Source organism: Molossus molossus, unplaced genomic scaffold (genome assembly GCF_014108415.1).
Source record: "Molossus molossus isolate mMolMol1 unplaced genomic scaffold, mMolMol1.p scaffold_m16_p_3, whole genome shotgun sequence".
NCBI lineage: Eukaryota > Metazoa > Chordata > Mammalia > Chiroptera > Molossidae > Molossus > Molossus molossus.
In genome coordinates, this window is record NW_023425366.1 from 86090640 (window position 1) to 86371080 (window position 280441).

General features: G+C 39.3%; 2 protein-coding genes and 1 pseudogene across 2 annotated transcripts; 2 read left to right on the forward strand and 1 right to left on the reverse strand.

Moving 5' to 3' along the window:
- Window positions 1-128780: 128780 nt before the first annotated feature.
- Window positions 128781-220504, reverse strand: DTWD2 (DTW domain containing 2). Its single transcript, XM_036279276.1, has 6 exons — window positions 220260-220504; window positions 195966-196056; window positions 186100-186194; window positions 183667-183859; window positions 136525-136653; window positions 128781-129283 (listed from the first exon to the last, which is right to left on the reverse strand). Exons 1-6 carry the CDS (start codon window positions 220472-220474, stop codon window positions 129113-129115), a joined length of 894 nt encoding a protein of 297 aa, XP_036135169.1. The 5' UTR covers window positions 220475-220504; the 3' UTR covers window positions 128781-129112.
- On the forward strand, window positions 187808-188988 carry LOC118641754 (annotated as a pseudogene).
- Window positions 220505-222102: 1598 nt separating the features above from the next.
- LOC118642873 (10 kDa heat shock protein, mitochondrial-like) lies at window positions 222103-222408 on the forward strand. Its single transcript, XM_036280893.1, has one exon. The coding sequence runs from the start codon at window positions 222103-222105 to the stop codon at window positions 222406-222408; it is 306 nt and encodes a 101-aa protein (XP_036136786.1).
- Window positions 222409-280441: the final 58033 nt, after the last annotated feature.

Below are 280441 nucleotides of genomic sequence, written 5' to 3' on the forward strand. Positions count from 1 at the left end.
GTCCCATCGGATGCAGTAGGAGACTGCAGCACAGCAGAAGGGGAAAGTCATGAAGAAAATGGGTTAGCCACCAGGCAAGCGAGATTTTCCTCTCCCATCAACATAACTCAGCAATTCTCTACCCCTTCTTGACAACCCTACTGATGTGTTAAGGGTCCACAGACATTAGAAAGAGTGCGTCTTACAGTAGTGGTGAAGCGAAGGATTTCATAAGGGTTTTTTAAGTATTTGTTGATGCATTAAACAAATATTCATCACACATTATCCTGTGGTGACAAAGATAAGCCAAACATGGCCCTGAACCCAAGGAACTCGCAGTCTCCCTAAGTTGGAAACAGAATATACACTATAAATTCTCTGAGTTTTAAAGGTGGGATTTCTAAATGAGAGTGCTCTTAGGATTTCACGTCTGGAAATATTTTTAAACATAGAGCCTAGTTTCCATCCTGGCCCCTCTAACCCAGCGTTTTTAACCATCACTGCATACATACTGGAATCACCTGAAGAATTTTTAGTACAAGACTGCCTGGGCTGCAGAAGCTCTGGTTGGTTGTTCTGGGATGCATCCTGGGCATGAGAATGTTCAAGCTCCCCGTGTGATTCTAATGTTCAGCTAAGGTGGCAAGCTGGATAACTGTCCCAATAATATTCATGTTCTAATTCCCAAAACCTGTGAGTATGTTACCTTACCTGCTAAAGTGACTTTGCAAATATGATTATATTAAGGATCTTGAGATGAGAGGACCTAGACATTCAGGTGGGCCCACTGTGATCACAAGGGTCCCTATAAGAGTTAGGAAAGAGCCCTGGCCGGTTTGGCTCAGCGGTTAGAGCGTCGGCCTGCGGTCTGGAGAGACCCAGGTTCGGTTCCCGCTAAGGGCGTGTACCTCGGTTGCAGTTTGTTCCCGGCCCTGGTTGGTCGTGCGGGTGGCAGCCACTTGATGTGTCCCTTCACATCGATGTTTCTGTCTCTCTCTCCCTTCCTCTCTCTCCCTCCCACTCTATCTGTACAAAAAAATGGAAAAATATCCTCGGGTGAGGATAAAAAAAAAAAAGAGTTAGGAAAGAGGGTCAGAGCCAGTAGTAGGAGACATGATGATGGAAGGAAGAGGTTAGAGCGATGCCAGGAAGGGCATGAGCCAAGGGATGTAGGCGGCCTAGAAAAGCTGGAAAAGTTAAGGAAACAGATTCTTTCCTGAATCCTCCAGAAGGAATACAGCCCTGCCAACACCTTGATTTTAGACTTCTGACCTTAACAACCATTCAAAAAAAACAATAATTTTTGTTGTTTTAAGGCATTAAGTTTGTGGTAATTTGTCACAGCAACAGTAGGAAATGAACATACCACTGCTCTAACACAGTAGGTCTGGAATAGAACCAGGTATTAGATATTTGTGTATGTGTGTATTTAAAGTTCACAAATAGATCAAAATATGTGTCCTCAATTGAAAACTATGAAGGAAAGAAAAACATCCCTCCCACCTCCTTCCTGGCCCCCACTAGAGTGCTAGTTCAATACCGGCTCTCCAAGCCCAGGAGTGAGGGGAGAGCACAGGAGGACCCAGAGCACTGATTTATACAGTCTGCCACTTTCTGTGGTGTAAATACTCCCTCCGTGGGAGTGCTGAATAAGGATCTCTCAGAAACCGGTAAGACTGGCTCCGGCACACCACTGGCAGGGCGCTGGGGGAGACAGAGCTGGTCTCAAGGCCTGTGTGATCTGAGACTGTCTGAGGCCCAACCTGCCTCAGAGAAAGGGATTTCATCATGGCTTAGCTCACTGGAGTTTACTGGAATTTGAGTCTAACACTCATATAATGGTGTGTTACTTTCACTCATTCAACAAGTATTTTATTCAGCTCCCATTCCTCTAGGTATTGTTTTAGGGACCAGGAATATAGCATTTAGCAGCATACCCATTTCTCCTTCAAACACAAGATACATATTTATCAAGAACTATTTTACACAAAGCTATTCAAATCCACTTCCTATAGTTTCGTTCTAGTGGATAAAGACAGTTTCTAAACAAACAAGCAAGGTAAGATGGAAGAACATCAGAGGGTTTAGCTACGGAGAAAATGAAGCAGGGAAAAGAGAGAGAGAAGGTAGAGGTAAGATTTCAAACATGGGGTCATGGAAGGCGCCCTGAGGAGTAACATTTAAAAGATGATGTAAAAGCAGTGAGGCCGTGAGCCCTGAAGACAGCAGAGGAAAGAGCACCTCAAGCAGGGGGAGAAGCATATACTAAGATCACAGATAGAAGTGTACTTGGAAAATCCCATTTGGGAGCAAAATAATCAAGGGGAAGAGCAGTAAGAAATGGAATCAGAGAGCTAACACAGGCCAGACCACAGGGCCTAGGAACCCGGTTTTAATAAGGAATGTGGATTTTATTCTAAGTGCCACGAAAAGTTATTGGAAATTTTTAACTTATCTGAGTCTTTATATTTAAAGTGGGTTTCTTATAGTTCATATAGTTGGGTCTCTTTATTTTAATTCACCCTTTGTCTTTGTCTTTTAATTGGTATATTTTGATCATTCATATTTAAAATGATTATTGATGCAGTTAACGTCTGCCATGTTTGTAACTGTTTTCTGTTCATTATATTTATCCTTTATTTCTTCCCACCCCTTTCTCTGCTTCTTTTTCTTCCCGCTCTGGTATTAATTGAGCATTCACATGATTCCATTTTATCTCTCCTCTTAGAGTATCAATCATTCCTCTTTTTGAAAAATTTTCGTGATTTCCACTGTGTGCAACATACATTTTTAACTAATCAAAATTCACCTTCAGATAACACCACACTACTTCACATGTAACATAGATACCCCATAACTGAACAGTCCCAATTCCTCTCTGCCATTCCTGCGACATTGCTGTTATTTCACTTATCCATATGTTATAATCACCTAGTGCACTGTTATTGTCACTTTTAAAAAGTTATCTAAGTAAAAATTTTATTTTGCCTTCATTTATTCCTTCTCTAATATGCTTCCTTTCTTTATGTAGGTCCAAGTTTCTGACCTATATCATTTTCTTCTCCCTTGAGAACATCTTTCAACATTTTTTGTACAGCATATTAGGTACAGAATTCATTTTGCTGCAATGAAATTCCTTGGTTTTTGTTTGTCTCAGAAAGTCTTCCTTTCAGTTTTGAAGGAGAATATATCTGGATATAGAATTCTAGGTTGTTAGGAGTTTTCTCTCACCACTAAAAATATTTCACTTTGTTCCATTCTTGTTTTTGCGGCTTCTTAAACTTGTTCTTCTATAGGTAAGATATTTTTGGAGGTTAATTTTTTTAACTCTGTTTAAAAAGTTTCTCTTTGTTTTGGGTTTTCTATAATATAAATATAATATACCAAGATGTGGGATTTTGAGGGTCAGGTATTTATCCTGTTTAGTGTTCTCTGAGCTTTTTGGATTGGTCATTTGAAATCTGTCACTAATATGGGAACCTCTCAACCATTATTACTTCAAATATTTCTTTTGCTCCTTCTTTTTTTCCCCTTTCATTATTCCAATTACACATGTTTCATCTTCTGAAATTGTCCCGCAATCCTTGGATGCTCTATCCTGATGCTTTTATTTTTCTCCTTGCATTTCAGTTTAGAAAATTTCTATTTTCTATCTTCAACCTCGCTGCTTCTTTTCGTGGCCATGTTGAGTCCACTGAAGAACCCATCAGAGGCACTTCTGATTTCTGTTTTGATGTCTAGCATTTCCTTTTGATACTATTTTTTAGAGTTTTTATCACCCAACTCTTTTGGCATGCTATCTACTTTTTCCATTAGAGCCTCGAGCATATCAATCAGTTATTTAAAATTCCCTGCTTGATCATTCTAATACCTTGTGTCATCTGAACCTGTTTCTGATAATTGCCTTGTTTCTTCAGAGTATTTTCTTGCCTTTCAGCATGCCTTGTAATTTTTGTTCAAAATTTCACATGTATCCGGTAACAGGAACTGAGGTATATAGGTCTTCAGTGGGAGTATTTATGTTAACCTGGCTAGAAGTTTGGGGTATGTTTAATTTGCTGTAGCTACAGGTGCTAGAAACTTCAAATTTGTCCAGTGTTCTTGTGTTGTCTCCCCTCTTGACTTTGGCTTCCCAAGTATTCTCCTTCCCAGAAACAGCCTGTGTCTTGAAGCTCTTTTATCTATAATCAACTGTTATCATATTGGATCCCTACTGATGTGGTAGCAAAGTGTGGGAGTGGTCTATTACCTTCCAGATAAACCTCACTAGTCTCCTGGTTGGTATGTGTTTGGGGGCTGTGATTCTCACCATGTTTTTCCACAGACATAGCTTCTTTTTCTCCCTGTCCCTGTCAACTGTGTCTACCATCACCATCTTCACTCCACCCTTAGGTGTGACAGGAAGGCTGGAAGGAGCTGGAGAGAGAGGAATGCCTTACCCTAGCTGGAATATGGTACACCTTTTCCCTTGATAGTGCCCCTTGGTTATGGAGAAGGTTCTGGGCATAGTTCACAATAATTACTCTTTCCTTGTCTGTCAGAGCCATAAGAAGATCTTTCTCAAATCTTTACCATGGGTTCCTGGAGGTAAAATCCATAAAGTGTGACTCCCCCCCTCCACCCCCCGGAATTTCTCGCTCTCAAATTAGTCCACACTCAGTCTTTAGCAATTCATCAAAATGACCACTCAACTGTACCTTCTAGCCTATGGCTCCATCAGCTTCTGCTCCAGGTCAACAGATCGTGGCTATTGCGCTCTGGATACACCTGTGTCTTCAAGGTGGTGGTTTGTCCTGAGACCTCAGTTATCTGATGAGTCTAGAAAAAGCAATCAATTTTCAGTGTATCCAGCCTTTTCTTGTAAGGATAAAAGTCATGACTTTCACACTTTTTACATATCAGAGTGAAGCTGGAAGTCCACTGGAAGATTTTAAAAATAAGAGTGATATTATATTCTTTATGTTTTAAAAGACCACTCTGAGCATTATATCACCCTTGAAGACCTCAGAGGGAAGTAGGTTGGGCCAAGATAGGTCTCAGATATTTTAGATTTCCTCAACAAACACCATCGTAATTGCAACCCAACACATAAAATAAATAGGAAAAGAGCATGCAGTGGACACTAATTCTGTCTGGGGACACGTGGAATGCTCTATGAAGAGGTAAGCTTGAGGCATTAGGATTCATCTTGCACATGCTCCCTCGTGATTTATTCAAAACATTTGTCTATGTTGGCCAGTGCCTCAGGTCAAAACACCTTCATGTTGGTGTCCCATAGCAATGTAGTCTGTTCGTGTCAATAAACCCCTGCCATTCACTTTCCCCTGCTCATGGCATGATTTGTACCATCGCTATTCATTTGGTGATGTTAATTTCTTCCGTTATCCTACTGAAATTCCCATAGCTTGCCCAACCTTCATAGTCCGACTCACGTGTCACAAATCCAATGCAGCTTTCTCTAACTAGAACCACTTTGTTTCCCCTCCTTCTTAAATCTCTATTATCAACACAATTAATACCAAAGAATGTAGAACTGGTTTGTTCTTAATTGGACTATGTTTTAAATTTCTTCAGTTTCCCTAGAGTTCCTAGCACAGTGTAAAACACATATTGGATGAACAATAATTGCTTGTTAATTGAGAAAGGGATTGATAGTAGTTGGCTTTGGTGGGCTACTGGTTATGTAGGCTGGTGAAATTTATAACTGCATCAGAAAAAATTGGGCTCATGGAATGAAAATTTACCTGTAGAGTTCAGTTCAACTACTAATTTTAAAAATATATATTCTTTTACTGTGTTGTTATATGTGTGTGTATGTATCATCTGTGTTTATATAAATATATTTTTATTTCCTCTTAAGGAAAATAAAGATAAGTATAATGTCCCTGACCTATATATTTTTTCTTTTTTTAATAAATTAATTTATTAATTTATTTTTTTATTATTTTCTTTTATCCTCACCTGAGGACATTTTTTTTCCATTTTTTGTTCAGATATAGAGGGAGGGAGAGAGAGGAAGAGAGAGAGAGAGAGAAACATCAACATGAAAGGGACACATCCAGTGGCTGCCACCCACACAACCAACAAGAGCCAGGGACAAACTGCAACCAAGGTACACACCCTTAGCAGGAACCAAACTCTAGTCTCTCTGGACCCCGGGCCGACGCTCTAACCACTGAGCCATACCAGCCAGGGCTAATTTATTTATTTTTGTTACAGATGTTTCTCCATTTTCCCCCACTGTTTCATTTAGGATAACACTTTCCTGTTCCCTCCATGTCATCTCAAAGGGTAAGAGATCTTTCTTTCTTAGAGCTGCATAGTACTCCATTGTGTATATGTACTACAGCTTTTTTATCCATTTGTCTATTTGGCTATTTCCAGATCTTAGCTATTGTAAATAGTGCTGATACAAACATAGGGGTACATATATTCTTTCTGATTGGTGTTTCAGGCTTCTTAGGGTATATTCCTAGAAGTGGGATCACTGGGTCAAATGGAAGTTCAATTTTTAATTTTTTGAGGTAACACCATATTGTTTTCCATAGTGGCTGCACCAGTCTGCATTCCCACCAGCAGTGTACTAGAGTCCCCTTTTCTCCACACCCTCGCCAACACTTGTTGTTTGATGAATTGTTGATGGCGGCCATTCTGACAGGTGTGAGGTGATACCTCATTGTTGTTTTAATTTGCATCTCTCTGATGATTAGTGATGTTGAGTATTTCTTCATATGTCTCTTAGCCATTTGTATGTCCTGTTTAGAGAGGTGTCTATTTAGTTCCTCAACCCAATTTCTTATTGGTTTCTTTGTCTTCCTTTTGTAAGTTGTATGAGCATTCTATTTATTTTGGAAATTAAGCTCTTATCTGATATATCATTGGAAATTATGCTCTCCCATACAGTGGGTAGTCTTTCCATTTTGATGATTGTATCTTTTGCTGTGCAGAAGATTTTGAGTTTGATGTAGTCCCATGTGTTCATTTTCTCCTTTGTTTCTTTTGCCTTAGGTGATGTATCGATGAAAATTCTGCTGCATATGATGTCTGAAATTTTGTTGCCTACATTTTCTTCTAGGATTTTTATGGATTCATGACTCACATTTAAGTCTTTTATTCATTTTGAGTTTATTCTTGTGTACGGTGTAAGTTGATGGTCTAGTTTCATTTTTCTGCATGTAGCTGTCCAATTTTCCCAGCACCATTTATTAAAGAGGCTTTCTTTACTCCACTGCATGCTCTTGCCACCTTTGTCAAATATTAATTGAGCATATTGTCTTGGGTCATTTCCCGGTTCTCTATTCTATTCCATTGACCTATCTGCCTGTTCTTGTGCCAGTACCAGGCTGTTTTGATTACAGTGGCTTTGTAGTATAACCTGAAATCTGGTAATGTGATCCCTCCTACTTTGTTCTTCTTTTTCAAGATTGCTGTGGCTATTCGAGGTCTTTTTTATTTTTTATTTTTATTAATTAATTTTGTTACAGATGTTTCTCTTTTATCCCCCACTGATTCTCCCCTCCCCCTCCCTCCCTGCCCTTTCCCCAGTTTGTTGTCCATGTCCACTGTTCATGCATACATGCATATAAGTTCTGTGTTTTATCTCTCCCCCACCACCCCCTCTTCTGGGGATTGTCAGTCTGTACCCCACTTCCACGTCTCTGGGACTACCCCTTTCTCGAGGTCTTTTCTGATTCCATATGAACTTTTGAAGTATTTGTACCAGTTGTGTGAAGTGTGTCATTGGTATTTTGATGGGGATTGCATTGAATCTATAGATTGCTTTAGGTAGTATGGACATTTTAATGATGTTAATTCTTCCAATCCATGAACAAGGTTTGTGCTTCCACTTTTTTATATCTTCCTCTATTTGTTTTTCAATGACCTGTAGTTTTCTGTGAATATGTCCTTTATTTCTTTAAATTAAGTTTATTCCAAGGTATCTTAATTTTTTTTGCTGTGATGGTAAATGGGATTCTTTTTTAGTTTCTGTGAATTCATCATTGGTGTATAAGAATGCCGTCATTTTCCTAATGTTAACTTTGTATCCTGCTACTTTGCCAAATTTATTTATTAAGTCTAGTAAACTTTTGATGGAGTCTTTGGGGTTTTCTACATATAGTATCATGTCATCTGCAAATAATAACAGTTTCACTTCCTTCTTTCCAATTTGGATCCCTTTTATTTTTTCTTCCTGTCTGATTGCTGTGGCTAAGACTTCCAGTACTATATTAAATAAGAGTGGTGAAAGTGGACATCCTTGTCTTGTTCCTCTTCTTAAGGGAAATGTTTTTAGTTTTTGCCCATTGAGTATGATGTTAGCTGTAGGTCTTTCATATATGGCCTTTATTATGTTGAGATACGATCCCTCTATTCCCAGATTGCTGAGCGTTTTTATCAGAAATGGGTGCAGAATTTTTTGTCGAATGCTATTTCAGTGTCTATTGATATGATCATATGATTTTTATCTTTCATTTTGTTTATGTGGTGTATCACATTTATTGTACCAGCCTTGCATCCCTGGATGAATCCCCCTTGGTCATGGTGAATAATTTTTTTGATGTATTGCTGGATTCGATTTGCTAGTATTTTGTTCAGGATTTTGGCATCTATGTTTATCAGGGATATTGGCCTGTAGGTTTCTTTCTTGTAGTGTCTTTTTCTGGTTTTGGAATTAGAATTATGCTTGCCTCATAAAACAATTTGGAAGTTTACCTTCTTGTATTTTCAGAAATAGTTCAAGGAGAATGGGTATTAGTTCTTCTTTGAATGTTCGGTAAAATTCCCCTGTGAAGCCGTCTGGGCCTGGGCTTTTGTTTGCTGGGAGAGTCTTGATTACAACTTCAATTTCTTCTGTTGTTATTGGCTGTTCAAGTTTTCTATCTCTTCCCGGTTCAGTTTTGGGAGACTATGTGTTTCTAGAAATTTGTCCATTTAGCTAAGATTGTAGAATTTGTTGCCGTATAATTGTTCATAATATTTGTTGACAATCTTTTGTATTTCTGTGGTGTCAGTTATTATTTCTCCTCTTTCATTTCTGATTTTGTGTATTTGGTTTCTCTCTCTTTGTTTCTTGGTGAGTCTAGCTAAGGGTCCATCAATCTTATTTATATTTTCAAGGAACCTGCTCTTTGTTTAATTGATCCTTTGAAATTTTTTTTGGTCTCCATGTCATTTATTTTTGCTCTGTTCTTTACTCTTTCCTTCCTTCTACTTGCGCTGGGGTTTTCTTTTTGTTTGCTTTCTAGTTCTTTAAGTTGTGAGATTAGATAGTTTATTAGAAATTTTTCTTGTTTCTTGAGGTAGGCCTTTGGTGCTATGAACTTCTCTCTCAGAACTGCTTTCGCTGCATCCCATTTGTATTGTTGTGTGTTCATTTTCATTGGTTTCCAGGAAGTTTTTAATTTCTTCCTTGATCTCCATGGTAAACCATTCATTGTTCAATAACATGCTATTTAGCCTCCATGTTTTCAAATGTCTTTGCATGTTCTTGTTGCAATTGATTTCTAGTTGCATGCCACTGTGATCTGAGAAGATGCTTGATATGATTTCAATCTTCTTGAACTTGTAGAGACTTAGTTTGTGCCCTAACATGTGGTCAGTCTTTGAGAATGTCCCATGTGCACTGAGACGAATGCGAATTCTGCAGTTTTTGGGGTGTAAGTCTCTGTAGATATCTATGAAATCCATTTGATCTAGTGCTTCGTTAAGAGTCTATGTTTCCTTGTTAATTTTTTGTCTACATGATCTATCCAGTAATGTGAGCGGAGTGTTGAAGTCCCCTGCTGTGATTGTGTTGCTGTTGATTTCTCCTTTGAAGTCCTTCAGAATATTTTTAATATATGTTGGTGCTTCTATATTGGGTGCATATATGTTTACCAAGGTTATACCTTTCTGTTGGATAGATCCTTTCAATATTAGGTAGTGGCCTTTTTTGTCTCTAGTTATGGCCTTCATTTTGAAATCTACTCTATCAGATATGAGTATTGCTACCCCAGCTTTTTTTTTTTTTTTTTATTGATTAATTTTTGCTACAGATGATTCTCCTTTTTTCCCCCACTGATTCCCCCTCCCCCTCCCCTCCCTTCCCCTTCCCCAGATTGTTGTCCATGTCCACTGTTCATGCATACATGCGTATAAGTTCTGTGGTTCATCCCTCCCCCACCTCCCCACTCCTTAGGGGATTGTCAGTCTGTACCCCGCTTCCGCGTCTCTGGGACTACCCCATTCCTCAAACTGTTATGTTCATTATATTCCACAAATAAGTGAGATCATATGAAATTTGTCTTTCTCTGTTTGGCTTGTTTCACTTAGGATGATACTTTCCAGGTCCCTCCATGTCGTCTCAAAGGATAAGAGATCTTTCTTTCTTACAGCTGCATCAGACTCCATTGTGTATATGTACCACAGCTTTTTGATCCATTCGTCTACTGATGGGCACTTGGGCTGTTTCCAGATATTATCGATTGTAAATAGTGCTGCTACAAAGATGGGGGTACATATATTCTTTCTTATTGGTGTTTTATGCTTCTTAGGGTATGTTCCTAGAAGTTGGATCACTGGGTCAAATGGAAGATCAATTTTTAATTTTTTGAGGTGACACCATATTGTTTTCCATAGTGGCTGCACTTTTTTTTTTTTGCTTTCCATTTGCTTAAAAGATCTTTTTCCATCCCTTCACTTTCAACCTATGTGAGTCTTTTGTTGTGAGGTGGGTCTCTTGTAAACAACATATATGAGTGAGTCATGCTTTCTTATCCAGTCAGCTACTCTGTGTCTTTTTATCGGAGCATTCCAACCATTCACATTTAAGGTGATAATTGATATGTACTTATTTATTACTGTTTTTGTTAAGTGTAGTTCTATTTTTCTTCCTATTTCTTCTACTAATTACAGCAGTCTTTTTAGCATTTTTTGCACTGCTGGTTTGGTGTTAATATATTACCTTAACATTTTTTTTGTCTCGAAAGCTCATTATTTGACCTTCTATTTTGAATGATAGCCTTTCTGGGTAGAGTAGTCTTGGATTCCGATGCTTGTTTTTCATGACCTTGATTACTTCATGCCAATCCCTTCTGGCCTGTAGTGTTTCTGTTGAGAAGTCAGCTGAGAGCCTTATGGGGTTTCCTTCGTAGGTAACCTGTTGTTTATCTCTTGCTACCTTTAGAATTCTCTCTTTGTCTTTAATTTTTGGCATTTTAATTACTATGTGTCTTGGTGTGGGCCTGTTTGGGTTATTCTTACTTGGGAATCTCTGTGCTTCTTGAACTTGAATCCCTTCTTCCTTCACCAAGTTAGGAAATATTTCTGTCACTATTTCTTCAAATATATTCTCCAACTCTTGCCCATTTTCTTCCTCTTTGGGGACTTCTTTGATGCAAATGTTATTATGTTTCCAGTTGTCCCACAATTCTCTTCAGCTATCTTTCTTTTTTTTTAAATTGTTTTTTTCCTTTTGGTTCTCTGATTGGTTGATTTTTTTCTACCCTCTCTTCTAATTCACTGATCTGGTCCTCAGCTTCCTCTACTCTGCTGACTAGTCCTTCCAATGTATTCTTTATTTGTGCTGTGTCATTCTTCATTTCCACTTGGTTGGTTTTCAATGTTTCTATACCTTTACTCATGGTGCTGATGTCCTTACTCATGCTGTTGAGCTTCCTCAAGATCATGGCTCTGAACTCTACCTCTGATAATTTGCTTAGCTGCATTTCATTGATCTCATCTTTGATAGACTTCTCTTGTTCTTTCATTTGGAATTTGTTTCTTTGTTTCACCATTTTGGCTATCTCAGTGGGTTTTGGAGCCTGCCAAATTTTCCCTGTGGGTGTTCGTGTTCTGCTGTCTGTGGCTCCCTCTACTGTGTTTGGATGTGCCTGGGTGGGCCCATGTTAAACACCACTGTCAAGTCTTACTTTCCTGGGTAGATTTGCAAGCCCAGGAAAGGTTCAGTTATCCTCTAGCTTTCTCCTGGAGGCTAGTAGTCTCAGTTACTCAGTGCCTTGGAATGTAGCCCTGGTGTTCTGCATAAGAGGATTTCCAGAGGGTGGGATAGAGGCTGGTTGTTAATGAGCCTCAATTTTCATTTCTTTGCCTCGCCTGGGAAAGGCTGAATCTCTGGGCGGGGGGGAGGGCTGCTTTTTCTCACAGCTCTGGGAAGGAGCACACTGGCCATGGTCCTTTGTGGCCACCACTCAGCAAAAACTTTGAGTGCCCTCCAAATCCCCGGTGTCCCCACAGTTTTTCAGCCCAGTCTGTACTCCCTCTGCCTTAGCCCCCAGGTGAGTGGCTGTGGCTATTTTAGTGCTCTGTCCCTGCTCTCTGCGCTGTGTATTGGGCTTGGTCTTTATTCTCGGAGGGCGCTTGCTCACAGCTAAGACTGCTGCTGTCCATGGGCTCCCAGCCCTCCACCCTCTCATGCCTCCACAGATCCTATCAGTGTCCCTGGTTATATGGTCCTATCCTGCTGCTTTTCTGTTGCTTTTTTCAGAGGATTTGTCTTTATTTTAGTTGTAATTCCTGTTTGGTCCTAGGAGATCGTCTGTGTAGCTTCCATTCACTCCGCCTCCATTTTCACATCCTCTATGTCTATCTTGTGCACAGCTGGGTCACACAGGCCTCTCTGTTGCCCCCACACCCTGCAGGTCCAGCAGGTAACTGGATCACACTGTCCCTTTCGGAGTCCCAGCTCTATGCCTATCTTATGGGCTGCTGGGTCGCACAGGCCTCTCTGGTGCTTCAGCACCCTGCAGGTCCCGTGGATAACTGGATGTCACAGTCCCTTCTGGGTCACACAGGCCTCTCTGGTGTCCCCGCACCCTGTCAATCCTGTGGGCAGACAACTGGATCGCACCAGTCCCTCTGGGGCTCTAGCTTCCCACTGCTTTTGTGGGCTGCTGGGTCGCACAGGCTTCTCTCGTGCCCAAGCACCCCACAGGACCCATGGCCAGCTGGATTACACCAGTCCCTCTCCAGCTCGGGCTTCCCACTGCTTTTTGAGCTGCTGGACTGCACAGGCCTCTGTGGAGCCCCAGGTCCCGCTGCTGGTGCCTGGGGAGTGCAGCTGGCCTGTGGGGCTCAACTGCTGCTCCGCTTTGCTGTAGTTTTTGTGGATGGTCTCAGCTGCTGGTCTGTGCTTCTGTTGCCTGGGGATGAATGTCTGCTCCCCAGCCTCTGTTGCTGAGGGTATATCTGGACTCTGATAGGGCTGCTACTGCGGGGGATGGTGCTGGGCTCCAGGCTGTCCACGGCTTCCGCGACCAGCACCTTGGCAGCTCCACTACTGTGCACTGGTCTGTGTTGACACAGAGGGTCCACTGGTCTGATGGTGCTAGGTGTGCTGGTGAGCTCAGGTTGCTGGGCCCTAGCTGCTCCCACTACCTCCTCCCAGGGAAGACCTGGGATCTTCTAAAATCCCTGACCTATATGTTTTACCTATTCTACATTTTATGTAATTAGACCTAACATGTTCTAAGAATGGCAGTCCCGAGGCAGCAGCATATAAATCACAGAGTAACAGAATCTGAGAGCCAGAAAGATGTGAGAGTTTGTCTGATCCAATCTTGCTTCAAAAAGGGAAACCAGGGTTCAAAAGAGACCAAGGGTCTTGTCCAAGATCAAAGTGCCAATGTCTGGAGTTCAAGTTCTCCAGATCCTACTCCAGAAGCAATTCTCCATCAGCAGCTGTGAGATACATCAGAGGCCTAAGGCGAATACAACATGATCTTGGAGTACAGGTGTCCGCATGTTCCTCTGAATTCTTGCTTAAATAAGATACAGTGAAATCGCCATGGCTGTCTGTTTCCAAAAATGAAAAACACAACCTTTGGACAACTATTCTAACCTGTACAGAAAATATTTATAGGCCAGTTGGCTTTCCTATAGTCTTTCTTTTAATTCCTTTGCAGAAACATCTATAACAAAAAAAAAAAAAAAGCATATGCTAAACTAAATTTTCTGTTATCGTCATGAGGTCTCTCCAACTGGGACCAATTTAGCTATGAATTCACATTCAAAGAGTGCCTCACCTGAGAGGGGTTTTTTTGTTGTTGGTTTGTTTTTGTTTTTTAACGGAACACGAATTAACATAAATATCTGCATGTGTCCACTGATTAGCATGCAGAAAAGTCAGCACTAATTAATAAAACAATATGCCAAAAAGCACACAGCATAGATAAGCCATATTAGGAAAGCATAGGGCAGGAAGCTTAGAGCACCGGCTCTGAAGGACTTGTTTCAGTCTTCCCCTGTACTTTTTATTTTATTTTTTAAATTATCCTTCAAACACACACTTGTACCAAATAAAGAGGAAAGGTGGGAGGAAAAAAATTTCAATAACCCTGAATCCTTTGCATAAGCCACAGCATAAAGAGTACTTCTAAACTAGTGCAGGTTTCCGCCTGATGGTGCTATTGGATTTTTTTCTTTGCCAGCCACCTGGGTGCTATTTAAATCCAATTCATAGAGACTTGATGCCATTTTCTTCTGAAGTTCCCTTTTTCCCTCATCAACCACTACAGTGTGAATGGAAACAGAACAGCTGATCCAATGAAGAAGACAATAAGGAAGCACAGAAAACAGGTAACTGCACTGAAGTTCGGACTTCAGCTGCGGCTAACTTCTTCGTCTTTCCTCTGGTCATTTCACTTTCATGTGCCAAACAAAGACTTCATAAAGAACTTTAAAACATGTTCCCTTAAGGGCTTTCTTTCAGAATGAAGCCTTGCTTTAAACATCTCTTTTGTGCATGCTCCGCGGGACGGCTGGACAATTGCCAATGTTGCCTGTACACGCTCAGTTGTATCTTCTTAACAGTTTCTGTCCCAAACACATTACAGAGGAGCTGACAATTAAACCCTTCGGAACAGTGTAGTTTTAAGGAGAGTAGCCGTGAGCAGAGCTTTGATTCCTTATCTCTGAACAGACAAACAGGCCCTCGGAAAGTCACCACTGGCCCTGGAAGAAGAATCGCATGTAACAAAAACATCGGATTCAAAGGCTCCATGCACTTTAGAAATGGGTCTTCTCCTCCCTGTTTGTTTTTCTTTCCTTTTCCGTTCCAAGTGTGTGCACTGCCTGCTTTAACCATTACTGTGATTACTTAACTATCACATTTCCTACAAAATTTGTTTCTTGGTTATAATAGTAGAAAGCATTGAGAGACAATTCCTCTGTACCATCTCACCCAGTTCTGGGATTTAGCTGTGCTTGGTCGAATCAGCAGTTTGAACTTATAGGTTTCACATATACTCTTTGTATTTTTCTTCCTTCAAGATTTCCAAAAGATTTTTTTTTCAGTCTCTGACTGTTTTCCAAAGCAACTGCATCTTACATTTCTACCAGCAGTGTCTGACGGTCTGATTTCTCCACCTCCTCACCATACTAGTTATTTTCTGTTTTTGACTATAAATATCCTAGTGTGGTTTTGATTTGCATTCTCTTAATGGCTAATAATGTTGAACATCATTTTATTGGCTAATTTGGCCATTTGTATATATTTTTTGGAGAAATGTCCATTCTGATCTTTTGCCCACTTTTTAATTGAGTTGTTCTTTTATTATTGAGTTGTAATAAATTCTTTATAGATAGTCTAGTTATAAGCCCTTATCAGATGTAAGATGTGCAAAACTTTCCCCCATTCTGTGGGTTGTCTTTTCACTCTCTTGGTTCTGTTTCTTGAAGCACAAAAGTGTTTTATTTTAATGATGTCACAGATGCATTCTTACCCCCAGGCTCTTACTGAACTTGAAAAAACATAAAGCCAGAAGTTCACATTCATACCATTCCTATGTATCCACTTCACTAAGGATCACTTTAATGACTGCAAGATAATGGCAAAGAAGCACCCCATAGTGATCTTTAAGCAGAAAACTTTATTTCAAGACATTTCACATCTCAGAAGCACACCCTTTCTCCCCCTAAAACTTGTGTCTGAGGTCTGCTGATTACTGGATCCTACAGAAAAGGAGGACAAGTTGAAGATTAAAAACCCAGGCCACAGATAAACATTTGCCCATTAGAGCTGATCTAAATAAGCCTTGGTCACTGTAACTACTATCATTCAGAATTATAGGTTTTATTCAGTCTGAAAGAGACTTTAAGATAAAAGATGCCACTTGAAAAAAATGCAGCCAACATTTTGTCTGAAAGTTTGTTTTCACATTTATTTGATAAGGTTCACTCATGCAATTTTCTTTAACTTAACTCAGCTAAATGACCTGTGTAGATACCATCTAAATAATACGGATCCTCAAAAGCCAAGTTATTATTTGGGTTGTTTCAGTCAGTAGTGCTATTGAGAGCTTTTTCAACAAAGGAGAAAGAAGACTGAAATGGATTTAATGAGTCTAGGGTATGTGGTAAGCCAGGAACGGGTCATTATGCTCTAAAGTTGTCTCTGTAAACAGATCAATTCTCTCAGCACTTGTTTTGTTAGGGGGAACAGTAGTGAAGCCAGGTAGGGCTATAATCGTTTGTTCTGCTGAATGACCACAATATATCTTTTTTGTTTTCTCCCTGTCACAGTGGCCTTGAGCACGTAAGAGCCAGACCAAGAAGGGACCACTCAGAGTACCACGGAAAGAATTAAGCCTGCCAGAATGAAAGGAAATACTGTATGCTCATTTTGCAGGGAGAAACAGATAATTCAGTGGTTAGTAGGTTACCCCCCCAAAAAATCCCTACCATTTCTTCTACCAATGACAAAGATTTCTAAGAAACTATCTAGCATCACTAGGAAAATGCCTTTAATTAGTTTGGGAGTTTGTTTTCCAGATCCTTTTCAAACAACATGCCCTCTCCTTCCCACCAAGAAAAGAGAATGCCAGCAGATAAATTAAAACTACATGCTCAGTTCTATAATTCTACCCTCATCTTCCAAAACATAGTCCATGGGGGACTTTGCATAGGAGAAAGGGAACTTTCACTACAATGATGAATGTGACATGGAAGAGGAGCTTCTACTTTTGCAACAAACACTTCAGGGTCTTTGGAAAACTGTCTCAACTTCTTGACTATGTTCACAAGAAAAGATCAGGTTGTTGGCAGTTAAAAATTGCTACATTATAGTAATAACCTGGAGTTTATACCACTCTGCCAAACTTTGAGTATATTTGCACTCAAGATCCCACCAGGAAGGAATGATTCTACCTATTATAAAGATTCGGAAGCTAAAACACAGAGTATTTTAACAATACAAGTAGTTAGTGGCTCTTTGATTGCTTTATCCCTTGATATTTCTAGACTTCCTGACTTCTCCTGACTCCAACCCCTCAATCTGGGTAAACCATGCAGGGAAACAGCCTCTCCGCTCCATAGACTACTTTGCTGATCCCCAAGTGTTGAATCAATAGCTCATTGTGACTATTTGGTAGAGACTAGGTACCACCTGCTCAGGTCATCTTACTCGGAGTCCAAACAAGCTCGCCAAGTTCTAAGATTGCTATTTATTTTTTTATAGCTGTCCAGTCAGAGGGCCCAGAGATCTGCAGTCAGCATCCTCCACACCCAACACACACACACACACACACACACACACACACACACACTATTGTATTGTCCTGCCCACAATGGACCCCTGCCAGAATCACATTTCTCTTCCTTCTGTTCTAGATTATATCTGGACATACTCAGGTTATGGTAACCATCTGGCATCATTCCTGGCTAGCAGTAGGGAGTTTGGGATGTGGGGTAGTCCTTCATTTGCTGTGGCGTCTTCCAGGAAGCAAACCCCAGCACATGCAGGCCTGTGCTCAGTCCTCCAGGTCAGCGAAGGTTCCAGGGCCACTGGCTCACTTGTCCAGGACCCAGTCCCATGAACACAACCATGGAGCTACGCAAGGAAAGGGGAAGAGCTTTGGAGTCAGGCAGATCTGGGTCTGAGTCCCAGCTCGAGCATGACTCCAGCTTGAACAAAAGACATAATCTCTGAGGGCCTACGTGTCCACATCTTAAAAATAGCAATACTACTTCCACCGGCTGTGGTGACGATCAACAGAGAGGCTAGACATAAAGCACTGAGGAGGCCTGGCATGTGGGAAACATGTGATAAGATGAGTAATGATCAGTGGATGGTCTACAAGGCCCTTGTGAATACATGAAATTGTGCTTTCAATAGGTCTGCCCATGGCTGTGAGCTATGACCCCCAGGAATTACTCTGTGGCTAGGAGCTCATCTATCTCAGGAAACCACCAAAGGTTAGAATCTAATCATTTAAAGCATATGACAGGAACTTCCTTCCATATTAGACTCTAAAAGTTGTGTGAGCAAACCTAAGCACATGGCACAGAGTCCCTTTTATCCCAAGAAGCATTTATTGGGCACATACTGGATACAAGGTACCCTGCTCAGTGCTTCCAGGAAAACCAGGATGGATATGTGCATTTGCTCTTCTCAAGGAATCAGAATCTCCTGAGGGAGTTAAACATACATATGCAATGGTGATGGACAAAATGCAATTCAAGATAATACATTCACAGATCCCCTGCAGAAAGCACAGGCCTTCAGTGGGCCTTGCACAAGCTCATCAAGGACTGACACCCAACAGTGACACCTCAGGCCCAGAAGTATAAAGCACAGCAAAGAAGAGGCACAAGCCCTGACTCCTCTGGGTAGAGATATTGGCATCCTTCATCCCCCAATCCCAGCCCTCTTTACAAAACTCTCTGCTCTCCGAATGTGAATAGGATGTGGTACAGCTGCCAATACTTATGTCCTCAAACATGTGCCCTTCTTCTGTCTATGTGGGCTCAGGAGGGCCCTGAGACATACAGCCAAGTTTGTTTTGCTTTGTAGCCCTGCATCTGTCTGGGCGTCTTGTAGGCCCTTCATCCGGGACCTTCATTCAGCCCTTTGCAAGCTTGACCGAGATGTCTGTTCCCAACAGAGAAGTTTGCACATTCTTTGAAAAGTCCAACTATCATATAAATCTATAGAGTAAAAGCTGAGAGTGGCAAGGTCATTCAAGGGCATGGCCAGGAACTGTGGGGCATATGGGCCCATTTGGACAACTCAGCCAGGCAATGAGCAAATCCTGACTGATGGTATCCCGTGGAGCCTCAGCGCCTTCCTCTCAGCCTGCAAGGGAGTTGGCTTTTCTTTCTCCACTCCTGGTGAGGCTGCAAATGCTCCAATCTGGACAGGAGACACGCCTCAGTTAGCACCCAGGTTAGTAGAGGCAGTGAGCACCCTCCCCAGCCTGCCGAGGCCCTCACAGAGGCCAGGGTGAGAGAGCAGCATCTGGTGCCCTCTCATCATGCACTCCCAGCCTGACAGCCTCAGGGTCTGCGTCCACTAGCCTGGAAAACTCCTCCTATTACTCAGCTGGTGGCCCTGTCACGAAATGAAAGCATCTTCACCGGTTTCCCCAGCAAGCCCCCTCCCCCATCCTCACAACACCTTCTACACACACAGCAGCCAAAGATTCTTCTAAAGCCAAGTGCTGATAAGCTTCACTCCCCTGCTTCAAAAGCTCCTGTTTTTCTGCCAGCCTTCAGAATGACACCCCAGCTTCCTGGTTTGAAGTGCAGTGCACTTCGTGACCTGCCCTCACCCCATTTGCCAGCTGTCTTCTGCCATTGGCCCCCTTCTTCTCTATGCTGTGGCTTTCATTCTGAGTTCCCTCCAGTCCCATAAGAACATCATTTATTCTGTGTGTGCATGTGTGTGTGTGTGCATGTGTGTGTGTGTGTGTCTTCTCTCTCAATCCTTGTGCAAACCTGTACTTTTGAATATGATCCACTCTGCAGCTTGTTCAGCAAAACTCTTTCATGGCTAAATTTAAACATCATTTCCTCCTGGAAGCTGTCTTTTTCTGCTCCCATCTCCAAAGACTAAGTGAGGTATCCCTCCTTTCCAAAGCAACTTCTACTTCTCATAGTTTAACATACATGACATTGGATACTTGTTATTGATCTATCTCTATCAATTACCACTCACCTCCAATCCCTGCATACATACTGTATGTTGGGATCTTTGGAAGCGAGATTCTGCTTTTCACCATTACATGCATCTCCCTTAACCCAACATAATGCTTGAAACATAAGTATGTAATCATAAGTATCTACTGAATGAGTGAATGATAGAAAAGTAAATCGGCATCAAAATTGAGTAAAGGACTTTCCTATAACTAAGGTAAACTTTGGATCGAGAAGATATCTAATAAAGCATCCGATTCAACCCTCTTTTCTGTAAAGATAAGGGACTGGAGCCCACAGAAGTTAAGTGATTGCCTGATTGACAGCTAGAACCCCAACCTGAATAAAATCTGGATCCCTAAATTCCCCAACAAGAGCTCATTAACAACAACAACAAAACCACTCAAGAATGTACGCTAAAGGGTATAATTTGTTTTTTGAGGATAAGATCCTTAAGACTCTAGCCTCAAATAAGACTAAAATTCAGTAGCATAGTGATAGTGTTCTCTCCAAAGGAAACCACATCTTTAGCCTATTCTGCTAGGAATCTCATATTAAATAGAGACACACTCTAAGGGTTTCACAATGTTCCTTCAAGTTCTTCCTATTCTGTGTTGAAAGGGTGGACATGGACAAGTAGACTATTACATCATCATACTACCCTCAATACCCCTTTAAGGTTTAGCTTAATAAAGGGCAACAGGAGAGATCTTGGGCTCTTCCCTCTGAGTTTTATTACTAATTTACTACATGTTGATATATGATAATACTATTATCTGTGTAACAATAATTGACATAAGGTCATAACACCACATTTGCTCCTTGGGGAAATTTGACAGTTAGATTATAATCCAGACTGCTGCATTTGGTGAAATTGAGAGGGCTGGATTTTACAAATATTCCAACTAAACTCAAGTCCAGGCTTCTTCCCAATATTTACTAACATGCAAACTGAGGCAAGTTAGTGCCCCTAGTACTGGAAAGAGGGGGAGCAAGCAGAGGTCCCTGATTTTCTAGCACAAGCTGGTTGAGGGGTCCTCCCAAGAATGAGTGATATTGTTTTGCCCATTGGGTTCAGTAGGGTGTCCTGAGAGAGACTTAAAAATGTATCATCAATTTTTAGAAAGTGTAAGCTCCCTTGTTCAAAATAATATCTTTGAGGTTTTTCCTGAGTTCTAAAATGAGCTGATTTCCACCCCTGATAGAGGCGCTCCTGGTTCCTTGGTGAGGGGCAGCAGCACAGTCTGTTCCTCTGGGCCCAGTTCCAGGCAAGAAAAAGTTCTTTGCCTTCCGTCAACTAATCACCCATGGTGGCTCAGAAGACAGCTTCCCCCAGGAGAGAACGATGCTGGAAACTCTTAGATGTGTCCTGCTCTTCAGCGTAGGAAGAAACAGAGCAATTCTGCCTCCAGAAACATCTTGAAAACACCAGATGTTTGAACGGGTAATATTATATTCAAGGAACACTCTATTTAGAGAAAGAATCTGCAGCCAACTCATCAGTGACATAAATGTGTTTTATGCAGAAAACAATAGAAGTATTGCTCTCTGGAAAAGAATTATAAATGAATAAGTTTGACATAAAGCTAAGAAATATAACCAATTGTTTCACATTCTTTTATTTATTTTCTTTTTTTAATTTATTGGTGACATTGGTTAATAAAATATATAGCTTTCAGGGGTACAATTACATAACACATCATCTGTATATTGTATTGTGTGTTCACCACCCCAAGTCAACTCTCTTTTCATTACCATTTATTCCCCCTTTACCCTCTTCTGTCTCTCTCTACTCCACCCCCTTTCCTCTTGTACCACCATACTAATGTCTGTCTAAAGGTAATCCCATTACCTTTTTCACCCATCCCCCCTACCCCTCCTCTCTGACAGCTGTCAGTTTATTTTCTGTATCTACGAGTCTGTTCCTACTTTTTCTGTTAGTTTATTTTGTTCATTAGATTCCATATATGAGTGAAATCATATGGCATTTGTCTTTCTATGACTGGTTTATTTCACTTGGCATAATACTTTCCAGGTCCATCCATGCTGTTGCAAAAGGTAAGATCTTTTTATGGCTTAGTAATATTCCATTGTACAAATGTACCATGGGGCCATGTCAAAATATCATTCTTCTTCATTCTGAATCTTAATGTGGCTGAAGTCTTGACAAGTTTTTTAAAAACATATGGTCATTCATTCATTCTTAAGTATCATTTGTATGCCTGCTACTGGACACACAGAAATGGAAGATATAGTCAAGATTCTCAAGCAACCACATTTTAATTTTAAAGAAGTAACCCAATAAGTATAACACTCTGAAATAAATGATCTGATGTCTATAGACACAGAGTTTCAGAGAAATTTAACCATAAATATCCATAAGTCATTCGGTAAAGGTCTTCCCCAAATTGAAAATGCTTGATTTGATTCACTGCACGTCAGAGTAAAACTTAGCCAGCCAAAGAAAAGGAAGGCTATTTGAAGCAAAAAAAAAAAAAAAAAATTACCTTGCACAATAGAATGGAGGATACAGAGACTAGAAACGTGCAGGCTTACCAATGGCTTAATGTATTTGGAATGTGGATTGAAATAGAGATTGACAGGGAGGTGAAGCCAATACACATGCCGAGGCCTGATCATGAAAGAATCAATATGCCATGCTAATGAAGTTAGCCTTTATCCTTTAGAGTAGAGAGCCACTGAAACTTTTGAGAAGGAAAATAGCAATATGATATTTGCATTTTGGAAAGATCACTCAATGGCATGGTAGACACTGGACTGAGGGGACAAGAGTAAACCAAGGAGTAAAAAGGAGATGGTTGGGATTAGCTAGGATAGAATGAAGAAAGCAGCAGTGGGAACAGAGAGAAAGGGACTGACTTGAAACACACTGAGAAAGTAGAATCAACAAGACACAGAAGCCCTTCGGACATGGGTTACATAGAAGGGATGGGTCTAGGTTAATTCCAAGATTTCCAGCTCATGTGACCATGGGAGAGGCACATTCATTATCTAGACCACAAACATCAGAATCACTAGACGTGTTAGCAAACAATGTCAATTCCTCATCCCATCCTAGACTTAATGAATCAGAATTCATGAATGATGAAAGTTGATGCCTAGTGCACAAAAGTAAGAAATGCAGGAAGAGAAGCAGGTGAAAGAGTAAGGAAGGTAAGGAGCTTAGTAAAAGCCTGGTTTGAAAAGCCAATGGGACATCCCTAGGGATGGGTTCTGTGGGCAGCAGGTAATACAGGACTCAGCTCAGGGGAAAGAAATGGTCTGAGCTTGTTTTCGTTAGGAGTTGACAGCTGTTAAGTGGTAGCTAAAGATTTAGGTGGTTTTTAAACAAAATCATCCTAGAAGGTATAGAGGAGAAGCAATAAGAAAAGGCCTGAGATTAAACCTGGGAACACTGAGAGGCAGGATTCTGTCAGAGGAGGAGGAGCCCACAAAGAAACATGGCAGGTAATAGTGTCAACAGTACTGGGTTCAGATCTGGTTTTTACTTAACCAGCAGCACTGAAACATAGCTTTGCTGGTGACTCTAATCCATTATATTTAGAGAGGGGAAGGAGAGTATGTCAGATGGCTACCACTTAAATCTGAAGTGAAAGGCTTTGTAATGCCTTAACCAGGAGTTGCTCAGGTTTTTTTCTACCTAATGACTCCGCAAAACAAAGGAATACACAGCAGACTAGGGTGTCGCTGCATGCTCACAAGCCATATGGACACCTCTTAGACCCCAGCTCAGCCCAAGAATGTGGGCAAGAGTGAAGGGGAAAGCAGGGTGATATAACTGTTGCTCACATGTTTATAATGGCAGAGGGTCACTGGGCTCTGAGCTTCAACAGACACAGTCCAGCCTCCAAGTGCATTAAGAGCAGATGGCGACTAGAAATCCTGCCAAGAGAGGCCTCAGGAACTAGCTCTTCAAATCTATTCAAGGTAACTTCTGCACTTCAGGTTGGGCAATGTGGCCCCACACAGGCCCTCGGTGTCAGGAGGATTTAATCACTTTCCTATACCTCAAATGCTTTCCATCCAAATGCTTGAAATGTTTAACCCAATCCATACAGGCTTCAAACAGCAAGCCTAGCATAGTGGAGTTGTTATCAGCCAAAATAATTTTTCTCACAATCAATAAAACTCATTATATTTGAAAATTCAGATAATTCCCATAATACATTACTTAACCATACGTGATCCATCCCATAGCCATCACTTCAAAACATTATTTACAGCTATCAGAACGACTAATGGCCTTCCTAAACCATCATTCATGAAAGCACTTTTAAGGATTCTGTTTGGACAAACAAGTCCTCAGTAGGATTTTCCAGCATTACCCCTGGAGAATAGAACAGATGATTGGCACACCAAATACAGACTGCAGAATGACAGTAATTACAGTGTGTCCAATACCTTGGCTAATATTCACCAAGGCTCAGAAAGGTAGAAGGCTGTGCTGCATTGACTGTCCTGATTCCAACCTACCTAATGGTTTATCAAGCAGTCTATTCAAGTCTCAGTGTTATCTCTCTGTGCCTCAGTTTAAATAGAAATAATAATTTTCCCTAACTGGTATGGTGTTGAAAGAGTTAAAGGAGGTAATCTATGCAAACACACAGTAAGTGCTCTGTAAGGTATGTTCCCATTTTCATGGCCAAAATCAATAGAGCACCACTTTGATCTATAAATCATGTGGGTTTAAAATTACTTTAAAGAAAAAATCATCATGAATAAGGCTTTTGCTTTTCTTTTTTATCAAAGATTGTTAAACAAAGATGCTTCTAAAGTCCAAGTGCAGGCTTTTTAAAAAAGTTAGTACATTTTCTCTCTTCCGCAAAAACTGTATTTGATTCTTAGCCTCAGCTGATGCCAAGGGATTCCATTGGGTGGGAAGGAGCAAGGACTAAGCCCTGGTTTACTTAATTCCTAGCCCTAAAACAGTAAGTAAGGTTCTGAACTCTGAGTCATTTTCTCATTCACAGAAAGGAGACCATATCACTAACTCGGAAGAATTTTTGTAAGGAATGAAAATGAGATAATATAATAGTTTTCAATTAATGGGTTTCTCTTCCTTTCTCAATAGAAACCAAAACTTGTCACAAAGTTTATTATTTATGGAACATTTGTCCATGGTCAAGAGCTAAGGCCTAGCAATGCTTAACATCAGTCCTCACCTATTAATAAAACCACCATTTTTCTCCTTTCTTATTATTCACTGCTTCGAAATCATGCGAGGTCAAGCAATGCCCTATCACATATCCTCCCAGTGGGGAAAAGCACATACTGAGTTCATCCAAGACTGAGTATAGAACTGGAACTTAGCACTTGCACCAGGGAGCACCAACTCAAATATCAACAAGGATCACTCATGTAATAGAAATCGGGGAAGTGGACTGGGTGTGATAATAGGGAGAGGAGAGGATGGTGGCACACCAGAGTGTGTGCCCTCTCCAGTGATCAGTGGCACCATGACTAACCCCACTTGCCCTGATGCCAGAATGCAAACCCAGTGTCCCCACAGCTTGGGTTTTGAAGAGAAGTCAGAAATCATGTTTGCATGCGAAATATTCTGAATTCTAAATATTAGCAACGAGTTCCATTAAAAACAAACACTCCAGGCCAAAATAAGAATCCCGTGTGCCAGATTCAGTCCATAAGCCATCAGGTTGTGACTTCTCATTTATAAATCATCATTATAATCACCATATGGCGAACCCTGGCAGAATCTCAAAACTAGCCACTCCTGCGAGCTCTTCCCTTCTTGCTACCGATTACTAGCTTTGTTCTCCTTCACTCCACATTCAACCCAGACTAACAAGATAATGTTAAAGGAAACTTGGAAAGGACATTTCAGAGAAGTAAACTCGCTTGGACCAATTATCCCTGGGCAAATTGTTTTTGTTTTCTGGTTTTGTGTGTGTATGTGTGCGTGTGTGGTTTCCCAAGATCCACTCAAATGCTCTTTGACAAGTCCTGGGACCCCTGATATTGAAAGGTCTGTCTTCTGGTGCAGAGACAAATGACAAAAGAGGCAGGTCTGTCTCACTTCAGGAGCTCCCCTCCCCCACCATGCCAGCTGACCTTGACGAGAAGGATGGTGGAAAGCGGCTGGCTCTCAAGCCCATGGACATTTGGAAGCACAGGTGCAGCCCAGAGCCCTGGCAGGATGGGGCCAGGGGCTCCTGTGACAAGCCCAAGCCTGAAGGGGAGACTCCCCCGACAGCCTGCACGGGAGGCTGAATCTGTCACTGTCTGGCTGGAGTGGCTGAAGCGGCTGTCTTCGACAAGTGCTGACACCGGATGCCTGAATAGAGGCTCAGTCAAGCGGGTATTTGTTACAGAAACCTCCCCCAACTCATATTTCACAGTGATCAGAGGCAGTGAGGCAGAGACCCAAAGTGGCTCATCACTGGAGTATTAGCCATGGTGGTTATCACACAGGGACAGCTGGGCTGGAGCCAGAGGAGCCCATTTTGGAGACAGCAAATGTTCAGTGCCCTGAGGGTGGTAGGGATGGGGCCAGCCAGGCCTCACTCCACCCCCTCCCCACACCCTCCCCATCAATAAATGCATGGCTCTCCAACACCCCCATGAGGCTCTGGAAGGAAAGAGCATGAGGAGGCTGCTCTGGGCTGGAGGAAGGTGCATACTTGAAGTAGTGAGACCCTGGGATGCTGAGCCCTGCCTGTGGGGCCCTGGCCCTTTGTTTCCACAGCCTCTCCTGAGTCAATGCAATAAGAGCCCTTTGGGACATATCCTTCTAAAGAAAAGGGTTTTACTTCTCTTTCACCAATGCCGTTCTACATTGCATTCTATGACACGAACTCTTTGTGCTCGGTCTAATGGAATAAAAAGGCAAATGAAAGGGGCAGAGAAAAATGCCTTCAAATTTAGTTTCTCTCTCAGCAGTTTAACAAAGAAATGAGTTTTCCACCTTCTTTCTAATCATACTGGCAGGGCAATCAAGGATGGTGACTATTTCCAAGTGTCTTACCCATTAACAAAAATATCCCCACAACCCTGCTCCAAAGACCACCCTGCATGGTTAGTGACTTACTTCCTTTGGGACACTTAAGACCCAAGTCCAAAGTAATAAGCAAAATGTGAAACTCTTCTTGGAGTAACCATGGCTTTTGAATTCAAAAGCCAAATGGCTTTGCCATGACCAGCAGACCTACGTTCACACAGTTTCAAATTGGGCAGTAGAAAGAATGCAATCATCACTAGAATGTCACAGGTATCCAGGTCTCAGAGTCATCATTAAGGTAACCATAATAATACTGAGAATAACCACGTACTTTATTAGACACTTCGTGTATAATAACCTTTTTACCAAAAATTTATATGAACATTACTGAATCCTGACAACTAACAAGACAGGAATATTATTATCCTAATATTACAGGAGAGGAAACCAAGGTCCAGAAGGCTTAGTTAAATTGTTCAAGTCACACAGCTAGGAAGAAGCAGAGTTAGGCTTCCAAGTGAACAGTGCATCACACATAATACTAAAACTGTTTACTGGTTAGAGTTGCTAAAGAGTGATGAAAGAACTCAATTTAGAGTCAGAACAAATTTAATCTTAATATGTAACAACACCTACCAGTTAATGAGGAAAACGATGATGACTCCAACTGAAAAACAAGCAAAAAAGCAGAAAATTCACATAAAATTTTGACAAGCAATTGAAAAAAATGTATATAAAAATCTCACTAGTATTCAGGTAATTGAACATTATAATGATATGATATGCTATATTTTGCCTACCAAATTGACAGATATCTGCTAAAATTATAATATCCAGTATGGGTAAGAGTGTACTATCAGCCACTACTGGAAAAAGGGTTGATTTAAGTAACACATCTGAGGAGCAACCTGATCATATATGTCAAAATCCTGACAGTAGTTTCTATCTTCTATGTTTTAAAACATAACTATAAATTCTTGGACATTCCTTCCACTGAGAGGTGGGGGTCTATATCCTCTCCTCTTTGAATTGGGCAACTCCATATGACTGACAAGTCTAGTCCATAAAGCCCACTTGTGTCTACATTGCGTCACTGAAATACAACTATGCTAAGATCACCAGGCTGGAGAGGCCATGTGTAGGAACAGCATCCAATGGTCTCAGGTGAGCTCAGCCTTGGAGTCTCCCAGCTGAGATCCCAGACACCATGGAGCAGAGAACAGCCGTCCCTGCTGTGTCCTTTCAGAATTCCTAACCTACAACATCCATGAGCAAAATAAAATTGTGTTTGCTTAATGCAGCTAAATTTTCGGTTGCTTTGTTACACAGCAGCAGATAATTGGAACAACCTCCTATATAGTAATTATTCTTGAGAAATTTATTATAAGAGAATAATTAGAGATATGCACATAATTATACACAAAGATGTTTATGGCATCATTGTTTAAAATAGGGGGAAATGGGAAACACATTTGAGACGTAAGGGCTTTGTCCATCCACATAATGAAACATGGTAACTTAAAATAAGGTTTTGAAAACTATTTAAAATAATAAAAAGCCTTCATAAAAAAATACTGAAGGGGAGATTTAAAATAACATAGAAAGCAGAAGTTCGTTTTTGTAGGAAAAAAAGATATATATATATGCATTAAAATTGGATAAAAATACTCCAAAATTTAAATAGTGGCTATTTCTAAGTTGTTGTAGGATGGGTGATTTTTATTTTCTTCTGGATGATTTTCTGTGTTTCTAAAATTCATAAAAATAGTAGACAATATGCTAGTAATAAATGGCAGGACTTTATTAAACCTATGCAACTTCTAAGATATTTTATTGAAGATCTGAATTCATCAACTTCCATTTTATTGTCTTTGGAAAGAGTCTAAACTTTAATTTTCTTATCTATAAACCAAGTTAACAACATCTACCTCGAAGAGTTTTTATGAGGATAAACTATACAATAAATAAGTTTTGGACCCATGCACCTAGTAGGCATTCAGTAAGTGCCTTATTTAATTCAATGATAAATACTTTGCCCTACTTTTCAAACACAATCAGAATGAGCATCTGAAATCAATGTCTGTAGTTCTCATGTGAATAAAGAACACTAAGGTCTGGCCTTGTGTTTCACCACTAGTGGGATTTGGTGAAACTGCAAACCACTCCGCCTTGCTGCGACATGCTGACCTTATCTGTTACCGCAAGTGATAGACGAGCACCAAGCTTTCAAGGAGAAGCCAAACAAATCCTTGGCAGCAGTCAATTTTCCCCTCTGGATGTAGAAGCCCTTTATGCTATTAGTTGCATCTGGCTCCACCATGAATGTGAAGAAAGTCTTCTACCTAAAGCTGAGCTATAAAGAATCACCCCTCTCATCTTCCTGGTTTATCTTCTCCTCCTCATCCTTCTGCCACATTGTGGTGACTTTGTTAAATTAAGTAGAGCCCTGAGTCATTGGATGGCTTAGTTCCACAAAAGAAATCAAAGGAAATTAAAACAGAGAAGTCTATTAGAGTCCTGGAGTAAGAAACCACATGAGGAGGTCCAGGCAGGATACAGGCAGAGAGAGCAGGCAGGACCTAGGGCACATGCCTTAACTAGGGACCATGAGTAAGGTGCTTTGGGTTTCTCAGGCTAAGGCCAGATTGGTCACGTCAAACCACAAACACCAGAGTTTTGTTAAGCTCCAGCGTGGTCTTATCTAAGGGGCACCCAAGGAGAGGCCCTGGGAGACTGTTCCTCACAAGGATTGCTGGACAAGTTATATAAGAAACTTAAGACATTTGCTTGTGATTCCATGTTCTCTAAGGCTGTTGTCTAGGGCATGGGGTCCCCAGGTGAGCCAGTGTGTCAGTTCAAGGCCCCTGCAGGCTGTGTTGCTGCACAAAATAGATGTGAAAGCAGCAATATGATGGAGTAGTTTAGCTAAATTTTTGACCTGCATGCACATTCTTGATCATAGCTAACAACAGCAGGAGCTAATCTCTGTGGAGACTCCCTCTGTGCTCAGCCCCTTACTTGTATTAGCTCATTTAATCCAGGTTTTTTTGGTTTTTTTTACCTCTCCTCCTTCCTTCCACCCTTACTACTTAGCTCAGCTCTTCTGCCCCAATCCATGTCCTAGCCCATCACTAGAGACAAGTGGGAAGCCAGACAAGCAGGGAGAGAGCTCTGTAGAGGGAAAGAAAAGGGACGGGAGAAGCACTGTTGGCCACTAGAGAGAAGGAGAGTCCCTGCAGCCAGCCACGGCTAGGGAGATCTTTCTCATGTGAGCTACTCACTGAGCAAACATGAATGAAGTAAACCTATTCAAACCAACATGAGTTCTAGCATGTTAGATATTCAATATTAGAACAAAAATAGACTGGAGAAAGTCAGGTCTCAGTTCCAAGACCATCTTCATCACTTACCACCTAGGGGAACCTGGGAATATTACTTATCCTCTGCCTGGTACACAGCAATAATTAAGTATTTACTCCATGCCAGGCAGGGTTCTAAGCACTTTACATGTATTATCTAATTTAATTCTCAAAAATAGATTCTTAGGAAATAGTGGCCCAGAGAAGCTAAGCATGGTGGACATGGATGCCACCCAGATCTCCCTTCACTGAGGGACCTGCTGTCCCAGCTGCTGGCAAACAGCCTTCCACTGTGGGCCCCTCAAGGAGGCCTCAGCAGCAGAGCCACCTTTACTAACGTCACTGCCCTCTGCAAGGCGACCCACCTCCAGTGACGGGTCAATAGGAGGGTATCTCTGCACAGCTCAGGATAATTCTGTAAGGCCATTCTAGCTCAGAGCCCTGCTGCATGGCTGGTTGACCTCTCCCTCTGCCCAGTTCTGCTTCTGTCCCTTTCCTCCCTCAGTATGAAACCAAGAAAACTCCAGAATAAATGACTTGCATGCTACGTTCATCTCAGAGTAGGCTTGCTGGATAATCTAACCTGTAACACTATGTAACTAGCCCAAGGGCCCAAGGACTCATGATAGGGATACAAACCCATGCAGAACGGCACCAGAACCTCAGCTACTAACTCCTCCTCCACTGCTTCCCACCATTAGCCACCACTACTTTCTTACCCCCAAGACTCCTACCCATAATCTATACATCACGTCTCGTTTAAGTCTAACTTTTCATTAGGTAGATGGCTCAAGTAAAGATTTTGCCACTAAACAGCCACACAGAATGTTAACTCAACAAGTGAGAGGCATGTAGCCCTCTGTCTTTGGGGCATAGATCTTATACTAATAGAATCTCTCCTAGCGCCACCCATCTCCCCTTTTGCGAAGTATTTTCAGTGGCATGCCAAGTCAGTGATACAGTGAAAAGTTAAGATTTCCTGAGCCTCAGAACTGAAGATTAAAAGGAGAGAAACTAAAGTTCACAGAGCAAGCTCCCTCTTTGGTTTTTCTGGCAGAAAACTGGGATTGTTTTTAAATTTCATGAACCTAAAAAGTTCATTTTTTAAAAGATCATTTTCTATAATGCACAGGCTAAAACATTTTCCAAGTTAGTATTTTCTTCTACTCTGTTAGTATACTCAATTTCCACAATATAGAAGGCCAAAACTGTCTGAGGCTGATATAAACAACTGTGTGTTCCCAAATATAATCCCTTGTTTTGACTTGGTTTTCTTTCTGCTTCTGCTGTTGGATTCATAGCCACCTCTTCTACTGTACCAGTATTTTGTGTGCAAACATGTCACACTGTCTAAATTTAACCTAATTAGCAAGCCAGAGCACCTGATCCACAGAGTATTTTCCCATTCCCCCAGCTCCCAGCAACATTACTCTCAGCTGTCAGTGTAAAGTCATTTCCCAAAACAATGAGAGGATAATAGGAAACTGGTCTTGTCTGTAGAGCAAACAATCATTCCCCATCCATTTTCTGGCATCTGACTTTCCTTAAAGGTTTTATCTCCCTTTAAAGGGTATACCAACTTTATGGCTGCCAAGAAGTCCTGGGATAATCCAACCTAGTACCTTTCATTCCACTTCCTGTTGTGATGGTAATCAGGATGGGGCACTCCTGCAAACCTCATCTTAGATCTGCTGCTGCTCTGTGAAGTTACAGAGTGCGATCATCGTGAATTGCATGTTCTTCTTGCCTCTGACTGTTCTGGTCATGTCATAGATGTAGCTTTGATGCAGACACTGAATTGGAGAAAAAAAGGAAAGAGTAGCAGAAAGGACACAAAGGTATCAGCAGCTCAAAGCTTTGAAAATCATGATTTCATTGAAATGAAAACATGTTTTATCTACCTTCTTTAGATGTTGCTGATTGCATTAACGAAAAGTCAGTCAGTAGGTGTCATTCTTCCCCCCACAAAGCTGATGAAGTTTTCTATAGGGAGACTGTAAAGGAAACTGTCTCTCTTCTAGTATTCCAAGGTAGAGCATTGAAGTACAATCTCACCAAAATCAAAGTGACAGCTACAAGTCACCCCTAATCACCAGCACTCTGAGCCCTTTCAAGACTTGACTACAACTGTCAATTATCAAGTTATCTTTGTAGATTAGACCAGTAACAATGAATGCAAAGTCTAAATCAACATCACTACATTTTCACATCTGATAGCAGTATCCAATGGCAGACCTAAGACCCAGTGGTAAACTAAGGTATGAGGAAATGTCATCAAAGCAGCTGTGAAGTAAATTATAAAAATGTGTTAGCAATTGTGTTTAATGCAAAGTCACATGGCCACAGTTATTGTATCTTCCAAACCAAAAACGAACACATTCCCAATATATGGTCTGACCATAAAAATTACTTCAATAACTCTCTGTTGAGTGACTACTGTGTGCTAGGCACTGTTCTCAGCATTGCAGACGAGGTTGTGAACAAACTTCATGTGTGAACACAAAAATGAGGGCCCAGCCCTCATGGAATTTACATCCTAATAACAATTCAATATAAAATTCCATAATCATAAGTGCTATGAGGAAAATGATGACCAAAGTCACATCTCTTCCATGCTGGTCACATCTAAATCACACCTAAATTATAATGAAAGGATGAAAAGGGTTTTGAATTGGACCAAGAAATAACACCCAGAAATTAGAAAATCCCAGCATTCCCTTGGGAGGAGAAACTTCAGGGGCTCATTCTCTTTACTGTCACCTCACTTCTGAGAGTGAATTACAAAGATGGTTGTTCACCCTGTCCAGTGGCCTTCTAGACTGGAGAAAACCTATGCCACTTTTAAATGTCTTACATGGTATTTTAAGGAGATTGGGTTCTATTGGACAAGAGAAAAAAACAAAAAGGCCTTAGTGAAAACATTTGGGCCTGTCCATTGACTGGAGACTGGAGAGAATAATGAGAAAATGATTAGACAAGGAGAAATGGAGCTAAGCTTCTTCCTCCCCAAGCTTTCAAGACCAAAATTATTCTGTCAGGGGAAATGAGGAAGAATCACATGACTTATAAGCCCTTGGAGGGAGATCTTATGGGATAAAACATCATTGTTAAATATGATCTTCAGGCAGCTAGAAGAAAGCAATAAACAGGTATGCTACCTTGACAGTTAGTACTATTTGTCTGTGTTCTTTTAATGTTTCCCCCTTTCTTGTTGGCCGCTGACTTGCACTCAAAGAAAGGGGGAGGGGTTAGCAAGCTGGGATACTGTCTCACTTAGATGGTTTATTATTGGGAAGAATGAGGATGAAAAGAGAACTAATTCTCTCTCTCTCTCTCTCTCTCTCTCTCTCTCTCTCTCTCTCTATATATATATATATATATATATATATACACACACACACACACACACACATTTCTTAAGCATCTTCACCCCTTTTTTATGGTTTTATCCATCATCAATGTCTAGCTCCAAATCTCTGCATCCAAGTACATTTTATAGATGCCACACTCGTGTTTAAGATTCAGCAGGGCCAGCACTGGGTTCATGGTCTTTCACATGCCCTGCATACTGCTTCTCTTCATGTACCCTGCATCTTAATGAAGGGTGCCAACATCATGTCTAATGTCACCTCCCACTCAAGAAAAACTAGAACACAAACATGCAGCCACCTGGAACAACACTTTAGAACCATAAAAGATACTGCCAAAATGAATTAGAGAAGATACAAATAAATGGGAAAAGATCCATGTTTGTGGATTGAAAGACTTAATATTGTTAAAATGTCCATACTACCCAAAGTGCAATCAGTGCAATCCCTATCAATAGTCATAATAATAAAAAGGTTTAAAAAAAGAATAAAACACATTATTAGAAAAGAACTTAACAAAACACAAAAGACTAGAAAACTTGATTGGATGAAAGGAAAAATGTAGGAGTGAAGAATGGCCATTGGACTTGCCATGTGAGTCTCTCTAGTTCTTTCCTCCTGATAGCTGAGTTTGGGGTGGGTAGAGGTGAGAAAAAAGTAAAGGAGTTGATTTCCACATCTACTTCCTTGCCCCATCCCTATTTAAATCCATCCTCTTTAGACATGCTAGTTTTCTCTTTCATTTAAAAAGACTTGGATTTTTGTTATCTTAACAGCTCTCATCAACTCTGCCCAACTGAAAATGTAATAATTAATGCCCTGTTCCAAGTTATTTATAAACACATTGAAAAAATGCAATCCTCTGAATTGATGTGTTCAACATGCACTTTCTTACTCTCCACTTTTCAAAAACCAGTCCCCCAATCATTGAGCTATAAAATATTCAAGGCTGCACCTTCTGTACATACTGAAGAAAAAGTCACATGACTAAGTGCACACTTCAGAACAATATGGAACATGCACACGAGCGGGGCACCAACTTTCCAACCCCAAGGAGGGAAGACATAGAAGACTGCACCAGGCTCTTGTAGACAAATTAGTGGGACCTGTGTAAGTGATTTTGTATAAATAACAAAGAGCTCCCCAAGTATTTCCCTCAGCACATTGAGCAATATGCTCCAAAGCAGCCCTGACTAGGAGGAAGAAGCAAGAGGCTATCAGCCAGGTGACTGATGCTTTCATGAGTCTCTTTTTTCATGTAGTTTATTTCTGGTAAGTGACCTCTGCCACTTTGGCTTTATGTGTGAGCACTCATCCTTTACAAGCAAATACAATTGTGAGGCATTTTCCTCTGTGTATAGTTAGATAATGAATTCTTCCTGTTGCAAAGTGACCTCAAGAGCCCAGGACCTCATTTCATTTCAATTTGTGCCAATGAAACGCTTGACAAATTGCTCTTTTTAAAGTCATGTACAACTTTGAGTTTTAGTCCTAAGCATCGTTGCTCTTCTGACAAGGACAAACTGGGCTGTAGGATTTGTTCCCTATCCATTTCAGTGCCACTGATTACAGGACCAGCTGAGTGGGATCAGTATTGAGTATTTCTCTGATGCATTCACTTTGAGTACAATTACCAGAATCACATGGTCTTGGATAAGCTAAAATCACTCAATGGAGGGCAAAACTTACTTTTAAATATATAGCACTACAAAAATAGACAGACATGGAGAGTACTATTTAAAAGTGTTCTTGTAATGTTACCCGTTCCTTATTCTCTAATATAAATTTCACATTTCTAGTCAGAGTTTTTGTAATATGAAAGACCTAAACAGAACAATGTTTCTGCTGGTGCTCCTGGCAAACACTGAAGGTCTCCTGCAAGAATTCTGTCATCTCTGTTTTGAACACAGGTGATAAACCAAATGTGCACACTGTTGATCTCAAACCCAAGTCTTTAACCTGAGCATAGTGAAATCACATTAGGAGACATGCCTGTCCAAACACTACAGTAACTGTGCCAGAGCTGCTTGGAATAGCTACCATGTGCTCATCTCTTCTCAGCCTGAAATTATTTGAGCTTCATCTGTTCCCATCTCAAATTATCCTATAATTGCCTTTCATATTATAGGGTTATACCAAAAGTAGCACTCTACCGACTGGCACCCAGACATCAGGGACATGGAATGGGCCATCCCTTTTTATTCACTTCATGTGCTCTGATCAGTGTTCATAGAATTATCCAAGGAAAGAAAAGTTTGCCCTAAATCTAGAAATTTATTAAAGGGGTCATCCTTCAATATGAAGTACTTCTAAAAGTCACAAAACTTAACTTTTTTAAACTTCCGTGTTGTTTGTTGTTTTAAAAATATACCTGTATTACTTTGCTTCATGCTTTCAAAGGAGGAATATTAAAATTTCATATAATCATTATGCACTATTTTGAACATTTTTGTCTAAATCCTTTGAAAATTAAAAGCTACTTTCAAACTTCCCAAAATTGACTTGGAAAAAATCTAATGCGGTTAACCTTAGCTGGTTGTGAGTTCCTGTTGTGTAGGTCTCTAAATAAAAAAATGTTAATATCTACTCTGTTCTCTTAATAAAGGAGTGTTTAAAGATCTATTTACAACTCCTTTACAAACAGGAAAATAATGCTTTAAACTCTTGTAGAAAATTATCTATCTAATTGCTTTTTTTTTTTTTATCCTCACCCGAGGACATTTTTCCATTTTTTGTTCAGGTAGAGTGGGAGGGAGAGAGAGGAACAGAGAGAGAGAGAGAGAAACATCGATGTGAAAGGAACACATCGAGTGGCTGCCACCCACACAACTGACCAGGGCCAGGGACAAACTGCAACCGAGGCACGCGCCCTTAGCATGAACCGAACCCGGGTCTCTCAGGACCGCAGGCCGACGCTCTAACCGCTGAGCCAAACCGGCCAGGGCATATTATGGGTATTGCTTTTAACTGATGGTTGAGGTTTTCAGAGGACCAGAAAATGACAAGAGCAATTGACACCTTTGAGTCCCATGACCTGGGCAGACATTTGTCCTCTCTGAACTTGTTTCTTCATCTTTAAACATGGACTAACTTGTATACATTTTCAACAACGTAGTGGAACAGAGAGGGCACTGTGAATAGCCCTCCCATTGACAATAACCAAATATAATGAATATTATATATATTTTTTTAACTTTAAAATTTATCACTGACCTGGCAAGCACATGAGGGTTCTTCAGAGCAGGAAAACGACATGAAAGCTAGAATCCAGAAAGGTAAGCAGAGCTCTGAGGAAGGTTTCATCCTGAGGTCATGAACTTAACCAAGTGACCCTGAGCCTGTTTTAAAAGGGGGAGAGAAAAAAAGCCTGGAGCTGCCTATAGCTGTCTAATAGAAAATGGCAGCATATAGTTAGAGTGAAATAGAAATAAACATTCCTTTCAGACAGAGACAGAAAAGTAACAACATGTCACAACCTGGCATTGGTCTCCTCTGTTGTTTCAAAGCCACCAGTGGCCAGTGGCCACGCACTGAGTTCTAACAGTATCTTTGTAACCCAAAAAACATCAATCTAATTACTTAATTTCTTACATCAGTAGTGTCACCAAACATTCCTAAAAAAACAAACATAAATCTTATTTGACATAACACACATTTTCTCAGACTACAAAAATTCCATCAAGTAACATTCTGAGGAATCAAATAAGCTCATAGCCCATAGAACAATATCATAAAACACAAAGAAACAAGAACTAGAATAAACCACACCTATAAAGATTTTATACACTGAAAATATAAAGTTTAGATTGCAAAATAAGTATATTTAATATGTTTAAAGATATAAAATAGGATATTTAAATATGAGGGGGGAAAGTAAAGAAAAATTGAAAAATAACTGAGAAATGAAAAATAAAACAATTGAAATTTATAACACATATATGAAATCAACATTAATTAGAAACAGCTGAAGAGAGAATTTGCAAACTAGCAGACTTGAAGATATTCAAAATACAACACAAATGAACAAGATGAGCGTTCCAAATGATCAAATTTTAAAAAGCATGAAAAACAGAGTGAAAAGGCCCGACATACGCTAATGTGAAATTGAGCAGGAAAGAAAGAATACAGGAGATAAAATATACAAAGAGAGAATGGCCGAAAGTCTCCCCAACCTAAATTAAGACAATAAATCAGGTGAAAGAAGTATAGTCAATGCCCATAAAGGTAAGTTTTCAAAATCCACATTCATATGTATTATAGGGAAATTTGAGGATAGTAAGGGGGAAAAAATATTAAAACAAATCAGAGAGAAAATACAGATTACCCACAGAGAACCTAGAATCAAACTGAGAGAGTCCCAAATACCAACAATGGAGGCTGGAAGACAATAAAGTAATATCTATGAAATTCTAAGAAACTAGAACTTCAAACTAAGACTGTGTACTTGGTGAGTCTCCTTTGAAATAAATGAGGGTGAAATACAGATATTTTCAGGCAAACAAAAACTGAGTTTGCCAATACAGTCCCTCTCTAAAGGCAATTATAAAGAATGCAGTTCAGGCAGAAGGAAAATAACAATACGAGTAGGGAGATCTGAAAGGCAAAATGGAGTAGTGCAAGAAGAACGTGGCATATATGTGGACAAATCGAAACAAACTACATAAAACAACAGTATTCTCTAAACTGAAACTAAAGAAACTAAAACGTAGTTCAACAAGAGAGTATAAGTGAGATGAGAGATAATCAAAAATAAAGTATCCTCAGGTTCATGTATTGTTCTGTAGGAGAGTTAAAATATTTATTTTAGCCCAGCCGGTGTGGCTCAGTGGTTGAGCGTCGACCCATGCACCAAGAGGTCATCAGTTCAATTCCCTGTCAGGACACATGCCCAGGTTGTGGGCCCAATCACCAGTGGAGGACATGCAGGAGGCGACCAATGGATGTTCTCTCTCATTGATGTTTCTATCTCTCTTTCCCTCTCCCTTCATCTCTCTCTAAATCAATAAAGAAAAAAAAAATTTTTTTAAACAGAACACACTTTAAAATAACAAGTATATTAAAAAATTAATAAAATGTTTACATTACTATATGTCAAAATGTTTGATGAAGCCAAATGATAGTTAAAAGGAATTGTATAGCCTTAAGAACTTTTATAAGAAAATAAGGAAAGCTAAAAATTAATGAACTAAGCAACCAATTTAAGAATTTGGGCCCTGGCCAGTTTGGCTCAGCGGTTAGAGCGTCGGCCTGCGGTCTAGAGAGACCCGGGTTCGGTTCCCGCTAAGGGCATGTACCTCGGTTGCAGTTTGTCCCCGGCCCTGGTTGGTCGTGCGGGTGGCAGCCACTCAATGTGTCTCTTTCGCATCAACGTTTCTCTCTCTCTCTCTCTCTCTCTCTCTCGTCCTCTCTCTCCCTCGCACTCTATCTGAACCAAAAAAATGGAAAAATGTCCTTGGGTGAGGATTAAAAAAAAAAAAGAAGAATTTGGTAAAAAGAATTTCAATCACATCTCCCAAAACTAAATAGAAGGAAAAACATTTAAGATCATAAACTAACAAAATAGAAAACATAAAACCAACATAGCCAAAGTTGGTTCTTAGGAAAGATATAATGAATAAACATCTATATGGTTCATCATGAAAAAGAGAGATAAGGTAGAAATAATAGTCGTTCAAATAAAAAAGGAGATATAACTCCTGGAGAAATTATAAGAGAATACTATGAAAAAAAGTGCCACAAACATGCAAGCATAGATAAAATTTTCAAATTCTTACCAAAAAAATATATAACATACCAAACTGACTCAAAATATATAGAAAATCTAGTTTCCCATAACCATTAAATAAATCAAATCAGTACATTACAATATTCCAATAACATGTAATCCAACATCTCATATCACAGAAGAAGGGCAGCATGAGTTTCACCATTTGTCTGAGGTCAACAGTTACCGTATAGTAAAGCCAAGACCAGACCCCAGATCTCCAAATGCCTAAGCTAGTGTTGGGTTAGTGCATCGCACATGCTCCATCAGTTCAGTCTGCAAGAAATGTCTGCCTTTAACAACGATCACTGGGGAGATTTTCTGTAGCATAACATCCTGATAGTAAGTCCCTATCAGGTACAGAAAAGGAATTAGGATGCCCACCTGGAATCCCCAGACAACAACTGTCTATGTTGACCACACAGATAAGTTTTCCATCAACATTGCCTTTGTGGGTCAATTTGGAATTTTCCTCAAATATTTTCTCTAATTGCATTCAGTTTAAGGGGAAACATGGGAAAATCCTCTTGTTTAGGGACCCATTATTTTTAAAGAGATTTCATAAAGGATACTAAATAATCTTTTTAAAAATTTCTAAGAAAACATCAGATCGATAAGTTTACCAGTAAGTTATTTTTAAAATGAAATACTTACATAAATGGCCAGAATAAAGAAAAAGAAATAAAAATACCACATTTTATTTAGTTAATCTAGCAAAATCTTGATAACATAAGCAGAAAAGTATAGTACATATAAGGAGTGTCATGACAGTTTCATTCATAGTTATAGATAAGAATCTAAAAGAATATCTCACAAATAACATTCATCCATGTATGAAAAAGATAATGGATAATGATAAATTTGAGTTTATCACAGTAATATAAGTTTGGTTTAAAATCAGAAAAAAATACAATTCATTACATGAGCAGAATAAAGGGAATAATATCATGTTGTCACAAGCTGGGTTCCCCAAAAGCAGACATTGAGACTGAGTTTGGAGTGTCGAATGTTTATTAGAAGTCAACACCTGTGACAGGAAGGGAGGAAACACAGGATTGGACAGGGGAAGAAAATGAATTGCAATGTAGACCCAACAATACCTAGGCAGACCAGCAAGGAGCCCCATCAGACAGAACTGGACCTCTATTCCTTACCTTGCCCGGTCACTGAGTACAGACAGCTCTGGAAGGAGTGTGAGCCTGGGCGAGGAGGCTGCAAAAAAGCTGACTGGCGGAGGCCCTCTGCAGCCCACGTGCCCTTAGCTAGAGAGCAGGTCCTTCCTTGAAGGTGGCTCAGACAGCAAGTCCCCATGGCTAATATACCTCAATAGATGAAGAAAAGAACTTTCATATAGAAAAGAACATCTCATTGTCAAGAAAATTTAATCATAGCAAATTGAAGGGATCTTTCTTTTATAGATTCTTTCATAATCCTTTTATGAAAGAATCTATAAAACCTCACAGCAAACATCACACATAATAGCAAACTGAAGACAATCCCATCAAAATCAGGAAAAATACAAGGATGCCCATTATGACCATAACAATTTACCTTACCATAATATGCTAGAGGACCAAGTCAGCACATAGGGTAAGGAAAATAAATAGATAAGAACTGGAAAAGATGAAGCAATCTGTCATTATTTTACAGATAATTTCATTTTCTATGTACAAAACCTGAGAAAGATGAATTATTAGTTTAGCAAAGTAGCTAGACTTGGTACCAAAAACCCCACCACATTTAAGTAATTCATCTGTTTTAAGTTTTTACAATATCAACAAAAATACAAGGTACCTAGAAATGATGTAATAAAAAATACATGACCACTTTCTGTATAAAACTTTCTGAAATAAAATTAAAGAATATCTAAATCAATAGAAATATATAATATGTTCACAGATAGGAAGATAAAATTATAAAGAAATAAATTATTCCCAAATTCATCTAAGATAAATTAATTCCAATAAAAGTCCAAGGCTTTTGCAAACCTTTATAAGCTGGTTCTAAAATTTATATAAAAAACAAAGGATCAAAAGTAATACACATTCCTGAAGAAGAGGAATAAGAAGGTGGGACACCCCACCAGATACAATATGTATTACAGAGAGAAAAATATGATCTTGGGAGTGCAAGGATTTTTTTAAAGACACTCACACAACAGCAAGAAGTCATAAAGGAAAAGATTAATCTATTTGACTGCATAAAAATTGATAACTTCTGTTGGCAGAAAGATACTATAAAGAAAATAAAAAGACAAGCAACAAACGGAAAGAAAATTTGTTACCTATAGGACAACCCAATGATTTATTTGTATTCAGTATATATGGAGAACTACAAATGAACTAGAAAAATACAAAAAAGAAGTAGAAAAATGAGCAAAAGACAGAAGCAGTCACTTCACAAAAGAGGAAAAACAAGCATCTGAAAAGATGCTCAACCTGAACTTCATAAAATGCAAATTAGAACCACAAAAAAGTATATATTACTTTAGACCCATCATATTGGCAAACATTAAAAAAATCTTAAAATGTCCAAAGTTAGCAAGAATTTAAAGCAATAGAAGTTTATATTCTGCTAGTGATTTCTCTGGGAAACAATTTGGTATTGTTGCATATACGTGCATTGCATATAAGCATATCCCACAATCCTAGGTATCCATATATAGTTTATTTCTAGCAAGAGACCTGTATTCATCATAACATTTTTTGTAATAAGGAAAAAAAGGAAACAGCCTCAGTGTTCATACCAGTAGGTTGGAAGATAAGTTGTAGAATTTTCAATCTATGAAATACTACACTGCAATGGGAAATAATTAATTACAGGTAGCCCCATCAACATGGATAAATCTATTTTAAAAAACTGTAAAACTCAACAAAACTAAAAGAGGATTAATACAGTAAATTTTCTACACATAAAATTCAAAACCTGCAACACTGAACAACAAATTTTTACATATTTAAGCAAAGCAAGAGAATAACAAACACAAAATTAGGCATATGTTCCTCTGAAAGCAGGTAAGTTTTTGAAGGATACATAAGGGCCTTCACAAGTACTATAAACATTCGAAACCACTGGCAGCACCCACAGACATGTGGTATGGTTTACTTTTGATATCTTCCACATACATTGTACTATTCTTCTGTACCTATTAAGTATTTACTAGAACTATTTATGTGGGATTAATAACACTCTTTCATCCACATGGAGGGAAACTGTGATATTATTGTCTGATGATGCCGAAACTTTATAATATATTGTCTTAATCATGTGTAAAAATTATAAATATATAAACACACACATCTAATGTCAGATGTACAATCATAATAATGTGTCTTATCAACTGTAATGCTTGAGACCATAAGCCAGAAGAATTGGGCCAGGAAACGGAACCACGGATTGACAGGGGAGAGAGACTTCGGCGCTGGAGGACTGTGGAAATGGGAGCACGAGAGAGCACCAGAGAGAATGGGTTGAGGCCAGAACAGTTAAAGGCTCTGAGCTCAGGAGTGGGAGATGAGCTAACTCGGGTTAAGCTGGGCCTCTGGGGAAATGCTGAAGCTCCGTTCAGCTGGCAGCCAGGACTGAGGCCTGGGAACTTTCAGGAGTGACCCTACAGAGAGAGAGGGATCTGGGTAGACCACGAGGGAAACAGGAACGAGCTAAAAAGTAAAAGCAGACCACCTAGAGAGGCAGGGAAGAGAAAAGCCCCCAGTGGGAAGGGCCAGCTGCTGTCCAGAGCTCTTGTTCATTAGTTGTGTCTGTTGCATTTTAAATCAAGGACGGTTGGGTAGCCACATGAGAAGGGGGAATAGAAAAGTGTTAAGGGAATTTCTCAGGCTAGAGTCTGAAGAAAAGCAAAATCCAGAGGTAGCACACCAGGGACCTTGACCCACAGTTGTGTTCTGATTGGCCGGCACTGAAGTGATTTCTTTATTTTATTTTGAATTCGTCACCAACATGTAAAACCCAGCTGCCTGATTTGAGTTGAAATCAGAAGGCGTGGCAATGAGGCCAAGCGTCTGCGGGCACAGAGTCGGCCATGGTGTGGTGGTGCTCCCAAGTTCACCAAGCCCCTGCCCAGGCAGCGCACTCAAACATGTCACTGTCCCCTGTCAGTACTTGACTTTGGTAACCTTGTTTATACCTCTGAGAGGACAACAGAAATAACCATTAGTTAAAAAAAAAAAAAAATGACTCTCCCAAGGTGGGTATTTGAGGTGGGGCTAGCATTTCACCCTAAAAAATGGGAGAAGTAGAAACAAGCTCTGTTCAATTCTTCCGAGGTTGGCTTACAGTTTTAATCTGAAATGCAGACATTTATCATTGCCGGCCCAGGGAGATAATAGAACAAGAATCGGTGATTACACAACAGTTTCATTTGGACAAGTGCAATGACCCTTTTAAATGGTTCATTTTCCTTGTTATTTTTATTGACCTTCCTAACATCTGACCTGAGCAGCTGCTCTTTGGGGTGCTGTCATGGGTGACCACAAGCTAGGGACCAGACACAGGCAAACATCTGAGGCAACAAGTCCGTGCCGCCATGGTCTTCTTAGAAACAAGAGGCCCAGCCAGTCCTGCCCAATGGCTGCAGCAGAAGATGGGGGGCTTCTGGAGTGAAAACTTGGGACAGATCAGGGCTCTAGGAGGCACTGCAGAGCTGCGGGAAGGAGCATGCAGTGGTGTTCGGGTCTTTCCTGATACACATGCACACCCAGCATCCACTGTCCCTGGAACCAGAAATGTTAGCCCCTAAAAAATTATATAAACCACCCTAGCCAGTTTTGCTCAGTGCTTAAAGCGTCAGCCCGTGGACCCGAGAGTCCCAGGTTTGGTTCCACTAAGGGCAAGTACCTGGTTGCAGTTTGTCCCCGGCCCTGGTTGGGGTTGTGTGGGTGGCAACCACTCAATGTCTCTCTCACATCGATGTCTTTCTCTTTCTCTTCCTCCCTCTCTCCCTCCCGCTCTATCTGAACATAAATGCAAAAATGTCCTAGGGTGAGAATAAAAAATATTATATAAACCCACCTGACAAAACATCACGGCTGAGAAGACAGGGGTGGGGAGAAGTGAGTATGAATTATCAGGCCTTATTGATGATACCTGCTTTTTGATGTGGTATATCAATACAAACCCACACTTTGGGGGTGGCCCAGAAACCGGAAAAGGGGTCTTGACCAACTATTTCTATTTCAGTACATGTCTCCCTCTTGATGGAAGCCTCTCAATTTTTTCCACTGGGGCTCAAACCCACCTTAGGTTGGCCCTCCAGAGTAAAACTGTAAAACTGAGGACAAGCAGACTAACTCGTCCTATAAACTAAATTCTGTGTGGTTCTGCATGAGGTATTTATAGATGTTCCAAAATTTTAAATTGTCTCTTATTATACTAATGCAAGAACGTTATATGGAGCATCTCAGTCTAGAGAAGCATCAGGTTCAAGGGCATTCCTTCCTCTGCCTGCTCCCCTGTGAAAGTTGGAAGCAGAATGCAGGCTTACTGGAGCGTATAGTCAAAGTGGTCAGCTCAGCAGCAGCATGGTTTTGTGGTGAAAATTGGGAAGAGAGAACAATATGAAGAATCAGAAGACTTAATCTAAAATCAGAAGACTTACCCTATAATCTAGAGTAATAGCCAAGTGGTCTCCAGCAAGTCACTTCCCCTGTCTGAACCTCAGTCTAATCATTCACAAAATGAGAATAAGAAAAACCAGGCCATGTAACTACCAGGGTTGATGAAGGATCTAAAAAATAAACCATGAGAGCACATTTTAGCAGGATGTAAAATGCTTCGCCCTGTAGTAATGCCAAGTTTACTTCAGCTGCTTGACAGGAAAGCAAACAAGTGCAGAAAAATCCAATGCTACCATTTGTCCCAGGGATGGTTGTAGACATAAAATAGGTGTAATTAATGGTGAATTGTATGTTTCAACTTCACCAGCCATGGGGTTCCAGACTAAGCATTATTTCTGGGTGTGTCTGTGAAGGAGTTTCAGATGAGATTAGCATTTGAATGAGTGGACTCAGTGAAATAGACTGCCCTCCCCTAAGTGGGTCAGCATCCAATCCACCAAGGGCCTGTATACAACAGAAGATAGGACAAATTCGCCCCCATTTTTTCCTGCCTCACTGCTTTAAACTGGTACATCTCATCTTATGTTCTCCAGCCCTTGGACTGGGATTCACACCATCAGCTCCTTCAGAATGAGACTGAATTACGGCTTTTATAGATTTCCAGCTCACAGACGAAAGATCATGGGACTTAGACTCCATAACTGAATAAGCCAATTCCTCATAATAAATCTCTCTTACTCTTTCTCACTCTACACACACACACACACACACACACACACACACACATACACCTCCTATTACACCTCCTATTACTTCTGTTTCTCTCAAGAACCGTGATTTACAACAGGCAATACTCACAATACTCAAACCCTGGGTTATCTGCTCAAAACAGATCAGAGACCAGAACTAGACATCCTTCCTTCTGAGGCAACTGACCTTAGCTGGAATTTTGTATCCACAGCCTCAGCAACTCACAGCAAAAATCACCTCCCCCAAACTCCTCATTTCCTAACACATTCAATCCAAGACTATACATCTACCAAATATCATGCAAAGTGTTTCCAAAATAAGTTATTAGTTCTAATCTTCTAAATTATATTTCTCATGTTTTGAAAATCCTACAGTTTCGAGTTTGGGTGTGGAGCTGATAGCAATCCTGTGTCCAGTCTGAGCTTTGCATGAAGCATCTCGGAAGTCCTCAGAACCACTGTGACTTGTTGCACTAGGTCATATAATGCAAAATGCAGCTAGACTAGACTCTAAGAAGGATCATTACTGAAAACAAAAAGAATAAAAAAAGATGCTTCCTGTTCAGATATTGGCTTTAAAAGTATGATATTTTGGCCAAGCTATTTTAAGTGGTTTATTTAAAATACATGTGTGACTGCCCTGGCCGGTTTGGCTCAGTGGTTAGAGCGTGGGCCTGCGGTCCAGAGAGACCTGGGTTCAGTTTCCGCTAAGAGCACGTACCTCAGTTGCAGTTTGTCCCCAGCCCTGGTTGGGTCATGCAGGAGGCAGCCACTCAATGTGTTCCTTTCACATTGATGTTTCTCTCTCTCTCTCTCTCTTCCTCTCTCTCCTTCCCACTATATCTGAACAAAAAATGGAAAAATGTCCTCGGGTGAGGATTAAAATACATGTGTGACTTTTATTAAAAGCAGCAAGAGAAAGGCAGTTAGTTACCCACAAGGGAAAGCCCATAAGACTCTCAGCTGATTTCTCAAAAGAAACTTTGCAGGTCAGAAGGGAGTGGCAAGAAATATTTAGAGTAATGAAAAGCAAGAACCTACAACCAAGATTACTCTATCTTGCAAAGCTGTCATTTAGTATCAATGGCCATATAAAGAGTTTCCCAGACAAGAAAAAGTTAAAGGAGTTCATCACCATCAAACCACTATTATATGAAATGTTGAAGGGTCTTCTTGAGGAAAAAGATAAAAAATATGAACAAACAAAATGGCAATAAATACATATCTATTGACAATTGAATCTACAAACAAAATGAACAGGCAGAGCAGAAACATTCTCATAGATACAGAGAACATTTTGTTGGTTTCCAGATGGGACAGGGGTTGGGGAAATGGGTGAAAAAGGTGAAGGGATTAAGAAGTACATATTGGTTGTTAGACTGACAAACCTCAAAGGGAAGGGGGATGGGGGGTGGTAAGAAACCAAAGAACTTATATGCATATATGCATAACCAATAGACACAGACAACAGTGTGGGGAAAGGCAGGAAGGGGGTGTGAGTTGGGAGAAGGGGGTCAAGAGGGGGAAAAGGAAGAACATCTATAATACATTCAACAATAAAGATAAGTTAAAAAGAAATAAATAAAATAAAATACATGTGTGAAAATTCCAAATGATCCCTATTTCGAGTCTCTGTTTCATCCAATAACTTAATTTTAAATATTTTATTTTATATTTGATATATGCAAAAGAATATGTGTGAAACATATATGTGCTATGAGGTATAATAAGAAAAAGAATACACATAAACTAATCTTGCAATGCCTGATCACAGTGCAGGGTAAACTGTCAAGCAAGTAAAAATCATTTTCTCACCCTTGCTGGTTTTGTTCAGTTGTTAGAGCATCAGCCCGTGGACCAGAGAGACCGGGGTTTGGTTCCCACTAAGGGCACGTACCTTGGTTGTTGCAGTTTGTCCCCAGCTCCAGTTGGGGTTGTGTGGGTGGCAACCAGTCGATGTATCTCTCTCACATTAATGTTTCTCTCTCTCTCTTCCTCCCTCTCTCCCTCCCACTCTATCTGAAGATGAATGCAAAAATGTCCTCAGGTGAGGATTAAAAAAAATGATTTTCTCACACCCACTTTTCCTCTTTGTATCCCTTCCTGGATGATATGAATTTTAAAATAAAAATAGCCTAGTGAAGAAAAGCTTAAATCAAAGGATGGGCTCTCTATTGGCAGCATTGGAACACTGGTAATAGACCAGTTGGTGAAATATCTTTTGACAAGAAGCCCTCTTATACATAAGTACCTGTTATGTATGTCCAATAGGAAAACAAATAAACAAAAACACTGTAGGCAACGCAATTCTAAAATCCAGGTATCTTCACATTTAAACATGACAAATGTATAGCCAATCCACAAATAGACAGCTCAGTCAAGTATCATATTTTAAAATCTTGATTTGTGAACTATTCTCCAAAAAAATAAATTAACACAGGGCTACAAGCCTCAGTGTGTTACATAGAGACATAATATTGAGGTGTAACTCTAACTCTGGTTCTACTCATTGTCAGTCTTTGCTGCTCACTCTTGGATAGCAACATACTTAGGACTTTTCTTAAAGTGAAACTTCTAGGTCACATTCATTGCTCTGAGTGGCTCAACTACTGCTCACTGTATCACCAGTTCACATAAGGGAGACAACACTAAATTCCATGATGGCCTCTCAGTACATAGATGTTAATGCAGTAGAAGATCTAATAAACCAGATGCAAAATTCTACCCTATGACCTTGAAAAAATGTATCACCCTTTTGCACTTTTCAACTTCCTCCTCAGAAACATGAGGGAACAAGACTAGATAAATGTTAAAGTCTACTCCAATCCAAACATTCTGAAACTGTGTTTGAGTCTAATGTTCAATATTTTTGTCAAAAGAAATTCATGGCCCTGCTGGTGTGGCTCAGTGGTTGAGCATGAACCCATGCACCAAGAGGTCACCGGTTCTATACCCAGTCAGAGCACATGCCCAGGTTGTGGGCCAAATCCCCAGTGGGGGGCATGCAGAAGGTGACCAATCAATGTTCTCTCTCATTGATGTTTCTATCTTTCTCTCCCTCTCCTTTTTTCTCTCTCTAAAAATCAATAAAGGAAAAAAATTTTTTTAAAGAAATGCATGAATTCTGAGTGCCATCCCTGAAATCTTAGAGAAAAAAAGCTTCCCACCTTCCAATCTATTCTCATTTAATTCTTCTCTTTCCTGGATTCCAAGGTATTTGTAGATTCTCTTTGTGGTTAGAAATGAATGCTCCTCCAATCTGAACCAATACCTAAAGCAAAAAGGGAGACCAGAACAAAGAACTTAGCATCCTTCTTATTAATTTTTCTCCAGAAGAGAGCCAAAGTTTACCTTTGCTGCACTTGACACACACATACAAGCAGAGCCTCTTCTGAAGCTTCTCAGTGTGGTGAGACCACTTTTTACTAAGCCCTATATTAAAAAATAACTCATTACTCTCAAGACCCTTCAATTTTAAGTAACTTTATTCTACTGAGAGACACTTTCTCATGAATCTCTTCTTAGAATGAACAAGTACCTAAAATATATTTTGAGTAAAACAAAACAGACTTTAAACACAATTTACAAAATGGTTTAAATAGAGAGAAATGTCCCCTTCCCTCCCGTTCACATCCTTCTCCACCTCAGCTGGGGGTTCATACTTACCATGGGATGAGAGGTATGCCCAGGGAGCCTCTGCTGCAGGTGTGAAAGAAGAGAGATCACGCTAACTACAAACATCTCGTGCTCAGAGCTCTGATGTTTTTATATATGGATTGTTTCTCCTTCAGCCATGTAAATTTCATGTCAATCCACATAAATGTTGAGCCCCTCTTATTAATAATAATTAGGGAAAAAGATGAATCCAGAATCAAGGTGGGATCCTTCTCAAACAGATCCTGCATGTGTACATTCAGAAAAAACATTATGTTTGAAATGCATAAAAAAAATTAAAAGGCAATTTAAAACATTAATCCAGTCTCTTGAAAAATGCCAAAGGGATCACTGTACATCACACTCAGCAGTGTCCAAACCCTCTTCGCCTGTCTGAGCGAAGTGGGGGTGCCTGCACCCCCTCTCAATCTCACTCTTCAGCCCTTCCCCAGCAGTTCCTCAGGAGTCAGTCCCAGCGGGGTCTTCTCTCCCCATTATTCAGGACTTTTCTGAGCTAAACCTTTTTTCAATATTAACTCTACCCTTCCCAATGTAAATCTCACTCAAATTAAGCCTTTCTTGTTTTTTTTAACTCCCAATTCTCTCCATTATGCTTTCAACTAAATTCCAGACTCATTGCTGCCACTCATAGCAAAAGATCCTTTCTCTTCAGGAGATGGGAGAGGGAAAATTGTGACCATTCATAAATCTATGTTTCAACCCCCTCTTAAGGGAACTACCAGCAGCCCTTTCGGTCTATGAACACTCAGCATTATTTCACTTTTCTTTCTGCATACTCTCCTGTATAAATGGGGCTGGACCACAAAACAACAACAACAAAAACACGGGGTTCTGGATGCAAGTTAGGTTATTCCAATGAGATGCAGTTGCAGGAGTTTGGGAAGTGAGAAGGGGCCATCTTCCTGCTGCGACTGCTGCAGACTAAAAGCATCAAAGAGACTTGAGGTTTTGTGGCCTCAAGATTCCAGAGTGGAACAGGAACTGTGGCAGCAGCAGAACCCATAGTTGGAGCAGTTTCCTGATCTTTGCATTCAGCAACTGTCCTCTAAATCAATAAACAAGAGGCGCCCCCTCACCTCTGCGCGTCCAGTCCCTCCAAGGGTCTAAATCCCTATAGTGTTAAATTCTTCCTGATTGAAATAACCACATCCAGAGAGGTTTCTGTTTGCCCTAAAATGACTGACATTACATGATGTAAAGAAAGAACATAAAGCCTGGCTGGTGTGGCTCAGTGGCTTGAACTTTGTCCCATGAACTGAGAAGTCCCAGTTCGATTTCCGGTCAGCGCATATGCCTGGGTTGTGGGCTCGATCCCCAGCACGGGGTGTGTAGGAGGCAGCTGATCAATGTTTCTCTCTCACATTGATGTTTTTCTCTCTCTCCCCCTTCCTTTCTCTCTAAAAAAAAAAAAAAATCAATGAAAACATTTTTTTTTTAACATAAAGCAAAAGGCCAGGAAAGAAGAGTAGAATTTTTCTGCAGGCACTTTTGGGATAAAAAGAGAGAATTGTGACAAAGTATAATCGGCATAAGCAATGAGGAAATTGCAGATCAAAACCACAGTGAGGTAGCTCTTCACACTCCCAAGGATGTTTAGGATAAAAAAAAAAAAAATAGATAATAAGTATTGATGAAGATGTGGAGAAAACTGAACTCATACACTATGGGTGGGAACATAAAATAGTACATCCAGTTTGGAAACAGTTTTGAAGTTCCTCAAAATGCTGAAATACAGTTACCTTATGACCCAGCAATTCCACTCCTAGGTATATATTCAAAATAAGTGAAAATGTATGTCTATACAAAAATGTGTATATAAATATTCAAAGAAGTATTATTAATAGTAGTAGTAGTAATAGCTGGCATTTATAATACTCATGTGTTTGGCATTCATCTAAGTCCACTGTGTATATTATTTAATTTTTACAATCATGCTATGAAGTCATTACTATCACTATCTTCATTTTATAAGTGGGGAAAAGGGGGTACCAAAAAAACAACTAACTTAACCAAGGTAAAATCAGAATTTGAACACAGGCTATTGGACCCCTACAGTCTTATCCACAATGCTAATTTATGAGTTATGTAATTGTTGATTAGAAGAGTAGAATAACTGTAGGTTTTCAGTAAAAAAAAAAATTCCCCAAATATTAATAATGTTTACTTCTGAGAAATAGGATTATGGGTGATATTTATTGTCTTATTCTTATTATCTATATTTTCTAAATTTTTTAAAAGAAACAAACTTTCATAAAGAGGAAGCAAAAATATTAGTTCTTATAACCCATTCTTTCCTATCAATAGGCAAGTAGATAATTGTTCTAAAAACCATTCCTATGTCCACCTATATATCAACAGAAAGACCACACAAAGAAAACCAAAATATTTTACGTATTTGCTACCTAATCTTAAAAGCAAGGAAATCTGCCATCGTGGATTTCAGGATTCTCTTTCCCACAGGCAGGTAAGGGTGAATTTGGGGAGGTAGGAGGAAGAATCGTGAGCACGGGGTGTGGGTTTAACCTGTCATGAGCCAGTAAAAATTTGTCTTTTGCAGAAGTCGTTTTATTTATTCCTTCATCCTAAAACTTAACTTCAGGAGTTCAGAAATGATATTAAAATCAAACTGGATTAAAGGACCAGATGTTGCAGGCAGGATAACTAATCAAACAGAGCCTAAGCGATGTGCTCCGTGCCTTGCTCCATGGGAAATAATTACTCTAACATTAGCTTTACAGTCTTTAAACAACCATTTCATTATATTTTTTTCTACACTGACTGAATTTTCTTGGCATTTCTAATGCATCAGTACATCTGCTGAGCTTTTAGATAATGCACAGCATTGCTACCCATTAAAAAGTCCCTAGTCTCTTTCATCACCTTAATAAATCTAATTTGGCTTTATTTACATAAAGTTTGATAAAGAGTGATTAGTGCTCTTATGAATAGCACACCATGTATGAAAATACCCCATCTATCACCTGGTTAAGAATTGTAAGTGGACCCCCAAGCGTAGCCACCTAAAAGCATGTGATGTAAAAGAAAATGTGTAGCATAAATGCCATTGTAGAATTACTGTCTATGCTTCCTGAAACTGCTAAAGGGTAGATATGATAACCATGGGACCATCTAAGGCACTTTGCTCCTTGTTCCTAAATATACAGCCTGGGGAATTATAATAGAGAACAACGACATCGAGAACAATGCATTCACATTTTGAGCCTTCCACTTCAGTATCCACATTCGCCCTCAACACATAGTTAGAGGCTCAGGACATTTAGCCCTTGCCCAAGTAAATGGCCTGTAAAGTAATCACAGAAAGATATTAGCTAAGATGAAAAGCTCTGCTAGGGTATCAGATAGGCCAGACAATCACTTACAGACACTCAAACTGTGCTAAGTTCTCAGGGACATTTTTTAAGCATTGCAAATAAATGGGTTAGGTGGGTGAACTATTACATGGTGACATTGATTCTGCCTTGTGAACATAGGGTTCTGATAACAGAAACGCAAACCCTCTATGCAAGTGCCCTTGGAAATCACAAGAGGGGAGCAGGAGGTCCTAAAGAGAATATCAGCTGCAGTCAATGCACCATATTCTGCATTTGCACTAGAGATGCTGTATTGGGAGTAAACTGGAGACAGCAACCCCTCATTTAACTCTTGTGACAGAAGAAAGCATTGTAAAAGTGAATTCCACCAAGTGTTTGGACTCTCCTTCAAGAGTCAGTGACTCACTGTTCAATTCTATGTTGCTATTCACACCCCCAAACATAAGCCAGCCACAGTGGGAAAATACTGTGTATTGCATAATTTACTAAAACCAAGTTCAAAGTCATGTATTTCAAAGCCTGAACCTTCCCCTCCTACACTTCTCCCTTCCCTTTTTTCTCCCTCTCCTCTACTTCCCCTAGTCTTGAGTACCCTATAGAGGGCCTCTGTCTATAGCTCATTTCAGAGTCCCTCTCTGCCTGCTCCACTATACCCCATTCTGGTTGAACAGTGTATGAATCCTAACACAATGACAGTAATTACAAAATTTTTACTCAATTTTATGGAATTTAACATCTACTAGGCTGATGGCCAATGATGAGGAGGGGAACCAATGACAGGTTGCTTATCCTTAAATAATAAAACCTGTTATATAGAGATAAACTTGGCTCTAAATCTAGCCAGCTAAATAACTAATTATGGAATCTTTAAGGTATGAGAAACCTATTTCTCTGGTTACAGATGTGTAATTTCCTTAGCTCACTTCTCCCTTCTAGAATTGTCATCTTTTGTAAGTAAATAAATAAATAATTTTTCCCCCTGCTTCAATCTTCTAGGGTAGCGAGTGCTTTAATTTGTTCTCACTCAAATTATCCAGTGGGTAAAACGCTTATTTCAACATAATTGATCTCATCTATCTGTGAAGAGGAAAGAAATAGAATCGATCAATACACCCAGAGGTGGGACTGACTGATGGCTAGATGAATGTTAATTCCCTTTGTGAAAGGCTGACCCTCCCACAACTCCTAGACTCTCAAACCATTCCATTTTCAGACATATCTCCAGGTATACAAGGATGTAAACTGCATCCCTTCATTTTGCTTGTACCTTGCTCTTTTGAGTCTGAGTTCTACTGTAAAGGATACACAAATGAAAAACAAAATGGTGGCTATTCTCCACAAGATTACAATTAAGAATATAAATTCAATTTTTGTTTAACTTTTATAATATATAAATATTTTGACTGAGTCATAGTTGAAACTCCATTTGGCTGACATCTGGCATTAGACAATACAAGTTCAAAATGTGTCCAGTATGTTCTAGTTCATTACTTCTCAAAGTGTGGTACCATGACCAGCAGTATTACATCACTTGAAATCTGACCAGCTTCTCTGGCTCCATTTCAGGTCCTCAGAATAAAAAGCTTTGGGGATGAGTTCAGGATTCTGATTTAACAGCCTCCAGATAATTCCAGTACAGGTCAAAACCTGAGAACCCTTGTTTTAGACCAACAAGTCTCCCAACTGTCATGGACTATTCGGGACTTTCTAACATATTCCTGTTTATTCAGGGACACTAAAACAGATACCAAACCATATGCATTAATTAGCACAGGATCTATAAGCTCACTGAAGAGAGTAAGAATACAGTTCTAAACTGGGTTTCAGGCCAGAAAAAGGGTACAATAATGGGCTCCTCACAGAACATACAGGAGAGAAGGCCAGCATTGTGGGCCAGTCTGAGCAGCAGGCCTGAAGAGTAGTGGAACCCACGGCTCCTGCTACAGTTGATAAATGTTTAAGGTCAGGTATTGCCTATTTTTTAAATTCTTGTGGCACACTAGTTGAAAATCGCTGGTCTAGAACTTTAATAACTTCCTTGAAAATACTACTAGTTCCTCTGTCCCCTCTCCTGGTATCATATGTATTTAGAAAATCTAATCTTAGAAAATTCAGTTCTCTACCTACCATGTGACTATTTCCACACAACTAAATATTTCAAGAGAAAATCACCCATGACATGTCTCTCTTAAAACATGTGTCTACAATTTCCAAATGGGCCCTCAGTATTAACCAGCAATCCCGCCACACTTACCAAGGAAATCTGCCTTCCTACTAACTGAGTTAACCATTTCACACCTTGTCCTCTCTTCTCCAACACACTTCTCATTCTTCAGAGACACACTAAAATACATTCAATCAGATAACCACCTATCTTCCCCCTCCAAATCCATTCATACGTTTACATCTATGCTCTCAGGTTTTCCTTCTATTATTGGCTCTGTTTAAAGTCAACCCCTCTAGACTCTAGTACACTGCTGGTGGGAATGCAGGCTGGTGCAGCCACTATGGAAAACAATATTCTGTTTCCTCAAAAAATTAAAAATTGAACTGCCTTTTGACCCAGTGACCCCACTTCTAGGAATATATCCTAAGAAGACTGAAACATCAATTAGAAAGGATATATGTACCTCTATGTTCATAGCAGCACTATTTACAATTGCTAAGATCTGGAAACAGCCCAAGTGTCCATCAACAGATGAGTGGATAAAAGAGCTGGGGTACACAATGGAATACTATGAAGCTGTAAGAAAGACAGATCTCTTATCCTTTGAGACGACATGGAGGGACCTAGAGAGTATTCTGCTAAGCAAAATAAGCCAATCAAAGAAAGACAAATATCACATGATCTCACTTATTTGTGGAATATAATGAACAAAATAAGCTGATAAACAAAATAGACTCAGAGACATAGAAAGGAGTATGATTCAGATTGACAAATCTCAGAGGAGGAGGGTGCCAGGGGAATGATGAGATAAACCAAAGAATTTATATGCATATTATGCGTAACCAAAGGACATAGACAACAATGCTGGGGGTGGGAGGATTGGGAGGAGGGTGTCTAGTGGGGGAAAATGAGAAAGATCTATAAGAAAAATAATTTAATTAATACAATTTTAAACATGTTTTAAAAGTCAACCTCTCCATGTGTGTATGGATTTCATTCTCCCTCCTACCAAATATTTTAATCCCTCACCTGCCTTTAAAAATGGCATTTTATTGCTCTTTCCTGTATTATATTCATCAGCACATAAATTTGTTGTATTATTTCCCATCTCAACAAATAATCCCTTGACCTATATCCCTCTCCAACTTCTACCCATTTCTCTCCTCCCTTCAAAAAAATGTTTTCTACATCTCTCATCTACCTGTTCTGATCAAGTTTTATTTACCACTTCATAGAAAGGGCTTCTATCAAGTGACACGTCATTCATTTCCCAACATCCACCAAATATTTGAAAAATATATTTGTCGATTAGGTAAATAAAACAACTTTGAGCTCTGACTAGATGAAGTTTGAGGTATTAACATTATAATATGTCATAATCTCCTGACCAAATTGTTTACATTTTTATTTGAATTTTTTTTCTTTATTGATTTCAGAAAGAGAGGAAGGGAGAGGGAAAGAGAGATGGAAACATTGTTGAGAGAGAACATCGATTGGCTGCCTTCTGCATGCCCCTCACTGGGGATCAGGCCCACAACCTGGGTGCATGCCCTGACTGCGAATTGAACCAGTGACCTCTTGGTGCATGATGCTCAACCACTGAGCCACAAAGGCCTGGCTATTTGAATTTTTTTAATGCAGCTGTCATTTTAGTAGACCAAATCAGACAAAAAACTACAATTTCCTACCTCAATTATGTCTGGTTTCAGTTCTTTTGGAAATGTACAAGACGATCCTATTCATTGTAGTGGGAATGTCAATGAATATAATTGATTTCACATGGAATACAGAGACATTTCTGCAAAGCTAGAAGCAGAAACCACTAAGCCTAAAAAAAGCATTTGTGTTTTAGTATTGAAGAAATTAGTTGCTGAACTTCAGTGCTTCACATCTCAGAGTAAAAGCATTTGGTCTCACCCTGGCTGGTTTGGCTCAGCAGTTAGAACGTCGGCCCTGGGACCAAAGAGTCACAAGTTTGATTCTGGTCAAGGGTAGGTACCGTGGTTGCAGTTCGTCCCTGGCCCTGGTCAGGTCGTGCAGGAGGCAACCAGTCAATGTGTCTCTCTCACATCGATGTTTCTCTCTCTCTCTCTCTTCCTCTCTATCCTTCCCTCCCACTCTATCTGAAAATAAATAGAAAAAGGTCTTCAGGTGAGAATTTAAAAAAGAAAAGCCTTTGGTCTCTTCAGGCTCAATAATTAAGCTTAAGCTGGAATCCAGAAACATTACCAACAAAGAATTCTTGGGTTTTACCAACTATAGTTAAAAGTCGTCATTATGGTGTTGTATTTTGTTTGTTTGTTTGTTTGTATAGTTCTTTAAATTGTGGCTCAAGTACTGAACTTTAATTGAAGTGATAAGAAACCCAACATAATCTTATTAAGGATTAAATTTTTTCAAATCACATGGATACTAATGAAAAGGAAGCCTCAGCCGGAGTGGCTCATTGGTTGGAATGTCGTCCCATGCACCAAAAGGTTGCTGGTTCAATTCCCTGTCAGGGCATGTACCTGGGTTGCAAGTTCATCCCAGGTTGGGGGGTTGGGGGGAGTACAGACATCTCTCTCTCCCCCACCCCCTTCCTTCTCCCTTCCTCTCTCTAAGAATGTCTTAGGATGAGGATTGGGGGAAGGGGCAGAGGGAAATAAGGAAGGAAGGGAGAGAGGAAGACAAGAAAGAAGTGTTTAATTAAACAAGGATGCCTTTAGACTAATGTGGCTCTAGACCAGGGTGGTCTGGCAAGCAAACCAAAATCTGAGCCTGTAAATGCCTTAAAGTTACGATCTGAAAAGGCCAACGAGGCTTTAAACTACAACCGATCAAGTAATTTCCTCTTTCCTCAACTTTCTCTATGTGACATGCCCTAGCTCCCTTCAGTAGAGCGCTCTTGACCACTTCTGGTTTGGTGCTCCCTGATTCCAGTCCATTTTTGTTCAAATAAACTCTAGAAGTTTTTAATATGTCCCAGTTTATCTTCTGAAGGAAGGAAGAAGGTATAGGGGTGGGGAAGGAAGGAAGACGTCATAATGAATTGACTATACATGAAGTGTTTTTCATCCATGTTTATTTCCCTGATGATTTTACTCCCTTTCCTATTAGTTTCTCATATTCCTAAAACATTGCAACAATCTCTTCCAAAACAGAACGCTGAATCTCAGGATTTAGAGTCTGATTAGGATGTTAAGTCTTACCTACCTTCTCTACTAGATAGTGAGCTCCAGAAAGGCACTTAGCAATGCCTGATGAGTCATAGACACTCAAAAAACTGAACAAATTAATGAGCGATAAGCAGATGAAAATGGCTGTATTCTAAAGTAAATAAACTCCAATAATGCATCGTGCACACTCTAGGTTTCCCAAATTTCATACGTCCACATTCTACCATAATATTTTTCTTCATATTGCTCACTGGTTTTATTAAATAAAGTTTCTTTGAAATAAAGTTTTATACAACTACAGTAAATGCAAAATCAGTATTGATTGACATAAATGGGCAGCAAATCTGAAAACAAATACAATAAATGTTCAATTTCTTCACTTGGCACATGGTTACATGAGGTTTTTCTTCATAACTAGTGTTTTGTAACAGCTTTACTGAGACATAATTCACATACCATAAAATTCACTCATTTAAAATATACAAGCCAATGTGCTATAGTATATTCACAGAGTTCTCCACCCTCTACACATAAAAGTCTCCTCAGTCTATGACTGGGATTAGTTTGTTGTGCAAGTCCAGCAATCTTGTCCATGGCTCTTTCCTTAAAGAAGATGAAATTCAGCCCTGGCCAGTTTGGTTCAGCGGTTAGAGCGTTGGCCCGCGGACTAGAGAGTCCTGGGTTCGGTTCCGCTAAGGGCACGTACCTCAGTTGCAGTTTGTCCCTGGCCCAGGGTGGGGTCGTGTGGGTGGCGACCACTTGATGTATCTCTCTCACTGTAAGGTTTCTCACCGAGGAAGAAAGAGAAACAGGGATTCGGGCCAGGGAAGGGGCGCTGCTGTGCCCGCCCAGGAGAGTGTTACAGGGAAGTTGAGGAATGAAGAGGGGAGGTGCTTGACTGGTAGAGGGGTAAGGTGGGGTGATTCTGCAAAATGAAGAGGAGAGGTATTTGATTAGTGGTTTCGATTTCTCCTCAGCTGTCTCTTTCCCCAAAGTCATGTGACTCCTCGGAGCCCACTGAGCTCACATTCCAACCTTTTGTGTTAGATAAGGGCACTGTTTTCTGTCTGGCTGCTTCCTGCTGGGTACGGGTGTCATGGGGAGGGAAGGTCGATGGTCTGCGGCTCAGAAGGGAGTCACATGTAGGGGTGAAGTAGCATCTGGTTGACAGCTACTCGAGAGACCTCACGGATGCAGCTTTGTAAAAACCTGAAAAAAAAAAAAAAAAGGAGCAAACATCAGTAACAGGCAGATAATGAGGAGAGGGCCTAGGATGGATGCAATCCATGTAAATGCTAGTGATTGCACCATCCTGAGAAAGGGTTATCTGTTGTCTGCTTCCCGCGGAGCTCGTCTTGCAGGCGATTCAGGACATTGATATTTTCTTCTACTAGACTGGTCTCATTGATATAGTAGCAGCATTGTTCTTGGAGGAAGAGACAGGTCCCTCCCTTGTCTGCTGTTAGTAGGTCTAGTGCTCATGGATTTTGGAGTGTAACCTAAGCAAGGGAGGTGATCTGGCACTGGAGAGAGGCTAGGGATGCTGCTGACGCCTCTACAGCTCTGTGGAGTTTTTCTTCCAGCTGGGAAGCGGTTGTTATGCTGTGTCCTATGGCGCCACCTCCCATACCTGCGGCTAAAGAGAGCCCCACCAGGACCAGGAGAAAGACTGCTCTATTCTCCCGGTGGGCCGGTTAGGACAGCAAGGAAAGGAATTCCGCTTGGCCATACATCGTAAGTTGGGGTACTGGTGTAACCGGTAAGCAGGGAAAAGGGGGTGAGGTGTTTATAGATTTAGTTAGGGTTTCATTGCACCAAAAGAATCCTCCAGGTGGTACATTAAGTAAAGCAGTGACCACAATAGTGGAGTGGCAAGGGAGATGAGATGAGGGGGTAGAAGAGCCTATGTAACAGATAAAGTTTTGGGTAAGGAATTCCCAGAATAGGGGCACCTCTGTCAGTGGAGGAAAGGGTGGGCTGGGCAGAGTCGAGTCACTGAAGCCCTGGATTAGGGGAACTGCCGTGAGGGGTGAACGGCCAAGAACAGCACCCATGAAGCAGTCAGTAACATTGCCCAGTCCCCAGTGAGTCAAGATTTCTGCCCTTTGACGTATCAGGGCCAGCCAGGAGAACGGGTGACTGTCTGTAGGATAGTATTGGACATTTGTCTCAGTTGTTCTGTGGGTTCTGGGATGATGCAGGTATAGGTCTGGAAGATTTTTAAGGTACCTGAGGGGTAGCTGTCCGCATGCCATCTGTAGACTTTTCCTTCTACACCTTTTACCCAATACCCAGGGGTCTTTAATGATGAGTTTAAATTTGGACGGCCCAGCCCTAGCTGGTTTGGCTCAGCAGTTAGAGTGTCAGCCTGCAGTCCAGAGACACCCAGGTTTGGTTCCCGCTAAGGGCACGTACCTCAGTTGCAATTTGTCCCTGGCCCTGGTTGCATTGTGCGGGTGGCAGCTACTCAATGTGTCCCTTTCACGTTGATGTTTCTCTCTCTCTTTCTCTCTTCCCGGGACAGATGCCCTGGTACCATGTTTCCCGCCCAAACTGGCCCCGGCCCAAGACCACTGGCAATCCGAATCCTTGGGCCCCACCCTTCTCCTGATTCTTATTCCGGGAATTCCTAGTAAGACTAACCAGATCTAGGCATACGTCTGGCGTTTCTATGTACAAGAAAGCTGGACTGAAGGTGGGACCACCCACACCCCCTTCCGAACCACAGCTGACTGCCAGCCTGAGGGCTGCCAGGCAGTGGTCACCATCACAACCCAGATGTCAAAAATGAAAAGCGCACCTAATTCCAGTAGCTCTGCCATTTGTTTCCTTCACGAACAGACTGGGGATCACTGCCGCCAACGGCCCAAGACATTTGGAGGCTGCCCCTACCAGTCCTGTGCCATAAACTACTTCGGGCCATCCAAATTTTTTTTTTTATCCTCACCCAAGGACATATTGGAGGAGGGTACTGGGCTCAAGCAAACAGGAAGCGAGGTCCCATGCCAGGGCCTGCCCAAATAGGTGTGGGCTGTCGCAAAATCCCTGGGGCAGGACAGTCCAGGTGAGCTGCTGGGCTATGTTTCAGTCTGGGTCGGTCCAGGTAAAGGCAAATAAAAAGTAGGAATCGGGATGGAGAGGAACAGTAAAAAAAGCGTCTTTGAGGTCTAGGATGGTAAAGTGAGTGGTATCCGGTGTGATGTGTGAAAGCAGAGTGTAAGGGGTAGGGACTACTGGATGAAGAGGAACAAACGCCTTGTTTATTAAACGTAGGTCCTGGACGAGGTGATAAGCCCCTGAGGGTTTTCAAACAGGAAGGATAGGGGTTGTTGCAAGGTGAGTCAGTGGGGATCAGTAGACCCTGACTTAGAAGACGGGTCATTATAGACTTGAGGCCTCGGCGGTAGGTAGCCGAAATAGTAATCTGAGGCCTCAACGGGTGCTGAGAGGGCTCCTTTAGTCAGATATGAATGGGAGTATGGTGTGTGGCTACTGTCGGAGTAGAGGTGTCCCGGACCCGAGGGTCAACAATATCTGGGGGAACGGGTGGAGTGTGAGAGAGAGCGAGGTCAGTGGTGGTGGGAGAGTCTTCGGCAAGGAGGGGTAAGAGGAGACGAGAGGAGGACGACCGGTGAGATGTCAGTTGGATGGCAGCTCCAAGGCTGTAGAGTATGTCGGCCCAAAAGAGGTGTCGGGCAAGAGGGCACAACTAGAAAGGACTGTGAAGATGGGTAGCCTTCCAGAATGCATGAAAGAGGCCAAGTTCGAGGGGAAAGGAGGGTGTCCCATCAATTCCCATAACTGAGACCTGAGAAGGAACTAGAGGCCCAGAGTAAGATGGCAGAACGGAGAAGGTAGCCCCTGTGTCCACTAAGAATGAGATGGACTTACTCGCGTAGCGTTACCCTGGGCTCAGCAAGGGTGACTGGGGTCCTTGAACCCGGGCTACGTCAGTCATCCACGAGGCCGAGGAGTTCAAGTGATGGGCCCGTTTGGCTGGCTTGTCCCCTGCATGAAGGCACTGAGGATGAGCCTGTCGCCCAGAAGGGGCAATCGCTATCCAGTGACCAGGCTGTTTGCAGTCTGGGCATGGTTTTGTAGGTGTCTGTGGGCTTGGGCACTGACAAGCCCAGTGGCCTTCATTGCCACATTTGAAACAGGCTCCTGGTGGGGTTCCCTTTGGTGCTCCGAAGACGTTATGTTCCTTAGGTCGGGCACCCCCTGTACCCTGCCTGTGCTGGGCTGCCGGCCTCAAGGCTGCCACTAGAGCCCGGGTTTGGAGTTTTACCTTCTGCTGCACTCGGGCCTGATGTGTAGCCTTAGCCTTGTCTTCCTGGGCGTTAAAGACTTTAAATGCCATGTTTATCAGGTCTTGGATAGGGGTCTGAGGGCCCTCCTCTGCCTTTTTTAGTTTCTTTCTAATATCTGGAGCTGATTGGGAGATAAAATGTGTAGCTAGGACCGTAGGCCCTGCCTCTGAGGCAGGGTCCAGTTGGATGTGGAGAATCATAGCATCAGTCAGATGATTCAGAAAAAGTGCTGGATTTTCATCAGGTCCCTGAGTGATCTCCCTTAGTCTGTAGTGAGGTATCTGAATTCTTTGGTAAAGGCGGTGGAGTTAGTTGAGTAAGACCCTAAGTGTTTTTCAATGGTGGATAGGTCAGAAAGAGAGAAAGGAACATGGACCCTAACTACCCCTTCTGTTCCCGCCACTTCACGGAGAAGGCAGAGAAGGTTGACTTCTTCCTGTGAGGCACGATGTGATCGGGTATGGGCACTGACAGGGGAGGGGAGTGCGGGGTCAGAGGCTGGAGGCAAAGAGGGATTAGGGGAAGACAAACCTGGGTATGGTGGAGGAGAATTGGGAGTGGGATCAGGCCGGATAGAAGGCAGAGAAAGTTCTTCTGGGGGTCAGCACATGAGGAAAGGTCAGGAGTGGAGGGGTTGGAGGTGGTGTCCTTGGCTAGGAGGACCTGAGCCGTGGAGCAGGAGGAGGCACACAGATTAGGACGGGAGCGCAAACAACAAAAGGCCTGAATGTAAGGGATTTCCGACCATTTCCCATTTCTTTGGCAAAAGTTTTGTAAGTCAGTGAGTATGTTAAAATCAAAAGTCCCCTCAGGAGGCCATCTAGATAGATTATCTAGTGGATATTGTGGCCAGGCCATGGTGGAGAAGAAGGTAAGTTTCTTCTTCTTTAGAGAGGGATCTATTTTTGAGAGATTTAGTATGAGACACCCTAGAGGTGTCTCCGAGTCCGGTCAAGATTCCTGATCGCCTATGGTCAGCCTCAGTTCCAGAGTGATTAGAGATGAGAATTGGCATCCCACAACTCAATATCTGGTCACCGGATGTACGGATAGAGTGGGGAACATCCGAGACGTCTCCACAGAGCCCCACACACCCAGAACGAATAGGAGGTCCCTGCCACAGCTGCGATTACAGATAGGGAGCCCTGGAGATGGAAAGAACTGAGGGGAGGCCAAGGGCCGGGGGACTTACCACACCGTGTGCCGAACTGGGTGGAAGGTCAGTGGTCCCTGGTCTTCCTTGGGAAGGAGGGAGAGGAGCGGCCCAGGAGGGTTCAAGCTCCTCCATGGTTCCAACACCAAATGTAAGGTTTCTCGCCAAAGCAGAAAGATAAATGGAACCACAAAAGTGGGCAAGAAAGTTTTATTGGAGCATTCTCAGGAGAGGTTTACTGGTCCTGGGGTTCGGGCCAGGGAAGTCACACTGTTATGGCCTCCTGGGAAAGTTTTATAGGGGAGGTTGAGGAATGAAGAGGAGAGGTACTTGATTGGTCTAGTGGTAAGGTGGGATAACAAAGAAGGTAGATATTTGATTGGTGGTTTCGATTTCTCCTCGGGCCATCTCTTTCCCCAAAGTCATGTGACTCCTCAGAGCCCACAGACCTTACATAAATGTTTCTCTTTCTCTCTTCCCCCCTCTCTCCCTCCCACTCTACCTGAAGATAATTGTAAAAATGTCCTCGGGTGAGGATAAAAAATTAAAAGAAAATAAAATTCAGATTACAGTGAATGTCTATAAATCAAATCTCCAATAGTGTGGCTGGGTATCTTAACCAGCTAAGACAGGTTTTCACTGGGTACCTGCAATACTGGGTAGAAGAAAGATCCTTGCATTTTCTGCCCTCACAGCTTTCAAGTTCACACGGTATGCATTCCCCTTTCCCCATGCAGAATCACAGGTGACAGCTCCACACCACAAACGCTCTCTGTACAGCAGTCCCAATGGCACCCCGATGAGAGTATTTCTTGCCTTTCGGTGGGCAAAATCCAGGCTTCTTTAGTTAGAGTACGTGCATCAAACACTAAGCTGCTAGAGTCCACCTGTCAAGGATCACAAGTTCTCTGATTAAAAAGTAAAGCCCATTCATGGAACTGGGAATTGACTGCCAACAGGCTCTTTGCTATAGGTATAAAAACTGACACAGAATTGGGCAGAAAAATTATTCCTCACCCTAACAGATGACTCTTCCCTCAAACAACAGATGAATTTAGAACGCCTTCTTAGTCAGACTCCTAAAGGCAAAGGTACAGGGGATTTTATGGAAAATACTGATCTCCTAAACATTAGTTTTTAAATTGGATTTTCCACTCTTGAGCTTTTGATAAACCCCTTGTCTCTCTCACTAAAGGTCATGTCAAAAATTAACATATACGATTATTCACTCTGATCATCTACCTGAGCTATGGTTTATATCTGAAGTTTCAACCTAACATTAAAATGATCACTTATTGTGAAATGATGGGCAAATTAGCATATTCTAATTTCAAAAATGAATTCTAATTTGAAATTTCAAACAGAATATATAAAAAAGAAATTAGCGTAGCTGGTGTGGCTCAGTGGTTTGAGCATCGACCCATGGACTGAGAGGTCCAAGTTCAATTCCTGGTCAGGGCACATGCCAAGGGTGTGGTCTCAATCCCCAGTAGGGGGCATGTTTCTCTCACATAGATGTTTCTATCTCTGTCTCCTTTCCTTTCTCTAAAAAATCAATAAAAACATATTTTTTAAATAAAAAATGTGGGGGGAGGACAGAGTTTGAGTAGCCCACCAAGAGGGTAGGTTGGGGATGGGAGCTGGGTTCTCTTCCTACTTCAAGTTCTTTCTCTGTCTTCAAAAGTAGCTTAAGTGCCTGACGTTAAGCTTTTAACTGCCAAGGTACCCATTTCAAAGACATCCATCTGGATAATCATACTGTCAGTGTATGACACAGCTACTAGCCAACCAACTAGGTAAGGAACAGGCTGCCCACCCATGAAGTTCCCCTTTTAGAAAGCCCTGGGTAACCTACATAACTGACCACTGGAGTGACCGCATTTTGTCCTTTCCCTTCCCTGATTCCTGCTCCTTTGTTTTAAATTTGCCAATAAATAGTGAACCCTCAATACCCAAGGCACCCCAATGTCAACTCTAAATAAATGCAGAGCCCTAGCTCCAAGCCCCCCCACACACATACCCTCTGCCAGGCAATTTGCTCCTCACTGTGTGGCATGCCATGTACCCTACAGGACCTGTGAGTACCTTGTTTTTTATTTTATTTTATTTATTTATTTATTTATTTATTTATTTATTTATTTATTTATTTATGTTCAGAATGATGTGGTTGGCAAAACAGATAGTATTTATCTTATTTCTTTTCTTTTAAATTAATTTATTTATTTTTGTTATAGATGTTTCTCCTTTTTCTCCCACTGATCCTCCCCCCTCCACCCTGCCCCCAGCTTTGTTGTCCATGTTCATTGTTCATGCACACATGCTTATAAGTTCTGTGGTTTATCTCTCCCCCACCACTCCCTCTTCTGGGGATTGTCAGTCTGTACCCTACCTCCACGTCTCTGGGACTACCCCATTCCTCAGACTGTTATGTTCATTATATTCCACAAATAAGTGAGATCATATGATATATATCTTTCTCTGTTTGGCTTGTTTCACTTAGGATGATACTTTCCAGGTCCTTCCATGTAGTCTCAAAGGATAAGAGATCTTTCTTTCTTACAGCTGCATCGTACTCCATTGTGTATATGTACCACAGCTTTTTTATCCATTCGTCTACTGATGGACACTTGGGCTGTTTCTAGATCTTAGCTATTGTAAATAGTGCTGTTACGAACATGGGGTACATATATTCTTTCTGATTGGTAAAAACCTTGTTTTTTAAAAGTTCCCTGATGGTTGCTGCTGAGGTGGGTTCTGCAATCATAATAAGAACCACAAGGCCCAGTCCAACCACACCATCAGCTCTGGTCTAGGAAATGTCTGTGGGATTTGCCAATAGTAATATGAGCCCAGGCAAGTGCCCCAGGCATTTTAGACCACAGCATGACTATCAATAGGCTGAGATAGACCAAATCAAGTTACGCTCCCACTTCTCTGAATTCAAATTATTCCCATGAAATGAGAAAATGAGTGATTTTTAATAAGCAATTTCACTTGGTAAAGGTAACGGAATTGACATAAAAGTTGGTTTCTTTCTACTCAATGTATTAATACAATACATATCCGAGGTATGGAGTTTTTTTTTAAGTACACATGCATATCCAAGGTGTGTTTGTTTTTTAAGTATGTCACATGCTTTATATTATTGCCCAGCCCAGTTGGGGTAAGGGGTCATGAGAGACCTATTTGTGATAAGAATTCCTGTATTGAATTCATTTCATGAATCACATGCTTTTCACAGTTTCAAACATATCTGAAATTGACTGTATAATATAAACACTGTTGTCCAGATGGGGCTGTGACATGGTTATCGTTGCTCATGAATATGTAACTTTGGTTGTTATTACTGGAGACCTGTCAAGGTATGTTTATATTTGTTTATAAATTACTATATAGAAAGTTACAAGTGTGGACTCACATTTGACATTTGAGCAACACAAGTGAATCAGAGGTGTAATGGATAATTGAAATACTGTGTATTTCCTGAGATGTAAAAGCAAAGTAAATATAAATTTAATTTGATAAATACATGTGGGCGTACCTAAGAACTGCAACCCGTCTTAATAAAAATGTGTTTTAGGAGCCAATACTATTTACAGTGATACCTCGGTTCTCGAACATAATTCGTTCCAGGAGGACGGTCGAGAACCGAATTGTTCGAGAACCGAAGCAATGAAACCAATAGGAAAGCGTGACTCCACAAAGCGTGACTCTCTCTCTGCACTCACACTGATGACGCAAGCAAGGCGCGCTGGGCCGAATGAACGCCATTCGGCTCATCTCGGAAGTTCGAGTTCCAAATATTTGTTCGGATTCCGAGACAAAAATTTCTCGAATCTCCATTTGGTCGAAAACCGAGGCGTTCGAGAACCGAGGTATCACTGTATATACTTTAAAGTATAATGGGAAACCACTGAAACAACTTTAGAAAAAAAATAGTTGAGATTTTCACCTTCAGCTCATGTGCATTTTAAGAAGCATTGTGACAATTTCAAAAACCCTAACTCCAGATGACAATAACTCACATTTCATTTTCAAGAGAGTGAAATATTGGGTGTATTCTTAACAGTTGCCTACTTGGAAAGCTTTTCCAAGTAAGAGAGCTTTTAATTTTCCATGCAACACATTCATACTTTTTCCTCTCACAAAAATATAAGAATTATCAATTATATCCTGATTTTCTATTCCTTGACTCCATGCTGGTCTCTAAATTTTTGCCTTTTATGAGATTTACCCAATACAACTTGCCCATTTGACATGTTCAGTCTTTGCTAACTAGATAAAGGTGGGTCCTTGAGCCACTGTGGTTCAACATCCACAACAATCTTTTGGGCAGAAAGCTAATCAGGATTCCTTGGTAATCTTGGTTTCTGGGAGGAGCAGCCCTCTGTCTTCATTATGTCAATGTGGGGAGGATTCCTTCAGTAATTTTAATGTATTTATACAAGAAGATCCTTTCAACAGAAAAGTGTTGGCCCAGGATCAAAGCAAAGCCACAACTAAAGACCCACAGTCTTGAAGTTTCGCAACAAGTCATGCTTAAGAAATCAAAAGACTACCATAAGAGAGAGGTATTCATGAGAGAACACAGTACATTAGGAAGTGTCATGGGGTGAACAGCCAGAGGAAGCAAAAACTAAATGTATGGAGAGGGTCAGAAAGAAGCAGAAAGAATCTCTGTGTAACTCCATGTGGGTGAGTTATGCAGTTCTGGAGAAAGAACATTAACATCCCTCACTGGCCTGGCTAGATTTTTGCACATTTAGCTGGCAGTGTTTAAGCATAAATGTCCACCTCTCTATTTAGAGAAAATGCCCTGGATCTTACCTTACCTTAGTTCCTCTCCACTAGTCCAAAAGTACTAGGAAGGTATAGCTTTTGTCTTGAAGCATTAAGATAGAAGAAAGTACCCACCATAATGGAAAGTAATTTGAAGTATCAGGTTGTCCAACTGGCAAAGTCAAGAAAAAAAATGCACTCTTCAAGACTGGCACTGGAATTGGGTCTTGAGGTTCAATGTACAATCTCAGCAGTTCCACCAAGAGGAAGTGCACTATATGACCATGACCTTCTCAAGCACAGTTAGTTCACACTAGATACTATAGCCAAAGTCTAAGATTTTTAATTAGCTAAAAAATCTTGCAAATTGAATCAACAGTGCTGATTACCAGTGAATTACATATATTAGCCATTTGAGCAGATACACCTTGCTCCTTAATAGATCCTTCCATCTCTTATGTAGATAAGTTTGTCCTCAGGGACACCAGTCACACAGAGGGCACAGAATTTCCTAACTGCGATCTGTTCATTCCACAGTTACTGCCATCTCTGGGTGGCACCCACCCAGGGCAGTAAGATGGGAAAACTAAGTTCTCAGAGATAGAGCTGCGTACTTTTCAATTCCTCATGAGGCTGATTGTAATTGTAGGCGGGGCTGTCATAGGAAGAGGCGGGATGGCAATCTGAAGCAGCTGGAGAGAAAGAACCAAAAGCCTCATTTGTGGCCACAAAAAGCCAAATTTCTGTGAACGTGGATTCAAGGAGGCCTTTACTTTAAGGAATCTGCAAGGTAGCAGAGAAAGCCCCACAAAAGGCCAACACCAGAACAAAATGCAACCTACACCAGCCAAGATACTGCAATTGGAGCCAAATGGACAATATATGACTTCACGAATACCAGCATCCCTGAGGAGACAAGCTGAAAACCAGAGCTAGGCAGGGTCTGAGTCTGGACAAAGGAGAGGTTTGCCAGTGGGCCAGAGGAGTGTCCAGGGGAGAGTCAGGTCTTGGTATGGAAGAAGCCCAAGGGCTGAGCAGTGCCAACCAAAAATTCCAAGACAGGAGGACACACATGCAGCCTGCTGGGAACAGAGAATGGGACCATGTGTTTTGGGGATCTAGAGGAAAGGTATTGGGTGGATGGGACCATGTCTTGACATCAAAGACTAAAATTGAGGATCTGGTCCCACTCCACCTACTCCATCACCTTCCATCTCTCCTGCTGGTTTTCTCTCTAGTCTGCTTTTCTAACCTCATATTGACATCAAGGCTATCTCCCCATTCTCCTACTACTCATGTCTTTCTCCTCTTCTCGCCCTTCCTTTCCTTTTCTTCTTCCTCTCCTTGATCTCCTTCTCTCTCTTCCCCCCTTCACTTTTCATTGCACTGATCTCATAAATGTTGAATTGTGACAAGTTACTCTAATAGGGAAAGTCGGAGAGGTGCAGCAGTAGCAAATCAAGAGCACTGAAGTAAGTATAATTTGTGCTATCCCTGTATGATTTCAAAAAGCCAAGAGGTTTACACAGACTCTATAAGGCTATTTACATGGCTCACGCTCCAAGGCACACACATCACCTTCATTTAGTCCACCAGCAGTGGCGATGAGAACCACACCCACAGCAGCAACAGCCCATCCACAGCTCAGAACTAAGGGGCGTTCACACTCCCCTCGGTTCCTCCCACGGCTCACAAACAGTTCAACTATTAACGTCACGTAGAACAATTTCCCTGCATCATTTCTTCTATTGGTTTTCATGCTTAGCAATCTGTCCCTTTGGTTTAATAGTGCAATGGTCTGAACGTTTGTCCCCACAACATTCATAAGTTGAAATCCTAACCCCTGATGTGGTGGTATTAGCAGATGGAGCCCTTGGGAGGTAATTAGGTCATGAGGGCAGAGCCCTCATAAATGGGATTGGTGCCCTTACAAAAGAGACTCGAGAGCTCCCTTCCTCCTTCTGCCATGTAAGGGGACAGTGAGAAGACAGCTGTCTGCGAACCAAGAAGTGAGCTCTCACCAGACAACAGCTCTGCCAGTGCCTCGATCTTGGACTCTGCAGCCTCCAGAATTATGAGAAGTAAGTGTTTGTGGTTTAAGCCACCCAAGCTATGGTATTTTTGTTACAGCAGCCAGGATGGAATGAGATGAATAGCCACCTGTATTTCCTTCTGTGTGTTTTATGTGTTCATCTTTCCACTAAACTATTTAACCCTTCTGGGATTAATTTTAATATATGAGGTGTGAGGGAGCAAACTAACTTTAAGTGATTTCCCCAACCCTGTTTGTGAACTAATCTATTACTTCCCCATTGGTTTAAAATATTCCATCATCATCTTTTAAGTTTTATTGGGGTCATAGTAATATCCTGTAAAAGAATGATTTAAAAGAATCTCTTTTCTCTGTGGTTACCTAAGAACAATGAGAATTTCAGGGAGTCTATGGTCTGCCTCTGTGACCACTGTCACATAATTAATATTATTTATCATTTATACTTAGAAAAATGCATAAATGATAGTATTCCCACACGATGTTTTAGCTGTTCTCAGATCCATCAGAAGCTGTGGGTTGTCACAAGTGGAATCCAGAACAAATTTAAACATATAATTAGTTTCTGTAATATAATATAATGTCCCCATGAAGAACTCAAAGCCAGGTAGAAAGATGATGTAAAGCAGCTTCAGAGAGAATCCTTCTCACTCTGCAGTAGTTGTATTCTTCGCAGGAGTCATATAAGGGATACCCTCTGTTTAGATTTTATTTGCATTGTTCTATGTCTCTGCAAAATGTGGGACTTAAAGGAGACAAGTCCAATTCTTTGTTGGGAGGAGCTGTGCTCAGCCAAACATGATGCTACTTTCATTTAGTTGGACAGTAGTCACCTGTCCAGATCCTCCTACCAGGACCCTTGCCTGTGGCAGGACCAGGAAAATGCAGCAAGATGTGTAAGGACCCAGAATATAAAATGATCCTCCCCATCCCAGTATGTAACAGTCTGAGCAATTAAGCTATTAAAGACAACAAAATGAGTATCAAGAAGAAAAGGACACGTCAAGTTAGACAAAAATTAAATGAGTTTGCCCCTATGATTTTGTTGTTGTTGTTGTTATTGTTGTTGTTGTTGTTGTTAATAGTAATATCACTGCATTCTGACAGAAATAATCATTAGAAAAAAATGGCTTTGCTTCCTAATAAATTCCCTTGGGTAAATGAAACACAGGTTAACAAGCACAAAGTAATGATACCAACTGTGCTAAGAGAATCTTACATTATATTTTAAAATAAAATTTACATTTTATTTTAAAAATCAAACTAGCTATAACTAAGAGACAGTCTCCAGAGAACATTCTAGTCAAGGTCTGCAAATCATTTTGTCGATCACGACTTTCACTCTTCAAAATTCTTCAAGTTTCTCAACCTCCTTCAGTACAAATTCATTACACAGTCCCTCCCTTCCATACTTCAACTTTAGTGTAATTTATAAATATATGTGGTGTGTGTGCGTGTGTGTGTGTGTGTGTGTGTGTGTGTGTGTGTGTGAAAGAGAGAGACAGAGATGGACACAGAATTATTTATTTATTTATTTATTTATTTATTTATTTATTTATTTATTTTGATAATCAATTCAGGTTTATACTAGGAACTATTGCCTCAAAATTTTAAAATAAGCCCCAATATTGTAATGAGTACACAATCCCAAATTTTACACAATAGAATATCACCTGTTAGATTAGAGAGAGAGAGAGAGAGAGAGAGAGAGACTGCCTTTAAATTCCAAACTCACCAAACAATTTGTGATTATTTGTAGCCCCCCAAAAAAGGAAATCTTTACTTTCTAGACGTCTCACTGCTGGGTTCCTTTAGGTAAAAATTTCCCTTGGAGCATTTAAAACATATTTACATTTCCAAAAATTTGATTGACAAATAACTTTTCACATAAACAGCTGTTGCACACGGTAAAACAAACTTTCACATATGTTTACCCCTCTGAACCATATCATTTAGATTCAAATGTGCTAAAATTCTGAGCCATCATTTTCTCAGAAGGATGGTTGATTTTGAAGGGAGAATTGGTGGGAGGGTGAACGACACATTCCTGCGAGGGTGGAAAGGGGGAGCAGGTAGAGAAGGCGGCATGAAGAAGACTCTCACGTGGCTGGTACAAAGCAAAGCTCTCCTCCCTCGCCCACTGAGCTTTCTGTTGACAGTCTATGGCGGGACTATGCACAGCAAATTGGCCAGGGGGCAGAGCCGGCACGGCAACAACCCACAACTCTTGCCCACCTAAGCCCTTGGTGACTTGTGACCATAGATGATCACCGCTGGTGGAAGCAGGCCTAATGGAACCAACACACTTTGTCAGGCAAATGTATTACCCTTTGGGGAGGTCATGGAGTTAGCTTAATAATAGAAAGCAATGCCAATGGAGTTGTATGAACTGAATGTTTATGCCCCCCACCCCAAATCATATGTTGAAGTCTAATGCCCAATGTGATGATATTAGGAGTCAGGCCTTTGGGGGTGATTAGGTCATGAGAGTGGAGCCCTCACAATGAAGCAAAGAGACCAGAGTTCTGCCTTTCTGCCAGGTGAGCACACAGCGGGAAGCCAGCCATCTATGAACCAGGAAGTAAGCTCTCACATGGAATCTGCTGGCACACTGATGTTGGACTTTCCAGCCTCCAGAACTGCATAAAATAAATTTCTGTTGTTCATAAGCAACCCAATCTAGGGTAATTTTTTCACCTCTGGGCATCGCATCTGAGTGATGCAGGATGACCAACAGGTGTCCTGCCTGCTTTCCTCAGACTTGGGAGACTGAAGGTTCATAGACTTAAAAATCAGGGACATTAAAGAAGCAACCTACAGAATCAGAGTATAGGGTATGGTTTCTTAAGTAAATATTCAATTTCACAACCAAGAATTCATGAAGTGAGGACAAATCATGGAAAAGCAAACAATTTTACGGTGATTGAGATAAGTTCCTGGATAAAGAAAAAAATTCCATTTTTAAGGACAAACAAGCTAAAACTGGTTCAAGCATTGAGGCAACGTATAAAAGAAGATAAGATAGCACACCCAAAGAGCACTTTGGTTCTTTAACAACTAAAGTAAGCATTTTAAGTAGTAGAGGAAGATGTGCTGAAATAACTACTCCTCCCCCCAGCACACACACACAGCAGTGTGAGCAGTGACAATGTGAGATCCTGGGAGCTGGCACTGTGGGACTTTTATACTCACATCCCAAGAAAGCATCTAAAAACTGCATTTCATATTGAATTCGCAAAAGAAATGCCTATTGAATGGAACAATGTTGGTAAATTCTGTACCGTTCTATTCAAATCTAAAAGAATTAAAACAGAGCAAACTAATGTCCTATCCCTAACAGTATACATCACAGAACTTGTAAAGCAACATCTGACAGGACAGGGAACTTAATGCTAATAGAGCTGACCTTTGAACAACACAGGTTTGAACTGTGAAGGTCCACCTAAACACAGATTTTTTTCAATACATATTTGTAGTGTTAGTCCACACTTGGGAGTTTATGGATGCAGAGTGCTGACTTGTATGCATTGATCTATGCCATTTTACATAGGGGACTTGAGCATCCATCATTTTGGTATCCACACGGGGTCCTAGAGTCAATCCCCCAGGGTTGCCAAGGGACAACTTAAGTTTTGGAAAAGTCAAAAGTTCTATGTGGATTTTTGACTGCTCGAGGAGTCAGCACTCCAACCCCCGTGTTGTTGAAGGGTCAGCTGTACCTAATATATAAGACCTGAATTAGGGACATATATCTGCATATCATATAGCATCCCTGTAAAAAATTAAGCCAGGAAACAAACTTACATATTAGGTTTTTTAAAGAATACTCTAGACTAATGAACATTTACCAGTCTGGCATTTTTAGTTCCACAGTGACACACTTTTACCACACTTGTGGTAGCCATGTCAACGAAGAGCAACCTAACAGGAGAAAAACTAGGAGCACAGGTCAGTCAGCAAAATTCTTCCAGCCAACAGGCTTTACCCAAGAAACGTTAGGTATCCTGGGGTTCTAACCCAACTTTCTGTAAAAATGAATTCAAATTTTACATGATGTTAAAATGCTACCCCCTTGGTGAAAATTTCTTAGCTCAAAGTCTGTATTTATACATTTTAAAAATAATTTTTTATTAATTTATTTTTGTTACAGATGTTTCTCCTTTTTTCCCTATTGACACCCTCCTCCCCATCCCTCCCACCCCATACCCAGTTTTGTTGTCCATGTCCATCGGTTATGCGTACATGCATATAAGTTCTGTGGTTTATCCTTCCCTCTCTGTATTTATACATTTTTTTTTAATCTGAGGAAGGATACAATTTTGTATCCTGATCACGTGGTCTTATCATTCACTGAGAACAGAGGTCCCTATTTATGCCGGTCACTGTTCTCCAATAGCAATTTATCCTGTGCTCCTTAATAACAGACCCTAGTGTTGTTCAGGCAGCCATGTGTCCAGTCCTATGGATGAGCAATGATCCGTCTAAAATCAATCGGGGCAACCCCACTGCTCTTGACCAGTGATTGGCCTACAAGTGAGCATGTGCCCTACTTTCAACCAAACAGATATAAAGGAAATATTTTCTTCTGTGATACAGAAAAAATGCAAGGACAAAGATCTCTCACCCCTATCCTCCATTCCTGTTTTGTGTGGGGATATGCTGCCCAGAGCTGTGGCAGCCACCTTGCAATATAAGGGGACGAGTCTGTGAAAGAACAGCAGCACACTGGGTTGGCAATGTGGGCAGATGACAAGGGCCTGGGTCCTTGGTGACTTCACCAAGTCACGGGGTCTGTCTTCAAATGGTCTATCTCCATACTTTTTTTTTCTTTATTGATTTTTAGAGAGAGAGGAAGGAAGAGGGAGAGAGAGATAGAAACATTGATGAAAGAGAACATCGACTGGCCACTTCTTGCATGCCCCTCCCTGGGGATTTGGCCCACAACCTGGGCATATGCCCTGACCAGGAATCAAACTGGTGACCTCTTGGTGCATGGGTTGACCCTCAATCACTGAGCCACACCAGCTGGCCTGTCTCCATACTCTTTAGTAAGTGAATAACAAAAGCCGTCATGGTTTACAGCCATAAAAGTAGGGCTGTCTAATAAATGCCCCTCAAAGCATCCTAACTGACTCACTTCAAGAATTCTTAGATGTTTAGGCAAGGATATTTTTTAATTTAACCTGTCCTGCTTTTCCTCCTTTTTCTCTATTCTAACCATCCCCTTTTCTTTTCATCAATTTTCCTATTGGCCTAGATCACATGACCCATCATTTATGCTTACTAATATTCTCAACTGTTTTTGCACAGTTGTCCTTCTGCTGCATGTGCCCAGCAAAACCCCATTCTAGATCCACTTTGCCTATCCATATCTGGGCTCATGAATATTAGCAGAGAAAGTCACAGAATCAGCAGATTAGGTCACCATAGATTCACAGTCTCCATCGTCAGTCAGGTTCTTGGGAACAATGTACAATTCTTCTCTGTATTTCTAATTAGTCCCTGTCCCAACAACTATTTTAAGCCTTCACCAATTCATTTCTCCCTGCTGTGTGCACCTCACTTTCTGCTTTACAGGACTCCCTCAATTTCTCAAAAACGGTCACATGTTACTTACATTCATTCTCATCATTTTCCATATTTGCTGTAGGCATTAACTTGTTCACCAAATACCCCAACTATCCACCTCTCTAGCACTTTTGAAGATCACACTCCCTGACCCCCTAGTACTTGAAGAGTGGCTAACGAGTTCTTACCAATAATTCATGTGGAGAAATAATGTGTGTTCCTCTGGGGCCAGAGCATCTCATTGCCAACGGGAGACCTGCCAGAACTCTCTTCCCCTCAGCACACAAACCAGCAATATCTGAACTCCATCAAAATTACTATGATGAGCAAAGAAACGTAGAAATGTAGTAGACTGAGAAGCCTTTTTAAAAAATGACTAATATTTTAGAGTCGTTTGTTATTGCAACATATTCTAGCCAATTCAAACTAATGCACCTTTCCTCCAATACCACAAAAGATGCCGTCTCTCCTGTCATTTTAGATGTATCCTCCCATTTGCTCTCTCTCCTCAGGAAACCTGTCCCATCTATAATCCTCTCCCTCTTTCTCTATTTTCAACTTTTCCTTCATTCCATTCAGAGGGAAAAAAAAATTCTAAAATTACTCCTATATTTTCAATCTTTTAAAAAATGTCCTTTATCAAGTGTATTGCTCCCTTTAGCTTCCATCTTGATTCTTTTCTTCATATGTCAGTTCCCACTGCAATGCCTGAAATAATCTACATATTGTGTTCACTTGTATACCTCCCATTCACTTCTTGTTCTCTTATAATCTGATTGCTACTTCACACCACTCTACTGAGAGCATCCTCTCCAACATGACATGTGCAATTCAGTGGCTCAATTGAATAGACCCTGTATGCACTGGACATGGTGATCAATTTACCTATTGAACAAACTTCTCCTTTTGACATCAAGTAGCCAGTCCACACCCTTTCTAAATGAACCTGCTGTGACATCACCCATAGACTCAAGGAGACCTGGATATTCTCTCTATCACGAGGTTCCCCCAGGCAACTCCCCAACCCAGTCACAACTGATTAGCCAGAAGGCACCTGATCTAAAGACAGCCAACCCATAGCATGGGCCAAAAATGTGTACAGGCTCAAAAAGAAGAGTTTGACACAAATCTGAACTCAGATCAAATAAAAGTTGGCAGTTGGTGAGGAGGCAATGGACCTAGGGGGCCACTGTGGCCACATACAAGAAACCACAGAGAAAAGTGTTGGCTGAGAACAGATTACTAAGCAGCTGCTCAGAGACGGCCCCTGGGAAACGGGTGGAGGGTACAGCTTTGGCTCCTGGTGCCTTTCCAGACCTCGGCTGCCAATCCTTTTGTTGTCCAGTTGTGTTGAATTTTATTCTCAGATTTATGCAACTTCATAAAGTATCCTTAAAATAAATCCCAACTGGAGTAGCTTGCGTGGATTTCTTCCTAGCAAAATATCCTATTAAATCCTTATTATATATTGCCTCCTTATAATTTTTTACGCTATTGACCACTTCCTCTTTTTTTAAAGTTTCTCCCTCCTAGCTTCTCTGACTTGATGGAGGCTCTGTCTCCTACCTCTCGTTTCTCCTCCGTCTCCCCAGAGTGCTCCTCTTCCACTGCCAATCCTTTCAATGCCAAGGGCACCTGGGGCTTCTGTTGGCCTCAGCCCGTTCTCCCCAGGAGCCCTCAGCCACTCCCATGTGCTCAACTCCACTACAGCTGGAAACCTTCAGGATGTTTTATTCTGTTAACGGACATGCCTTTTCAGAATATCACAGTTGCATTTACTAACGAGTCATTCAGTTATCAGTCACATGACTACATTTTCCATTTCAAAGGGTAGTTTGTAACATTCCAGGGAATGTCAGTGAACAAATTCTCAACATTGTAATACATTTATGTGTAATGACAATTTTTCAACAAACATCTGATAAAGACACTTCGGTAGAAGAATCTAGAGCTTAATATAATATAACTTGGCTGGATCTTTTGTTTAAATTTATTCAAAGAGTTTTGGTTATATGCCAGAATATTGGAATTTCAATTTTTATGAAGAAAAGATTATAAATCAAGGTAATGACTATAATCACTACATACACAGGGGTGGGCAGAGTAGGTTTACAGCTGTCCGTATGGAAAAAGACACGCAGGCTGTGATTATTACAATAGCTTTATTAACTCTATGTTCTCGATACTCACAACTACAAACCTACTTTTGTCCTGCCCTGTATATAAGATCAATATGATGAGAAGCGTGTCAGGAATGGATTAGTATCATAGAATTTTAAGGAAATTTAATATTATAACATCCCATTGTCCCATTTTATAGATGAAAACTGGAGAATCAAGGAGTACCCTCAGCAGTCCCCCAGTTGTTCCAAGTGTTTGGATGAAACAGACCCAAAGACACCCCCAACCCCACTACTTCCAGCCTCTAACCACCCTCCAACCTCTTTTCCAGTCACCACCTTTGAAACCAGCTCAATCATTCTCAGCCTCCAAGACCAGCCAACACCATTTTCTGACCTTAACTCCTTGTTGCATAACCATGAGCTCCCAAATTCCTCACAATTAATCCACTGAGGTGGAGGCTGCCATTGACCCCCTGGCCAACCTGCATCTGTGGGCCTTCTGGGCTTCTATTTCCACCGAGACTGTGTGGCTCTGGAGGGCGTGGGCCACTTCCTCCGAGAGCTGACCAAGGAGAAGCTCGAGGGCCCCGCATGTCTCTTAAAGATGCAAAACCAGCAAGTTGGCCACATTCTTCCAGGACGTGCTGAAGCCTTCCAAGGTGAGTGGAGTAAAACTGAGGACACCATGGAAGCCGCCATGGCCTTGGAGAAGAACCTGAGCCAGGTCCCTGTGGTCCGCATGCCCTGGGTTCTCCCCGTGCAGATGCTCATCTCTGTGACTTCCTGGAGAAAAACTTCCTGGGTGAGGAAGTAAAACTCATCAAGAAGATGGGTGACACCTGACTCACCTCGGCAGGCTGGCAGCCCCCAGGCTGGGCTGGGTCAGTATCTCTTCCAAAGGCTCACCCTCAAGCATGACTAGAAACTTTTGGAGCCCGGAGACATTTGAGGGACCCCTTCTGCATTCCCCTGGTGTCTGGCCCAAGTCTCTCCCTGAAACCACTAGGCATCCTTTTAACCACTCTGGAGCCCTCTCCCATGCATTGGACCAAATGGAAACAATACAGCTTTTTGCAGCAAAAAAAGAAGAAGGAGAAGGAGAACTGGAGAATCAAAGACCCTATGATTTTCCCAAGTGACACAGTTAACTCATGGCAGAGTTGGACAGTTATTAAGATCACCTGACTCCTTGCCAGCACACTATGACTAATTAACTGCTCTCACACTTATCAAGAGCAAAATGGCAAGAACTTGGAGGACTGGAGAAGACCGTGTCAGGAGGACATTTATCCTCTCCACGGAATGGCCCTCTATTACAGCGCTTTCTTCCCATCGGGCTGCTGCACATGGGAGACAGGAAGCAGATGTTCTGGGAGCAGGGGTGTGAGAAAGGCTAAGTAACACCTCTCTGATGAGTTTGGAAGGACTCAAACTGCTCTCTCTAGAGTAATTAAGACAGCTGCAGAGATGTAGCAAAGCTTTGATCCAAGAACTTGAGGACCCAGAGTCACAAAATCACCCCAGGAAGAGAAATACGGTGAGCCTTAAATCAAGTTTAGGAATCCAAGTCTGGGTATGAAATATATTAAAATTAGAAAAAAGTAGTGACAGATAAAATAGTGAAAAATATGCCAAATCACTTCATCAGAAAATTGCTCTAAAGTACTGTAAACATATTGAGGCTACTTGTTTCAATGTTTCCTATGTTCAAATGGTTTCTTAAAGGTATATTGGTGAATATGTGTGTGTCTATATGTAAGAGTACATATATACCTCTATGTATTTATGTGTGTAAATTTAACATATATAAATGTATTTACTGATTGAAAGAGAGAGCGAAGAAAAACTACTGCTAGAGCTTGAACAGAAAACCTCATCTGAACTGGGGGAAGAGTAAAATCCTGTGGCTCAAACACCAGGCACCTGCCATTCAGTGACAGCATTTCAGAACTGTGAGTTTAGCTTTTATAAAGGGTAAAATGAATCTTTTAAAGGCACATGAAATGTTTTAAAGTTATGAAACACTATATACTTTTATATATACAGTTATATATACCTATATATATAACACATATTTCCTGTCTTTGTGCCATATTATATCTGTATAGTCAACAGTTATATATGCTACATATAATTATAACTATATATATTCACATAGTGTATAGTGTATAGTTATACAAACAAACACATACAAAGTGACAAGAAAACGAAACCTGTGGGTTCTAATTGAACTTTTCCTACATCATGCCAAGAGAAAATATTCTTATCTCTCAGAAGGGGGAAGGACAAAATAACGAAAAGGTAAGAGAGCCATTTGCTTCAGCTTTGATCCAAAGGCTACACTGAACCCAAAATTCCATTTTGAACGCCTACTCTGCACAGTCCGTCGATGTCAGATCATTTATATCCTGAGACACCCACATCCAGGGTAAAGTCAACACCTCTCTTTAAAATAGTAGTGCCACAGCCAAAGCACGTGCTTTAGCAGCTAATTTTTCACCCTGCAGGCAGGTATTAAAGTGCCCTTTTATGGCAATGTGCAGAGTCAGCCTATAAACCTTAGACTCACCTACATGTTGTTTGTTAGTCCTCAAACTGAGCTCTCAGTACCAAGACAGAACTTCATGGAGAGTCACCTCCTCCCAGTTCAAGGAGAAGATCCTCATTTCTAGCCTTTCTTGCTCCACAAACCCCTTGAACACTATCCCTGGCCTGGCCCCATTCAGCTCTGGACATATTGAATAATGGCTTCCCAGATCTCCCCTTTTCTAGCCCTTTTCTATTTTTCCATTTTCAGAAATGAGCAGGGACTCCTAAACCTTGCTTTACATCTTAACACTGTTTAATGATTTCACCTAACACCTATTGGTCTACTCTTTAGGCCCCTCCCCTCAGAACCACCTGCTGAGACCAACACTGCAAATCCACCAGATCCATCTCAACAGGAGCTGCCAGGCCATCCTCACTCTGAGCAGACATCAACCTACATGAAAGTCAATGCACAAGACAATCAGGCTTAGCCTACCTGATGAAAGTGTTCTCAGTCTGCACACATTTCAGGAAGTGTTCTATAACGAAAAATTTCAAAGGAAACGAATCTCTCTCCTTGGAGACTGTCTCTAACCCCAAGTTCACCACGGTCCTTAGCCTAAGGAAAGTAAAAAATTCATTCATCTGTTGTTATTTTTAATGTATTCACCTCTTGTCAGTGCGCTGCTCTGTTTACAAGCTGCAAAATGTTTGGGATCAGATGTCTGCTCCTCAAATCTGTTACTTTTGGCACAGTTTTCAGAAGTACCGATGGGTACTGTTTTTGGACAATTTTAGGAATTCTCTATGTAAGCTTACAAGGGGCCATTCTCTTAAAATGCACAGGATTGCACTCTCTCATTTGGCATATTTTCATGAGCACACACAGGCAAACTCATCTCTACATTTAATACAGCCAAGAAACAAAAGTGTGTTGTGTCCCTTCACTCTGAGACTCCTCCTAAATCACTCTGTAGCATACTCTACTTAGTAATGGAGTGTGTTCATTGTCCGTCCACTAGCTAGAAGGTAAGTGCCAAGGAGGGCGAGGATTTGTGTTTGCTCTCTGATTAATCCCAGTGGCCTGTAACAGTGCCTGGCACAAAGTATAAGTTCAATTTGTTGAATTTATCAAGAAATTACTGTCCTGCTATAAAAGTTTAACCTAAATGCTGTGGCAGTTGGCATGTTGAAACAAGACATACATTTTCAATGGAAGAATACCTTGTGGGCTTTGAGTGAAAACTAAAAGGAGCCCTAGCCAGTTTGGGTCAGTGGTTGGAGCATGGGTCCACAGACCAAAGGGTCTCCGGTTCAATTCCGGTTAAGGGCATGTACCTGCGTTGCAGGTTCAGTCCCCAGCATCAGTTAAGGTCGTATGGGAGGCAACCAATCGATGTCTCTCTCTCTCTCTCTCTCTCTCTCTCTCTCTCTCTCTCTCTCTCTTTCTGTGTGTGTGTGTGTGTGTGTGTGTGTGTGTGTGTTTCTCTTTCTCCCTCCCTCCCTTTCACTCTATCTAAAATGAATGGAAAAAATACATACATCCTCAGGTGAGGATTAAAAAAAAAAACTAAAAGGAAATCATGAACATTCTATCCATTCATAACAGTATGAATTATCCCATGAGGGGTAAGAAACTTATTTCTTTGTGTTCCAAAATGAATCAAATCTGGCTCAGTACTCCCCCAAAAAACAAATGTTTTGAGAAATCCAATAAAAATCATCTTCTTGGATTACCTCCCCCTTCCACTCTTTCAAACAAGAAATATAGAGCCGTCAGGTTCAAAAAAACGGCACAGAGGCTGCTTTCTATTTTGGTCAATGATGTTCTCAATGGTAAAGAAAACGTCTCCACCCACAGATCTCTCTCCATACCATGCTCAGCCATGGGGACCTTCACTGAAGCCCCCAAGACTTCAGCATCTCGTGCCCAGGCTACATAGGCAGCTACACAGCCAACCCCGTGTGAGATTCCTGCATCACAAAGGTATTGCTTTCAGTGAGATCAGACCTCCACTACTAAATGAAACTATAAACTGCAATTTTTTTTCAGCCCTCTAGTACCCATTCAATATCCCAGAACTCCTTTCATTTCCCTCTTAAATTCTTTCATCACCCATCTGTCTCTCATAATGTTGTTTCAAGGCTTGTCCTTATAGATGGATGGACCCCAGGCCTTAGAAACACAAAGAGATCTGGTTTATCTTTCTCGGGAAACAATAACATTCAGGCTTTGGGACATTCCTCTGGTGGTGGAGTGGGGGGATTCAGCTAGGATTGGGTTCAGCTGCTTGTGATATAAACCCCAAAACAACAATAGCCTTAAAAAAAATTTTTTTTTATTTTATCTCCCTTAAAATAAGTTCTGAGCCCTGGCCGGTTTGACTCAGCAGTTAGAGCATCAGCCCACGGACCAAAGAGTCTCGGGTTTGAATCTAGTCAAGGGCATGTACCACAGTTGCGTTCATTCCCGGCCCTGGGCAGGGTCATGCGGGAGACAATCAGTTGATGTGTCCCTCTCACATCGATCTTTCTCTCTCTCTCCCTCCCTACCACTCTATTGGAGATAAATGGAAAAATATCCCCAGGTGAGGATTTCAAAAAATAATAATAAAATAATAAGTTCTGAGATCGTTCTCAAAGCGGATGTGGTGGTGTCTATCCTCGTGCCTCACCAGCTGTAGCGCACCATCCCATGACCTAAGATGACTGCTCATACATTAACCATATGGGAGGGAGTAAATGGTGCATGTCAGATGTCTTTTAAGATTCCCCAGGGCTGCCATAATCTTTCATTACATCTCATTGGCCAGTACCTAGCCACACAGTCAGACTAGTTATGCAGGAAGCTGGAAAATGTAGTCTCCGTCTGGCACCGACAGGTTGGATCCAGGGAGGACAGCGAGCAGTCCGTGCTGCAGAGGCAGAGCATCCATTCTGTTCTTTCACGACAAATCGGCAGCAGTGGGAAAACAAAGCTCCAAGTTTTCTCAATGGTCATCAGCTATATTGAAATATTTATAAATAATTATTTTATTTTGCAGGGTTTTTTGGGGGGCAGGTATTTTTTATCCTTACCCAAGGACACTTTTGCATTTCTCTTCAGATAGAGCAGGAGGGAGAGAGGGAGGAAGAGAGAGACATTGATGTGAGAGAGACACACTGAGTGGTTGCCACCCACATGACCCCAACCGGGGCTGAGGACAAACTGCATTCGAGGTACATGCCCTTAGTGGGAACTGAACCCAGGACTCTCTGGTCCACAGGCTGATGCTCTAACCTCTGAGCCAAACCAGCCAGGGCTATTTTTCAGGTTTAAGACCCACTCAAGTCTCAGTTGCCACTTCCCCTTTACTTTGGATCAAGGTTGAAGGGAAAGAGACAAAGTCATTTGTTATTGGGACCTTCTTCTCAGAAGTTCTTTTGTCATCTGACTTGGTCTCAGAAAGATGAATAGATATTCACAAGATAAGTAATACTGAAAGAAAGGGATATAAGACAAGCAAAATCTAAAAAGCAAGCCTAATTTCAATTCTATGAAGGTTAGGAATGAGGCACTAAAGTAACAAAGTAGGTAATATTATCCAGTCCCACCTCCATTCCCACCAAATTACAAACTTGAAGAATTTGCATTATTGTTTTATAGCCCCAGAATCTTCTATAGAGCCAATACTCAACAGATCTTTGCTGCATTGAGTTTAAAATGGATACTAATGATCACATACATAAAAACTTAATGAAAAGAAGAAGATTCAGAATTTGAAATGTTTTAAAATTAATGGTATGGCAGAAAAGAGCATTGTACCTGAGGTCAGCAGGCCTAGTTCTATAACTGTCTTCACTAATTATTGCCTATTTGACCTCTGTTTCCCATGTAAAAAATGCAGAGTGTAACTCTGCCCCTTTGCTTCTCCTCTGGGTTATAGTAACAAATGAATATTAATTGAAAAATGCTGTACATAAAATCATTTTTTATTGTTCTTTCTAGATCTACCCAGTAAGTACTACTGATCAAGAAATATTTGCAACTTGAAGAATAATCAAAAAGACATAAGGGATGAAAAGCCGTATTCTAAGGCATTGGATGACCTCTCAGTGCACTCCCCATAGCAATAAAGATGACAAACCACAAGCAGCAACCATGAATCACCCAGGGAGTGACCTTTGTGGAAGCATGTACCAGTGGTTCTCAACCTTGCTAATGCCGTGACCCTTTAATACAGTTCCTCGTGTTGTGGTGACCCCCAATCATAAAATTATTTTTGTTACTACTTCATAACTGCAATTTTGCTACTGTTAAGTCTTAGGCGACCCCTGTGAAAGGGTCATTCAACCCCCAAAGGGGTCACGACCCACAGGTTGAGAACCGCTGATCTAGACTCTCTGCTTTGGCTCAGGGCTTCTCACCTGGTTCATATCCTTTTTCTGCAACTCCAATGATCATGATAAAGACAAGGAGCAGAGAGGAGCTCAGACATTCTTGAAAGGCTTGGGAGTCATCAGGAAATAAGCACTCTGTCTTAAGAGAATGATCCAACCACTGTTCAAACTGGCCACACACATCGCCATATCCAGCATCTTTTGGAATGTCACAGTGTGGTTGGAATTAAAATTCAAATCCTATCACCTAGCCAGATAGAGAGCTCTCTTCACTCCTGGTCATTACTTTTATGTGGATATTAAATGGTATCTCTGGGCTTTGAGAATATTTAACAGGGAAACTGGTCAAGACTGAGGATCTAGGAAAGATTTCTTAGAAGACAGGCATTTGATCTGAATCTGAAGAATTAATATTATCAAGCCCTGGCTGCATGACTCAGTTTGCTGGAGCATCATCCCATACACCAAAGGTTACAGGTTCAATTCCCAGTCAGGGCACATACCTAGGTTATGGGTTCCATATCTTGTTGCAATGTGTGTAGGAGGCAACTGATTGATGTTTCTCTCTCTCACATCAATGTTTTTTTCTCTCTCTCTTTCCCTTCCTTTCTAAAAATCAATAAAAACATATCTTCCAGTGAGGATTAAAAAAAAAATCATCAAGTGAAAAGAGAAAGGAAGAAGTTTACAGACAGGGGAAACAGTGTGTGCCAAGGCCCTGTGGTAGGAGAGAGTAGAGCTCACTTAAGGAACTGAAAACAGGATAGTATGAGTGGAACATGAAGAGCAAAAAGGAGAGCAGTGCAAGACAAGGTTGGAGAATCAGAGTATCAATTGGAGTTTTTTGGTTGTGAGTCACAGAAGTGAACTCCGCCCCATTCATCAAAATAAGGAGGAGTTTTTTGGAAATACCCTAAAGAACTCACAAAGTTTCAGGATGCTCATAGGATTTAGAGCCACTCATCACTGTTACTCTGATAAGTGCTTTGGTGGATCAAACAGCTCAAAGTGCTATTGAGAAGTAGGGTGAAGGAGGCATCACATGCAGACTATCTTTAGGGCAATTTGGCTATAAATGGAGATGTGAGTGAGGATGTGTTGGTGCAGGATAAATGAAAAAAAGAAGGGCTTTTTCTAAGATTAAGGAGTCTGGAGAACATTTCAATGCCAATGAAAAAGAGAGGTGAGTATATAAGAGAGAGGGGATCATGTTCCGCACAGGTTTTCAGGAAGGAGAAGAATTTGCATCATAAGTGGAAGAACTGCTCTTGGCCAGAAGGAGGCGCTGCTCCCGCACCGCATGCCAAGGGAACAGGAAGGAGGAGCAGAGGTAGAGATGCCTTTGTGACCGCAGACAACAGACTCGGTTCCCTGCTGAAGCTTCCCTTTTGTGTTTGAAGTAGGTCATTTTCTGAGAAAGAGAAGGTTAGAGATGAGTAAAGAGGATTTGGAAATTGACGAAAGTAGAAAAGGCTTTAAAAGGCATTGTGGATTGTAGAAGAATGAGGAACAAGAACTAAAGCAGCGATGTCAGGCAGGGTTGAGAGCTCAGTTGAGAGGCATGTTTTATATTCCTAAATATAGGATATGAGTGTGATGGTATACCCCCAAAAAGTCCTTTAGGTCAAAAACTATCTTTGTATTCATCTATTCTATGTATAAACAAATAGTGGGTGCTCGATGTATTCTCATGGTTTGTGCATGTTCAGACTTCAGTACCAAGGATAGCTGTGCCTCTCTCAACTTCCTCCACTGTTTCTTGTCTTAGGAAGGCAGTAAGTTTCATAACATCTAAATCAATTGTAGAAATGTTGTGCTCAGTATGTAGCCCACTTATGAGGCAGTGTCCAGGCACTTTGGCATGTTTGGCATATATTTGGGTAAAGCATTAGCCTGATTTTATCTTCTTAATTTATTTGTGTTTTCTCTTTTCTTATTCAATTTATGTTACTGGGTAAATATATGTTAGCCACTTTAAGTTTCTTTTGTGGAATGAGGTAATATACAAATAATAAGTGAACAATAAAACCAAAGTATCACTTGGAAGTTGCTTTAATTTAAAAATATAATGACCATTATAGATACAGATATTTAAGTGTGTGTATAGAAATAGATATAGATACATAGCAATGTTTGCTGACAATTCCTATGGTAAAAAAGGAACGTGAAACCTCACTGAGTTTCTATTCTGATAAATATATAGTAAGAATTTAGCATTTTGTAGAAAAGGAAGACATATTTACCTACTTATTTGTTTAAAGTTTTTCATAAAACAAAGATATTTTTATTCATTTCCTTTAAACTATAAGCAAGAAAAATTATAATCCAAGGTAATTTTATAAAATGGTGAATTTGGGGAAATAGAAAGGATTTTTGTTTCTTACAGTAAGCTTGTCACTATTATAAGAACTAGGGGAAATATTTAAAATAATAGTCCTAAAGCAAGTACTTTAAGCTTAAGCTTCTTATAGGACAAAAGTTACTTATTTTCAATAATATCAGTGCTTTCTTGACTTTGATTTTTAAATATCTAAAAGAGAATAAAGATGGCATAATGGTTAAGACTATAGATGCAAATCTCTGTTTGACCTTTCTCTGCCTGTGTGACGTCATGAAAGACCCTAATCATGCTTTACCTCCAGCTTCTTATGCGGATTCAGTGAGTTACTATATGGAAATGCTTAGAACAGTACATGATACATAGTGAGCATTTTACAAGCATTAGTTGTTGCCACAGTTGTTGTTGTCACTATTGTCATTTGTCATCATCTCCATCATCTAAAAGATGTAGAAACTATCTTTGCTGGTGTTTCTCCCAAGTGCCACCAGAAGCTTAACATACCGCAGGTAACCAATTTAGTTTAAGTGATAATGACTGAGGTTGGTCCTTTGGCTTTAGGAACATCCTATTTGCATTATCAAAGAGGCAAAGCACGTCTTCCTTTGTATTCAAAACGCTGAACCAAAGAACTAATGATCTCAAGTTCACGTGAAGGGGAGTCAGACTGGCCTATGAGCCAGGGTGCTCTTAGCAGCATCCAAGCAGGAGTGAGAGAACCCCGCTCCCTAACCTGTTTCATACTCTCAGTATCAGTGACACAAAAAGGCATCGTTTGCTCAGCCTTCTCTGCATATAGCTCGGGTCTCTGAGTCCTAAGGTGATTTGTCCAGCTCCTCAGGAATCATCCATCAGTCTTTGCTTCTTTTGAACTTGTTGGCAATTGGAAAGCAAACAATAAATAAAAGTCGGCATCAGACAAACTGAAGTCCTCTACCCTCAGTTCTGCCACTCACTAACCAAAGGCTTTTTCAAGTTCCTCACACTTTCTGAGCCCTTTCTTCGGCTGTAAAGTGGAGGTGATGAACTGGAGAACTTATTCACACCTCACAGTGACAAAGCTTCTGGGTGACCTTGTTCTGGTGGTTTTAAGCAGAAACCTTCCACGTCACACCCTCTTCTGCTACAGGACCCAAGTCATACTGGAAATCCTCATATATCACCCAGAGTCCATATATCTCAATGACATATTCCCTGTATTATCAACAGTCAAATGTCTCTGATATCAATTCTCTTGCTATTCCTTCCAGGAGTCTGAATTTCCAATCTTCAGCTTATAGCAGAGGGCTCTAGGAGAATATGAGAAAAAAGCAGGTATTTTTCCCAATCTTTGTTGTTGAGCATGAGTATTTTTTGAATTTGAATGGTCCACCAGCCTTGAAGCACAGGCTAACATATTTTACTTTGACAAAGTTAACTTAGGAAGGCTAAATTTCTCTCTCCATTTGTCAGGGTTTCTTGTCCCAAGTTTAGGGGGAAAAAACTATGATAATAGTTTGGGATTAATTAAAGTTTGGAGAATGCCAAACCAATCTAATATAATATTAAAACCAATATAATATTATTTATATTATCCTTTATTTTATAATGTAAAAGATCACATCTTTGTGTTATCTAACTGGCTTTATGCAAAAGACTTTGAGACCCTTGGAGATGGTAGAGCCACCAGACAAGAGGGACCTAAGTCCCCAGATTATCACTTGGAAGAAAATCATCTGCCAATGAACCAGAAAACCCCAGTGTGTTACACAACTGAAATTCTGTGGCTTATTTGTTGCAGCAGCTGTTACTCTAACCAGTACAAAAGTTAAATTCCTAATGTAAATACTCACACACAATTACAAACTTGTCTCTAACAGTTTCCATTTAGAAGGAGATACAAGGGAATGGTACTAAAGGGAGAAAGTTAAGACATTCCTGAGCAAGCCATCTATATGAGTACTCTGCTGTCTCCAACAATGTGTTCTTACAGACAAATGGTTCTCCATTATTTTGCCCATACATCTGAGAGCTACAATTAAATTCCCAGATATAATAGTGGGTCTCAAAAAAAAAAAAAAAAAAAAAAAGTGGCCAGGTAATAATGGCTCTTCTTATAAGAAAGAAGAGAAATACACCCTGCTGCCCATAACAGTCCAGTTGAGAATTACTGTCCTGGCCCAGCTATATTTTCCCTCAGTCATTCCTAACATCCAAAAATGCAGAAAACACATACCACAATAGTACATCAGTGAAATTTTGCTTCAAAACCTTATAAGCAGCTTTATTTTGGACTGTATCTATTTAGCAATCACAACATCCCTCCCTTTATTTGTCTGCTTTGCATCTTTTCACTTTTTATTTCCAACTATTTACTTTAAGCCAGGACTGTGAGAACCCTCTGATCACCTTCTTCCCATCAGAAAGCTTCTTCAACATCTAGACTCTGCTCCAGACTCTGAACTTCAAGGAATTATATAAAAATAATTCTAGAATTCCTTAAGGTGATTTTTTAAGAACCAGAAACTGATTGGGCCAGCCCTTTCTTTCCTAAACTTACATTTTAGATGCATTTGACCACACAGTTTTCAATCAGATAAAAAGTAGACTCCTCGTGTTCAGCAAAAAAAGAAAGAAAAAGAAAGAAAAAAGAAAAGCTTCAGGTAAAATAGAATCCTTGTTCATTTGAAAAAGGATTAGGCCCACAGAAGAATTCAGAATGAGATGCAAGTAAAAGCTGGGTTGTCCATTATTCCTGGGCTTTTTTGTTTTGTTTTGTTTTTTGTTTTTGTTTTTGTTTTTTTTCGTGAAAGGATTTAAGATACAGCTTTATGTGTTCAGGGGCATATTACTCAATTCACTGAAACTTCCTGAACGTTCTATAATTGGAAGCAGGACATTACAAAGGATATAGCTTACATATGAAAACACCTCTCGACATAATGTCCTGGGGAAGGGGTGGCGTCAGTGACAAAGGCCAGCAGTACTGCCTGTATCATCGGCCTCCTCGCACCTCCAGGGCTAATGCTATAGCAGCTTTCTCTTCTGCCTCCTTCTGCTGAATGTCAGTGCAGCTCAATAAGCATACTGAGTGTCTACTGCACGAAAGGCCACGGAAATTCAAAACGAAGTCAGTCACATTCTCAGCCTTCAAGGGGCTTCTGGTCCAGGTTAACCGATGCAATGAAAGGATTCGATGCAGGACGATGGGAACGTTCTGCGGAGGGCGCCGGGAGGCCGCACAGCAGTGCGAATGTGCTTACTGCCCCCGAACTGTCCGCTGAAAGATGGTGAAGGTAGTCAATGTCACGTTACGTATCTTTTACCATAAAGAAAGAAAAAAAATGGGGACTCGCTCCTCCCCTTCTTCTGTCCTTGGTAGAACAACTCAAAATAAACCTGCCGGCACCAACAGCATTCCTCGAGCAAGTGAAGAGCGTGGAAAGTCAGTGTGCGAGGATTTCCTCTTAAGAAGCTGTCAGGTCCAGGCAGGTGGTATAGACTCAGATGTGTCGCCGCACCACCACGGGTCCTGTATTGATCCTGGAGGGCAAAGGCAAAGTCACACCAGCAGGGAAATGTTCTTTCCGGGAGAGGTATGTGACTATGTTGTTTCAGGGGGAAATCAATGACTTTAAAAACTGTGTTCCCTTTGTAGGTGACCCAGGAAAGCACCATCTGGGCTCCTGCTCACATACAGGAGCAGGGTCGAGCCTCACAGGCCCCGTGCGCACCGGGCCCCTGTGCTGGGTTAGTGGTCTGTTGTCACCAACTTGAAATTCTTAATAATTTTTTCAATAAAAATCATTGTTGAACAGGAGATTCCACCTTATCACTGCATCCTGGGCTAAGGAAATTAGGTGAGTCACCTGTCCTCCGGCACCTGGTGAAGGGAAGGCAAGAAGGGCAATGCTCAAGACAGAGTCTCAGACAATTCCCAAATTGTGAGACACCGAAAGGAGCCCAGGGACCGAATTCTGTCACGGAAAGGAGGAGAGCTGTCCTATCAGATTAACAGACCCAAAGACGGGGTTTCATGAGACTCTGTGTGTGGGGGTGGGAGGGTGTGTGTGTGTGTGTGTGTTCAGGCATGCACGCAGTAGGATATGAAGCTGGTCATGAATGGGGACAGAATGCACAGGTCATAAGCTTGAAATGCCTGCCCTTGGGGATTAAAGGACAGCTTCTGAATGAACTAGAACTTTGACCTCTCTAAAGTCTTTCTTCCAATACTCAAAAAAGAGCTTATAGACTGACCTTACAGTGAGTCACAGGGGTCTGGAGGAGGCGGGCGGGACCAGGACTGGGACAGGCAGCTTGGCTTTGTCCCTTCCCCTCTGAGCTCCGTGGAGAAAGGCGTTGGTGCCGGTCTCTCTAGCACCTCACGCCGCAGGCTTGCAGGAGGCTTTCTGAGGAACCGTCTTCCGCAATGCCGGAAACACCCCAAGGCCTCGAACTTGGTCCATACGAAGACCCCAGGACCCAAGGACCCCCAGTGTTATGTTGCAAAATAGATTATGTCACTAGGAGATGAATGTTATCTCTTTCTGTACTGTCTGAAATTTTTATCATGGATATATAAAACTGATTTAGTGAGGACTGTGAACTCATTAGGATATAAACCTGATTCTTTTTTTTTTTTTTTTTTTGCCAGTAACTATTCCTAGATGCCTTATATAAGTAATGCCTTCCTTCATATCCTCTTGACCCAATTCCATAAGTTTTTCAGGCCTTCTGACTTGTACAAACAATATCCTTTCATTTTCCAAGACTCAGCACTGTTTTAAAAACTTCGGTCTCCCATTTGGTTCAAATCTCTTCCCTCTATGCTTCCCCACCCAAGCACGCCACAGCTTTGGCTGGACTGACCTGAAAGGAAGGGTGGGTTGCATGGTCTGACTTGTGCTCCTCTCTTCTACCCTTGTTCTACCCACTGCTGCTTCCTTCCCTGTCAGGGTGGAACTAAAATACCAGACAAAAAATATAAAAATAAATGCTGCCCCGACTGGGCCAGTCACAGCCCTGCCTGAGGTTGGTGGTAACCGCTGTTCTCGCCCATCGCACAGGCACTCCGCGGGGTGAGAGTGGACAGAGGTGGCTCCAACACGGTCCACCGGAAAGAAGCTCACTCCCACCCTGGCGGGTGTGTCTCCGTTGATTAGAGCATCATCCCATACACCAAAAGGTCAAGGGTTCGATCCCCGGGTGGAGAACATATGGGAGGCAACTGATCTATGTTTCTGTCAATTGATATTTCTCTCTCTCTCTCTTCCTTCCTCTCTGTCTAAAATCAATAAAAACATATCCTCAGGAGAGGATTTAAAAAAAAATGTTTAAAGCTCACTCCTCCCATCTGATTGCCCCCAATTCTCTGGCAAAGCAGACAACCAAAAATAGAAATGAAAAAGACAGTCACCCTTTTCATAGGCTTACCTTTTTTTTAACAGGAATTCTTTTGGAACTTCCACTTGGCCTTGACCAAAGAAGCATCTCCTCCACAGACACGTGAGTGGAGGCAGCCTGCCTCCTTGTGTGGACTGTGTGGGGGGCAGGGGGCTGGTGTACAGCTTGTTTATGAATTTATTTCTATATTACACCTGAAGGGAGATGGCTGAACCACCCGTTGGCTTTGCTCTCAAACAAGAATGTGGGACTTAGCGTCCTTCTGGGACAATTCGGAAGCCTATGTTGCTGCCTCTTGTAGTACCTTTATTAAAATAAAACAAGAGTATAATAGTATATGACCTGTGCAGTGATATTAGAGGCCTACCCAGAGGACATTTTCATGCCACCACGGAGGGCATTTCACCGAACCCACAAGGGGAGGGGTCCAGGACAGTTTGCTGGAGGAGAGAACGTCTTACCTATGTCATAACTGGAAAGCAGAAGTTATTCTGCTGGAAATGCAGAGAAGGAGCAAGGTTCCTCAGCCTTGGCAGGACTGACATTTCGGCCAGGTAATTCCTTGTGGAGGAGGCAGTTCATGCACCCCTGTCCTCTACCAACTAGATGACAGTAGAACCTCTCCCCACATTATGACAACCAAAAATATCTCCAGACATTGAAAACTCTCTCTCTCTCTCTCTCTCTCTCTCTCTCTCTGAGAGGCACTATAGCTTCTGGTTAAAAACCGCTGGGGCTGACTCTTCTGGGTAGAGGAGAAGTCACGAGCAAAGGTTCAAGGTGTGAAGAACACGGCATGTCTGAAAACTGCACACGGCTCCATCCCACTGAGGCGTGAAGGGCAGAGCAGGGAGTGGTGGGTGGTGGGGACAGGGAAGTGTGGGAGCGGGGAGTGAGGACCGGTACAGCAGGCAGGGGTGAAGGAATGTCACCCCTTTGGTAATGGCAAGTCTCAGAAAGAGAATGACATACGGAATTTGCGTTCCAGACAGATGACAAGAGGACAGAAGAGGATGACTTTAAGCGGTTGGATCACACAGCAGCTCTGTCAGAAGTCAAGACATGAGATGATGAAAAGCGCCTGAAGGAGCAGCAGGAGGGACAGGGACAGGTCGGAATATAAGCAGGAAGCCTGGGCGAGGGGTCCTGTAGCAGATATTAAGAGCATACAGAAGGAGGGGTGTTCATGTTCCATGACTGGGAAGAAGAAAAAGAGTTTGTATGTGTTGAGTTGTAGACACCTTCTTTCTCCTCTTGTTGGTTAACTTAAGGTCTTAGCCTATGGACATGGATTTCGTCTTGACAGTTCTATGGGTTTTCCAAAGATGAAAATGTTCTGAGATGTCAAGAAACTAGGATGCTTATATTTTGATCCTTACCATCTTAGGTAACTTGTTCAACACACAAAGTATCACAAACAATGGAGTTGTGCTTTGTCCATAGCTTAGAATCTCTCATTTCAAATGCCACGGTGACATTACCCGAACACTCGCCCAATTGGCAGGGAAAAGTTGCCGTGGTTTTGATATTATCTCTGGCAAACTACTAAAAAGAAAACATGAGAGGCCAAGGAACTATACGGAGAAGGGAGCTCCTAACAAAGCCTCTGATACAAATGACTTTGCCCCAGGCTGAAACTTTACCTCAGGAGAAAACGTGCCTACAACTTTGATGGGATGCATTGGGAATTAACTCCTAGGGAAACACTTCTGAAACAAGAAAACTAGGTTACGACAGTGTGTGTGCAAAAACAAAGCAATGTTTGTCGTAGAATTGATGAGCAAACATCATCAGCGCTTTAATGTAATATATAGAGTGAATTTTTAAAAATGATTAGGCTCCTGAATCAATTTTCCATGGTAAGCAACCTAGGAAGTTAAGCTTCCCTTATTAGCCGCTTTTTCTGTTCTTCTCAATGGCCCAGATCATTGAAACAGAAAAGCAGCAGCTGAACTACACAAAAAGCTCCTGAGTAACTGTAGCTAAGGGAGCGCAGGAAACCAGCATAATTCAGCTCTAGTGACATAAATCTCACTGCAAATTCAAAGTGTGGCACGTGTACCCCCAAATGACACAGAAAAGCATCTGCCTGCTCTCTTAAGTATATTTTTTGCACATTAACGTTGCAAGAATGTTAAAAGGATTCCATTTCCGGCTTGATATATTCTTTCCCAATGTCTTGTAGGTCCAAATGAAGATTTGGAGACTCTCCAAAAAACACATAATAATGTGAGAGGAGGAAGGAAGTGGGTGGGAAGGGGGTAGGGGGGTTAAGAGCAATTTGCAGCTCTCTCTGTCCCACGGTGTTTAACAGGCTATAATCAATATCACTATTGATTTGGTTTCAACTAATGGTGTCAATACTAGGACAGATGATTTCCAGATAAATATCATGAAGGGGTAGGATAAGAGTGTAATTTATGAGGCATCCCTTGGTTAACAGCATCAGCATTTCATTCCTGGCTGCCCAATGCAAACTTGCTTCACTTCTCTAGGTAACATAGTCCTCATCAGTCAAGTGGGAATAACACAGCTAGCATTCTGTGAGCAGAGGCTATATTTGATGCCCAATTTGACTGTGTTAGAAATCCCTCTACAGCAGTGCCATTCAAAGCATAGCCCGCAGACCCATAGCATCAACATCAGGCAGAAGTTTGTGAGATATTCTGCACGGCAAACTCCACCCTAGATATCCTGAATGAGTCAAAACCTGCATTTTAATACCCCATTCAAGTGGAGTGGATGGCTTGATGCACAGCCCCAAAACTGTGTTGCTGAGCGGCAACCTGCCTGGCCCCAGTCCACTACTAGATAAGTACAGACTTTGAATCTAAGCATTTAAAGCTTTCATAGTCATTTGACATTGTTCCCACATCCAAGCACATGAACAGTGAATGCACACCCTTCAAAAGCAATGGACTAATGTGGGGTTTCAGCACTTGTGTGGGGAATGTCATGTGGCACCAGCTTCTACCACTCTTGGACAACAGAACCCCACATCACCATGATAGGTTTTTAAAATGAAAAAAAAAAAAAAGACTAGTCCTTCATCACAGAGTTTGAAAAGCACTGCTCTAGAGCGAGGGTCAGGAAACCTTCTCTATAAGGGGCCAAATAGTTAATATCTTAAGCTCTATGGGTCAAACAGTTTCTGTAGCTACTACCTGACTATCATTATAAAGCAAAAGCTGCAACGGATGGTGTGTAAGCAAACGAGCATGGCTATGTTCCAGCAAAGCTTCATCTACCAAATCAGGGCAAGGGGCAGACTTGGCCCGCAGGCTGTCCTGCGCCAATTCCTATTTTCAAGGATGACTACTGGCCAGATACGAGGCACCCAGATGATTATGCTGAATTCACTTGACCCAACACAACCCCACTTGAGAACTGAGGCAGAGATGGAACCAATGGCCACCACCCCCTACTTTTGCCAGTGAGTCTCCCTACTTGCAGTGGACACAGGAACAGAAGCTGCTCCTCCTTCTTTGTTTCTACAGTGTGTGAAATCCATGAGGCCAAGGCGAAACACATCCGGACAACCCTCAGCCACCACCCTAGCCGAACAAGAGATTCAAAAAGAAGTGCCCATATCAGGGAAGGAAAAGCTAAGACTCCTTCTCCCGTTCAGGGGTCTGCAAACAATGGCCCATTGGTGAAGAGCACCCCCCAAATCCAGCCTGCCACCTGTCTTTGTAAATAAAGTTTTATTGGAACAAAGCCATGCCCACTCCATTACATATTGCCTGTGGTCGCTTTCACACTACAATGGCAGAGTGGAGCAGCAGTAACTAAGACGTATGACCCACAAAGCCTAAAATATTTCCTGTTTGGATCTTTGCAGAAAAATCTGAAGCCTCTGCCAGAGTTCCTCCCGCAACTGGCTGCACCTTGCTCCAGAGGACAAGAGGACAGGTTTCTGTGTGGCCATCAGTAGGAATGATGCCTACCACTTGTCTGGAAAATCTTCTTCTGCAGAACGGAGCACTCACGGTCATGGTGGCTTTTTGCTGAGCGTCTTCCAAGTTCCCTGGTGGCTTCCAATTTCCTTTTAAGTAAGCTCTTATACTATTAACAATATGTGGACAGAGTTACTTATTCATGAGCCTCTCTGTTAGTCATGTAAAGGCAGCATTAACTTCATGCCTTTTTACATTAAACTCGTAAAGAGAATATTAAAGGTCTTGACAAGCAAAAAGCTTGACAGGATAGACTATAACAACCCTGGAACATTCCCTAAATGGGAAAACAGTTGCTAAACAAACGGGTTCTCTTATTTCCCAGAGAACTGGGAGCTGTTTTTGTCAAAACTTCAAAGAATAGAAAGCATCATAAATACATGAGCAAACTTCAACAAACAAAACCTCCGGCCTTTGAATTCATTGTAAGTAACTCCCCTAACACGGCAGGAAAGTGGGCTGCAGTGGTATGGGTAAAAGCAGAAGTGTACAAAAACGCCTCTGTGAGACACGGTGTTAACAAAACACAGTTGTTTCACTTTTAGCCAGTTAGAAAGAAGCAAGCCCTGCATAAGTTACCTAAGGGTCTGCCACGGCACCTTATAAATACTGCTAGTGCCACCTTCTGGTCATCTCTTTCTATTGCATGCCGCTAGTCACATGCGGGCCTCCTTTCTCCCAAGCCAGTGAATAATGCCTATTGTAGGATCATGGACGCCTAAGAAAAGAGACTTTCAGAGATCTCTACAGATCTTCACATATTACAAGATCCCAGACCAAGTTGCCTTGGAATTAACTTTTGCTGCTGCAAATGCTTCTTTGAGACCACAGTTTAGCCACATTGCAAAGACCAGGATCACTTCTAACACTATTTTTTGGCTCCAAAAGGTTGAGAGGCCCCTGTCAGCCAGAGAGATGAGACTGTACTGCTAAGCTTCCACTCGCTCACAGCTCTCCCCATGCCCCAAAGATAGCCAGGCAAAGGGCTGTCACTGGAGAAGACAAGAGGTACAATGGTATTTGCAGCCGCCTCCCCGTGATCAAGACGAAAGGAACTCTTAGGTTTGGGACCAGGTCTCTTTGGCCAGGCTGCCATGTACCCCATGAGTGTATTTTAGGGGTCAAAGTTTGGTAGGAAAAGTAGTTGCTCTTCTGTTTTGTAACTCTTGCTGCAGAAATCAGATTAAGTAAATAGAGAAAGCACACCGAACCTGCTGGGAAAAGCCCATCTCCACAAGAACAGAACCTGCCCTTCACAGACAGGAGCTCTCTGCCGTGCCTGCCTCCACTTCCAGTCACACTCTGGATACAGAGCAGAGCAGGACCCGGCCAAGAGGTTTCTAGGAGGAAGATCAGGAAAGGAAGGCTTAAAGCATGACAGGGGTGAGGCCCAGTAGGAAATACACAAGGGCCTGGGGGGAAAGTCGGAGTTGCGTTGTCTCTCTCTTGACAGAGATATGGGCCTGGCCTGCCTGTGCTAAATCCTTTTGCTTCTGATTTGAAAAACATTTGGCTTCCTGAAAAGTAAAAACTATTAGGGGCTTCTTCTTAATCCATCTTGCACATCCTCAGAGTTGATGTCAATAAGCCACAGAGGGAGTTTCTACCAGTCCTCCCCAGGCTGAGGAATGATGGCAAAGATACAGGGCCGGTGTGCCCCAGCGTCCCCGAGGGGAGGGGAGGAAGGATGTTCACAGGATCTTCTGGGCTCTGTCAGGAAGAGGGAGAAACGCATCCCTGGAAGGAAGAAAGGCATTTGTCTCGAAGAAAAATGGTTGTATCGGGGGCACATGTCATCCTTAATGAAGCTAACCAATGGTAAAGGAAGCAAGCTGCTATCTCTTCGGAATGTTAGAACAGCGTGTTTAGAAGATACTGGTATAATTTACAATTACAGCTGCCATTTATCGATGGTCACTGTTCTTTAACCAGGCATTTACCCCTGTTTTACAGATGATGAAGCCAAGGTTCAGAGAAGTTCAGTCATGTTACCAAGGCCAATGGGGAGCAGGGAGCAATAACCCGGTTCTGTCTCCAAGCCCATGTTCCGCTGACTCTGGCCTCTGCTTCCCGGATTGTAGCGGGCCGTTTGCTCTCACGAAATGAAGCCTGCTCAGGAACGCTCATGTTGAGATCCTCACATTTCTTACCATGAAGACCTGAAACACAGATCTCCACACTGGGATCAGCAATCGCAAAAGCATTCCTAGGGAAAACTCACTTCCGACCCGCAAACTGCCAGCGGAGACGGGCCCGGGGTTTGGGCTGGCTCTAGCAACAGCTCTCCTGCAGCCAGAGCCACGGTAACTATTTCAACTCCTGCCAAGTCAACAGCCTAAAATGTACTGCCCATCTCAGCCCCACACAGTGCACCTCACTTTTCATCTTTTTTGTCCCCTGCACTTTTTCCCTGTTCCCTCTGGGGGTGAGAAATGGGGCTATGATTTACAGGTAGATGTATTCTCTGAGCCCTGACTGGGAGTTTCACCAGCCACCGGCTCCTACAGCAGATGCCAACGGGACACCAAACAATCAGGGAAGATAAGGAACATCTCCACAGTAACCAGAGAAGACCCAGACAAGGATAGGCACCCTACACTAATTTCCCAGAGGCCGCCTCGCTGATACCCACAAGGCACCTTAGGGAGCAAGAAGTGGAGAGGCAAGTCAAAGGACAGCAATATCCCCTTTTTGGTAAGAAGTTCAAATCTTGAATTTGAATGAATATTTAGTCCGAAAGACACTGAGCTAACCTAACAGAGATTATTTAAAAACAGAAGAGACCGATTTATCAAGATACCAAGAACTGTTGTAGATTTCATTTTCTTGCTCCCAAATGGAATATGGGATTGAGGACAAGATGAGATCACTTAAGGAAAATAAAGAATACTATTTTTTTTTTTTTTTTTTTGCACATTTAAGGTGCAATGTGTAAATGTTGTCCCACGTGTGCTTATGTGTGTAAGTTTTATGTCAAATAGTCAGATTTTCTTTTTGGCATGGTGACGACGTGCAAGGATTTCAGCAAGTCGCTTTTATAAAGTCTCCCACAGTATCTCTGCAGACACGATGGAGCAATGTGGGCTGGATGATAGAACACTAATATGAACTCTCATGCTGCCTGTATTTTGTTCCTTTTTCGGATACCAAATTTTCAAGGAGACGTGGACAAAGTGGATTTTTCTTTAAGAAAATGACCAGAGTGACAAAGAATCTGGTAATCATATCTGAGGAGAGATGGAATATTTATTTTAGGAAAATGAAGACTCTGGGTGAAAAGGGGAAGAGAATGCATCTGTGATTGAGTGGAGTGAGTGCTCTCTCGGAGGCAACCGAAGTTCAAACCATGAATCTTCCTTTATTACAAAATGCATCCCTATGCATTTACTACGCTTTGCACCATAACTCCATTGTGTGCAACAGTATCTACAGGGCAGGGCAGGCAATGCAGGACACGGGAGACAGAGAGCCGGAGCCAGAGGGAAGGGGATAGCAAAACTAGGAAGCCAGGGAGAAAAATCAGCAGCCCAAGGGAGGTATTTACATTTACAAAGGAAGTTCATATTCCAGACAGGGCATGTCTGAAGCAATTCCAGATGGAAGCCAACAGGGTTCTATCATAAGGAGCAGAAAGAATGTGCCTTCAGAATGGCCAAGTGCATTCTGCATGGAAGACCCTCCCAAGAACTGGTGGGAAGGTTTGCAGACAGGGTAGAACCTTGGATGTGAACCTGGCAGGAAGACAGCTGGAAAGCAATCCCCTGCTAGCCTGGCTATCAGGGAGAATTTCTCAAAAATCCTACCAAAGGAGCAAGACATGGAGAAAACCCAGGAAGAAAGGAATGTGTCAGCCCCAGAGAGAGGCTGAAAGCCACCCCTTCCTAGACCTATTGGACCATAGCCTGAAATTCTACATTAGGAGTATCATTCCTTTGACTTAAATGTAAGTGGTCCTTAAGTGCTTCTTACCAAAATGCCAGCATCCTTAGGAGAAATAATATATTAAGCATTACAGTGCAATAAGACTTTAATGAGCTCAGTTCCATAGTGGTACTCATTTCCAATAGTGGTGGCTATCTGGGGCCCAGACTCTAAGATTAGGAATCTACTTTGTTTAGTTTAGGGGACTGGTTGGGAGACCTAAACAAGGGCTTGATGTACCGCCAGGGGCTGGAGGGCCTTGCAGGGAGGCACCCGGACTGCCTGGCAGGTGGCCCGAGAGCCCTGTACATCTGCATCAGCTGGCAGAGAATGAGGCTCAGAAAACAGAAGGACAACAAAGGGCCCCTGAGCAAACCTCATCCACATCATACTCCAGCTGAGGGCCTGGCCAGCCATCGCTGCTGTAGTTCACAACTCTGTGCCAACAGCAAAAGAAACCTGCATTCATTCAGTAAGTTTCTTCACTCGTTTGAAAAATTTATTCTTCACAGAACAGCTGAACGAAAACCACTTGTTCAATCAAAAAGGATGAAGTCACTAAGATTGGGTTGTTTGATCTGAGGTCCTTCAAACTAAAAATGAGATATTTGCCTTGCATTTTGGCAAGAGCCCATCACTCCTCACCTTTTTTCATATCCAGAACCCAGAAAATGGGAGAGAGAGGAGACACCCAGGAAGCCAAACTAAACCCTTCCCAGTCAGTGCTTTAAACACATGCATTTAGCCCTGGCCGGTTTGGCTCAGCGGTTGGAGCATCCACCTGCGGTCCGGAGAGACCCGGGTTCGGTTCCCGCTAAGGGCATGTACCTCGGTTGCAGTTTGTCCCCGGCCCTGGTTGGTCGTGTGGGTGGCAGCCACTCGATGTGTCCCTTTCACATCGATGTTTCCCTCTCTCTCTCTTCCTCTCTCTCCCTCCCACTCTATCTGTACAAAAAAAAAAAAAAAAATGGAAAAATGTCCTCGGGTGAAGATAAAAAAAACAAACAAATACGTGCATTTAAGTGCTATGCCAGCGATTCCGGTCCTCCTCATCTTAGAAACAAGAAATCAGAGGAGAGCCTCCTAAAGAAGGCACACTGATAGGTGTAAGAAGTGACAGTGATCGGAAATAGAGAAATAACATACAGCTAAGAAAGCTTCACAACCTGGGGCCATCTGCACAGAGAGATGTTACCTCAAAATCCTTGAAGACATTGGAATGTTAAAATTCACAATCAAGGCAGAGTTACTAAAAAAAGCGAGAACGAGATTAAATGACTTTAGGAATACTTACTTCCAATTAAGCCTCTCAACCTTTATTGCCTACATCCTATACTGGTGTCCTTCTAGTAACTGAAATTATTTAATATCTTAAGTGTATCCCTAGGCATAACAGAGTTAATAAAGATTGAAAAGGCACTAAATTCTCAAGTCTTGGACTGATGAGGGCAAAAGTAATCATTGGTAAAGTGCTGTGCTAGGGAAAAAAATGTGGAAAAGATTAGTATGTCACATAAATCCAGATATGAATGGGACTCCAGTATCTCTCAACAAACATGAAGACAGAGAATTTGTTACAGAAACAACATGATACCAAAAGACTCCATATTAGATTCCAAGTGGATCTGAGATTCACCAAGCTGACCTTTCCCTACTCCCAAAGCCAGCAGGTGGGGGGAGAGCATGGAGGCTCCTGACTAAATCAGGTGGGCGGGCCATTAGGTAAGAGTCTTCTCAGTCCAGTTCACCTGCTGAGACCTGATCCTGACGTGGGCACATGCCTATAGGTACGACTCCTATAGAGAGTAATCTACCATCCATTTAAAAACAGCTCAACCATCCCACCCAGGTCTCATCAAAAAGACACACTAGCTCATGGAGCACCATTTGTGAGAGGTTCATGGGAATCCAAGATCTGAATAGGGAGGAGACAGGATATAAAGCACATTCCTATCTATTTCACTCCGTCTCAGTAGCCCTTTTAAGAAAAGCTTATATGCAAGGAACATTAAATATGATTAGCCTCCCATAAGTCAGCATGGGAATTTGAAAATCTATCAAGTACAGAGAAGAGTAAATTTTATGGACCCACGCAGGGCTGATACAATGTATTATTTTTTTAAATAAACTATTGAAGAAGACAAAAAGTATATGTTTTTTAGTAAGATCCATTTTGGTACATGGGGTAGACATGTATCATTGCCTTTGCAGCTTCCCTTAAGCCTTCTTACGCCCTTGATCGTCATTTGAGACCTTATCCCTAGTTCTCCCTCAGCCCCCTGAACTGTTCAGGGCTCCACGGGCCCGGGGGAAGCCAATGGCCCAGACCTAAGCCAACAAGCGCGGAGTGTTTCCCTACGTCGCAGTCAAGTTTGGAGGCGAGCATAGGCTCTAAATCAGTTCAGTCAGAGTGAATCCCAGAAGCTCTGAAGGATCCGCTGGAAAACAGGTCAAGGGTAGGGAGACTCTGAGGCTGGGACGGCTGCAGCAATGCTGCCCGTCACGGCAGGAAGACAACCTAGAGGAGCAGAAGCGAGAGAGGGAGAGGAAAGGAGTCTTGGCAACACCATCGGCGGTCCTTCGCTCAACAGCCCTCCTTATACCTTTCACTTTCGATAGACATTAAATTCTTTTCCTTTTATAAGACCATGTGGGCTGGTTTTCTGTTAATAACCACTGAAATCTCTGACTGTAAGGATTTCAGACAAATGAGATGCTGCTCTATGGAAAGGAGTATTTAGGCAGCCAATATAATTAATTGCACATCAGTCAATACTTTTCACTTTTATCTCTAGATCTCGTTTTCCTTTAGGCTAAACCTCTGGGATTATACATTCTTTCTGAATATAGTACTCCTAATTTTTATAACTATACTCTAAAGCATGTTGGAGTATTTCTTCTTGCCTTCTTTCTTTTTTTTAATCATCACTCAAGGACATTTTTTTGTTTTTTGTTCAGATAGAGTGGGAGGAAGAGAGAGAGAAAAAAAAAAAAACATCGTCGTGAAAGGGACACATTGAGTGGTTGCCACCCGCACGACCCAACCAGGACCAGGGACAAACTACAACCGAGGTACGTGCCCTTAGAGGAACCAAACCTGGGTCTCTCTGGACCTAACCGCTGAGCCAAACCAGCCAGGGCTCTTCTTGCCTTCTTATAATCTTGGAATCAGGATTATTTTTTCTCACTCAATTTTCCTTACATTGTTCTCACAGACATTTTTCTTAAAATTCCCTTAACTTTTTTCACTGAATTCTACCATGAAACATTTCCTCTAGAATAAAACTTTCCCTGAAAATTGCAATGACTAAAAAAAGTGGGTTTGAAATGGTAGATTCATAAATTATTCTTAGGGATTTATCACAAAAAATAGTTATCACCTTTGACCTATATCACATTAAGTGGTGTATAGAATATAGAGAGTTTTAAAAGCGAGAAGGACCTCAACTCAAAACAAGCAAAACAAAACAAAAAATCTGTCTGTGAGTGAAACAGTCAAATGAATTTCAGACATGCCCCGCATCCCTCAGTGTGAGTCCAGCACAAAGGGTTACTCTAAATCGACCACGTCAGCTCCAAATGCAAGTCACACCACACCAACCTCAGCGGGTTCTGGGACCTGCGGGCAAGTTTAGCCTCATTCTCCCTGGGTCAGCCCATGCTGGCTCTGTCTCTCTGGGCCACAGTGCTCACATGTCCTGGGATGGAGAATGCCTTTAAAGTGTTTCTTTTTGTGTGGTTTCTATTGAAACTATGAAAGCCTCCTCATTGCGGTGCTGGCCTCGCCACTCTGCCCAGCTTCCCCAGAGGGATGGACAGTAGCTGGAGTGAGGAAATGTCATTCAGCAGTTTTGTGCAAGTAAAATTTGAGAAATTTGCACGATACATGTGGAGCCCATTGTTCCTATCTAAGCTTATTAGCTGTTTTCCTCGGGAGAGCACAAAAGAGTTAGTGAGAGTGAAAAAGAAATCCCATCAGATGCAGGGGAAACCGGAGGGGCCTCCCAGAGGACCCTTCCCTGCAGGCCTCATTTCATTCCAAATGAGTTCAGCGGAGGCCTATTGAAAGGAGGTCACAGGTATTTACCTTTCTTCCCAGTCTCTTTCAATTTGTTTTATAAAGAAGAAGAGAAAATGCCAGTGCTCTCCTCATTCTTGAGACCTCAATGCATTCATTCTGCAGATTTTTTTATGGAAAGGTAGGCTTTTAAAACAACCAAAGAAAATGTCATTGGAATAGAGTTAAGATTTATCCACAGAGAGACTGATTTCTTACCTTAGGTAAGCTAGGTGATATCCACCCTGTCTTGTCATTTTTTAAATTTTATTGGGATGACATTGGTCAATAAAAGTATATAGGTTTTAGGTGTATAATTCTAAAATACATCATCTGTATATTGTATTGTGTGTTCTCCACCCAAAGTGAAGTCTGCCTCTGTCACCATTTATCCCCAGTCTTGTCATTCAAGTCAGAACAGAATGGTGGTGGCATTTACGGCCTAACATGTCCTTAAATAGCATCCACCTCTAATAATACTCTAACATTGTTCACATAGAGAATTGTACAAGGGGTAAGAAGAAGAAGGAATAACAGTTCACAAATGCCATTATTTGATTATTAGTCTAATGTATGTAAAAGTAAGGTATGAATAATCCTAAAGATTGTATGATCCAAAATCTTTCTTATATGTATGGTTAAATATGTCTGGTAATTAACCTCAATTCACGTATATGTTTTCATTCAGTAAATATTAATTAAATGCATACTTTATGCCAGGCACTCAGCTAGGTGCTAAGTACACACAAAAATGAGAAAGGAATACAGTTCTGCCTTCAACGGTATCTCCCCCTAGTAAGGGAAACAAGAAAATACACATGGTTCTATACAGCTTAAGTAAATTATATAGAATATTTAGGAAAATAAACATATATTAAGGTGTAAGTGTGAACAGAATATAACTGGTCACAGGGCTAACTGCCAAGGAGCTCCTCAGAAGGGCCGCCTGGGTAAATTTCCACTTACCTGGCCTGGGCTGCTCCCCAGAGAACTGAGAAATCTGATTGTCAGCATGCTGAGCATAAATCTGTCCCTGGGACATTAACATACACTAACTGAGCTTTCCAACACAAATGCATAACCTGGAATTCTAATTCTAATTAACCAATTCATACTAAAACTTGCATTATCTGCAAAAAATATATATATTCAGAAAAACAAACTCCTCCCTTGTTTCAGCTGTAGAAATAAGCCAGTCAGAGAAAGACAAGTACCATATGATCTTACTCATATGTGGAATTTAATGAACAAACTGAACTATGGTGCAAAATAAAGACAGACTCCTAGATAGACAGCAGGCAAACAGCTTGTGGTGGGGGGAGGGGGATTGAGCAAAAAAAGAGAGAGAACTCATGGACATGGACAACAGTGTGGTCACTGTGGGGGTGGGGGGGATGAGTGGAGGTGGAAGAGGGCATAGAGGGTGATGAAGAAAATAAAAGTAAAATACTTTCAGACCTTGAGAAAAACAAGGAAAGAAACTTACATTTCCTTGAGAATTCTGGATAGAAGGCTTAAGCTGACAGCTCATTCTGCTTCTAAAGACAGATCTACATACACATTCTCAATCTCAGTTATACTCAGAAGAATGTTTAGATGAGTATAGAGAACTTACTGGAATGCAACATGCTTGATGACTTTAGGCTGCAAAAGCATGAAGAATCAATCTCCACACAGGTAGACCTGCTGAGGATACCCGAATAGTGAACATAATAGTCACCCTAGCCCAGGCCTGCCTTCCCTGCTGAACAACCTACATTCGTATTAACTCATTTCTTTTTAAGTTTCAATGTATCTAATTTTAGTGTATGTACATATTTTTCTGACTGCAGACAAATTAAGAATGAAATTTAAATGACCTGGAATCACCTCCTAGCTTTTGGAATGCACTTTTCCTCCAGTCTACTATATTTGCACATAGATAGACATGTAACGGTATACCCATGTGTATATGTGAGCTACGGTGAGCTGGCAGACCCGGAGTGTTTCATGTCAGTGTGGTGTCACACCCAAAGATATTTTGGTTCAGCTTCTAAAATAATTGAAAAGTGATTTAATAGCTTCAGGAGCTATTGGGGGGGATGGGGGGGAGACAAAGCCAGAATATATTTAGCAAAAATTCTTTAAAACACTTTAATCTCATTTGATTTTTTTTCTCTCAATGCCTCACACCTATAATTCTCTCCCCTCCTTACAAAATATATACCCCCTTAAAAACTCACTCATTCTTTTCAAACAAACTTTTCTTATTCAATCCATTTTCTTCTCAGTCCTTTCCCAGTGTAAATCTGGCTGTCACCCCATCAGTATCAGCACTGTTCAGAACCTGTTTTCCCCACTAATCTACAAGCAGAGTGAGGGAAGTGGACATGTCTTTATTCTCCCCAACTAAGCCCCGGTGCCAAGCAGAGTTTGTTTAATACATTTGTTGGTATCTGAACATACGAACACATACACACACACACACACACACACACACACACTCATGCACACCTGTATATACAGGGTTTTATAAAACTGAATTAGTCCTCTATATATCTTTGAGTCACAGTTTATATTGTAAACAATTTCCCAAGTTAACAATTTCTTCCTATAGACCACTTCTTATTGGCTACATAATATTTCATTATATAACTGTTCCATAATTTCATCATTTCCCAATTTGAATTTTTCCCTTTACTCTGAATAAATAATGCATCAATCAACAACTTTGCACAAAATCATCTCTGATTATTCCCTTAGAATGATTTTCTGGAAGTGAAATCATTGGACTTGACTCAATATGAAATTTTTAAAGTCTCAACACAGAACGCCAAATTACTTTACAGAAAAACTGCAATTTCAGTTTCCATCCCACAGCATGTAAGAGCACCCTTCGCCCTGAACCCTACTTTCACAGAGTATTGAGGATTTGGGGCATTTATTTTTTCAAAATTGAAATTTAAAAAAATAATACCTTCAGTAAGGACTGATTTGACAATATGTATTAGACCTTATAGGCTATACAGCTAAACTTTCCAAGGCGACGCTCTGTCCTCTATTTCCAAGTTACTGACTTAACTTCTTTTGGAACAAGCGAAGTATAAATGAATATATTCTCCAGGTTCTGGATGAGCTCTCATCGCTGACCCCAAGAGAGACCATTTAAGATCGCCCCATTCACAACAGAGATGCACAAGAAAAGCTCTGGGGAGGACATGAAGGCTTTTATAAAAAAGAAAGATGATCAAACGGAGTTCTGAACAAAAGTTACTTAACAGTTAGACAATGGAGGGAAGTGTACATGCTCGATTGTGACACTAGTAGCCCCAGTGAAGCATGGGTCCTGGTATCCAGACCCTTGTATAGTCCTCTCCCACATGACTCTGAGCGTGACCAGAGAATATTAGCCATTACAACACCATGGAGGCTCATGGCATCTGTCCATCAGGACTTGCCCACCGTCATGTGAAGAAGCCCAGATGAAAGAGGACTAAGAGAGAAAAAGGGTCAGTCATCCCCACTATTCCAGTTGAGGCACCAGACACATGAGTGAGGTCAAATTTGACCCTTTATCACAGTCAGACTGCCAGCCAAGAACAGCCATGTGAATGCACTCAAGTGAGAACAATGGGAAAATTGTGCAGACAAATTTATGTGGCTTTCACCCATAAATCTAGAGAGTTTATGCAGCAATTGATAACTGATCCAACACATTCTAGGCATAAGAAATAACATTCATTCAACATTTATTGAGCACTTAGAGTGCACAGTCCTGAAGGAATGACTCATGAGTTAATAAAAATAACTACATAGTATGACAAGGGCTGTAATATTTGACAGGTAGTAACACAAAGGCAGGAGTTCTCTACTTTGCTTAGTCAGAGGTTTTACAGGAAAGAAAACACATGAACTTTGTCTTGAAAAATGGCCAGGCAGACTAAGAAGAAAGATTGTAATAGGTAGAGGAAACAATGAGGGTTGCAGAGACGAGAAATAAAACAGGATGTTCGGGGACCTGCCCATTATTTTATCCAGTAAGAGTACAAGTAAGTGTTGGGCAGAAGCTAAAGATGTTCTTCAGGCTCAGGTGAGGACTAAATTCTTAGTATCTCCATTTCACAGATATTATGAAAGAGAATCAAAATAAAAGTGAGTCAGAGCTTTTAAGCATACAAAGTCCTCCCTTTCTACAATGTCCAACTTTCTTTTCTGGATCTAAATGAATCATGGTTTATAAATGTCACATTTCAGTTTAGCCTTAGGTGATAAGGTATCGAGATGGAGAGAGGTATTCAGCAGTGTTAGATTATATCACACTTTGGATAGCTCATTCAGCAATAAGTTCATTCCAGTGAATTCTTCATTCTGTGTCTAATATATAACATATAATTTAGCTAAGTTTTTAAAAATGTTTTCTTAAAATTATTATAGAAATTTAATATGATGTAAGCAAAAAAACAAACAAATTTTAGATGATTTGGGAAATGGATATAGAGATCCAAATGATATACAACAGATACTATGAAACAAACAGCATTATACTTTAAGTAAATGTATTAATTGCTTATACTAATTAAAAGATTAGGCCAAAGTTGTTTTAAACAAGTCACAAGACTTTTTTATTTTTATTGAATTTTATTGTGGTTACATTGGTTAGTAAAATGATATAAGTATCAGGTACAATTCTATAATACATCATCTGTATATAGTATTATACAGATGCGTTCACCACCCCCTGTCAAGTCTCCTTCCATCACCATTTATATGCTCTTTACCTTCTTCTACCTTCCCCCAACTACTTCTCTCTGATAATCACCATACCATTGTCTGTGTCTGAGGGTTTGTTTTGTTTTGTTTTGTTTTTGCTTAATCCCTTAACCATTTCACCCAGCCCCCAACCACCCTCCCCTCTAACAGCTGTCAGTCTGTTCTCTGTACCTATGAGTCTGTTTGTTAGTTTATTTCACTCATTAGATTCCACATATAAGTGATATCATATGGTACTTGTCTTTCTCTGATTGGCTTATTTAACTGAGCATAATACTCTCCAGGTCCACCCATGCTGTCGCAAAGGGTAAGATTTCCTTCTTTTATATGGCTGACTAATATTCCATTGTGTAAAGCTACCACTACTTTTTGTATCCACTTATCTACTGGTGAGCACTTGGGTTGCTCCCAAATCTTGGCTATTTTAAATAACATTGCAATGAACATAGGGGTGCTTATATTCTTTTGAAGTAGTGTTTCAGGTTTCTTCGAATATATTCCCAGAACTGGGATCACTGGTTCAAAAGGCAGTTCCATTTTTAATTTTTTGAGGAAACTTCATACTGTTTCTACAGTGGCTGCACCAATCTGCATCCCCACCAACAATATATGAGGATTCCCTTTTTTCCACATCCTCACTAACGCTTGGTGTTTGTTGGTTTATTGAAGATAGTTATTCTGACAGGTGTGAGGTGATGCCTCATTTTGGTTTTAATTTGCATTTCTCTGACATCAAGTGACATTGAGCATCTTTCCATCTGCCTATTGGTCATCTGTATGTCCTCTTTGGAGAAATGTCTATTTGGGTCCTTTCCCTATTTTTAATTGGATTGTTTTTGTTTTTGTGTTGAGTTGTGTAAGTTCTTTATAAATTTTGGATATTAACACCTTGTCAAATGTATCCTTGGCAAATATGTTCTCCCATTCAGTGGGTTGTCTTTCCATTTTGTTGATTGTTTTCTTTGCTGTGCAAAAAATTTTTAGTTTGATGTAATCCAATTTGGTGGGTTTTTTTGTTTTTTTTTCTTATTTCCCTTGCCCAAGGAGATATATCAGAAAAAATATTGTTATGAGAAATTTCCGAGGTTTTACTGCCTGTTTTATTCTAGGATTTTTGTTATTAAGTCTTAACATTTAATTCTTTAATCCATTTTGAATTTATTCTTATGTCTGGTGTAAGAAAGTGGTCTAGATTCATTTTTTTGCATGTATCTGTCCAATTTTCCCAAAACCAACACTATCTTTACCCCACTGTATGTTCTTGCCTCCTTTCTTAAATATTAATTGACCATAAAGATGTGGTTTAATTTCTGGGCTCTCTATTCTGTTTCATAGATCATATGTCTGTTTTTATGCCACTACCATGATGTTTTGATTACCATGGCCTTATAGTATAGTTTTAATATCAGGTAGCATAACTCCTCCAACTTTGTTCTTCTTTCTCAAGATTGCCATGGCTGTTTGGAGTCTTTTATGGTTCCATATAAATTTTTGGAAGATTTGTTCTAGTTCTGTAAAATACGCATTGGAATCTTGATAGGAATTGGGTTGAATCTATAGATTTCTTTGGGAGGTATGGACATTTTAATGATGTTCTTCCTATCCATGAACACAGTATGTGCTTCCAGTTATTTGTAGTTTCCTCAATTTCTTCCCTCAGTGCCATAATTTTTTGAGTACAGGTCTTTTTACATCCTTAGTTAAATTTATTTCTAAGTTGTTGGGTTTTTTTTATGCAATTGTTAATGGGATTCTTATGTTCCCTTTCTGATATTTCATTATTGGTATATAAAAAAACAACTGATTTCTGGATATTTATTTTGTATTTTGCTACTTTACCGAATTAATTTCTCAGTTCTAGTAGTTTTTGGTGGAATCTTTAGGGTTCTCTATATACAATATCATGCCATCTGCAAATAATGACAGTTTTACTTCTTCCTTTCCAATTTGGATGCCTTTTACTTGCTGTGGCTAGGACTTCCAGTACTATGCTGAATAAAAGTGATGAAAACAAACATCACTATCTTGTTCCCAATCTTAAGGGGAATGCTTTTAGTTTTCGCCCACTAGGTATGATGCTGGCTGTGGGTTTGTCATATGTGGCCCTCATTATGTAAAGGTATGTTCCCTCTATTCCCACTTTACTGAAAGTTTTTATCATAACTGGGTGCTGGATTTTAGCAAATGCTTTTTTCTGCATCTATTGATATGATCATATGGTTATCCTTCATGTTGTTTATGCAATGTATCACATTTATTGATTCATGGGCATTGTACCAACCTCGCATCCCCAGAAAAAATCCCACTTGGTCATGGTGTATGATCTTTTTAATGTATTGTTGGATTTGGTTTGCTAATATTTTGTTGAGGGTTTTAGCATCTATGTTTATCAGGAATATTGGCCTATAGTTTTCTTCCTTTGTAGTGTCTTTATCTGGTTTTGTAATTAGGATAATGCTGGCCTCATAAAATGAGCTTGGGGGTCTTCCCTTCTCTTGAATTTTTTGGAATAGTTTGAGGAGAGTTATTAGTTCTTCTTTAAACACTTGGTAAAATTCACCTGTGAAGCTATTTTGGTCCAGGACTTTTGTTTGTTGGGAGTTTTTTTTATTTATGCTTCAATTTTACTAGCTGTAATCTGTCTATTCAGATTCTCTGATTCTTCCTGATTTAGTTTGGAAGATTGTATCTAGGAATTTATCCATTTTGTCCAGATTGTCCAATTTGTTGGCATATAGTTGTTTGTAATGTTTCCTTACAATCCTTTGTATTTCCATAGTTTCAATCATTACCTCGCCTCTTTCATTTCTGATTTTATTTATTTGGGTCCTCTCTCTGTTTTTCTTGATGAGTCTGATTAAAGGTTGTCATTCTGTTTATCTTTTCAAAGAACTACCTCTTGGTTTCATTGATCTTTTGTATTGTATTTTAGAATCTATTATTTTTATTTCTGCTTTGATCTTATTATTTACTTTCTTCTACTCACTTTGGGCTTTCTTTGTGGTTCTTTTTCAAGTTCCTTCAAGTGTAAAGTTAGATTGTTTGAGGTTTTTCTTGTTTCTTGAGATAGGCCTGTAATGCTATTAATTTCTCTCTTAGGACTACTTTCATTGTGTCCCACTGGTTTTGGGTTGCTGTATTCTCATTTTCATTTGTTTCAAGGTAAGTTTTGATTTCTTCCTTGATGTCATCATTAACTCATTCATTATTTAGTAACATGTTATTTCGTCTCCATGTCTTTGTGGGTGTGTGTGTATGTGTGTGTGTGTTTTCTTGTGATTTATTTCTAGTTTCATACCACTACGACCAGAGAAATTCTTGTTATGATTTCAACCTTCTTAAATTTATTGACATTTGTTTTATGGTCTATCCTAGAAAAAAATGTTCTATGTACACTTGAAAAGAACATATATTCTGCAGCTTTGGGGTAAAATGCTCTGAAGATATCAATTAAATCCATCTGATCTAGTGTGTCACTCAAGACTATAGACAAAATCCCCACTAATTTTTACAGCCAGATGTTATGTGGGCAACTCTTCCCAGCTCTGGTGCTCTGAGCTGGGGAGCCCGGCATGGGGTTGAGACCCCTCGCTCCTCAGGGGAACCTTTGCAGCTGAGATATCCCCATAGTCTCAGCCATCACCCGTGGGAGTGGGGCTGGCCCTTTTCCCATCTCCGTGCTTCCTTCCAGTCTCAATGTGTCTTCTTCTGTAAATCCTTGGTTATAAAACTTCTCTTCAGCTAGTCTTCAGTTAGTTTTTCAGGTTGATTGCTCTATATTTTGGTTACAATTCTAGTTTGGCCCTGGGAGGAAGTGAGTGTGACATCCACCTACTCTGCCATCATCTTGGATATCTGTCACTAAGATTTTTGGTACAAAGAAACTGAGAGCAAAATAAAACGGCGCCAGCTGATTTTTAGCTGGCAAATGTGATTTATTTATTAAGTCTCTAAACCCCATTTCCACATAAAGGCAGGATTTTACACAAAGAAGAATATAATGTAAAAAATTAAAGAATAAACAAAATAAAAATTTAATTCATACATTTCTATACTGGTGTCGGCTGTCCAACAATTAGTTGTATGTAAAAGAGAGAGTTATAACTTATACTTTGCTCTGGTAAAACGTACTAGACATCACGTTTCTCATACGGTCCTCCACACAGACATACCCTAAGAACAATGGACCCAGAAGGGATGGCGCTCCCTTTAACCTCATCAGTTGTTGATATTTATAGAGGAGTCTCCCTCTTGCACCAGATAAGAAATGACAGATCATGCAACAAAATTAGTGAGGGTCCACAGAACAGGAGGCAGCAGTTAATTGATTGTAGAAGGAAAGCTTCAGTGAAAAGAGCCAGACCCCTGTGTTCTCAGGATAATCAAATGCCTGACTCATGTAGACTCATAAAATTGACTTGTGTTTGTAACTGGTCTAATTGACTGATGTTTGGATATTACATAAACCTTATGTGTCCTCAAGATAAGACTACACTGTGCTATACTACTAAAGCCAGACCTCTAATTACTTCATTCCACAAGAAAAGAGCCCAGTGAAATGGATGGATATCTTTCCCACTAAGACAAACCCTTATTTTGAAAGTGTCGAGAAGCTCTGTGTAAGCCCTACTGAGGAACATGTTCTGTAAGTCATGCCAATGAGACAAATCTTCACCTATAAATAGTAAAGAAGTTATAACCATAAAATATATTATATATGTAACTATTACTCTGAATTATGTCTTGCTTATTCAAAACTGACTCTAGTATGATATTTTATAATTTCATATCAGATTTTAAATCTACGGAATATTAGACATTGGAGGAACTTTAGAACTTTTGTAGCCTAATCAATCACCCAAAAGAGAAACCTCATGTACAATTATCTCTAGAGATTAGACATAAATGTCCATAATAAAAAGAAAGAAGAAAAAAACATTTATTAAAGTAAAAATAAAATCTCAAAGTAGCACATTTCAATTTTGAGTAGTTCTAATGATAAAGAAAATGCTCCTATAAATTGAAGCTAAATAGGATTCTTAAAACTTCCACTCAGTGTCACCATCTACAAATGCATGTGATTAATCTAGTACATTTGCTTTTCTGTGCATATAAACCTATATAACTGAACTTCGTTACATTTTGATTTTCCAAAATTTTTAGTATTTCTGATTTAAGGAAACCTCACTTTAACACACACACACACTTTTCAAAAGTTTAACTGCATATGCTTAAAATGAGTAGTTTTTAAATGTGTTTTATCCAGTATCTCCATCAGTAAATATTTTTAGTATAACTTCAAATATGTATTCATAAAAAATATACATTTTTCTTTACTATTAGATTAGTATAAGACATATTAATATAAAATTTTAATAAGATCATTTAGAAAAATAAAGAGAACATTTAATAAGATCATTTAGAAAAATTAAAAACCAGTGGATTATACACATAAATTTATTACTACTCTCTTTCCAACCCCCAAAAACCCTGATAGTTAAAGATATAGAGATGACAACACTGAAATCTTGCAAGAAATAGGGGTGGGGGTAGGGGACTAAGAGAAGTAAAGTGACTAGAAAGGTCAACTCACAACACTAATTTCAGGGCTTAGGATCGAGAGACACTGTGTAGAAATCTTAGTTGAATGTGAGAATTGGTTGAAAAAACCCGTCTATACTCCATTTGGCTAAATATCTCCCCTCACACCTCACTCCAACCTATACATTCTAGCAGAAGACAGTAAGTGTGCTCTACAGAAAGCTTTGCATGGCTGAGTAAGGCACTTTATTGATAGTGATTAAGTTAAATTCTACATAGCAAAAGGTGAGACCTCCAGCCCCCTTCCTTTACTCAGCAACCAGACTACTACTATAAGTCAAGTTTATTCCTTCCATGCATGAGACACGAAATTCCTCTGAGAAAATGAAACTGCTAAAAGAATAGCTACACTATTTGGCGATTCCAGAGTGACAAAAACCTGTTCATTGCCTTACTACCCTATTATGAAGCTCACCAACAGATAAGCATCATCCCTACACATGGAAATTTCATTACCTTTTTTAGTGTCTCATTCTTTAATATGAACAGCCAAGAATAATCAGAAATTTGAGGCATGCCTCTGACATAAAAAACAGAGACTAAAATTGAGAGAAGCAAAGGCACTCAGAGCACAATTTTAAACAAAAGGCAAACAACTCCAAAGAGCAATCTATAATCAGAGCTTTGAAAGAAGATATTATATCCAAGAAATAAGAATAATGAGTTATAATAAAAAAAAAATAGTCATAGAAAAAGACAGACCTGGCCAGTTTGCTCAGTGGTTAGAGCATCGGCCCATGGACCAAAGGGGCCAGGTTCGATTCCCCAGTAAAGTACCTGGTTTGCAGGTTCAATCCCCAAACATGCGGAAGGCAACCAATCTGTGTGTGTCTCTCTCTCATATCAATAATTCTCTCTCTCTCTCTCTCTCTCTCTCTCTCTCTCTCTCTCTCCCTCCCTCTCTCCCTCTCTCTCTCTCCCTCCTTTCCACTCTATCTAAAAATCAGTGGAAAAATATCCTCAGGTGAGGATTAACAAAAAGGAAAGAGAGAAAGAGAAAGAAAGAAAGACATACATCTTGAAAATGAAAATATCAGCAAAAAAACAGTTCAGTGTAAGGACTGGAAGATAAGGATGATAAACTACAACAGAAAGTAGAACTAAAAAATAAAGAGATGGAAATCAGGAAAGAAATAAGAAAATTAAAATTAATGTGTAAGTTTCCATATATAATTAATGAGTCCCATAAAAAGAGAATAGAGAAAAGAGAGAGAACTAAAACAAAAATAATAGGAGAAAAAAAGTTATCAAAGCTGAAAATGAGTGTCTAGATTGAAAGAAACCACCAAGGGCTCTGCACAATAAATGAAGAAAGATTTACAATAAAGCATATCATCCTAAAATTTAGGATCACTGGAGAAAAAATGAACATTTATAAAAGTTTCTAGAGAGAAACAAAGGATCAGGAATCAGCATGGCATTAGACTTCTTGATAGCATCTCTGGAAGTTAAAAGTAGATGAAACAATGCCTTACGAAGAAAAACAATTTTTAACGATAATACTATCCTCATCAAAACTATCAATCAAGGCATTTTCAGTCATGCAAGTTCTTCCCAAGCTTCTCTCCCACATATCTTTTATCAGGAAGCCATTAGAGAATGGGATCCACCAAAATGAGGGAGAAAAGCAAGAAAAAGAAAGACATTAAATACAAAAAGTAGGAAACCAACAAAAGAATTAATTCCAAGATGGTGAAGAAAAGTCCAACGATGATAGCTATATCTAGAAAGCAACCAATTCATTGCCATAATAATATAAGCACTATATAGTAAACAAAATGTTTATATAATCATACTGAGACCATGGCATAAGGCAAAACTATGAGTAAGCAGAACGTAGGTGAACAAAACCCTCATCTTTCATAATTGAAGTAAACAGATAATGTCTACAACAGAAAAATCAAATTGAAATGTGGGAGTAAATGACAAAGGAAATAGCCTTTGGGGAGAAAAATGAGGGTAGTAATGGCTATATCTGGGAAACGCTATTTTTCTATTATAAACTTTTTAATGTTTAAGCTTTTTAAATGCATTTCTTTCTTACAGAGGAACACTAATAGTTCTACTATTTTGTTCCTGGCAGTGAGAAGATTATGAACTCTTGCGTATGCACGTTTTGGAGACCACCATTTTTTGGAATAAAATAAGATCTTACTTCAATAGCAAGGCTTCCTAGAAGCTCTGCAAGAGAGAAGGGGGGAGGGGTCAAAGAAAATGAAGAATTCAAAGAGAATGCTCTAGCCTTCTTAAATAACCAGTAATGACATTTCATGTAGAATCTGCCTAGACGAAGTCAGTTCTAGGAATCCGGAAGCCCGGTTTCCTTTCCCTGTACAAAGCAAAGATCCTGGGTCCTCAATACCCAGAAATACACCACCTGGAGCACTAGTTAAAAATGAATACTCCAGGCCCTGGCCAGTTTGGCTCAGCGGTTAGAGCGTCGGCCTGCGGTCCGGAGAGACCCGGGTTCGATTCCCGCTAAGGGCACGTACCTCGCTTGCAGTTTGTCCCCGGCCCTGGTTGGTCGTGCGGGTGGCAGCCACTCGATGTGTCCCTTCACATCGATGTTTCTCTCTCTCTCTCCCTTCCTCTCTCTCCCTCCCACTCTATCTGTACAAAAAATGGAAAAATATCCTTGCGTGAGGATAAAAAATATAAATAAATAAATAAATAAATACTCCAGTCTGCACAACTCCATGGATTTCTATTTAGTAGAAAGTGTAGAACTGAGACACGGGAATCTGTATTTTTACAATTGCTCTAGGTGATTTAATGTCATCGATGCCAAGATCTTTAGAAAGATCATCGGGGTGTTCTTCCTAAGCTCCAAGCTTTAAGGACAGGGTTTGGCAAACCTTTTCTGTAAAGGGCCAGACAGTTAATATTTTAGGCTTCACCTACCAAACAGTGTCTATTGCAAATACTCAGCTCTGCTATTGTAGTGTGAAAGTAGCCATAGACAATATGTAAATGAATGAATGTGGTCATGTGCCAATAAAAATGTAATTCTGGAAACGGAAACTTTGATGTTGTACAATTTTTATATGTTACTAAATATTATTCTTCTTTTGATTATTTACAACCATTAAAAAATGTAAAAACCATTCTATTTTTTTTTCCTTTATTGATTTTTAGAAAGAGAGAAAGGGAGAAGGAGAGAGAAATAGAAACATCGATGAGAGAGAACATCGATTGGCTGCCTCCTGCATTGAACTGGAGACCTCTTGGTGCATGGGTCGATGCTCAACCGCTGAGCCACACCAGCCAGGCTTAAAAACCATTCTTAGCCCTGGCCGGTTTGGCGCAGCGGTTGGAGCGTCAGCCTGCGGTACTGAGAGACCCGGGTTCGGTTCCCGCTAAGGGCGCGTACCTCGGTGGCAGTGTGTCCCCGGCCCTGGTTGGTCGTGCGGGTGGCAGCCACTCGACGTGTCCCTTCACGTCGATGTTTCTCTCTCTCTCTCTTCCTCTCTCTCCCTCCCGCTCTATCTGAACAAAGAATGGAAAAATGTCCTCGGATGAGGATTAAAAAAAAAAAAAAAACATTCTTAATTCCAGGGATTTACAAAAATAAATGGGAGGCCTGACTTGGCCTTCGAGCTTCAGGGCACTCCACAACCACTGAATGAGCAGTAACCCCAAGAGAAGTGCATGAGAGAAGGAAGCTCCAGAAACCAGGATTAGAAAAGATCTGTGATTTGACATAAATCAGCCATAAAACTCCTACTACAAACAAAGCAAACTGAGGGAAATTGGTGCTTCCTCCCTTCCACAGGTTTTCTATTAGGAAGAATGATTTATGACTTACTCCCATTCCCTAGAGTCTTACCCATTCTTTCAGAACTTTCCTTGCTGATTGTATTTCTCTTATTTAACCCAAATAAAAATTCTAGGTGGGAAGTTGAAGTCCACAGAGTGATTTTTTCAAGGTCTCCTTTCCTTCTAAGATCAGGATTCCTTTCGAGAATCAGGCTTTCAAAGGGATATAAAATTATGTTAACCATGTGAATTTTCAGGTGATTTAAGTAAGTCAGAGTTTGGAGCATCCAAAATGTAGTGCAACTTAGTGCTAGAAGCTGAAAATAAAAAGGAAGCAGGTACTTCTGTGCAGTGTTTGTAGACTTCAGTCAAAACTGAAATACCCGCACGGCCTTGGAAATGGACTGTTTACAGCTCGTTAGCCGCTCTGCCCCATCTGCCTCTTCGGGGCCACTTCACATTCAGAAAACAGTTTTCAAAAAGTCTATTAAACTGTGATTTGCCCCATCTTTTTGAGTGATGCTTAATGATTTGATCAATTATTCTACGTTGACATTCCTTGAAAGATGAAAAACAAGCAAATGTCAGTAGCCGCCAGGAGAGCAGATGTGTAAAAGAGAAGGCAAAAGAGGCTTTTCACCCGACACTCAGTTGCATCTCTGAGGTGCCCAAGTTATTTCCAATCCAGTCTGAATTCTTCCCTAAAACACTACACACACACACACACACACACACACACACACACACACACTGTCTTCCTTCTTCTTCCCCATCTCTCCCTGCCCTCTTCCCTCCCTCCCTCCCTCCCTCTCCCCACAGTATTCTCTCTCATTCGCTGCTGCACACCCACCCACTCTCCAGAAAAGCTAGCCACTTCAACACTTTCACATTCATCTTCTAAAATGAGACTACCTCCTCAGATGCTCACTCTATAACATATGCTTTTAACACCTTATCTCAACTTAGGAGTAAAAATAAATATAAAACAACACATCAAGATCTCATGTAAAAAGTTCTCAGATGTACAGGAAAGCAACAGAAACATGACCGCTTTTGCTTTAGTCTCTGGCACACATCTTCACTGTCCCCTACTGGCCACCCCCAAGTGTACACATTCTAGGAAGGTATTAAGAACAATGGAAGGTGGGCAGCCTCTGACTTGCATCCGTCAGAGCCAGTGTTTCATAGGGCTCCATTAGCCTCCGGCTTCTTTTTGTTGTTCCTTATGATGCAGCTAATGAACTTTTAAAGTACGGGGTCATTCATTCTTAATTTAGTTACTATACTCTTAACTTAGTTACTATACATTCTTTGGTGTCTGTTGAAGGCAGCAGACACTATCCCTTCAAAGCAATTTGTTCATTATCCCTCCACAATGAAAAGTTCCTCAAGTGCTGGAGTTGGAAACAAAATTGTGTAATATGTTTCAAGCACAAATAGAAGCAGCAGGGTATGTCCTCACCCTGCCTCAGCCCTAAGAAACGAAGATTGTGAGCCCAGCAACTCAGTTCACATTAAAATACTGAATATGATTTCCACCAAAGATGTATACTAATACTTCTAGCAAACTTCCATGTCCACAGTAAAAGCTGAAGAAAAATCTTAGAAGCAATCTTCTTATGACTGGTAATCTGTCCCATTTTTGCACTGTTCAATTGGACAGACATGGTGGAAGCAATATATCAGCAGCTATACTATAGTCAACAACCTAACAATACTATTGAAAGAATGAAAACACTTTTCTTAGTATCCTCTTTGACTACAAAGAGATACATCCTTAGCAGGATTCTAAGCAAAAGTTGTAGGCTCAGACAAAGATAGGAACCAGGCAGGTAACACAAGTGACTGTGGGAGGGGAAAAATGGAGACTAAAAATGCCTTTCTACAGGGAGTGACAGAGGGTTGACCTCCACTTGACTGATGCTGTGAAAGAATATGGGCTCAATGAGGCCCAGTCTTCTGGTTTTTTGAAAGAAGCAAGAAATCTGAATTTTTAAGCAAGATTCCCAATGTGAAATGTTGACAACTTTTATTTTTTTAATTATGGTGTGCAGGTTGGGGAAAACGTGTTAGTTCCTGGTTCACCAGTCTGTCATATCTGCATAAGTAAAATAAATTGTTCATCATAGCTCCGCCATCTCTACCATCAGGAAGCAACTCTCTTAAATGCGTCTGTGACAAAGCTGAGGCAGAAAGTACCACAGCATGATGTCGTGATGTCCCATCAACCACCTTCATTAAGGCTAATGACTGAATACTTTGGTAAAAGGAATATAGGGTCATGATTAGGAGTAGATTAAGGCAATGTGCCCTTTCCTTCTTTCAACAGACAACTTAGTGTATGAGAGATAATAGTGAACGGTGAACTAGGCTGAGAATGCAGGGAGGCTCTATGGAAAGGTGGCTGGCCTTCTGTAGGTGGATGATTTAGCAAACGCCCATATAGAATGCTGAAGGGGTAGAACAAGGCTGGAAGCCCACATTCCACAAGGTTATACAGCTGTAATCCTAAGGCTTGGTTCCAGCTCCTGCTTATGCCAGAGGAAGTGCTGATGCTTCCCACAATAATTCATCTTCAAAGTCCTACATTCCAAGTTCTGGGCTCCTTGCCCAGAGCCTGCCATTCAACCCTGTTACACTTCTGTTCCCTGCCCCAGAAAGTGAAGGGCAATCAGAGCTCACATCTCTTATAGCTCCTCCCCCATCCAGGTTTTCTCCAATATGTGGTATTACAGGGCTGAGTGTCTGGGTGTCTGGACACGGTTGCATGGCCTTCAAATGGACTTAGATGAAATTTTAGGGAGAAAGCAGGGTCTAGGCTTTAGATGAGAAGGATAAAAGGAGAGTCTGTGAGGTTTAAATATGGTCAAGCCCAACTCTCAATGTTGAAGGTAAAATGGGGGTTTAGGCAGGGCAGAAATCTAGCCACAAATGCATTTAGTAGCACCTCTCCTGGGTCATAACTCTCAGTCATCGGTGACAGAACAGCGTTCAGTGAAAGAAACTGAGCTGGATTCACTGCTAACAGTGGGAAGCTAGTTATTCTGTTATAGGAAAGAAGACTGATTATAGCAGAGAATGCTGCAACATTACAACTTGCAGTCACAGCTTCAAGATCAGCCAAGATCGGTTAATAAAGTCTTGATATTGTACATCTCTACTTCAGGTCAGCAAAACATTGACTGGTTATAATACTGGTCAAAAATAATATGTCCTTGCTAAAAGATATTTTGACCTGTTAAAAGCTTATCCAGATGAAGTTAAGGTAAAGCTCATTAGCCTGTTCAGGAGTTATAAAGAAGAAAATATAGCAAAAATATAGCAACAATATATGAAGTGGTAAGTTGTCTAATTACATGCAAGATCCAAGAAAACATTCAACATGAAAATGCTGGAAAGATAAGACAGTTCATTAAGTCAGATTGGATTACTAAGGAGTCAAATGTAGATGAAAGGAAAGATAACTGTGAAATAAAATTAATATGAAGGAAGTTTAGCAATTATTTTGTTGTAGACTTGGAGCAAAAAGATGAGGACTTAATTGGGGGGAGGGGCAAAAACAATGTAATGTTACAGAAAATATTGATCAGTATCTAAATGAGTCAGAAAAGAAAAGCCCAGTACTCATAAAAGCTTTACAATGTCTAAGCCCAACTCATAAGCGATGTAAATCTTGACTTTTTCTCTCAATTAATGGAATTCTTCATGAAGAATTCATGCTAAGGCCAATCAGGCTTAATGTACAGAAATGGTGAAGTGTTTGGGTTTTCTTTTCAATTCAAAAGACCAAATATTTTCACAGTAAAATGAGGTTTATTTCCACCTTATTCTCAGCTAAAAGTATTGAATACTTCAATAAATCAAATCAATAATCAAGAGATAATTTTCTCACCTATAAGAAAATGAAAATAGTTTCAATCTAGGTTCTAGATGCAATTTCAGATAGCTTTCTAAAATATTGTGCAATGTATAAACTCCTGACCTAATTGTGATAGTGTATGGGTGGGTGGGTAGGGGGGCTTAATATTCTCAAGACTGATGGTTCACAGGTACAGCATTGCAGGCAATTTGCAATGAACTATCTTTATACCCTCTTCTCTCCTGCTACCCCAGTTTATGAAGGTCTTTGTAAACCAGTGAACACTTATTTTTTCTCAGTCATGAGTGTTTGGTCTTTTTGAAAGAACACATGCATTTTTTTTTATCAGGAGCTCCAAAGATACAGTAAGGAAAACCCCGCATCTAGAAAGGCAATCCTAATATAGATCACAGGAGGTTAGGATCCAGAGCACCCATTCTGCACAGGGAGGATCAGCATGAGTCAGCCTGCCCCAGGCTCCAACAGGACTTCCTTTGTGTGGCATAACTACTACTGTAACAATCAAGTACCCTTAGGAGCTCCTCTTCTGCTAGTCCTGAGAGTTTCACTCTCTAACAGTTTTCCTCAAGTGGGGCTGACCCTCCTGTACTCTAATGCAATGACTAACCATTAGCTGGTTCATCTTCTGCACTCAGCTGGAGACAGTCACAATACTGAGTCAAGGGGGAGTAATTGGGGAGTGAACAGCAAGCTTTCAATTTAAGTGTAAAATGTAACCAATAAATTTAGCCTTTCCTTCAAAAGGCAACATTTTAAAATTCCACAATTGCAGGGACTGATGTTTCTCTTACCTCTCTTCCTGACTTGAGCAAATTAGCCAGTCTGAGAGCAAAATACTTGATATTATGATACAGATTTTGTCATTAATTTCCTACTTGAAAGGAGTAGGAAGATCTACAATTGACATGTTTGAGCTGCTCCCACAGAGTCTGTTGCAGAATTCCTATCAGAACTTTTAAATCTAGCTATCAGGATCCTGGCTTTGAATAAAATTTTCTGGATTATTTTTTCAAATGTATAAGCAAATAAATTGAAGGAGGAGCAAGAAGTTGATGCAAGGACTATGTCTTGTAAAACTGCAATTTTGCATGACTGATTAGTGGGATCCTAGTAATGAATGACAAGAATTTTATTTGTGAATCAGGAAACTCAGATTTCAGATTTTGATCATTTGAGAAAATGTTTTTCAGAAAGAAGAGATTAGAGACCTATTAGCTATTCCTTACTTCACTTACTCTGTGCATTCTTAAGATAAAAAGTTAAAAGCAGTTCTGTCAAACATATGCTGTCCATTAATAAACAATTATTTTTGAATTCTTCATATAGCGCTCTATTTTTTTTCCATATTATAGAAATATATTTTAGCCCTCTTTGTTCTATAAATTAATTTCGGAAATATTCATCTATGTGTTTCTTCATAAATATTTTTGGCTATGCCTGCTTATTCACAAATATCTAAGTAATTAACGAAAAATACCTCATCATTAGCCTTGAAAAATATATTAAATTCCACTGGTATATGTTATGTATAGTGCTATACTTACAACCAAAAGGCATGTTTTCCTTCCCTCACGTTTTGGGGAAACTCTGTATTCACATCAAGTAATGCTGGTACAACTCCAGATGACAAGCACCCAAGCTCCTTCTGGCTCTATTTTAAGAGATATCGTTTTGACAGCTCTAATTGTGGCATACAGAGATGCCAGTCAGGTAGCTGAACTTGCATTTCAAAGACTACCCTTCAGGACTACATTTATTAAATATTAAATATCAGCATTAAGAATATCATACATTTTACATAGGATATTTTGGTTCGAACACAATTTCCTCACTGAAATCACTGATCAGTCCAATTGCTTGCCACTATCTTACTTGAATTATGAACGAGGCAAGGCATTTTCCTGTAGAAATCAGCAACTGGAGCAACCTCTCTGCAGGAAGGCCCTGTCAACAAAGATTACAATCCTTTTTCTGAATTATACTCTGATGATAACAAAGTGAAGTAGGTTAAGAAAAGAAAATTAATTTTCTTTATAAGACACATCTAATGAAGCTTTTATTCACTTCTGACAGGAATTCACCACATGTTGAGAGCAACATCCTGGGCTCAAGAGGAAAAATCAGATTCCATTCTCCATTCAAAACAGAAGTGGATGAGACATGATAAATTAAGGAATTAATGATTAGCTCACAAGAATTGAGACAAATATTTAATCGAACAAGCGTATTTAAAATATAACTGTTATATGTTTCCTTACAAAAGATTTACTAAAGACTACTGATGCCTACCTCGAGGATTAAAAGTATTCAGTTTTTTTCTGGTAGACATTTACAACTACAAAAAGAGAATGAACTAGATAGTCAGGTTGTACAATTGGCTTTTCTTCCTTTAAGAACATGATTTTTGCCCAGCCAGTATGGCTCAGTGGACTGAGCAATGTCCCACGAACTGAGAGGTCCCAGTTTGATTCCAGGTCAGGGCACGTGCCCAGGTTTCGGGCTCGACTCCCAGTGGGAGGCATGCAGGAGGCAGCCGATTGATGTTTCTCTCTCACATCGATGTTTCTCTCTCTCTCCCTTTGACTCTCTCTAAAATCAGTAAGACATATGGGTGAAGATTTTTTTTTTTTAACCCGCACAACCGACCAGGGCCGGGGACAAACTGCAACCGAAGCACGCGCCCTTAGCGGGAACCAAACCCAGGTCTCTCAGGACCACAGGCCGACGCTCTAACCGCTGAGCCAAACCGGCCAGGGCAAGTAGCTAATTTTTTTTACATATTTAAAACAGTATCTGACACCTGCTATGTGTTAAACTTAATGAATTATAAATGAGATGGATTAGAAAATGAAAGTCAAGGTCCACATGGTATATATTTTTTTCTATCCATGTTCTTTTAACCTTGTCTTTATATAGTTGTTTGTATGGAACATAATACAATAAGTAATACATAATAATACAAGAATAAACCCTGTTTCATGTCCTCACAACTGAAACCTACTTTTGCCCCACCCTGTATTTAAAGCCCCTGGTGGTGTCTGGCCAACATGATTCAGTTGGTTGGCACGTCATCCTGTGCACCAAAAGGCTGCTGGTTCAATTCCTGTCCAGGGCACATACCTAGGTTGTAGGGCACACCCCAGTGGGGGTGCAAACAGGAGGAAACTGATCGATGTTTCTCTCATACATCAACGTTTCTCTCTCTCTCCCTTTGACTCTCTCTAAAATCAGTAAGACATATGGGTGAAGATTTTTTTTTTTTTAAAGTACCTAGTGCTTCTTATAAAATGCATGCAGTTGGGTCTTGCTCCACCAATCATCACTAATCATTAGGGAAATGCAAATCAAATCCACAAGGTATTACCTCACATCTGACAGAATGGCTACCATCAAGAAGACAAGAGATAACTAGTGTTGTTGAGGATGTTGAGAAAAGGGATCCCCAATAAACTGTAGGTAGAATTGTAAAATGGTACAACCATTATGAAAAACAGCATGGCAGCTCCTCAAAAAATTAAAAATTGAACTACCACATGATCCAGCAATCCCACTCCTGTGTATATATTTAAGAAATTGAAATCAGAATCTAGAAGAGATATCTGCACCCTCATGTTAATTGCAGCATTATTCACAAGAATCAACATATGGAAACAACCTACATATCCTTCAATTGACTGTAGTAAATACATACAGTGAAATATTATTCAACCATAACTAAGAAGGAAATCCTGTCATTTTCAACAACATGGATGAATCTGAAGGGCATTTATGCTAAGTGAGCCAGAAAAAGAAAGACAGCTTACATGTGGAATCTAAAAGAAAAAGGTCAATTTCAAAGAAACATAGAATAGAATGGTGGTTGCCAGGGTACAGGAGTAGAGGGATACAGGGTGATGTAGATCAAAGGACACAAATTATCAGTTAGAAGAAGAAGTTCTGAAAATCTAATGTACATACAACAGGATGACTATACATGATACTGCATTCATTGTATATTTGAAAGTTGCTGAGAGTAAATCTTTAAAGTTGTCATCACAAAAAAGAATAATTTGTAACTATGTATGGTGATGGATGTTACATACAAATATCAAATCATTATATTAGATTTAAGCATTTTATCACACACACACACACACACACACACACACACAAAAATTACCTATGTTAACTATATGAGGTGATGGATATGTTAATTATCTTGATCCTGGTAATAATTCTACAATGTTTATGTATAGCACATCGTATATTTTAAATACATGATTATATGTGTCAATTATTCCTCTATGAAGTTTAAAAAGTCCCTCATAGGATTTAAAGATTTACTACATGTTCTGACCTCAGGATGAATGGATTCCATCAAACCTTTATGTCTAAATGCAAACTTCAACTCAATCAGAAATGCAGTTCTCCCAGAATATCTATCATCATATAGACTCACCAATTGGCTTCCCTAATACATCCCATTTCCTACTCTCCCTATCCTTACAAGTTGTGATATTGTGACTTTTAACAAGAAATATACATTCAGTCTTATTCCCCATTTCTAACACAGAACTCCTAAAATCCTTGTAATTTCCTAAGTGATAAGAGCAATAAAGGTGTATTGATATTCACAGCAAACTCCTTTCAATTACGTCTGCGTTTATGTCAATGCAGTGATCTTCAGAAAGCACCTAAGGATGGAGGCTGGTTGCCAGGGGAGCCAACCTTGTGATTGCACTATCTTATATCATACACAAAAATTAACTCAAAATGACTAGACTTGAACATAAGGCCTGAAACCATAAAAATTCTAGAAGAAAACATAGGCAGTAAGCTTTCTGACATCAGTCATGGCAATAATTTTTTTTAATCTGACAGCAAAACCAAAATAAACAAGTAGGATTACATCAAACTAAGAAGCTTCTTCACAGCAAAGAAAACGATCAACAAAATGAAAAGCAACCTACTAAATGGAAAAAATGTTGCAAAACATGTATCTGGTAAGAGGCTAATATCCAAAATATATGGAGAATTCATATAACTCAATAGCAAAAAAAAAAAAAATCTGATTTAAAAATGGACAAAGTATCTGAATAGACATTTTTCCAAAAAAGACATACAGATGGCCAACAAGTACATGAGAAGATGTTCAACATCACTAACCATCAGGGAAATGCAAATCAAAACCACAATAATATATCACCTCACACCTGTCAGAATGGCTATAATCTAAAAGACAAGAAATAAGTGTTGGTGAGGAAAAGGGAACACTTGGTGCATTGCTGGTGGGAATGAAATTGGTGCAGCCACTATGGAAACAGTATAGAGGTTCCTCAAAAAACTAAAAACAGAACTACCATATGACCCAGCGATTCCAATTCTGGGTATTTATCTGAAGAAAACGAATACAATAACTCAAAAAGATATGTGCACCCCATGTTCATAGCAGCATTATTTACAACAGCCAAGATATGGAAACAACCTAAGCGTCCATCAATGGATGGATAAAGAAAATATTATATACATAAATGGAATATTAATCAGCAATCAAAAGAATAAAATCTTGCCATCTGTGATATGGATAAACCTTGAGGGCATTATGTTAAGTAAGTCAGATAGATAAAGACAAATACCATATGATATCACTTATATGTGGAATCATTTTTTAAAAAATAAGCTCATAAATACAGAGGATGGTGATTGCCAGAGATGGGGTTTCAGGGTTGGCAAAATGGGTAAACAGAGTCCAAAAGTACAAACTTCCAGTTAGAACATAAATAAATCATGGGAACATGATGTATGGCTTGATGATTATAGTTAATAACACTGTACCTAATATTTTTAAGTTGCTAAGAGAGTAAAAAAAGTTCTCATCACAAAAAAAAAAACTATGCATAGTGACGAATGTTAACAAGACATATTATGATCATTTCACAATCTACAAATATCGAAATCATTGTTGTACACCTGAAACTAATACAATGTTATATATCAATTATACATTAATTAAAAAATTAGGGGCATTAATAGAACATTTAATCACATTAGCTGAGTTCAAGTTTAGTCCCTAAATATACTTAGTTTCCTTATTCTGTTTTACTGTTTTATGAAATAAGTAATTTTAATCTAAACTACTTGATTACCATTATTTTTTGTTCCTTATTTCAATCTATAAAATTTGTGTATACTATAGCAAATTGATGTAGGCATCATCTTTTATAGATCTACACCTAATTATCTATAAAAGATAAATGGAAACATTACTGTCCCAAACAGGCACAACAATTTCCTTCCATTTTAAAATAAGCACTTCTAACCCAGCTCAAAAACTAACCCCATTTGATATTATGGATTTGAAAAAAAATGTATTAGAGGCACATTTTTAAAAGTAAATACAGTATAAAATCTTGCTTTTTACTGAGTCGGTATAATTTTTGTTTGTTTGCTTTTATGGCTATTTGATTTACGTCCTTCTTATGCAACCCTCATTCTTTAAACAGTCAGAAAACCTACAGATTTAAGTTGTATGAAAACCTAACCTGGTACTGTTGGTGGAAGACACCATAAACAGCCCCGAAAGAACACATGTGCTAAATTTTAACACTGTTCATTAACAGCTCCATTTTCCGGAGTTTGCGTTTGTTCTTTGGCATTGGCTTAGGATATAGTCCATTTTTCAGAAGGTGTTCCTTGCTGAGGCGAATTTGAGCACCATGCTGAAGCTGGAAAGAGCATAAAGCTTGAAGAGGCCGAAGCAAAGTCTGTTAAGGAAAAAAGAAAAACTAAACTAAAAAAGTGTCTGTGACAAGTTATGATATATTGTCTAAATTTTTTCTTCAGAAACAAGCATTATTATCTTTATTATTGTTTTTATTATTATTAGCATTTCACTATGAAAAACAATAAGTACTCTAATAAATATATAATGATTTCCAAATAAATAATTTGTTTAAATTCATACCTTACATACCACTAATTCCAGAAAAAGGACACATTGATTTTCCATGTAGGTGATAAAGTCTGAATTTAGTTTTATACATTAAGATATTCAAACACCACAAAAAAACTGTTGCCATTACAATAATTTAATCTGTAACAAGCAGATGATGAGAGACCTTTAGATAATAAAGATTAGTTGATTCATTTCCAATTACAAAAGGATGCAAGTTTCCTGCTACCTGATAACAGTTAGCTGATGGCAGCAATGGGTAAGTGGTTTACTAACACACACTAGTCTAAGGACTGAACACATGCAAATTAGACACCAGGTTTTGGTGCATTCAAAATAATTCTAACTGTATCTGCACCAGCCCAAAGTTAAATATCTACAGGCCAGCCACTTAGCATAAGCGTGTAAACTGGTGGATCCATTGAGTAACAGGGTGGTGGCGACTCTAAAACAATGGGAGCAGATGCCTTTCCTTAAGTTATTCACATTTAAAACATTTTTTTAAATAAAAACACTATACCAGTGCTTTATACTGTACCAAGATTTCAGTGTTTTAAACAAATGTTGAGTCAGATTCTTTCCTGGAACCCGAGACCCCTGATCTAAATCTTTTAAATAACAGCAACACTTGACTGAGCAGATTGTTTTTTAAAAAGGAACAAAAAAAACTCATAGATTTAACTATAAAAACGTCTATGTGAATGAACATGTATTCCTGCCCTGGCCAGTTGCTCAGTGGTTAGAGCATTGGCCTTTGGACCAATGAGTCATGGGCTCAATTCTGTTCATGGGCAACGTACCTACCTTGGTTGTAGTTCGTCCCTGGACCTGGTCAGGGTTGTGCAGGAGGCAACCAGTCTAACATCAATGTCTGTCTGTCTGTCTGTCTGTCTGTCTCTCTCTCTCTCCCCCCGCCCTCCCCCTCCCACTCTACCTAGAGATAAAATGGAAAAATATCCTTGGGTGAGGATTTAAAAAAATAAAACAAAACTGTATTCCCCCACGTATACAACATGTGTTAGCAAGAGCTTAGTAGCTTTAATGTACAATGAACTCTTACAAATTTTAGCAGTCACTGGTAAGTTGCTTCTTCATATCCATTATTTTATTCCTTATTTAAAAAATCAAAAATTGCATTCAAGGTGGCAATGTGTCCAGCTAGTGATATTACACTCTGTAATGACACAGCCTATCCAATGAGATGTGAGTGGAAGTCCTCAGGTGGGGCTTCCAGAGAGTCTCTTTAAATGGGACAGACTTAGCAGGCAGAGGCTTTTGCTCTTTCTTCTTGACTGGAACATGATTCTTAGAGGTGGAATTATCACTATGTGACCACAGGGCAATAAACATAAAGATTAAAACCAAATATATATATATATATAGTGATGATGAAGAACAGGAAAGTAAGATAAATGTGGGTCTCTGATTCTCTGATCCATCCTCAGCCCTGGACTGCTCCCTCAGCATTTCTTATTTACAGGAGAAAATAAATTCCTCTGTGGTTCAACCACTGCAATAAGTGCTCTGTTACATCAGACAAACATCTTGGTAAAGCTCTGCGTGATACTGTAGTAGAAAGTCCCTTAGATATGTTCTCATAATTTCTTTTAATATCTTAATCTCTTCAAACAAGAGAGGAAATGTGGAAATGACTGTCTATTACTTTACAGAGTCAACATAGTGGACGGATTGGATTCTGAATCACTGTACTTAGGAAACATAGCCAGGACGATGTACAGACTGAGACAATTGAAGGTTCTATTGCAATCTTATGACAGTATTAAATTTTCATAGACAGGAGAATACTAATATGCCTCTGGTAATAGGCCTCCAACTTTTACCTCCTGAAGATAAGCATCTATTAATTTCCTGAGTTAATTAAGAGAATGCATTTTGGAGACAGACCTGAATTAGAGCCCCACTCCATCTCTGTGGTAGCCATTAGAACTGTTCACACACATGCCAGTCATCCCTCGTACATGATCAGACTGCATTTTCTAGCCCCCTCTGAAGTTAGTTAGGCATGGCTATATAAGCTGCTTTGGTTAGTGAAATGTGAGCACAGATAATGTGTGCCACCTCTGAGCAGAAGCTTTAAAAGCAGTATATGAGTCCCCACCTCTCCTTATTCCTTCCTTGGAGAAAGCAGAATAACATGTCTAGATAGTGGCTCCATCAGCCTATATCCCTAAGAGAATGCAATGAGCAGATCCCCCTGACAATCCCGCTGGACAGACAGCATGAGAGAGGCATAAACCTCTGCTGTACTAGGCTATTCTAATATTGGAGTTTTAGTTACTGGAGCCTAATCCAGCCTATCTTTTTAAAAACTGAACTGCCCTGGCCAGTTTGGCTCAGTGGTTAGAGCTTCAGCCTGCGGTCCAGAGATACCCGAATTCGGTTCCCGCTAAAGGCGCATACCTCGGTTGCAGTTTGTCCCCGGCCCTGGTTGGTCATGTGGGTGTCAGCCACTCGATGTGTCCCTTTCACGTCAATGTTTCTCTCTCTCTCTCTTCCTCTCTCTCCCTCCCACTCTATCTGAACAAAAAATGGGAAAATGTCCTCGGGTGAGGATAAAAATAAATGAATAAATAAATAAATAATACTGAACTTACTGGCATACTACTTGATAACAAATGATATCACTTCTATATAAATGAAGAAGATTTCTGAGGCACTCTGAAGCTATGTGAGACATGGACTGATCTGAGGAACGAAGAAAATCTTCTACTTATAAAACTAACAAGTTAGTTTCTAAAAGGTTATTTGGGGGGGAAATCAGTGTTTTGTAAATCCTTTCATCTGTAGGTACAAAGTGAGTTTTCAAGGGACCATCATTACTAACTGCTGGTGTTTAGTAGAGCTAAGGCACTTAGTCTACAGCACAAAACTTGGACACATCTCGTTATAGAAGTTCATGAGGCAAAACTGCCTAAGTACAGACGGTTCTGTAATAAAAAAGATTCCCAAGCTCAAGGCTTCCAAGGTATAAAAAGCCCTGGTAAATATTATTGCAGCTGAATGGAAACCACAGGGGCAAGGAAGGTCAAAAGGATTAACTATTTTGAGTGCCTGATGTCAGGCAATTAACACACATTTTCCCATTCAATTCTCACAACACTGAGGTAACTATTCTTATATATATATACATATATACACATATATATGTACATACATATATACACATATATATGTACATACATATATGTGTGTGTGTGTGTGTGTGTATATATATATATAAAACAGGTAAAAAAAGAAAAACAAGCACAAAGAAGTTCCATGAACTGCCCACAGGAAAAAAGTAATGATGATAAATGATGAAGTTTTCATTCAAACCTGCTTCAAAGTTCTTATCATGCTACTTCCAAGTGTTTGAAAAACTCAAGAATAAAAAAGGAGGTTAAATCAACAGACTAAAAAAGCTAATTTTTAAAATTATTCAACACTGAGCCTTTGCTGGTTTGCTCAATGGTTAGAGCATCTGCTCACAGTCCAGAGAGACTTGGGTTCCGTTTCCGCTAAGGGCATGTACCTCAGTTGCAGTTTATCCCCAGCCCCAGTTGGGGTCGTGTGGGTGACAACCAGTCAATGTCTCTCTCTTACATCGATGTTTCTCTCTCTCTCTTCCTCCCTCTCTCCTTCCCACTCTATCTGAAGATAAATGTAAAAATGTCCTTGAGTGAGGGCAAAAAAATTAATTAATTAATTAATTAATTATTCAACACTGACATTTTATTTTTTTTAACTTTATCATTTTTACAAAACAAAAGGCAGGTGTCAAAATCCAGCAGAATGTATAGAATTTCTGCACCAGTTTTTACATAAGTCAGTGATTATGAAACTGGTGTCCAATGTAAATACTAAACACAGCTGATTCCCCTCTTGGTCATATGCATTTGGGTACTTTGTTTTGGAGCTACTGAATCACCTGTACAGAATGAAGCCAGCTGAAAAATTACTATTCTCCGCCATCATCTTAAAATTTTATGATGATGCCACTAATTAAAGGTTATTGGTGGTGGGGTGGGGAATGTATGGCATAGCTTTCCTCCCTGGGAAAAAGAGAAAATACCTATGTCTAGAGCAGGCAGAAACTGTGTTTCTCAGAAGAACATGCCTATATGTTTATTATAGCTAGACATGAACAGGCTGGACTAGGGGTTCCCCTACTAATAAAGCTATTTTTGCCATCTGTAATAATAAGCAACTTGGGATGTTTCATTACGCATTTCTTCTGCTCATACTCCAACCAACCATATTATTAGTTAGTACCTCCCAAATCACACGTCTGATTGTCAAATATCCTATTCGTACTCCTGGAGACTATAGTATGACTACTCCTGCTGACAAAAGAAAACAGAATGACTCTAAGACCTCACTATTACTTTAGGATTTTATGTTCAATTTTATCCATAGATAACAATAACAAAAGCTGAAGAAATGAAGGATCATGTCATCATTCTGTATCTTAACCTTTGCCTGTTGTTAGATATTATACTCAGAACAAAAGATAGGTTTCCTGCTATGATGGCACATTAATTAATTCCAGAATAATATATCTTATAAACTGGGAAAGGGGTCAGCAGTAGCAGCATTAGTAGTAGTGGTAGTAGCAGTAGTAGCAGCAGTACAAACCCTACCCTGAACCCCAGCCCAATTACAACCACTATTATTAAACCACCACCACTACCAACATTAAAGCTTCTATTCAGGATTGTAGGAACAACTGAATTCCAACTGTGAGAATAAGGGATATACGTCCACAGAGGATTCTTTTCAGAACCCAAAAGAAGGAGAGGAAAGAAAGTTTTTGGGTGCTGTTTTTTTTTTTATTATTATTATTCCTCACCCAAAGATATGGTTTTATTGATTTGAGACATTGATGTCAGAAGGAAACATCAATCAGTTGCACCCTGAGTGGAGATTAAATCTGCAACCTTTTGGTATAGGGGAGGACACTCCAACCAACTGAGCCATGTGGCCAGGAGAAGGAAAGTTTTAAATCTATAGCCAAACAATATTATATTTTCTCCTCAAGATTTGAACTTTCTTTTTTTAATGGGTCCTTGGTCTAATGGTGGCTGATCCTAGATTTTCCATCAACACAAAGGAATACACAGAGACTGTATGAAAGCGAGTTTAAACAATAGCACTGGATTTCATCTTTCTTTTGAGACACCTAAAAATAGTGCAGCTTATTTCTGTTTTTTGTTTGTTTTTTGCTCAAGAACATACAGGAATAATGGTGAGTAAATAAGAGGAAAGATAAGTTGGGCAGTATACTAAGTACTGTGTTGATGGCCAGGTACATGGAAGAAGGCAATAAGGTGAGAATGGAGGGACAAAGTCTGAAAACACTTCATGGTCATTTGGGGTAAGAATCTAGGGTCCCTCATGAATTTTTTTTCTCAAAGGAGAGAGAACAGAGAAAAAGAATTGCCTAGATCCAAAACAAAGTCTAGTTACATGGACACACCCATACAAAAAGCCTACCCATGAAACCTACTGCTTTCATCAAAAGAAATGTCTCCAACTCTAACACTTTCCATGTCTTAGAGCAGAGGAGAGGAAAGGCAAGGAAATGCTGGCTCCTGTCATTCTTTACCTCCTTGCTCTGATGGCCTCTTGTTGTTTTCTTGGTAACAAGTCCAGTTACTCTGACCTGAGCTTTTATTCATTATTGAAATGTCCTTTGTGGCTAGGGCACCGTCTTACAATAGTAACAACAGTGTATAATGAGGGAAAGAGAAAGAAGGCAGGAGAGAGTACTTCGTGTGTGTGTGTGTGTGTGTGTGTGTGTGTGTGTGTGTGTTAGAGGGGGAGTTATAAAACTTAATTTAGTTATATTTGTTATCCTGACTTTTCTTCTTAAGTTGTATTTACCAATATCTTCCAGTGATTAAAAAATCCTAAGAAATAGCCCGGCTGGTGTGGCTCAGTGGTTGAGTGTCGACTCATGCACCAAGAGGTTGCCCGTTCGATTCCCGGTCAGGGCACATGCTCAGGTTGTGGGCCAAATCCCCAGTGGGGAGCATGCAGGAGGCGGCCAATCGATGCTCTCGCTCATCGATCTTTCTGTCTCTCTCTCTCCGTCTCCCTCTAAAATCAATAAAAAAAAATTTTTAAATCCTAATAATATAAGTTTTATTTTGCTATATTTTTCTTTTGCCAGAGTGCAATTTTTTTTACACATTCTAAAGATTGAGATGTTAATGAATGCAATAAAACATTATTCTTTACTGATGATTAATTATATATGAATCATCAGGCTTTCATGGAAATTAAACAAAATGATGATTGCATGTTATAACCTTTTCATATTCTGAAGGCGTTTTTCTCAAAAAGGTATATCTTTTTTACACTGTGAGCATGGTTAATAAGATAAACAGGAAGTTAGTGTACCTCCTCAAATAAAAGAACCAATGCAAAAAAAAAAAGTGAAATGTTCTTCTTTTAATTAAAAAGAAAAAAGTTGAGTACCAAAGAACACATAATGCTAAAAGAAAAATACAAACACTAAAAGGAAAATAAAGGCCCCAAAAAACTATATTTAATACTGTGATACTTAAAAGAAATTGAGTATATTACAAATGCTGTTTGCACAGCTTAGAATAAATACTTAAATAATCTTACATAATGGGATCTGAAATGCTAAACTAACAGTAAAACACCAGAAGAAAAAAGATTATAATAGTAAACAAATTTATTTTTCTTTTTATTGATTTTAAGGAGAAGAAGGGAGAGAGAGAGAAAACATCGAAGTAAAAGAGAAACATTGATTGGTTGCCTCCCACACGTGCCCTGACCGGAGACAGAACCCACAACCTAGGCATGTGCCCTGACTGGGAACTGAACCCAGCACCTTCTGGTATATGGAACAATGCTCCAACCATCTGAGCCACACCGGCCAGGGTCACACACTTCTATCACAGATACGTTCTACTTGTCACTTGAGCTACAAACATAACAAGCTATGCATTTCAAAATTTTCTAGATAAAATCTATCCAAGCCCCTACTTCTAAAAACCACGTAGCCTTCCAAAGGGTACATACCTCTTGTATGTAACTATTTTTCTCTAAGATGGAAAGAGCAACAGCCGCACACTCCAGGGTGGACAGGCACCTATTAGTTGGTTGTGTCCGAATTACATACTGACTAGAAATGCTCGTTTTTAATTGCACCTGAAACCAAAAAAATAGAATAGAATTTTTGGTTTAAATTTAAAACTGTAAAGTCTGTGTTTTAAATAATATTTAATTTAAATTCCTTCCAAAATTGCCAGTTTAGAAATATTAAATGTATCGATATTTTCTATACATAATATCCTTACATTATTGTTATTTTCAAATAGTAAAAGGAATAACGTATTTTCATATATACATGACAAAGAAAATATATCCAGGGTACATATACACAAATTCCTACAAATTAAAAATAGACTAATATCTCCCTCTCAGTGGACGAAAGAGTGAATAGATACTTCAAAAAGAAGATATAAGAATAGCAAATAGGTATGTGTAAAAGGGCTCAACATGATTTAATGTAAATTAAAATCACAATGGCATAACATTCCTAGTCTTCAGAACAGTTAAAATAAAAAAGAGTAACAGCGCCAGGGAAAGATACAGAGCAAATGAAACTTTCAAACACTATAGTGGGAGTGAAAATGGTTTATTCACTTGGAGAATTTATTTTATGGTTTATCCTCCCATGATTTCTTGATATAAATTGATAGGTGTATGTCTGTGTGGGTGAGAATGTGTATAAACATAGAGACGTACACATACACATATGGATGGATGAATGCATCCTCTCTTTTAGATAAAAGTACTATACATACTTTATCCAGGAAGATAATATTTTAGCTGACACTTAATGACTGAGACAGGGTAGACATGAGAAAGGCAATAAAAATTTGAATGTCAACAATTTGGCTTTTAGATTCCTATTTTAATTAAGTGAAATTCAAATAATTTTATATTCACAAAGCCATAGTCCTAGCCCGCACTCTGATCAGAATCACATTTAAACATGTGTGGATAGCCCTGGCCGGTTTGGCTCAGCGGTTAGAGCGTCGGCCTGCGGTCCAGAGAGACCCGGGTACGGTTCCCGCTAAGGGCACATATCTCGGTTGCAGGTTGTCCCCGGCCCTGGATGGGTTGTGCGGGTGGCAGCCACTCAATGTGACACGTCAATGTTTCTCTCTCTCTTCCTCTCTTTCCCTCCCACTCTATCTGAACAAAAAAGGAAAAATGTCCTCGGGTGAGGATAAAAAAAAAATTTTTTTTAAATAAATAAACATGTGTGGATAGATGAGAATTTCAGTTTTTACTTATAAAATATGTAAGCATGTGGATTGAAGGTAGTGGTGTCTATGAACACACAGCATCTTATTAAAATCAGGTGTTCTCTCTTGTCCTGGCCGGTTTGGCTCAGCGGATGGAGCGTCAGCCTGCGGACCAGAAAGTCCCAGGTTCGGTTCCCACTAGGGGTACGTACCAAAAAAAAAAAATCAGGTGTTCTTATTTTCTAGTATCTCTGATGTCCTATGAGTCTCATTCCTTTACACCATTAAAACTCTCATCGGATGGCACCTTAGCTCTCTCCTTTGTTTCTCATGTAGTCCACCCATGGTGAGAAATACAGTTCTTCTATTAGATATTTTTGTTCAAAGAATTCTCCTCTACAACTTGTTTCTCTTCTTTCCTCAGAAAGAGGAAGAGAGAAGAGGAGGAAAGAAGAAGAGGGAGAGAGAAAGGAAGAGAGGCAGAGAGTAAAGCAAAGTGAGTATCATAAAAAAGCCACTACAGAAAGTATTTGGTTTTGGAACACATCCTTTAAAGCATATTTGACTAATAATGCTTTAGATATGATCATATTAAAATTATTCTGCATATCTAACAATAGACAAAATGAAAAATAGGTTCAGGGAGAGAAAGAGATGGAGGGAAAAAATTAAAAAACATGTGCAATGATGAAAGAAAGCCTGTGATTAAATAACTAAGAATAATTCATGATGTTGATTAACTGTAATTACTAATGGATTTAATATTTCATCAGGTCAACTAGTAAAACAGAGTACAGACGAATACTGTTTCAAAACTCAATTTCAAGTCATCACTGAAGGAATTAATAATAGGCATCTGATTATAACAAAACCTTTGTGAAACATGCAATTTTCACAGTAAGTTTTGTTTATAGAAATAAATTTGACTTTAAAAGAAATTTCTTATTTCAGGGGGGTGTTTTAATTCTTACTTAACCCCCATAGTTATATGAAAACTCAGAATTTGACATTTATCATATGTTATAATTCAGAATATCCTACACAAATGATCTCTCCAGGAATTACCCAGTAACTGGTTACATTAAAAGGGTACATAACTAAGAACATATATCATTAATATATGTTATTAGAGTATACTAATATGACACTCTCCCAGCTCCTCCTTTTTATGCTCATGTTCTATTTCACCTTCATCACATACTTAATTCAATAAGTAAATAAGCGAGTTCAAAAAGAAACACTGTTGATCCATCTTCTGGGGAAGTCACGGGCATCATAACAAATAATTTGTCAGAAATTGTCTTAACTTCTCAAATAAAAGTTCAAGAAAATCCAAGGCAAAATTATTCAAAGACTAAAGAGTAACATGTGATAATAGCATGTTATATAGAAAGGAGATTTATTGAAAGACCAGGATTATTATATCAAGCTTGACAATAATGAATCGACCAATCTCAGTCAAGTCATTCAGCGTCTCAGTTCCTCCTCAAACATAAAAATCAGACAGCTGGCCTCTGCTATAGTCTCAGCCAGTCCTTACAGGAGGTCAGCCTGCGGGTCAATCTCTCCCAGTGACCTTCCAACAGCAATCAAGGCTCAGTTACAACAGGATGGTGCACCCAGCCCACGGCGGGGGAAGGGAGAGGGGGATGCCTAGAACACCGATCACAGGTGACTGGGTAGGCTGTGCCACTGGACCCTATAGGACACTTACTACAGGAGGCTACTCTACCAAGTCCAGGAGACATAGCAACTCTACCTAATACATAGAAACAAACACAGGGAGGCAGCCAAAATAAGGAGACAATAAAACAGGTCCCAAATGAAAGAACAGGCAAAATCTCCAGGAAAAGAACTAAATGAAATGGAGACAAGCAAAATATTAGATACAGCATTCAAAACAATGGTCATAAGGATGCTCAAAGAACTTAGTGAGAACTTCAACAGCACAAAAAAGGGACATAGAAACCATAAAAAAGAACCAGTCAGAAATAATGAATATACTAACTGAAATAAAGAATACATTACAAGGAATCAACAGTACAGTACATGTGGCAGAGGATCCAATCAGAAATTTGGAGATAAGAAAGCAGAGAACAGCCAATGAGAACAGGATAAGAAAATTTTAAAAGAATGTAATAAAAGGTTGCTGGTTCAATTCCCAGTCCAGGGCACATGCCTGGATTGCTGGCTTGATCCCCAGAAGGGGGCATGCAGGAGGTGGCCAATCGAAGCAACATTTCTCTCTCTCTCTCTCTCTAAAAATCAATAAAATATTCTTTTTAAAAATATATATATATTTTTCAAATGTCTCCTTCTAAATATCCCTGTGGCTATTTTTGTCACTGCAAGTGATTTGCGTCATTAAAAGCTGGGCTGACACAGAATGTTTAGTAATGGTCTTTAGAGCTAACAAACAAATATCCAAGGAAATAATATGCCATGGCTTATGTTTGCATAACACATTTTAAAAATAATTTACTATAACCTAAGTTAGTTAAATCTTTTATCAACCAAAATAAACTAAAAAAAAAAAGACCAAAATTAAAATTTTAATTCATACCCCCCAATGCATTGCATTTTTATAATTTGATGGTGATTACTTGTTACCTGTACTCAGGCTATTTTAAGCCAAGTTTCATTACTACATAAAACTACTGTGCTTCTCAATTATTTAGAGTCAAAAGCTTTCTAATCACATGATCAATATTTTTTTTATCCTCACCAGAGGACATTTTTTGCATTTTATGTTCAGATAGAGCGGGAGGGAGGGTGGGAGGAAAAGACAGAGAGAAACATCAATGTGAGAGAGACACATCAACTGGCTGCCACCCACAGGACCCCAACTGGGGCCAGAGACAAACTGCAACTGAGGTACGCGCCCTTATCAGGAACCGAACCCAGGACTCTCTGGTCTGCAGACCGATGCTCTAATTGCTGAGCCAAACCGGCCAGGGCTGATCAACTTCTTTAAAGGTTTCTAGCCCTGGCTGGTTTGGCTCAGCCGTTGGAGCGTCAGCCTGAGGACCAGAGAGTCCCGGGTTCGGTTCCCGCTAGGGTCACATACCAAAAAATAAATAAATAAATAAACAAACAAACAAACAAATAAATAAAAATATTGCCCTGACCAGTTTGGCTCAGCAGTTAGAGTGTCAGCCCGTGGACCAGAGAGTCCCGGGTTCGGTTCCCGCTAAGGGCACAGTTGGGGTCATGTGGGTGGCAACCAATCGATGTCTCTCTCTCACATCGATGTTTCTCTCTCCCTAACCCCCTCTCCCTCCTGCTCTATCTGAAGAAAAAAAAAGTTTCTAGGAAAATCTATTTATTTTCCAGGCTTTCTGAAACAAGCCTAGTCTATTACAGGCTGGAATGAACTTTCTTTTAGTAGCATTCTGAAGTCTTTACCACTAGAAGACACACATAAAAACCCATCTTTCTGTAACAGCCTGTTTTCTATGATCTTTCATAAGCAAGATTAATTATCTGAGCTTTTGAGATGCCCTTTGAAAGAGAGGCACTAAATCTTTTCTTCTAGCCCCAATCCCTCAATTCACTTCACTCCTGTCATTCCCTCAGTTTAGTTCAACAACATAATCTAATAGTGGTAAGAGTCCAGCATTGGCATCAGACAGTTGCCAGTTCTAACACAGACAGGCAAAGTTTCATGCACATACTGGACACTAAATGATATTCTAGATAATGTACATGTATTGTCTCACTTAATTCTCACAAGACCCTATGAAGTCAACACCACTACCTCCATTTTAAAGACGAGAAAACCAAAGCACCAAGAGGTGGATTAACCTACTCACAGTTCCAAAGTCAGTCATGGCAGAGCAAATATATGAATCTATAAAGTTACATCCAAGAACCTGAGCTCTTCATCACCAAGCTAACAATTAAATGGATGAACTCTTGGGAAAATCCCAACATATAAAATTTAAAAAGAAAAAAGACTTTTCTGCTGGAAAGCAAGGCTGAGGAACCCCAAAGGAATTTTAGGGTTCTTCTAAACAACTTAAAATCAGTAAACAGCATAGTGATTGCCAGGAGGAGGAGTGGGTGGGAGAGGAGGGTATATGGGGGCATAAATGGTGGTGGAAAAAGACTTGACTTGGGGTAGTGAACACAATACGGTGTACAGATGACATGTTGTAGAACTGTATACCTGAAACGTGTATAATTTTATTAATCAGTGTCACCCCAATAAATTCAATAAAAAGGAAAAACAATGATATACAAGGAGGGGTCTTCTCTACACAAGCATGGAAGGTATTCACAAGTATCAGCCTTGCAACACTATAAAGTCTGCAAAGATTTTACAGAAAGTAGAAATTCTAGGAATACTGCTAAAGCTGAGAAAATTTGATAAAAATAAAGTTAAAAGGTGGTATTAGTTATAGATAAACTGGCAATATCAGTAAGCACTCAGTACAGGCAAATCTGTGGATGAGGATGGTACTGCTGATGATGAGCTCAATGAGACTGGTATAACTGTGGTGGTGATTTACAATACTTTCATCACAATCTAATAAAAAAAAAAGTGTGAAACAACTCAGTTTTACTAGAAGAAAGCTGGATGAGTAGCCTGGCCAAGGATATGAATAAGATGGAATTTAGGACAGAACCAGAAATATTTCAACTTTTTAAAAAATATATTTTTAGTGATTTTAAGGCGGGGGTGGGGGTGGGGAGAGAAACATCAATGAGAAACATTGATGAGAAACATCAATTGGCTGTTTCCTACATGGCTCCTACTGGGGATTGAGCCAACCCGAGCATGTGCCCTGACCAGGTATTGAACCAGCAACCCCTCAGTGCATGGGATGATGCTCAACCAGCTAAGTCAGTGAGAGGATAAGAATGTCAACTTTTACAGGATTAAAGAAGAAAAGCTATGGAATAGACAGAGGAAGAAAAAAAGGCAGTCTTAGAAGTACCAGAGGAGAAAAAGTTACTTTGCCAGGTAAATAAAATATTTCTAGGGGTAGAATCCTGTAAAAAGAAAAAAGAAGTATTTATAGCCAAGGAATATATTAATTTTTACTCTCTCACCCTTTAAGTACATAATCTGAGTATCATATGTGCAATAATCACCAAAGTAATGAGAACCTGTATCTGTATCTTCAGATATTTCTTTGAAATATTCCCAAACACTATATAACAGAAAAGACAAACCAAGATTTTGTAGTAATTTTTGAAAATCACTTTTCAAATAAAAGTTTTCATTTCATGTATGACTGTTTTATCTGCCTAATGTTCTCAATGTATTTTCTCATCTTTTTCTAGCTCTGTACATGTGTAACTTATCTGTATGTTTAATTGATTTTAAAACAGTAAAAGTGAGAGACAGACATGAAATAGAGTTGATTAACAATAGGTTGCTATGTTTCTTTGAACAATACAGAGTACAGCTAAGTAAATGATAAGAAATTATGGGTTGCAGAGTATCATAACTTTTAATCCTTGGCTTTGTAACTAACAGTTTGATTCTTTATGTACAACTGAACCAAATATATAAAATTATAAATGTATATATACCGGTGTTTCAATAATTACAGTCTGTATTTTATTAAACAATATCGCAGAACACCTAAATAAAAGGATACATACTGTGTTCTTAGAATGAAAGACTATTGTACAGATATTAATTCTCAAATTTTGACTTATGAGTTAATTTAACCTCAACAAAAATCTAAACAGGTTTTTGTAGAGTTTCATAAAGCTGATTCTGAAAGTATATGTTAATGCAAAGTGCAAAAATACCAAGACTGTCTTGAAGAACATAATACATACAAGGATCACCCTATCAGTCAAACTTGTAAAGCAACATTAACACACTGTGGACTTGACAAACCAATGGAACAGAATTTAAAACACAGAAATATATTGTCATATATGTGCACAAATGTAGCAAATTTTAAAATGGTGGTTTCTGTAAATGGTGCTGGGACAATAGATGTGCAATAATCCAGGCAGCCATATGGGGGAGGGGGGGTGAAATTAGACCCACAACTCACACCAAATACAAAACACCGTGACAGGTAGATTAAAGGCAAATGTAAAAGTTAGAACTAAAAGCTCTTAGAAGATAAGATCATCTGAGCTAGAGATAAGATTAAATGTCATAAAACACAGAAAACACTAACCATGAAAAAAAGACTGGAAAACTTCAACCACATTAAAATTTAAAATTCCATTTATCAAAACACAGCACAAAAAGAGTGAAAAGACAAGCACAGAGGGAATACATTTGCTATATATCTAACTGTCAAATAATTCAAATCTAGAATACATAACTTCTAGGAATCAATAAGAAAAATGTCAAAAAAGCTAAAAAAAAAAAAAATAGTTAAAAGATGTTAATAGGTACTTAAAAAGAACAGAACATCTAGATGGCTATAGCAAAGGTGTTTAATCACGTTAGTAATCTTTGAATGAGAATTAAGACCAAATGAGAAAGTGCTACACACTCATCAGAGTAGTGAAAAACTGAAAACATCTGACCTTACCAAATGTTAGAGAGGACAACTCCCATACATTGCTGGGAGGAGTGTAAATAGTTACAATCACTTTATAACACTTCAATTAAATCTAGTAAAATTGAAACTGTGCATAATCCATGACCCATCTATTTCATTTCTAGGTATATACCTGAGAGACACTCTTGCACATGTACATCAGGATATACACACAAGAACATTCACAGCAGCATTTATCCTAATAGCTCCAAGCTGAAAACAACCTAAATGCCCATCAATAACGGAATGAATAAATTGTGATATATTCACATAATGGGATATTACACAACAATGAAAATGAACAAAGTACAGGAATGCACAACAACATGAATAATCTTAAGGATAAAATACTAAGAAAGCCCTGGCCAGTTTGGCTCAGCAGTTAGAGCATCGGACAGTGGACCGAAGAGTCCCAGGTTCAGTTCCCACTAAGGGCACATACCTTGGTTGCAGTTTGTCCCCGACCCCAGTTGGTCATGTGGGTAACAACCACTCGATGTTTCTCTCTCTCTCTCTCTCTCTCTCTCTCTCTCTTCCTCCTTCTCTCCCTCCCGCTCTATCTGAAGATACATGAAAAAATGTCCTCAGGTGAAGATAAAAAAAAAAAAATGCTAAGAAAGACAAGATACAAGAGAGCACATATAGTATAATTTGATTTATACAAAGTTCAAAAACAGAACTTGATCATTTAGGGACACACGCTTCCATAAACAAAAACAAAGAGATGATTACAATAAAGGTCAGGATATGATTAGTGAAGGGGATAGTAACACAGGTGGAAAAGTGGCCTGGGCCTGGTGGGACGCCAACAGGTTTCTAGGTCTTGACTTGAATGATGATTATAAGAGTGTTGTGTTCCTTACTCTACATATATTTCATGCATATCTCAAAATAGGTATTAGCTCAATAAATGCTCCTTCCTTACTATTAGAAGTTTTCTCTCTTATGCAAAACACTAAAATAAAATTGGAAAACAGGATAGTTGTGATTAGCTGTGTAACCTTGCAGGGGTTGCTTACTTTTAGGGGTCTCGCTTTTCTAATATATAAAATAATTTATTTGAATCTATCTAAAGGATTCCTTCAGGTTCTAATATTCAGGGATTCTCTCCATCTCCTATCATTTAGGGTAACACTATCAGGACCTGGATTGAATAACATGCATGTTCTTTCCATCTTCACTGTACATCAAAGTGAAAAAAAATTCACATACAATGTCAAGTAGATGTACATGCATAGTATTTGTCTATTTTTTTAAAGAACAATAATCTGCCAAATTGTGACCCTGAATTTACTACCTTCTTATCAGCCTAACAAAATGGTAGGGATATAAACAGCTGCTAATTGATGAATATATTTTTTAAATTCAAATATACAATAACCATCCTGTGTGAGAGCTGAAAAGGTGGTAAAGAGAACTATAACATGCATTATATTGTATAGTGTTGTGGAATTTAATTTTATTGAAAACTGTCCTTTCAAGTACAGTCAACATATTGAGATGTTAGATAATACCTATACTTATTCTATTAATTACTTTCTTAGATTGTTTAAGAGAACTAGTGAAATCCAAAAAGTGAATTGGTATTTCTTGAATGAATCCATTCAAGCACAACATAAAATCCTGTGTAATAGCCATTAATGATACAGTATGTTCCACTTAGAAAGAAGGCAAAATTCTGTCAACTTTGTAGTATGAAAAACATATGCATAAACGTTACAAACTGTGTTTGACAAATGAGTATGCTTTTTGTGACACATTTAAAGCTGAATAATTACCACCTAAAAAAGTGATGACACATTGATAACTGCGATGAAGAATAACAAGAATATAGGAAAAGAATATCAAATAGAGAATTTTAATCAAATCAAAAGGATTTCTTTTCTATTCAGTAGGAAAAATATTCTGATTTCAAATTATTTATTTATTTTTATCCTCACCCGAGGACATTTTTCCATTTTTTGTTCAGACAGAGTGGGAGGGAGAGAGAGGAAGAGAGAGAAACATCAATGTGAAAGGAACACATTGAGTGGCTGCCACCCGCACGACCAACCAGGGCTGGGGACAAACTGCAACAGAGGTACATGCCCTTAGCGATACCGAACCAAGGTCTCTCTGGATCGCAGGCCGACGCTCTAACCACTGAGCCAAACTGGCCAGGGCCTGATTTCAAATTAAAACTGAATTTTCCCAAAGCTTATCATTCATCTTTGCAAGTGATTTAAATCAAAATTCTACTAGATGGTTCATCCAAAACAGTGGCATGTTAATTCCACACTTCTTTGTGGAAAGGCATTAATTATAAGAAAAGTATCACTGTGATAATATACAATATTTAGCAAATTGTGGTTTATTGTTATATTGTTTTTCACCATCTGCTTAAAGAAAGCATCTCCTGTCGTTTAATTTATGATAATCCTATGGAGACTCTCATCACTTCCTTAATCCATATAAAAGCTATTTGTGTATATTTAAATTATTGGCAATACCTAGAACCTAATTTCATCTATAATGATTAGTTCTCGTTCTACTAGACAAGGCCAACATTCTAAGCCAGAGACACAAACACACAAAATCTTTGTAACTATTTGCATGAGTTTTTTATTTATTTTTCAGTTACAGTTGATATAGCATAACTTTTATTTTTAAATAACATTCTCTCCAATGACAGTACTCAATTTCAAGTCACCATCATTTCTAGCCTGAATCTTTGCAAAGGCCTATCTGAACATCTTGCTTCCACTTCTGTGGTTCTCAACCTGTGGGTCGCGACCCCTTTAGGAGTCGAACGACCCTTTCACAGGGGTCGCCTAAGACCATCAGAAAACACATATTCCCAATGGCGATTCCTAACGGTAGGAAAATTACAGTTATAAAGTAGCAATGAAAATAATTTTATGGTTGGGGTCACCACAACATGAGGAACTGTATTAAAGGGTCACAGCATTAGGAAGGCTGAGAACCACTGACTTAAGTCTTCTTATATCATTCTCCACGTGTCGCCTTAGTGGTTCTTTAAAAAGCTAACTAGCATGCCTCTGAAATCTAACAAATAAATAATGCATTGGCAGTGTTCAGAGCAAGAGGCATAAAACTCTAGGTTTCACTCAGAGGAAACATACAGGACTTTGCAGGGGTGGATTGCAGGTTTCTATATGTTAAAGGAAGCACCGTGTTTTATCAAGAAAGTATCCTGATATTTCCTCCTTTGTTCAATGATATATATTGAATTAAAAGTTTTATAGAGCTGCATTATCATATTTTATCATAAAGGAAGAACTGAAGTCATAATAAAGTATTTTAAAACATACACAAACTCTCTGTACTTTCCAGTCAATTTTGCTGTGTACCTAAAACTGCTCTAAAAAACAAAGTCTTTATTTTTTTGTAAATTATCACATTATCATTCGGATTAATATCCTTAGCTTGCCACTAAACAAAATTCTTAACATGGTGTATAAATCATCCATTGCATCAATACTGCTCTCTCCCCACCTCCCTCACTACATACAGCCAGCCAGACTACGTATGATAATGTCTTTACCCTTCTCTCTTCTTCTCTTCCACTTACCCTTCAGTTTTCAAATGCTAGAGAGGTCTTTGATTTCACTTCAATCAAATCCCCACTTTAAGCACCCTTACAGTCTACTCACAGAATTTACTTTAATTTGTAATTATACACTGATCTAAGTGGCTATTAATTTCCACATGATGTAAGCTCCATTAGGACATGGACTGTCTATTTTACTTACCACTGTATTCTGGTATCAATAACAGTGCCCAACACAGTGGCTAGTGTCCAATGAATATTGGTTAAATTAATGAACACTAATCACAGCCATTAGGAAATAAACTATGGCTATGAATCAAAACCCAGCAGTTGATACTTAAATTTGGGAGGTGGTGACTCTACTGGGTAAGCAGATGAGAAAATGAGAAGTGGAGGAAGGATCTGTTTAAAGAGGTTAGGGATTCATGTCTTGTAAAGTTAAGCTTATAAAGTTGATAAAATACTGCTTTAGTCAATTATCAATTTTTACATTAAAAAGTTTGAACTGGGAAATAAATACTAGTTATAATTTATCTCTCTTGAGGGAATGTTAGTAAGTTTATAAAGCAGGTAGAGCCTACCGATGGCACACAAATCCTACAAGAATTAGAAATTTAGCCAATTGATCATATTTTTAAAAAAATACAAGAGAAAAATGGCGGTGGAGTGAATGGAAGCTACACAGACCGTCTCCCAGAACCACACTGGAATTACAACTATAACACAGACAAATTGACGGGAAAAAGCAACAGAAAAGCAGCTTGCGAGGACCATATAACGAGGGACACTGACTCCATCCCGGTAGGCTTGCGAAGGCGTGAGACGGGGGCTGGGAGCCCACGGTTGGCCGCTCGGCAGCAGCCTCAGCTGGGAGCAGCACCCTCGGGTTACACTCCCAGGCGGCCCCACAGCGCAGCCGGGACAGAGGCTAAAACAGCCACAGCCACTCACCTTGGGCTCTGGCGGAGGGAGGGCGGACTGGACTGGAGCTGTGTGGGGACACTCGGGATCTGGAGGGCGCTCAGAGCTTTTGCTGAGTTGCAGCCACACAGGACGGTGGCCACATTGCTCCTTCCCAGGGCTCTGGGGAGAGGCAGCAGCCCCTCCCTCGGAGATCCAACCCCACCCTGTGAGCCATTGAAGTGCTAATTGAGGATCATTAACAACCAGCATCTGACCCACCCTTGTGAAAGCCCCTTGTGCTGAGCACCTGAGGGAGTTTTTCAATCAACTGACAACCCAAAACTCATCAAGTAACCTTGACTGCTAGCCTCCAGGCAAAAAGCTAGAGGATAACAGTACCTTTCCTGGGCTAGCAACTTTAACCAGGAAAGTAAGACTTGACAGTGGTGTGTAACGTAGGTGCTGCCTCGCTCATCTAAACAAAGTAGAGGGAGCCACAAACAGCAGAACACCAACACCCAAGGGAAAACTTGACAGGCTCCAAAGCCCACAGTAATAGCCAAAATGGTGAAACACAGAAACAGAAGCCAAATGAAAGAGCAAGAGACCTCCACCAAAGATGAGATCAATGTGGAGCAATTAGGCATGTTAACAGAGCTAGAATTCAGAGCCATGATCTTGAGGAAGCTGAACAGCATGAGTAAGGACATAGAGACACTGAAAATAAGCCAATTTGAAAATAAAAACCATCAAGAAGAGATAAAAAATGACATATCAGAAATGAAAAAACACATTGGAAGGTTTAAAAAGCAGACTAGAGGAAGGTGAGGACCGGATCAGTGAATTAGAAGACAGGGTAAAAAAATCAACCAATCAGAAAACCAAAAGGAAAAAACTATTAAAAACAGGAAGACAACTTAATAGAACCACACTAAACAAAAATGGCAATAAACAAGTACATATCAATAATCACCTTAAATGTAAATGGATTGAATGCTCCCATAAAAAGACACAGAGTAGCTGATTGGATAGGAAAGCATGACTCACCTATATGTTGTTTACAAGAGACCCACCTCACAACAAAAGACTCACATAGGTTGAAAGTGAAGGGATGGAAAAAAATTTTCCAAGCAAATAGAAAGCAAAAAAAGAGCTGGGGTAGCAATTCTCATATCTGATAAAATAGATTTCAAAATGAAGACCATAACTAGAGACAAAGAAGGCCACTATATAATATTGAAAGGATCTATCCAACAGGAAGATATAACCTTGATAAACATATATGCACCCAATATAGGAGCACCAAAATATATTAAAAATCTTCTGGAGGACTTCCAAGGGGAAATCGACAACAATACAATCATAGCAGGGGACTTCAACACCTCGTTGACAGCATTGGATAGATCCTCCAGGCAAAAAATTAGCAAGGAAACAGAGACTCTAAATGAAGCACTAGACCAAATGGATTTAATAGATATCTACAGAGAATTACACCCCAAAACTACAGAATACACGTTCTTCTCAAGTGCACATGGGACATTCTCAAAGATAGACCACATGATAGGACACAAACTAAATCTCTACAAGCTCAAGAAGATTGAAATCATATCAAGCATCTTCTCAGATCACAATGGCATGAAACTAGAAATCAATTGCAACAAGAACATGCAAAGACATTTCAACACATGGAGGCTAAATAGCATGTTAATAAACAATGAATGGGTCACCGAGGAGATCAAGGAAGAAATTAAAAAATTCCTGGAAACCAATGAAAATTAACACACAACAACACAAAATCTATGGGATGCAGCAAAAGCAGTTCTGAGAGGGAAGTTCATAGCACTAAAGGCCTACCTCAAAAAACAAGAAAAATTTCTAATTGACTGTCTAACCTCACAACGTAAAGAATTAGAAAGCAAACAAAAAGAAAACCCCAGAGCAAGTAGAAGGAAGGAAATAGTAAAGATCAGAGCAGAAATAAATGACATAGAGACCAAAAAAACAATTCAAAGGATCAATGAAACAAAGAGCTGGTTTTTCGAAAAGATAAACAAGATTGATGGTCCCTTAGCTAGACTCACCAAGAAACAAAGACAGAGAACCCAAATACACAAAATGAGATATGAAAGAGGAGAAGTAACAACCAACACCACGGAAATAAAAAAGATTGTTAACAACTACTATGAACAACTATATGGCAACAAATTCAACAATCTAAGCCAAATGGACAAATTTCTAGAAACACACAGTCTCCCAAAACTGGACCAGGAAGAGACAGAAAACTTGAACAGACCAATAACAACTAAGGAAATTGAAGAGGTAATCAAGACTCTCCCAGCAAACAAAAGCCCAGCCCCAGATGGCTTCATGGGGGAGTTTTACCGAACATTCAAAAAAGAACTAACACCCATTCTCCTCAAACTATTTCAAAAAATTCAAGAAGAAGGAAGACTTCCAAACACGTTCTATGAGGCCAGAATAATTCTAATTCCAAAACCAGAAAAAGACACTACGAAGAAAGAAAACTACAGGCCAATATCCCTGATGAACATAGACGCCAAAATCCTGAACAAAATATTAGCAAATCGGATCCAGAAATAAATGAAAAAAATTATTCACCATGACCAAGTGGGATTCATTCCAGGGATGCAAGGCTGGTACAATATTCGCAAATCAATAAATGTGATACACCACATAAATAAGATGAAGACTAAAAACCACATGATCATATCAATAGATGCTGAAAAAGCATTCGACAAAATCCAGCATCCATTTCTGATAAAAACGATCAGCAATGTGGGAATAGAGGGATCATATCTCGACATAATAAAGGCCATATATGAAAGACCTAAAGCCAACATCATACTCAATGGGCAGAAACTAAAAACATTTCCATTAAGAACAGGAACAAGACAGGGATGTCCACTTTCGCCACTCTTATTTAACATTGTACTGGAAGTCTTAGCCACAGCAATCAGACATGAAGAAAAAATAAAAGGGATCCAAATTGGAAAGGAGGAAGTGAAACTGTCATCATTTGCAGATGACATGATATTATACATAGAAAACCCTAAAGACTCCATCAAAAATCTATTAGACTTAATAAATGAATTTGGCAAAGTAGCAGGATACAAAATTAACGTCAAGAAATCGACGGCATTCTTGTACATCAATGATGAACTCACAGAAAGAGAAACTGAAAAAACAATCCCATTTTCCATCGCGCCAAAAAAATTAAGATACCTAGGAATAAACTTAACCAAAGAAGTAAAGGACCTATTTACAGAAAACTACAGGTCATTGAAAAAAGAAATAGAGGAAGATATAAAAAAGTGGAAGCACATACCCTGTTCATGGATTGGAAGAATTAACATCATCAAAATGTCCATACTACCCAAAGCAATCTATAGATTCAATGCAATCTCCATCAAAATACCAACGACATACTTCACAGAACTAGAACAAATACTTCAAAAGTTCATATGGAACCAAAAAAGACCTCGAATAGCCACAGCAATCTTGAAAAAGAAGGACAAAGTAGGTGGGATCACAATACCAGATATCAGGTTATACTACAAAGCGACTGTAACCATAACAGCCTGGTACTGGCACAAGAACAGGCATATAGACCAGTGTAACAGAACTGAAAACCCAGAAATGGACCCAAGACAATACGCTCAATTAATATTTGACAAAGGTGGCAAGAGCATACAGTGGAGTCAAGACAGCGTCTTTAATGAATGGTGTTGGGAAAATTGGACAGCTACATGCAGAAAAATGAAACTAGACCATCAATTTACACCATACACAAAAATAAACTCAAAATGGATAAAAGTGAATCCATAAAAATTCTAGAAGAAAATGTAGGCAACAAAATTTTGGACATCATACAGAGCAGAATTTTCACTGATACATCACCTAAGGCAACCGAAACAAAGGAAAAAATGAACACATGGGACTACATCAAACTAAAAAGCTTCTGCACAGCAAAAGAAACAATCATCAAAATAGAAAGGCAACGCACTGTATAGGAAAACATCATTGCCAATGATGTATCAGATAAGGGGTTAATTTCCAATACATAGAGAGTGCTCATACAACTCAACAAAAGGAAGACAAAGAACCCAATTAAAAAATGGGCAGAGGAGCTGAATAGACACCTCTCCAAACAGGACATACAAATGGCCAAGAGACACATGAAGAAATGCTCAACATCACTAATCATCAGAGAGATGCAAATTAAAACAACAATGAGGTATCACCTCACACCTGTCAGAATGGCTGCCATCAACAAATCATCAAACAACAAGTGTTGGCGAGGGTGTGGAGAAAAGGGGACTCTAATACACTGCTGGTGGGAATGCAGACTGGTGCAGCCGCTGTGGAAAACATTATGGTGTTACCTCAAAAAAGTAAAAATTGACCTTCCATTTTACCCAGTGATCCCACTTCTAGGAATATACCCTAAGAAGCCTGAAACATCAATCAGGAAGAATATATGTACCCCCATGTTCATAGCAGCACTATTTACAATAGCTAAGATCTGGAAACAGCCCAAGTGTCCATCAGTAGACGAATGGATAAAAAAGCAGTGGTACATATACACAATGGAGTACTATGCAGCGGTAAGAAAGAAAAATCTCTTATCCTTTGAGACGACATGGAGGGACCTGGAAAGTATTATCCTAAGTGAAAGAAGCCAAGCAGAAAAAGACAAATACCACATGATCTCACTTATATACGGAATATAATGAACATAACAGTCTGAGGAATACGGTAGACCCAGAAACATGGAAGTAGGGCACAGACTGACATCCCTCAGAAGAGGGTGTGGTGGGGGGGGGGGAAGAGATAAACCACAGAACTTATATGCATGTATGCATGACCAATGGACGTGGACAACTAAGCCGGGGACGGGGTGGGGGTAGGGTGGGGTGGGGGGTGCCAATGGGGTAAAAATGTAAAATATCTGTAACAAAAAAATAAATAAAAATCAGAACGATAAAAAAAAAAAATACATCTACCTCTAAGCTGAGAAATCTATAAAAAGCACTTAGACTTTATAAATCAAATATGAACTCTGTTAATTATAATATATGTAGTGTTTATCCAATCCTCTTCTAAGGCTATTAAAAAATTATTCCATTCTATGCAATTCTAACATTGTTTTCTATAATGCAAAATCTGAAAACCTTACATGTAAATATTTTCAGCAATTACTCTCGGGATACAGGAAAAAACCAACTAGAGCAAATCTCAGCATGTTGTTGAAATCGACACCAGGAACATAAGTAAGTTATCGCTTCCAAACATTATGCTTTCATTCAAAGTGGCATTTTCAGAGCACTCATTTGGAGGAAAAAATTATGAAGGGAATAAATGTCATGCAATATTTTAAATTGTATTTAAAGAAAGTAAATGTCACGAAAACTTTTCAACAACTGTTACCTTTGTCTAGTCAATTATATATGTACACATACATATTTATTCTACCATAAAAATGGAGATACCAAACAGCTTCTAAACTCTCAACCCAAGAAATATGTATAAGGATAATATCATGGAAGTACAGGGTTTCACGATCAAGTATATCACTCATATGTTTCTAAGACATTGAATATTCTATATAAAGTCAAAATTTTTAAAAAGTTTTAAATAATAATATAGACTGTTTTCATAACCACAGAGTGTATATTTTGTTCCTTTAAAATTAAAATGTTTATTATCTTTAACTTTTCATAATAACATACTTATATTTAGTTATAGGTTCTAAAATAAATCTAAAAATTATGAAGTGTCATGCAGACAGAGAATACTTGTTGCACAACTTATAAAATAAACTTTTATTTAAAATAAGTGGTTTGGGAATTGTTTAATAATATTACATAGGAGTGTATATTTAAGTACTAATCTGTAACAATATAATATATATTAGTTATCTTTTGACCAGTCAAAGGTCAGCTTTAGTTTAAAATGTAGCTACATCATCAAACAACAAGTGCTGGCGAGGGTGTGGAGAAAAGGTGACTCTAGTACACTGCTGGTGGGAATGCAGACTGGTGCAGCCACTATGGAAAACAATACGGTGTTTCCTCAAAAAATTAAAAATGAACTGCCATTTGACCCAATGATCCTACTTCTTGGAATATATCCCAAGAAGCCTGAAACACCAATCAGAAAGAATATATGCACCCCTATGTTCATAGCAGTGTTATTCACAATAGCTAAGATCTGGAAACGGCCCAAATGTCCATCAGCAGATGAGTGGATGAAAAAGCCGTGGTACATATACACAATGGAGTTCTATGCAGCTGTAAAAAAGAAAGATCTCTTATCCTTTGAGATGACATGAAAGGACCTCGAGAGTATCACGCTAAGCAAAATAAGCCAGTCAGAGAAAGACAAGTTATCACATGATCTCACTTATTTGTCGAATATAATGAACACAATAAGTTGACAACCAAAACAAACCTAGAGATGGAAGTAGGAAACAGAATGACAAACGTCAGAGGGAAGAGGAAAGGGTGTGAGGGGAGATATACCAAAGAACTTATATACATATAGGCATAAACAATGGACACAGATAATAGTGTGGGGAAGTAAGGAAGGGGGTAGAATCGGGGAGGTGGGGGTCAACGGGAGAAAAATGGTGGAACATTTGTAATACTTTCAACAATAAAGGTTAAAAAAAATTACCAAGGTGGCTGCATCATTTTACATTGCCACTAGGAGTGTATGAGTGTTTCACTTACTCTAGAGCTTTGCCAATACATTTTTAATTTTAGTCATTCTAATATGTGTGTAATAGTATCTCATTGTGGTTTTACTTTCATTTCTCTAATGACTAATAATTTTAAACATCTTTTTGTGTGCATATTTGCTATTCATTTATCTTTGGTAAAGTGTTCAAAACTTTTGACCATTTTTAAATTGAGATGGTTGTTTTCTAATTATTGAGTTTTGAAAATTCTTCATAAACACCAAACACAAGCCATTTCTCAAATCTATTCTTTGCAAATATTTTCTCTCAATCTGTGGCTTGTCTTTTCATTCTCTTAACAGTGTCTTCTGAAGAGCAGACGTTTCTAATTTTGATGAGAGTCCAAGTCAGTTTGTTCTTTTATGAATGATGCTTTTGGTAAAATCTTAAACAAACCCAAGATAACAAAATTCTCCCAGGGCTCTGGTCCTTCCTTCACAAGTATCTCCTACAAATAACAGGACAAGAAAAATCCACCTCATAGAAAGATGAGTAAACAAAAAAGGAAGCCAGCACAGGATCCATACAGAGGTATTACCAGAAAATTAAGGAGAAAAATGAAGAGGAAAAACAAATGACAAGGAACCTCATTTAAATCTCACAAGTATCTATTATTTCCATTTTCCAAATGAGGTATCTAAGAGCAGAAAGGTAGCTTGCCATGTCCAACAGCAAGAAAGTTGTGGAGACAGATAGAAAGCCAGGCAGTCTGACATAAGGGCCTGGGCTCAGACACAGCTCATACACATTTTGCTATACATCTGTCATGCACATTTCATTATACTAAATACAATAAAGTTCTAAGCAGATAGTTTTCTATATACTTCTCAGCAGTTCACATTTCATAAACTCTACAGTTCCCAGACTTTGAATTAATTCATTTAAATTTCTATGTAGCTTTGAAAACTGGTGGACCTTACTATTAAAATGCTATCCTAAGAATATAAATTAAAGCAAGTCAACCAAATGTAAAATCCTAATTTCACAAGCTTTGTGCCCTAATTACATGAATTACTCTTTAATTAAGAAGTCAAATAAATACACAGGTAAAAAAATGTTTTTAAAGTGTGTATAGTTCATTATTAAGCAGATAAAACTAGAGTAAAATATGCAGAGGGCTAAATGTGAAATTTTGCAAAGTGAAAAATTCTTATATATTTATAGCAATTTTATCAATAATGAGATTTCATTAGTAATCTCTAGATGAAATGAAATATTTTTAAAATATATATTCTTTGTTCTGAATACATATATTCTTTGTTATGAATAAATTTTTCCACTTATATTCGAGATGTTTTCCAAATTTATATAAAAGTATTCTAATTTTTAAAAATTATTTTGAGTCCAACTGGTGTGGCTCAGCAGTTGAGCATTGACTCATGCACCACGGGGTCACTGGTTTGATTCCTGGTCAGGACACATGTCCAGGTTATGGGCCCGATCCCCAGTGGGGGGTATGCAGGAGGCGGCCAATCAATGTTCTCTCTCTTTGATGTTTCTATCTCTCTCTACTTCTCCCTTCCTTTGTCTAAAAATCAGTAGAGGAAAAAAAAATTACTTTGATGATTAACATGGCAAGTTATTAGAAGCTCAAGTATGTTTAAGCCATCTGTTCCCACTCTACAATCCACATAACTTCATAACAGAGGCAGTTTTACCCACCATGCCCTGTAATTGAGGCACATAATCATACCAGTTGCCAAACTATACCAACCATGCCTGCTATGCAAATAACTCTTCTTTCTCTGAATTAATTGTGTACACTGAGCCTATTTAATGTAGTACTTCTCCAGGATTACCTTTGCCAACTGACAGCTATTGCAAGAAAGTCTATAGTGTATACACTGCAGCTCACTGTACATATGTTATCTCAATTGTGTCAATGCAAAACATTTCTGAATAATGTACTTCTCTGACGGAATGCAAGCAATTAGAGGCTAAAGACCACCAATATCATAATATGGCTCACTAGAAGTTCCAGTAATTAATATATACAAACACAAATTCATTTCGTGTTAGTAGATACTTACACATATGGAGCAAAACCCTGTATGATCTCCTGGATGAGGCATTAATAGTTAATAAATAAAATGCATTATAAACCTGCCCTGGCCAGGTTGCCCAGTGGGTTGGAGTGTCATCCCGTACACCAAAAGGTAGCGGGTTTGATTTCAGTCAGGGCACATACCTAGGTTTCAGGTTCTATCTGGGTGCATACAAAAGGCAACTGATCGACATTTCTCTCTCAAATTTGTTTCTCTCTCTCTCTCTCTCTCTTTTCCTCCTTCTCTCTCATTCTCTATCTCTTTTCCTCCTTCTCTCTCATTCTCTCTCTCTCTCTCTCCCTCTTCCTCCCTCTCTAAAAATCAATTTTAAAAAAACATATTCTCGCCCTGGCCAGTTTGGCTCAGCGGTTAGAGCGTCGGCCTGCGGTCCGGAGAGACCCGGGTTCGGTTCCCGCTAAGGGCATGTACCTCGGTTGCAGTTTGTCCCCGGCCCTGGTTGGTCGTGCGGGTGGCAGCCACTCGATGTGTCCCTTCACGTCGATGTTTCTCTCTCTCTCTCCCTCCCACTCTATCTGTACAAAAAAAAAATGGAAAAGTATCCTCGGGTGAGGATTAAAAAAAAAAAAAAAAAAAAAAAAAAACATATTCTCAAGTCAGGGTTTTTTAAAATGCATTATAAACCTTACTCACAGAGTAGTTGAAATGACAAGGATAAATAACCAAGAAATTACTAGTGACCTAAGACCACACTACCCTTATCTAAAACTTCTCTTACCTCAAGCATCTAGAAAACATCCACAAACTTTTATGCAAGCCAATAAAATAATCTAGCTCAATGCTGTCTAGTGAGAATATATTACAACTTACATATGTAACATTAAATTTTCTGATACATTTTCAAAAGTAAAACAAAAAGGTGAAATTAATTTTAATATATTTCATCTAACCCAGATCCAAAATAAAAAAAATATTTTCACATGTAATCTGTATAAAATTATATTATATTCTTAAAACTAATTCTTTGAAAGCCACTGTGTGTTTTATATATATAAATAATATATTAATTAGCTGGCTAAATTTTAATCATAAATATTTAATCGGTATTAGATTTTATCATTAAGAACTTAAAAAGTAGTTCACATATCTAAGTTGTTCCAAACATACTTCAAAGTTTTCCAATAACACATTCATGTACCACATAAATATACTCCTTCAAATTTTACATTTACATTGACTAAATTGGTTCAACTTTTTAAAATCACTACTTTAACTCAGAAGCAAAAGCATATCAATTTAAAAACTATGCCTGTCTACTGAGTAAATTCACTAAATCTTGTGTCAACTCAGTTTTACTAATGTCAAATTCAAAAGGGTATGGCGTAAATTGAAAAGTAATTTCAAATTTATCAATATCAACAAAACATTCCTTTCCTTGAGCTTCAAATTCGCCCAGATAAACTATGATAATGGTGAAAAACTTTAATCTCAATGCCATTTTTTGTTGTTGTTTTTGTTGAACATTTGGCAAACATTTTGACTTGAAGTTAACAATACATAATTTTTTAAATTATTCTACTATGCAACCAACAAGAATTGGCAAATAACAAAAAATGATTACGTTCACTGTCCTCTATTTCTTTCAATAGTTCCACCATTAGCCAGTGATAATTCATAGCATTTGCATGGTATATATATATATATCTCATATATACAGAATTATTTTTAACAATTGAATACATGACACTTTTTAGAGATACTACTTTAGAAAGCTAAGGTACAAATATTTTCAATATGTAACACATTATAAAATGAAGCAATAAATAAGATATTTCTTACTTGAAAACTCTAATAAATCTGAATTTTTTTACCTACAAGAGCTGGGACACTGTCCACATGAAATAAACTAATTTTTTTTAGCTGAAATTCTTTGACAGATTTGAAAGAATCAGAAAATATCTATGTATGCCCTGAGTTCAGTATTTTAGGTTACAAACTGACAACTTTTCTTCCTACATTTGAACTTACCCAAAGTATTTTTTACCCAAATTATTAATTAGGCTGTATATCTTTTAACACATGACAATTAAATAAAAGAACCTGAAATCTTTCTAAATTTGAATCAACTGATTTTTGATATCATGGGAAAGATCTTATATCCTATGAGGAACTGTAGGGTGACTAAATTGAAATCTTTCATTTTTTGTAAAATATCTTTTTCTAACAAAATTTCCACTACAGAAATAATATATTTTACCATCTTACCATCTAAAAATGATTTACATATGCCCGTGTAAGTTTTTGAAAACCTAAGAAATCTATTAAATACTTACTTCAAATATTAAGTTAACTTATAAAGCTGTCTGGAAAACAAGGTAAATATATAAAATTGTATTTCTATACATTAGCAACAATTAGACTTTTAAATCAACAAGATACCCCTCTTATAATAAATAGCATCAAAACATACAAAATATTTAGGTATAGACTTAACAAAATAAGTCCAAGACCTAAACATTGAAAACCATAAGTTTGTTAAAACAAATTAAGGAAGAAAAACAAATAGAAAGATATAGCATGCTCATGGATTAAAGACTCAATTTTATTAAGATGTAAATTCTCCCAAAATTTATCTATATATTTAATGCAATCCAAATCAAAATTACAGCAGGCATTTTGATATAAATTGCCAATAGTATTCTAAAACTTACTTGAAAATACAAATGATTAAAAGTTAGCCAAATCAATTTTTAAAAAGAAAAAAGCTGAAAAAATCACACCAATGACTGTTTGGGGCCAGGGTGAGGGATGGGCGAATTGAGTGTAAAAAGGACAAAGGACCTTTGGGGGATGATGGAAATGTTCTACATCTTGATTGTTGTGATGATTACATGGAATATACAACTGTCAAAAATCATCAACGGTACATTTTAAATAAATTCATTTTATTTCATAAAATTATACTTCAATAAAGTTAATTTTTAAAAACTATAATGAAATACCATTTATCACCTAGCCAATTGACAAAAACAATTAAAAGGCTTGACAACAACTTCTTTGGAAAGGCTATTAAGAAACAGGCACTCTTATACATCACTGCCCCTTGAGCCATGCTGCCTGATTTCCAACCCATCACTCCACTAAAACACTTACTAAAACATCAATGAGCATCGTGTCACTAAAACTAATGGATGCTTCTCAGTCCTCATCATAACTGATCTCACAGGAGCATTCAATTCTGGTAACACTCTCTTCTTCCTTTGTTCCCAAGATACCAGACTCCCCTAGTTATCATTCTACCTATCTACATGTTCTCTGTCTCCTTGGTGGTCTTAACCTTCTCCCCTGGCCATTAAATATTCAAGTTCTTGAAGGGCCAAACTTAAATACTCCTTTCCTTTTACTCTATATTTTGCTTCTAGATAACATCATCTATAGCCTCAATTCACTTACCACCTCCCTGGAAATGACCCACATATGTATACCTTAGACTCTAATCATTCATTTAAACTCCAGAATGAAAATTATAACTTTAAAGAGATTCTGAATTCTTAATTTCATTTTAATGGAAATAATTTGAAGACATATATAAAAACATGGTAAGTGAAAAGATTCTAAATCTAATTAATAGTTTAGGATTTTCCTAAGGAAGTAGCATATCCTGATGGAAAGAACCTAAAAGTCCTTACTATGACTTCAACTTCAATATATGCTGAGGAAGGTGAGTATAATTAAGACCACACTGTAGGACTTCCCAAAGAGGGTGACTGACAGCCAAATTACCGTGCCATTACTGGTACTGAAGAGATGATTAAATAGCCAGAAAAACTCCAACTAGTAAGTGAGACAAGGTCAGAAGAGTCAGATGATGGTACCATGATGATCTTATCTTTGGAACAAGATTCCAGCCAGTGGGTGGAGCTTATATGGTCCAATTTCTAAGAGCAATAACTAGGAAAGCATAGATTCAAGGAAGAATTTAGTCCCACTGGGGGAAACAAAATGGTAAATCAAAATCAAGGCTGAAATTAATTCACCTAGACTGAGCACTCTAAATGAGGAAAAGCAGAGGGAGAATCACTATGACCAAGAGTATTCATGGTTCACCCTGAGTATCCAAACATCAAGCTTAGAACATCCAATTTCCAAAACTGATGTAGGCAGAGTGCCCAATATCCTGCCTGCCATATTAAAATTATATAATTCTGTCCATCCAAACACCAGGACTAAGGATGGAAGTATCGGTGCCCTTAAAACTGAAGAGGTATTTTTGGACAATAAAGACAAGCAGTGAGATTTCAAGTCATAAGACCTCCATACTCATTATAGTTCTTACATTTTTCAAGTTTGGTAAACCACCCTAATCCTCAGGTTCCTTGTCCATGATATGGGACCACACATAATACTTATTCAGTCACCTCAAATATAAAAATATCAAACTATAAGCTAAAATATGTAATAGGCACTGAGAGAATTCAAAAATTTTTTATGTTATTTATAAAAGAAGGCTCCAAGGGCTCTATAGGAACTATAAATCGGTGAATAAACAAAAATCATTTCTCATCACAGGTTGAAAAATTTTCCATATTAAAAATAATTTCTAGCCTGGCTGATGTGGCTCAGTGGTTGAGGTCAACCCAGGCACCAAGAGGTCACCAGTTTGATTCCTGGTCAGGGCACAGGCCTAGGTTGTGGGCCCAATCCCCAGTGTGGGGCATGCAGGAGGCAGCCAATCAATGTTCTCTCTGATCGATGTTTCTATCTCTCCTTCCCCCTTCCTCTCTCTCTAAAATCAATAAAAAAAAATTTTTAATAAAAAATAATTTCTAAGGGAAGGGGGAGGCAGGAAGAGATAAACCAAAGAACTTATATGCGTATATGCACAACCGATGGGCACAGACAGTAGTGTGGGGAAGGCAGGAAGAGGACAGGAGCGGGGGGAGGGAGATCGATGGGAGGAAACGGGGGAACATCTGTAATACATTCAACAACAAAGATAAATTTAAAAGAAAAATAATAATAATAATTTCTAGTAATAAAAAGCAGTAACATTTTCTGCAAAGGGAATTCATTCTTCCACAGTTCTTCTGGAGAACCAACGTTATGGTGTATCTGAGTCTATCATACTGCATGTAGATCAGATTTTTTCATTTTCAAATGAAAAATCTGGAAGTGGTTAAACATAAAGACAACCAGAATAATCACTCTCTACAAAGGATATAATAAAAACAATAATTATCTTCTTAGAAAAATAAGAGCCAAGAGAAGATGTTACATGTTAATAAAATCACATAGAATACAGATAACATGACCATAGAATTATTCAGTAGAAAAAAAAGAAATTCCTTAACACTCAGAGAAGGTGGTCTGGGAAAAATAAATAAATAAATTAACAAATATATAAAATATGTGGAATATAGGGAATTCATTATTCCAATTATTCCAACGAAGAATAAAAATATAAGCTATTTCAGAAGTATAAGATAAGTGAATGACCAATCTATCTATTCAGGGTAGTCTGATTTCTTCATTGGCATTTCAGGGCTCTGAAAGCAGGAGAAGCTACATTCTAGGCTACAGTCCAAGCTGAGCACACAGCCTTCCATCTATTGCTGCCAAAGTGACAGATATGTGTATAATATGTGCGTAAAACTCTTGGACCCTCCAGTCCAGACCAGTTATTAGAGGAAAACCACCAAGTAATCTCTGTCAACACCAAATCAAACTATGTTTGACCAAAAAAATTGTGAAATATAATAAATTGGCTGTTGTTTTAAGATACCAGGTTTTGTGGAATTTTGTTATGCAGTGTGTTGAGAGGTCCCCAAGAACACTCACAAGTTCAGTGATTCACTAGGGTTCACAGAACTCAGCATATGGTCAAACTTATGGCTAAGATTTCATACAGCAAAATAATACAAAGTGAAATAAGCAAAAGGACAAGACCTGTGGCAGAATCCAGCAGAAACCAAGTATAAGCTTCCAAGAGTCCTCTCCCAGTGAAGTCGCTCAGGACACGCTAAAATCCTAATGTAGCACTGAACTGTGACAACCTATGTGAAGTGTTGTCTACCAGAGAAGCTCATTAAAGACACAGTGCCCAAGGTCTTTAATGGAGGTTAGTCACATAGGCAACCTCTGCCTGGCACACACCAAATTTCAGACTCCCAGAGAAAAGCAGATGTTCATTATATATCACGTTGCTTGCACAAATAATTTAAGCGCAATGAGCCACTCTTATCATTTAGGGAAAGTTTTATATCTGTGTAGGAAACTGTTTACCATTACTTTCCCAGATGCCAGCCAAAGGCCATTTTTGTAAGCCTTCTTGTTTCTAAGGATAGCTGGCTCAAACTCATGTTAAATGCATTCTGCACATACAGCAATAAATAGATAACTAAAACAATAGCCACATGTCATTGTAAAAAAAAAAACAATGTACTAGGCTATACAAACCACTGTCCTAGCCTAACCTAAATGGCATATTTTCTATTCCTTGGAAAAAATTAAATTTAAAGTAGTTAAAAGGATTCAGTGTGTAAAAAAAAAATCATTCTAAATAATATTTATTTTTGAAATATGCACAATTGCAAACAGAGAGTAAACTTAGTATCTAAAATAAGTTCTTAATCTTAGTCTTTTGTAGTCTCCTACAAGACTTAATCTGAAGTCTCCTAAAGGTTGGCCTTGATAAGAATTTATCCTAAAGAATGTACATTAAAGCACTTGAAAAGTAATAATTTAATGGTAAGTTGTTACTGGGCAAAAACAAGCTAATGTGCAATGTTAAATGAATCAGTAAAGAATCAGAGGATAAATTTTTAAATCTAATAAAGTCTGTCACCAAAAATTATGGTTATCATGAAAACCTACAATATGGTAAAAAAAAAAAAAAATTTTTTATAATATTGGTACTCCAGAATTTCTCAAATTTTAATCACAAATTGTCACTAAAAACATTTCGTTTAGCCCTGGCCAGTTGCTCAGCAGTTAGAGCATCGGCCGGTGGACCAGAGAGTCCGGGTTTGGTTCCCACTAAGGGCACATACCTTGGTTGCAGTTTGTCCCCGGCCCCAGTTGGAGTCATGTGGGTGGCAACCAGTCGATGTGTCTCTCTCACATCGATCTTTCTCTCTCTCTTCCCCCTTCTCTCCTTCCCACTCTATCTGAAGATAAGTGCAAAACTGTCCTCAGGTGAGGATTAAAAAAAACAAAAACAAAAAACATTTCATTTAAAAGAGGGGGAAAAACCTATTTGCATACTTGAACTAGAAATCTTTACTCAGGTACTAGCAGGAATTATATATAAACAGTCAATCATTATTATTTTTAGATTCTGAATTTGTGAATTCACCTACTCACTAAAATTAAATTTTAATTCCAAGATCAGTACTCCAGGTTTCACAGTCATTTGCAAACATGCTCACACACAGAAAAGTGAAAAATGTAAGCTGCCCAAAGCACACATTCCCAGCTGGGTAGAACACAGTGACACTCCGCCTCCTTGTTTCATCTCTCACACTGTAAGCAAGGATCTTTTCCTCAGTGTAGTTAGTGCCACATTTTGCCCAAATTAGTGCTTTTTGTTTGTGAATTCATTATTTAAAATGCCCCCAGCACAGTGTTCAAGTGCGGTCTAGTGTTCCTAAGCACAAGAAGACTGAGGTGTGCCCTTATGAAAAAATATGTATGAAATAAGCTTCATTCAGGCATAAGTTCAGTTAATCAATCGATGACACATATTAAATAATTTCTGTAAACAGAAACATACATAAAACAAGGTTATGTATTGATTGACTAGTAAAACTGTTGTAACAAGAGGCTATAGGAGAATAATCCTTTATTTCCCCTAGGGGCAATGACTCAATATTCGCTAATTCAGTGTAAACAGCAACTTTATATAGTCTAGCTATCACAAATAACAAGAATCAACTATATATATACTTCATGCAGTTTAATATATATGTATATTTTAATGTACATTTATATATGTAATATAGATTTATATTTTATATATATATATATATATGTTGGCCCAAATCATAAGTATTCAGCTCCATGAATCTTCACAAGTCAACATACCTGTGTAACCAGTACCCAAATCAAGAAACAGAATGTAATTAATATAACCAGAATCCAGAAACCTCCCCATGCCTCTTTCCTGTCATTTGCCTTCCCACCCAAACAAAAGAAACTGACCTTTATCCTGACTTCTAAAAACCACAGTTTGCGAGTTTCAAACTTTATATAAATGGAATCACATAGATGTACTCTTTTATGTCTGGCTTCTTTCATCAACATTGTATTTATGAAATTCATCTATGTTGTTACTTGTAGTTTAGTTTTATTAGCATTGTAAAGCCAATTCTATGAGAATTGGGGCTATTATAATAAGTGTTAATATGAATATTCTTCTACTTGTTAGCCTAATATTTTTTAAATGATTCTAATTAAATTATATTAAATGCAAATATAAGAAAAGTTACTTACTGTCATATGAACATCTCTAAATAATTGGAAACAAAACAGTGCTGTAAAACTTCATGCCCTGGCCAGTTTGGCTCAGCGGTTAGAGCGTCGGCCTGCGGTCCAGAGAGACCCGGGTTTGGTTCCCGCTAAGGGCACGTACCTCGCTTGCAGTTTGTCCCCAGACCTGGTTGGTCGTGCGGGTGGCAGCCACTCGATGTGTCCCTTTCACATCGATGTTTCTCTCTCTCTCTCTCTTCCTCTCTCTCCCTCCCACTCTATCTGTACAAAAAATGGAGAAATGTCCTCGGGTGAGGATAAAAAAAAACTTCATACAAGGTTAGCAGACATGGCATTAACTATGAGGATAATGAGAGCAAAACTGTAGCGTTGAATTGAAGTGATAGCTCAGTTTGCAGAAAAGAATAACTTATGCATCCAGAAAATATAGTCAAGATCTTGACATTAAAAAAGATAAAATATTTCATTTTAAGATAGATTGGGTAACAGAGATAAAAGATTAAACAAAAATCGATGATGGAAAAACTACTCAAAAGTTTATTTCCTGCTGTACTTACTACCAGAGGGTCTCAAAATCATTATCACTACCCAAGAATTTATGTATTCACATACATTTTATATTCTCTCAGGATTTAATCATATTATAAAATATAATATGCAACTATAATTAAATATATCATTATTTATAATAAAGATTGCTAAAACTTCTAGTACCAACAGTTTATATGTTTTCTCCATGACATTTTGCCTGTATTGTTTTGGTAACCACAAAACAACTAATAACCTATGATCTCCCTTTAAAATGCAAAATTCAAAACACTGACAAAGAGGTGGGAGGATTCCAAATGCATGTAAGTACATACATTACATCATCTGTATGCTTGACAACCTAACATTGTCACATGTTAAAGTACGTTTTAAGAAAACACACAATAAAAATAATGAAGCAGCATTAAAGCAATCAAATTTGGGGGAAAAACAGACACTTAATTTCACAATCCTAACCAGTTCAGTTTTTAACAATTTGATTTTTACTGAGAATCAAATTAAAACACAGAGTACAAAATGCCTTTGATATTTTCTCTAAAGCTTAAGTTACACTTTCATGTTGTTGAAGAAAATGCTGTATACAATATATTGAAGTATATACCATGTGAGTTTAAACAAAGGTAATCTATATTGTACCCAGTAAGTATTAAATAGGCTGCAGGTTATGTCTGAGACCTGTCAACATAAATTAGAGAAGTTCTTTAAGGATGCCCTAACTATCCAGAAAGTAGATTGTCAACTCATATCATCAAGAGATCAAAATAACTTTATTAGGAATTCTATTTTAACTCAACTCAACTCAAAATTAAATCAGATGATTCACTGTAATCTTAAATTCTTAATGATTCATACTTAATTCCTTTCATTTCTATGTTTTGGGCAATTTACCATTAAACATAATCTAATAATGTGTCTATATGATCACATAACAATGCCTTTTATCACTTTATCTTATGTCAATATATTGTCACTATCTAATGATCCTCTGAGAAACAAAGTAATTTATAAAAATATAATTATTTAACTTGAAGTACTAAATAATGGAGAACTTCAAATATGCTATTTGAAATATCAGTTATCAAATGTTCAAAGGCAAAAAGAAAAAATATGTCCTTTGTGTTGAACAGCACCTAAAACATAGTAGGGATCTAATAAATATTTATATAATGAATGAAATGCAAGTAGGTACATCTATGAGAATGTATACCTAAAATTATAAAGTACAAAAATATATGACAACTATCACCCATTTATACTTAAAAATAGATCAAATACTATCTCATAAACTGGTAAGAGTACCCAGATTTCTATAAACCAAAAAATTACATGTTGAGGTGAAATTGAATATTTATAGTTAAATTTATAGTTATATCCAAAAACTGATCATAATTTTTCTTTAACATAATTGTCTCAATGAATCTTATTCACACTTAGAGAATATACAGATTTAAAATGTTTCTGATCAAGGCAGAGGATAAAAAAAGAATGGCATTTCTTTTTATAATCACACTTACCTCTGCAAACACCCATTTGAGAAAAGTAGACTTAATAACTGCTAGAACTCGAAAATCCGTAATTTTTTAGCTATCTTCTATCATTTATACACAAATGACTGCCATATGGATCTTAAGATTTGGACTTCATGAAAAGTCGTTAATGATTTCAAAGGACCAGATGCTCTAAGCTTATAAATCATTAAAAAGTTGATTTCCTTTTATGCCATATAAACAGATTTTTGTATCACTGCATGATCTTTCTATATATTTGACATATCCTTTGGGTGTGTCTATACATTAAATCATATCATAATCAAAACCAGATTTTATCACTAGTTAATCTTTGTTTTTAACTTAGTCATAAAAATTATACTCAATATTATTACTTTTTTTAATCCTCACCTGAGGACATTTTTTTCCATTTTTTGTTCAGATAGAATGGGAGGGAGAGAGAGGAAGAGAGAGAGAAACATCAACATGAAAGGGACACATGAAGTGGCTGCCACTCGCACGACCAACCAGGGCCGGGGACAAACTGTAATCGAGGCACATGCCCTTAGCAGGAACCGAACCCGGGTCTCTCTGGACCGCAGGCCAACGCTCTAACCGCTAAGCCAAACCGGCCAGGACTATACTCAACATTATTAATTAGAGTAAAAACAATGCATCCTAAGACTTCACTTTTTTTCAACAAAAATTTGGTTATTAATGTCAACTGTCCTAAGTAATACAAATGTACGTCAGTTTTCCTCCAACACAGTGACAACAATATTGCCTAAAAGGTTTTCCTGGTAAACAAATGAGATAAATCTTAAATAACTTTGAGAATTATAAATTGCCACAAATATGGTAAGGATTATCAATGTGTTTTCATAAGTACAAAGAATGTCAATAATATTTCTTTATTTAAAAATATAAGGATAGACATTATACACCATATTGCATAAGGAGAAATAAACAGTCTCCTTCATCTAGTTCTGCTTATTTTGCTTTAATTTTCTTAAAAGATTAGTTATAGCCCTGGCTGGTTTGGCTCAGCTGTTAGAGCATCGGCCTGCAGACTAAAGAGTTGTGGGTTCGATTCAGGTCAAGGGCATGTACCTCGGTTGCAGTTTGGTCCCAGGCCCTGGTCGAGGTCATGCAGAAGCCAACCAGTCGATGTGTCTCTCTCACAGAGATGTTTCTTTCTCTCTCTCACCCCCTCTCTCCCTCCCTACCTCCATTCTACTCTATCTGAAGATAAATGGAAAAATATCCTCGAGTGAGGATTTAGAAACATTTTTTAATTTAAAAAAAGGGATTAGTTATAAACTATATATAATCTAGAGGAAATACTAATTGGCGTTATGGTGTTAAAAGGATTCCAATTCCAAACAGTAAAAACTCAGTAATAGTTGAGGCTGGCTTCACAACACTTTGAGAATACAAGTATGATCAGGTCCTCTGAAGCCTATTAGAATTTTCAAATAGTGTGAGGACCTCCAAATGTCTAACTAGCCATCTAAAGCAGGATCTTACCACCCTGTATGTTCTTTAAAAGTTGAACACTGGCCCTGGCCAGTTTGGCTCAGCGGTTAGAGCATCAGCCTGTGGTCCAGAGAGACCAGGGTTCAGTTCCCGCTAAGGGCACGTACCTCGGTTGCAGTTTGTCCCTGGCCCTGGTCGGTCGTGCAGGTGGCAGCCACTCGATGTGTTCCTTTCACATCGATGTTTCTCTCTCTCTCTCTCTCTGTCCTTCTCTCTCCCTCCCACTCTACCTGAACAAAAAATGGAAAAATGTCCTTGGGTGAGGATAGGATAAAATAAATAAATAAATAAATAATAAATAAAATAAAAGTTGAATACCGTAAACATTATGTACTGCCATTATGAAGATGAAGTCCCATTAAAAATAAAATTGAGCCCTGGCCGGTTTGGCTCAGCAGTTAGAGCGTTGGCCTGGGTCCAGAGAGACCTGAGTTCGGTTCCCACTAGGGGCATGTACCTCGGTTGCAGTTTGTCCCCGGTCCTGGTTCGGTTGTATGGGTGGCAACCACTTCATGTGTCCCTTTCACATCAATGTTTCTCTCTCTCTTCCTCTCTCTCCCTCCCACTCTATCTGAACAACAACAAAAAAAAAAAAAAAAAGAGGAAAAAGTGTCCTCAGATGAGGATAAAATTAAATAAATAAAAATAAAAAAAATAAAATTGAATTCCCCAGAAATGAAAAAAAAGTTATTCTGTACCAGAAAAAAAAAATAATAATAGAATTTCTACCACCTTTAACATAACCATAATCTTATTTATTAAATGAATATTTGAAGTTCAAGCAAGTGAAATAAATGGAAGAGTTAAGGAGAAACAATATTTTCCTTTAAAATATGATGTTAATATTAGATAACTGTAGAGGATCAAAATTTCTAGATCACCTTATTTAGGATTATAACCAACATCTTTTGACGCACACTATTAGTGTCTATATTAAATTCAGGGTTACATACAGCAATAATAGATCATTCGATTAAAAAGACAGTTACACAATCATCAGATACCACTTTATGCCATCACATTAGCAGAAACTGAAGTGATAATATCCAGGACTTTTGAGAGTCTGAGACCACAGATACTTTCTAAGATTGTTAGCGGAGACTTATCTGGAAGCACCTTTTAACCGAAAATTCACTTCTAGGAATCAAATTCTCACATGTTCAAAAAGCTAATGTGTTCAAAGATGTTCACTAAAGTATAGCAATAACACTCTAACTGTTCAGTAGAAGTAATGGTGAAATGAATTGTATGTATGTACTGTACTGGCAGAGAAGGTCCAAAAAATAATGTTAGGTACAAAAAGAGTTCCAGAGTAATACGTATAAATGTGGCACAATTTTTTTTTTTTTTTATCCTCACCCGAGGATATTTTTCCATTTTTTGTACAGATAGAGTGGGAGGGAGACAGAGGAAGGGAGAGAGAGAGAGAAACATCGACGTGAAGGGACACATCGAGTGGCTGCCACCCGCACGACCAACCAGGGCCGGGGACAAACTGCAACCGAAGTACGTGCCCTTAGCGGGAACCGAACCCGGGTCTCTCCGGACCGCAGGCTGACGCTCTAACCGCTGAGCCAAACTGGCCAGGGCTGGAACAATTTTTTTAACACATGTGTTTATGTGGCAGAAATAAAACATTTTTTGTTTGTTTTCTAACCAGCTGCCCATAAGGGTGCTACCTGTGTTTTTAAATTCCTTAAACAAAATATGGTATATAAAGAGAAAGTAATAAGGGAATTCCTGGTTCAGGTCAAGATGGTTGCATAGGTAACTCAGTACTCGCCTCTGCTCACAACCACATCAAAATTATAACTAAACTACAGAACAACCATCATTCAAAAACTCCTAAAATCTGGCTGAATGGAAGTCCTACAATTAGGGAATTAAAGAAAAAGCCACATCAAGACTGATGGGAAGGGCGAAGACATGGAAAGAGCTGGTCCCACACCCATGTGTGGCAGATAAAATTGGGAGGTATAGCTTAGCTGCAGAGGTCCCCCTGAGGAGCGAGGGGTCCCAGCTCCACACCAGGCCTCTCAGCCCAGGGTTCCAGTACTAAAAAAAGAAGTCCCCATAACTTCGGATCGAGGGTGAGGGAGGCTGAGGCTGTTGAAGTCCCAGGCAGTTCCTCTGAAAGGGCCCACACAGGGCCTTACTCAGACTCACTCCCACTGAGTTCCAGCACTGGGGCAGGAGCTTGAAAGGCACAGAGACATTCGGAGAGGAACTGAATTTTCTGGCATCAGGGCAAGAGCTGGGGAACAGCTTTCTCCCAGACAGAAGTGCTAGCAGAGGCCACTGTTCCTTTGATGAGCCTTTCCCACACAGAGCTGGCAGATGGGCACCATATCTGAGGCTCCATTAACTGGGTTCACACTGTTTGCCCCACCCTGGTGATTCCCAAGTCCCTGCCCCACCCAACTTTCTGGCCCACCCAAGCTGTTTCCAGTGGCTTTCCCATACCAATGACCTGTCTTGGCTTATGCTTCAGACTTTCCTAAAATCTCTCAAACAAGCAGCATTTGGCCTTAGTGAGCCCTATACCTTTCACTAGGTGGCCCCAGGGCTGGCACTAGCAGCTGCCATCCTTTGTTCAGAGCTTGGCCTCATCTGGGCACCTCCAAGTTCAACACAAATAGTAACTATCTGCACATCACTTTGTAGCTCGTGCCAAGTGGCCCCGAGCAGAGCACAGGCAGCAGCTGACCTTAGCCTGTACCTCCTAAGAGGCCCCAGAGCCAGTGCTCCATTGGACAGCTTCAGACAACATCAAAGCACCACCACCCAACCACCTCCTAAAGAGCCACACTCAAGGGGTGAATCAGCGGGCACCAGAGGCCCATTGAAGTCAGTCCTGCTCTAAGGGGTGGGCACCTGCATAGCTGATCCTCCCTGATTCTCCACAGTGGTCATAGGTCAGTGGTCAGTGGTTGCATCCATTCCTTGCAGCTGATTGGCCTGGGGGTAAATCCCTCTGATGGACAAGCCAATAGCAATCAAGGCTCAACTATAACAAGAAGGTATACACAGCCTACATGGGGAGGGGGGCAGCTCAAGTACCCAGCTTAGGTGATTGGGAAGGTTGTGCCACTGGACCCTACAGAACACCTACTATATTAGGCCAATCTACCAAGCCTGGGAGATGTAGCAGCTCTACCTAATACATACAAACAAACACAGCTAGGTAGCCAAAATGAGGTGACAAAGAAACATACCCCAAATGAAAGAACAGAACAAAACTCCACAAAAAGAACTAAACAAAATGGAAACAAGCAATCTACTAGATGCAGAGTTCAAAACACTGGTAATAAGATGCTCAATGAACTTAGTGAGAACTTCAACAGCATAAAAAAGGTCCTATCAGAGATAAAGGATACACTAACTGAAATGAAGAATATTTACTGGGAACCATGAGTAGAGTAGATGAACCTGAGAATCAAAAAAGCGATTTGGAATATAAGGAAGCAAAAAACACCCAATCAGAACAGCAAGAAGAAAAAAGAATCCAAAAAAATGAGGATAGTGTAAGCCTATGGGACAACTTCAAGCGTACCAACATTCACATCATGAGGGAGCCAGAAGGAGAAGAGAGCAAGAAATTGAAAACCAATTTGAAAAACTAATGACAAAGAACTTCCCTAACTTGGTGAAGGAAATAGACATACAAGTCCAGGAAGCACAAAGTCCCAAACAAGATGAACCCAAAGAATCCCACACCAAGACACATCATAATTAAAATGCAGAAAGTTTAAAGACAAAGAGAGAATCTTAAAAGCAGCAAAGCAGTTAGTTACCTACAAGGGAGCTCCCATAAGACTGTCAGCTGATTTCTCAATATAAACTTTACAGGCTAGAAGGAATTGGCACAAAATATTCAAAATGATGAAAAGCAAGGATCTACAACCAAGATTACTCTTCTCAGCAAAGCTATTATTTAGAATCCAAGGCCAAATAAAGAGCTTTCCAGACAAGAAAAAGCTAAAGGAGTTCATCTCCACCAAACCAGTATTATATGAAATGTTAAAGAGTCCTGTTTAAGAAAAAAACAATAAGATCAAAAATATAAACAGTCTGGCCAGGTTGCTCCATTGGTGGGAACGTCATCCTGTACACCAAAAAGGTTATGGGTTCAATTCCCAGTCAGGACACATACCTAGGTTGCAGGTTGGATCCCCAGTAGGTTGGGGCGCATACAGGAAGCAACTGATCAATGTTTCTCTCTCATACCAATGTTTCCTTCCCTCACTCTCTCCCTTCCTCTGTTTCTAATTAAAAAATAATCCCCAGCCCTGGCCAGTTTGGCTCAGCAGTTACAACAATGGCCTGCGGACCAATGAGACCCGGGTTTGATTCCTGCCAAGGACACGTACCTCGGATGCAGTTTGTCCCCAGCCCTGGTCAGGATCACGTGGAAGGCAACCAGTTGATGCGTTTCACTCACATCAATGTTTCTCTCTCTCTCTCTCCCCCTCTCTCCTAATTTGTCTAAAGATAAATGGAAAAATGTCCTCAGGTGAGGATAAAAATAATAATAATAATTAATAAATAAATATATAAATAAATAAATAAAATAATAGAAATCATTTAAAAAAATAATTCTCAGGTGAGGATTAAAAAATAAAAATAAGTATAGATAGATAGATAGAGTATTTATTGCCATTTTATTATATATCAACAGTTGAATCTAAAAAATAAATAAACAAACAAGAAGAATAGAAACAGACTCACAGATACAGAGAACATTCTGATGGTTGCCAGATGGGAGGGGGGTTGGGAGATGGGTAAAAAAGGTGAAGAAATTAAGAAGTATAAATTGGTTTTTACTGAATAGTAGTCATGGGGATATAAAGTACAGAGAACATAGTCAATAATATTCTAATAACTATGTGTGGTGTCAGATGGATGGAAGACTTATCAGGATGATCACTGAGTACAATATGTAATGCCTAATCACTTGGGTGGACACCTGAAACTAACATAATATTGTATGTGAACTGTAATTGAAAAATAAAAATAAAAATTTTTAATTAAAAAAATAACTAGTGCCTTGGCCAGTTTGGCTCAGCGGTTAGAGCATCGGCCCATGGTCCAGAGAGACCCGAGTTCGGTTCCTGCTAAAGGCACATACCTTGGTTACAGTTTGTCCCCAGCCCCAGTTAGGGTTGGGTGGGAGGCAGCCACTTGATGTGTTCTTTTCACGTCGATGTTTCTCTCTCTCTCTCTTCCTCTCTCTCCCTCCCACTCTGTCTGAGCAAAAATGGAAAAATGTCCTCAAGTGAGGAATAAATAAATAAATAAATAAATAGTTGTTTAAAAATTCAAAGTACAGAAGAAAAACAAGTTAACTGACATAATAAGCCATATAAGAATGTTTGGAAAATTAAATTAATAGAGAATAGAGTAACAAGTTTTTGACTTCTGAAAACATGTCTAGCATTTGGTACCCAGGGAATCTTAAGCACTTTTCCCAAATCTGAACATTCTTTGTCTTTATTCTCAGGGCCTCCAGCACTTTTCTCCTCACCTCTTTTCCTCTGAGCATTAAAACATCTAGTAGTCAAAAAACAAACAAAAATAGATAAATTGAACTTCATCAAAATTAAAAGTACATCAAGGAACACAATCAATAAAGTAAAAAGACAACCCACAGAATGGGAGAAAATATTTTCAAGTCATATACATAATTAGGTACTATTCTACAGATTGTTTACAACTCAACAATAAAAAGTAAAAATACCCCTGGCTGGTTTGGCTCAGCGGTTAGCCCATCAGCCCTCAGACTGATGAGTTGGGGGTTCAAGTCCAGTCAAGGGCATATACCTCGGTTGCAGCTCATCCCTGGCCCTGGTCGGGGTCATGCAGGAGGCAACCAGTCTATGTGTCCCTCTCACATCAATGTTTCTGTTTCTCTCTCTCTCCCTCCTACTCTATCTGAACAAAAATGGAAAAAATGTCCTCGTATGATAGTTAAAAAAAAGCAACAAAAAGTAAAAATAGCAAGATTTAAAAATCAGCAAAGGATCTGAAAGCTATTTCTCCAAAGAAGATACATAAGTGACTAATAAGCACATAAAAAAACACTCAGCATTGCCCTGGCTGGGTTGGCTCAGAGGTTAGAGCGTCGGCCAGTGGACCAAAGAGTCTCCAGTTGGATTCCTGTCAAGTACACGTACCTCAGTTGTGGTTCATGCCCGGCCCTGTTTGGGTCATGCAGGAGGCAGCCAATCGATGTGTCTCTCTCATGTGGATGTTTCTCTCTCTCTCTCTCTCTCCCCCTCCCTCCCTCCCTACCTCCCTCCCTCTCTATCTGAAGATAAATGGAAAAATAATCCTCGAATGAGGATAAAAAAAAAAGACACTCAGCATCATTTATTCACTAGGGAAACACAAATCAAACCACAATGAGATATCACTTCACCCACAAGGATAGCCGTAATTAAAAAACAAAAAAGGACCTAACTAGTGTTGTCAGGATATGGAGGAATTGGATTATTCATACATTGCTAGAGGAAATAAATGTAAATGTAAAACAGTGTAGCTGTTTTGGAAAACAGTTTGGTAGTGCCTCAAAAAGTTAAATATAGAGTAACTAAATGATCCAACAATTCCAGTCCTAGGTATATACCAAAAAGAACTGAAAACAGGTATTCACACAGCAGTTTGTATACAAATATTTATAAAAGCACTTCACAATAGCTAAAAAGTGGAAACAAACCAAATGCCCATCAATGGATGGATGGTAAACAAAATATAGTATATGCATATAATGGTTTATTAGTCATAAACAAGAATCAAGTCTGATACATGCTAAAACATGGATGAACAAAGGTCAAAAGAGTAAATCACTGATATAGTAAATTGGCATTTCATATTCAACATTCAACTGTTCTGACTGTGCCCCAAGGACATTGAAGTTTCATGAGATGAAACAGTTATTCTGCTGTGGTCCTAATTTAAAGCACATTTATTGGAGGGTACAGTATAGAAGTCACTTAACAAACGGTAAGAACAGGATATTCAAAAATCTATATCTCAATAAGACTGTACTGTTCCCTAGTTCTTCAGAATATTTTACATATTCTAAGTGTAAAAAAAAAATCCTTCTCAGAGAAAAAGAGCATTTAAAAGTATGCCAATTCCCAATAAAACCGTATGCCTAAAACCATAATTTTATTAACCAATATCACCCCAATAAGTTAAATTAAAAAGTTTTTGAAAGAGTACGTCAATTCCCAATGCTGGTAATAGAAATAAACAAAACTGAATTTTGGGATAAAATTAAAAGGCTAATCTAGAGAAGATGAAAAAACTTGACTCAAAATGATATCTACATGCCCACTCCCATGTTCATTATAGCATTATTTAAGATAGCCAAGATATGGAAAAAACCTAAGTGTCCACAGGTAAATGAATAAGGAAAATGTGATACACACACACACACACACACACACACACACACACACAGGAATATTATTCAGCCATAAAAGAAGATCTTGCTATTTTCAACATGGGAGAACCCTTGAAGGCATTATGCTAAGGGAAATAAATCAGACAAAGAAAGACAAATACCATATGATATCACTTACATTTGGGATCTAAAATCAAACCAGAAAAAGAGTTCATTGATACAGAGAACAGATTGGTAATTTAAAAAGATGGGAAGTAGGGAGTAGGCAAAATAGATGAAAGAGGTCAAAGGGACAAACTTCATTCTAAAATAAGTCCTAGGAAACCTAGAATGGTGACTATAGTTAATAATACTACATTATATATTTAAAAGTTGCTAAGAGAGTACATCTTACATGTTCTTATCACACCACAAATTATAACTCTGTGTGGTGATGGATGTTAACTAGATTTCTTGTGGAGATTATTTTGCAATATATACAAATATAGAATAATTAAGCTATATACCGGAAACCTATATAATGCTATATGTCAATTATATCTCAATAAAAATAGTAAAAGGAGAATGATAAATTTGAATTTTTCAATAGATTAGACATGTAACATAAACCAGTCCATCATAGCGCTATGTCTTAGCCAGTGAATGTTCCCAAAAGTGTTCTGCTTTTCAAGTGAGAAATTAAGCTTTAAGTGGAAGTTTATAAAGTGGTAGAACAAAGGAATGCAAATATTCACTGAAAACAAGTTTATGAAGAAAGCCAGGAGACTCTACAAACTCTTCCCTATTCACCTTGGATGTATTCCTAGAAAATGTTAAGAGTCTCCTATGCGAAATTCCCCTAAGGAAAGTGATTCACTGCCAAATGGTCTGATGTATTAGAAATCCAGATTAAAAGGAGGCCAAGTTAATGGATTTGCATTACAAATCTTTCATTCCTTAATTAGATAAGTATAAAGTTCACATGGTTACTTATTTGGGGGGAAAAACTACATATTTTTTCTGTAAAGAAAGCAATATTTGGCCCTGGCCAGTTTGGCTCAGCGATTAGAGCTTTGGCCTGCGGTCCTGAGAGACCCGGGTTCGGTTCCCGCTAAGGGCATGTACCTCAGTTGCAGTTTGTCCCCGGCCCTGGTTGGGTCATGTGTGTGGCAACCACTCAACGTGTTCCTTTCACGTCGATGTCTCTCTCTCTCTCTCCCTCCCACTCTATCTGAACAAAAAAATGGAAAAAATGTCCTCGGGTGAGGATTAAAAAAAAAAAAAGAAAGAAAGCAATATTTGGATTTTAATTCTTACTTGTTTTCTTTCTACCATTTTCTCTAATGCATAAGGAGCAAAATTTTTATACTAAACTAAGAGTAACAGCTAAGACAAATTTATGCAAAAAGCAGGAATATGAGTGTGTATATATATATATATATATATATGTATGTATGTATGTGTGTGTGTGCGTGTGTGTGTATAATTAGTCATTTTTTACCACTTTTGAGGGACTGGTAAAAAATGACTAATTACATTTTAAAATAAAACCTAGTTAACTTAAACTATATTATTTATAGATTTGGGAAACTTAGACAAGAACTAACCTAAATTTTACTTTTATACTTTTATTTTTTACTTGGTAAACAAGACTATAAGAGAGAATTGTTGTAACATTTATATAGAGCACTAACTTCGAATGAACCAAGAAATGTAGAAAATAAGCATGCTTTTACAAATTGACAACTGATGTGTCATAGAAAGTAGTTATCTGTGAAGTTTTTGGTTGGCCAATCTATGCTTTTAAATCATCCTTCTGCTAATAACAGCCCGTGTCCTCTGAGGAATTTCTTTCTGATTTATGTAGTCCTACTGTCAATAATGGGACCATCATCCACCCCAAACCCAATAAAAAGACCATCAGAATTCTACCTTGAAAAGGAGAAATCATCTTTCTATTAAAATAAATAAAACCAAAAGTAGGCTAACCTGCTGCTTACCACAGACACCGTCCAGTATCAGGGAGGATATCCATTCACAATAAGAGAAAATCAGACCAAACCTCAAAAACAGAGAGCTTCTTGAAAATGAGATCCAGCCAAGCCTGAAGCCATTCCTACCCATTTTGAATTTCTTAGTTACATGACCTATATATCTCCTTTTTTGCGTTAACTTGAGTTGGATTTCTGTCATTGCCCATGAAAAAAGCATGTTACTTATAATTTATTTGTATCAATTTATTAAAACAAGGCCCTTAGGAAAGTCTATTATGTAATAAAATACTTTTTCCAGAAAAGCTAAGGAATAGGGTTACTAATTAACTAAAAATCATCATAAATAAATGGGAAATTTTTCAAGAATTCAAAAATATATTAAAAATAAGCAAACCCTTTTGGTTTTTAGTAGATCAGAATTTACTATAAAATCATCATAATTATCAATATCATTTTATAATTTTATAAGTGTCTCATGAAATTTCTACAGTTACTTTTAAAAAACAATTCCATTTTCAATTCAACTTACCTATATATTTGTGTGGGGGGGTATATCTTTTTAGAAAAAAATAAATGTACAGATTTCATTGGTATTCTGCAACAACTTCTAGAAACAAGTCATATTTATATATTTGGCTGGATATTATATGACACTCTAAAAAGCCATAGATATTAATATTTCTATGATGGTCCAGATTTCCCACATATATTACGATGAAACTGTCTCAAGATATATAGCATGAGTTTTTATAAATTGTGTTGAGCTGTAAATTACTATTTTATTTATTTCAGGCAAAAAATATATTTAGAAAAAAATAGTCTTACTGGATTAGAGCTAACAAAATTTCAAAAAGTAAAATTTGGATATCTATTCCTTACTTTCAAAAGTTTCAGAAAAACATAATTATACAGAGAGGAAGGGAGGGAGGGAGGGAGAAGGCAAATGTGGCATGTTAACACTTGATGGTATTTGAGGGACCTTTGTATTATTCTTGAAACTTTTCTATAAGTTTTAAATTATTTCAACAATAACTTAGTATCTGTTTTTATATAATTACTAGGGTAGGTGATGGTTCTTATAAATACATTTATTTTCTACTTTATGAACTTCTCTTCCTATCTACAGCCCACTTTCTTAGACTATGTTTTTATTGATTTTTTAGAGAAAGACATAGAAACATCAGTGTGAGAGAGAAACTTTGATCAGCTGCCTCCTGCACGCCCCCTACTGGGGAGGGAGCCTGCAACCTGGGCATGTGCCCTGACGGGGAATCAAACCAGGACCTACCAGGACCTCTCAGTCCATGGGAGGACGTTCAATACACTGAACCACACTGGCCGAACTACGGCCCAATATTTTTTTTTAATCCTCACTTGAAAATACTGGATACTTTTCCATTTTTGTTCAGATAGAGTGGGAGGAAGGGAGAGGGAGGGAGAGAGAGAGAAACATTGATGGATGTGAGAGAGACACATCAACCGACTGCCTCCTGCACAACCTCGACCAGAGCAAGGGACAAACCTCAACTGAGGCACATGCCCCTGATCGGAATTGAACCCGAGACCCATTGGTCCACTGAGCCAAACCGGCCAGGGCTGCAGCCCATTTTTTAATTGACATCTTTACCTTCTTCATTTCTAAGAACTCTAAGCTTCTGATGCCTTTATCTGATTCATAGTTGTCCAGAAAGTCATTTGCTTTTGCCATTTAGTTTATGGTAATATTCTCTCCCACAAAGTCATATCCATCTGATGTTTCTTTTAAGCATTTTCTTTTATCTTATAGTTGTAAGATATCCATTTAAGATTAAACAAATATCCATTTATATTTTCTTCTGACATAGAAGAACAAAAAGAGGATAAGGCAACAGAAATGTATGGCATAGAACTGGAGCAATTACTTAATTTACCTATTTCCTTTTCTGCTATTGAATTTAAAGGAAAACAATTATTTTGGTGATTATATCTTTTTAAATAGCTTTTAATCTTTTTAATGTTACTATGTACTTCATTTCTGTGGTAGTCATGTAGGTAACATAAATAATAGAGATGGAGATATGGCATGTCCATGCAGAATAGAAAAAAAATTCAAATATTGGACTAAAACTTTTTCATATGTTACCACTCTTGTTAAACTTTCTTTGATTATTAGGCAATATCTAAATGCAATGTGAACATAAAATTTTACCTGAAATGTACCACAATCTGACAGTATCCATGCCTTTTATGAATTGGTTCTTGTGGCATGCAGGAAATATTTTAGAAGTTAGATAAACCTACAGAAGCTACTATATGTAAATATCTTGGGTGGAAATTTTCAATTTTAGAAGCAATATACCACTTTGGTTAAGACCACAGGCTTTGGCTCTAATGGGTTCAAACTGCAGCTCTGCTATGAAATAGTTATGTGATCTAAAGCAAACTATTTAACATCTCTGTGCCTCAGTTTCCTCTCTGTTGTCTAAGATAACAATACATAACCTCATAGGATTTGGATAAAGTTAAAACAAGTTAATACATGTAAAGCACTTGGAATTGGAACTGCCTATTCAATGCACTCAACATGTTAACAATTTTTTAGGACTGTTTTGTATCTTATAAACCATGTCTGCATTTTAGTCAAAGGGAATGAAACTATAAAGAATTTGAGCTTTAAATCTCAGAACCAGGGTTTCACTGTTATTTTTCACTAAGGGCATGGTTTATATGCACCCGAAACAGAATAGATAAACATATAACACAAAAACTATTGGAAATGCAGGAATAATGTGATTAAAAATACCCAAACAGCCCTGGCCTGTAGGGGTCAGTGGTTAGAGCATGGGCTCATGGACCAAAGAGTCACAGGTTCAATTCCGGTCAAGAGCACATACCTCAGTTGCAATTCAGTCCCCGCTCTGATCAGGGTCGTGCGGGAGATGACCAGTCGATGTGTCTCTCTCACATAGATGTCTCTCTTTCTCTCTCTCCCTCTCTCTCTCTCTCTCTCTCTCTGTCTCTCTCTCTCTCTCAAGAAAAAAAGAAATACCTAAACAAAAAGCTTTTACTATACCTTTTTTAGTATCAAACAGCCCAAATAAGCCAAAAATAGAAACATACAGAAAAAAATGCAGCTAACAAAGTTTTTAAAAATGTAAATACAAAATTTGCAAATACAAAAAATTTGTAAATACAAAATTTGTAAATACAAAAATACGCAAAATTTTACTATGTACTTATATAGAAACCGTAAAATTATTCAAAATATTACAGGCAATGTTCTTTTATTACAACCCGACAATATCAGAAATAAAAGTGATAAAATATGTGGTAACACTTGAGAATTAAGAATTCATTGATAATCCATGGGTAGAAAGAAAGCAAAAGACATTACAAATTATATCAATGCTATAAATATAAGAACACACCCATCTTTGTGTAAGAGATCCAAAGCTGTAGGATACAATGAAAGTTATACTAAGAAGAAATATTGCAACCCTATTTCCCTTTATTATAAAGAAGAAACTCACAAACCTTAACAAAGCAATGTAGTACTCTTAGTACAAATCTTAAAAATTAAAAAAAAGCTGAAAAGGGCAAAAGAAATTGATCAAGACACAAGCTCAAATTAATTAAATAAAAATAAAGTACAACAGCCATTAAAACAATCTGAAGTCTAATACTTTTAAAAGCACAATAAAATAGAGAAACCTTTTTTGAGTCTGTTCATAGAAAAAAAATGTGTGTTTATTTATGTATGATTAGAAAGGAGAAGGGAATATTTTAAAATTAAAATAAGTACTAAAGAATATATAAAGGTATATGGCAACCAATTTAACTTAGGGGAAAGAAATAATTCCCTAGAAAAGATCAAAGTTATTAAAAACTAATCCAAATAGAATTAGACAGCTTGAATAATACCCATCAAAGAGTTTGAAAGAGTTTTTAAATTACCGTTTTTAAAGAGAACAGGAATAGGTTTTGCCAGTGAGTTCTATCTAATTTTTAAGGAGCAAGGAATTCTAATATTATTTAAACTATCCAAGGCCATAGAAAAATACTAAAATCTCTCCCACTTACTTGGTGAAGTTAACCAAATAATATCTTAGTATGCCTGACAATAAAAGTATAAAAAAATGTATAAATAATATTCCAATGTCATTAAATAAAATGAGATTCATCAATACATAAAAAGGACAATTTAATATGACAAGTAGAGTTCATTCCAGGAATGGTCCAATATTAGGAAATGTATCATCCTCATTAATTACATCAACAAATTGACAGATAAACTATATGCTTATAACAAAGAATGACAAAAAAAAGTATTTCATAAAAATTCAGTCATTCCCAATAAGAACAGAGTAATTTAGTTACCAAATAAAAGTATTTAAACATAACAATCCTTAAAAAACATTAATACACATAGAAATAACCCTCAGACTTCTCTAATTATATGTCTGAGAAACTATTAATATAGCAAAATGCCTAAACTATATAGTAAAGTTAGGCAGTGGGAATTGAGAAAGAATGACAAATTTGAAATTTGCTATACATATATCTCAAACCTAACCTACCCCCCCCCAATACACACACATACACAGAAGCATATTCATATTTATGTATACATTCACCTATGCAAATACTATCAAATTCATATATAAAAATGTATGTGTATCCCCTTAGAAACAACATATACAACATACATAATTATACATTTGTATTTATTCTACAATAAAATACTAGTTTACCTGTTTGGGCAGTCGGAACAAGGAATTCTTATAGAAAATGTCCTTAGCCTGGCTCCATGTACCATCGATGATGATAATTGTGGAAGGATAAATAGGAGAATCTAATATAAAATCTTCCAAATTAGCAGCTTCAGCCCCTGGATATAATATTAATGTACCAGACTTCCGACAAACAGTTGAAAGTTCAGGATCTCTAAAAGTTGTTTTAAAAAAAAAAAAAATCTTTATCACCTTGTGGGGTAACAAAGTTTTATTATTCTTATTAAACTTCATTAAAAAAAAAACACAAATCAAAGCTCTTTGAGACTAAAAATGTAATAAGATAGCCTAAGTCTACAAGAAACAAAACAAGCTTGAGGGGGAAGGAGACACACGAAAGAGTCAGTTAAAGACAACAAACAGCATCTTCTTCAAACCAGTAAAAGGCATCTACAAAAATGTATGGCCAATTTCATATTTAATAATGTTCCTTGAGATTAAGATCAAGGTAAAGATGTTGGCTTTCATCACTCCAAATACATATTGTATTGAAGGTCCCAATTATTGCAATAAGGCAAGAAAAAAATAAATAAAAGCCATAAAGATCTGAAAGGAAGAAGTATAAAAGACCCTATTTGCATATAATAACGCTACTTATTATTACACAGAAAGTCCTAGAGAATCCACACAACAATTTCTACAACTAACAAATGAATTTAGAAAGTCAGTGGATACAAGGTTAGTATGTAAAACCTAACTGCTTTCTTATATACTAGAGGCAAAAAATTAAATATAAGTATTTTTAATTCCATTTACAAAGGATACCAAAAGTAGTATGTCTCATAATCATTCCCCTATGGTTATATTACATACTCTAAGAAAAGCTTAAATTAATAATTATCAGATTAATATTACATCAATAATCTTAATGATCTTTAGTTTAAAATCCATCAGAGAATAATTTACTGAGTAAGCACTATATTATGCACATGGGAAAAACTGAACTACTTAATATAAAGGGCTCAAAATGGGATGAGCTATTTGGAAGCGTGTCAAGCTTCTCATCCCCACGCACATTCATGGAGGGGTTAGATAGCCAAAATGTCAGGAATGGCCCCAATGGTTTCCAGTTCTACCCCCCAAAAGTGCTCATCAGTTCTGCAACAAAATAAGCTAGATCCAAGTTGGCAGATTCCTGTGTCCTGTTCCACCTATATATTCACATTCACCCAATAATTACAGAGAAACTAGCTTCATAAAGAGCCTCTGTGTGAAAGAAGTGTCACAGTGGAAATGATGTGGCTGCTCCCCATGGGATGAGCTCTGGATCTCGCTTCCTTCCATTCCCAACAAAGTGGCAAAATTCCAAATGGCAGCACCAAGCTGAGAACAAATTTCTCCTCTGTGGGCAAGGCAATGCAAAAACTAAAACAGAAAATTCTATATGAGAAAAGTGTGCCTAACCAACAGTTTCAGAGAAGAGAAAAAATGATTATATAAAGTTCTAACATGATATTATTGTCATTACATGAAACTAAATTATAAAGGAAGCGAAAATAATAATGGAAGGAAAAAGCTCGGTCAATTCCCTGGCCTTTGTGCTAGTACAAGTCTTACTTAGCATTTTCATAAGTGAACTGAAAAAGAAATCTCTATATTTTCAAGAGCAATTAAATTTGACATCTAAAAATATATTTAATTGTGAAGAAAGAATCAAAGTAATTTATAAGGGCTGTGTGAATGGGCAGAAAAGCAACAAAGACGATTCAAAGGTATAAAAAGACTTGTAGAAAGATTTAAATATATATAGTGTGTAATACATATTTATGATAATGGTTTATGTAATACAGTGTGAAATAAGATCCAAGAACATTATAGGTCTGTCAATGAAGGTATTAACTAATGGCTGTTGCATATAAAAGTACTGGGCCTCATCAAAAAGAATATTTAAACTATGACAGGAGAAGGTGTTTTATCCTTAAACAATATATGATGTACCTATAACTAGAATACTAAATACTTAGTTCTAGTCACTGTACTTAGGAAAGCCTTAATGTGTGAAAATGGATAGATATTTATTTAGTTATATAAATGTATCTCACATATATTTTTAAAAAGAAAAAAATGTAACTAAATCTAATACAAGTACCCTATCATCTTAAACAAAAATAAAATAAACAGTAAATATATATGTCTTTTAGGCTCAATATATATTAGTATAGAATTCAGATCATGCTATCATTCCTTTGTTTATTCTACTTTGGTTATGTTTTGGGGAAGTGTTTTTGTTTGTTTTGCTTTGTCTTGTATTATTTTGAGAGAAAAGGCAGAACTTAAATTTTTTACCATTTCCAATGTACCATGTTCTATGTCTAAAGAATAAATTTACAGAAATTGTTTTTAAAGATCTATATAGAAAAAAATTATTTTAAATTGCCCTAAAAGTTAATTTACCTTTCTTCACTAAAACGACGACCAATCTTGACTTTACACCTGTCCCGGGGGAGGCATGCTGCCAGTAGAGGAACTGTCCGCAACACTTTGCTTTCCTTCAATTAAAAAATTAATTAAAATGTAGGTTTGTATTTAGACACACATACCTCTAAAACTTTTATGATGAATATTTGATTTATAACATTATACAGAATTTTCACAAGTCTTTTACTACTAACCGCAGTTTAATAAAAAGAACTATAGTTCCTCTGATTTATCAGTAGTAAATATAATACAAGTGCACATTTTTATTCTACTTGGGTATGTTTAGAGGTTTACTGATCAAAATAAGATAACATTAAATCACAGTTAAAATTATGAAAAATGTAAATTTGTGTTTCACTAAATTGAATCGTTTATTCTGACAAACTTTTTATTCCAATAGTAATTACATTTTGTAGTATGTCAACTTGAAGATAACTGCCTACATCTTTGTGCCAACAAAGCAAGGAAATGTTCAAAATACAAAACGATGGGGCATATCAATGGCACACAGAAGCCAATCTTAAGAGCTCCCAATGGCCAAACTGAACAATTTCAGCAACAATATAAGTAACATAGTATTTAGATCATAATCCAAAGTACAAAATAAATAGAGTCCAGACTAATATAAATAAATAAATGGGAGAAAAGAGACAAACTTCCTTATAGAAGTAATAAATGTAAATACTCCCCCCTCCAGGAGGTGAAGCTTTATCTCCCTCCCACTTGAGCATGGGCTGAATTTATGGCCTTACTTCCAAATAATAAAGAGTACAGAAATGGAAGAAAAATAATAACTTTAGAGTGGAAAAACTTGGTGACCATTTCTGTAAATCCCATTAACTATCACAAGTGGTTTTTTTCAATGTCCTTGCATCTAACACTAAAACCCACCTTTCCTGTTGTCACAAGAATTCTATCCTCAATCCCAGTAGAGCCAAGTGATTAGCTATTCTGCTTTAGCCCCACTTTTCTTGGTTATTTTGGTCTATAGTGCTCAGTCACTCTCTGGCTCCTCTCAACCAGTCCAACTGGGAATGTCATACTCAATCAAATAAGTAACAGTGCCACTCTCTAATCAGCTTACCTACATACAGCCCAATATTGTCTTTATCAATTTATATAATCCTGCTTATATATACCCTCGCAGTGAATAACTTGACTATTTTGTGTCTTAAAAAAAAATGACAATGTCCTTAAGGAATATCAGATATTATTTACTTTACTTTAGGAATATCATTTACCTAGGAATTTAATAAACAAAACAGTAATGTTACATGTGAAGTCACTAAAATAATTAAAAATAAATAAATTTCCACAAAGGAATGGGGCAGTGCCAGAGACACGGAAGTGGGGTACAGACTGACAATCCCCTAAAGAGGGGGGTGGTGGGGGAGAGATAAACCACAGAACTTATATGCATGTATGCATGAACAGTGGACATGGACAACAATCTGGAGAAAGGGCAGGGAGGGAGGGGGAGGGGGGAATCAGTGGGGGAAAAAGGAGAAACATCTGTAACAAAAATTAATTAATAAAAAAGAAAAAAAAAGCAAAAGGGAAATAAATAAATAAATAAATTTATAAGTTATTTGTTTACAATAGAAAGAAAAAGTATTGTACTTCCCCCGCCCCCTCTGGAGCTGTGCTGGGCCTGCAGGTCTGTGGCAAGCCATGGCACAGGTCTCTCTTCCACAGGATAGGGTTTGTTAAAGTTGTCAAAAGTAAGGCCTTCAAAAGATCCAAGTGAAATTTAGAAGACAACGAAAGGGTAAAACTGATTACTATGCTCAAAAATGCTTGGTATTCCAGGATAAAAACAGTAAGTACAACACACCCAAACACAGGATGATAGTTCGTGTAACCAACAGAGAGATCATTTGTCAGGTTGCTGATGCCCGTATGGAAGGAGATAAGATGGTTTGTGCAGCTCATGGTGATGACCTCCCAAAGTATGGTGTGAAGACTGGCCTGACACGCTATGCTGCAGCACATTGTTCGGGCCTGCTGCTGGCCGCAGGCTTCTCCGTTGGTGTGCCATTGGCAGGACCCATGAAGGCCAAGTGGAGGTGACAGATGAATACAATGTGGGAAGCACTGATGATCAACCTGGTGCCTTCACCTGCTATTTGGATGCAGGACTTGCCAGAACTGCTACTAAAGTTTTTGGGTCCCTAAAGGGAGCTGTAGATGGAGAATTGTTCTCCATCACACAGTTCCAAATGATTCCCTGGTTATGATTCAGGAAGCAAGGAATTCAACGCAGAAGTACATCGGAAGCACATCATGGGTCAGAACGCTGCAGACTGTATGTGTCATTTAATGGAAGAAGATGAAGACGCTTACAAGAAACAATTCTCTCAGTACATAAAGAACAACATAACTCCAGACATGATGGAGGAGATGTGAAAGAAAGCTCATGCTGCTATAAGAGAGAATCCAGTCTATGAAAAGAAGCCTAAGAAAGAAATTAAAAATAAGAGGTGGGCCCTGGCTGTTTTGGCTCAGCAGTTAGAGCGTCACCCACAGACCAGAGTGTCGCAGGTTTGATTCCGGTCATGGGCACTTGCCTCGGTTGCGGTTCAGTCCCCAGCCCTGGCCCTGGTCAGGGTCGTGCAGGAGGCAACCAGTCGATGTGTCTCTCTCTCATCAATGTCTCTGTCTCTGTCTCTGTCTCTGTCTCTCTCTCCCTCACCCTCTCCCTCCCAGTCTATCTGAAAATAAATGAATAAATATCCTCAGGTAAGATTAAAAAAAAAAAAAAAAAAGAGGTAGAACCATCTCAAAATGTCTCTTGCCCAGAAGAAAGATCGGGTAGCTCAGAAGACAACCTTCCTCAGAGCTCAGGAACCAGCTTCTCAGACCTAATCAACGACACCACAATTTTCTATGAAGATTTTTCAGACACAGACAATAATAAATTTATTGACCAAGCAGCAAAAAACAAAAGTATTGTAGTAACAGTATTCAACAACCACACACACACACACACACACACACACACACACACATAAACACACTCACACACATCCTTTATGGACATTTTTGTATGTACTACTTTTACTTCTGGGTTCCTGGAGTGTTGACTAAAATAATATGTAAAAAATAAATTTAAAGCCCTGGCCGGTTTGGCTCAGCGGTTGGAGCGTCGGCCTGCGGTACAGAGAGACCCGGGTTCGGTTCCCGCTAAGGGCACGTACCTCGGTTGCAGTTTGTCCCCCGCCCTGGTTGGTCGTGCGGGTGGCAGCTACTCGGTGTGTCCCTTCGCGTCGATGTTTCTCTCTCTCTCTCTTCCTCTCTCTCTCTCTCTTCCTCTCTCTCCCTCCCGCTCTATCTGAACAAAAAGTGGAAAAATGTCCTCAAGTGAGGATAAAAAATAAATAAATAAATTTAAAGATGTTGAGACTAATTAAATTCATCTACCTAATAAAAATTTGGGAAAGAAAATAGGAGAGTAACAAGTTTCTGGGATTATTTAAAAACCATGTAGCATGCTGGAATTCTGAGGAAGCATGAAAACAGCAATTTAGAGCAGCTAATATATAAATGCAACTAGGAGGAGACAGGTGAGATGGGGCATGTTAGGACATTTTACAGTGTTTCATACTCTAGACCATCACTAGGAGATTTTGACATATACTGAAATCACTTTCCAAACTTTATCAATTAACACATGTATATATATCAAATTAAATAGTGCCAAAAAATGTATAATGTTCCCCAATACACTCCCCTATACCACTTCCAGAGGCAATCACTTCAACTCTTTTAGTTATATCTTCTGGTAGTTATCGCCATATTTCTAAATAATGTGTCTGTTTTGCTATTTCTTAATTTATCAATTTTATAATTTATTATATACAAACTATCTAGTATTATCATCATAATAGCTAACTTTAATGTACATTATTCAAAGTGCAGTAATTTGCTGTTCACAATAAACCAGTAAAGAAGTATATCTTTTAACATGTTCATTTTACTTATGACAAAACTGAAGACATGGAGCCTAACTAAGTTGCCCAGGGTTACAGAGCTCACAGAGTTATTAAGGATTTAAACTCAAGCAATTTGGCTCCTGAGCCCTTCCTCTTAACTAGTGCCTTTTATAATTACAGCCCCTCATAATAAATGAGGATGCGGCTTTCTGACATCACTCCTTACCCTCACGTCTTCTAATATTTTTTAATCCTCACCCGAGGACATTTTGTTTATTGATTTTAGGGAGAGGAAGGTGGAGAGAAAGACAAAGATCAACTGGCTGCTGCCCATACACACCCTGATCAGGAATCGAACCCGCAACCTGGGTATGTGCCCTGACCAGGAATTGAACCCGACACCTTGCGGTGCATGGGATGATGCTTCAGCTCACTGAGGCACATCAGCTAGGGTTTCTAACATTTTTACTTAAACAGTGTTTACATCATTATGGCTGCATATACATTGTTCACAAAAGGCCAAGCAGTTTAACACAACATTTCTTTCTTGTACATCTTTTTGTTATTTTTGAAAGAACTGTTTTGTTTTCATTCTTAAGTAAGTCTCCTTTTCCCAAAGCCACCTCGTAGAATCTATCCAAATGGTTTTCAATCACTTTTTAGAAAGAGTCATAAATTGGTATATTCTTCTATTGAAAATAGTGTGCTGATATTAAGCGCAAGCAGCCCAGTATTATTGAGATAGATTAAGATTGGAAAATTCCTTGGGTGATAAGGAAAATAATACGGATGTACTTGTCTACACATAAAATACATTTGGAGTACACAATCATGGACTGATTACCTAAACACTAAATTAACAATGGAAGAGAAGGGTGGGCAGGAGGGAGGGAGAGAGGGAGGGAAGATTTGAAAGCATTTCAAGTTGCCACAAATCAATGAAAACACCTACTTTTTAAGAGCCATCTAAGTCTGGAACCACATAATAATAAAAAGACATCATACCGTGTATACTGCAAAATGATAATAGCATTCACTATCTAAAGTTAAGCTTCAGCCAAAACTGTTATGGCCAGTAAGCTATCATTTTACGTAAATTTGAACTGCACAGTGTTTTAAGATTAAATGCAACAAAATAATGCTAGTGACCAAACTGTCAAAGTCTGACCAAAATATGCTGCTGTTAACACTGAAAAAACAGTTGCCCAATAAATGGAATATTAATGATCTGCAGTTAAAGAATATATGCTTCATCATTTGGAAAGGAAAAAGACAGATTAATATCTTTTATATCTTGTTCAAGTCTTCGATTGGTATAAGCTTAAGAAATTGTTTTAAAAATTAGTCCTTGAAAAGCCTGGTTCAACCTATGATATCCTGAGTTCCTAAATGCTGGAATAGTTTACACTGAACTCATTTGGTACCATGCAATGACTAGTTTTGTTTTAATATACTTTTTGGTTGTCTGTGACCCCCTCCCACTTCATTACTGCAGTTAATCAAGAGTCACAAACACATATACACATATACACTTCCTAATATAGGAAAGTATTCATTAAAATTCTTTATCTACAACATATATACTAAAAAATATACATATTTGTTCTATTCATTAAAAAAAATGATTTCACGCTTTTATTTTGTATCATAAAATGCAGAGTGGCTTCCAGTGAAGATGGCAAGGTAAATGCATACTCACCTCCTTTTACAACCACATCAATATTACAATTAAACTACAAAACAACCGTCATCAAGATCCACCTGAAATCTAGCTGAACAGAAGTCCAATTACTACAGATATACAGAAGAAGCCATGTTGAAACTGGTAGGAGCAGAGAGATGGAACTGGCTGGTCCCACACCCACGTAAGGCAGTTAAAAATGAGGAAGGATATCCCAGCTGCAGAAGTCCCCCCTGAGGAGTGTTGTCCTCGTTCCATATCAGCCCAAGCCCCAGCCCAGGGTTCCAGTGCTGGGAAGAGAAGTTCCCATAACTTCTGGCTGTGAAAACCAGCAGAGATTATGGCTGAGTGAGATGGAGGGTTAATGAAGTACCAGATGTTTCTCTTAAAGGACCCTCATGGGGATAGCTGATAGATTCATTGCTGGGGCAGCATCTCGAAAGGTACCAGGGACATAACGAAAAGGAAATAAAGTTCTAAATTCAGGGCAAGGATGGCAGGGTAGCTTTCTTACAGACAGAAATGCTGCCAGAAGCCACTGTTCCTTTGTTGAGCCCTACCTCCACTCAACCTGCAGGTGCAGGTGGGCACCACATAATGAGTCTCCATCAACCTAGCTAACACAGTTCACCCTGTCCTACCCAACCTGTGGGCCCAAAATGGCTTTTCCATTCAAACAGCCTTTCTTGGCTCATGCTGTGGACTTTCCTAAAATCTTCCAAAGGTTCACATACCTAAAACAAGCAGCATCTGGCCTCAATGTGCTCTGTGCCTCTTGCTGAGCAGTCCAAGCCTGGCACTAGTGGCAGCCAGCCTCAGTTCACAGCTTAGCCTCTCCCAGGCACCATCAAGCCCAGCACAAGTAGCAACCATCTACAGATCACTTTGTACTTCATACTAGGTGGCCCCAGGCAGGTCACAGGCAGTAGCTGATCTTGGACTGCATGTCCCAAGATACCCCAGAACCAACACACACAGTGGTGTGGCTTCAGACCACACAAGAACACTATTCAACCACCACCATAAATGACACACCCAAAGGAAGACTCAGCAGCAGGCAACAGAGACCAGCTAAAGTGAATCCTGCTCTGTAGGGTCAGTCCCTATAGTATTAATCAATGCCTGAGGATCAATCAGTCGCTCCCACTGATGTGCCAACAACCATCAAGACTCAATACAAAAGGAGGGCACACATAACCCACAAAAGAGACAAACCTAGAGAACCTGGCTCAGGTAACAAAGGAGACTGTGCCACTAGGCACCATGGAACAACTACTACATAAGGCCACTCTATCAAGACTGAGAGAAGTAGCAGCTCTAGCTAAAAACTAGAAACAAACACAGGGAGGTTGCCAAAATGAGGATAAAAAGTACCATGTCCCAAATGAAAGAACAGAACAAAACTCCAGAAAAAGAGGTAAACAAAATGGAAACAAGTAATCTACCATGTGCAGAGTTTAAAAAAACTGGTTATAAGGATACTCAGTGGTCTCCAAGATAACTTCAACAAAGTGATAGGAAACATAAAAATGGAGATAGAAAACAAAAAAAGAACCAATCAGAAATGAAGAATACTATAATTGAAATAAAGAATAAATTACAGGGAATCAACAGTAGAGTAGATGAAGCGAAGTATCAAATCAGCAATTTGGAAGATAAGAAAGCAGAAAACATCCAATCAAAAAGAAAAAAGAATCCAAAAATATGAGGATAATTTAAGGGGCCTCTGGGACAACAAGTGCTCCAACATTCGCATCATGGGGGTACCAGAGGGAGAAGAGAGAAAACAAGAACTTGAAAACCCATTTGAAGAGTTAACGATGGAAAACTACCCTAACCTGGCGAAGGAAATAGACATACAAACCCAAAAGCACAGAGAATCCCAAGCAAGATGAATCCAAAGAGGCCCATACTAAAACACATCATAATTAAAATGCAAAAAGTGAAAGGCAAAAAGAGAAACTTAAAAGCAGCAAGAAAGAAGCAGTTAGTTAGTTACAAGGGAGCTCCAATAAGACTATCAGCGTATTGCCCTGGCCAGTTTGGCTCAGCAGTGTTAGAGCGACGGCCTGCACACCAAAGAGTTGTAAATATTCAATTCTAGTCAAAGGCACATGGTTGCAGTTAGATCCCTGGCCCTAGTCAGGTCATGCAGGAGGCAACCAATCAATGTGTCTCTCTCACATCGATGTTTCTTTCTTTCTCTCTCTCCCTCCCCCCCACACTCTACCTGAAAATAAATGGAAAAATATCCTTGGGTGAGGATTTTAAAAAACAAAAGACTATCAGCTGATTTCTCAACAGAAACTTTGCAGACCAGAAAAGATTGGCACAAAATATTCAGTGATGAGAAGCATGGACCTACAACCAAGATTACTCTACCCAGCAAAGCTCATTTAGAATTGAAGGAAAGATAAAGAGCTTTCTAGAAAGAAAGCTAAAGGAGTTCATCACCACCAGATCAGTATAACAAGAAATGTTAAAGAGACATCTTTTTTTTTGGTATGTGCCCTTAGCGGGAACCAAACCCAGGACTCTCTGATCCACAGACCGACGCTCCAACCGCTGAGCCAAACCATCAAGGGCTAAAGAGACATCTTTAAGAAAAATTAAAAAAAGATGTAAAGTATTAATAATAACATGGCAATAACTATATATCTATCAATAATTACTTTAAATGTAAGTGGATTAAATTATTGAATCAAAAGACATAGGGTAGCTGAATAGATAAGAAAACAAGAATCCATATAAAAACAAGAGACCCACTTCAGATCAACAGACACACACAGACTGAAAGTAAAGGGATGGAAAAAGATACTTCATGAGAGTGAAAACAAAAAAAAGGGGGGGGGGGGTAGCAATATTTACACCAGACAAATTAAACTTTAAAATAAAGGCTGCCCTGGTCAAGTGGCTCACTTGGTTGGAGCATCGTCCCATACACTAAAAATGGTTGCAGATTTGATTCCCAGTCAGGGCCCATACCTTGGTTGTGGAGTGCACAAGAAGTAAGTAATCAATGTTTCTCTCTCATATCGATGTTTCTTTCTCTCTCTCTCTTTCTCTCTGCCTTCCTCTCTCTCTAAAAAATCAATAAACATATCCTCAGATGAGGATAAAAAAATAAACAAATAAAGAAAACAAAAGAACTAAAATAAAACAAATGCTATATAACAAGAGACAAAAAAGGATCCAGTAATTCCACTTCTGGATATTTATCCAAAAAAAAACAAAACACTAAATTGAAAAGACATATACATACATATGTTTCTGTGGCATTATTTACAATAGCCAAGATTCAGAAACATCCTAAGTGTCCATCAATAGATGAACTGATGAAGAAGTGTGCATATACGCAATGCATGAAATATGACTAAGCTATAAAAAAGAAGGACATCTTGCCATCTGCAACAACATGGATGGACCTAGAGGGATATTGTGCTGAGTGAAATAAGTCAGATAGAGAAAAACAAATGCCATACGATTTAACTTATATGTGGATCTAAAAACCAAAATATACAAATAAATTAAAAAAACTCATAGATACAGAGAACATTTTGATGGTTGCCAGATGGGAGGGAGATTGGGGAGAAAGATGAAAAAAGAAGGGGTTAATAAGTAAAAATTGGTAGTTACAAAATAGTCATGGGATGTAAAGTATAGCATAAGGGATATGGCCAATAATATTGTAATTACACTGTATGGTGTCAGATGGGTACTAGATTTATCAGGGTGATCATTTCATAAGTTAAATAAATATCTACTCACTATATTGTACACATGAATCTAATATAAAATTGTATGTCAACTTTAATTGAAAAGTAAAAATTAAGAAATAAAAACAAAAAGTAAAATAAAATAATATGCTGAGAATTACTTCTATTTTAAGAAAAGACATCAATGTATAAAGGCTATGAGCAAAATTTAAAAAGCAATGATTTTCCTAGCTCTGTACTCACAAAAATCCCATTTTACCTTCACACAAAATTGTTAAAGTTCTAAATTTCTATACTATTCAATGACAGTTTTTATGAAATAACATCATTTTACTATACTACCATATGATATATAAAAGAAACTATTTTTTCCCAAAGATTTTTTCCCATTTATTGTCCATTTATTTCCAGAAATACTAAGTAGCTGGGAGGAAGGAGTATGTTCATCTGTATGTTTCCTCCTGTATACTAATTTCCTATTTGAAATTGTGTATATCACAAAATCTTACTCACCTCTGCTGGATGCTGAATTATGTACAAGTGGGTAGAGATGTGCAGAGGATGCACTGGTAGAAATGGACATAAACACACTTTCTGAGGCCGGCTAAAGGGCATAAAGAAAAAGAAAGCCTGTAAATGTTTAAAATACAATATGACAATAACATAAAAGTTAATATAATCCAACTGCATTATATAAAGAGATTTGCTAAAGTTGCATTCTTTTATTAATTTTTTTAATCCTCACCTGATACTTTTTTCATTGATTCTAGAGAGAGAAGAAGGAAGAGGGAAAGGGAGGGAGGGAGACAAACAGAGAGAGAAACATTGAAGTAAAAGAGAAACATTGATCAGTTGCTTCCTGCACTTGCTCCAACAGGGGACTGAACCGCAACCTGGGTATGTGCCCTGACCAGGAATCGAACCTGTAACCCTTCAGTGCTTGAGACAATACTCCAATCACTGAGTCACACCGGCCAGGGCTAAAGTTGCATTCTTTGAAAATGAAACACCGAGAATGAATTTAATCACTCAGACTTTAGATATAGAATTTGGAAAAAGATTTAAGTAAATTCTTCACCATCTATAAAGATCAAAGTACCTTAAAAAATCTTGTCTTAGTTATCAATAGTAGAAGAATACTCATAAATCACCACCGTGGTCTTTTTACTCATGAAGCAACACTCTATTAGCTTGCATTCCAAATCAAGAACAGATCTCATGTCAAAGAGAAACCTGGCAACTTTTCTACATCATCTTAAGTTGGAGGGAACAATATGATGATAAAATATTAGAACTGAGTTATTACCACCTAGAAAAGAGTTCTAATCAAATTTAGCCATCAATCAACATGGAGAGCTTAATAACTGTGAGAAGAAACCCAAACAGCAGTCACCAAATAATATTTGGCTAGTATCCACAGGGAGTCTGCCTAATTTCCCTTTTGCTGTTGTTTACCTTGTTATTTTTGTTTTACTTACTTTTTAGTGCTTTACTACTACTGTCTCAGTAGCTTATACTCATTACAAAACTTAAATGGAATAAAAGGATACACTTCCCATCTGAGCCCTCCAGCCTAGGGCATTCTCTTCTCTAGGGGCTACCAATGACCAGTTTCTTGTGTGTCCTTCCAGAGGAACTGTAGGAACATACATGGATATTTTACCATTAAATCCTACTTTGATATGTGTGTTACAGTATGAAATTCATCAAGCAGCCAGACACAGTATATCATGGAAGTAAAATTTCACAACAGATCACTATTACAGACAAATGTTATATATTACAATAGTATACAAATGAATTTTATATTAAAGGGAATTCCCAACAGCAGGCTAACTACTACAAAACTGACCACTATCAACTCCTTTGGTAATTTTGCTTATAGCCTGAGGTAAGAAATGCTCATGTTAATAAACAATAGAGTGTGAGTCAATTGGTTCAATTATGTCTACCACCTCATTCTGCAAGAAACCGTCAAACGTATGCTCCTGCTGAAGAAATTATCTATATGATAATTGTAGGCAGAGGTATAAGTATATTTACAACATGACCCCACTCACCTCTCCACCATCAAAACTAAAATGGAAGATTAGCCAAGAAAAACCAATATACTTGCTTTCCAGTGACCTTGAAATGATTTGGTATGATTATTGCCTTACACTGGATTCCCTTTCAGGAATGTGAGATTTTAGGAATGGAGTCATTCAGTGATCACAAGAGTAAACACAGAAAGGAGTAGAGAGTGACTGAACTAGGTATATTAACAAACATATCAAGGGCGACAAATAGAAAGGATTCTTCATTCAGTAGAATAGAAAGAATGAGGCACATTCAAGTTCTAAAAATTTAAGTTTCTGGCTTTATTTGTTTGTTTATTAATCCTGAGCCAAAAATCTGCTTATTGATTTTAGGGAGAGAGAGAGAAATATCAATCAGTTGCCTCCCATATGCGACCCGAACAGGGATGGAACCTGCAATCTAGGTATATGTCCTGACCAGGAACTGAACCTGCAACCTTTTGGTGTACAGAATGACGCTCCAACCAACTGAGCCATCTGGCCAGGGCTAAGTGTCTAACTTTTTTATATGAAACTCTATATATGACTGAAATGCTAAGATGTCAGTAAAATTCTTTTATAAAATGTAATTTCATGTCATATGAAGCCATTTAAAAAATTCAGAATTTAATTTAATATCAATTTAAAAATTTGTAAATTGTATGTTTCTAAGAATGCAAAAACAAAACACAAAAAATCAAATATCCTCCACAGGAAACATCCACATATCAACAGTGCCAAAGAACTGTCAATTCCAATCAAATAAACACACTGGGGGGAAACGGCAGATTTCTGTGGGTAGCCAAAAACTAGGTAAACATACCCTGAAAATAACATCTTTAACTCATGATATATATGGTGATTATAAAAGTCCTTAATATGACAGTTAGAGAGTGCAAAGACTCCTCTGATATTGGTAGCTCTGGGTTTCATGTCTGACTAAAACCTCTGTTCAGAAAAGTAAGAAGAAAAAAAAAAAAGAAAAAAAACCTCAGTTACCTGGAATGGTAATTTCCTTACTGAGAAGAAGATATCTTTAAACTTTAGGAACATTTAGAATTAAGTAGTTTGGAGAGTTCCACTTCCAGGATGATAGGGAAAGTTGCTTCACAGACCCACTCACCAGTGAAACAAGCATAACTAACAAAAACTATTTTAAAAAACAACCATTTAAAGTCTGGAAATTGTCCTAAGGACATATTTGAATAAAGAAATATTATTCAAAAACAGCCACTAAAATGTGGTATAAGGACAGTTTCAGGCATCTGAGCCATAACCCATTTGCTACCTTGCCTCAGCTCAGGTCCACAGAAGCTCCATTGCAGGTAGGTGTGGCCGAGAGCAGAGCTTCCTCTCAGCTCTTAATCAAGGTTTACAGTGTGTCACAGAAAAAAGTAGGTCATCAACATTTCTTATCCCCTCCAATTCCATGATAAAGAGGCTAAATTCCCGGTTAGTGTGGGTAAGAGATCAGAGGCTCCCTTTCTCCACGCAGTCTCCACCTATAAAACAGAAGTTTACCACAGTACCACAGGCTGAGATTATTGGGGCCCCACTGCCCTCACCCCCATTTGCTCATAGGACACCAGAAGTAGCAAGCCAGAGGCAACTGCCCAGCCCTGTGCCCAGAACAGTGGCTCCGCATGATTGCCCTGGAGGATAGGCAAAGTATAAGAAATCTGAAGCTCTCCCAAAAGTAACTGACTTTTATCTGAAACAGTGTGAGGAAGTTCAAGCCTAAGGGTGCCTTAAAAATAATAATTCCTGCCTGGCTGGTGGGTCTCAGTGGTTGAGCGTCGACTTGTGCACCAAGAGGTTGCTGGTTCGATTCCCAGTCAGGGCACATGCCCAGGCTGTGGGCCAAATCCCCAGAAGGGGGCATGTAGGAGACAGCCAATCAATGTTCTCTCTCATCAATGTTCCCATCTCTCTCTCCCTCTCCCTTCCTCTCTCTAAAATCAATAAAGAAAAAAAGTTTTTAAAAAATAATTCCTCTTAATTAAGAGCAACAAGCTAAATCATAGGCCACCTAATTCATAAGAAAAATAAACAGGGAAAGATAGCTAAGAAGAGCACACCTGCAATAGAACAAACCTTGAAGAGCAGTCAAAAAAACTACCCCTGCCAGAATTTAATTATCAGACTGCTGAGCAATGTGTGCCCTAGGGCACTGTATCAAAATGCAGAATAGTCACCCTGGCAAGTATTGCTCAGTGGTTAGAGTGTCGGCCCGCAGACCAAAGAGTCACAGGTCCGATTCCAGTCAAGGGCATGTACCTCAGTTGCAGTTCGTCCCTGGCCCTGGTCAGGGTCATGTGGGAGGCAGCCAGTCAATGTGTCCCTCTCACATGGATGTTTCTCTCTTTCTCTCCGTTTCTCTCTCTCCCTCCCACTCTATCTAAAGATAAAGAATGTCCTCAGGTGAGGATTTAAAAAAAGAAAAGCAGAATAGTCAGCTGGTAATTAGTGGAGCCTAAAGGGCAGGATTAATACCAAAAGAAGAAGGCAGCTTTCAGAAAAGATCTGAAAAAGAAACACTCAGAGAATCCTGCTAAAACCATTGTTAATAGTTGTTTGCACAATTTGGCTAATAAAACGAAAACCTCTGAATTGTACACTTTAAAAGAAAAAATGTCATGATATATGAATCACATCTTAATAAAGCTGCTATTTTAAAAAATGTAAAATGCAATAGAAAAAAAATGTTAAACCTAATTTGTAAGAGAGAGGCATTTTTATCACAATTTGACATTATGTTATCTCGAGGTGGGTTTCCTCCCTACAGTGTAAGCTACATGAGGGCAAGAACTTGGCCTACTTTTTTCACTTTTATATCCCAGCTTCTAGCATAGTAAGCTATCAATAAATACATACTGAATACATGAAAGATACCTGGATGCCTTTCTCCTCCTATATAATTTCTTATCCTATGCCTTCATTTCTTACATATCAAATATCGATCTCTCCTTCACTTCCTCTGTAATACTTAAGCAATTAGTTTCTATTATAAATGAAATTCAGAGTCCCAGATCTTTCTTTACTATCATTTGTGATCATTCTAGTAAGTGATAGCATAAGAAGCAAAAATATTTATTGAAGAAAGTATCTACTAATTAAAAAACAGCTAAGCACTTTATATATAAACACTGTAACTGTGATTTAAGCTAAAAGTTATTGTTTTGGATTATGCTTTGACTTGCTCATAAAGCACCATTACTTTTTTTTTTTTTTTTAATTTTATCAGATAGAGTGGGAGGGAGGGAGAAAGAGACAGAGAGAAGAATAAATGACCCATCAGTGACTATTCTGTATCAAAATGCAGAATAGTCACTGATGGGATAGAGCCACAAAGACTGGTTGCCTCCATGTCACACAACCTGTCTAGGGCCAGGGACGAACCACAACCAAGATATGTGCCCTTGACCAGAACTGAACCCGCAACTCATTGATCCACGAGCCAACATTCTAACCGCTGAACCATATCAGCCAGGGCTTACCTACCTATTTTAATGCATGTCTCCTTTATTAACCTAAGCCTTATTACATTTACCTCAAACTAATAAAACTACAGCTCTTTTAAACATTTTGCATTACAATTTATCTACTTTACATTTAGCAAGTAACTTTACAATATAAATTTGTGCTTCTGTGTTTATACATTAACAGCAATTTTCCTCATACTTTCCTCCTCCACAGTGATCTGCATACCCTGTGCTGGTACTTAGCTGTCCAAATGTCAAATCATCTCTTACCAAACTACTAGATAAGTGTACAGAACTGCTCTCCTCATTCTAAAATCTTTTTCCAAAGAACAAAAATTATTCCTACATCCAAACTTAATTCTGAAAGATATAAATATTTCAGATTGGTACTGGATTTAAAAATTATAAATTCAGAAAATATTTATTAAAATATTTATTGTACATCTAACTATGTGCCAGATATTAGGCACTTGGGTCAACAAAACTAAGATTCTTGCTCTCATGGAGCTTATTTGTTATCTATGTGCCAGAAAATTCTGTCTTTCCTTTCTTTGAATTATTGTGGTTGACAGGGATAAAAAACAATACCAGAAAACTACACATCAAAACATTATTTATAAATAATGAACATTCATTTTTAAATAAAAATCAAACTACTTCTAGAATCTATATAGATCTAAGAAAGAAAAATAAATATCTGAAGAAATATCTACTGGTCAATTGGGTATAGGTTTGGGGAATAACTTAAGTCATGTCACTGACAGTGTCAATGTCTTGCTATGTGATCTTGAGCACATCACAGGTTTTCCCATTTTCTCCTTCATAAAGCTGGTAATAAAGTCCCAAGAAAGTTAACTACTGAATGAACAGTGGGCAAATGTTATAAAATTGTAATCATTTATGACTATTAATTTTCAACTAATGTATAATAGAATAACCAAAGTAAGAGCTGAGGTTTTTCCATCTTCCACATGTATAATGCATTGCAAGTATATTATAAATACCATTTTCCACCATTGTGGCTTGTCTTCTTTAAAGTATATACAACCCAATTCATGTTAATTATATTCTTAAAATATAAATAAAATATCTGAATAATTTCCTTGAGGAAATTTTATGAAATAAGCTTTTTTCCCCTTTTCTCATTAAGAACTGTAGGAATAAATATGTAGGACTCCTGCCAGACTAAGAGTGACTGGCTTCCGAAGTGAATGCTGTCATACCAGGTACTCTGTCACTCTGGGCATGCTATCTCCGACAGCCTGTAGGCAAATGGAATTGCAGCTGGCATGTGACCAGGGATGCTAGAACCTACAAAAAATATTTTTCAAAATCTGACTAAATTTCTTACATAATATTCACTGAAAACTATTTTTCTCATAATACTAAATTTAAACATGAAAATCTCACAGAAACAAACTGTAAAGATCACAAACTATGAATAGATTTACAAGAATTACTATGTTTAAAGGATTTCTTTTACCCACTTAAAAAAAAAAAAAAAAAAGCAAGTGTAGAACACAGAAAAATAGTACATCTCAGATTTCCCAATACTCAACAAAATTTTTATAGTCCCAACAGAGTGAAAAAGCAATAAACAAAGAGTTGCATAGCCTTTAATAGATTAGTTGAATAGAGACACTCATTACACATAAAAATGCCAACAACTTGGTAATTTTAAAACAAGCTTTGTAAAACTAAATACCACAGTGCCCTCTGCTGTCATTTTAAAGAAACTTAATCTGTATAATAAACTCTAGTTTTTACATTTCTGAAACTATATTCAATACAACCAACTAAAAAAGAAACAGCTCTTCTTTATTAACATAATATTATAGTAAACTTTTACTTCATAAAGGAGAAGAAAAATAGGTAACTTCTATATCCGGTGGCTCCAAATATAAATAACAAAAATATTCTCATACCCCCTAAAACTGTTTTTATCACTATACTATTTTATTGTTTAACTGCCTTCAGGAGTAGAGGAAGGACAAGCTTAGAAAATAAAATCATGTTATAGGGAAGGAAGCAACTCTATAAAGAGAATAAATATCTTCGGATGAGACCTTCAGAGACCTGTGCCCCAGAGGGCATTCAGTAAGTTAAGTAAAATGACCCAATGAGGTGCAAAAAAAAAAAAAAATATTCACTTCTTTTTATAATTAAACATCACTAATAATTAGTATGTAGAATAACACTCCTTCCTTGGGTTGGTATATTAGATATAATGTATAAGGATATGTGGTACCCTGATAGACAAGGAGAAGTTCCATAACATGGAGTGTTAACAATGGCACTTGCAAAGAAACTATATGCCCCGCACAAAGAACCTATATTGAAGAGAGTCTAATCATACAATCACAATGAACAAGTACACGACAGAGCTGATTCCTTCTTAGTTCAAACTCTTCATTAGAATTAAAAATCTAATCATATATGACAATAACTTTTAAAAGTAAAAATTATAAAGATTAATTGTACTGTGGATTCACATTTCACTATCACTAACAATGAACCTCACCATAAGTATATAGTATGCTTCAAAATATTGGATAATGATAATATGACTTAATCATAATTAACAAGATATTTTTAATAGTTTATTTCATATTATCTCTTCCTTTTTCATATCTCTTTTTGTATATGTTTTATGAAGCACATCATATAATAATATATAATAAATGTATATAATCACAGATAAATATGTATTATACCTATTAGAATTACATCCTATTTTTTTTATTTTTCTTAAATTTTTTTTTTCTTCATTGATTTGAGAGAGAGCAGAAGGGAAAGGGAGAGAGAGAAATATTTATGAGAGAGAACATCGATTGGCTGCCTCCTGCATGCCCCCCACTGGAGATTTGGCCCACAACTTGGGCATGTGCCCTGACCAGGAATCAAACTGGTGACCTCTTGGTGCATGAGTCGACATTCAACCACTGAGCCACATGGGCCGGGCACATCCTATATTTTTTAATCAACCATGGCATGTAATCAAAATAATTTAGAGCTCACTGGCCTAGAGATGAGCTTGTCCCCAGTACATATTCTATAACTAAGAAAAACTCAGTAAGTGTTATTATAATTAAAGAAGGCTTCAGAGGAACCAGATGCCTTGTGTCCAGAGAGATTACTATCTACAGCACATATAGATGACTATATGTAAAGTCCCTACTGTCAATGACAAAATGACAGATCACTACGACTGAGGAGGTTATCATAAAGTAATCACCTATATTGTTATGCTATTATTTATATTCTCCTCTTCTACAGAAATATAAATATAAGAATAGAAAACATCTTTTTTTCATGTTTTTAAAATGTCTTTATTCTTATTTATGATTATACATATGTATTAAGCATATGTCACTAGCATGTATCAACAACAAAACTTTTCATTTGTGCACACACACAGCTAGGACCAGCAGCCCAGTGATGAACAACCTCAACAAGAGGAGCCACCCACTGAGAGTGAGGACATCACACCTGAAAGAAGATGCAAGAGCACCTGAGGTTCAAGGTGGAGGCAAAGGGGAAAAGACTGCCTGTGCGGGTAGGGGGCCTACCTCTCTGTCATGTGTTGTGACATAGAAAACATCTTTCTTAATAGCAAATTAAGAAGTTACTGAATCTTTCCTCTGCAAACTCTTTTTATATTTTCATAATTTGTCTTAAATACTAGTTGTTTAGACATGTTTTCTCTCACACTCAATTCACTATAAATTCCAGAGAAAACAATTTCTTGCTTATTTTTCTGTAACCCAAGTTGTATACTTATTGGATATTACATATTAAATACTGACTGAATGAATACAGACTACCCACTTGATTTATCAAAGTGAGCTTCCAGGTCCGTGTGTAGCAGAACTCTATGCTCCTTATCCACTGGGCAACTAAAGGGAACAGGTAAATGTCCATCCTGACAATCAAGAAGTCACAGGTTCCATTGGTCCCAAGGACCAGCTATCCCTTCAGAAGAAATATTTCACAAAGAATAGCACAGAATTAAGGAACCATGTTACTAGGAAATATTTTCATTAGTTTATTATTTCCTCTCTTTCCCTTACCTAAAAACTATCTATATTTTAAAATACAAACTTTGTATAGCTGATTTATTAAGGAAGTATCCCTCCTAATTTTATATAAATGTCCATTTCTTCAAAAGAGCAAAAGGAGATTGAGAATTTTCTTTGATATGAGAAAACCAATATAATAAGGTTTAAATTAGAGTTACTTGACTACATAATTCAATAATGTTATGAGTAAGTCACTGATTTTGATACCCTTAAAAGAAGTGTTTTTCATCAATGTAACATTTATTTGTAGCTGGAAAGTGAGTACTTTGAAAACCCCAGGATGAGGCTATTTACTATGATGATGTGTAGCATTAACACATGCAAAATTATTTACTATAGAATAAATAAAAGAGGCTATAAAATGCCCTTAATCTCTGAATCTAGAAAAACTACCCTAATATGGAAGAGTTCAAATATATCAAAATAGACCAATTTCATAAATAATAATAATGCATGGAGGGGAAATGAAGACAGGAAGAGGGAGGAAAAAGAGGGGAAGGGAAGAAGGAGAAGGGAGAGGAGGAGAGAGGAAGAAAAAGAAGAGAAGGAGGAAGAAATGGTAAAGAGGAAAAAATTAACGTTAATTGAACACTATTATGTTACAGGCACTGCTAAATATTTTACCTTCATTTAATTCTCATAAAACCTGTCAAAGAAAGGTAGTATTACTGTCCTAATTTACAGATGAACAAACCAAGGCTTAGAGAGGTTAAGCAACTTTCTCAAAAGAAAACAACTGGGGATCGAGCCCAGTTCTGTCTAAATCAAAAATAGATATGCCCTTAACCAATACATTTTGTTGATTCCATTTAAGCTTTTAATGTTTAACAAAAAGTTTTAACACATAATTCTATGCAGCTGCCCTAGGTCCCAGAAGGCCTAGCACTAGAATTAAAACATTTGGTAATAAACAAATAAACCTGTGAGAAACAGACGACCAAGAAGTAAAAGGTGAATGCCAAAACATTCACAAAATTCTCCAGTACAAGAATATGTGGTTAAAGATACAAGAATAAATATGAACAGTCCAAGCCACATGAATTAATAACACTGCAGAGAAAATAGAGAAATTAGCAAAAGAAACAATTCAAACTTGGGAGACAGCAGAAGGATGATAATGGTTTCATGCAAGACATTGTGTTTGAGCTGGACCTTGAAATAAAAAAGGATTTCAGACAGCAGAGATGAGGAAGGAGCATTTGATACAGAGGAAACAACAGAATAAAGGCATACAGCAAAACATAAAAAAACACCTGTGTGGGGGAGTAGTCAGGGTAGCTGGAGAGAGGGGTTTGTGAAGGGTATGATGGAGGAAGAGACAAACAGGACAAGCTAAGGTCTGACCTGCAGGACTTTGGATGCCACACTAGGGTCGGGACTCCATTCTTCACCTAAAATGTAATCATGGAAGGTCTCCAGAAAAAATAAAATAGAATAAGCAAACCCAGATGTCAAAAGTCTAATTAAGTTTCTTAAAAGGGAATTGGATAGATGACAAAATGAAAATTGGGAAACTACTTCAATTACTACATGACTATGAAAATTCAGGGCAGAACAATGGCACTGACAAAAGCCAGGTACTCAAGAGTAGTCTAAATACCACTTCCACTGTGAAGCTCCAGGTAGTGGGTCCCTCCCACCTCTGTCCTCCTAAAATACATAATTCATGTTATAATTACAACTGGTGTATAAGCATTCCTCCTTGGAAAGTCCCCTGATGGTAACAGCCAATTTTCATTCATTTTCATACCCCCAGCACCTAGCTTGATGAAAGGCTCTAGTTTGTAGGCAGTAACTGGCATTCCTTAGTACCCTGGTCGCAAAGCTATCTTCATACTACCAAAACCCCACAATGACTCCCAAAAGCTTCCGCATTTTCCCAGACATATCACTAGATTGGGCTGTTTCTCTACCACTCTGACAGATTTACAAGAGTAAACCTCAAAAAGAGGCTATAAAATGTTCAAGCTTAAAAAGCATTGGACAGTTAACAGATCTATGTGGGTGGGTGGCGGTTGTCATAAAGGATTATGAGGAATTTCCATATATGTTCCATTATATATTTCTGTAATGGGTAACTTTTCCTACTGATCATATACCACTTTTAAGAAAAAATAATGTTTTCAACAAGAAGCACTGAATAGATGCCACCTCAATAATCTGTGCTTTTCAGGTATTTTCACCATAAAGAAATGTCTAACATTTTATTATGATCATACTCAATAAGTTGGTGATATGCTATAATACACATATTATATAAGACAAAGTCAAAAATAATTATGAAAGAAAAAGATTAAGAGCTATATTGAAGTTAATTAAATTAATAAATAGTCACCATTCGAATCTATCTCCTGGTGTGCTGTTTTCCCTAACAGTTATCCAGAATTACAAATTAAATGTAAATCAGTAATAGTGGTATGGGTTAGCAATTCTAAAACGTTTATATGTATACTAGGATTGAGCAAATAGTATGATATAGATATGCTATATATACGATATAGATAATGCAATGTGTCATAGATAATGAGAGCCAGATTTCTCATTGTCAAAGGAAGAAGTTACAAATAAAGAAAGGAGGAAGGACAAAATGAACTCTGTGGCATTTGATGAACTCATGATATGTATGCATATATTTTGGGCTGTGTGTAGACACAGACACACAGATTCAGAAGTAGAGATGCAGAAGTATGCATGGGTCAGTATATACACATACATGTCCTAGCTCTGTCTACTGGTAAGATGGACATCCCAGTAAGAATGAGCAAACGTAGAGTTCAGATCTTCATTTCCAATTAACCAGGTCTTCTTGGAAAAGTGGTTGATTCTAGGTCTAGGATAGGGAAAAATACAAGCTGAGCCTAGACCATCTTATGGTGCCAGAAAGTAAGTTCTCAGAAAGGATAAGCCTGTAAAAAGAGTCCAGGAGCCAGCTTGAAAGAGCTCCCCATGGCCTAAAAGGAATAATCTGAGCAACAAAATAAATAATACTACTACTGGATTATAACCCAGAGACTAAAATAAATATCCAAAATTCCATGCATATATAAATAAATTGAATAAATAAATAGGAAGATATAGCTCTTCTATATAGAAAAATTCCTATCAATAAATTTAGAAATGATGTAAACAGAAAATCACCGTTAGAACATCACAACAATAAATGTTACAGGCAAAATCTACTGATAGATGCAACAATTTGTGAGTAGAAAGTTGAGGGAAAAACAGGATGTTTGGATAGCCTCGAAATAACCCCCCCTCCCTTTAAGATACTTATTAATTACAAAGGGGAAAAGAGTAACTTTACAGTAGAAAAACCCAGCAGACACCACCTTCACAAAGTGATCATAGTTAATCCCATCAGGAGTAAGGCATATTGACATCATGTACCTCACACTGATACATCACACTGTAGTTATTTCTGGCAAAAATGTGTAACCTTATTCCAATCATGGAGAAAACATGAATCAAACCCAAACTGAGAGACATTCTATAAAAGTAACTGACCAGTACTCTTCAAAAGAACCAAGACCATGAGAAACAAGAAAGGCTTGAGGAGCCATCACAAACTAGAGGACACTAAGAAGCTATGACAATTAATGCAATGTGGGATCCTGGACCAGAGAAAAAAGACATTAGTAGGACAACTGGTGAATTCTAAAACAGTGAACAGTGTTGTACCAATGTTCATTTCTTAGTTTAGATAACAGAATTTCTTGGGAGATATTTCTCCATGGGTCTTTTGCATTTCTGCAGGTCTTATGAGTGAGGCACTAGCTATGCTTTTGTGCTGGACTATCTTTTTCAAAGATGTTTAAATGGTGAACTGCCTTTAAAGACAGAGATGAGTTCCCCAACTGGAGCAAAGGACATGTTTGCCAGCAACCCATTATAAAAAATTCGGGAACCCTACACTCAGGGTTCTTCAGCCAAGATTCAAACCCACTGAGTGCACAGCATCCACCTGGGCCCCTCTGTGAAACCCCCACAGGACTGGGGATAGGAGGGGAGAACAAGGGAAAGTGCCACACATGAAGCCATACTAAATGCTGTGCCATGAGTAGAAAGTCTTTGTCTTTCACCCAAGAATCTCATGTCTTCTGCCAGCATCCATGAAACTGTGGCAGGCTAATGAGTCTACCTACAAATAAGATAAAGCCTCAGACCCCTTACAGTTCATAATAGTACTACTGTTACGTACAATAGCCATATTGGGTTATTGGATGAAGGGTGTACAGAAAATCTCAGTACTATTTTTACAATTTTTGAGTAATTCTAAAATTATTTTTAAATTAAAAATTAAATCAATCAGTACGCAAGTACCAACTCTATTCCAAATAATAATAATAACTATAGTTAATAATACTGTATTGCATATTTGAAAGTTGCTAAGAAAGTAGATGTTAAAATTTCTCGTGACAAGAAGAAAAAATTTTGTAACTATGTAAGGTGAATAATGACCACTAGACTTATTGTGGTGAGCATTTTGCAATGCATACAAATATCAAAGCATTATATTGTACACCTGAAAGGTTATATGTCAATTACACCTCAATTTTTAAAAATATATGATTTGCTAGAGCAATAGTAATCACTGCATATTTTTTTCAGTGATTTCTTCTGCTTGGGAATTTGCTTTAAACAGGCAATTTCAAGTACATTAACAGTTATATATATGCCTTGTTTGTTAACTACTTGGGTAACTGTGCCATCAATTTTGTACCTGGGTAACTGTGCCATCAATTTTGTGGTGAAATTAACACCCTTGTGCATTGCTGGTGGGAATGTAAAATAGTAGCAGCTTCTATGGAAAACAGTTTGGCAATTCCTGAAAAAGTTAAACATAGAACTACCATATGTCCCAGCAATTCCACTCGTAGGTGTATATGAATGGATAATGAATAAGCAAAAGAACAGATAATGGATAAACAAAAGTGGTATATACATGCAATTCAGCCATAAAAAAGGAATGAAATCTTAATACATGGTACAACATGTACGGATCTGGAAAACATTCTAAGTGAAAATTACAGATACAAGAAGACAAATATTGTATGATTACATGAAGCATCTAGAATAGGCAAATTCATAGAAACAGAGTAGAATTTATCAGGTGCTAGAGGGTGGGTGAGGGTGGGAGACGGGTAGTTATAATTTAATGGATACAGAGCTTATGTTAGAAATGTTTTTAAAGTTTTGAGTATAGATAGTAGTGATGGTTATACAACATTATGAATGTACTTAATACCACTGAATTGCATGCTTATAAATGGTTAAAAGGATAAATATTATGCTACATAGATTAACATACTTAAAAAAAATTAGCCTGCCAAGTAACATGTCCACATAAATAAACAGATCAGACACATTTCTGTAAGGCCAATCCCTCTAACCCTTTGCAAGGAGACTCATTTCCATACCTTTTCATCTTTTTCCCTCGAGTAATCCTGGAATACTACTTACTTCACTCCATTGCTCCCTCTTTCCCCACAACCTTTCCACTAGGCTTCCAACAGAGAAAACCAAAAACAAGCAAACAAACAAAATAATCAACAGAGGGGAAAAAAATAATTTCCTATCACCAATATCTTCTGCGTATTTTTTTATTTTTCAATTACAGTTTACATTCAATATTATTCTGTATTAGGTTCAGATCAATAGCATAGTGATTAGAAAATCATGTACTTTACTGAGTGGTGCCCCTGATGTGTCAAGTACCACCTGGCCCCATACATAATTATTATGATATTATTGGCTATAGTCCCAATACTGTAACTGACATCCCTGTGACATATTCTGTAACTACCAATATGTACTTCTTGACCCTTCATTTTCTTCACCCAGGCCCCTCTGACAAATCTGTCTTTCTAACTGAAAATTGAGGAGCCACTATAGGCAGGTAAGGATTCAGGAGATAAAAGTTCAATTTTTTAAAAAGACAATAATTGCCCTGGCCGGTTGGAGCATCAGCATGCGGACCAGAGAGTCCCGGATTTGGTTCCCGCTAAGGGCACGGGTTTGGTTCCCACTAAGAGCATGTACCTCAGTTGCAGTTTATGCCCGGCCCTAGGTGGTGCAGGGATCGTGCAGGTGGCAGCCACTCTATGTTTCTCTCTCTCTCCCCCTCCCGGTGAAGATAAATGCAAAAAGAATATCCTTGGGTGAGGATAAAAAATAAATAAATGCTCATCCCAAAATAATTGAAAGTAGCCATGGACAAAGGAAAATGAAAATAATTGATGGATTAGAAGACAAACACTTCACTCAAAGTATTTATTATATTCAACAGGAAAATAAAAGCAATCATACTATTCATTACAGTATAATTCATTATTATGTGGTGTACTAATAAAAATATAAAAGCTAAAGCAACTATACCTCTTAGTCATCTGACCTTGAGAGTCTATAAAAGGCAATAACTATTTAAATCATAAAACTGTCTTATACATTAAATAAAAATGTAGATACAAAGGCACTTTGTAACCTGTGAACTCTTTAAGTAATGCCAAATTTTAGACTATACTATTTCTGAATATGTTTTCTCACTACATAAGCACTAACAGAACTATGAATTATTAATTTGGGGTAAATGTACTTTAAAGAATTAATGTGCTTTGATGTTCTTTGAAGAAAACTTCTTTCAAAGGGTAGTAACATGTCTTATTTTGGGGGGTGGGGAATAAACATTCAGAAAGCTCTAATGTGATTTTTAAAATTGGTCACTCCTCTTTGGAGACTTAATTAAGATTAAGAAAAAAATTATATTATCTACTCAACTTTGAACACAATAGCTTGCAAAGCAATCTGTAAATCAGTTAACTTTCCATATATATTACAAATGAACTACTTCAAAGAATAAACATATTTTCTATACAAACAGAAAAGAACAAATTAACTTAATACTTTTCTCTTGGGAATACGATACTTTTTGAAGTGAACAAAGAATTAAATTTGCAGATCATCTAAGTTTTTACCCTAAAAATTCTCATCAGTAACCTAGTTGATTTTAATTTACCAAAAACAGTTTGTTTTCTAATTCTCAACGTTGATACTAATACAACAATCTTCATTACTTTAAACTTCCTTGGGCCCTGGCCAGTTTGGCTCAGCAGTTAGAGCGTCGGTCTGCGGTCCAGAGAGACCCGGGTTCGGTTCCCGCTAAGGGCACGTACTTCGGTTGCAGTTTGTCCCGGCCCTGGTTGGTCGTGCGGGTGGCAGCCACTCGATGTGTCCCTTCACGTCGATGTTTCTCTCTCTCCCTTCCTCTCTCTCCCTCCCATTCTCTGTACAAAAAATGGAAAAATATCCTCGGGTGAGGATAAAAAAAAAATAAAAAAAAATTAAACTGCCTTGGGAATTACCATTTTTCAATATTACCTACCAAAGTTGCAAACTTACTTACCCTGCTGCTCAGGCAGACTAGCCACAATGACGTACATGAGACCCAGAATAAAAAACAAATGCCTACAAGAGGCAGGAAGTTAAGCATAGATGGATTAAGCAGGAATGACTGAAAGCTGTGGTGATCTGCACAGATCATACCCAATCTAAGGGTACAGTCATTACCAGCTAAGCAAACCATTGCTCAGGAAGGTCACCCCCGAGATAGTCTCATTCTCATATTAGCCAGAAATCTGGATTTTTTAATATAAAACATCTTGATTTTTAACTGTTAGAAACTAATTTTAAAACTGATAAAACACAGTTCAAAACATCTGTGGGCTGCCGGTCTGTGGTTCCTGCGTTCTTCTCAAACACCCACAGTCTTCCCTCCTTCCCTCTCTCATGATTTTATCCCAATCACTTTCTTTCTCCAGAATAGCCAAGTCTTAAAGAATAAGGGAAAGGTTAAGATGTGGAATAAGCCCTGGCCGGTTTGGCTCAGCGGTTGGAGCATCGGCCTGCGGTCCTGAGAGACCCGGGTTCGGTTCCCGCTAAGGGCATGTACCTCGGTTGCAGTTTGTCCCCGGCCCTGGTTGGTCGTGCGGGTGGCAGCCACTCGATGTGTCCCTTCACGTCGATGTTTCTCTCTCTCCCTTCCTCTCTCTCCCTCCCATTCTCTGTACAAAAAATGGAAAAATATCCTCGGGTGAGGATAAAAAAAAAATAAAAAAAAATTAAACTGCCTTGGGAATTACCATTTTTCAATATTACCTACCAAAGTTGCAAACTTACTTACCCTGCTGCTCAGGCAGACTAGCCACAATGACGTACATGAGACCCAGAATAAAAAACAAATGCCTACAAGAGGCAGGAAGTTAAGCATAGATGGATTAAGCAGGAATGACTGAAAGCTGTGGTGATCTGCACAGATCATACCCAATCTAAGGGTACAGTCATTACCAGCTAAGCAAACCATTGCTCAGGAAGGTCACCCCCGAGATAGTCTCATTCTCATATTAGCCAGAAATCTGGATTTTTTAATATAAAACATCTTGATTTTTAACTGTTAGAAACTAATTTTAAAACTGATAAAACACAGTTCAAAACATCTGTGGGCTGCCGGTCTGTGGTTCCTGCGTTCTTCTCAAACACCCACAGTCTTCCCTCCTTCCCTCTCTCATGATTTTATCCCAATCACTTTCTTTCTCCAGAATAGCCAAGTCTTAAAGAATAAGGGAAAGGTTAAGATGTGGAATAAGCCCTGGCCGGTTTGGCTCAGCGGTTGGAGCATCGGCCTGCGGTCCTGAGAGACCCGGGTTCGGTTCCCGCTAAGGGCATGTACCTCGGTTGCAGTTTGTCCCCGGCCCTGGTCGGTTGTGCGGGTGGCAGCCACTCGATGTGTCCCTTTCACGTCGATGTTTCTCTCTCTCTCTCTCTGTTCCTCTCTCTCTCCCCCAACTCTACCTGAACAAAAAATGGAAAAATGTCCTCGGGTGAGGGAAAAAAAAAAAGATGTGGAATAAAGGAGCTAGTTGTTAAAAAATACAAACTTAAAACTAGAAAATGAATAATTCTGCACAGCATAGTGATTATAGTTAATACTGTATTATACACTTCTAAATTGCTAAGAGACTAAATCTCACCTCAAAAAAAGAAAAAAGAACTGATAATTATGTGAAGACAGCTAACATTCACAGAGGTAATCATATTGCAATACATACATGTATCAAATCAACATGTTATAAACCTTAAACTTACATAAAGTCATACTTCAATTATAGCTCAATTTTTTTTAAAGAGTAGCTAGAGAACACTAAAGTTCAGGCAACTTGTTACTAAGCTTGAAGTAAACATTCTTCAGCTTAAAAAGTACAAAAATCATACTATTGCAGGCTTAGTGGCTCTACTTCAACTGGTGACTACTACTACTCTGCAAAGAAAACCTAAGTCTTCTTCAGCAAGCATGAAGTGTGGAACAAGCTCAAGTGCTTGCATGAACTGGCAACCAGGTGCCCTGGGGCTGAAGACCCAATTTTGCTACATGTTTGTTACCTCTACCTCCTTGTCATGTAACACTATCAACTCTAGAATGTTGTTATAAGAAATATCATATATAAAAATACCTAGGTCTGATGTAGTCCCATGTGTTTTCTCCTTTGTTTCTGTTGCCTTAGGTGATGTATCAGTGAATATATCAGATAAGGGGTTAATTTCCAATACATATAGAGTGCTCATATGACTCAACAAAAGGAAGACAAAGAACCAAATTAAAAAATGGGCAAAGGAACTAAATAGACATTTCTCCAAACAGGACATACAAATGGCCAAGAGACATATGAAGAAATGCTCAACATCACTAATCATCAGAGAGATGCAAATTAAAACAACAATGAGGTATCACCTCATACCTGTCAGAATGGCCGCCATCAACAAAGCATCAAACAACAAGTGTTGGCGAGGGTGTAGAGAAAAGGGGACTCTAGTACACTGCTGGTGGGAATGCAGACTGGTGCAGCCACTATGGAAAACAATATGGTGTTACCTCCAAAAATTAAAAATTGAACTTCCATATGACCCAGTGATCCCACTTCTAGGAATATACCCTAAGAAGCCTGAAACACCAACCCCCATGTTTGTAACAGCAGTATTTACAATAGCTAAGATCTAGAAACAGCCCAAGGGTCCATCATTAGACGAATGTATAAAAAAGCCGTGGTACGTATACACAATGGAGTACTATGCAGCTGTAAGAAAGAAAGATCTCTTATCCTTTGAGACGACATGGGAAAACCTGGAAAGTATTATCCTAAGCGAAACAAGCCAAACAGAGAACAAGTATCATATGATCACAGTTATTTATGGAATATAATGAACATAACAGTCTGAGGAATGGGGTAGTCCCAGAGACGTGGAAGTAGGGTACAGACTGAGAATCCCCAGAAGAGGGGAACTGGGGGAGAGATAAACCACAGAACTTATATGCACGTATGCATGAACAATGGACATGGACAACAAAGCTGGGGACAGGGCGCGGAGGGAGAAGGAGGGGGGAATCAGTGGGGGGAAAAAGAGAAACATCTGTAACAAAAATAAATTAAATAATTTAAAAAAGAAAGAAAGAAAATAAAATACCTAGGTCTGGTAGGTAAACTTCAGATGGTCGATGCTTAATAAATGGGTACTAAATACATTGGTAAAGTTTATTAAAATCCTTACAACTTTGTCCTCCTGAGGAAGAAAACATTGAAGAAAGAAAATTTTCTGTCTCAAGGTCTAGCTGTGTCAGTTTGTGTGTGTGCTCTTCCTCCTGGTTCCCTCCCTCCTCAGACAGATTTTTTTAAAAAGCAAAATACTCAGCCCTGGCCAGGTAGCTCAGTTGGTTAGAGAGTCATCCTGATATGCCAAGGTTGCAGGTTGGATCCCTGGTCAGGGCACATACAAGAGTCAACCAATGAATGCATAGATAGGTAAAATAACAAATCAGCGTGTGTTCTCTCTCTCTCTCTCTCTCTCTCTCTCTCCCTCCCTCCCTCCAAAGAACAATAAATTTTTTTTAAAATACTCTGTATTTAGACATAATTCCATTATTCTTATGACCAATGATTTGCAAGTAGCTTCTACCTCTTTTCCTCAGGCTCATAGCAATAGCCACAAAAGACATAAAAGCATAATTAAGATGTCTAGCATCTTTACTGGAATAAGGCCCTAACTCTTCCTAGTCACGCCTTTCACTACTGTGTCACCTTCCAGTCCACATTTTTTAATAGAATAGAGTATAAATTATAAGAGGTAAAAGCCACCTACAGAAGTCAAATTTCATTGGCTGGTTTGTTGGGTTCTAGCGCATTAGGCTCAAACTACCTAAACAAAGCTTATTTGGACCTCCCCAGTGCAACCACCACTAATCTCTGCAGCCTCGTCTCTCACTTCAGTTCTGCCAACTTCTCCACATACACTATACTATACACACTATACTACTGTACATGCTGTTCCCCCTAAGAGGAACATACTATTTATAAAAACTGTATCTTGCAATAACAAATTAATTTGGGATCTTTCAAAGAATATTCCATTCATGTTTAAGATATGTTGTATTTCTAAAGAGCATGGTTCTACTGAGAAGTTAAACTGCCTGAACTTCCTGAACAAAAGCAATTTTTGGAACTCCAAAAGTTATAGTTTCTAAGTATACTGCAGAATGCTGTGATAATTATAGTTATGTGTTTAGAGAAATGAATACTGTTTTTAATAAATGGCAAAATAACTGTGACTTAGTGATCACTCAAATCTAAGAATGCTTCTCATTTTTTAATTTTGGTTAATCCTTACCCAATGATATTTTTCCATTGATTTTTTTAGCTAGAGTGGAAGGGTGAGAGAGAGAGAGAGAGAAAGAAAATCGATGCAAGAGAGACACATCAATTGGTTGCCTCCCTCACAACCCCAACCAGGGTCAGGAATCAAACCTTCAATCCCAGGTACATGCCCTTACCGGGGATCAAACCCACGACCCATTGGTCTGCAGGCCAATGCTCTAACCGCTAAGCCAAACCAGCCAGGGCTAAGAATGCTTTTTAGTTTTTAAAATTATTATAAGCATAAATGTAAAGAAGTTCACCCAGAAAACTAATAAAACCCTAATGAAATAAAATATAAAAAGCCATCAATTAGTTTATATTTTATTGATAACACTTAATAGTCTCCATATTTCTAGGATTGTATTGTAATCAATTAAAACAAATAAAATGCACAGCATGTCAACAGAGAAAAGAGCTTTTAAAAGGTAGAAAATTTTACTAGAAAAAGCAAAGTGCAGAAATGTTGGCATGAATCATAACCCTAAAATATTACATAAATGTAACTGAGAATGAGCTAAAATCCAGCAAGTCATTTTGTTTCTATATCTCTCTCCCTTCCCCTCTCTCTTAAAAAAAAAAAAAAAAAAAAAAAATCAATAAAATATATTAAAAATTAGATCAGGTTAGGGGGTATGGAAGAATGAAAATGCAGAGCAAAGAGGCATGAAAATACTCTGTATAATACTATAATGGTGGACATATATTAGAAATTTATCCAAATTTAAAATATGCACAACACCAAGAGTTAACCCTAATGTAAACTATGGGCTTTGAGCAATAACGATGTGTCAATGTAGTTCATCAACTGTAATAAATGCGCCACTCTGGTGGGGAATGTTGATAATAAGGAAATAATACATGGGTGGGAGCAAGGGGTATATGGGAAAGTCAATTCAATTTTGCTGTAAATCTAAAACTGATCTTAAAAAATGAAGTCTACTAAAGAGGGGAAGCATATCAGAAAATTTATAAATCTTTGCTAAACATAAGAGACTAATTTTTTTAAGTATATACAGCACTTATAATTAGCCGTTTTAAATAGACTAAAAACTACATGGTAAGGCTAGCATGATAATCTAGCCCTGGATTTATATTTGAAACACTTTTCTTTCAGCATTTTTTAGTGTTATCTCCTAGCACCTCAGACAACGTTTAAATAAACTATATTAAACACCCCTTCTGTTCATATATATAGTCCCTTCTAAACACAAATTATTCATCCTCCTCAAAAGTCTATTGAGTGTCCACTATACATAGTACACTTAGAAAATATAAAAAGTTCCTTGCACTCAAAATGCCTTCTTCTGAGGTCTTACAATCCAGCCCTGGGAAAAGGTCAAAATGTCCAAAGTAGGGTACTCCAAGCCCTCAGGTGGTACAGACCTTCAACTAGTCTGCCCTATTCCCTTTCTTGGAAAGCTTTTCTCCTGGCTAGATGTTCTCAGCTTTCAAATTTCAATATAAATTCTGTCTCCTCATCTCCTCAGAAATCTTTCCTGACATCCTCGGGCTATTTTCTATCATAGCAACCCATTCCTTTTCTTTTTTGTTGTTGTTAATCCTCACTCAAAGATAGTTTTCTTGTTTACTGGTTTATTATCCATGTACAAAAATAGACTGAATACTCCATATGGACACAGACTCGACAGTATTACCAGGGATTAGCAAAGCACTCAATAAACATTAGTTAAAGAAATGCATAGGTCTGGTACTCAGGCGAAAAGTATGGGCTAGAGCAGCAATTTTCAACTGGTGTGCCACAAGAATTTTTCAAACATGCAATGTCTGACTCTTTAGTCAGTGGCACTGAGCTCTTTTCCCCTAGACTGTCAAATAAAAAAATGACAGCCAACACAACAATAGCCATCCAGTGTTAATGAATCAAAATTATACCTTTTTGTTAGATAGGCAAAAATATATTTTTTGGTGTGCCACAGAATTTTAGTAATTAGTTTATGTGGGCTATCAGATGGAAAAGGTTGAAAATCGCTGGGATAGAGATATTGGAATGGAGGTAATAACTTACCGGTGAAAACTGGTAAGATCACCTGTAGGAAGTGTGTGGGGTTAGAAGGGAAGAGAATCTAGAATCAAGATATGAAGCAGCCCAACATTTAGAGTTTGAGTAGAACAGGCAGAGAAGTCAGATAAACCGAAGGGAAGCTAAAGAAAGTGCTTCAAGAAGTGAGTATTCGCCCTGGCCGGTTTGGCTCAGCGGTTAGAGCGTCGACCTGCGGTCCGGAGAGACCCGGGTTCGGTTCCCGCTAAGGGCATGTACTTCGGTTTCAGTTTGTCCCCAGCCCTGGTTGGTCGTGCGGGTGGCAGCCACTCGATGTGTCCCTTCACATCGATGTTTCTGTCTCTCTCTCCCTTCCTCTCTCTCCCTCCCACTCTATCTGTACAAAAAATGGAAAAATAGGGTGAGGATAAAAATAAATAAATAAATAAGTGAGCATTCAACTGCGGAATGCTGCAAAAAAGTCTAGTAAAAAGTGGAAAGAATCCATTGCATTTCATCTCATGGAGATTACTAGTGACTTTAGTGAGAGACATTTCTGGACAGTGTATATCTAATGACAAATTGTAAAGTGATTCTGAGGTGAGGAAGTAGAGGTACTATCTAACCGTTAAAATCGTGAAGGGCACAGTGAGATGGGTGATAGATGGAGCCTTTCCAAGGAAAGTGATCCTGAACACCCAGGGGTAAAGAGAACAGTATATGTGAAGAGCTAAAAATTCAAACAAGGAGGGAACGCAGTCCTCACAATCCTTCAGTGCACCAGCACAATGGGGTAATCCTGAAAGTACCTAAACAGTGGGGCACATTGTGAGCATTCAATAATGTTAGGTGTTGGTGGTGTTGCTTGTTTAATAAACTCTCTTCATTAGACTGTAAGTGCCCCCAAGGAGGGCAGAGACCATGTCTGTTTAATCCAGGCCTAGGTTCTCAGGACCTAGCACAGTGCCTGGCACACAGTGGGCACTCAATAAATATTCTGAGGGCATTCAGAATTCTGAATACAATCTTAACTTTGTCTCCATCCTCTAATTCACTTTGGCCACTTGGATTGTCTCCATCCTCTAATTCATTTTGAGTTATTTTATTTATTAGATGACTGTCACTTAAGCATAAAGTGTTAACTATTGTAAGTATTATTGTCATTAAACCTTACTTCCCTATCAGACTGTTTCTTGACAGCAGAACTTAAATGGCTTATCACATGACCCGCTCAGTCTTGCGGGAAGTAAGGCCGAACAATAAAGAACCTAAATAAACGGCTTCTTACTAAAGAGCTGTGACAAGCATTCGCAGTGACTGCAAGGTCAACCAGCAAGCCCGCCACCCTAAGCGCTGAGATGCCAGCGGCTGCGCGGCACTCCTGGGCCGGGGCGCTGCAGCCTCCTGGAAGGGCCGCCCGGCCCCAGTCCCCGCCCTCCGCCCCGCCGTCACCTGCAGCGGCTGCACTCGGGCCTGCGCTCGGCTGGCTCCACCGGCAGCTCCCACAGCCCGTCGGCACTGGCCCGGTCCGCCTCCTCCTCCAGGGCAGCCGCCGCCGGCCCTGCGCCGCCCTCCCACCGCTCCTCCTCGATAGGCGTCGGAGACCTCGAGGCCGGCGGCCGCGCGACCGGGTCCCCGGGTGTTCGCGCCTCTTTCTGCGGGTCCATGGCAGGGACTCAGATCCGCCTGTCACACTGAAACCCCGCTGCCGCCAGGGGGCGCCACACGCTGGAGAATACGGCTCCCACTGCACAGCGCCACGCACGCACGCCACGTACGAGGGCGGGCCTTCGACGCTGTGCCCATGGTCCCGCCCCACAGCGGAGAAGGAATTAGCCCATTGGTCAAAGGCCAGTGGGCCCTTTCACCAGAACCAGGCCGGGAAGTGTGTGTTGTCCTGGGGAGCAGGTGAGGCTGTTAGTTTGCTGGGACAGTAAAGGCATCCCCTCGGAAAACGTCGCAGGTAGCAAGCCCACGTGAACCTTCCTTAAGTTCACTTCTCTAAAAGTGAAATGAGGTGTAATTCAGCATTGTCCGCCTTAGCGGAAGAATTGGCTGCGTGGGTGCGCACAGCAGTTGCAGCAGCTGATGGACGTGATAGCTGAAGGCCAACGGGAGAGGTTGTACTGGCTGGAAATTGGATTCACGCTGCCGGTTTCATGTGCATTTCTTGCTCCAGAATGGCAGGGACCTGTGTCCTGTATCTTGTACTTGGTATTTCTCCCCGCATCAAGCATATTATTTTACAGTGGACGCCAAATATTTGTTAATGAGGTTTTAAATTTTCCAAAGCCCCTAATAAGATCAGGAAACAATCGGAGGGCTGAGATTTATGGATAAGAGGGGGAAAAAAGCCATAGAAAGAGAACTACTTTGGCAAGTTTTTACAGCTCCTGGATAACAGCAGTATAGCCCGCAATTTCTTTAAACTCAAAATGAAATCCACCTTAGAATGAAAGCGGAAATTCTACTGGCCCAAAATGATGATGCTTCTTTTGATTTAATAATACTTTATGTTACTTCTACCAATAAAGTAAATTTACCACCAACAGTAGAGCAGTATTGTATGTTTTAAATATTTAAGTATTTCTTAAATATTTCACTATTAGTGTTTATTTCAGTAATCTTAAAATCAAGTTTGTGGATAGAATACACGGCTATTGTTTCCAATTATCTTGTATTCATTCCCTTCCCCTGCAAACAGCAGCCATCATTTCCTCTGGACTACTAGGAAGGGACAGATAGGAAAACGCTGAAACATTCACCAACTATGGTGGATGTAGGGTGCGAGAAAGAACTGGCACTTATGGTAGCTAGAATTGGGAGATAATCAAAACCCAGAGACCATAGAAGGGGAAATGAATCAGAAAATAAAGAAGTAATTAGCTGCAGATGTAGGTTGGAGAACCAACTCTTTAACTATTAAAATTAAATTCTCACGTGACCACCCTTCCAGAGGTGGGGGACCTTTATTCTGCCAACGGCCATTTGAATATTTATAACATCATTTGAGGGCCATACAGAATTATCAACTTAAAAATTTGCCTGATATATGTGGTCAGGCTAATTTGGTGAGGCATGTGATGTTAGCTGGCATTCATTTCTCGTGCCTTATAAAGCCCACAGGACATACGTTCCCACCCCTGGATCCTGGTCCCATGTATTCTAGTGGTAGCAGCAGAATCTTCACAGGTCAGAGAAACCAGGGATCTAGGGCACCACAAGAGTGGGGTTTTGAGGTCCCTCCTGGTGCCCGGGGCGCAACAGCAGAGTGCATGCTGCAGTGGTCAAAGTCATGGCAGGACAGGCGTTTAGAAAGTTTCTTCCCCTCTTTGACCGAGGCTTAGTTGAAAGGAGTGCTGCGGAAACTGTAACCAAAGGAGGCGTTATGCTTCCAGAAAAATCTCAAGGAGTATTGCAAACAACAGGAGTAGCTGTTGAATCAGGCTCCAAAGGAAAGGGTGGAGAGATTCAACCAGTTAGTGTGAAAGTTGGAGATAAAGTTCTTCTTCCAGAATATGGAGGCACCAAAGTAGTTCTAGATGACAAGAATTATTTCTTATTTAGAAATGATGATATTCTTGGAAAGCATGTAGACTGAAATAAACCACTGCTGAAATGGCATCATGTGAAGCTGCCCATTCCATTAAAGGTCTGAAATCTTTCATCATGTAAATAATTTCCGTGTCTTTTTAAAATAAACTAATGATACAAATAATTAATTCATTAATTAAAAAAAAAAAAAAAAAGAGTGAGGTTTTGATTGTCCTTTGTCCTCTTCCCAGTTAGGCGAAATCGTCCCTTTAGCAGTTTTTATTTACCCTAAAGGCATTTATCTTATCTCCTCCCCTAAACTCCTCCCCCTTCCCCTATCCCTCCACAGGCTTGATATTCTAATCAGTTTTTACCATTCCAACTCTCCTGAGACAAAGAAGAAGGAGTTAAACTCATTTCTAGTTTCAAGATGTGAAATGTTCTCTTAAGTCATTTATGGTCCCTCTGAACTCCCAACTATGAGGTATACAAGGCAGATGAGTCCTGACAAGCCTACTTTATTTTACTTTAACACCCCATGTCAGATCACTGGCTCTACCCTTGAAAGTATTCAAAGTCCAACCATTTATCACTTCTACTTCTGCCCTGGTTTAAGCCCCATCAGCTCTTGCCTAGAATTTTACCATAGGCACAGAAGTGCTCCCCTGCTCTATCCTTGCTTCTGTATAATCCATTTTCCCAGAAGTTGACATGAATCAAAGAAAACTCCCATTCAGGAGGGATATGTCCAAAACTGGGAGAGGAAAAAAATGTAGTTTTCCCCTGTGGAAAGCAAGAAATTCACCCAAAATTCAGGTTTATGAAAGCCTGAGGAAATGTATTCTTTATGAGAGGTTACCAGCCTTGGCAGACCCTGCTATAAGAATAAAGACCGTCATGACCCAACCTCTAGGAAATGCCAAGATACCAAGAAGGGGAGCAAAAGTTTATTTAAGGGATGTAACCAATTTATCAGTGCAGAAATGTTGCAAAATGATCTACAGAGATGTTAATTTATGTTTTGTTTATCTCCCAACTCCTAGAAAGTAATCAGACCATTATGATTGTTTGTCTCAGGAGAGTTGGAATGGTAAAAAAAAAAAAAATTATTAGAATATCAAGCCTGTGGGGGTTGGGAAGGTGTGGGGAGATTAGGGGAGTAGATGGATAAATGCCTTTGGAGTAAATGCAAAAATTGCTACAGGGACAATTTCTCCTAACTGGGACGAGGACAAGGGACAACTGAAATGCCACTCCCATGGTGCCCTAGACCCCAAGTTTCCCAGACTTGTGAAATCCTGCTGCTACCATTAGAATACATGGGACCAGGATGGCAGAGAGAGTGGCATCTCATTGGTAGCAAATGATAATAGAAGGTCCAAAGGGCCTCCCTTATGTTTTTGCTGTGAAAAATAATGTAAACAGAGTCATTTTTAATGGACTTGGAGCTGCCATCCCAGAGGAACTGCCTGCATATCTATTCCTCAAACTTTTGGAATGTTAAACTGGGCCATATAACCCCTGGACTGGGCTAAAGTAGCACTGTATCTCAAACAACTGTCTGCAAAGATAACAAGAAAGCAGATATTATGACTGTGGGACTAAAAATTAAAGACCTTTAGAATTAGCCTCATTATGTTAGTTTATCTGCACTTATAGAAATTCCTTCTATTCATGTAATTGTTCCCTTTGCCCTTCTCATAAATACCCTCCTAAAAGGTGTTAAGGCTTACACTGGCAATATAATTCCTAAGAGCCATTTTGCAAGCTTCCCAGCCCCAGGAGAACAAAGACCAAACTTCCCATCACAGAACTGGCCAGACAAGCAATGCAACCAGACACCAGGAACCAAAGAAGCACCCAATCAATTGCACATCCACATTACTGTAGACCTAATCCCCTGCCCAAACTCACCAACCAAGACTCCAAAACCCACTGACGGACAAAAGCTTCCCGCCATGGATGCATATAAGGATGAAACTCCAACCCCTAGGGTCTGCCATCATCAACCCAGTACCCCATGGCTCAGTGATGTACAGCCCTTCCCTTTGAATATCCCCATCCCCCAACCCCTTTTCTTCAAATAAACCCACTTTTTCTTTATTCACCATCTGAGATTGCTATTTAGCATGCCTGCACACCCAAACCACCGACTTTCACCTTTCAGTAGGTATGCTATTTAAGTTTCTGCCTAAGTCAGTGCTTCCTGAATAGTTATTGTTTTGAATCTCAAATAAATGTTTGTTGCCTTTTATTTGGGGGGTTAGTATGACAAATAGTAAGATCCTTGGGAACTTGCATGTCACTGAAAGAGGAAAGGGCCTTAATAGTGTGATATTAAATACCCTGCCAGCCCAACAGATGGGAGATTCAGCATTGGATAAACTTTGACTTAAATGAAATAGATACAACATTTCTTGCTGTATTAGTTTTTTATTGCTCTTCTAACAAATTTAGTGGCTTAAAAAAATACACATTTATTACCTTACAGTTCTGTATGTCAGGAATCTGACATAGGTCTCATAGGACTAAAATCTAGGAGGTGGCAGGCTACAATCCTTTGGAGGCTCTAAGGGAGAATCATTTTTCTTGCTAATCATTCAGGTTGTTGGCAGAATTCAGTTCCATGCTGTTGTTATTAACTTGCTAGTTATCAACAGAGGGTTGTTCCCAGCTTCTAGTGAGCACCCATGTTCCTTGACTAGTAGGGAAGCCAAACCGTTATCTTTATTAAACCTCTTAGGGTTCCTTTTGGCTGGGCCTGAGAATTAAATTGACATAATACAAATCAACAGAAGAAAAGCATACACGTTTATTTAACACAAGTTTTTCATGACATGGGAGCCTTCACAAGACATGAAGACCCAAAGAAATTGTGAAACGAATTCGCTTTTATATTAGAACAAAGAGAGGCAATTGTGGAAAGGTGATTCAACTATGTGGGCAGGCTAAAGGAAGATAAGAATTGTTTTAACAAGGTCTGTTTGTATAGAATTCTCCATGATCTCAACTTCCTGTCCTCGATGATTAGAATGTATTTTTCTTACGTATGGGAAGGACATCTTTCATATAGGTATTTCATCTCCTGCTTTTAAGAAAAACAAGGAAGATCAAAGTGTTTTTTCTTTTTTTTTTTTTATCCTCACCCGAGGACATTTTTTTATTTTTTGTTCAGATAGAGTGGAAGGAAGAGAGAGAGAAACATCGACATGAAAGGGACACATCGAGTGGCTGCCACCCGCACGACCCAACCAGGGCCGGGGACAAACTGCAACCGAGGTACGTGCCCTTAGCGGGAACCGAACCCGGGTCTCTCAGGACCGCAGGCTGACGCTCTAACCGCTGAGCCAAACCGGCCAGGGCGTTTTTTCTTATATTTGCTGTTTTTCAAGAGCCTTTAACACAAAACAGTCAATATGCCAGAGCAGCATATATTTGGGATGGCATGTTCTAAACTCCTGGCTCAGGGTCCTCATGCTACATCATCAAAGCCAGGTTGAGTCTCTGTCATGATTCAAATCTCTCCTGCCTCTTCCTCATGGTCACATCTCTCTGATTTTCTTTCCTGCTTCCATATCCACCCAAGTAATCCAGGATAATCTCCCTATTTTGTTAACTGATTAGCAACCTAATTCCATCTGCAACCTTAATTCCCTTTTGCTATGTAAAGTAACACAGCCATAGGCATAATACTAGGGCATGCAGATCAGGAGGGCAAAAATCTTCCCTTCCACATTTGCACTTCTAAAGTTAAGGCTGCAAATTCATACAAACTTCATATGAAAAAATGTAAATATATATGCCAAAAATATTATTGATATTTATATCAAGGTGCTGGGGTTAGAGGTCTCTCAGGAAGTATGCTTTTTTTCCTGTATATTACAAATGTTCTGCACAATGACCATGTGAACCTCATTTTTATTTATTTATTTTTATTTTATTAATTTTTCTAGAGACAGAGGAAGGGAGAGATTGAAACATCAGTGTGAGAGAGAAGCAAGAATCAGCTGCCTCCTGCACAAGCCCTACTGGGAACTGATTCCACAACCAGGCATGTGCCCTGACCAGGAATCGAACCAGGACCTCTCAGTCCATGGGACAATGCTCAATCCACTGAGCCACACTGGCCGGGCTGAACCTCATTTTTAGAAAGAAGAATGTGGAACATTGACAACTAGACATCAAAACCTAAAATGTTCTAAAATGTCAAGTAATATAAGAAGAAAATGGTTTCCTTAGGCTACCTTTTCTTAAGAATATATTTCTGATCTTTTTTTTTTTTTTTTATGTGAATTGGTAGTGAGTGCAGTGATCCTCATATTTATTGCATGTTCCCTAAGCACATCTGTAATGATTAGTTTGACATAAATTGTTCTTAAATGACCTAGTTGATGATGAAGAGGTGATGGCCTCTCCCCCAACCCCTACGCCCTGGACCTGTTGCTGCTCCCTCTAACTCCAGTGAAGGAGTTGACATTCTTTTTCTCAGAGCAGGGCCTTCCCTCACAATTCACGCCTTTCACCCAGCTTGTCCCCAGGTCACCTGCACCATTTCTTCATTAGTTATACCTTTGGTAGAATACCTTTTTTTTTTTTTTCTTTCCTTAAGTTTCTTGATACCAACTCTATATAAAAATGTCCTTGTTTTTTTTCTGCCTGGGTTTGCTCAAGGATGTATCTAGTTTTTATATTTCCTGGCTGTGCAGTTTTGCTTTCATATTTTCTTTAAAATTCTAGGTTTAATTACTTGGAAATTTATTATCTCTACATATATAATTTTGAACCTCTACTCACATGATTATTTTTTAAAGCTTCTTCTTTGCTTAGATTTGTTTGTTTTACGAATTGGTTTTGTAACAGGAGACACTCATTTTTACATTTTGACTTGAATATCCATTCTGAGAGTTAAATAATTAAAATTTAAAAATACAATTCAGACAACTGGCAAATTTTTTAATTTAACTATTTGAATGAAACAAAAATTAACTCCATTATTAGAAACAACAAATTTTGGAGCAGGAAGGGAAATTAAAGATCATCTGACACGTACTTCTCCAACCTGGTTTAAATTGGAATCACCTGAGGAACCCCACAGTAAGCCAATTAAGTCAGAACCGGGACAGAGGGAGGGCCCCCAACCCCCGCCCCCGTATCACTATTGTTAAAGCTCATTGGAATTCTGCTTTGTAGCTTGAGCTGAAAACCACTGATCTATTCTAAGATCCTACTTTTTACAGATGAGGAAGCTGAGGCCCAAAGAGACAAAAATGTCAACGTAGAAGAAAATTCAAGCCTCCTGACTTTACACTTAGTGAGTTTTCCATACCTTCATTGTGCTCAGTCATTGGGGTGATTAGAATCCTTTTGGGTGCATTCATAATTATTTGATAAAGCCTTGGATTCTACTTCAAACCCAATGAAGCAGAATGTCACTCCTTAGATAGTCCAGTTGAGAACCATTGCAATTTATCTAGAGTAATGGTTTTTATCATAAAAAGACAATCAAAAAAAATTTTAATTGATTCATCATTGTTTTTGTTAGCTTACAGATAGATAGATAAATATAATTTTTTTTAAAAATGTACTACAATCTTATTTTGGGGAACATTTTCACCACAGCAATAATTCATTACTACTACTAGTCTCCTTTCCCTTGTTTTTCTTCATTCTTCTTTAATACTAAATTCTGCAAGATGTTGAGAAAAGACAATAAGTAAACATTAAAATTGAATAGAAAAAAATACAATGTAGAATAATTAATACAACAATGTCTAAATACAAACCAAGAACTTGGCAGGTAAATGGTTAAGTTAGTCTAGAAAAATAGAATTCAATAATTTAATAATTTAATTTGTTTTAGGAAAAAGCACACTTATTGAAAAACATTCTATTTGTCAGGTACTATTCTAATAAGCACTTTACATGTACTGTCTCATAGTATCGTCTCAATAACCCTATGAGGTAAACATTATGATCATTTCTACTTTACTAAGAAAAAAAAGCTGAGGCATAAGAAGTTTAAGTAATTTGGCCAGTGTCCCATAGATAGGAATTCGGTGAGAATTTATAAATTAGAATGATTAACAAAGATATTTGTCTCCGCCCTGGCCGGTTTGGCTCAGCAGTTAGAGCATAGGCCTGCGGTCCAGAGAGACCTGGGTTCAGTTACCACTAATGACACGTACCTCGGTTGCAGTTTGTCCCTGGCCCTGGTTGGGTCGGGCGGGTGGCAGCACACTGATATGTTCCTTTCACGTCAATGTTTCTCTCTCTCTCTCTCTCTTCTTGTCTCTCCCTCCCGCTCTGTCTGAACAAAACAATGGAGAAATGTCCTCAGGTAAGGACATCTCCTTATACAAAGCACTAAATGGGCATAAGTAGTTCTAGAAGTCAAGATATTAGGTACAAAGAATAATTGAGAAGGTACTGAGCTACTTTTAAATCTTACATTTTATATTAATTCAGTCTATCAAGACTGCTGGTTGTCCTGGTGATTTTCTGGTAATTTTAATTTCAAAATTTGACACAAGAAAAAATAATAGATAACCTGAATAGATCAATATCATGAAAAAGTTGTCAAAAAATTACCTTCATATACTCTAGGCTCAAGTGAATCTACAAATACATAATTTCAAACATCAAAGAATGGATTATTTCTATGATTAAAACTGTTACAGAAAATAGGAAAACTATTCAGTTTATTTTATGAAGCTAGCAAAATTCTGGTGTCAAAACTTGACAAAAATAGTACACAAAAGAGCCCTGGCCGGTTTGGCTCAGCGGTTAGAGCGTCGGCCTGCAGTCCTGAGAGACCCGGGTTCGGTTCCTGCTAAGGGCGCGTACCTCGGTTGCAGTTTGTCCCCGGCCCTGGTCGGTTGTGCGGGTGGCAGCCACTCGATGTGTTCCTTTCACATCGATGTTTCTCTCTCTCTCTCTCCCTCCCACTCTTCCTGAACAAAAAATGGAAAAATGTCCTCGGGTGAGGATAAAAAAAAATAGTACACAAAAGAAAAGATCATTAACATTTATAAATAAAACAAAAAAATTTTAAGACTTCTTATTGATTGTTAGAGAGGCAGGAAGGGAGAGGGAAAGAGAGAGAGAGAACCATCGAATTATTGATTGTTAGAGAGACAGGAAGGGAGAGGGAAAGAGAGAGAGAGAACCATCGACATGAGAGTAAGACATTGATAGGCTGCCTCCTGCATGCCACCTAAAGGGGATGAAGCCCACAACCTGGGCATGTGCCCTGACCGGGAATAGAACAGGCAACCTTTTGGTGCACAGGATGACTCCCAAAGAACTGAGCCACACTGGCCAAATCAATATAACAAAAGTTTAAGTAAAATATTAGCAAACTGTCTTTAGTAGTAATTAAATGAATCATCAATTATGATTGAGCAGAGTGAATCAGGGAAATAGGAGATTATTTCATATTAGGAAATCTATATATAAAATCCATTGTATAGTAGGTCCAAGAAGAAAATTCATATAATAATCTTAACAAATGATTTTTAAAAATACATTTGAGAAAGAAACAGCCATTGCTATATTAGAACAGTTGTCTTTAAAAAAAATCTTACAAAACTGGAGATTGAAGGATACAACTAGTATCTACCTGTCTTTAACTTAAACAGTGACACAGGAAGCATTACCAATAGACGATGTCAGCCTTTAAAGTGTAACATACCCCATTTATATAAAACTAAAGCCAGATTATTGTCACTGTTATTTAACACTGTTCCCTTATTTTTCTAGCAAATGCAATTAAGTATCAAAGAAACCAATCCTAGCATTTCTAATAAGGGAGCCTACACTTTGTATTAGATTTTGGAATAATTTACAGGAGACTAATTTGGAATAAATCACAGTTTGGGTGAACATACTCAATTTTCAATAACAAACGTTTACAACAAGTAAAAAAAACACAATTCTCTTTAATATACATGTTTCACAATCTTTGAAGTCACCTAAACTTCCCAGCTAAACATTAACTTAAAAACTGTAGTTGAACAATTGATTACCATGGAGATCTTCTTCCTCAATGTAAATAAACATCAAGAGAAAAGAATTATGATAATAAGAAAAATAACATATATGTAAATGTAAAGAAGAGAAAATTTTTTCAGGTAGTTTTGTTTACAAAATGGTAATAATAGATGGACCCACTTTATTTTTGTTTGGTTTGGTTTTTATTTTGTTAATCCTCACCTGAAGATATTTTTTTATTGATTTTTAGGTAGAGTGAAAGGGAGGGAGGGGAAGAGAGAGAGAGAAACATCAATGTGAGAGAGATCTCGCACATGACCTGACCAGGGGATCAAACCTGCAACTCAGGTATGTGCCCTTGATGGGAAATCCAATCCGGAACCTTTGGTCCACAGGCCAATGCTCTAACCACTGCTCAGGGATAGATGGACCCACTTTCAAATGGACCCAGAGCTACCATCCCAGAGGAACTGCCCTGTAATTTTTTTTTTTTGAAAGTGTAAATTTATTTATTTAATTTTTTTATCTTTATTGTTGAATGTATTACAGATGTTGCTCATTTTTTCCCCCATTGGCCCCCCTCCTCCCCACTCCCACCCCACTCCTGCCTTTTCCCACACTGTTGTCTGTGTCCATTGGTTACATATAAGTTTTTTGGTTTATTTCTTCCCACCCCTCAACCCCCTTCCCTTTGAGGTTTGTCAGTCTAGCAATGAATTTGTACTTCTTAATCCCTTCACCTTTTTCACCCATTCCCCGAACACCCCTCCCATCTAGCAACCAACAAAATGTTCTCTGTATCTATGAGAATGTTTCTGTTCTGCCTGTTCATTTTATTTGTAGATTCAATTGTCGATAGATATGTATTCATTGCCATTTTGTTTGTTCATATATTTTATCTTTTTCTTCAAAAAGACCCTTCATCATTTCATATAATAATGGTTTGGTGGTGATGAACTCCTTTAACATTTCCTTGTCTGGGAAAGTCTTTATATGGCCATCAATTCTAAATGACAGCTTTACAGGATAGAGTAATCTTGGACGTAGTTTCTTGCTTTTCATTACTCAATTTCTTACCACTCCCTTCTGGCCTACAAAGTTTCTTTTGAGAAATCAGCTGACAGTCTTATGGGAACTCCCTTGTAGGTAACTAGCTGCCTTTCTCTTGCTGCTTTTAAGATTCTCTCTTTGTCTTGAATCTTTTGCATTTTGATGATGATGTGTTTTGGTGTGGGCCTCTTGGGGTTCATCTTGTTTGGGATTCTCTGTGCTTTCTGGAATTATATGTCTGTTTCCTTCACCAAGTTAGGGAAGTTTTCTGCCATTATTGTTTCAAATAGGTTTTCCATTTCTTGTTCTCTCTCTTCACCTTCTGAGACCCCCAAGATGCGAATGTTGGCACGCTTGAAGTTGTCCCAGAGGCTCCTTACACTAACATTTTTTTTGGATTCTTTTCTCTTTTTGCTGTTCTGATTGGGTGTTTTTTGCTTCCTTATATTCCAAATTGATGGTTTGCTTCTTGGCTTTACCTACTCTACTATTGAATCTGTGTAAATTATTCTTTATTTCAGTTAGTGCCTCCTTCATTTCTGACTGGTCCTTTTTTATGTTCTTGAGGCCCTCACCTCACTAAGTTCGCTGTGGTTCTCACTAAGTTCATTGAGCATCCTTATAAGCAGTATTTTGAACTCAGCATCTGTTAGGTTGCTTATCTCCATTTCACTTAGTTCTTTTCTTGGGGTTTTGTTCTGTTCTTTCTTTTGGGACCTGTTTCTTTGTCTCCTCATTTTGGCTGCCTCCCTGTGTTTGTTTCTGTGTATTACTTAACGAGTGGTATGGGGCTAGCTGAGACCAGATGCTGCTTGTTTGAAAGAATTTAGGAAAACCTGAAGCAGGATCCAAGACAGGCCAATCCTGTATGGTGAAGCAACTGGCAACAGCTTGGGTGGGCCTGAAAGTTGGGCGGGGTGGGGCCTCAGGGAATCACCAGGGCGGGGCTACCAGTGTGAGCCAGGTTGCTGGAGTCCCAGATATGGTGGCTGTCTGCCGCCCGAGGGAAGGGCTCACCAAAGGAACAAAGGCCTCTGACAGCACGTTTGTCCCTGGGAAAACCCCTTCTCCAGCCCTCACTCCAATGCCAAACAGCTCAGTTCTTCCCTGTAAGTCTCTGGTGCCCCTCGAGCTGCTTCCCCTCTGAGTTTAGAGGGAGAGAGTCCGATGAGTTCGTGCGCCGGCCCTTTAGGGAGCTGCCTGGGGCTCCAGCCACCTCAGCCTCCCTGAACCTCAGTTCCTGCTGGTTTTTCCAGCCAGAAGTGATGGGGACTGCTCTTCCTGGCACTGGAACCCTGAGCGGGGCATCTGGTGTGAGACGGGGACCCCTCAGTCCTCAGGGAGGACCTTCCCAGCCGAGGAATCCTCCTGATTTTTCTCCGCCATACGTGGGTGTGGGACCAGCCCGTCCACCTCCGCCCGTCCTACCAGTCTTGATGTGACTTCTTCTTTAATTCCGTAGTTATAGGACTTCTATTCAGCACGATTCCAAGTGCTTTTGAATGATGGTTGTTCAGTAGTTTAGTTGTAACTTTGATGTGGTTGTGAGAGGACTCGATAGCACGTTTACCTACGCCTCCATCTTGCTTTTGTTTTCCCTGTAATCTTAAATTAGGGCAAACGACCTTCGGGCTGGGCCTAAAACAACATTGTATCCCAAAGAACAATATTTGCAAAGATAACAAGAAAGCAGATATTATGACTACAAGACGATGACTCACAGACTGAAAATTGTTTAGACTTAGTATCAATCACTATGATCGTTTTTCTGTACTAATAGAAAGGCCTTCCTTCTATTGATGTAATTGTCCTTCTGCCGTTTTTTTCATAAACACCCCTTGCCTTTGTCTCTTATCAGAATAGTATTTGGGTTTCTGTGTAAATCGGTGCCTCCTGAATAGCTATTCTTTTTATCTCAAATAAATGCTTGTTGCCCTTCACTTTGAAAGGCATTTTATTTTTAGGTTAACAATCTCTAGTGAATTAATTTCTTTTGTGTGCCTCCAGGGTAACTAAAAGGAAATATTCTCTATTATCTTAAGACAATTTAATAATGTTTATAGTCTCTATTTACTGGCCATAAATACAACTGAATTTTGGCATTTATATAACGTGGGTCAGTAACAGACATTACATTCCTGATTCCTACAGGCACACACTATGATAAGAAATATTACTATTGAGCAGGAGGAGAGGAAACTTTATTTCCTCTAATAATATACAAATTTATGTGTGGTTTTGTTTGAGCATCAAAATTATGCTCAGAGACTGATTTGTCTTTGCCAACGGTTTATTTAACAAAGGCTCACTGCAGGTGTTTCACAAGGCAATAGCATACAGGATAATATCTCCTAATAAGCAAAATTTTTAAAAATAGTCCAAACAAATGCAAATGAACCACGATTGTTACAGGCAAGGGGAGAGAAATAAAACAAAGTTCAAATTGTTTAAGGAATACCTTTTTTATGAGGTTGATTTCTTGGGAGAACCAGCTTCACCAACCAGAAGCTAATTTTTAGATGCCATTGCAAAAACCAATGTCACTTGCTGGAGCATGTTTCTAGGGAACAAAGGTGGTGGCAGGTGAGGCTGCTCTGAGGGTTATCGCTCCACGGACCATTGCATGGCTCCCACCACTGCCTCACTAAGGCAGAAACAGATGTCCCTTCTTTCCTGAGACGGTTGCATCGTTTAACCCCAGTGGTGACCAAAGAGTCACCTTCGCTACAGCAGGAGCACGTGTCCTGAGATCTTTGGAAAGCTGCTTTGGTCAGTAAAGTGTGTTTTGCCCAAACCAAAACTCTCAGAAATCTTCACAAACTTTCAGTATTTATAGTCTAAATGTCCCCTTGCCACAACTGTTTCTTCACATGTTCTTATGGATAAGCCCCCCGTCAGGACCCTACTGAGCAGCCAAGTGGCTAAGTGCTTATCAACAGCAACATATGAGATCATGACATTCTGACACAACTTACTTCTTTCTTATATCAAAACAACTTTACTTCTAAAAACAACATGTTGGCCCTGGCTGGTATGTCTCAGCAGTAAGAGCGTCGCCTGTGGACCGAAGAGTTCCGGGTTCGATTCCAGCCAAGGGTACATACCTCGGTTGTGGTTCGTCCCCAGCCCAGTTGGGTTTGTGCAGGTGGCAACCAAGACACATCAATGTTTCACTCTCTCTCTCTTCCACTCTCTCTCCCTCCAGGTCTATCTGAATATTAATGCAAAAATATCCTCGGGTAAAGAATAAAAAACAAAATAAAATAAAAACAACATTTTGTCAGAAACAAGTGAATTAGCCCTGGCCAGTGGTTAGAGCGTCGGCCTGTGGACCAATGAGTCACAGGTTTGATTCTGGTCAAGGGCACGTACCTCGGTTTCGGTTTGGTCCCTGGCCCTGGTCAGGGTTGTGTGGGAGGCAACCAGTCAATGTGTCCTTCTCACATCAATGTTTCTCTCTCTCCCTCCCTCCCTCCCTCCCTCCCACTCTATTTGAAGATAAATAGAAAAATATCCTCGGGTCAGAATTAAAAATAATAAGGAGAAGGAGGAGGAGGAGGAGGAGGAGGAGGAGGAGGAGGAGGAGGAGAAAGAAGAAAAACAAATGGATTAAAACAATCTTATTTAAATGATAAATAGGTGATTTAAAATCACAATATACACTTGTGTGTGTGTGTGTGTGTGTGTGTGTGTGTGTGTGTTGAGTAATCCCAAGACAGTCAACAAAAAACTCTGAGGATTAGTAAGAATAAATAAGAAAATTTAGTAAAGTGACTAGAAACAAGAAAGGCAAAAATCAAGCTTTTCTATATGTGAAAAGACAATTGTCAGAAATGAATACAGTCTGAAACTAAAGGCAAAAGAAGCTATACCCAAGCACTGTGTGCTAGTTGATAAAGTTGCTTCCTATGAGAGCACAGATTAACAATTCTTATACTCCCATTCATGTATACTGAAACTGAACAATTAAGTAAATGGATTGCAGATGGTGGGAGCAGGTTTTCTCATTGTGAAGAGGGAGTTTACCTCAAGAGGTAGGGTAGCCCTGACCAGTTTGGCTCAGCGGCTGGAGCATCAGCCTGCGGACCAGAGGTCCCAGGTTCGGTACCCACTAGGGGCACGTACCAAAAAAAAAAGGTGGGGGTAAATGATATATGTGGTAATGGATCAGAATTGGACACATCAATATAAATTTATGTTTAGCTTAATATGGATATAGATGGTTATGTAGAGAAATATGTATACACATGTATATATAAACAAATTAATATAATATGGATTCCAGGCTCTGTCAGCCAATAGAGTCCATGAGCAACAACATTCCCCATAAGAATAAGCATGCCTGGCACCCAGATCTTGCTTATTAATACTATTCTCTAATAAAGGGAATCAGAGATCCTTGGAGAAATAGACAGTTCTAAGACTGGGAGGAAATATATACAAGATAAGCCTAGCGTATTTTGTAATGCCAAAAATTAAGGAAGTGATAAAAATAACTGTAAAACATACACAATAATGGGTGATGGGTGTAGGTTGAAGGGACACAGGAGTCAACTGAAAGAGCTCTCAGTGACCAAAGCTAGAACATTCTGAGTCACAAAATATATAACCTGACATATAAAGTAAAAGCCTATGAGTTCATACTGATGTAAATAAATACATGAATAAATAAATAACATTGAAGAAACAAATCTCTCATGCAGAAAAACCACAAATAAATTATATGGATACTCCATCCTCTAGGAGGGAGGAACTTAATTCTAAATTCCTTACGTATAGTTTGTGCATAGTGACTTGCTTCCAAAGAGTACAGTATGGAAAGGGAGCTGGAGGGGGAGGACACTCTTCAGTGGACAAATCTGAGAAATACTACCTCAACCAGCTGATCAGGGTCAATATGAACAGTGATAAATCATGATGGTAGTCTGTTCCCGTGAGATGATATGATAAAATGGCAACCGACATCTGCATTCATCCTTCCCAAAACCCACAATTCTAGTCTAATCACAAGAAAATATCAAATGAAATCCAGTTGAGGGACATTCTACAAAATACCTGACCAATATTCCTCAAAACTGTCAAGGTCATTAAAAAGTCTCAGAAACTCTCATAGCCAAGAGAAGCTAAAGGACAGATGATTATAAAATGTAATGTGATGTTCTGGATGGGATTCTGGAATAGAAAAAGAACATTAGGTAAGAACAAAAAAAGTCTTAATAAAATATGGATTCTAGTTAATAATAATGAGTTAATATTGGCTTCTTAATTGTAACAAATGTACCATAATAATGTAAGGTGTTAATTATAGGGGAAACTGAGTGCTAGGTATTAAGAAACTTTTTATACTATCTCCATAATTTTTCTATAAGTCAAAAATCATTCTGAAAAATAAAGTTTATTTTTTTAAAAAGACAGTTGTGGGCAGTTAAAATATAAACCAAAAAAGTTTCCTTTCATAAATAACTAGGATTAACTCTATTCAGAAATGAGCAAGTCCCATTTAATGAAAAGAAATAACACTTCACTGGGTGATATACAAGATTTTGATAACTGCATAGTATTTGTATTTGTAGAAAAACTGAATATGGCCCTGGCCAGTTTGGCTCAGCAGTTAGAGCGTCGGCCTGCGGTTCTGAGAGACCCAGGTTCAGTTCCCACTAAGGGCATGTACCTCAGTTGCAGTTTGTCCCCGGCCCTGGTTGGGTCGTGTGGAAAGCAGCCACTCAATGTGTCCCTTTCACATTGATGTTTTTTTCTCTCTCTCTTTCTCCCTCCCACTCTATTTGAACAAAAAATGGAAAAAATGTCCTCAGGTGAGGATAAAAAAAAAAGAAAGAAAGAAAGAAAAACTGAATATGGTAAACATGTTGTTTCCTTCCAAACTACAGTAGACCCCTTATCCACAGCAGATACCTTCAAAGACCCACAATGGATGCCTGAAACTGTGGATATGCCATGTTTATGTATGTGTGTGTATATATATATATATATATATATATATATATACACACACATATATATACCTATGATAAAAATTAATTTATAAATTAGGCACAGTAACAGATTAATAATAATAACTAAAAATAAAATAGAACAATTATAACACTATACTGTAGTAAAGTCTCCCTCTCTCTTTCTCTCTGATGCCCAATGTGATAACAGAGATGGCTACGAAGTGATTAATAGGCAGGTACCATATACAGCATGAACAAACTGGACAAAGGAATGATTCTCATTTCAGGGAGGTCGGAGCAGAGCAGCACAAGATTTCATCACACTACTCAGAAAAACACTCACTCTAAAACTTATAAATTGTTCATTTGTCAAATTTTTCTTTTACTATTTTCAGACAGTAGTAAGCCTCAGGTAACTGAAACTGCAGAAAGCAAAAACATGGATAAGGGTGGGACTACTATAATAAAGAGTTAGTGCAAACTTAAATGGGACTCATTCACTGCTTGTAAAAAAAATGTGAAAGGGTAGAACCACTATGGTAGTTTCTTAAAAGTTAAATATATACCTGCCGTTGGACCTAGCTCTTATTTTCCTTCCCCCTAAAAATGAAAACATATTTACACCAAAATTTGAATGCTCATAGTAGCTTTATTTGCAATATCCAAAAACTGAGGGAAGAAACACAAATGCTCATCAACAAACCAGTGGATAAACAAAATAAAAGGTAATGAGTGGGTCCTGTCAAATAAAACACTAATTCAGATTGAGTAAAGTTTCTTGAAAGGATTATTGTAAGGAGGGAAAGGGTCTACTGCCACAGCGAGAATGCTTACCATAAGATCTGCAAGCCTCTCTAGAGAAGGAACAAACAAGGCAAGAGCCCGGTGTGCAGTAGTGGAATAAGAGTGGAATTGGAGCACTTTTTTACCCTGAGTCCAGCCTGTTCTCTGGAGGAGCTGTTAAGGAGGGGTTGTACGCTGGCTCAGGTAGGGCATGGGTCAAGATTCAGGGGCTTGCCCAGCCAGTGTGGCTCAGTGGATTCAGAGGTCCTGGTTTGATCCCCTGTCAGGGCACATGGCCAGGTTGCAGGCTCGATCCCCAGAAGGGGGCATGCAGGAGACAGCCGATTTATGTTTCTCTCTCACATCTATGTTACTATCTCTCTCTCTCTCTCTGCTTTCCTCTCTCTCTCTCTAAAAAATAAATAAAAACATATTTGGGAAAAAAAATATTCAGGGGCTTGGAAGAAGGAAAGAATCTGAACCACACTTTGATTAACAAGCATTTGTTCCCATTGATCAGAGGAACAAAACAATTAATCATTTATGAATGGAAATTTGGGGGTCTGCAGGTGGCCTTGTAGGTAAATAGAGAGGCATTCTTGAATTTTCTCTAAGATATAAGTTAAAAGCCATTTATGGAACACAAAGGGTGGGCAATTTCTTAACCTTCACTCTTTTCCAGGTGCACAGGCTCAGGTAAATTCAACAGTCAATCTTTTCTAGACAAGACTGCCATGCTGTACGATTCCAGGGAGCACTTTATTCTCTCCTGAATACTGATGCATGTGAATCTGTGGTAATTAACACCAATTAATGGAACCAAACAGATAACCGTTGAACTCTTATAATTCCACAGTATATAGAAAAATCAAAACATGATAAAAAATACAATACCAATAAATGTGAAAAACACATATTTCAATGTATGGTGTTAAGACTGGATCTTTGGATAAGAAGCAGATGAGAGCTGCACGTGATATCAAAAACCAGGTAGCAAAGAGTTGAATTTTAAAATTATATCACCTGGGGGATTCCAAAAGGCGGCAGAGTGAATGGAAGCTACACAGACCATCTCCCAGGACCAAATTGGAATTGTTGTAACCCAGGAGATCGACCAAACTCAGACGCCGAGATGGGGTTTAACAAAAGGAGTTTATTGAGCTAAGTCCGCAGGCACCTGCAGTATGTCCCACACAGGAGTAACTGCGGCCCCGGAGAGCTAAAATGGCTCCTTTTTATAGGATTTTGTAAGGGGGGGTGCTAAGTGTAAGCAAGCATGTTACAGAAGCGGAATTTAGCAGTTAGTTAATTACCTGTTACTCAGTTTCCCAGACATCTCAAAGGTCAAGATGTTTTCAATAGATAATCCCTGGCGCAGACCCCAGGATTACTCAAGGGTTAGTTATTACCCCAGGGTTAGCGATTACGTAGGGATTAGTTAGTGAAGAATGTTCTTCAGTAAATGAGTAAACTGACAACCACTTTGGTTGTCCTGAAGGCCTCTGGGAGTTTGGGTCAATGGCACTGAGTTATAACATTCCCCACTTCTTCTGGTGAATTAATCAAATCCTTGATTTATATTAGTCATGGATTAGGGGTAAGCGTTGGTAATGTTGCTGTTGGGCTAGTACCATAAGCTTAATTGATTGGACCCGCTCCTTGACAAATGCAGTGATTCTGTTAAGGATGATAGGTCCACAGGCTAAGGCTATGAATAAGAGGAGGAGCGGACCCACTAGAGCTGTGAGGAGGGTGGTCAGCCAGGGAGACCAATTGAACATACTCTCATACCATGAGGTAGAGGTATGTTCTTCTCTCTCTCTATCTCGTAATGGCTTTTGCAGCTCTTGCATAGATTGTCTGATGATACCTGAGTGGTTAGCATAGAAACAACAGGTCTCTCCTAGGGCAGCACAGAGACTTCCCTGTTTGAGGAAGAGCCGATCTAGACCTCTGCGATTTTGGAGGGCCACTTCGGCTAGGGAGTCAACCTGTTTTTCAAGGTATTTGACTTGGGTCTGGAGTAATTCAACATCGCGGGAAAATGTGGCTGACAGCTCACGAAGGGCAAGGTCATTCTTAATGAGGGCTGTCGCCCCTAGGGCAGTGGAGCCGGCAATACCCAGGGTAGCCAGTACAGGGATCAGAATGGGTACACGTTTCTGGAGTCTAGTATGATAGTCTGAGGCTAGAAAATGGGCTGCACCTGTGGGCCCTGCATATAGGTATACCTGGGGAACTATATAGATAACAACACAAAGATCTGAATGATTCCCGGGGCTAATGCAACGGTGGATACCTGATAAGCATGCAAACCAAGTCCCGCTAGGTGCAATCAGAGTCCATGGGGTTGAGCCTTCGGCTCGCAGAGAGGTGTTGGTCAGGCAGTTGTCCTTGTATGGCGAAGCTTAGAGGTTGAGGTTTCCAAGGATGAAGCAGGTCCCCTGTCCTTGAAGATCTCCTAGGGTGAGCTTGCCGGCTCAGGCACAGTTGGCAAGGGTTCCTTCCCCAAGTGAGTCTGAGTCACTAAAAGTTTGGTTCATGGGGGCTAGAGTACCTGTGGCATTTGCCCCAATACCAACATAGTAGGGTGGTGCTGGATCTACACAGAGCCAGCAGTCTTCAGTGGTGTTAGGTTGAGAACTATTTAAGAGGGAGAAAACAGAATCTAACATGGTTAGAAGCAAGTTGCTAAAGGAATTGAGGGGGTGTGGCGTTGGCACCTGAGGGGGCCCAAAGGCTGGAGCTGTTGCCCTATTCCAGCTCTCTAGAGACTCCGTGGGTGTTACTGGGCTGAGAATGTGGTTTGGTCCGATGGGAAGCCGTGGGGGTAGACCCCCCGGCAGGGTTGGGCGGGTCCCTCCGAGAAGGAACCCAGGGAAGTCCCTGGATGGTGAATAAAGTACCAATGTCGTATCCAGCGAGATATAGTCTCAATCCCCATGTTTTTCCAGTAAGCCAGGCTGAGTTTAGAGGCTGTTTTATAGTAATAGTGGTGGGGTTACAAGTTTGGTTCTTGCAAGTAGGGTCTATTCCATCTTTTCCCTTGTGGGTATGGGGTGTGGGGTCCCTCAGGAGGGTTATATCATCATCAATGCCGCCCCCTGGTGACCATCCAAGGGCTAGGGTCTCACAACCCCAGACCTTACAATAAAATTCTCCCGGTCCACCACATATAGTCCTCATATGTCTGGGGAATGGGTTCTCGGGACAACCATAATGCTTAGTTCTCCATAAAACATGGTTAAGGTGTCCCAGGTTACAGACTGAAGTTTTACTTGCTGAGCCAAAGCGAGTTATTGGTTGGGTTGTGTGATGGGAACCAAATTCTCCGAGACAGAGGTTGTCATCGAAGAATTGTGAAAAGTCAGTCTTAAGGGTTACCTGGGAGGTTTGGAAGGTCTCATTGATGGCTAGCCTAGAGCCATCTCTAGTCCTAGTGAGGACCTAGGTATGTTTAGTTGGAATGCTGCAGAAGGTAGGGACCCACAACAAACTCAAGAGGATGCAGTAAACTTGAGTTTTAGAGGGTCTGTGGGATCCTCGAAAAGAGCCCATTTCTTTGGGATCTGATCAGGGTGTGCTTTCTTTACCTGGGTGTGGTGAATCCACGGTCTCTTATTAGACACCTTAAAGGCTGTGGGGGTTGTCAGAATTACCAAGTGGGGCCCATTCCAGGTAGGTTCGAGGCTTTCCTTGTTAAACTTCTTGATCCAAATCCAGTCACCAGGCTCAATGTCCAGTGGGGGTGGTTCCGCTTCAGTGGGTTGTTTTCTTTCCTTGGCTGAGAGGCGGGCCTCTCTTCTGATGACTTCGATGGCCTGCAAAGACTTGAGAAGCCCCTGGTTAGATAATTCGCCTATGTGGTCATAGTGAATTTTAGGGATAATAGGTGGTGGTCTCCCATAGATGATTTCATAAGGGGTAAGGTTCTTGAGATATGGGGTGCATCGGGTACGCAACAGAGCAAATGGCAAGAGGTTTACCCAATTATCACCGGTTTCAATCTTAAGTTTGGTAAGAGTCTCCTTAAGAGTTCTATTCATTCTCTCTACCTGACCTGAGCTTTGCGGTCTATAGGCACAATGTAATTTCCAGCCTATTCTGAGAGCTTCTGCTATTAATTTGGAAATTTTGGCTATGAAAGCTGGCCCATTGTCTGACCCCAGTACTAAGGGCAGGCCAAATCTAGGAATGATCCCAGTTAGGAGATGTCTGGCAACTACGTTAGCAGTCTCATGCCTTGTGGCAAAAGCCTCAGTCCATCCTGAGTAGGTGTCAACAAAAACTAGTAAGTACTTAAATCCAAATTTGCTGGTTGAGATCTCAGTAAAATCAAGTTCCCAATGTTCACCTGGTTCATGCCCTCTGATTCAGACCCCAAGTCCATGGGGCCTGGGAGGTCCTGGATTTACCTGTGCACAGGCACAACATCGGGTAACCTCCAAAGTGGCTATAGTCTTGAGATCTGGAATATAGAAGTGTCTACTGACTAGAGAGATTAATTTTGATGTGCCTAGGTGAGTACAATAGTGGAGATCTCTAATGAGAGCAATTCCCAAGGCTTTGGGGAGAAGTAGTCTTCCATCGGGGAGCCGATGCCAGTTCCCCTTTTCTGTTGAACAATTTAACTTCCTTCCCAGGTGGAGCTCCTCTTCATTGTAGGATGGCGAGGAGCGCAATTCCCGAAGGGGAAGAGCAGGGAGTATTTCTATAGGTTTTACCTCAGTTAGGGCAATTTGTTTAACAGTCCGGTCTGCTAGGTCATTTCCTTCTTTTGTCTGACTAGGCTTGGTTTCGTGCCCTCTGCAGTGAACAATGGCTACAGCCTTAGGTTGCCAGATGGCTGCTAAGAGATTGAGTATTTCTTCTCTATTTTTAATTTCTTTCCCAGCTGATGTGAGGAGCCCCCTTTCTCGGTATAGGGCTCCATGCACATGAGCAGTTGCAAAGGCATAGCGGCTGTCAGTGTAGATGTTGACCCTCTTGCCTTTTGCCCAATTGAGTGCCTGTGTCAGGGCAATCAGTTCTGCTTTCTGTGCAGAAGTTCCGTGGGGCAAGGCCTGAGCCCAGATTACCTGTAAATTGGTGACTACTGCTGCCCTGGCATACCGAGTTCCATCCCTGATGAAACTGCTCCCATCAGTATAGAGGTCATAGTCAGAGTTGGCTATTTGCTCGTCTTTGAGGTCCGGTCTGGTTCTCTCTATGGAGTCTAGTAACGAGTGGCAATCGTGGAGCAGTTCTCCTTGATTCCTGTCGGGGAGTAAGGTAGCCGGGTTGAGAGCAGTAGACTTGGAGAAGGTAACCTGTAGTGGGTTCAATAATAGTACCTGATATTGAGTGAGGCGAGCATTGGAATCCATCTGTCAGGAGGAGACCTGAGTAAGGCTTCAGTAGTATGGCCTCCGATGATTTGGAGGTCCTGGCCTAAGGTCAGCTTCTGCGCCTCCTTGACAAGGAGAGCGGTTGCAGCTATTGCTCTCATGCAGGACGGCCAGCCTGCAGCAACAGGGTCAAGCTGTTTGGAGAGATAAGCAATCGGGCGTTTCCATGGTCCCAGAGACTGAGTTAGGACTCCTTTTGCTATGCCTTTGCGTTCTGCAACAAAAAGCTGGAAAGGTTTGGTGGTATCTGGCAAGGCAAGGGCAGGGGCTGAGGCAAGCGCCTGTTTAAGTCTTTCAAAAGCCTCTTCTTCCCTTTCAGTCCAAGTTAAATCAGGTTCCTTTCCCCCCGTACATGAATAGAGGGGTCTTGCAATTTCTGCAAACCCTAGAATCCAAAGTCTGCAATATCCAACCACGCCTAGAAATTCTCGTACCTGCCTTTTGGTGGTTGGCCTTGGGATCCCAAGGATTGCTTGGATTCTTCCTGAGGATAAGGTGCGTTTCCCTTCCTCTAAATGGTAACCCAAGTAGGTGGCTTTCTTGACACAGATTTGGGCTTTTCTCATGGATACCCGGTACTCAAGTTTGCCTAACTCAATGAGAAGGGCTCGAGTGGCAGCAAGGCATTCATCGGAGGTCCGGGCAGCTAGGAGTAGGTCATCTACATATTGGAGCAGGGTTACCTGTGGGTGGCTGTCTCGGAAGTTGAGGAGGTCCCGGCTCAGGGCTTCGTCAAAAATGGTGGGAGAGTTCTTGAAGCCCTGAGGGAGTCTGGTCCAGGTAAGCTGGCCTGAGAAACCCCCTTCGGGGTCTGTCCATTCAAAGGCAAAGATGGGTTGGCTCTTCGCAGCAAGCAGTAGGGTGAAGAAGGCGTCTTTGAGGTCCAGGACTGAGTAGTAAACCTTGTCTGGAGGTAAAAGACTCAGGAGGGTATATGGGTTAGGCACAGTATGGTGGATAGACTCAACCCTTTTGTTTACCTCCCGCAAATCCTGAACTGGCCTATAATCTTCATTCCCGGTTTCTTCACGGGCAACAATGGGGTGTTCCAGGGGGACTGACACGGAATTAAAATGCCTGCATCTCTCAGCCTCTTAATATGTTTGGCAATCCCTTCCTTGGCCTTTTGGGGAATTGGGTATTGTCTGACTTGAATGGGAGTAGCAGTGCTGGCCAATTGCACAATGATAGGGGGCTGGTGAGAGGCTAGCCCCGGTGGGTTTGTTTCAGCCCAAACTTCAGGGATCTGTATGGCTAATTTAGTCAAGACATCCTGTGAGTTACTTTCCCCAGTGGGAGGTGACATTTCCTCTTGAAGGAGATATTCCTCAGAAAAGGGTACTGTAACCATGATAGTGGAAGGTTGTTGGGTCCCTAAGCTTAGAGTTGTGCTATTGTCTTGAAAAGTTATAGTTGCTTTCAGCTTTCGCAGCAGGTCTCTGCCAAGCAATGGGTAGGGGCAGTCGGGCATTACAAGGAAGGAGTGAGTGATAGTGCCCTTCCCAAGATCAGTGATTCTGGCTTTAGTCCATGGGTATGCTTTTGGCTTTCCTGTTGCCCCTATAATCGATGTCTTTTAGGAGGAGAGCTTTCCAGAGGCCTGCTGCAGGACCGAATAGGTGGCCCCCGTGTCGACAAAGAAGTCAGTTTGTTTTCCCTCGACCGTCAGGGTTAATATGGGTTCCTGGGGGCCTAAATTGATGGAACCCTGACCCCCCTAATCTTCCTCAGTCTCTAGGAGTAAGCGTGCAGGGGTTTCTTGTGCTTTTCTTGCCATTAGCTTGGGGCAATCTTTCTTCCAGTGTCCCATAGCCTTGCAGAAGGCGCATTGATTTTTCTTAAGTTGGGGTCTATCTTTAGATGGTTCTTTATTCCCCTTATAGGTGGCTAGTGGTCCCTTGTTAGGGGTTGCCAGCAAGATTTGAGACAGTTTCCTAGTTTGCTCCTTAATGGGATCCTCCCGGTTCTGAAAAACTTTCTGAGCTATTTCAAGTAATTCACTTCTATTCTTACCCTCAAAGCCTTCTAATTTCTGCAGTTTCTTTCTGATGTATGGGGTTGACTGTGAGACGAAAGCCATGTTGACCATCCGTCTATTCCCATCTGCATCCGGGTCTAAGGGGGTATAAATTCTGTAGGCCTCTAATAATCTTTCTAAAAAGGCCGTGGGAGATTCATCCTTCCCTTGCATAGTGGCTGCTACTTTTGCTAAATTGGTGGGTTTCTTAGCAGCGCCCCTTCGACCCCTGAGGAGGTTTCGGTGATAAGTGCGTAACCTCTGCATCCCCTCCCCAGTGTTTGGATCCCATTCTGGGGGTCGTTGAGGCAGTTCATCATCTAAGCCCTCGGGGCCAGCATCATCCCCGACCACAGCCTTAATTGCCTCAGCGCGTATCCTCTCCCTCTCCTCTGAGGTGAACAAAGTTTGTAAAATCTGTTGACAATCGTCCCAAGTGGGTTGGTGGGTCCGGAATACAGACTCCAATAAACTTATCAGAGCTTGTGGTTGCTCCGAGAAAGGGGGGTTTTGCTGTTTCCAATTATATAAGTCACTAGTTGAAAAAGGGACATAGATCATACGTGCCGGGCCCATAGAGCCGGGCGCGGCGGGCACCTCTCGTAATGGGAGCATCGGGACTGAGGTGTCCGGTTCCCGGGCCGGTTGATAAGGGGTGCTGTCCCGTGTATGTGAGGGACTCAAAAGTCTGGCGTTGTCAGCCGGGCCTGGGGCTCTTGCCTGAGGCTCGTCTGAGGGTGCCATTGCCTTCCCGCCCTGCATAGGTCGGGGGCGTCATTATTTCTAGGAGCGATTCCTCAGGATCCCCTGGGAGGACCGGATATAATGGGGGTTTGGGTGCTTTCCCAGGGGATTCTGGTTGGTTCTCCTTGGTTGCCCCCCGCGGTCGCTCCTTTGGGGCTGCAACCATAATGGTATGGTTTCCTACCTTAGTTTTCATTCCCTTTTGGGGCTCCTCCCTTCTGCATTTTGTTATATAGGGAGGCTTGTCTAATACTATGTCAATCCAGACATCTATATATACCCGTTGATCTGGGTGAGGGACCCTATAAACAACCGAACGCACGGCGAAGAGGAGGTTAGGGTCAAAACTCCCCTCCGAGGGCCATTCCACCCCAAAGGTTGGCCAATCTAGTTCACATAGCGTCCTCAGGAAGCCGGGGTCTGCTGGTTTCCCGTAATTACAGGACCTTTTGAGAAAATCGGAAAAGTTAGAGAGCAGACATTCAAGGGGGGTCGGTTTCCTGGATGGTCCTTGACCCATGGTGTCTCTCCTGAAAATGAAACAGTTAGAGCAGAAAGAGAGGCTGAACATACAAGAACACGAAATCAGAAGACAAACAAGAACAATCACTGAGACTAGTCTCACACCCTCACGGAACACACACACCTTCAAAGTGAAGCACCTAGGCTTCCAAAATCAGAAGTCAGCGTCCTGACTCTGATTAGAGGCAGACAGTGCGCGGCGTTCCGCCTGTACAGCCTCGCCAAATGCTCCGGAGCCAAAGACACAAAGAAACAAATGGATCGATCCACTTACCAAGACCACGTGGCACGAAGACCCTAAGCCGAATCTGGCCGCAGTCAGAAGATCAAATTTGTAGAGGCGAGGATGGAGGTGCCTCGCCTTGTGCCTGAGGAGGTCGACCCCTCTCAGAGGGGGACCTCGAGGTGATCTCACTGGGGCCTCCAAATGTTGTAACCCAGGAGATCGACCAAACTCAGACGCCGAGATGGGGTTTAACAAAAGGAGTTTATTGAGCTAAGTCCGCAGGCACCTGCAGTATGTCCCACACAGGAGTAACTGCGGCCCCGGAGAGCTAAAATGGCTCCTTTTTATAGGATTTTGTAAGGGGGGGTGCTAAGTGTAAGCAAGCATGTTACAGAAGCGGAATTTAGCAGTTAGTTAATTACCTGTTACTCAGTTTCCCAGACATCTCAAAGGTCAAGATGTTTTCAATAGATAATCCCTGGTGCAGACCCCAGGATTACTCAAGGGTTAGTTATTACCCCAGGGTTAGCGATTACGTAGGGATTAGTTAGTGAAGAATGTTCTTCAGTAAATGAGTAAACTGACAACCCCTTTGGTTGTCCTGAAGGCCTCTGGGAGTTTGGGTCAATGGCACTGAGTTATAACAGAATTACAACAAAAATAAAGACAAATCATCAAGAAAAAGCAACAGAAAAGCAGCTTGGAGGACCATGTAACCAGGGACACTGACTCAATCCTGGTAGGATTGCAGTGGTGTGACAGGGGGTCTGGGAGCCCACAGACAGCAGCGGCCTTAGCTGTGAGCACCCTCGGGTTACATTCCCAAGCGACTACACAGCGCAGATCCGGGACAGACGCTAAAATAGCCACAGCCACTCACCTTGGGCTCTGGCAGAGGGAGGGCAGGCTGGACTAGAACTGTGTGGGGACACTCGGGATTTGGAGGGCACTCAGAGATTTTGCTGAGTTGCGGCCACGCAGGACAGTGGTCATCTTACTCCTTCCTAGGGCTCTGGGGAGAGGCGTCGGCCCCTCCCTCAGAGATTCAACCTCACCCAGTGGCCATTGAAATGCAAATTGAGGCTCATTAACAACCAGCAACTACCCCACCCTCAGGAAATACACTTACTCTGAGCACCTGAGGGAGTTTTTTATTCAACTGAGAAATCATGGCTCTTCAAGTAACTGTGACTAATAGCCCCCAGGCAAAAAGCTAGAGAATAACTAAACCATTTCTGGGCTTGCAACTCTGCCCAGGAAGGTAAGGCTTGACAGTTGTGTTCAACATGGGTCCTCCCATGCACATACAGCCCAGTAGAGGGTGCCACAAACAGCAGAACACTAACACCCACAGAAAAAATTTGACAGGCTCCAAAGCCCACTGAGATAGTCAAAATGGTGAAACACAGAAACAAATGCCAAATGAAAGAACAAGAGACCTCTACAGAAGATGAGATTAATGAGGTGCAGTTAAGCAAGTTATAACAACTAGCATTCAGAGCCATGATCTTGAAGAAGCTCAAGAGCATGTGTAAGGACATGAGCATCATGAGTAAAGACATAGAAATGTTGAAAATCAACCAGCTGGAAATTAAAAACCACCAAGAAGAAATGAAGAATGACATATCAGAAATAAAGAACACATTGAAAGGTCTAAACAGTAGAGTAGAGGAAGTAGAGGACCGGATCAGTGAATTAGAAGACCGGGTAGAAAAAATCAACCAATCAGAAAAACAAAAGGAAAAAACAATTAAAAGAAGAAGAAGACAGCTTAAGAGAACTGTGGGACAACTGGAAACAAAATAATATTCGCATCAAAGGAGTCCCTGAAGAAGAAGAAAATGAGCAAGGGTTAGAGAATATATTTGAAGAAATAGTGACAGAAAACTTCCCTAATTTGGTGAAGGAAGAAGGCATTCAAGTTCAAGAAGCACAGAAAGATCCAAGTAAGAAGAACCCAAACAGGCCCACACCAAGACACATAATAATCAAAATGCCAAAAATTAAAGACAAAGAGACAATCCTAAAAGGAGCAAGAGATAAGCAACAGGTTACCTACAAAGGAACCCCCATTAGGCTCTCAGCTGACTTCTCAACAGAAACACTACAGGCCAGAAGGGAATGGCATGAGGAATCAAGGTCATGAAAAACAAGGATCTAAATCCAAGACTACTCTATCCAGCAAGGCTATCATTCAAAATAGAAGGTCAAATAAAGAGCTTCCCAGACCAAAAAAAAAAAAAAAAAAAAGGCTAATGAAATATATAGGCACCAAACCAGAAATGCAAGAAATGTAAAAAGGACTGCTGTAATTAGCAAGAGAAATAGGAAGAAAAATAGAACCACACTAAACAAAAATGGCAATAAATAAGTACATATCAATAATCACCTTAAATGTCAATGGATTCAATGCTCTGATGAAAAGACACAGAGTAGCTTATTGGATAAGAAAGCATGACTCATATATATGTTGTTTACACGAGACCCACCTCACAAAAAACAAACAAACACATAGGTTGAAAGTGAAGGGATGGGAAAAAATCTTCCAAGCAAACAGAAAGGAAAAAAAGCTGGGGTAGCAATACTCATATCTAATAAAGTAGATTTCAAAATGAAGGCCATAACTAGAGACAAAGAAAGCCACTACATAATATTGAAAGGATCTATCCAACAGGAAGATATAACCTTGATAAACATATATGCACCCAATATAGGAGCACCAAAATATATTAAAAATCTTCTGGAAGACTTCAAAGGAGAAATCAATAGCAATACAATCATAGCAGGGGACTTCAACACCCCACTGACATCACTGGATAGATCCTCTAGACAAAAAATTAGCAAGGAGACAGAGACTCTAAATGAAGCACTAGACCAAATGGATTTAATAGATATCTACAGAGAATTGCACCCAAAAACTACAGAATTCACATTCTTCTCAAGTGCACATGGGACATTCTCAAAGATAGACCACATGTTAGGACACAAACTAAGTCTCTACAAGTTCAAGAAGATTGAAATCATATCAAGCATCTTCTCAGATCACAATGGCATGAAATTAGAAATCAATTGCAACAAGAACATGCAAGGACATTTGAACACATGGAGGCTAAATAGCATGTTATTAAACAATAAATGGGTCACCAAGGAGATCAAGGAAGAAATTAAAAATTTCATGGAAACCAATGAAAATGAACACACAACAACACAAAATCTATGGAATGCAGTGAAAGGAGTTCTGAGAGGGAAGTTCATAGCACTACAGGCACACCTCAAGAAACAAGGAAAATCTCTAATAGACTATCTAACCTCACAACTTAATGAACTGGAAAGCGCCCTGGACGGTTTTGCTCAGCGGTTAGAGCGTCAGCCTGCGGTCCTGAGAGACCCGGGTTTGGTTCCCGCTAAGGGCGCGTACCTCGGTTGCAGTTTGTCCCAGGCCCTGGTGGGTTGTGCGGGTGGCAGCCACTTGATGTGTTCCTTTCACATCGATGTTTCTCTCTCTCTCTGTTCCTCTCTCTCCCTCCCACTCTACCTGAACAAAAAATGGAAAAATGCCCTCGGGTGAGGATAAAAAAAAAAAAAAAAGAACTAGAAAGCAAATAAAAAGGAAACCCCAGGGCAAGTAGGAGGAAGAAAATAGTACAGTTCAGAGCAGAAATAAATGACATAGAGTCCAAAAAAAATAATTCAAAGAATCAATGAAACAAAGAGCTGGTTTTTCCCAAAGATAAACAAGATTAATGGACCCTTATCTAGACTCACCAAGAAACAGAGAGAACCCAAATACACAAAATCAGAAATGAAAGAGAAGTATCAACTGACACCATGGAAATGCAAAAGATTGTTAACAACTACTATAAACAATTATATGGCAAAAAATTCGACAATCTAAGGGAAATGGACAAATTTCTAGAAACACATAGTCTCCCAAAACTGGACCGGGAAGAGATAGAAAACTTGAACAGACCAATAACAACTAAGGAAATTGAAGAGGTAATCAAGACTCTCCCAGCAAACAAAAGCCCAGGCCCGGATGGCTTCATGGGGGAGTTTTACCAAACATTCAAAAAAGAAAATCCTTAATAAAATACTAGCAAATGGGATCTAGCAATACATCAAAAAAATTATTCACCATGACCAAGTGGAATTCATTCCAGGACACAAGGCTGGTACAATATTCGCAAATCAACAAATGTGATACACCACCTAAATAAAATGAAGAATTAAAACCACATGATCATATCAATAGATGCTGAAAAAGCCTTTGACAAATTCCAGCATCCATTTCTGATAAAAATGCTCAGCAATGTGGGAAAAGAGGGATCATATCTCAACATAATAAAGGTCATATATGAAAGACCTACAGCCAACATCATACTCAATGGGCAAAAATTTAAAAATTTGCTGTAAGAACAAGAACAAGACAGGGATGCCCACTTTTGCCACTCTTATTTAACTTAGTACTGGAAGTCTTAGCCACAGCAATCAGACAGGTAGAAAAAATAAAAGGGATCCAAATTGGAAAGGAGGAAGAGAAACTGTCATTATTGGCACATGACATGATACTATACGTAAAAAACCCCAAGGATCCATCAAAAATTTACTAGACTTAATAAATGAATTTGGCAAAGTAGCAGGATACATAATTAATGTCAAGAAATCGATGGCATTCTTATACACCAATGATGAACTCACAGAAAGAGAAACTAAGAAAACAATCCCATTTACCATTGCGGCAAAAAAAAAAAATGATACCTAGGAATAATCTTAACCAAAGAAGTAAAGGACTTATTTGCAGAAAACTACAGGTCATTGAAAAAAGAAATAGAGGAAGATATAAAAAAGTGGAAGCACATACCTTGTTCATGGATTGGAAGAATTAACATCATTAAAATGTCCATACTACCCAAAGCAATCTAGAGATTCAATGCAATCTCCATCAAAATACCAACGACATACTTCACAGAACTAGAACAAATACTTCAAAAGTTCATATGGAACCAAAAAAGACCTCAAATAGCCACAGTAATCTTGAAAAAGAAGGACAAAGTAGAAGGGATCACATTACCACACTTCAGGTTATACTACAAAGCCACTGTAATCAAAACAGCCTGGTACTGGCACAAGAACAGGCATATAGACCAGTGGAACAGAACAGAGAACCCAGAAATGGACCCAAAACAGTATGCTCAATTAATATTTGACAAAGGTGGCAAGAGCATACAGTGGAGTAAAGACAGCCTCTTTAATAAACAGTGTTGGGAAAATTGGACAGCTACATGCAAAAAAAAATGAAACTAGACCTTCAGCTTACACCATACACAAGAATAAACTCAAAATGGATAAAAGACTTAAATATGACTCATGAATCCAAAATTACAGACATCATACGCAGCAGAATTTTCACTGATACATCACCTAAGGCAACAGAAACAAAGGAGAAAATGAACACATGGGACTCCACCAAACTCAAAAGCTTCTGCACAGCAAAAGATACAATCATCACAATGGAAAGGCAACCCACTGTATGGAAGAACATAATTGCCAATGATATATCAGATAAGGGGTTAATTTCCAATATATAGAGGACGCTCGTACAACTTAACAAAAGGAAGACAAAGAATCCAATTAAAAATTGGCCGAGGAACTAAATATACTCCTCTCTAAACAGGACATTCAAATGGCTAAGAGACATATGAAGAAATACTCAACATCACTAATCATCAGAGAGGTGCAAATTAAAACAACAATGAGTTATTACCTCACACCTGTCAGAATGGCCACCATCAACAAATCATCAAACAACAAGTGTTGGCGTGGGTGTGGAGAAAAGGGGACTCTAGTACACTGCTGGTGGGAATGCAGAATGGTGCAGCCACTATGAAAAACACTATGGTGTTACCTCAAAAAATTAAAATTTGAATTGCCATTTGACCCAGTGATTCCGCTTCTAGGAATATACCCTAAGAAGCCTGAAACACCAATCAGAAAGAATATATGTACCCCCATGTTCGTAGCAGCACTATTTACAATAGCTAAGATCTGGAAACAGCCCAAGGGTCCATCAGTAGACGAATGGATAAAAAAGTTTGGTACATATACACAATGGAGTATAGTGCAGCTGTAAGAAAGAAAGATCTCTTATCCTTTGAGATGACATGGAGGGACCTGGAAAGTATCATCCTAAGCGAAACAAGCCAAACAGAGAAAGACAAGAATCATATGATCTCACTTATTTGTGGAATATGATGAACATAACAGTCTGAGGAATGGGGTAGTCCCAGAGACGTGGAAGTGGGGTACAGACTGACAATCCCAGAAGAGGGGGTGGTGGGGGAGAGATAAACCACAGTACTTATATGCATGTATGCATGAACAATGGACATTGACAGCAAAGCTGGAGACAGGGAGGGGAGGGAGGGGGAAGGGGGAATCAGTGGGGGGAAAATGAGAAACATCTGTAACAAAAATAGATAAATTAATTAAAAATAAAAATAAATAAATAAATAAAATTATATCTCCTTTGCCCTGGCCGGCTGGTGGTTCATTTGTTTGGAGTGCCATTCCTTACATCAACAGGTTGTGTGTTCAATTTTCAGATAGGGCATGTTCTGGAGGCAATGGATTGATGTTTCTCACATCAATGTTTCTCTTCTCTCTCTCTCTCTCTCCCCCTTCCTCTCTCTCTCAAAATCAATTTTAAAAAATATTCTTGGGTAAGGATTTTTTAAAAATTATATCATCTTTAATAAACTCAGAGAAAAGTAGAGCTTAATATTTAGCTGATATCTATATGAGGAAGGTCATTATAGCATAAAGACTGTAACAAAGGCATAAGGGAACAATATTTATATGGTCACATAAAAGTATAAAACATTTGCATGTCAAAACCAACATAATGAATTTTATTTTATTTTTTTTATCCTCACCCGAGGATATTTTTCCATTTTTTGTACAGATAGAGAGGGAGGGAGAAAGAGGAAGGGAGAGAGAGAGAGAAACATCAACGTGAAGGGACACATCGAGTGGCTGCCACCCGCATGACCAACCAGGGCCGGGGACAAACTGCAACCGAAGTACGTGCCCTTAGCAGGAACCGAACCCGGGCCTCTCCGGATGGCAGGCTGATGCTCTAACCGCTGAGCCAAACCGGCCAGGGTAACATAATGAATTTTAAAACATCTAATAAATCCACCACTCTCCTCTCACCAGTAAAGAAGGGTCATTTGCCTTGACTTAGGAGTGATTATAGATATGGGGGAAGGAAGGATTTGGAGGGATTATATCATGGAACCATTAAGTATAGACCAGATAATTAGCCAATGCGCATAAATATGTTCGTATCCATTACTGAAGTGCTGGTGTGTATCTGCTGCCTGGAGGCACACCTTGCCTACCTCGGTCCAGCAGACAAATAGGTGCACTTGGCACAGCAAGAGGCCTCCAGCACACTGATCCAGCCCTGTTATCTGCATCCATTCTGATTGGACAATTGGGCCCTTTGTGGTACTGATTATTAAATACTTTAAATATCATCTTTGACTGTATAGATGTCATCCCAGAGCATTTTTTTTTTTTTTTTTTTTTAATCCTCACCAGAGGACATTTTCTTGCATTTATCTTCAGATAGAGCGGGAGGGAAAGAGGGATGAGGAGAGAGAGAGAGAGAGAAACATCGACATGTCTGTGAGAGAGACACATTGAGTGGTTGCCACCCACATGACCCCTACCAGGCCAGGGGACAAACTGTAACTGAGGTACGTGCCCTTAGCAGGAACCAAACCCAGGTCTCTCTGGTCCGCGGGCTAGTGCTCTAACGGCTGAGCCTAACCGGCGAGGGCCCAGAGCATTTTTAGTATCAGTAAGAACCATCTCCTCCTTCGCTTCCTTCCTCCCTCCCCTGCTGACATGGAGCTATGTTAAATACGTTTATTTCTAAAATTGCCTGGATGGATAACAGAAAATAATGTACTGAAAATTTTCAACTTAAGAAGATTGAGCTAGTACCCAAGAAAATTATTATTATCTGTAATGCTAAATAAAACACCTGTAAAAGTGGTGGGACATAGGGAGAAAGAGTGGGAGAAAAGCAAAGTTCAAAAAAGGTGGGTGGAAAGACCCACAAAGAGATGATAGACTCCCATCTGTCTGTGGGAACCCCCACAACCCCAACCAGGGGTTCCAGAGCCCAGCACCGTCTGACCCCAGTTGCCCATGGCAACAGCACCTTCTCCCTTCTGCCTCCCTGCCTGCTCCCCTGCTCGGAACTTGTCCCCCACCCAAGCATGACTCTTTTTTCCCTTCTTTGTCATGACCCTGTAGTCTGTAGATTAAGGACCATCAGGGCCGAGGCAGTATGGACGGATGACAAATTCATTCCTTCATGACACCCACTCAGCAAGAACCACAGAGGGCCTGGACGAGGAGGCCCCCACTGTCCGTGGCGTAGGACAGGCAAGGCACCAACTGCACGTGGTGTCAATTCCAGGGAATGAAAGGAGGGAGAGGGGTCAGGTGTGTGTCCTGGTGTCAAAGAATTTGGACAAAGAGAATGAGGGGAGGAAATGTGGGCCCAATCTCTGGGCTGCTGTCCAGGAAGTGATCTATTTGAAACAAGGTTGACTCGCTGATGATAATGGTGTCTGAAGGTGGCCTTGGGTGCTGCTCTGGTCTGAGCTCATTTCGGCAGTCCTCAGTGACATGGGGACAGTGAGGGCACATGGCCTCTGCTCAAAACCAGACAAAGACACTACAATCAAAGAAAATTATAGGCCAATATTCCTGATGAAAATAGATGCTAACATTCTCAACAAAATATTAGCAAACCTGGTCCAGCAACACATTAAAAAGATCATACCTCATGATCAAGTAGAATTTATTCGAGGGATGCAAGGTTGGTACAATACCCACAAATCAATAAATGTGATATACCATATAAACAAAATAAAGGATAAAAATCACATGATCATATCAATAGATGCAAAAAAAGCATTTGATAAAATCCAGCACCCATTTATGATAAAAATTCTCCACACAGTGGGATTAGAAGGAACATACCTCAACATTATAAAGGCCATATATGAAAAACCCACAGCAACTATCACAACAATAGCAAAATTACAAGTGTTTCCCTTAAGATCAGGAACAAGATAGGATGTCCACTTTCACCACTCTTATTCACTATAGTACTGAAAGTCCTAGCCACAGCAATCAGATAAGAAGATATAAAAACATCGGAAAGCAAAAAGTAGAACTGTCATTATTTGCAAATGCCATGATACTGTATATAGAGAACCCTGAAGATTCCACCAAAAAGCTACTAAGAACTGATAAATGGATTCAGTGGAGTAGCAGCATACAAAATAAATATCCAGAAATCAGTTACATTTTTGTACACCAATAATGAACTATCAGAAAGGGAAACTAAGAGAACAATCCCATTTACAATTGCATCAAACAGAAAAATACCTGGGGATAAATTTAACCGAGGATATAAAAGACCTCTGAGCACCTCAGCTGGGTCCTGGCTGCTGTCAGAGGCACAGGGCCCATGAGTGACACTGCTCAAGGATGTGGGATCATCAGATGGAAGGTGGTACCACTGGCGGGAGCCTGTACTTTTTAATCATCTGCAGATCACAACTGCAGAAACAATACTTTCGCTCTCTCAAAGGTAAGGGGTGATTAATAATTTTTCTGTGTGTGTACTTGGCAGAATGGTGCTCAAAATTATGGTAATAATAATACCTAGTCTTGACATGCTCTCTCCTTCCACAGATGGCTCCATTTTATCTTTCAGCATGGCTGCGAGAAGGGACAAGTAATGCTGGTGGGTGAAATTAACAAACCTCATTTGGCAGGAGGTTAAACGAAGATAAGAGACAGAAAGTGGCCCTGGCCGGTTTGGCTCAGCGGTTAGAGCATCGGCCCGCGGACCAGAGACAGAAAGTGACTCATCAAAAGTCCGACACTTGGAGGTCAAGCCAGATAGATTCTAACTGCCCGTCAAAGACTGTGTCCCTTGCATAATAACCTCAAACTGTCATAAAGAACTTCACAACAGGTGAGCTAATTGGTTTTCCTTCTTGATCTCAGCTTTGTCCTAAGGCGGTGAGTCTCAGCACTGCTCCATGGGCAGACAGGAATGACAGAGAGATCTGGACAAGGGACCTGCGGAAGCCAGAGTGGGGCACTGCCAGGGACCCTTCCTTCTTTTCTCCTGGCTCTGCTCCTACCCTGATGCTTCAGCTATGGCTGGAGCATAAGTTTCTAAAATGCCAAGAAAAACCCGTCTCTTGCAAGGATGTAGGAAAACGGGCTCCTGTGCTTCACAATTTGGGGGAAATCCTGCTTATTTTCTCTCTTTTTTTTTTCTTGCCACTTTGCCCTGAAAACCACCCGGTTATGTGAAGTTTCAACACAGCGCATAGGGGGACAGGAATCTAAGATTCCGAGAGAAACCTGAGCTTCGAGCGGAAGGACCAGGGAAGGTGGCAGAGACTCCAGGAGGAGAGGCACTTTCAGTAAGCTGCTCCCCCCACCCCCACTCCCCCACTCCCCCGCAGGACAGCTCAGGCTCTGTGCCACACTGGTGCGGAGATCACCCCCACAGAGACAGAACTGCGGTCTAAGCTCAATGTTCACAGATTTAAACAGAGGTCTCTCAACCTCTGCCATTCAGTGGTGGGAAGACAGACTACGGATGCCCATCTAGTAAGGGCAGCACATCCATTGCTAGCTTCATTAGAAGTTTGGAGGGAGAAAATAATCAAATTTGAACAGGCACAGAGGTCCAGTGGAAGAAGGCCAGAGCTCTGGAGCTCCAGGCAGCAAACCCTCCACACCCTGAATTTTAGTTGAGAGAACAAGTTTATTTTTGCAAATAAATCTGTTTTTCCTTTGTGTTTTTCCTGTTTCCTATGTTGAAGACTAAATTTCTCATCTGAAAGGTAAACATAAGCAAGTGAAGAGCAGCTCTCAGCCCTCACTGTGGCTGGAGAGGAAGGTGCTAACTCAGCACGTTCCAGCCAGTGCACCAGCCCAGCTGGAGGACCTCAGCGCCCAGGAGACCAGGCTCGGTTTTGTGCCCCTGACTGGGTCCTCCTGGTAGGGTCAGCCTGCGCATGCCAATGGCCCACCAATCCTCCTGGTTCTGATGGTAAATGTGGAAATGCTGTGACCAAATCCATGCCCTTGAGATACAATCAAGGTATAGCACCCCACTTTAAAGTGAGCTTCATTTAACTTGTCCAACATGCTGATGACTAAAGGCTGAGATTTTTTATTCAGTCATCATTGCCAGAAGGAGATGAGTATGGGTAGCAGGCCCCCACAGGGAATTGTCCCAAGAGTCCCCCCAAACACCTCACCTTATGGGGCCTGTAGGACACCATTTAGTGCCCAATCACATTCATGGCTAGGACCTGGGAACTAATACCTGTACATCCTTAAAATCCACTTTCTGCACTCACTCCCAGTCATCCTACTATGTGTTGTGATTTGTTCTACGAGCCATCTCACATGCCTAGAGGTGGGCAGGAATAAAAGACAGACATAGAGAGAGATGGGGAGCTCTCTGCCTTTGCCAGGAACCCAGAATAGCTGAGAATTTGCTGGGAGAGAGACCAGAACTTTCTGCCAGATTCCACTATAGCTGAAAGATTTATGGAGTATGGCATATTTAACTAGCTCACAAAAGCCTTCAACCCCTCTGAAGTTTGCTTGCCTCTCCACCCACTCCGTGACACCCCTTCTCTATGCACTGGGTCACTTTGTGAGTAAAATTATTACTGGCCTACACGGATAGAAAGTGGCCAGATAAAATGACCTCAAATTATAAGAAAACTAATATCCAACCTCACAGAAGTGTATTGGAAGTCAGCCTACCTCTGACTACACACAGGTCTCACTTGAGGACCTAAAAAATAATTAATATTTCTTAATGGCAATTCCTTTAACTTTAGCACCCTTAACTCCACCCACTGTCAAACAAGCAGAGAAATGCAAACTGCCACCACCTTGGAGCATCTCTCTGATGAGACTAGAGTGGGAGCTGGAACATGACAAATTGCAGGGACAAGTAGAAGCAGCCTATTTTTATTCATAATTGGCAAATTGATCAGCATTATTGTGATATGGTATGGGTCATCTGTTCCATTTTCCCTAGAAAGCTTCCCTACTAAGGAAAGAACTTCCCCAAACAGAAGTTCTGGCAAGGGCCATTATTCTTTTTCTAAGCCTGCCAGCGGTCACCATGCCTGAATGTCCATTAACCTGGCTATCACTGTTTGCTTCAGACTTTCCTAAAATCTCTCAAACTAGCATCATCTGGCCTCAGTGTGCCCCATACTTCTCCCTACATGGCCTCAGGCCCAGTACTAGTGGCAGCTAACCTTGGTTCACAGCTTGGCCGCTCCTGGGCATCTCCAAGCCCAGCACTAGTAGAAGCCATCTGCAGATCCCTTTGTAGCTCATGCCAGGAGGCCTGGGCAGCACACAGGTGGTGGCTGACCTTGGCCTGCACCTCTCGGGAATACCCAGAGCCAGCACACACAGTGGACAGCTTCAGACCTTGTCAAAGTACCACCCAACCACCTCCAAAAGTAACACACTCAAGGAGCAGACTCAGCAGGCACCAGAGCCCCACTAAAGTAACCCCTGCTCTGTGGGTGGGCCCATCTGCACAGCAGACAGTCCTTGTGGTCAATTGGCTTAGGAGTAACTACCTCCCATTGATGTGCCAACAGCAATCAAGGCTCAGCTACAACAGGAGGGCGTGCACAGCCCACACAGTGGGGTGCACTTAGAGTGCTCAACTCTAGCTGTGCCACTAGACCATGCAGGACAACTACCACATTAGGCCACTCTATCAAGCAGCTCTACAGTCCTCCCTCATTTATTGCGGTTAATCTGTTCCCAACTCTAGCAGTTGCACCTGGTGTTGAAGGATTCCTAGGGTGCTCGAATACATAGTCCTACAGTCCATATGTACAGTAATTTTAATTTTAATTGTAATACAGGGGTGTATAATTGACTCAGACAACCAGGCATGAGCTGTATCATTTTCACTGTTTTGATCAACTTTTTAATGAATATATTTGAAAAAATTGCAGTAGAGTGAAGCCACGAAAGTTGAAGCATGAAGTGGCAAGGGACGACTCTACCTAATACATTGGAAAAACACAGAGACTGCCAAAAAGAAGAGACAAAGAAACATGTTCCAAATGAAAGAATGCAAAACTATAGAAAAAGAACTAAATAAAATGGAAACAAGCAATCTACTAGATGCAGATTTCAAAACACTGGTTATAAGGATGCTCAATGAACTCAGGGGGAGAAAAGATTAATTTAGACCTTCAATAGCATAAAAAAAGTACATGAATACCATAAAAAATAAAACAGTCAGATATGAAGGGTACATTAGCTGAAATGAAAAACAATTTACAGAGAATCAACAGTAGAATAGATGGAGCCAAAAATTAAATAGTGATTTGGAATATGAGGAAGTAAAAGTACCCAATCAGAACAGCAAAAAAAAAAAAAAAAAAAAGATTGCGAAAAAATTAAGACAGTGTAAGCAGCCTCTGGGACATGAAAGGATTGAGAGAGAGCAAGAAATTGAAAACTTACTTAAAAAACAAATGAAAGAAAACATTCCTCAACTGGTGAAGAAATTAGACATACAAATCCAGAAAGTGCAGATAGTCCCAAACAAGATGAAACCAAAGCAGCCCACACCAGGGCACATCATAATTAAAACTCCAAAGGTTAAAGACAAAGACAGAATCTAAAAACCAGCAAGAGAAAAGCAGTTAGTTACCTACAAAGGAGCTCCCATAAGACTGTCAACTGATTTCTCAACAGATACTATGCAGGCCAGAAGGCAGTGCCAAGAAATATTCAAAGTGATGAAAAGCAAGGAACTACAATATGCTCAATTAATATTTGACAAAGGTGGCAAGAGCATACAGTGGAGTAAGGACAGCCTCTTTAATAAATGGTGCTACTTGCAGAAAAATGAAACTAGACCATCAACTTACACCCTACACCAAAATAAACTCAAAATGGATAAAAGACTTAAATGTAACTCATGAATCCATAAAAATCCTAGAGGAGACTGTGGGCAACAAAATCTCAGACATCGTACACAGCAGAATTTTTACTGACACATCACCTAAGGCAATAGAAACAAAGGAGAAAATGAACACATGGGACTACATCAAACTCAAAAGCTTCTGCACAGCGAAAGATACAATCATCAAAACGGAAAAGCTACCCACTGTATGGGAGAGCATAATTGCCAATGATATATCAGATAAGGGGTTAATTTCCAATACATATAGAGTGCTCATACAACTCCACAAAAGGAAGACAAAGAATCCAATTAAAAAATGGTCAGAGGAACTAAATAGACACCTCTCCAAACAGGACATACAAATGGCTAAGAAACATATGAAGAAATGCTCATCATCACTAATCATCAGAGAGATGCAAATTAAAACAACAATGAGGTATCACCTCACACCTGTCAGAATGGCCGCCATCAACAAATCATTAAACAACAAGTGTTGGCGAGGGTGTGGAGAAAAGGGGACTCTAGTACACTGCTGGTGGGAATGCAGACTGGTGCAGCCACTATGGAAAACAATATGGTGTCACCTCAAAAAATTAAAAATTGATCTTCCATTTGACCCAGTGATCCCACTTCTAGGAATATACCCTAAGAAGCATAAAACACCAATAAGAAAGAATATATGTACCCCCATCTTTGTAGCAGCACTATTTATAATCGCTAAGATCTGGAAACAACCCAAGTGCCCATCAGTAGACGAATGGATCAAAAAGCTTTGGTACATATACACAATGGAGTACTACGCAGCGGTAAGAAAGAAAGATCTTTTATCCTTTGAGACTACATGGAGGGACCTGGAAAGTATCATCCTAAGTGAAACAAGCCAAACAGAGAAAGACAAATTTCATATGATCTCACTGATTTGTGGAATATAATGAACATAACAGTTTGAGGAATGGGGTAGTCCCAGAGACGCGGAAGCGGGGTACAGACTGACAATCCCCTAAGGAGTGGGGAGGTGGGAGAGGGATGAACCACAGAACTTATACGCATGTATGCATGAACAGTGGACATGGACAACAATCTGGGGAAGGGACAGGGAGGGGAGAGGGAGGGGGGAATCAGTGGGGGGGGGGGAAGGAGAATCATCTGTAATAAAAATTAATCAATAAGAAATAAAAATAAAAAAATAAAATACCCTGTGACAAAAAAAAGAAAAGCAAGGAACTACAACCAACATTACTTTACCCTGCAGGGTTGGCAAACTTTTTTTTGAAGGATCATATAGTAAATATTTCAGGCTTTCTAGCTCTAAAGTCTTTGTTCTCTTGAACTGTACTGTTATAGTGCACAAGTAATTATAAATAACAAAATAATGAATGGAGTAGTTGTGTTCCAATAAAACTTTATTTACAAAACAAGCTATAGTTTGTAGATACCCTGTTCTGGAACAGAGATTCTCAAAATGTTAATGTGAATACATATCATCAGAGTATCTGGTTAAAATGTAGAGGGTGATTTAGTACGTCTGAAGTCAATAGTTTACATTTCTAAGAAGTTCCCAGATGTTAGTTACTACCTGGTACTTGACTATACTTTGAGTAGATTCCAGAGGATAAATAAAGTATTTAATAAAAAAAAAATGTACGAGAAGGTGGTCCCATCATCATTTGGTCCGTAGCATCATTTAAGTGAATTTTAATAGACATATATACAACATTTTTCCAGGAAGAACCAAACAAATTTAAACATTTTGGGAGAAAAATTTTTGAAAATTTATATAGATTAATGCTTTACCATTAGCTCACTGAGCTGTATTCTTCAGAAACCCAAAGTAGTAATATTTATAAACCTCCAACATAATCAAACCATTTTTCCATTTCCACTTTTATATACTACCTTATTTCCCTGGCAGTTAAAGCTCATTCTTGTAACTCTTGAATTGGCACCAGATCGAAAGCAGTTTATCTGTTGAGAATGGCCCCATTCAAACATTCTGACACCTCCATCTTGAGTTCCTGTCAGGTCTGCATTATAAGAGAGCAATAATTGCAAATTTATTTTAGAAATCACTGGAAAATTTATTTTTAAATCCAATGTGAAAATCTTTATGGAAGAATTACCTAAGAAATGAATCATAGTCAATTTACATGAATTTACCTTTGTATGAAATTTCAATTGAATACTCTTCATCTTAAAAACAGATAGTTATAGGATACCACTTTTGTTTGATGGGAGAGTCTTGATTACCTCTTCAATTTCTTTTCCTGTTATTGGTCTATTCAAGTTTTCTCTCTCTTCCCAATTCAATTTTGGGAGACTATGTGTTTCTAGAAATTTGTCCATCTCGCTTAGATTGTCGAATTTGTTGCCATATAATTGTTCATAATATTTGTTAACAATCCTTTGTATTTCTGTGGTGTCAGTTGTTACTTTTCCTCTTTCATTTCTGATTTTGTGTATTTGGATTCTCTCTCTTTGTTTCTTGGTGAGTCTAGCTATGGGTCCATCAATCTTGTTTATCTTTTCAAAGAACCAGCTCTTTGTTTCATTGAGCCTTTGAATTGTGTTTTTTTTTTTTGGTCTCCATTCTGGTTCTTTAAGTTGTGAGATTAGATAGTCTATTAGAGATTTTTCTTATTTCTTGAGGTAGGCCTGTAGTGCTATGAACTTCCCTCTCAGAACTCCTTTCGCTGCATCCCATAGATTTTGTTTAATAGCCTCTCGTAAATAGCTTTTATGATAACCACTTACATTTTTGGGATTACTAAAGAGCCAATTTTTATTTTTATTTTTTGGTTAATCCTCACCTGAGGATATTTTTTCATTGATTTTTTAGATAGAGTGGAAGGAAGGGAGGAGAGGAGAAAGAGAGAAACATTGATGTGAGAGAAACACATTGATTGGTTGCCTCCTGCACAACCCCACCTAGGCAGGGGATCGAACTTGCAACCCAGGTACATGCCCCTAACTAAGAATCAAACTCAAGACCCTTCAGTCCATGGGTAAATGCTCTAACTACTTATTCAAACTGGTGGGGCTAAAGTGCCAGTTCTTATCAATCATACAATTAATGTTTAAATGCATACATTTGTCTCTGAAAAAAAAAGAAAGAAAGCAGAAGGCCATGATAAAAACCTTTCTGATATTCTGATTGATTTGATTTCTCCAAATATGTTATTTGTGTCATTGAGAAATATGAACAAGCTAAATTTTTACTAATTCTTCACTTCACCATTTACTAATTGTATGACACTAGGAAACTTATTTTAATCTCCCTGAGCCTATTTCCTTCCTGTAAAAAGGGAATAATGATACACACAGGGCTCGATTTATGGGAAATATAATGATTAATATTAATGAAGTATAGAGGTCATGAGAAATTTTATGAATATATATAAAGATCTAGCACATTGCAATTCTCTGGGCTAGTCTTAAACTGCACTCACATCTCTGCTAAAACAAAAATAAATCATCCATCATATACCCCTATAAAAGCATTTTCACTAAATAGGGGCTTTATGTATAACATGTCTCCAAAATGTAAAATGTAAAATTTTCCAGGTGTAACTGCCACAATGCATCCACTCAAGCCTTCTAACATCTGATATTTTAGCATTATTTTTATATTTAGTTTTGCTTAACTTCCTCATTTTTTGGCAATAGCCCCATCTGCTTCAACAATTTTGTGACTTTTAAACTTCCTTCTGCAAAAGATGTTTTAAAACATGCATGTTTCTTATATAATACAACCATTATCTCTTTGGAAACTTTTCTAAAATGCTGCAAATGTGGTAAGAAATTGAATTATAAGCATTCATAAGATAACTTATGCCAGGCATATTTTGCTCACAGGTTTTAGCTCAAGGTATTTATGTAGCAAAAACAGTGATTTACAGTGCTAAACATCTCTAGCTGAATCATCAGTGGACCCAGCAACGCAGAAAATGCAAATTCTAATCTTAGCTCTTTCTGATACATGTAATTTTATAATGTTAAGACATTCGTTTCACTCTAAGTAATCTTAATTTTGTCTATTATTAAATTGGGGAAATAATAAATATCTACTTAACAGTGTGGAAAAAAAATTAAAGAAGCTTTATGGTATCACAGAAAAAGAAGTAGCCTCAGAGTTAGAAGATCTAGCTTTTAAGCATAGTTTTGTTTCACTCAAAATAGTCATGTTAGCCCTGGCCAGTTTGGCTCAGCAGTTAGAGCATCGACCCGTGGACCAGAGAGTCCTGGGTTCGGTTCCCGCTAAGGGCACGTACCTTGGTTGCAGTTTGTCCCTGGCCCTCACTGAGGTCGTGTGGGTGGCAGCCACTTTTTGTGTCTCTCTGACATCAATGTTTCTCTCTCTCTCCCCCTCCACTCTATCTGAAGATGAATGCAAAAATGTCCTCCAGTGAGGATTAAAAAAAAAATAGTCAAGTTAATTTTAAAAAGGCACTTCATTTTCAGAAGCTTTCATTTTTCCGTATCCATTAAATAGAGATAATAATGTATATCTTATTTACCTTGCAATGGGGAAGAACAAAATGTAATAATGTTGGTAAAGAGGCGTTATAATTGTAAAGTGCTATATGAATGTGTTACAATTTCAGAAATAACACCAGGGCTTTGTTATATTTCTTTTACCAGAGGCTGCAGTTCTTCCACCGTGTGGTGCAGGAAAATAATTTCAGGAACACTCACATAAGAAGAGATTTAAGCAATAGTGGCAGATTTATTAGAGCGAAAAGAGACAGTACACTCTCAGAGGGACAGAGTGGGCAGGGCTAGAGCGTAGAGGCTGCGTGAACTCAGGAAATGAAGTTACAGAGGCGAAAGCAGAGTCCTCTGCCACTGCGAGCTGCTCCCGCACGTCTCACAGGAACTCTAAGAGTTTAGGAGGAAAGAAGGCAAAAGAGAGAAAGCAGGTCACAGAGGTGCCCCAAGAGGGGGGGCGGTTGCGCACCAGGTTTTTAATCTAGCTTCCACATATTTCCTTCAGTTTGGGGAAGAGCAGGCTTTCTTTCAAACTATCTCATTTTCTTCCAGGCTTGGACTTGTGCCCGCCACCCCATCCAATCTGTTTCCTAGATTTTCCAGGGCTTGTGCCCCTCTCCAATCGGATCCTTTTCCCAGACTTTCCAGGCTAGTCTCCTACCCCTTTATGGTCACCACCTTGTTGCTTTCTCCTGCAGGTGCACTCAGTGAAAGGAATTCCCCTTGTCATTTTCTGTCCCCCCACACCCCTACCCAATGCCTGTTACCCCCTAGGGTAGCTGTAAGGCTATCTTTCCTGCCTTGTTAACAAGACAGGATGTTGTCCAAAACAAAGCCAGTTACTCCCAGGGTGACTGTGACACTTCTGTTTCCCGAGGTAATCAGGCCTAACCAGCTGTCGGATTTCCCTCCTCCTTCCTTCATAACTAACTGCCTGCTGACAGTTCCGCCTGCTTCAGCGTGGCATTCAATAAAATGCCGCTCCATTGCAAACTCTTTGACAGGATATGTCAGTAGCAAGGCTACCTATACTCATCTTTGCAGGAATTTTGAGGTTGGTATTGTAATGAAATTAAAAGGATATTTATTGTGGAATTCTGTTTCTGTTAAAGCATGTATTTTGGAACCATCTAAAAGTAAACTGCAGACTTGACATCTCATTACCCCTAAATACTTCAGTGTATAATTCTCCAGTACAAGGATATTTTCTTATGTGACCACATGCAATTTTTAATAAGAAAATTAACATAGATTTAAACCTGCTATCTAATCAACAGAATTTATTTACATCTCCCCAATTGTCTAAATAAAAGATATTCACATGTAATTGTTCTAAGTCTACAGAAGAAGCATGAGAACTGTGTTCTACCTACCATGGAATGATTGGTCCATAGACAGCACTCTTACAGCCTTCCTTCTTCTAATTATTTATAAGGTATTTTTAAGAAAATACATGAAAAGAGATAGGCACTTGGCTCTATCTAACACTGTCTTGCTAACAGATCTTTTATTAGTAACTTAAAATGTCTGGTCCGCCGTTTCCTTAACTATAAAATGAGTAGGTTATAGCATATTGTCTCTGAGGAGCACAGTAATTCCAGAATTCCATGATTCTATGACAATGGTTTCTGCGTCCATATTTGTATCAGGATGAATTCTAGTGCTATTTTGAGGCTCCTTGTTAATAGCTGAGTTCACCGTGTCAAGGATAGGATAATGAAAGTCATAGTTCTGAGCTCAAGGCCCTTGCAGGTTACTATAGGAGCACATACAGGGTTGTTGCTTCGAGGGAAGTAGATAAAAAAATCTGTTCTCTCTCTCTCTGTTCAAAGATTTTGACTCTATATACTAATTATGAAACTTCAGCTTTCAAAACCAAAAGTTACTTAATACTTACTATTGCAGTATTTCCCCTCAGGTATATTTAAGGATGAAGAGTCAAAAATAGAAGCTAAGATGCTTTTAGAGAAGCAAAGTTCATATTTTCTTCTACGTGGCACTTAAATTCAAAACAGAACAATTTAAAAGAAGAGCCATGGTAGGGGCATATGACTTTTCATTGTTAGCTCAAATAAGGAATTGCCAACAGATGACGTGTTAGACCAGTGATTTTCAACTGGTATGCCACAATAATTTTTAAACCATGCAATTATTGACTAGTCAGGGGCACTGACCTCTTTTTCCTTAGATTATCAAATTAAAAAATGACAACAGCCAACATAATACCTGTTTGGGGAGGGGGGTCAGATCAGCAAAAAATATATTTTTGGTGTGCTACAGAATTTTAGTAATTTATTTATGTGTGCCATGAAATGAAAAACGTTGGAAATTGCTGTATCAAACCAAAGTGCTCTCTGGGATTTAAAGCTGCCAGGTGGAAGGTGTTTGTTCCTCAAAGAATTTCAAGGTTGAGATTTTTATCCCCTTAGATAGTTTAACATATGAAATAAAATACTTAAGTCTAGACCAGAAAGCGAATACTTAAGTCTAGACCACGTCAACTAAGGACTCTCTTCTGCATTTTGTGCAGCATATGAGGAATTTGTGGAATTTGGGAGAGCATTTCATATCAGTCTGGAAAATAACTGGAGGGAATGAGAGTCAGGATCGGTGAAACAATGAAGTCAGGAAGGCATAAGGAGCAAGCAAACATAAGTAGAAGTAAGGAGGAAGGGAGAAATTGAGGCAAACATCTGGAAGGCAAATTAAAGATTTATTGAGCATGTACTAGGCACCATGCATGTACTCAGGCCTCTTATAGGCATCACCTCATTTGGTACTCATACCCTTTCTTAAATTCAGAGTTAAGGATTTACTCCAGGTCACAGGGGCACAAAGCAAGAAAGTCAAAAGGTAAAGCCGAGTCTGTGATACAAATAAAGTAGAACACTGAACCTCACTTGACTTTAAACAAATAAGTCAGGACACCACAACTCTCTCAAAGGTGATTTCTTATCTGTGCAGCAGAAGAGTACATGAGAGCCTGGCCGATGTGGCTCAGTTGGTTTAGTGTTGCCCCATGCACCAAAAGGTCACCAGTTCAATTCCTGGTCAGGGCACATTGCCTGAGTTGCAGGCTCAATCCCCAGGGAGCATGCAGAAGGCAGCCAATCTATGTTTCTATCTCTCTCTCTCCCTCTCCCTTCCTCTACCTCTAAAAAAATAAATAAAACACTTAAAAAAAAAAAAACTAGCTTTAAAAAATAAGTGTACATGAGAGCTAACCCAATAGTGTTTCCTGCATGGGTTAAATGAATAGATAAATTTAACTTTCAAAACAATCCTGTGAGATAAGTATTGTTTTTTCCTTTTTCCACAGATAAGGAAGCAAAAGGTCAAAGAAGTTAAGTATCACACTGAAAGCCAATGGCTTTTGCAAACACCAGCATTCTCTTCGTGTATGCCACAGACCAAAAAAAAAAAAAAAAAAAAATCCCCCATTCTTGAGGCATCTTGCAAAGAAGTGAGCTTGGTAGGGCCAGTGTGCACCTGGATGTATGACAGGACTGTGCTTCAAGAGGGGATCCCACGCCCTGTAGCTCTCTCTTTTATAGGGCAATAGGAGAGTGGACTTATAAGTGAGGAACATAAAGTCTGGACTTGAGCACTAAGTGGTCTGGGCTTAGGTGCCAGTTATCTGTAAACAATTGTTGTTAGCTCCTGTGGGAAGCTGGTTTGGGGTGCAACTCTTCCCATTGGGGGGAAAGAAAATCAGTGATACCACACGTTGTTTGAGACATAGCCCCTGCAACTAGTTCATCCAGACCACCCAGAGAGAACTCCTAGGGTCATCTATTGGACAATCCAGCTTCTCTTTACTCATTCACTAAAATTATTGGCAGAGCCAGGGCTTTAATCCATGTCTATTGGAAAATTAGCCCTTAGAAATGAAGACCACTGCCAAATCCGATGGTTACGGTAAACTAAGATTTGCTTCACATGACTTATTTGGGATTTCAGGTGTTCAAATGGTAGGTTATAATTATATAAGTAAACACCAGCATCCCCTTTCCAGGTGATGAATCTACTCATAGTATCCCAGACATAGCTAAGGACTTAAAGAGGAAGATGTCTCCAACTAGGAGAGAAAGTGATCCTCAGACACTATTAAAGGGAGTCATAGGAAACCTTTTCCACTAAACTCATTGGTTGAATTAAAGGACAGCCTCATAAATAACTGTACTCTCTGTTCTTCACCTAATGGGCTCTTTATGAAGAAATTTTCTGCACAAACAAATGCAGAAGATTAAAGGGAATTTCTACTTTAAGAGGTTTGGATTTTTCCCACTATTTTACAATATCATGTTTATGTCTAAAATGAAGTAGACTATATGTAAAGAGTCCTACCATGAATACTTTTGTGAATAACTACCCCATGATTTTTTAAATTTTCCAGTTAATTTTGAACTATAATTAGTTTTTAAGTACAGGTTTCCTTATACTAAGTTTACAGTTTTCTTCATTACTTTTTTGTGGTATCTCTATAGCAGATTTAAAGCAAATACTTATATTTTTCTTTATTCTCTAAGTTGAGGGATGTTTCATTATGTCATGTGAAAAATCACTGGTGCTGATCTGAGAATGCTCTTGTTTTCCTTTCTTTTTATTTTAAAACTAAACCAGAGATGACAAGCAAACAATAAAAGGCTTCTTTTCCTAAATCAAACTTTTTTTTTTTTTTTTTCCAAATAGCTCATTTGATGAAGTGCTATTACCTCCTCTTCGCACGATCAAAATCAGGATGGTAAAGCTTATTTATTCCTACGTTTGGTCCTTGGCAGCATGAACCTGTGGGTCAAATGACACATTGCTAATGCACATGATTCACAGACATCATTAAAGATGAAACATTGACCCTGTAGCTAGATTTTTTTTTTTCTGTTTTCCTATGTTTTATTTTCTTCCTTCTTTGCTTTCTTTCCCTTTCCCTCTTCTTCCCTTTAGCTGTACAACCTATAATTTAACTCATAAACCTAATGTTGTCCTGGCCAGTTTGTCTCAGAGATTAGAGGGTTGGCCCACAGACCAGAGAGACCTGGGTTCAGTTCCCACTAAGGACACGTACCTCAGTTGCAGTTTGCCCTCGGCCCCGGTAGGGGTCATGTGGGTGGCGAGCACACCATGTGTCTCTTTCACATCGATGTTTTTCTCTCTCTCTCTTCCTCCCTCCCTCCCTCCTGCTCTATCTGAAGATAAATGCAAAAATGTCCTCAGGTAAGGATAAATAAATAAATAAGGAAATAAATAAATAAACCTAATGTTAATAGTAAAGTTCTATTTTATGATAAAAAGGGGTAACTGAATGTTAAATATAAATATGAGAAAGTAAACTTTTATTTAATTTGTACTGTTTTACATTTTACAAAGAATTTATTAGACAATATAATGAACTTTGAACTTATATATAGCTAGTTTTTGTAAGACCATTTCTTAGTACTTTGTCAGTGCAGTAGGTGGGTGGAGTGTGTCTTAGATTGGTTTTCCCCAGAAGCATATTTTGAGGTAAGAATTTGGGTGCAGATAGTTTACTTGGGAGGTGTATCTCAGCAGAGGAATGGGGAAGTGAGACAGGAAAGGGAAAAAAGAAAGTTAGCTTTTATTAAGCAGATTATAGCTGTGGTCAACTGAGTCTCAGTCCTGTTTGATAACCCAGGCAGAGAGGTAGAATTTTAATTCATTTTTGGAAATATCTTTCTAGAGCTCTTATGCTCTAAACTAAACATATTTTGCATTTTTATTTAACAAGGTTACCTGAGAAGTCACTTTCCCCTTAGTCAGTTCAAAAAAGAAGAATAAAATAAGCTTTTCTTCATTTATATGTTTAAAAAGTAAAAGACTAAGTATGAAAATTCAATATTGGATAAATAAGAAGGTTGTGGTGGTAGTAGTAGGGAGAGCATTAATTTGAAATTTTTAATCTTTTGTTTACAGAATGAGGTAATCTGATACAAATAATGACAGATTAGATCATTCAAATGAGGCTTTTCACTGAGGACAATTACAACTCTGCAAGAACTGTAAAACACCTGATCAGGAGAATCAGCAAGCTAACAAGTGAATGAAGAAGTACGTACTTGGTCAAGCCCTGGCCAGTTTGGCTCAGCGGTTAGAGCGTCGGCTTGCGGCCCAGAGAGACCCGAGTTCAGTTCCCGCTAAGGGCACGTACCTTGGTTGCAGTTTGTCCCTGGCCCTGGTTGGTCGTGCGGGTGGCAGCCACTCGATGTGTTCCTTTCACATCAATGTTTCTCTCCCTCTCTCTCTCTCCTCCCTCCCACTCTGTCTGTACAAAATATGGAAGAATGTCCGCGGGTGAGGATAAAAAAAAAAAAAGAAGAAGTACTTGGTCAAGATGTAGGCAAAGACAGAACTGCAGAATATGAACCTAAAATTTGGAAATACTTCTGTTCTGATTATGTTTAACAGTTCCTGAAGAGGTAACTGAGAATCTGAATATATTGATACTCATAAATATATACTTGCTGTCCTTTCTCCTCTTAGCTTCATTAAAGACCTGAAATTATATAAATAGTTATAGCAATGTGCTGTGGGATTTATAACATTTATAAATATTCTAAATGTAATATGTATAATAATAATATCACAAAGGAGGAATTATAGATCTGTATAGGAATAATGTTTCTATATCTCACTGAAATTAAGTAATTGTTAATTAACTAATTTAATAAATTATTAGTAAATCTAAAGCTGATACTGATAAATTAAGATATATATGGTAAGTCCTGGAATAACCTCTAAGGAAATAACAATAAAAATAGTAAAAAAAAAAAATCATCATTAAGAAAATATAAATACCACACTAGAATATATTTATCATTCTGAAATGAAAAGGAGTCAAGAAAATAGAGGAACAAAAAACATGAGCTATACAGAAAACAAAAAATAAAATGGCTATGCAAACCCAACTATATCAATAATGACATTAAATGTGAGTGGATTGCAGATAACATGTTAGTGTACATAGAGAACCCTAAAGATTCCACCAAAAATGTACTAGAACTGATGAGTGAATTCAATAAAGTAGCAGGTTATAAAATAAATATCCAGAAATCAGTTGCAATTTTATACAATGAGCTATCAGAAAGAAAAATTAACAAAACAATGCAATTTACAATTGCATCAAAAAATAAAATAAAATACCTAGGAATAAATTTAACCAAGGATGTAAAAACCTGTACATGGAAAATTATAAGACACTGAAGGAGAAAGAAATTGGAGAAGATACAAATAAATGGAAGCATATACATGTTCATGAATAGGAAGAATTAACATCATTAAAATGTCCATACTACCCAAAACAATCTATAGAGTTAATGCAATTCCATCAAGATACCAATGGCGTATTTCACAAAACTAGAATGAATAGTCCAAAAATTTATATGGAACTACAAAAGATCCTGAATAACCACAACATTCTTGAGAAAGAAGAGCAAAGTTGGAGGAATCATGCTACCTTATATCAAACTATACTACAAGGCCATAGTAATCAACACAGCATGGTATTGGCATAAAAACAGATATAGATTAATGGAACAGAATAGAGAGCCCAGAAATAAACCCACACCTTTATGGTCAATTAATATTTGACAAGGGAGGCAAGAACATACAACAAGGCAAAGATAGTTTATTAAATAAATGGTATTGGGAAAATTGGACAGATACATGCAAAAAAATAAAAATAAAACTAGACCACCACTTTTTTACATTATACACAAGAATAAACTCAAAATGAATTAAAGACTTAAATGTAAGACTCAAAACCATAAAATTCCTAGAAGAAAACGTAGACGGTAAAATCTCAGACATTTCTCATAGCTATGTTTTTTCTGCTATATCTTCTCAGGCAAAGAAAATATAAACAAATATAAACAAACCAAAAAGGTTTTGAACAGCAAAAGAGGCCATCAACAAAATGAAAAGACAACCTGCTAAATGGGAGAACATATTCGCCATAGATATATCTGGTAAGGGGTTAATATCCAAAAATGCATAAAGAACATATACAAGTCAACACCAAAACAATAAAAAATCTAATTAAAAAGTGTGCAAAGAACCTGGATAGACACTTCTCCAAAGAGGACATGCAGGATGGTCAAAAGACATATGAAAAGATGCTCAATGTCACTAAACATCAGAGAAATGCAAATATATAACACTATAGTGAAATATCATCTCACACCTGTCAGAATGACTATCCTCAATAAATCAACAAACAAGTGTTGGTGAGGATGTATGTGGAAAAAAGGAACCTTCATGCACTGCTGGTGGGAATGCAGACTGGTGCAGCCAATATGAAAAACGGTATAGATATCCTCAGAAAATTAAAAACAAAACTACCTTATGACCCAGCAATTCCACTTCTGGGGATATATCCAAAGAAACCCGAAACACTGATTTGAAAGAATATAAGCACCCTATGTTCATTGCAGTGTTCTTTACAATAGCCAAGATTTGGAAGAACCAAGTGCCCATCAGTAGATGAGTAGTTAAGAAAGCTGAGGTACATTTACACAGTGGAATACGACACAATCATTAAAACAGAAGGAAATCTTACCTTTTGTGACAGCTTGGATGGACCTGGAGGGTATTATGCTAAGTGCAATGAGCCAGTCAGAGGAAGACAACTACCATAGATTTCACTTATTTGTGTAATCTAATGAACAAAACAAGGAAGCAGACAAAATGGAAAAGACTCATAGATACAGAGAACAGATTGACAACTGTTGGAGGGAAGGGTGATGGAGGGCTGGGTGAAAAAGGTGAAAAAATTAGCCCTGGCCGGTTTGGTTCAGCGGTTAGAGTGTCGGCCTGTGGTCCTGAGAGACCCGGGTTCGGTTCCCGCTAAGGGTGCGTACCTCGGTTGCAGTTTGTTCCCGGCCCTGGTCGGTTGTGCGGGTGGCAGCCACATCGATGTTTATCTCTCTCTCTCTGTTCCTCTCTCTCCCTCCCACTCTACCTGAACAAAAAATGGAAAAATGTCCTCGGGTGAGGATAAAAAAAAGAAAGAAAGAAAAAAAGAAAAAGGTGAAAGAATTAAACAAAAAAATAAAAAAACACAATTCATAGACACAGACAACAATATGGTGATTACCAGAGAAAAAAGGGAGTGGGGTGGGGGGATGTAAGAGAGGGTACAGGGATAAATAAAGACAGGAGACTGGACTTTGGATGGTGAACACACAATACAATATGCAGATGATCTTATTATAGAACTGTATACTTGAAACCTATATAATTTTATTAACCAATGTCATCTTAATAAATTCAATAAAAATAAAAAATTAAAATTATAAATAAACAAATGTGAATGGATTGAACAATCTAATCAAAGGCAGGGATTATCAAACTGGATTTTTTAAAAATCTTTATTGTTGTATGTATTACAGATGTTCTTCATTTTTCCCCCATTGACCCCCTCCTCCCTTGTCCCGCCCCCCTCCCACCTTTTCCCATACTATTGTCTGTGTCCATTGGTTATGCAATTAGAACTGCTTTTTGTTAAAAATATGTATATATTTTTTTTCACTCTATGATCTTTATGTAATATATATTTTTTAAAAATCTTTATTGTTGAATGTAAAATGTATTACAGATGTTCCACATTTTTCCCCCATTGACCCTCTCCTCCCCACTCCCAGCCCCCTCCCGCCTTTTCCCACACTATTGTCTGTGTCCATTGGTTATGCATATAAGTTCCTTGGTTTATTTCTTCCCACTCCCCCAGCCCCTTTCCCTTTGAGGTTTGTCAGTCTAGCAATGAATTTGTACTTCTTAATCTCTTCACCTTTTACACCCATTCCCCCAAACCCCCTCCCATCTGGCAACCAACAAAATGTTGTCTGTATCTATGAGAATATTTCTGTTCTACCTGTTCATTTTGTTTGTAGATTCCATTGTTGATAGATATGTATTCATTGCCATTTTGTTTGTTCATATATTTTATCTTTTTCTTCAAAAAGACCCTTCATCATTTCATATAATAACAGTTTGGTGGTGATGAACTCCATTAACTTTTTCTTGTCTGGGAAACTCTTTATATGTCCATCGATTCTAAATGACAGCTTTGCAGGACAGAGTAATCTTGGTTGTAGGTTCTTGGTTTTCATCACTCTGAATATTTCTTGCCACTCCCTTCTGGCCTGCAAAGTTTCTTTTGAGAAATCAGCTGACAGCCTAATGGGAACTCCTTTGTAGGTAACTAGCTGCCTTTCTCTTGCTGCTTTTAGGATTCTCTCTTTGTCTTGAACCTTTTGCATTTTGATGATGATGTGTCTTGGTGTGGGCCTCTTGGGGTTCATCTTGTTTGGGACTCTCTGTGCTTCCTGGACTTGTATGTCTGTTTCCTTCACCAAGTTAGGAAAGTTTTCTGCCATTATTGTTTCAAACAGGTTTTCAATTTCTTGTCCTCTCTCTTCTTCCGGCACCCCCAAGATGCAAATGTTGGCACACTTGAAGTTGTCCCAGAAGCTCCTTACACTATTTTCATTTTTTTGGATTCCTTTTTCTTTTTGCTGTTCTGATTGGGCATTTTTTGCTTCCTTATATTCCAAATCAATGGTTTGCTTCTTGGATTTACGTACTCTACTATTGAATCTTTGTAAATTATTCTTTATTTCAGTTAAAGCCTCCTTCGTTTCTAACTGTGCATCCATCATTTCTGACTGGTCCTTTTTTATGCTCTTGAGGCCCTCACTAAGTTCACTGAGCATCCTTATAAGCAGTATTTTGAATTCAGCATCTGTTAGGTTGCTTATCTCCATTTTGCTTAGTTCTTTTATTGGGGTTTATTCTGTTCTTTCATTTGGGACCTGTTTCTTTGTCTCCTCATTTTGGCTGCCTCCCTGTGTTTGTTTTTGTGTATTACTTAATGAGAGGTTTGGGGCTCGCTGAGACCAAATGCTGCTTGTTTGAAAGAATTTAGGAAAACCTGAAGCAGGATCCAAGACAGGCCAATCCTATGGTTAAGCAACTGGCAACAGCTTGGGTGGGCCTGAAAGTTGGGTGGGGAGGGGCCTCAGGGAATCACCAGGGCGGAGCTACCAGTGTGAGCCAGGTTGCTGGAGTCCCAGATATAGCAACTGTCTGCCGCTCCAGGGAAGGGCTCACCAAAGGAACAAAGGCCTGTGGCAACACGTTTGTCCTGGAGAAAGCCCCCTCTCCAGCCCTCGCTCCAATGCCAAACAGTTCAGTTCTTCCCTGTAAGTCTCTGGTGCCCCTCGAGCTGCCTCCCCTCCAAGCTTAGAGGGAGTGAGTCTGATAAGTCCGTGTGTGGGCCCTTTAAGAGGAGCTGCCTAGGGCTCCAGCCACCTCAGCCTCCCTGAACCTCAGTTCCCGCTGGTTTTTACAGGCAGAAGTTATGGGGACTTCTCTTCCTGGCACTGAAAACCCTGAGCGGGGCATCTAGTGTGGGACAGGGACCCCTCAGTCCTCAGAGAGGACCTTCCCAGCCGAGGTAGCCTCCTGATTTTTCTTCACCACACGTGGGTGTGGGACCAACCTGTTGCGCCTCTGCCCCTCCTACCAGTCTCGATGCAGCTTCTTTAATTCCATAGTTGTAGGGCTTCCATTTAGCTCGATTTCAGTCAGTTTTGAATGATGGTTGTTCTGTAGTTTAGTTGTAACTTTGATGTGGTTGTGGGAGGACGCGATACCATGTTTACCCACGCCACCATCTTTCAAACTGGATTTTTAAAAACAATATCCAATTACATGATGACTATAGGAGACACACAGATTCAAATACACAAAGAAAATTTAAATGGATAGGAACAGCCTTAGCATACAAACAGCAACCCCAGAAACCGTAAGTGCCTATACTAATATCAGACAAAATAGACTTCAAATCTAACGGAAATGCAAGCAAATGCACCTAGATCATGAAATCATTTTTCTCCTATGTTTGAACTGATTCTCAAAACCCATCCCAGTTCCCTGAAAAATTCTGAAACAAATTCCTTTTGCCTGTAGAAAGTCTGGCTAGTCTTCAAAGTTCAGTTTCAGTTCAACCTTCTCTGTAAAGACTTCCCTGATCATTCCCAAAGGTTTCTCCCCTGCTTCTGAAAATCTCCAGTCAGTATTATCTATATCATTTTAAATAAAAGGAGTAGTTCCGATCCATAAATTAGGATCTAAAAACAAATGAACTTAATTTCCTTTTTTTTGGTGTTCTGCCCAGGTCTCCTCGGATCATACTTTACTGCTTCTGTGCACCAGACCCTTTCCCCTTCCATAAAGCTTTCTGCAGCACCTTTACCTCAATTTATATTACTGTGCCTTAAGTGACTTCTCCTTTTTGTACAGGAACTAAAAAACTGACAAGGTCTACTAAGCTTTATAAATACCACAGTAGTTTATTCTAAGAGTAGTTCACTCCCTAAATTTATTTTAAGTACTGTGGGTAAACTTAGTAATAAGTTTATGATTGTGTATATGTGGTTTGAGATTCTTTTACCTTGGTAAGAAAAAAATGATCAAACAATGCAGTAGATGCTTTCTCTGGTGCATTACCCAGATCTCTCCTTCAGGTATTCATTCCCCCAGCTACCAGGTGAGTGAGCTACTGATGACTCATAGCTGAGTCTCTCCCTGGGAATTGTCCTCCACTGAAGAGATCTGCCTTGCCCAAGGTTAGATACCCTTCCCAGAGATGAACAGCTTCCAGGAACCTGTCCATGTGGATACGCAAATGCCCAGTGCCCAATTTCAATGTAGTACAATTCAGAACCATCCCAGACCCAGTTTCTCACAAATTCTGTAGGAAACGTTTGTTGCAACTACATCAAAGTTCACTTTTTCCCACTGATGAATCCTGTTCCCCTCACTCTTACCAGTGTTGTTCCCAAGAGCATTTCTGATAAACCTCTTGAGTGAAAATCTTTTTCTTAGAGTCTATTTCCCAAATGATTGATCTAAAATAAGCAATGCATGCTTGGCATGTGTATCAGTTTCCTAGGGCTGCCATAATCAAGTACCACAGAATGCCCAAAACAACAGAAATTTATTGTCTCATAGTTCTAGTTCAAGAAGCCTGAGATCAAGGTGTCAGCAGAACCACCCTCCCTCTGAAAGCACTAGGGGAAAATCTATTCCAGGCGTCTGTCCTAGTTTCCAGTGTTTCTTTGAATTATGGCAGCATAGTTCCAATTTTCACCCAGCATTCTATGTTCCTGTCTGTGTCCAAATTTCCCCTTTTTACAAGGCCACATTGGATTAGAGCCCACCCTCAAGACATCTCAACTGGATCATCTGCAAAGGCCCTATTTCCAAATAAGGTCATGTTCACAAATACTGAGGGTTAAAGTTTCAACATCTTTGGGGGAGAAATACGATTCAACTCACAGAGGTGCATTACAAGAATTAACTTAAATACCCTCCTCATATTAAAGGATCTTTTTAAAATCTGCCATGTCTGGTTTGCTCAGCGGTTAAAGCGCCAGCCTGCGGTCCAGAGAGACCAGGGTTCGGTTCCCGCTGAGGGCATGTACCTCAGTTGCAGTTTGTCCCTGGTCCTGGTTGGGTTGTGCGGATGGCAGCCACTTGATGTGTCTCTCTCACGTCGATGTTTCTCTCTCTCTCTCCCTCCCACTCTATCTGAACAAAAAATGTCCTCGGGTGAGGATAAAATAAAATAAAATAAAATAAAATAAAAACATAAAATATTACATAGGCCATATTTCTCGGATTTTGGCTCTAACAACTTTGCATGAACTCCAGCACCCCAGATTGTTTTGGGGTCCTTGGAGGGTGACTCTTTTGCATTCTGTGGACTCCTCTTGTTACCTTGTATTGACAATAATACCCATCATTTTTCTGTACTGCTGCTTCAGCTGGTGAGACTATGGAATCTGCCCTTTCTGATACCAAAGCCCCTCCACTTATCTCCTCAAAGTGTCATCACTGCTAGTAGATACTGAATCCTGTGTTTTTTGGGGGTTTTTTGGGGGGTGGGGGGCACCATTAGGCAATTGCAACATAGTTCCCATATATTGCTATTGTGTTCCATTGGTATATTTATTTATCCACATGCCAGTTCGACATGGTCCTAATAAATATAGCTGTATAATAAGTCTTATTAAGTGAAGGGACAAGTACTTCCACTACTACCTTACTTCTCTTTTCCTCCTCAGGACTGTCTTGGCTGATCTTGAACCTTTGCTCTTCTACTTTATAAACGTTACAATCAGCCTGTCAGTTACAAGAAAAAGGTTAGATTGAGGTTCTGATCGAAATGTCATTGAATCTATTGACTTTTTCACATTTTGAATCTTTCTGCCATGTGGCAAGCTATTCCAGACATCATAGAATAGGAAAGCTCAAGGCTAAATTGAAATGCTCAAATTACACAGTTTATTAGATCACTTTAAAACACAAAGTGAAAACACAGGATAAAGAGAGGGGTAAGTTGCCCTGGCTGATTTGGCTCTGCGGTTAGAGCGTCGGCCTGTGGTCCAGAGAGACCTGGGTTTGGTTCCTGCTAAGGGCATGTACCTCGGTTCAGTTTGTCCCTGGCCCTGGTTGGTCGTGCGAGTGGCAGCCACTTGATGTGTCCCTTTCACTTCGATGTTTCTCTCTCTCTCTCTCTTCTCTCTCTCTCTCTTCCTGTCCCTCCCTCCCACTCTATCTGAACAAAAAATTAGAAAAATGTCCTCGGGTGAGGATAAAAAAAAAAGAGAGGGGCAAGTTAAACACTTGTCATAGTGTCCACGCCAGGTGGAAGGCAACAGTACCCGGCTCCTGTTCTCTCTCAATGCCACACAAGCCTTCCGCACCAACGGCATGGTTATGAGGATCAGATTTGAGGTCTGACAAAGCAGCCCAGACAGAAGGCACCCTAGTCCAAAGATACATA

Excerpts from the sequence above, each read along its gene's own strand:
- DTWD2 (XM_036279276.1), bottom strand. The coding sequence starts at position 220,474 with ATGGACCCGCAGAAAGAGGCGCGAACACCCGGGGACCCGGTCGCGCGG. Across the intron at positions 196,057-220,259 it reads CCCGAGTGCAGCCGCTGCAG|CCGGCCTCAGAAAGTGTGTT; the intron begins GTGACGGCGGGG and ends TATGCCCTTTAG. Across the intron at positions 136,654-183,666 it reads TGTTCCGACTGCCCAAACAG|GTGCAATTAAAAACGAGCAT; the intron begins GTAAACTAGTAT and ends TTTTGGTTTCAG.
- LOC118642873 (XM_036280893.1), top strand. The coding sequence starts at position 222,103 with ATGGCAGGACAGGCGTTTAGAAAGTTTCTTCCCCTCTTTGACCGAGGC.